Source organism: Equus przewalskii, chromosome 10 (assembly GCF_037783145.1).
Source record: "Equus przewalskii isolate Varuska chromosome 10, EquPr2, whole genome shotgun sequence".
Classification (NCBI taxonomy): Eukaryota; Metazoa; Chordata; class Mammalia; order Perissodactyla; family Equidae; genus Equus; species Equus przewalskii.
Window position 1 is genome coordinate 60,136,193 of NC_091840.1, and position 269,331 is coordinate 60,405,523.

Here is a 269,331-nt window from a genome sequence, read left to right on the forward strand (position 1 = left end):
TCACTCTAACTAACAAGGACACATCGACCAGGTAGGAGGGGTGGCTGGCAAGGGCCCGGGATGATGCTTGTCCTGCATTCAGCCTGGATACCATGGAACCTGCCTGTGCCTGAGCTGGACTATAAAACCCTGGAAGTCTTACGAATCAATAGGAACAACATGCCAGTGGGTGACCACAGATCAGGCAATTCAGAGGAAAGAGAATGGCTGAACCCCACAAGCCTCTTCGGAGGAGAGACCTGTGCTCCAAGGATCAGAGCTCATGCTCCGGGACAGGCAGCCTGACATCGGGCGCTGAGGACGCAGCCACACCCGGGCGACGTCCTGGCTGGGGACGCACAGCCTGCTGTGAATCACGAGGGGCTTCAGACAGAACCCACCTGAGGGGCAGTCTGCAGAACCCCTGGCCTGGACTCCCCAAATGCCAGCGTCATGACAGAGAAAGACAGACCAAGCAATGTTCCAGATCAAAACTGGCTAAAGGCCACGCGTGATCCTGCCCTGGAGACTGGATCTGAGGAGAAAACATGCCAGGAGGGATGGTGTCAGACAATCTGGCAAAGTTCGAATGGCCTGTTTGTTAGATGCTCTTGTGACGTGACAAAGTCCTGACACTGGTCCTTGCACTGGGTTTCTGGAAGAATGTCTTTGTTCTAGGACGACAGCCACTCAAGTCTCTGGGGTGAAGAGTCTGCAACTTTCTCTCAAACAGTTCATAAAAAAATAACTACATGTAAACAGATAAAGCAGCGCTGGGAACTGATAACAGAAATCCAGGGGGAGGCGATAAAGGTGTTTACTGTATAGTTCTTGCAAGTTTTGGTGGGTTAGAAAATTTTCAAGGTAAAATATTTTTTAATCACTTAAAAGTCACCACAGCTCGATTCATTTAATGAACATGTTCAAGAGGTGGCTGTGACTATGGCTCACGGGTCCTTCTGACAAAAGGCCCTGAGATGCATTGGGAAGGAGTGCAAATAAGTCACTATTCTAGTGAAAGAGAAAAGCAGGTGGGAAAATGGCCAATGTCACAAATAATGGAGAAAAAAGCCCAATTCAAGAAGGTGTAATTATTCAGCTGTTAGACTGATGTAGCTACGCCTGGAATAGTGAGACTCTGGCTGGCGAGTGCGCAGGCAAGTGGAGCTCCGTGTGAACCGTAGACAGCAGTCCGCTGCCGTCTCCTCGGAGCTCCCAGGGTCAGTCCTAAGGGGGAAATCCCAAACAAGCCTCCGCAAGCCGAGCCCTGTGCCGAGAGAGGGTCTCCGCTGTGACCCCCCAGGCCTTAGTTCTAACCGGCGGCTTGCAGCTCTTGCATTGAGCTTCCTACCCTCTCCTGTGCATGCTCATACTGAGCAGTTCTCACTCCATTGCAATGACCGGCTTGTGCTCTCGTCACCTTTGAGCTGTGGGGACAAGGACTGCTTGTTATTTATTGCACAGCGCCCTGGGAGGCCTGCACACTCAGCATCCCCCGCCCACACTGCCCCTCTCCTGGAGCCATGCGATTAAATGGGAAATGCCCTCCTCCCTTCTGAGTCTGCAGCCCTCTCCTGGCCACCGTTGCTGGACTAGGGTTGGGACCTGACCCGCCCCAGCTGGGTATAGGACCCACATCTTCAGCTACCCTCTTTGGTCCATGGATGGACACCTGACCCAGGCAGGACCCACTGGACCTTGTCTCTGGGGTTTAAAAAAGATGTATAATTTCCAAACATTGGAAGATGCTTAAGTTATCTTGTTTTCTAGCTTAATCCCACCGTGTTTAGGAAAATAAACAATGCGGTCTCAATCCTTGAAACCTGTTGAGATTTGCTTTATGCCTCAGCACATGGTTGATTTTGGCAAATGTTCCACGTGACCTTGAAAACAATGCGTCTTCTGCAGTTGGGAGGGGACTTCTGCGGAGATCAACGAGCTGGAGTTGGTTGCTCATGTTCACATCTATAGCCCTACAGGGTTTTTCTTCCCTTTTCTCTCAGTCACCAAGATAAATATTTTCACCCCCACAGGACATTTTTCCTGTTCCGAACATTTAACATTCACTGAGATTTCCCTGCACACGCATGAATGTCTCCCAGTGCCGCATTCCTGCCTGCATTCCTGGCCTTCAGGCTGGGCTCACTTCCTCCCGCCTGAAGAGAACCCCCGCCACCGCCCCCCACCCCCCCCCGCCCCGCCCCATAGAGAACCCCGCCACCGCCCTCCCCCCCCCCCGCCCCATATTTCTTTTTAGGCTCATCACCTACTGGTGATGAATTCCCTTAGCCTTTGTTTGTCTGCAAATATCTTTACTTTGTCCCCATTTTTGTGGGATAATTTCACAGCACTAAAATTCAGTTTGGGCCTTCATTCACTTATCTGTTTTTTCAGTACATATTCCATGAGTGCCTGATAGGTGCTGGCTGTGTGCCAGGTGCAGGAGATGTGGCGGTGGCCAAAGCAGGAAATGTCATTGCTCTCCAAGAAGAGAAAGGAAAGGTGTGCCTGGCATAGGGAAGAGGAGATGCAAAGGCCCTGTGGCTGGAAGCAACCGAGAAGAGGCCAGTGTAGCTGGAGTACAGAGAGCAAGAAGAACTGGAAAGGCAGCAGCACCTGGGCCATAGAGGACCTTGGGGCCATGGTGAGGAATAATGCTTTGCCTTCGTCCTTATAGGAGCAGTCAGGCTTCCAGAGAAGACAAAGCTTTAACCGGACCTTGAAGTGTGGGTGTGAAAGCAGAGAAGGGCCACAAACAGGATGGGTTTTGAGCAGCGAGTATGTGAGTAAGTGCTGTATTCTGCACTGGGTCCTGTGGGCTCTTTATGTCATTGCCTCCATCGAGGGAGGCAGGAGCGAGCAATGGGAAAAGGCCAGGCTTGGGGCAGGTTTCAAGTCATCTCTAACTCAGCGGCATGAGTATGGGCCGGCCCCTCCCACATGAGTCAGTTTCCTCACCTGGAAAGCCAGAACACTGCCTGCCTTGCAGGACTGTTAGGAGGCTTCAAGAAGACAGTGGCGAGCACTAGGCCTGCAGTGCTGCAAGGGCTCAACTATCTTAGCTATTGTTTTTATGGTTAGGATTTTCTCTTCCACTGAGAGTCAGAGAGGGTAAGTCACTTACCCCAGGCCACACAGCCAGGAAGTGGTGGGCAGGACTGGGTTTGACTTCCTATTCACAGATCCCACTGCCATCCTCATTCCGTAGACCGGGTCACTGAGGCCTAGGCAAGAGCCTTGCCCAAGCTCTCTCACTTTGGGAGTGGCAAAGCTATGCTCGTTGTTGATGGGGTGCCAGGCACGACCCAGGTGCCAGGGAGAGAGCTGTGTGTAAACAGGTAGGAACCCTTGCCCTTGCGCAGCTCACGTTCTCCTGGGGAGATTGACACAACACAAAACAAATAGGTGCACTAAATAAATCTGTTCAATGGCAATGAGGGCCGTGGAGAGAAATAAAGTCAGGAAGGGGCTGCAGCATGTGAGCAAGGCTGGCGTGTTCAATACAGTGGAGAGATACTTGACCTGCAGGAGGGGAGAGAAGGAACTGTGAGGCCATTTGGGGGAACAGCATTCCAGGCAGAGGGCACAGCACATGCAAAGGCCCTAAGGGTGTGCCTGGGGTGTTCCGGGAACAGCAGAGAGGCCAGTAGGAGGGCAGGGCTTGTTTCCACTGCGGACGCTGAGGGGAGGGAGGCCCCACCAGCACCAATGTCTTGCTGGTGTCTCCCAGGCCGGCCGAGGCTGTGGACGGCTGGATGCGGTGAGTCCACTCCTGAGCCCACTCCCCAGTGGCAGGAGGTCACTAGGGCAGGGTGTCCTTCCTCAGCTGGGGACGGAAGGGAGGGTTTGCTCATCACCAGCAGTGCTGCCTGCCCTAGCTCCCACCCCGCTCTCTGGCTCCTGGACCTTCCATCTGGGCAACCAGACCTGAATCTAGGAGGGGGCGCTGGGCATCACGGCCATGGTCCCTAATTACCCTTCTGGTTTTAAAGACCTCCCGAGGATGTGGTTTCCCGCGACCCGCAGTCGCCCTGCCCTAGCCTGGCCCTGCTCCCGCCCCAGGAAAGGAGGGCTGGAGAGCAGCTCTGCCAGCCCAGCCTGGCTCCTTCTCACCCCATGTCCTCCTGGGAACTCGGCAGCCCCTGAGCTGCCACCCAGCTCTCCGGGGCCCCAGTGCTGAGCTGGTCCTAGACTCCAGCCTGTCCATGAGAGTCCTGAGGGTGATCCTGAGAGCGGAGTCTCAGTTACGTAGGAAGGAGGGAGACAAACACTGACGGCAAAGCCACTATGTGCAGGGCACTTTCATGCATATTATTGCCTCTAATCTTCACAACAGCCTCACTCAAGAGATATCATTATACCTACTAGATGAACAGAAAATAAATTCAGAGTAGGGAAAAGGTGTAGGTTTTACCCAAAGCCACTCAATACGCAAATGTGAATTTTAGTAATAAAAGCCCATTTTAGTGATTGCTGCGAGGCGTGCAGCCAGATCCAGTGCCACCGGGTGGGGGGAGGGGAGGAGGAGGAAGGCGATGAAGAAGTGAAGAAATGGCTTTTAGCTTTGATTCCCTTGTAGCAAGGGTCAAACTCCTGGCCAGAGGGGTCATCTGGAGATGTTTGCCAGGAGCCGACTGGGAGATGCGCTGTGATAAGTGGCTTCCATATCTGAAGAGCTATCAAGGGGCAAAGAGAGATAACCCTGAGAGTAGAAAGGAGCTCTATTTGCTACAGCTTCAGGAATGGCGACTCTGGGTCTGTATTGTGAATCAACACCCTGTCCAGCAGTGGAAGAGGTGGTTAGCCTCCCAGCACCTGAGCCACGTAAGCAGAAGTGACTCTTCCATTGCCAGGGTGGCCCGAAAAGGAATATTCCAGTCAAAGAGGCTGGCACGGATGATTTCCCTGCAAGCTGTCACATCTGAGAGTTTTGGAAGGGCCAGGCAAAGACTTCCGTCCCAAACTATCTTGGGCGGGAGGTTTTTGATCTGAATGACCCAATCACCTTTGAAGCTGCAGCTCAGCTTCTGCGTGCCTGGGTGTTTTCTCTTCACAGCGGGAGAGAGGCAAGGGGTACGTTAGCGGGAGAGGAGTGGATTCCTCCGGTTGCATCAGCTCTGGCGTGACCTCTGACGTTTACCTTTCTTTGTTCCCAGATAAACCAAACACACAAAAACTTATTTTTTTGGCTTAACAAAACAACAGGAGAGGCCAGGTAGGTCAGGAGAAAACTGGGGCTTCAGTGAAGCAGACGTGTCAGGAGGGTACTCGCCGGGAGCCCTCCCCCTGGGAAGGCTTCCCAGAATGGGCTCTGGTTCCAGCAGGCCCTGCCTGGAAGCCCTGAGCAGGGCAGCGCTCCTGACCCTTGTGAGCAACAGTGGTCAGTGGGCAAACCAGCCCTTGAGCACCCACTGTGCGCCCTGCCCTGTCATGGCCAGTGGTTATTAAGCACTTCCCACGGGTCAAGTCCTGTGTGGAGCGTTTTACCACATGTATTTCCCTTTCGCTTTCGAGGGGACTGCCAGTGGCCCACAGCCACAGAGCTAGTGCATGCTCCAAGCCAGTGTCCTGCCTGTCTTGTGGGCGGGCCTGCCCATCCTAAGGATGCTGTGAAGGCTGGGCCTATCCCTAACAGGTCAGCACAGGGCCCTGTGCACAGCAGCTGCTCAAGACGGCAGGTGTTGAGGGCCAAGGAGCAGAGAGGTGGGCCGCCTCAATGGAAGGAGCTGGTCTTGCAGAAGTCCTGCCTGGCCTCCCAGCCGGCTGGAGAACTTTGTGCAAATCTGGAAATCTCTATTTCCCCATATACGTAAGACCCGGCTACAAAAGGGGCTCTCTCGGGAGCCGACCATCTAAAATGGTACCTGCTTTTCTGAACTCCTTCCCTCGCTCTCTCCCGTCCACTGCTACTCCACAGCTCACCAGCCCTTCGGGATTCCTGAAGTACCCCTACTTCCGTCCTGTCTCCCGGCCTTTGGACATGCAGTCCCTCTTCCTGGGCTGCCCTGCCCCTGCACTGGGCAGTCTGGCCCCTTCTCAGCTCAGGGCTCCCTCGGGGGCCTTCCCTGAGCAGTCTGAGGCAGTCTCCCTTATTGTCATCTGGCCTAGGCCCCCGTTTTCCCATCACAGTACGCGTCCAAGTTAGAATCCTTTATTCGCGTTTTGCATCTCACTTCCGTTAGGAGACTGGGCCCGGGGTCTTGTGTCGCTCGCTCCGCACCGGCAGCACACAGCCGGGCTCAGCCCACACCGGGAGCTAACGCGAACGGACGAAGCGTCCTAGAGTGGAGGCTGGGTCCGGCGGGCGGCGGAGGCTGCGGGGCCAGGGCGCGCCCGGCCCGCACGGCCCGGGCGGGAGCAAACCTCAGAGCGGGGCGGGGGGCCGCCTGGGCCAAAGTCCACGTCCGCAGGGGGCTGCGCAAGAAGCTACTTATACCCACGACCCGCGGCCGCTGGCCTCTAGCCCACAGCCGCCAGCCAAACACAGGACGCCAGGTGGGTTGGCGGGCCGCGTGCGGGAGCCGGGGACTAAAGGGGTCAGAGCGGGAGGCCGAATCCAAGGGGACACTGCCGCGTGACCGCCTCGGAACAGGCCGTCGCTGCAGTGTGCAATGCTGGGACTTGTAGTTCTCGGCTCCTCGAGATGCCGACGTGAGCTACAGGAAAGCGGCGCTTTGCGGGGACGGGGAACTACATTTCCCAGAAGGCCGGGAGAAGTTGGGGGTCACCGGGAAAGCGCCCCGGCTGGCGGCGCCTCCAGGAGCGATGGGACCGGTTGCAGGGGCGAGCAGCTGCCGCGAGGCCCCCGCGTGGTCCCTCCAGAGGCAGCCCCCGGCTGAGAGGACGGGGGCCCAGGCCAGAGCCTATGAGCAGCTCGGTGGCGGGGCCCGACTGCTGCGGAGGCCTCGGCAATATCGACTTTAGGCAGGTACCGACCGCGCCGGGCCGCTGCCGGCGCCGGCAGAGGGATCGGGCGGGCGAGCCCGGTCAGCCGACCCCCCGGCGCCGCCCCCAACGCCTGATGGGCGGGGCCGCCGTTACCAGGCGACGGGTCGGGGCGTGGCGAGGGGCGAGGCCGCGCGTGTGCGCGTTTGTGTGTGCGCGAGCCCCCTGCGATTGTGAGTCTGCGGGCCTGTGCGCGGAGTCCCTCCGAGAGGGCGTGTCGGGGTCTTTGAGCGCGAGCGACCGAGCCGCGGGGCGCCCGCGTGTCCGTGGGGGGCCGCGCGCGCGGCCTGATGGAGCCCTGGCGGTCCCCCGGCTGGCCCCCGCCCTCGTGACGGCTCGCCTTCTCGGGCGTCTCGCAGCCTCCGCGTGCGGTGGCCTCCCGTCTCCTGCCCTCCCCGTGCGGTGGCCTCCCCTCTGCTGCCCTCCCGTCTCCTGCCCTCCCCGTGCGGTGGCCTCCCCTCTCCTGCCCTCCCCGTGCGGTGGCCTCCCGTCTCCTGCCCTCCCCGTGCGGTGGCCTCCCGTCTCCTGCCCTCCCCGTGCGGTGGCCTCCCGTCTCCTGCCCTCCCCGTGCGGTGGTCTCCCCTCTGCTGCCCTCCCTGTGCGGTGGCCTCCCCTCTGCTGCCCTACCCGTGCGTGCGGTGGCCTCCCCTCTGCTGCCCTCTCCGTGCGGTGGCCCCCTCTCTCCTGCCCTCCCGTCCACGCTCCCTCTTGGATTCTCCCTTCACCTCCCTCACCAGGCAGCACCTCTCCGCGGAGCACGGAAGGTCCGCGCCTGCCCGAAGCAGCCCTCCCCCGCTTCCCCCTGTTCCCCCGTTCCCGCGTTCCCTTTGCTCGGCGTCGATCGCTGATTTTTATGGAGACTCTGTGTTGGGCGACAATTAAAGGCCTGCCCTCTCAGAGCTTTCCTTCTAGCGAGGAGCCAAAAAGCCTGGAAACCCCAAAGGAGATGAAAGTGGTCAGTGTTGTAGAGAGAGCTGGCGAGGAGGCGGGATTGAAATCCCGAGATAGCTGGTTCCCTATCTGTGAGGTGACCTCTGATCTGAGACCTGAGTACCAAGCCAGTGGGGCCAGCTGCTCTCAGTGGAGGGACAGCAGGACAAAGGCCTTGAGGAGGGAGTGTTTGTTCAAGGAACAAAGAGAGGGCTAGCACCTGGCCCTGAGGGAGTGCGGGAAGTGGATGGGTGGGAAGCAGAGGAGAGAAAGAAGATATTATTATTTCTGCAAACTTTTTCTTGAAGTAGAACGTACAGTCGGATGAGTGATGGATCACAGGGTCCAGCTCGTGCATTTTCATGAAGTGAACACACCCCTGTACTCAGCACCCAGATCGAGGCAGATCACCCCCAGCCCCTGGGGAGCCGTCCCTGGAGAGTGATCGCATCCAGTGGAACCCTTAGAATGTTAAGCTGTAAATGACTGTTAGAGACCCTCTGGATGCACAGGGTCAGTGGCAGAACTGTGCTTCATGTTTCCTGCCACCGCAAACCTCAGATGAAAAGGCACTTGGAATGCCAAAGAGGAACCCTCAGCATTAGGGGCTCAGGGGGTAGATGCTTCATGACGAGTGCCCCCGCGTGGGATGGTGGATCACCATTAACTTGAGGTGGGGAAACCTTTGAGCCAGAGGGCAGAATGCAGGCGGCCAGTGGGCCCAGCACAGGCCTGGCTGGGGGCCCAGGGCCCTGCCCGTGGGTGTCTGAGCAAGGCCTGTGTTCTAGAGCGGGAGGTGACTCACCCGTGGGTAGGGCAGAATACCGGGGGTGTGTGGGAGGGTCTTGTCCGCTCTTTCTCCCTTCCCTGCAGAGCCTGACGGGGCTGTGCGGTTGGAGAGAACTGGGAACATTTTGGGGGACAGGTCAGGGTGACTGTGGTTGACTGACATTCAGTTTCCCACTGCTGCCCTTGTTGGCACAGTTAAGCTTCCTGTTGCTAAGGGATTTTTTCTTCGAAGAAAACCCAACTACATACAACATTGTGTGTTTGTCTTGTACGGGAACTCTCCTCTCTCAATCAAAATCTCTGCTTTTAAAGGATGTCAGTCCCTGGCCCCAGGGAGATTCAAGGCTTCCCCTTACCCCTTGGCATCTGAGCTGCAGGGTATCAGCAGCCTGCTTGCCCAGTGCCCTCCAATAGGAATGTAGTGTGTTACATTTATAATTTAAACTTCTCTAGTGACCACATTTTAAAAAGTAAAAAGAAATTAGTGAAATGACTTTTAACAATGTATTTTATGTAATTCAATATGTCAAAAACATTATTTCATCATGTGGCACCTCCAGCACTCGGCCGCTCCATGTGCCTAGTGGCCGCGGTGCTATACGGAACAGTGCAGCTGCTGGGTGCACTGCCCTGAACCGGCTATCTTCTGGGCCTGCTCGAGCTGGTACAGAATCTTGGTTTTGTTTTAAAAAAAAAAGCAACAAAATTTTCTGTTGGGTGAGGGAGGTGCCTGCTGCAGCTCCCCGCCCTGCCCCGCTGTGGGGTTCCAGAGCCGCCGCCTCAGCCTGGCGGGGGCACGAAGCACCTCAGCTGCCAGTGGCTGGGAATGGGGCCTGCCCACTGGCTTCCACAGGCAGGGGCACCTCTAGGGCTCAGAAGATGGCTCCAGGGGTCTGGGGGTGCTGGCTTCTTGGAGAACCCACCTGGCCGGGCACAGTCAGGTGGCCCTTTCATGCCAAGGTATCGAGTCCCTTTTCCTTATGCACTCACCTGCTCTTGTGAGCAGATGAATGGTGTCACCTTCTCCGTGTAGGTGTCAATAGGTACGTTCGGTTTCTTTTTTTATTTTATTTTATTTTATTTTATTATTATTATTTTTTATTAATGTTATGATAGATTACAAGCTTGTGAGATTTCAGTTGTACATTTTTGTTAGTCATGTTGTGGGTACACCACTTCCCCCTTCGTACCCTCCCCCCACCCCCCCTTTTCCCTGGTAACCACCGATCAGATCTCCTTCTCAATATACTAATTTCCACCTATGAGTGGAGTCATATAGAGATCGTCTTTCTCTGACTGACTTATTTCGCTTAACATAATGCCCTCGAGGTCCATCCACGTTGTTGTGAATGGGCCAATTTCGTCTTTTTTTATGGCTGAGTAGTATTCCATTGTGTATATATACCACATCTTCTTTATCCAATCATCAGTTTCTGGGCATGTAGGCTGGTTCCACGTCTTGGCTATTGTAAATAATGCTGCGATGAACATAGGGGTGCAACGGACTCTTGAGATATCTGTTATCAGGTTCTTAGGATAGATACCCAGTAATGGGATGGCTGGGTCATAGGGTATTTCTATTTTTAACTTTTTGAGAAATCTCCATACTGTTTTCCATAGTGGCTGTACCAGTTTGCATTCCCACCAACAGTGTATGAGGGTTCCTCTTTCTCCACAACCCCTCCAACATTTGTCGTTCTTGGTTTTGGATGTTTTTGCCAATCTAACGGGGGTAAGGTGATATCTTAGTGTAGTTTTGATTTGCATTTCCCTGATGATTAGCGATGATGAACATCTTTTCATGTGTCTATTGGCCATATTCATATCTTCTTTTGAGAAATGTCTGTTCATGTCCTCTGCCCATTTTTTGATCGGGTTGTTTGTTTTTTTGTTGTTAAGCAGTGTGAGTTCTTTGTATATTATGGAGATTAACCCTTTGTCGGATAAGTGGCTTGTAAATATTTTTTCCCAATTAGTGAGCTGTTTTTTTGTTTCAATTCTGTTTTCCCTTGCCTTGAAGAAGCTCTTTAGTCTGATGAAGTCCCATTTGTTTATTCTTTCTATTGTTTCCCTCAACTGAGGAGTTACAGTGTCCGAAAAGATTCTTTTGAAACTGATGTCAAAGAGTGTATTGCCTATATTCTCTTCCAAAAGACTTATTGTCTCAGGCCTAATCTTTAGGTCTTTGATCCATTTTGAGTTTATTTTGGTGTGTGGTGAAAAAGAATGGTCAATTTTCAATCTTTTGCATGTGGCTGTCCAGTTTTCCCAGCACCATTTGTTGAAGAGACTTTCTTTTCTCCATTGTAGGCCCTCTGCTCCTTTGTCGAAGATTAGCTGTCCATAGATGTGTGGTTTTATCTCTGGGCTTTCAATTCTGTTCCATTGATCTGTGGACCTGTTTTTGTACCAGTACCATGCTGTTTTGATCACTGTAGCTTTGTAGTATGTTTTGAAATCGGGGATTGTGATTCCGCCGGCTTTGTTTTTCTTGCTCAGGATTGCTTTAGCAATTCGCGGTCTTTTGTTCCCCCATATGAATTTTAGGATTGTTTGTTCAATTTCTGTGAAGAATGTTCTTGGGATTCTGATTGGGATAGCATTGAATCTGTATATTGCTTTAGGTAGTATGGACATTTTAACTATGTTTATTCTTCCAATCCATGTACAAGGAATGTTTTTCCATCTCTTTATGTCATCGCCTATTTCTTTCAAGAAAGTCTTGTAGTTTTCATTGTATAGATCCTTCACTTCCTTGGTTAAGTTTATCCCAAGGTATTTTATTCTTTTCGTTGCGATTGTGAATGGGATAGAGTTCTTGAGTTCTTTTTCTGTTAGTTTATTGTTAGTGTATAGAAATGCTACTGATTTATGCACGTTAATTTTATACCCTGCTACTTTGCTGTAGTTGTTGATTATTTCTAATAGTTTTTCTGTGGATTCTTTGGGGTTTTCTATGTATAAGATCATGTCGTCTGCAAACAACGAGAGTTTTACTTCTTCGTTACCTATTTGGATTCCTTTTATTTCTTTTTCCTGCCGAATTGCTCTGGCCAGCACCTCCAGTACTATGTTGAATAGGAGTGGTGAAAGTGGGCACCCTTGTCTTGTTCCTGTCCTCAGAGGGATGGCTTTCAGCTTTTGTCCATTGAGTATGATGTTGGCTGTGGGTCTATCATATATGGCCTTTATTATGTTGAGGTACTTTCCTTCTATACCCATTTTACTGAGGGTTTTTATCATAAATGGGTGTTGGATCTTGTCGAATGCTTTCTCTGCATCTATTGAGATGATCATGTGGTTTTTGTTTTTCATTTTGTTGATGTAGTGTATCACGTTGATTGACTTGCGGATGTTGAACCATCCCTGTGTCCCTGGTATAAATCCCACTTGATCATGGTGTATAATCTTTTTGATGTATTGCTGTAATCGGTTTGCCAGAATTTTGTTGAGGATTTTTGCATCTATGTTCATCAGTGATATCGGCCTGTAGTTCTCCTTCTTTGTGTTGTCCTTGTCAGGTTTGGGGATCAGAGTGATGTTGGCTTCATAGAATGTGTTAGGGAGTTCTCCATCTTTCTCAATTTTCTGGAACAGTTTGAGGAGAATAGGTATTAAGTCTTCTTTGAATGTTTGGTAGAATTCTCCAGAGAAGCCGTCTGGTCCTGGACTCTTGTTTTTGGGGAGGTTTTTGATTACCGTTTCTATTTTGCTTACTTGTGATTGGTCTATTCAGATTCTCCATTTCTTCCTGATTCAGTTTGGGGAGATTGTAGGAGTCTAGGAATTTGTCCATTTCTTCCAGGTTGTTCAATTTGTTGGCATATAGTTTTTCATAGTATTCTCTTATGATCTCTTGTATTTCATTGGTATCTGTTGTGATTTCTCCTCTGTCATTCCTGATTTTATTAATTTGCGATTTCTCTCTTCTTTTCTTGATGAGTCTGGCTAGGGGTTTGTCAATTTTGTTAATTCTTTCGAAGAACCAACTCTTTGTTTCATTGATCCTTTCTATTGTCTTTTTTGTTTCAATATCGTTTATTTCTGCTCTTATTTTTATTATTTCCCTCCTTCTACTGACTCTGGGCTTTGTTTGTTCTTCTTTTTCTAGTTCTGTTAGGTGTCGTTTGAGGTTGCTTACGTGAGCTTTTTCTTGTTTAGTGAGGTGAGCCTGTATTGCGATGAATTTCCCTCTTAGGACTGCTTTTGCTGCATCCCAAATGATTTGGTATGTCGTGTTCTCATTTTCATTTGTCTCCAGATAATATTTGATTTCTTCTTTAATTTCCTCAATGATCCATTGTTTGTTGAGAAGCGTGTTGTTTAGTCTCCACATTTTTGCACCTTTCTCTGCTTTTTTCTTGTAGTTGATTTCTAGTTTAATAGCGTTATGATCAGAAAAGATGCTTGATATTATTTCAACTCTCTTGTATTTATTGATGTTTGCTTTGGTTCCCAAAATATGGTCAATCCTTGAGAATGTTCCATGTGCACTTGAGAAGAATGTGTAACCTGCTGTTTTTGGATGAAGTGTTCTATATATATCTATTAAGTCCATCTGGTCTAATTTTTCATTTAATTCTATTATTTCCTTGTTGATTTTCTGTCTGGATGTTCTGTCCATTGGTGTTAATGGTGTGTTGAGGTCCCCTACTATTATTGTATTGTTGTTGATGTCTTCTTTTAGTTCTATTAAGAGTTGCTTTACAAATTTTGGTGCTCCTGTGTTGGGTGCGTATATATTTATAAGTGTTATGTCTTCTTGGTGGAGAGTCCCTTTTATCATTATATACTGTCCCTCTTTATCTTTCTTTATCTGTTTTGTTTTGAAATCTACCTTGTCTGATATTAGTATAGCGACACCTGCTTTCTTTTGTTCATTATTAGCTTGGAGTATTGTTCTCCATCCCTTCACTCTGAGTCTGTGTTTGTCTTTGGGGCTGAGGTGTGTTTCCTGGAGGCAGCATATTGTTGGATCTTGTTCTTTGATCCATCCTGCCACTCTGTGTCTTTTGATTGGGGAGTTCAATCCATTTACATTTAGAGTGATTATTGAGACGTGGGGGCCTACCACTACCATTTTGTGTCTTGTTTTCCGGTTTTCTTCAGTTTCCTTTGTTTCTCGTCCCATGGTTTAATCTGTTCTGATGTAGAGCTGCTACTCTCTGTTGTTGTCCTTCTACTTATCTCCTCTGCTCTTGGTTTTGTAGCCCCTTTCCTTTTTTGGATTTTTCAGGAATGAGGGTTTTCCTGAGGATTTCCTGAAGAGGAGGTTTTGTGGCAATGAACTCCCTTAATTTTTGTTTATCTGGGAAAGTTTTTATTTCTCCATCGTATTTGAAGGATATTTTCGCTGGGTAGAGAATTCTCGGCTGTAGATTTTTGTCCTTCAGATTTTTGAATATATCATTCCACTCTCTTCTAGCCTGTAAAGTTTCTGCTGAGAAATCTGCTGATAGCCTGATGGGGGTTCCTTTGTAGGTTAGTTTCTTTTGCCTGGCTGTCCTTAATATTTTCTCCTTGTCGTTGACTTTTGCTAGCTTCACTACTATATGCCGTGGAGTTGGTCTTCTTGCATTGATAAAGTTTGGAGATCTATTGGCTTCTGTCACCTGAAGATCCATCTCCCTCACCAGATTTGGGAAGTTCTCAGCCATTATTTCTTTGAATAGATTTTCTGCCCCTTTCTCCTTCTCTTCTCCCTCTGGTATACCTATAATCCTTACGTTGCATCTCCTAATTGTGTCTGATAATTCTCGGAGAGTTTCTTCATTTCTTTTAAGTCTTGCTTCTCTCTCCTCCTCTGCCTGCAACAATTCTATATTGCCATCTTCCAAATTGCTAATTCTTTCCTCCATATTATCGGCCCTACTGTTCAGAGCATCTAGATTTTTCTTAATCTCCTCTATTGTGTTCTTCATTTCCAATATTTCTGTTTGGTTCTTCTTTATCGTATCAAACTCTTTTGTGACATAGCTCCTGAACTCGTTGAGTTGTCGGTCAGAATTCTCTCTTAACTCATTGAGAATCCTAATGATGGCTGTTTTGAAGTCATCATCATTTAGGTTATATATCTCATTTTCTTTGGGATTGTTTTCTGTGTATTTGTTACTTTCTTTCTGTTCTGGAGATTTAATGTATTTTTTCGTATTGCTTGATGATGTTGATTTGTGCCTCCGCATGGAGATAGAGTTTAGTTGCTCCTTTCACTTGTTTCAGCTGCTGCGGTGGGGGGAGCAGCTGTTTATACTTCACCAACCAGGAACCCTGTCCGTAGTTGCTAACTGGGCCTGGGCCCCTCTTCGTAGCCACAGTGGCCCTTTGGATTCCCTCCTCTGCCGTGGGGGCCGTCACAGGGGGGCTTCAGGCTGCAGGTGCCTACTGTTGTTGCCCACCTAGATGCGCTCTCTCCTTGGGGTCTGCAACGGTGTTATGGGCTTTTCCAGCGGCCAAGGGTGGGATCACTTATATTTGTCGCTCCGTTGCTGTCGGCACCCACCAAATCTCACTTGTCCTCTATGGGTCGCAGGAGAGCTATTGGCATCTTCTACAGTCTGTGGTTAGTACACCTAGCTATGCTGCTTTTGCCCTGGGGTCTTCCAGCCGTGTGGCTGGCGGCTGGGTGCCTTCTACTGGTGCTGTGCAGAGGCTTTCCCTAAGGCTGCTGTGAGCCTGTAGGGTTTCCCCCTAGGCTACTAAGCTGGGTCTCTGGAACTCTCTCCAGCCCCAGCCCTCTCCGAGATCTCCGGCAATCCCTAGTCCCACGGGGCGGGCAACGGCAGCTGGGAGACCTCCGTGCCCTCCGTGTTTCTCTCTGGGACCCTCCGGGCGCCCCGAGCACCAGGCTGGGTCTCCCTGCCAATGGCGGGGAGAGACTCTCCCCGCGGGCTCAGGTGTGCAACTCCAAAGTTTCCCTCTGCGTTTAGGAGTAATTGCGGGGGGTTTAGGTAGGGTTCTGGTCACCTGTTTCCACCGTCGCTCCTCTGTTGTGTTCTCGCTCCTGCCCTAGATGTGCGTGGATCCTCTGGGGTCGCCCGTTGGAAGAAAGCCGCTTGCGGGTACTAGGCTGCCCGTCAGGGTCGGAGAGTTTTCACCTATTTCCACATCCTCCCGGAGGAAAGTCCATCCGCCTTCCGATGTATAGTCGCGTGGGTGTCTCAGACGTCCTGAGATGCTGTCTGGATATCCTTTGTCAAGCGATAAGTGTCCAAATAATTGTAGACTCGAAGGGCGAGAGACAAAGAGGACTACTCACGGCGCCATCTTGGCTCTCTCTCCTCGGTTTCTTGATCTGTAAAATGGAAGTAATACCAGGGCAGTGGTGAAGACCAAAATGAGGTACGGGTGTAGAGGAGTTTTAGAAGTTGTAAAGTACAACCCACCTGAGTGGCAAAGCCCCCTATTCAGGGAGCCTCGAGGCCACATTGAGGGGCAGGCCCCTTTATTCACACAGTCCCCGTTTGTGATACGGGAGGTGGAGTAAACCAGTGGAAGCAAAATCCCACTGGCCGATATGGGAAGTCTTGACTGCCTTTTGGGGAAAGTTTGCTGGCTATACAAAATCATTTTATAAAATCTTCTGTTGTTATCATTTTAGCTAGGATAAACATCAGGCCACTGGACTACTTATTTTGGGACGGTCTCGAGGACATAATTTTTATCTTCAGTCTTTTTTGGGTCAGAGTCCAGACAGCAGGGTTCTGGCTCTCCTCTGCCCTCCTTGCAACCTCAGGCAAGCCACTGAACTCTCGAGCCTGCTGGAGATGATCATATGGCTTTTCCTCGTTTGTCTGTTAATATGGTGAATGGCGTTGATGTTTGGATTGTCAAACCAGCCCTGCATTCCTGGGGTGACCCCTACTTGGGTGTTATCCTTTGTGTATATTGCTGGATTTGATTTCTCTTATTTTTGGGGGGAAGATTTGCCCTGAGCTAACGTCTGTGCCAGTCTTCCTTTATTTTGTATGTGGGACGCAGCCACAGCATGGCTGATGAGTGGTGTAGGTCCGCGCCCAGGATCCAAACCTGCAAACCAAGGCCACCGAAGCAGGGCACATGAACTCAGCCGCTGGGCCCCACTGCCAGGCCCTGGTTTCTCTTAGTTTGTTGAGCACTTTGGCAGCTGTGTTCATGAGGACATTGGTCTGTAGTTCTCTTGTGGTGTCTTTGTCTGGGTTCACTGTTACAGGAGTGCTGTCCTCCTGATGTGAGTTGGGAATGTACCCTCCTCTTCTGCCTTCTGGGAGAGGCTGTGTGGAATCGGCATTATATCTTCCGTAAGTGCTTGGTAGAATTCATCCAGTGAAGCTTCAGCACCTGGAACGTTCTTTTTTGGCAGGTTTTAAACTATGAGTTTAAATTCCCTTAGTGGATAAAGGGCTCTGTTTTCTTGAATGAATTTTGGTCGCTTGTCTTTCCAGGATGGGGCCCTTTTGTCTGAGTGGTTGGACAGTGGGCACCCTCTTGATCGTTGTGACCCCTGTAATGTTTGTGAGGCGGGTGCGGAGGCCCCTCTTTTGTTCGTGGTTTTAGTAATTTGTGTCTTCTCTCCTTTTTCCTTGGTCAGTTTGGCTAGAGGTTTTTCAGTTTGATTTTTTCACAAAGAACAAGATTTGGGTTTGGTTTTTTCCTATTTTTCTGTTTCAATTTGATTTATTTTTGCACTTTTATTTTTTCCTTCTGCTGGCTTTGGGTTTAATTTACTCCTCTTTCTCTAATTTTGTTTTTAAAAGATTGGCACCTGAGCTAACGTCTGTTGCCAATCTCCTTTTTTCTTCTTTCTTGTCTTCTTCTCCCCAAAGCCGCCCAGTACATAGTTGTATATTCTACTTTTGAGTGCCTCTGGTTGTGCTATGTGGGATGCCGCCTCAGCATGGCCTGACATGAGTGGCACTAGGTCCCTGCCCAGGATCTGAACTGGCGAAATTCTGGGCTGCTGAAGCAGAGTACGTGAATTTAACCACTCGGTCACGGGGCTGGCCCCTTCTCTAATTTCTTTCTTTTGTTTTTTTCTTTTTTTTTTGAGGAAGATTAGCCCTGAGCTAACATCGGCTGCCAATCCTCCTCTTTTTGCTGAGGAAGACTGGCCCTGAGCTCACATCTGTGCCCATCTTCCTCTACTTTACATGTGGGACGCCTGCCACAGCATGATGTGCCAAGCGGTGCTTAGGTCCACACCCAGCATCCGAACTGGGAAACCTGGGCCGCGGAAGCGAAACATGTGAACTTAACAGCTGCACCACCAGGCCGGCCCCTCTAATTTCTTAAGGGCAAAGCTTATATTACTGATTTGAGATTTTTCTTCTTCATTAATATAAGCTGTCCATTTCTCTCTTAGCTCTGCATCCCACAACTTGTATGTTGTATTTTCATTTTCATTCAGTTCAAAATATTTTAAAATTTCCTTTCAGACCTCCCCTTTGACCCATGGATTTACAAGTATCTTTCTGTTATTGATTTCTAGTTTAATTCTGTTGTGCTTTGAGAACATACTTTTATGCTTTCTTCTTCTTTTGAATTTAAGATTTGTTTTTGTGGTCTGTCTTGGTGACTGTCCCTGTGCACTTGAGAAGAATGTGCCGTCTGCTGTTGCTTGGGTGTTCTGTGAATGTCAGGTGGGCTGAGTGGTTGGCGGTCTTGTCCAGATCGACCATGTCCTTACCAGTTCTCTGCCTCCGTCCTCTGTCAGGCACTGAGAGGGCAGTGTTGAGGTCTCCGACTGTAATTGTGGATTTGTCTGTTTCACCTTTTAGTTCTGTCCGTTTTTGCTTCATGTGTTAACCTCGGTTTTTTAATCTGGAAAGTGGGTGTGCCTCACAGGGCTGTTGCGTGGACTGAGTAACATGGCGATAATGGGCCTCCGTGTGCCAGACGCTGCGCCAAGTGCGTTGCCTGTGTGGTCTCCTTTAATCCTCCTGACAGACGCATGAAGGAGGCACCACTGTCCTTCAAAGCTCATGGAGGGCACGTGACTTGCCCAGGCTTACACAGGACATCAGGCCTGACCAGTGTGGGGTGGACCCTGTCTCAGGACCATTCTCTGCCCTCCCTCATTAAACACTTTGCCAGGGCTTGGCGCCCCGTAACTTCCCCGTGAAGGTCAGCTGGCTCGTTGTCGTTATTGCCGTTAACGTATAATGCACATTTGCATAAACATGCTCAGTAGCACTGACCTAGCCGGGTCTGTCCTGGGCCCTTGAGGGTGAGTGAAAGGGGGTCAGCAGCTCACAATGATGCAGAAGGGACCAAGGTGGGGGAGACAAGGGTCTTGAGAAGCACAGGGCCCACCCGCAGACCCCACGCCCAGGGAGGGGGCTCGCTTTGGCCCCACTGATTGGGGAGTGCAGAGCCTTTTTGCACGTGGCCCAGGACGCACTTGCTGAATGAAGAAGAATGAGTAAACATCTTTCCCCTCCTGAACTGAGTTATGGATTTGGGGAATTGGAGCAGCTGCTGGCCGTTTCTTTTTACTGTGGGATTTAGGAACACTTCAATATTTTTCCAGGAATTGTCTGCAGCGGATCCCTGTCACGTTGTGACACTCCAATAAACCTCCTGCCTTAAGATGGTTTCCAGGGGTTGCTTGCCCTCAGATTCCACGTGGGGGCTGCATTCCTTGTGTCAGTATCCTTTCTCTGGCTCTTTCTTAGGATGCATGTATTCCCTTGGGCCCCTTTCGGGAGAGGTGAGGTGTCTGTCCGTGTTAGTTAGCAATGAGCAAACAGAGGAGGGGCCGGAGCAGCCTTGGCCCTAGAAGAACCCTCTGCACCTTGGACTTTCACATTTGTTCTCCCTTCTGTCCAGAATGTAACCGTGGGGAGCCCATCTCATCACCCCTGTTTCACCAAAGGGAAACCCTGGGCCAAAATTGGTCATGGGAAGCCTGCCTGTGACCCATCCTGGAGGGTGGGAGCACCCTGAACCCAGACTATGGGCTGTCCAGAGATGACCTTCTGAGTTGGGCCCCCCAGTGCAGAGCAGAGGAAATGAGTTCAGGGGCTGTCTTAGTATAAAACCTCTTCGAGGAAAAAGACTCTGGCACATTCCTTCTTGTGTCTGTGCCAGTACAGGGCTCTAACCACAAGGTGCCCAGTGCCAGTTCCCTGAGTCAGCGGAGGATGCCCGGGCACTGGCTTCCCCGGAGAGGCAGAGGGGCTGTGGTTCCGCAGTTGTATTTTGCAATGATGGGGGTCCTGCTGGAGGACCCTGTGCCCTCTGGCCCTCCAGCCCTCGCCCCGGTCCTCCTGCCCTTTGCTGTACGTGGTGTGTGGATCCCACTTGTGGTCAGTGTGACTTTGACTCTCTGGGCCCCTGCTGTTTGTTCGGATGTCACAATGTGACCCTGGGTGCTGTTGACCCGGGGCACATCCTTCCCTGAGGTGTCCTCAAATCCCTCAGTGAAGTGACATTGCCGTGGGCCACTTCCTTACCACCCGTGAGGTTTCAGTAGCTGAGCCCGTTCGTTGGCGACTCTAGTGGAGTTATCCCTGGTTGTGGTAGGTAGCGCCTGTCCTCTGTCCAAACACGGAGAACTCTGTCGTCTGTGACCTTGGAGGGGCTCCGTTTGTAGCATCAGCAGGTGGCAGAAAGCCAGGACTTCTGCTCTTTAATAAGGTTGGGGGGAGAAGTGGGGGGATCCCTCCCCTTGGTGAAGGTGGGCCCCAGGAGCCTTCTGCTCTGCTCACGTCTGACCCAGGTTTTTGGCTCTTTTCTGCCGATCCAGTTTCTGGAGGGAGACCTGCCCTTCCAAGCGGGTTTTGGGCAGCGACAGTAATCAGGAAGGGACCTCTAGGTCTGTGGAGTGGGAGCCGGGAGGGGCTCTCCTCTGCTGCCTGGAATGCCACTGTGAACCATGACTCATTCTTTCATGCTGAGTTGGCCCCTCTCCAGGCAACAGAAGCCTCCATCACTCTCCACTCTCAAGGCGACTGAGGTAACCAGATATTTCCCTCCCAAGACAGGTTGACCTGAGGGCACTGGGACCTGGGTGGGGGCTGGGTTTCCTGTTCTGATGAGTTCAGCCCTAACTGGGAGTTGCTGTCAACATTCTCCCTTGCTGTCAGCTTCAACCAGTTTTAGCTTGTTAACCTTTCAGTACCTCAGTTTCCCTCTTCCACCTCAGCTCCCACTAGAGGTGAAAGAAGTCTATTTCTCCTTGCTTATTTGCCTGGTCTCCTGGGGAGTGTTCAGGACTTTTACTCTTGCCGCACTGGTGGGTGGCGGTGGCTCCAAGTCCTGACAGAAAGCCCCAGCTTCTATCAGGAATCTGGAAGAGCTGGGCTGGCGGAGGCTGGCTCTGCTGTCAGCCGCTGATCTGGGGGCTTCTCGGAGTCTCTGGCTTTCTTATCTGCAGAGTAGGCGCAACAGTAGTGCTTTTCTTTGCTGTGGTTGAAAGGCTTGCCTGAGATGAGGTATGTGAACTTTAAATAAATGCTCCCTGATCTTGTTAACTGGCATCATGAAGTTTCTGTAGAGGGTCTTAGCCCTCAATCTGTTTCTCAGACCCCCTGGAGTCGGGCCTTCTTGAGGGATGCTCAGTATCTGTTGAATGACACTGAGCTGAATTCTTTTCATTTTTTTTTTTTTTGAGGAAGATTAGCCCTGAGCTAACATCTGCCGCCAATCCTCCTCTTTTTGCTGAGGAAGCCTGGCTCTGAGCTCACATCCGTGCCCATCTTCCTCTACTTTATACATGGGACGCCTACCACAGCATGGCTTGCCGAGCAGTGCCGTGTCCGCACCCGGGATCCAAACCGGTGAACCCCGGGCCGCTGAGAAGCAGAACGTGTGAACTTAACCACTGCGCCACCGGGCCAGCCCCTGAGCTGAATTCTTAAAAATATCTTAAGCGTTTCGAGAGGCAGTGTTCCTCCCAAGGGGCCAGTGGGGATGAGGGACACCACTCCCACTGTGGAGGCCCCTGCTGACTGTCTTTTCCAGAGTTGTAATTTACACACGGTGAAGCGCGCAGAACTTGGTTAACTGGTTAGAGGTCTGACCGCACGCTCCCTGCCACCCAGGTCCCAGTTGAGGTGGGCGATGTTGCCATCACCCCAGGAAATTCCCTGTGCCTTGCTCCCCAAGCAGCCACCGTCAGTGTGGCTGTGCCTTCTGAGGCCTCCCCTGAACCATTTGCCTGGCTCTCTCCTTCCCGCTCCGTGTCGCCAGGCCTGGGCCTCCAGCCATGAGCCTCCAGCTGTCATCTGCACTCTCTTCCCCTCTGGTCCGGACTCTCCTCTGTACCTCACATTTACCCTCTCCTCTGGCTTGGTCCTGTGGGTCAGCCTACAGGGCAGGGGGCACAGTGCTGAGGGTACACTGGGCCTGCCTGGGACCATGGGATTTCCAGTCCTTGAGAAGGTGTACATCCCCTTAGCCAGCTACTGGCTCCCCACTAGTTCCTACTGAAAAGTGACAAAGACCTGAGAGTTGCTGAGACAGCACAGATTACACGGGGTGGAGCCTTAAGAATCAGGCTTACAGGGGTCTGAAGCTGAGCCTCAGTTTGCTTATTATAAAATAAGGATGCAGATGACATTGACCATATAGATTGCGGGGTTGGCAGCAGGATTTCAGGAGAGAATATTTTATTTCTCTTTGCCTTGTGGGTATGGACCACAGCCGACTGCAGACCCTGACTGCTGGGGGCGTTTCCATCATTGTCAACACGAGCTGCCTGGCTGCACTGAAGGACAGGAGAATGGAGGAGTAGAGTGCTAGCTTAGAAGAATGGCAGTCTTGGAGAGAATGCTCCTTAAAAGGGAGTCTGGCTGACAATAAAATCCTTGTCTTAGAGTTGCCATATGAACTCCTGTGGGAATTGTTGGTGTAAAAGTTTGCACATGATAAAGAGTACATTTCATGCTCTAGTTGTGCTGGCCCTGAGTTCCTCTTTCTGAGGATTCAGAGGGCAAGCCGGTCCTAGAGGACTTTCTGTGTGGAGCTGTGCGCGGGGCAGCTCGCTGGCGAGGATGCGGGTTATGGAGTTGACGGGTGAGGATACTGGTGCCTGGAGGGCGGTAACTGAAAGTCAGGGAGGGCCAGGTCTCTTCCCTAAATACCTTCCACCGGCTGCACGCTCCAGGGACAGGCAGGCCTCCGCCCGGGAGACTGACCTGTCTCCAGTGGATTCCATCCCCAGGGTTCCACGAACCTGAGGAGCCATCCCCGTCCCCCGTCTGGCCGTCCCATCTCCTGCCAGTGCTTGTGAACATTGCTTGATTTCTCAGCCTAAAAGGTGCCATAAAAATAAATATTTATGAAGCACTGCATCTGGGCAGCTGGTAGAGGAAGAGGCCGTGCCCCTCTGTCCAGAGGGATCTGCTGGCCCCGGCGCCTGCTCACCTGCAGAATCCCCACAGTGGCCGCTTGGACAGTTTCCTGCCTCCAGTCCAAAGCCAGAAGGGAGGGGATCAGAGTCCCAGGAGCATCGGTGGCTGAGCTAGAGGGACCCTCAGAGGCGTACCTTCAGCCTCTGCTTTTTACTGTTGATGGAACGAGGGCCATTGTTCACTCAGCAAGCATTTGCTTTTTGTGTCAGGCAGAAGATACAAAAGATGGAGAAAAAAATGGCCACTAGCCTGGAGAATGATTGCAAGATAGGGACAGATAAAGAAATAATTGTAACGGGGTATACACTAAGGAAACAAAAGAGGGTGCTATGGGTGAGGGTAGAGGAGATGCTCCTGCTGGGCCTCGAGGGATGAATAGGAGCTTGCTGGAGGGTTACAGAGGGATAGAGAGTATTTCAGACATGAAAAAGCCATTGTGAAAAGGTCCAGAACACGATGTTTGGTGTGGGTGATGGGGTAGGACAGGAAGGATGGCAGGTGAGAGACAGCCAGGCTTCGGAAGATCTTCTCAGTGCTGCCAAGGAGGGTCTTCTCAGTGCTGCCAAGGAGGTGACTCCATGGCCTGTTGGTGGGTGCTGGGATGGGTGAGCCCTGTGTAGGTAGGAGGCCTGGGGTGCGGAGCGTGGCAGGAAGTAGGAAGCAGGGCTCTCGAAGTTGGCTGGGGTTGGAGTGCACCATCCTGTAGGCAGGGGATGCAGGGGAAGAGTTTTGATCGGGGGAACAATGGAGTCACCAAACAGACTGGCCTTGTGGAGGAGAGGAGAGAGGGGCCAGTGGAGGCAGGTTTGGGCTGGGGGTTGAGATGGGGACCAGGGAGAAGGGGCGGGGGTGACTGAGGCTTCTGGCTGGCAAGGGATCTGCTGTCCATGGCAAGAAGGTCCTTCCCTCAACTCACTCTGCTCGAGGCTGGGGAGGATCAGAGCAGGACCCTGGGCAGCTCCCTGGCCAGCTGTGCCTGCCTCCCTCCCCATGGCTGTGCCCCACCGGTCAGCGCCATCACAGCCCCTCCTGGGACAGCACCTTGCAGTGGAAGGTGCTCAGTAAGTGTTTCTTGTTGAACAGAAGGTAGAGTGCCCTCTGGTTCAGCCTGAGTTCTAGAGGCTTCGGGGCTGAGCTGTGGGTGTCCCCTTCTAGGGGGGGCAGCCTGTTTTGAGGCCTGTTCCAGCTCTTTCATCCTTCATGAGTGGCTTCACTTCTGTTGTGTTCTCCAGGGGAACTTGAAACGTCTGTCATGGCCCAAGGCTTGCTGCTCTGACCCAGCCTGGGAGCCTCCAGGGGTGCAACCCGGACAAGACAGAAGCAAGCTGGGAGGCCGCCTGTGGGTCCTTCTTCCCCTGCTTGCTGAGCGGGTCTTCCTTCTTTGTGCGTTTATTAATGCACTTGCCTGCTCCTGGGGTCGCGTCCCCCGTCGTCACTCTACGCGTGCGCGTGAGAGTGCGCCTGTGGTTCCTTTGGGGGGTTCGTGCATTCCTCACTCACTCGTAGGCCCGTCTGGATCAGACTGCTTGCTCTCCTCTTACCTCGGTCCTTGGCCACACAGAGGTGAAGATTTGCCCTTGGGAGATACGGGCTGACTGGGAGAGGAGGACCACATGTGTGAAGGAAATGCCGGGCCACATCCTCTGCGCTCAGTGACCTTCTGGAATCTCCCTACTGTCACACTTAGCAGCACTGTCTAGAGGGCAGCCTGAGTTATGCCAGGAGAAGGTCGCTTGGTCAAGCAAGAGTTGGAGTGGAACCTTCCTTGCCCTCCAGGGCTGGGTGACCTGTGGGACGGACCAAGCCAGGAGCATTGTCTCTTCTCAGCCCCCAAAAGTGGCAGGGTTTTTGAAAGAATGTACTCTCCCTCCAAACGAAACAAAACAGAATAAAAACACCCTCAAAGTAGACGTTATGGGAAAGATCAGAACTCTGATGGCCTTAGAGTTATTTTGCAATTTAGACATTTCTACTTTGAATTACATGTGGAGAGCCACCATAATATTTTCAGTGCTTTGGGCCTCTAAAATCCTTTCTAAAAAGAAAAAGAAAAGTGCAAAGAATAATGCAGGGGCTCAGTAAATACTCACCACTCCAAATGTCGGAGGCATCTCATCGTTTTAGAGAAGGAAAACAATATGCAAAGTGTCCAGCTGTTCTTCCCTCTTGTCACTCTTGAGAGGCAGGAAGTCTCAACTGCAGGCCATTCTGTCCCCAGGGGATGTTTGGGTCACATCTAGAGACATTTTTGGTTGTCCCAAGTCGGGAGAGCTGCTGATTTCGGGTAGGTGGATGCCAGAGGGGGAGCTGTGAAGCCGACAGTGCAGGGCACAGCCTCCCCATGAGGAGCAGCCCAGCCCAGGAGTGGACAGTGTGCAGGGTGAGTGCCCTGCTCCAGATGCAACCACTGTCATGAATTCGGTATGTCCAATGCCAGTGTCGTGTTTAAACACACGTGCAGAAAGAATATTTTGTACTATGTGGTCGTGTGTTGTTTTCTAAAAATGTATAGATATGCTCTGGGAATTCTGCAGCCTGCCTTGTTCATTCGATATGTGTTTGAGAATGTCACATGTTGACACATACATCCAGTTTATTTGACTTCTGTAGTTTAGCTCTTTTAGGAATGGGCCACGTTTTATTTATCCCTTCTTCCGTAGATAGACACCCAAGTTTCTAATCTCATTCATTGCACGCGTACCAATAGGAACATCTTTGCGCACGACTTTGCACACTTCTGTGAGTATCTCTGGGGCGGATGGCTGGGAGTGTCATTGCTGGCACATGGGAGCACACCTTTCCAGTCCACACCCTCATCAATACTCAAGACTGTCCGCCGTGTGGTTTGGTGAGAAGGGGCAGGCGGCTGTCGTTTTGGTTTGCATTTTCTTGGTCACTGAGGAGGCTGAGCGTCTCTTCACGCGGGTGTCAGCCCGTTGCGTTTGCTCTGGGGCCTCTGAACACCTCCGCAGGGTCTTGGTCGCAACACCCTGGTGACCTAGACTTTGGCCCCAGTGGAGGCACTTCCCCTCAGGGCGCTGACACTCCCCCTCAGAGCCGCCGGTTCCCTTGTCCAGCGTGCCTGCACACTGCGCTTCCGCTGCTGGCCCGCTCCCCCCCCCCCGCCCCCCCCCCAAGACGCGACACAGCTGATTGGGTTTCAGCTTTTTATCTTCAGTTTTATGAGATTACACTGTAGTAACCTTTGGGACTTGGATGTGCCAGAGCCTCCTGGCGTGTTCCCAGAGGGTAACTTTGTTTCTGAGTTTTGCGGGCTTGTCGCTCCTTGGGCTCCCCATGTCCAGGTCGGGAAGGGGCTGGGGGTGGGGTGTTGGGAGGGGGCTGGCTGGTCTCCTGTTGACACCAGCTCTGTCCTACAGGCAGACCTCTACGTTATGACCCGGCTGCTGGGCTACGTGGACATCTCGGATCCCCGCTTTGTGGCTGCCGTCCTTGCCATCACTTTCAACCCACTCTTCTGGAATGTGGTAAGTGCTCTCACACTGACACTGGCCAGGCGGGTTGCACGGACGGACACGCGGCTGGCTCTTCCCACCCCTCGTCTATCTCTGGCCTGTGTGGAATCCTCCTCTCTGCTTCCCCACTGAGGTTAGCACCCCGTTAGAGGATGCTGACCAGGGAAGCCCCTCACCTCCAGGATCTCAGGGCGTCTTGGCATCGGCAGACAGCCGGGGTGCTGCTGGGCTGGCCTGGGGCAGCAGGGCTGTCCTGTGGTGGGCTGCCCACGTGTGCCCCACGATCTCACGCATGGTCTTCTAGTTGGTGAAGTGGATTCTTGGTTTAGGGGTTTTCTTCCCTCTGCCACGCTTCACAATGAAGCCACTTTCTTGTGACTCCCCACCCCCTCATATGTGCTCCATAAACATGATTATTGTTCCTAAACGAGCTTCTTGCAAAATGGTTTGCACACCGCTGAACTGAGGTGTGCTGGGCAGCAAGAACTGGCCAACAGGAAGTGAAAACAGGAGACAGAGCGGCACTCAGCTCTTCTGTGGGTGCATGGACCCTTGGAGAGCTGGGGTGGGGCCGGGCTGTGTAGGAAGGGGCTCTGGGCCCTTGGAGGAAGGCGTGGGAGGGAGGGCAGTCTCTCCAGCTGCAGCCTTTTTGTGAGACGTCCCACTCACCAAGATGTGGTGGAAGCTCTTGGGGTTTCTGGTCCAGCTCTCCCATGGTGTGGCCGTCTCCAGAGGGGTGGAAGGGAGCCGCAGTGGTGCTCCCGGGGCTGCTTCCCGAGGCTCCTGCCCCGGGCCAGGCGAGCTGGTGGTCCCTGGGGCTCAGCCCGTGCTTGGGTTTGCTGATGCAGAGCTGCGGACGTCCTGTGATTGCCTTTGAGGGCAGCCTGAGGAGTCACGCCAGCTCAGCGTTAGCAGCACACTGTTCCAGGCCGTTTTCATTTCAGGTGATCCCTTGGTCCCAGGGGCAGAACAGGACATGTTTTTCATCTGGTTTATGAGTTAGGTCTTTTCTCCATGTGGGGAGATGGGTGGTGGGTGGGAGTCGGGTGGGGGCGGGGCTGCTCATCTCCAAGAGTTCACATTCTGAATGTGCTGTCCCTCCTGTCCTGAGCACGCTGGACCTGCCCTGAGAAGCTCGGCGCCAGCCTCGGGCCAGGGGGGACCCACTGGCAGGAGGGGCTCTGAGGGAAGGAGCTCCAGAGCTTGCTTTGTCCAAAGCCATTCTTCAGGCCTCCTGGGACCCCCGCCCCCTCCTGGGTGGCCTTGCCCCACTCTGTGCCTGAGCTGGCCTTGACCTTCTGACACACAGCGCCCCACAAGAGCTAAAAGCTGGCCTTGGTGGAGTCCGAGCAGCCCTCAGCCCCTCCTGTATCTCCCCATGCTCTCCCAGGGCCCCGCCGCCTGCCCCTCCCACTTCACCTCTTCAGCATCTTCAGTGTGAGACAGTGAAGGGTAAAGAGGGTGTGGCAGGCTGAAAAATGGCCCCAAAAGATGTCCGTGTCCTAGTCCCTGGAACCTGTGAATGTTCCCTTATATGGCAAAAAAAGGGGAGGGCTTTCCGGGCGTGAGTAAGTTAGGAATCCTGAGATGGGGAGATTGCCCTAAATGCCTCCCTTGACAAGAGGGAGGCAGAGGGAGATGTGGACACGTGACGCTGGCCTTGAAGACAGGAGTGATGCGGCCACGAGCCAAGGAAGGCCACAGCCCCGGCAGCTGTGAGAGGCAGAGGGCTTCTCCCTTGGAGCCTCAGGGGGCGGCCCTGCCCACACCTTGACTGTGGCCCAGTGGTGCTGGTTTCGGACTTCCAGCCTCCAGAGCAGAGAGAATGTGTTCCTGTGGTTGTAAGCCACTAGTTTCTGGTAGTTTGTTACAGCAGCAGCCACAGGAACTGACACAGGGTATTAAGGAGGCTGCTGATCACGGCAGGAGGACGTCGCTGCGTGCGCGGTGCTCCTCCGGTCCACGCGCCTCTCCCCGAAGGCCTGGTCTTGACTGCAGTCACGCTGGTCTCCCAGCGCCGGGGACCTGTCTGCCGGTGCACAGCGGCACTTCGTCACACACAAGCCCCTTCCTCTGCTTCCCGCTGGCCCGTCCGACAGCGCTTTGTGATTTCATTTTGAAGCTGTGCTGTGCCCGCGACCAATGTCCGTAACAGCCGCGAGGCTGCGGCACGGAAGGTTTGGGGGACAGGCAGCTTGTGCCTGTGCATTTGTCATAAGGGTTTTTTTCTTTTGTCATACGTTTTTGATTTGCCGTGTTTTTGAAAAAATTATTCACTGGAACAGTTTGTGATCATTAGTGGGAGAGACAGAGCTCCTCAAAGTCGCCTCAGAAGGAGAAACGTTACAGCGACATGTTGCGGTTTAGTGGGCTCCTGCTCGGGAGAGCTGTGGAATGGCCCTGGGAGGCAGGGAACACCGGACCCCCGCTCTGGGACGCCATGGAGAGTCCCAGCCCCGAGCAGTGAGAAGTCGCGCTGTGAAAGCACTGCGTGAACATTAATTCAATCCCCGTAACAGCTGATGCTTGGCAGGGCTTGCCACGCTTGTGCTGAGGGCGTTTCGTGCAGTATTTCAGTTAATCGTCACAGCAAAGCCTGTTAGTATCCCCTTTAGAAACCGGGGCTTGAAGAGGTTCACTCATTTCTTCTTCGAGTATTTATTGAAGCCCCACTATGTGCCAGGCATTGTCCTAGATGCTGGGGGCACATGGCCCTGGTCCTCATGGAGCTGACACTCTGGGAGCGGGGGCAGTACGTGAATAAACACATATCCTGCCCGGTGTTGGTAAAGCAGGGGAAGGGAAGGGAAAGTCAGGGAGCGCTGGTCAGGGCAGGAGTGCCCTCTGAGCAGATACTGCTCCTCGTGTAGGAGGGAGCCCTTGGGTATCTGGGGAAGAGGACACAGCAGGTGTAAAAGTCCTGGACAAAAGTCCTGGGTGATTTCAAGGAACAGCCACCAGCTGGAATCTGACGGGGAGAATGGAGGGCAGATGGAAGAGGTGGCTGGGACAACGGGGCAGGCCTCGTAGGCCATGGGGAAGACTTCGATGGATTCTGAGCTGGGAGCCTTGGGATGAGTGGCCCTATCTGACTCAAGTTTTCAGGGTTGACGAGGTTGACTTGGGCTGCTGTGATGAGAACAGATCTCATCACCGGGAGTGAGGGCGGAGCTGGGAGGCTGTCACAGCAATTGAGCCACCAAGATGGCAGCTTGGACCAGAATGGCACCAGCGAAGGGGGGAGAAGTGGTCAGATTCTGGGCACAATTTGAAGGCAGGAAGAGTCAGCAGGATTTGCCGTGATTTGGTTGGGAAGTGAAAGAGAGAGGCAGCATGGCCAGCCCCATGGTTGGGACCTGAGTGACTTGTAGTGAGAAATATACATTTGGTCTTCATCTTGGCACATCGCAAGTAAGTCCTTGGAATTTCCTAAGCAGTGAGTGAGACCAACGTGTCTTTTGTTCTGATAATGAGGTGACTTTCGGAGAGCACCTAAGGATGGGGCTTGTTGCCAGGGGCACCAGCCAAGTGATTAGTGGGTTAGAACATTCATGCCACCCTGACCTCTGGAAAGGAGGAGCTGGAGAGTGGATTCAATCGCCAATGGCCAGTGACTTAATCAACCACGCCTATGTAATGAAACCTCCATAAAAACCCAAAAGGACAGGGTTCAGAGAGCTTCAGGTTGGTGCACACACATGGAGATGTGGGGAGAGTGGCGTGCCCAGAGAGCGTGGAGCTCTGCGCCCTTCCCCACACCTTGCCCTCTGCATCTTTCCATCTGGCTGTTGATTCATATCCTTTAATATCCTTTGTGATAAACTGGTAGTCTAGTGAGTAAACTGGTTTCCTGAATTCTGTGAGCTGAGTAGATGGTGTCAGAATTGAGTTGAATTGTAGGACACCTAGCTGGTATCAGACAACTGCTTGAATGTGTGGGGGAAAAAACCCATATGTTGGAATTGGGTGCAGAATTGTAGAGGGCGTGGCCATTTGCTGAAATGGGACAACTGAGGGAGACCAGGGTTGTGGAGGAAGAGGGCTCCGTCATGCCTGTGTCAGATTTACGATGTCCTTGAGACTCCAGGTGGAGTTGGAGACCGCGTGGGTCTGGAATTCAGGGCAATGTTTGGGGGCCGGAGATGATGTCTGAAGCGGTGGAGAGTGGCTGCTCAGGGCTGAGTCTGGCCTTGACCCAGACCTTCTGACTGCTCCAGGGCCCACTGTCTGCCTCCCTGGGCTGTGCTCTTGGAAGTGTTGACACCGGCTGGAATTGTCAATGCCATTAGGTAGATGTGTTGGTGCACCCCCCGCCCCCCGGCCCCGCCCAGCACCCTGGCCCGCCTCGCTCCAGGCAGCTGGTGTGTGTGTCCTCCTCTGTTAGAATCTTTGTTCCCCAGCCTCAAGTTCTTTGTTGCTCAGTCCAAAGGAGGCTTTCTGCCTTCTCTCCTTGGATCTTTGGGGGACACTGTAACACTGTTGACCCTCTCTCTTTCTTGAAATCCTGCCCTCCCTGTGCCCCTCCTGCTTTTCTGGCTTGCTCTCTGCTGCTCCTTGTGAACTTCTTTTCCTCTACTGTCATTCATTCATTCAACAAATGTTCATAGAGAATCTGCTGTGTGCCATGTGCTGTTTGAGCCCGCAGGAGCCAGCGAGTAAACCTGTGCAGCCTCTGTTCTCAAAGACCACAAAAAGGTTTGTAGTTAAAATTGTGAAAAGGTCAGGTGCCACCAAGGGGCTAATTGGGGCTTTTCCTTTTGTCATCTGTGTCTTAATCTCTGGCCCAGAATCATCTCAGAGTGCCGGGAGCTTGAGTCCAGGTGCTGTGTCCCCACCTGGGTGTGTCCAGGCCTAAAAGGGGGCTCACTGTTTAAACCCTGGCCAAGATCTCTCTGACGTGCTCCCCTCCCCATCTCCAAGGAGGAGGCCACCCTGTCCCAGTGGCCCGGGGTGGAGATCCAGGTGCCAGCCTTCTCTCCTTCCCCTCACCTGCCTCCACAGGCTCTGGCCTCACAGGTGCTAAATGTGAGGGCCACCACCATCACCTGGGTTGGCACAACAGCCTTCTAGCCTGGCTCCCTGCTACTCCCTGTTAGTCTCCAACCTTCTCCAAGTGACACTCACTCCTATACGTAGGGCCAAGGATTGACCCCACCCAGCACCCCAACACACTCTCAGTTGCTCAGAGTGCCTGTATCTTCTAGGAGAAGGTGTAGGCTCTTTCGCCTGGCCCATGAGGCCCCTCTTTGTCGGGCGTCCTCTCACCTGCACCCTCAGTCACCCTGGGTCCCTGCCCTTCCCCGGGTAATTCATCCTCTTACCCAGGCCTCCCGCACACCTGTGCCACCTCTTCCAGGCAGTCATCCCTGCTCCCCACAGCCCCTCCCCACTCTCAGCCTCCTGGTCAGCGTTGCCTGCTTTGGCATGGTTGACATTTTGAACTGTCCCGAGCACTGCAGGATGTCTAACCACATCCCCTGTCTCTGCCCACCAGGTGTCAGTAGGACCCCCACATCCTGACTGTCTCAGATGTTTCCACACATTGCCAGGGTCCCCTGAGGGGCTCAGTCACCCCTGTTGCATTCACCACGTGTGTCCCGTGTGCCCTCCAGCATCACTTGCTAGCCCATGGCCTTCCTCATAGCCCCAGTGTTCCAAGAGAGCTGACACAGTGCCTGCGCTACTCCTCTGTGCTCCCAGCCCCGGCGTGTGCCAGATGCTGTGTGCTGCCTGCCCTGCGGCGTGGAGGGCAGAGCATCTGCTTCGCCTCTCTGTGCTCACGCCTGGTGCCGCCCGCACAGACAGACCCGCAGTCAGTGTTCGCTGGCTTCACCAACAGTTGGGCTCTTTCCCAGCTGTCTGCCATGGCACCCAGTGGACAAGGCCTGTCTCCATCTGCGTGGCATTTGCAAATGCATACCCTGACTCTTTGCAAAGAAAGGGCATTGCAGGGAAGTGAAGCACGGTGGGCCCGGCTATTCCTGGCATCTCAGTAAAGATAAGATAGGCTGTGGCCCTGCGCAATTCCCGCTCACCAGGACTCCCTCCATGTCAGGACACGCTTTGTTATAAGGTAGCCTTCAGCTCTCCCGTTGTTTACAAAAGAGAATTGTTCACATGGTTTGGTGCTGTGACTATTATGGGAGACAAATTGCTGTCGTGGGCGTCAAAGCTGATTGAGACGTCTCAGCACGTTTGGTCACCCTGGCCAAATTAGGCGAGTTTATGGACAGAGTGTCTGTGTTCTTGACCTTCCACAGGGGGACACTTGGGAGAGGGAAAGGGACATTATTAATAATCCTACCAGGACAGTGGGGGACTGTCCTGGCAAACGGGTTCTGTAGGCCTTGAAAGGGTGCTTTGGAGTGGCTCAAAGTGGCTCAAAGGGCCTCAAGTGGCTGGCCCACCTTTCTGCTCTCCCGTGGTATGATGGCTCTCTCATGCCCATGCCTCTGTTCATGCTGTTTCTTCTGCCTGAGACGCACCGCCTCTCCTTCAAGGGTCAGTGCAGCCCCCTGGGACGGGCTTCCCCTCAGTGTGTCCTGGCCTCAGGCCCCCTCTCTGAGTGTGGAATCTGTATCCCGTGTCTGGGCAGCTCCTTCCCGGGTGCTCACAGAGTGAATGTATTTGGTGGGTTAGCTGCTGACACACATCGCGGCGCTCACAACCAAACCACTGCCAAAGCCCCCAGCCTGGGCCCCGCTGGTGCAGTGGTGGTTCCGCGTCTGCAGCAGGACAGCCAACCTGCTCACTGGCCCGGGACCTTCCTGGGTTAGCCTTGAGAGTCCCATGTCTCTGGAGCCCCTCGGTCCTGGTGGGTCACCCTAGTCTGCAGAAGGACTCGGCCTTCCCAGGGACAAGTTTGGGAGGAGGCAGTGCCTCCTCTGCAGGAAGTGGGGGAGCTTGCCGCCTGGCCGGGGTCCCATGGCCCAGGGACAGTTACTTGCCGAGTACCTGTGGTCCTGGGCTGGCAGCCACAGGCTTTGGAGAGGCTGGGGAAGCAGGACAGTAGGTGGCGCTGTAGGCAAGTCGAGGCACTCCCAGGCCGGAGGAGGTGTGACAGCCACGGGAGGGCGAGTGGTGTGCTTCCAGGCGTGTCGTGCCCCTCACCGCCTCCTCCCCTGCCTGACACCTGTAGTGTGCATTTGCTTTGCTTCCTCATCTTCTGCTTTCAGATCCCCAGTCAGTAATCCATTGGCTTGTTGCGGGGTACCCTGGGGGATCCCAACAGGTTCCAGGAAGCTGACCCTGCAGATGCTTCAGGCTGAACCAGCCTGGCCCCCGGGAGGGAGGCCCAGGTCCCATCCCCTGTGTTCACACCCCGTCTGGGCCTTGGTTTCTCCATCTGTGGGGTGAGGACACCTAGCTGAGGTCCTGTCAAGCTCTGAAACACTATGACCCACTCACTCTACCAAGTCCCACCCTGGGATGGCCCTGTGCTCTGCCCAGGGGATGTCCCCCGCTCTCCTAGAGCTGGTGCTCAGGTCAGTAAGATAAGGTTGGACATCAGAAGTGCAATCTAAAAGTCGGGATTTGATTAGTCATAAAGCTTGCAGCTGCAGAACACATCTAGAAGACAGGCGATGAGGGAGGGGTCGTGAGGCTCTGTGGCTTGAGGGCTGCAAGGTAATGGTTGGGCTTTCCAGAAGAGGTGAGAGTCAAGACCAAAGAAAGGTACGTGTGTGGCCAGAAGGTGGACAGCAGGCACAGGTCCCCTTGGGGAGGACCCTGAATGCTGGCTTGTGACCCTGATAGTTTGCTAGAGGTTGGTGGTGAGTATGCGAGTGTGTGTGTAAGGTTATAAGTGTGTGGGTGTGAATGTGAGAGTGTGTCTGAAAGTGTGAGTGCAAATGTATTGTGAGAGTATGGGCATGCATGTGAGAGTGTGCAAGTGTGCATGTGAGTATGCGTGTGTAAGTGTGTGCACGTTTCACTCAGGCAGGCAGGGGAATTGGGCCGGGACATGAACCAGGCTGAGACCCGCCTCCAGCCTGCTTAGAAATCTGGCTCCCGGGGCATGGCCACCTACACCCTCTGGGCCCTGAGCCGCGTTTCCAGGTCAGAGAATATTGCCCTTGGCCCGGGTTCCTTTTACATTGCGGGAACGCTGAGCTGGGCTTACTGGTGCAGCCTGTGGCACAAGAAGGGTTTTCTCTGAGCAGAGCCAGCTGGCTGGCTGGGCCTGACACAGACCTTGGCTCTGAGAGCACAGGGCTCTAGCTGGCTGGCCACTCATCCCTTCTGACTGATGTCACCTAGGACACCGTGGCATCCCCAGCCATCCTCCCTGCCTGAGCTGTGTTCAGAGCTGTGTTCAGAGCTGGATTCCTATGGAATTAACGACGTGTCTGGCCTCGGCTCCATGGCTGGGGGCAGTCAGCTCCTCGTCACCAGGGACCCATGCTTGCTGCTCCAGCCTCTCGACTTTGGCTCAAGTGCGAGATGTTCTGTGGCATATATGTGTGTGTTCTTTTCTGAACCAGGGAGTAGACGTGTGTTTTTAGCTGGAAGCAGTAGCCCTGCCCGCCTCCGAGGCCCCATCCCTCTCTGAATGAGAGCCGTGCTGGGCAGCAGCATCACTCTGTGGGACCAGCTGCGGCCTGGCAGGGGAGCCTCGTGCCGTTGGCCAGAGCTAGCGTTAGAGTCTTGGTGTCTGAGCAACGCGGTGAGAAAGTGTCATAGCGCCTGGAGCTGGGTCAGCTCACAGTCTTTGCCAGGATCACTCGGGGTGACGCAGTTAGGAACAAAGGGAAGGAAGCCACAGCAGGCTCTCCCCACCTGCAGCTCAGGCGAAACCCCGACAGAGCTGGGCTTCCTCCGCCAACTCCTCCTTCGCCTCAGCTTCCTCACACTCTGGAGGGGCGATTTGAGTTTCCTTAGAAAGTCCATGCTGTGTGTGTGGGGTGGCTGCCCAAGCACGTCTTCCTGCCATGGTTTATGTTTGCTTCTGGCCTCCACAGCCCGTGGGGACAGCAGACAGCACTGGCATGTGTGCAGCGCGTGTGACTGGGCGCAGTGGAAGCGCCTCCTGGCCGCGGGTTTGGCGCGGATGATCTCTCAGCCTAGCCTTGCCTTTTCTTAGATATTTCAGCAGATCAGGCCTTCCTACTTGGATCTTCCTGTCAGGTCCATGGCTTTCAGGTTAGATGTGTGGCTTGGGGGTTGTTTGTGACCTGGACCCACCCACCTCCATAGGGCATGTCTCCTGGGACCTCCTCCCAGAGCTCTGGCCCTCTGTCCTCCACCATTCTGCAGCTGTGTCTTTTCTCATGCCCCCGTGCCTTTGCACAGTCCACTCCCTCTTCCTAGAAGGGCCTCCCCTCCCCTCTGCTTGGCTGCCTTGCGTTTCCCTCACAGGCCTCTCTCGTCCTATAGGCAGCCTTCCTGAGCCCGGACCCCGAGCAGACCCAGCTGAGCACCCCCTTGGTGCCTCCCAACCTGCTGCTCCGCTCCCGTGCAGCTCTGGGAACCCTACGGAAAGTGGAGGGAGAGGTGGGCACACCCCTACGAGAGCCCGGTGGGTGAGAGGACTTGCCCAGCGTAGCTCCCTCGGCCCCTGCCTGCCAGCACCAATAGTAACACTCATGTGGACTGCATCTGTCCATAAGCCCTTGCCGGCCAGGAGGGTCCTTGCCCTCCTGCCCGCGCCCGCCCCTTCCCACCTGGCCTGGTGGCTCTGGAGCTGGCAGTCCATCTCCAGCCACCTTGTTGCCAGCCACTGCTTCCCAAGGGCCCCAGCAGAGTTCTGCGTGTGCACCGCGAGGTGGGGGAGTGAGTCTGTCTCTTGGGAGGTGCCCCAGCAGCACCAAGGGCAGATTTGTGCTGAGGGCAGCCCCCAAGGGCCTGGGGAGCCTGCAGAGGAAGTGCTGCGTGGGGAAAGGCAGCTTGAGCCGTGCAGCGGATGCCCCTGTCGCCCCAGAACACCTGCAGAAGGGCAAGCATCTGCGTTACTTTCCCGGGGTGGGACCATCCGTGCTGCCTCTGGGACCTCCCCCGCCTCCCCCGCCTGCTGGGGTAGTGCTCTCCTTGCGCAGCGTGTGGGGCGCCACCTCCCCCACTGCAAGCACAGGGGAGCCCCTGAGAATCTGCCCCCCTGCCTGGCTGTGGCCTCCTGCCCCCAGTGCCCACCCTCAGCTTCTCCCCTGTCACTGCAAGACAGAACCTTCCATCCAGCTGAGCTGTCCTTCACAAGATGTCAGGTTTCCTCCCTTGGCTCTGCAGAACGCGCGAGAAGGAGTGCTTCCGAGAGGAGGGGTGACTTGTCCTCCGCAGAGCCATCTGTTTTCTGTTCTGTAGAATCTATTCCTTGTCAAGTAGGCGGGAATCTTGGACACGGTCACTGGTGAGGCGGCTGAAGGTCAAAGGGGTGGGCGTGGGCAGCCTGCCCGGTCAGCCGGTTGGTTGGGTGTGGTGGCACTGCTCTGTCCTCAGCGTAATCTCCCTGCCAGCCTTTGAAAGCAGGACCAAGGGATGGCAGCCTGCAGTGAGGGCAGCACAGCCCCGGGTGGGAGCAGCGCCTTCCAAGGGGTGCCTCAGTGATGCCTGCCACAGAGGGAGCATTATGGGCCCCCCGCCACCACTCTCAGCACCTCCACCGTCACGACTGCTGCTATTGTGTTTTCGTCATCCCCATGGCTAGCTCGGTGCCTGCTTCACAATGCCCGCCAGATTGAATGGATTCAACTTGGCAGGCTCCTGGGGTTCAACCCTGGATTTTTCAGAAGCAGCAGCTGAGGACCAGAGAGGTTGCTTGACCTGCCACCTGCCCAGGTCACACAGCTGTGAGTGCAGAGTTGGGCCTGGCAGCTGGGGCTGCTGCTCCTGTGCAATATCCCCTTCCCCCATCCCACCACTTGGAGGGCCTCTCTGGTGCAAACATAGCCCTAAGCAACAGCATGGCCTGGCCCAGATAGGGCGGAACTTGGGCCCTGCTGGCAGGAAGAGGCCTTCAGAGCACTGTCGGAGATCCGGCCCTGTGGCCTCTTCCTCCTGGAGCTTGGGGTCCATGTGTATGCTGTGCACTGACTTCTTGACAGCCTGGCTTCCTTGTTGGTGTATGCCCCACCTATGTCAATATTATGACTGCATGTGGACTTCCTGTGGGCAGGGCTGCATGAGGGGCAGCCACGTGGAAGGCATGCCTTTGCTTAGAGGCAGGGCAGATGCAAGTGTCCTGGGACCTGTCCTCAGCTGGCTCAGCCTCAGAAGCCCAGTGAGGTCTGGCCCCTCTGCCCCCTGAGTCCTCCCTGCCCTCCCTGCCTGGCCAAGGGAGGAGGAGCAGGGGCCTCTGAGCATGCAGACCTGCCTGCTGATGGCACTTCCCAGCCGAGAGACCTGGGCAGGAGTTTTGGCTTTTCTGAGCCTCGGTCTTCTTAACTGTAATATAGGCACAGTGGTCAGGGCCTCAAGGCCCTGTTGGGTTGGGCAAGAATGTGGATAGAATGGTGCCTGGAGCTGATTCAGCATCACGTTTGTCCTGTCTCTCTTCTCTTCTCCCGGCACCTACTGTCAGCTTCGCCCCTGGCAGTTCCTCGTGGCCTGGCTGCCTTGGGGCTTCTGTTGTGGAGCTGTCCTGTGGCTTTAGTCCTCTGGGAAGGGCTCAGGCAGGGCAGCAGGGCCTTACCAGCCAGCTTGGGATCTGACTGCCTGGGTCCAAGTCGTGGCCAGCTACTGACAGCATGACCTCAGGCAAGGGCCTCACCTAAGCTCCATGCCTCAGTTTCCTCACTTGTGAAAGGGTTCATTTTGGGCTCTGTTCCAGGATTGTGAGAGTATCGAAATAATCCACATGTGGCATGGGGGCAGTGCCAGGCACAGAAGCAAAGCTTGGTAAGCGCGAGCTGTTGTCTGGGTGCCACCTGATCGGTGCCTGGGCTGCGTGCTGGTCCACTGATCATGTGCTTTGACCATGCGGTCTAGAGGAAGGGGCAGGAAGGTTGTAGAGAAAGGGAGGAGATGGGAGAGGGCACACATGTGTCCTGGCATTGCCAGTCACGCCATGCACGCCTGCTGGGTCCCTAGCCTGTGCCAGGCTGGGCCTAGGATTCAGGGCCCAGGGGGTCAGCCAGTTACAGGGCAGCTCTGGGAGTGTGAGCGGGGAGGAGGGAGTGCAGGGCACACAAGGATGGTCTAAGTGGAAGAGAGGTGGGAGGGAGAGCAGGCGGCGCCATGTTGGAAGTTCAGGAGGGTTGGGGGCGGTGGCCAGACTTGAGGCTGGACTCTTTTTTTTTTTTTTAAAGATTTTTTTATTTTTTCCTTTTTCTCCCCAAAGCGCCCCGGTACATCGTTGTATATTCTTCGTTGTGGGTCCTTCTAGTTGTGGCATGTGGGATGCTGCCTCAGCGTGGTCTGATGAGCAGTGCCATGTCCGCGCCCAGGATTCGAACCAACGAAACACTGGGCCGTCTGCAGCGGAGCGCGCGAACTTAACCACTCGGCCACGGGGCCAGCCCCGAGGCTGGACTCTTGAGAGGCCTCCTGGGCCTTCTGAGGAGCTTGCCCCTGCTGCTGGGGGTGATGGGGACCCAGTGAAGGTGGAGGAGGAATGGCTTGATCTGGACCGTGGGCACGTCAGAGAGCCTAGCCCAGTCTCTGCGCAGCTTCTTAGCTGTGTGCAGCTTTGCAACAAGGGCGCTCTTGGTCACAAGGCGCTCACGCCTGCACCCAGGGCCTCTGCATCCTCCTCTCCCCCCGCCTCCTCTCACATCCCCTTAGGGCAGGCATGGTGCAGTAGAGAGCAGGGCTGTGGGGCCGCATAGACCCACTCTGCACCTTGGTTTCCTCCCCAGATGACCTCCGCCTTGGCTTTTGTTTGGGGGCTAAAGTAGATCTTGTGTACCAAGGGCAGGCCCAGGACCTGGCCCCCAGCCAGAGGGGTGAGGTTGGGGGAACGTTGCTCAGGGCCGGCCTCAGTGCCTGCCCAGGGCGTTTCTCCTACTCCTGGGCTCCTGGTGCCCATTTCTGCATCTGGCCTTGTTCCCAAGGGCGGGACCTGGAGCCTTTCCCTGCTGCCCCAGGACCTCCTTGTTGGCCTTCGAGATATTTGCCCGTCACTGCAGGGGCACGAGAAACATGCCCCAGCTCCGACCACCTGGGAGCTTTCTGGCCTGGTCAGGCTGTTTCTTCACTGTGATTGGCCGAGAGGCCGGGTCCTGGGTGGCCTCAGGTGACCAGAGCAGCTGGTTGGGCTCAGAGGCTTCGTCCACCCGACTTGCCAGCACTCAGGGTCCAGGAGGCCCATCTGAGCTGGGGAGGGAGCAGGTGATGGGGAGCCCCACGGTGCGGCTCTGTCCAGTCACACGCTGGCTGACCGGCAGCCAGGGCAGGCCATCTCATCTGCCGCGAACCTCAGTTTCCCCATGCAGAAACTGGAAGAGGTGGGACTGCACGGCGGCCTTTCTGCTCCCACATATTTGAGGCTGTTCTCTGGCTCCGTCCTATGCCCCAGAGTTTCCTGGGGATCCCAGCCATGACTTGGGGACAGCCCTGAGTGTTCACCCCAACCCGGAGCCCCCACACCCCCACCGCTGCACTGCTGCCTCCCCACTGGCCCAGATGGCGTGCCCACCGCTCATTCCAGCCCCACTGGCTTTTCGGGGCCTCTGAGGAACTGCGGTTGTATGAAGGCTCAAAGGCCCGTTTCAAGGAGCCCAGCCCTGAGCCGCGCCTGCTTAAGATGCTCTCTATCCCTCTCTCCTTGCGCCCGGCTCCTGGCTGGCCAGCCTCCTGTCCCAGCCCTGAGCCGCGCCCTGCTTAAGATGATCTCTATCCCTCTCTCCTTGCGCCCGGCTCCTGGCTGGCCAGCCTCCTGTCCCAGCAGTGCCACTAAGGGGTGAGCATGGCCTTTGGCTGCCTGGGCTCCAATCCTGGTTTTCCCGCCTTGAGCATGTCACTTAGCCTCTCCAAGCCTCAGTGTCCTCTTCTGTGAAATAGGCCCTTTCCCTTTTGGCAAACCCTCTGGAGGTGTGTGGCCAGCCCTTGCTCCCCCTCTTGACACCCCATGGGCTCCAGGACGCCTGTGCTTTCCCCAGGACTGCTCTTCCCAGCTCCTGGACCTGAGGGAACTGCCAGTCCTGGACCTCTGCCTCTGCCTGGACTTGGGAGTGCAGCCTGCCATGGACCCAGCTCCTCTAACATCGCCGTCCACTCCGCTGTGCCAACTGGGCCGTCCACTGCGGTGCTGCTGAGGCTCACTTCATCCAGCAGACACTTCCAAGGCACATGTCCCACGGAAGGCATGGCTCTGGGAGCCGTGGGGTGTTACACGTGAATAGGAAGCCGACTCTGGAGCCTGATGATGGACCCACAGTTGGCTGTGGTCTGCTGGAGCATCCTTGTCTCCACCGTGGGTACCAGAATGAGCTGTGAACCCCCTGAAACTCCCGGAAATGGCTTTCTTCGAGGCCTCAGACTCCAGCAGCTGTGAGCCAACTCCCTGCCCTTCCTCCAGGACCTCATGCGTGCACCAGCAGCCCTGGCCCCAGCGCCTTTTCCATTTCTCATTTCCCGTCTGTTGATTGTGTGTATTTTTGTAAGCACCTCACGTCCTTTTCATAATGAAGCTTGGGATAAAGAGATAAAGGCCAGCAGAGCCTGATGCAGGAGGGGCATGTGCCCAAGTCGAGCAGGCTGCCCAGAGGTGGGGGAGCGGAGGATGTCGGTGAGTGCAAAGGCTCTGGGGGAAGCCAGAGAGGAGCGAGGTAGAGGAGGGGATGCCAGGCAGCCACCATGCCACCTGACCCGGACTGAATCCTCTTGGGGACCCAGAAGCAGCTGGTGATGCAAGGGACCATGAGGTGGAGAGAGGCTAGTTATGTCTCTGCTAGGGCCTTGGGGACCCGGACGGTGGGCTTCTCTGCATCTTTTCAGCATCCTGCTTTTGGCCGAAGAGACACAGGTCTGCATTGTTTCCCACTGAGAGCTGGCAGCTCTGGCCACCTGTGGGGACTACAGGGTCTGCAGAGGCCTTCCCTTCCCCCGTTAACAGCAAAGGTCCTGTTCCCGGAGCCTTCCCTGCAAACCAGGGGTATTTCAACAGTCTTCTCTATTCTCACGTTGCTTTGAGAGGCTTGTTTGGCAACTGGAAGAGGGGAGAAGGCTTCGGACAGCCCACAGGAAACCACCAGAAGGCAGGCTTCAACTGGAATGGTCCCGGCTTTGGTTGGCACCCCGGCCAGGCTCTTTCCTCGGGACTTTCCTGTCTGGGCTGCTCCAAGGGCCCGATGACTGGGACCACATTTTAGGCCTGCTAACCTGAGCCCGAGCTGGCCCTGTCATTGGGGGTTATGGTCCAGGGGAACCTTCATACCTGCCACTCACTCCCTGTGTCGCTTTCCTGGTCCCCTGCCTGGGCAGGTTGTGTGACACCTGTGGGCCTGTCTTCTCTCCAAGAAGGAGCGTATTTCGCTCATGGCTGAATCCTGGTGCCCATCACAGTACCCAGCACTGAGAGCCTCAGGGATTGTTTTCTTAAAGCCACCTCATCTGTGAAGTGAGTACAGTGCCAGGCCTGCCAGCTGCACAGCCTGGTGGCCAGGACCCTCCCCAGTTTCCTTCTCTGTGAAATGGGCATAATGAGAGTACCTGCTACAGGGTCCTTGGGAGCAGCCAGTGAGTTGGTCCCTGTGCAGGGTTTGGAACAGCACCCATTAGTGCTCATGTGGATTGCGGTGGCCACTCTGGAGCCCCATCTCCAGATGGCACAGAGGCCGTGCGCAGTGTATAAATGCAGATTGAATAAATGAATGAATAGATGCATGCCCCCCTTTCACTTCTGTGCTGTGAGTTCTTTTAAAATAATCTGCTGAAATCACACTGGTTGCTACTGATGAAAAACCACAATGGAAGGGCTCCATTTGCTTGGGCCCAGCTCGAGGCAAGCCCTCCGCCTCTGTGGCCGAGTGCTGTGCCTGCCGAATGTGCTCTTGCGCAGTGAGCTGTACTCAGGGGCCACATTTATGCCTCTGAAGACCCCAACAGGTCATTCTACAACGGGATCCAGGGTGTTCACATCTTTCGGCTTCTTCATTGGCCGTGAGGCACGTCACCTGCTGGCTGAAGGGCAGAGGCGTGATCTCTCACTGTGGCTGGTGGCAAAGGGGAAAGGGTCCAGATCTCCTATTGCTCTCTCCTTGTACTGAACGCCAGACACCTCTGCACCAGCCGTGTCTCAAGAGAAACAGAGGAGAGAAAAGAGGAGATGTTCAAAGCATCTGGGGTTGCTATGGTTTGCATGATTTGGCTACAAGGCCTTCTGGCTTGGCCTCAGCCTGCCTCTCAGGTCACAGGTCAAGTGTCCCTCTCCCACAGAAGCCTCCAGCCATCCGATCTGGAGTGGTCTGGACTCCCTGGCAGGAGGGAGAAAGGAAAACTGACTCTCCAAATACAGCCCACCATCTGCTGTGGGTGGGTTGTGGCATCTTTCAAGACAGGCAAAAGAAGTAAAGGAGACTCGTCCACACAAGAAGTTTCTGGATTTTGCTAGACTTCCCAAGTAGATGTGCAGAGTTGGAAGGAGCCGTGAGGCCTCACTTTGCTGAGTTGCTGATGGTGAAGGATGCTGGGGAAGTCTCCGGAGATGGTTCTCCCAGGAGGAGGCCATTCCTGATAAGATGAGAGGGCAGGGGAAGGGCCCTTCCCAGGAGGGGTGCAGAATTAGGGGTGCTCCAGATGGTGAGGGAGCTGGGAGTGTGATTTCATTTGAGAGGTCCCTGAAACAAAATCAGGGTGGCAGTCAGGAAAGGCCTTCCCAGTGTGTGGAGCACATCAGCCTCTCTCTCTCTCTCTCTCAGATCCTCACAGGTCCCTGGGAAACGGGTAATTACAGGTGAGAAAACAGAAAGTTGAAACATCCCCCAGCTAAGCCCTGGACAGTCTGCTGTGAGCCCAGACAGAGGCCTGGGGGCCTCCCCCACCAACTGCCAGGTGATGGGCAGAAGGCAATTTGGGGGTCTCCCTCTCTGGCGGGGCTGTGGTACCCTGACCCCTTGCTCTCTGGCTCCAGATCTGACCTGTGGCCTCGCAAGGACACAGTACGGGGACCTCACAGCCTTTCTACCCCTTGTCTTCAAGTGCCCTGATCCTGAATGGAAACCTGTGCACCAGTTTCTGTGAAGAAAAAGTTGAGACTGGGCTTTCTAGATGTGTTAAGTGGGGGGCTAGGACCCCACAGCCTCCCAGGTGAGAGACCTTCGGTGTGTCCCCAGCCCCATAGGGGGCAGCGGTCCTCCAGCCCGGGCAGGGCCGGACAGTGTGTTCAGAAGACACTGTTCCCTGAGTGCGGATTTGACACCTTCCGTGGTCAGCGAGGAGACACCCACTCCCTGGAGCTTGGAAAGTCAGGTGTGAGATCCAGTGAGCTAATTTTAGACCTTGGGTCTCCATATCAAAACAGCAGCTGATAATTAGAAAAAAAGAGAAAAGAAAAACGACAGCTGCTCTTGACCTTTTTAACTATGAAGCCAGCAGATTTTCTCTGGAAGGGAGACACCATCTGCTGTTGCTGCCTTCTGCCTGCCTAGGGGGCCTCAGGGGCACCCAGACGCTCGGCTGCCCGGCTCGGGCGTCGCGCCTCTGCTGGGCTGCTCGGCACCACTGCAGGTGAGGAGCAGCGCTTTGCTTGCACGTGGTGTCTCCGCCGAGAGAAGGCCAGCACACACAGCGAGGAACTGGGCAGAAGAGGTGGCCATTTATCCAGCACCTTCTAGGAGAATCCGTTTCACGTCAGTGAACTTTCCAGCTTTTAGTGAAACTTTAAATGCCCTGTTGTTTTTGTTCCGTCTTCTTTTTAAATCACACGTATGCTCTGTCTAAGGCCCCATGTAGGCTCCCTACCCTTCTCAGTAGCACAGATGGGCTGATGGACCACACTGTGGTGGCGCGGGGCCCAGAGCTCCTCTCGGGCCACTGCGCTCGGGGCCCCCTGCCCCTGCACTTGGTGGCCCCAGACACTACCTCTTCTCAGGACTTGTTTCTGAATTTCTGATCCCTTGTCAGCTGTCATGTCTCATCTGCTGTTTTGGGCGTCCATGTAATCAGCTGTATAAGAATCATGTGCAACGTAGGCGCATGTCTCCTGGGGCAGGAGTAACCATTCCCGCACCAGCCCTTGGCTTGGGTGCCTGTGGGTGGAGACCCGTGAGAAGCTGCATAGCCTCACCACTTGGGTTGGCCTTGAAGCTCAGCGACCAATTCCTGCTTCCAGCCGGCCCCTGCCTCACCTGATGCAGGCATCGGCCCCTCACCCCAGGGCACATAAGTTAGTTGGTTCTTGTTAGTATCTCTGCAGTTATTCTGTTTAAAATTTTAAATGTCAAAGCAGGCAATACACGTGCACGATAAAAATTCAAACAGTACCAAAAGGCATGAGTGGAAACGTCTCCTTGAACCCCTTTCCCCTGCACCCCCTTCCTGAGCTGTTCTCTGCTGGAGGCGTGCCTGTGTGCAGAGACTCCCCTCCCACAGCACGGCAGCCTCCGCACATCCTACATCTTTTCCTTCACACAAGCGGAGGATGCACATCTTAGAACAGTAATGGGAACTCGCGTTTACTAGTGTCCCCTGAGCGCCAGACCCTGTTCTAATTAATCCTTTAAGTAGCTCTCAGCGGAGTTTGGAGATTGTTCACTTTTGCATCCGTAGATCTACTTCGTTCTTTTCAATGCTGCGTAGTGTTCCACTGAATGGAGTCCCGTCACTTAGTCACCGTTCTCCCACCGATGGACAGTAGCTTGTTTCAGACTTGACTGTAAACGCAGCTGAAGGAAACCTCCTTGTTCTGCTTATTTGCGCTCAGGGGCAAATATATGTAGCTCTGCTCCTGGAGCTGGAATTGCCGGGTCACAGAGTGGGTGTGAGGGTGACTGTGGCGGAGATTGGCAGGGAGTGGAGTGATTGTGAAGCCCCAAGACCCCATGTCCTAAATTGGACTGTGGCTGGTGCGTTTGACCAAACTGCACAGGGGACCCCAAACCCTGTCCCAGACGTGCATCTGCAAAGCCAACAGGGGCTCCTGTTTAAACCCAACCTGATCAGCGGCTTTACAAGATTGTCCCCAGAGAGCCCGCGCTGCGGCCGTGCCTGCAGCAGGCAGAGGCTGTGCTGTTCTGTCTCGTCCCTCCCTTTGGGAGACAGAGAACCGTAAGTGTCCCTGTCCTCAGAGGTCATGGGAAATGTTCCAGTGGGGTGTTATTAGCACAGAACATGGTATTTTGAACCCAGGCTGTACCCAGCGAGGAGAGAGAGTCCTTGTGCCCAGCACACTGTCCGCTTGCTGTCAGAACCTGTTTCGGGGACAGTCACACCACTCTGTGAACGGGGTTGGGTTTCCGTCAGGACGCTGCCGTTGTCTCCCTTCCTGCTGTCGGAAGGGGTGGGCTCCCTGCCCTGCCCTTGCTCTGCCCCACGCTGTCTTCACAGCCTCTGGGAGGGTGAGGGCAGGGTGTGGGCGCTCGGGGACTAAGTGACCGTGTGGGCGTGGAGTGGCTGTGTGGCCATGACGAGCACGCTCCCCCCTCCCATCTGATGGGCTGGAAGGCCACCGAGTCCTCAGACCCAGCAGACTAGCACTGCTTCTGCCCAAGGAATGGACACATTGTCTCAGCCGTGGGTCCAGGCATCAACCTCAGGGGAGCTGACTGGAGGCACACAGGGATTCCCTGTGTTTTCTTTGTAACTATCTGGAAATCTAAAAGTATTTCAGAATAAAAGGTTATTTTAGAATGCCATGGCTGCTTGTCACTGCCAAGGGTTGGTCCCAGTGCGTGGTCAGGGAGCCTTCCAGACAAATGTCACTGAGATTGGGCACGTGTGTGGCCTGCGCCATCTCTGCGTCCCACTGCCTGGTGGACTTCCCTCCTGTCCTCAAGGCCTGCTTCCACCATGGAGCCCCCATCAGCTCTGGGACTTTCTGGCCACAGACCTTGGAGCCTCTGGGTCTCTCAAGGGCGCCGGCGAGGTGATCCCCGTCCCTGCTCAGCACCTCTTGGAATCCTCCTCCCACCCGCCCACCGCAGCCTGCGGGCTCGGTCCTTGCTGCTCCCCACTCACGTCTGCACCCCAGGCAGCGGCAGCCTGTGCAGAAGGCCTGGTGTGTGCGGCTCGGCCAACTCCTGAGTCTCCTGTCTGTGCGCTGCAGTCCTGCAAGGCCTCAGGAGCTCTTGTGAGGATGGGGTGGTCGGTGCTGGCGGGTGCTGGTGACGTGGCTGCACGACCCTCTGGGCCTGCCTCTTGCTGCATTTCTTTGGTGAGGCCTGAGGGCTGGTGCTTCTGGTTTGGGGACACTCTCTGGAGTTTCACATTTCCTTCCTCTTTCCCTTAGCTCCTTGGGTTCTGCCTTCTCCTTCCCCTGCATCCAATTGCTCTTGTCGAGGTGGCGATTAGAATTACTTCCCTGACTGTAGTGTGACTTAGATTTTCTGTGTCCCTCCCTGATGCGTCTGGCTTCTCTCCTGTGAAGACATTTTACCTTGTTGAAAACCAGGTCAATTCTCTTCCCTTTCCGAAGCCCAGGCTCTGGGGGTCCTGGGGGTCCAGGCACGCTCACTCTCCGGCATCTGGACTGAGGAGGGCCTGAGGCCCTTGGGTAGAGCCTGGCCTGGCACAGACGCCCCGGCAGGCCTGGGGGACCACGTGGGAAACAGGCCGGTCTGAGCAGGAGAGAGAGTGCCCTGGGGACTTGCGCCTGGAGGACCCTCTGCTCTGTGTTCTGTGCAGGTCACGGTTTCATCCTTCGGGCCTCGTGTGAAGGCCGCCCTGCCAGAGCCGCCTCCCTCACAGCCCCACCCCAAGTTGTTCTTCTTCTCAGCACCCGTTCCTTGACGCCCGCATCTCCGGCATGTCTGCCCACACGGAGGCATCCTGAGGGCACACGCTGGCCTGTTCTCAGCGCCCAGCGCCTGGCACCTGGCCGACGCCCCACAGCTTCCCAAAGCACAGGCCTGCAGCGTGTGAAGCCTGAGCCCGTCCTCCGCTTGCTGTGGGGTCTGGGCTGCTTTGTAAATGTTTCACGCAGCCTCGGCAGGTGTGAGATAGCATTGCGCATTCCTCGCTTGCTGAGTTATTTCCTATGGAATCAATTATCCTGAGTCTGGCGTTAACGGCCCGAGCTGCTCGTGGGAGCATTGGGTGCCCCGAGGAGCCGTGCTTTGCTGGAAGCACACTTGCAGCAGGAGAGTGGCCTTCAGCTCTGCCCTTGAGAGAGGCGCAGGCTCCTCGAGCCTCCAGTGGATCACCCGGCTTCGTCCAGCAGGTCACTTCGACTCATGCAGAGGCCCAGCACCCTGGCCACCTCATTTCTGTTCTTTAAAAGGAGAGGAGAGAAAACTAAGCCCAGTGGGCAGAGGCCTGGGTCAGCATGTGGCAAATGAAATAATTCCAACTTATCTTTGATGGCAGCTGTGAGGATAATAGGGTGGCCTTCATTGGCATATAAGCTTGGGATTTCATGGCCTGCCTCCAGATTCTGAGCCCTGTCAGGTGACCAAGGGCCACCCTGTCCCCTTGGCCACAGGCAGGTCAGCCCTCCTGGAATGGAAGCCACTCTTCCCTCTTACGCCCACACCCCCAGCAGTGACAATCGCAGCTGTTGATTGCCCCCACCATGAAGGGGGAGGCCCCTGGGGCCGGATGCAGATTGGCCTCAGAGCATCTTTGTGCTGCATCCATGAGCAAGAGGCCTGGTGGGCTGGACCACCAGGTGAGGAAGGGGGTGTGTGTGTGATGAGGCCCCCCCAAGCTGTTGCACGCAGCCCCGCAGACGCCGTCAGCTTGTCTAGGTATTTTCTTTCTGTGCCCTTAGCAGACTTAGCAAATGTCAGAAGTGCTTGGGGTGGCTTAAATCCTATCAGGCCCACCCCCAGGCTGGCCACGTGAGGCTGGCATCAGCTTGAAGCCCGCCTAGCAAATGTCTCTGGAGAAAGCCTCACTGTTCCCGGGAGGGAGCCTAGGGCACTTGAATGTGTGCTTGCTGGGCTCAGGACTGCCAGGCTGGTGCCGGGACCTGCCGGAGCGTGTGGGCTGGCCAGGCCAGGGTGGCAGTGGTGTCCCAGGTTCTTGCCCACACCTTGACTGGGGTACACAGTCTTTTCCACCGATGCTGTCATTTCCTTTCTTCCTCCATGAGTGATGGCTTTGTATGGCCACCACAGGTGCAGAAGTGCAGTGGGCATGAGCCCTTGGCAGGTCAGGGCTTCAGCCAGGTGCCTGAGCGCAGGGCCCCAGGGAGCAGTGGACAGGAGCAGGACTGAGGCGGCCTCTCCCCAGTGCTCGTAGGCTGCTTGAGGAGGTGAGGTGGGTACAGAAGAGATTTCAGGGCTCAGAAGATGCTGTGCTCTGAGCAAGGCCCAGGTAGGGAGTCAGGGGCTCAGGGAGGGGACAGCAGAGCAGGCTGAAGGCACAGAGCCCCTGAAGGAGGCAGGCTTTAGCAGGAAGAGATGGGCGGCGGGGGAATGGCTTTCTCAGGCAGAGGGGAACTCTTGTTTTAATTGACAAATCTCAGGCATACAGAAAAGTGGAGAGAACGAACCTCCCACCACCATCACCTGGTTCCAGAACATCTTGCCGTGTTTGCTGAAGTCACGAACGCTGTGACATGTGCCCCTTGACCCTTCATTGTAGCATCTCTAAAACTAGGGACATTTCCTACCTCAGCACAACTTCATTATCACAAGAGAACATTTTGAGCAAAAGTTTGGAAGCAGGCAAGAGCAGGGTTTGTTCTGGAATGGAATGGCTGAATGAGTCATGGATGTGCTCAGCCCTGGGAGGGACGAGAGGGCACAGAATAGGCCCTGTCATCAGGTGGAGGAGACGAGGCCAAGACCTAGGATGCAGGGCAAGTGGGGCTGCCCCACAGGCCCGTGGGAATGGCTTCTGGGAATAGTGGCCACAAGAGGAGGGACCCCAGTGTGGTCTGACAGCACAGTGTGATGTGGGCAAAGGGCAGGGGGCGGCTCCTCCAGGTGGATGAGTGGGAGGGGGAGACTTCTCGGGGAGAGCTGGGATGCCGGGACGGCGCAGGCCTCACAGTGGTGGCCTAGTTGTGTTTGACCTTACTCGGGTGACCTGCACGGGTGGTTGAGGTTCCTCAGGCTGCAGTCTGGGCTCCATCTCTCAGGTCCTGGCAGCCCCCCTCCCCGGCCTGTGCCCGGGAGAGGTCAGGCTGTACAGGTATGGCCTGGCAAGGGACTGTGGGACATGCAGTCCAGACAGCCTCACTGTGGCCTCCCTGTGGGAAGCTGAGGACGCCAGGTGGCCCTTGGAGGGCTGATGAGGGCCTGGAGCCAAGGCGGGCTCCCTCCAAAAGCAGCGGTGCAGGAGTGGCTGCCTCTTGTGACCTGCATGTGGCCTTTCTTCTCCTTTCCAAAGCAACTGTCTAGATCCCTTGGTGGAAATACTGGAAGTTTCAGTGTGATGGCCCCAGCTCCCTGTGCTTCTGCCCCGGTTTCACGCATAGGCAAAGTTCCTGGTTGGGTGGGAGAATGCTCTTGGGGCCCCCGCCTGCTGGCCAGGAAGTGGAGGAAGCAGCCCCATTTTACTGCTGTAATGGGCACTGCAGGATGTCAGAGCTGGTGAGAGAGGTTAGAGAGTCCACCCTTTATACGTGAGGAAGCAGCAGTTGTGGTCTGTCCCAGCAAATGGGGGTGATCAGCAGGAGGGAAAGCAGGCCTTATTGGTTAGAAACACAGGTTCAGAGTTCAAGGCTGGGCTTTCTCATTTCTCAGCTGTGTGGCTTTGGATGAATCACTTAACCTCTCTGTGCCTCTGTTCCCTCATGCGTAAAATGAAGTGCTTTCCTAGTGGATGGTGGTGAGGACTCTGTGAGACAATCCCTGGGCAGTGAGCTGTACACAGTAGGCGCTCAGCTCTCCTGACCCCTGTCCGGTGCTCCTCTCCTAGCCTCTAGGCCTTTCCCAAAAGAGGCATGAAGATGCCTCCTGGCAAGACTGAGTTACTGAGATCCTGCCGCGCTGGGAGCTCCGTCTGAGCTCTCTCTTCCTCCGTGGTGGCAGCGCTGCATGTTGTTACCGGTAACTGACAGTCACCAGGGTCAACTCTAGCAAATCACATGCTGGTCAAGCCCAGAGGCCAACAAAAGCAAGGGCTTGATTTTGCCCTCGGCCACGTGGACGGCCTCGAGGAGGAATGGCTGTACTCTGAGCAGCGTCCGGGCTGGAGGCCTGTGCTGCCTTCGGGGACTGCTCCCGGGCCGAGCGGCGCAGGCCTGGGAGAGCCCAGCAAGCTGTCAGGAGACGTCCCGGTCCTGACCCCGTCTCCACTCGCTATGGGACTCACTTGCACAGTGAAATAATGCTCCTGCACCAGCCACGTGCCCGAGGAAGTCAGAGGAGGGAGCGTCAGCTGTGGAGCAATGACGGCACGTGGGAAGGAACAGCCACTGCGCTCACAGTCCAGGAGAGCTGCATCCATACCGAGTGGGCGTGTGAGCTCCCTCAGAACGTTGGGGAACAGCACAGCCCTTCTCAGCAGCCCCTGGGCATCTGGCTCAAATGCAGACGCCGACTCACAGGCTCTGGGGCGGGGCCTGAGAGCCTGCATTTCTGACAGGCTCCCAAGTGGCACCCACGCCGCAGCTCTGGCGACCACACCGGGTTTGACGAACTAGTTCAGAGGCAGTGAGGAGGCCATCCTCTGAGGGCAGGCGGCCGGAGGAACGGAACTGTGTCCCCAAACCCCTTCTAGTGTCAGGATGCTCCAGCCGGGGCAGCGACTCCAAGGAATGGAAGCTGCCATCCTGTGGAGGGGCCCAGTGGCCTCCGGGCCCTACAGCCCAGCCGCTGAGCACGGGGCAGCGAGGCTAGCCCGTGGGCCTGGCCCCCTGCAGCCTTGGCCCACACCCAGAAGGCCTGCTGCCTCGCAGGCCCCGCTGAGGACCTGACAGACTATGCATGTGAAACAGCCTCAGAAACCTGAGAGATGACACAGACGCCAGGATGGGGTGCTGTCGTGGCTGAAAGGTCCAAATCATGCTCTCGTCTTTCTTCTGTGAGAGAATCCCACTGAAACACGAGGCCCTGCCGTCGGCCTGCTTGTGTGCCTGCTGCAGGTCAGCGCTCTTGAGAAGACCCGTGACGCTGCTGACCACCTGAGAGACAGGCCCCTCCCAGCCCCGCAGGTGCCCTGAGGGCCTCTCTGGAGGTACCCTGGGGTAAGGCCCTGGGGTGAGGCCGGACAGGCAATCTGGGGCCGCCATGAGGTGAGCACACTCGTCCGGGGTCACCTGAGCACGCTCTCTCTGTCCCCAGCCAGGGTCCTGCTGGCTGTGTCGTCCAGCCCGTGGAGACCCGACCCTTTTTCCGAACTGACTTCCAGGGAGCTGGGTTACATGAACCATTTCCTCAGCACAGTGCCTGCCTCAAAGAATAATAAGGTTAGCTGCGCCCTTCTGGCTCAGGCCTGACATTCTCATATTCACTACTGGGCTCCCCTGGCCCCGAAGCACTTTCTCGGAGGCAGCGCTTGGCGGGTGCTGCTTGGGCGCTGGGCCCACAGGGCCATTGCCTGTCTGGTTGGCCTTGGAGCCAGGGCTGGGAGCCTGTTTCTCTCTGGGCAGAGGGCTCACGAGGGAATCTTTCTGCAGTTGCAGACCAAGCTGGCAGCCCTGGGCACAGTCCCGGCCCTGTCGCTGTGTGCTCTTGGGCAGGTCCCTTCTCCTCTCTGAACCTTGGAGTCCTCTCCTGGAAAATGGACGTGGAAATATTTACCTCTGGAGGCTTGAGAAATGTATGCTGGCTTCCACTTTCTCTCCCACCACAGCCCCGGGTCTGGGGCTGACTTCTCAAGCCCAGTGAGTGGCCTCCTGGCAGATGCCACGGCTGTCCTGCCTGCTGGAGCTGAGGACCAGGCTCAGGGCTGAAAGCCCATCCATGCCTGCTGCTGCTGCTGCCTGGTGGTCCCAGGGTGGCCTGTGAGTGGGCAGACAGCCCAGCTTCACTCGCCTGGCTAAGTGGGTGACAGGCGGCCGGCCACAAGGCGGGCCCTGTGGGTGCCCAGCCGCACACCTGAGGAGCTGCAGAGGGCCCTGGCTGCTCTCTGGTCCCCAGATGGTGGGCCGCGGGCCGCAGGGAGGGGCAGAGGGCCCTGGCTGCTCTCTGGTCCCAGATGGTGGGCCGCGGGCCGCAGGGAGGGGCAGAGGGCCCTGGCTGCTCTCTGGTCCCAGATGGTGGGCCGCGGGCCGCAGGGAGCCCAGATGGTGCCGCGGCCAGAGGGGCAGAGGGCCCTGGCTGCTCTCTGGTCCCAGATGGTGGGCCGCGGGCCGCAGGGAGGGGCAGAGGGCCCTGGCTGCTCTCTGGTCCCAGATGGTGGGCCGCGGGCCGCAGGGAGGTGCAGAGGGCCCTGGCTGCTCTCTGGTCCCCAGATGGTGGGCCGCGGGCCGCAGGGAGCTGCAGAGGGCCCTGGCTGCTCTCTGGTCCCAGATGGTGGGCCGCGGGCCGCAGGGAGGTGCAGAGGGCCCTGGCTGCTCTCTGGTCCCAGATGGTGGCCGCGGGCCGCAGGGAGGGGCAGAGCTGGGCGGAAAGAGGTCTGGGCCTCAGGCCTCAGGCCTGCCACTGCTCTCTTCCCCACCCCGGGAGCCCCCAGGGCCCCTTCCCTGCCCTCCCTGCCCTTCCCTGCTTGCATGCACTGGACTCCTTCCTTTCTGTTTTGCTTTTGTCTCAGCTCAGAATCTCTTTTCCAGGAAGGGGTCTCTGTCGCCTCAGCCCCCCAGCCTTTGCTTGCCACTCCCTTGTGCCTCTGCTCTGCATCCTGGCTATGGCCCTGATGTTTAGGTTCGTGTCCCCCCACCTACTCCTGGGCCTTGGGCTGTGGAGGGGGGCGTGCTCCCCTGAGTAGTGGGGGTGTGGCAGCTGCGGGGGCTCCCTATCATCTGCTTGGTCAGTCTTCCCTGCCCAGCCCCCTGGAGTGCTGTCTCAGCAGTAGGTGGGGGTGGGCACAGAGAGAGGGCTGTGCAGCCCGATAGGCCAGGTGCCCCAGTGGCCTCAGCTCCCTGGCAGAGACCTCACCAGCTCAGACCACTGAATGGACGCTTACTCTTCAGCCCAGGAGAGTCAGGAGAAGCACAGACACATGTGCACCCAAAGGCCCGGAAGCAGCTGTCTACGGCAGCCTGACGCCCCAGGGTCCCTCCACTCGGGAGTAGGCAAACCGACCATGGTCCATCCACACCGCCACAGGAGGGAGCAGACCGCAGGGGCACACAGCGCCCCGGACAAGTTGCAAAGGCTCCCTGCCAAGGATGAGGGGGCCACAGACCACAGGCTTCCATGTGGGTGGCACACTGGAGAAGGCTCACCGAGGGGCGGGGGCAGGTCTGGCTGTGAAGGGCAGGACTTCCCAGGGCGATGGGAGCATCCTCTGTCTGATGGGGCTTCAGCTGTGTAACATACGTGTTTGTCAAAACTCATAGAACTCTACATTTAACAGGGTACATTTATATTTTATGTGAATTTTATTTTTACCTCTATAAATCTGATCTAAAAAAATTTTTTGTCTCTTCTTCAAAAATAAACCCTTTTTTCAGAAAAAAGGAAAAAAAGGCTAAGTGTAGGTGACAATGTTGTTGCTGATGGAGCATCTGCATGCCCCGCCACCCACGTGGTGCCCAAGAAAGGCCCCGTGCTTGTGGCAGCCCTGTGTAGCCAGACAACCACTCTGGCTGGCCCCAGATGCTTGCAAATTTCCTTTCCGAGGCAGGCTGAAGTCCATGTAAATATTGACCCAAGAAGGCAGGCCGGGTTTGGTACTGTATTTGGTTAATAGTTGAAGAGCCACTCACTCCTTGGTATTTTTCCAGTAGCTTACAGGTGGGCTTTGTTTTATTTTTTAAAAAAGGATCCTAAAAAGCCATGCGTGAATCAAACACTATAAGTACAGTCAGAAAGCCCACATGTTTAGATGAATCTCAGAGTGAACTTTTTGATAAAGCAATTATTCTCCCTTCCCCTTCAGTGTATTTACTAAGGAAAATTTAAAATAGATATTTGATGTGCTTAACCAAGGACTGTAACATTGAGATATTCAGGGCCACCCGGGGCTCTCCAGGCCCCTCTCCCTGTGAGAGGCCATATGGTGTATTGAGTGAGTGACAGGAGTTCCAGGGGCTTTCTCAGGGTGAGCTGGGTGGCTTCCCTGCCTCCTGTCAAGGTGGGGACAGCTGGCATCCCCTCAGCATCCTCCTCTACCCTCAGGGCACCAGGCCTGGCACTGGCACCCCATCTTAGGGACAGGGGGACCGGGCCAGACAGGATGGGCCATGCTATGGGTCTTTGTAGCCACGCTGTCCCCTCTTGAGGGCGTTTGCCAGCTGAGAGTTCCCTGGCCCTCTGCCTGCACCCTCCCTGAGGCGGCAGGTTGTATGCCAGGATGAGGTCCCACCCGGGTCACAGCTGTGTGACAATCGCAAATCTTCCCTGAGCCACCTGGAAGTCTGGGTTGCTGGAGGGCCTGCACCAGGCCCCGCCCGTGTGCGCGTGCGCTCCCGGGGCTCAGTGGGCGTGAGTGGCTGGTCCAAGGTCCCCCTGCAGAGCCAGGACTAGAACCCAGGCTGTCCATCCTCCCCAGCCATCTCCAGGGCTGGGGCCCGTGGGAAGACCTGTCAGCGTCCCTGTGGGGGCAGAGCCTCTGGGCCCTGGAGCCAGAGCGGGCGAGTGCTTCCCTTTCCTTCTCCTGCCCTGTCTTATCTCTCTTCCCACTCCCCCGCAAAGGCCAAACATCAGGGCCAGGAGGCAGAGCGCGAGGACACTGCGGACATCCGGTCAGGAGCCAGCACAGGGAGAGGGCCTGTGGACCACTGGGACCCGGAGTGGGCGCGCCAAGCAGGCTTGGATTTGGTTGAGGGCAGGTGTGTTGGAGGGGCTGTGTCCTTCTCTGGTGAGGTGACTGCTGCCTCTGGCCGCGGTTCCCCCGCAGGGGTGAGGGCTGGGACCGGCTGGGATGGGACCTGCCCTCTTGGGGGTGTCAGCAGCAGCGCGAAGGGAAGGCAGGGAACAGGACGACGGGGCCTTGTTGTGGGAGCAGGCCCGGGGCCACGGTGCTCCGCTGGGAGCTGGGCCCCCAGGACTCCCTCCCCGTCTTCCTTTTTTTATTTTGGACTTGGTTTTATTTTCTAGCCATTCTCCTTTTTTATTGTTATTTTTTTTTAAAATTATAGTACACATAATTAAATAACCATAAAATAAAGTGTGCCATTTAACCATATTTGAGTGTAGAGTTCAGTGGTATTAAATGCATTCACCTCGTTGCGCAGCCATCACCACCATCCATCACCGTAACTTGTTTCATCTTGTAAAACTGAGACTCCGTCCCATTGAACAATAGCTCCCCCCTCCCAGCCCCTGGAAGCCACCATTCTGCCTTCTTTCACTATGAATCTGACCCCTCTAGGTGCCTCACATAAGTGAATCATACGGTGTCTGTCTTTTGTGTCTGGCTCATTTCACTCAGCATGATGCCCTCAAGGTTCATCCATGTTGGAGCGTGTGTCAGCGTTCCCTTCCTTTTTAAGGCTGCGTAATATTCCACTGTATGGGTATTCGGCATTTGGTTTATCTGTTCATCCAGTGAGTTGTTTCCCTTTTTAGCTGTGCTGAATAGTGCTGCTGTGAACACGGGTGTGCAGATATCTCTTCGAGATCCTGCTTTGAATCCTTTTGGGATAACGCTCAGAAGTGGGATTGCTAGGTCACACGGTTCTGTTTCTAATGTTTTGAGAAACTTTCATGATGTTCTGCATGGCGGCTGCACCATTTTACATCGCACGCACAGCGCACCCGTTCCAGTTTGTCCGCATCCTCACCAGCACTTGTTTCCTGTTGTTGGGATGGTGGTCGTCCTGATGGCTGCGAGGTGACAGCTCACTGCTCTTTGATGTGCGTTTCTCTGGTAATTAGTGACATTGGCGTCTTTTCGTGTGCTCGCTGGCCATTTGCACGTCTTCTTTGGAGAAAAGTCTGTTCAAGGGCTTTGCCTGTTTTTGAGTCGGGTTGTCTGTGTTTTGTTGTTGCTCCTTCCTTCCTTCCAGGGCAGCACCGGCCCAACATGTGGGGCACGCCGTCTTTGTAAATGGGCTGAGAGACCTTGGTTTGAAACTCGGACGGATAGACGGAAAGGAGCCAAATCTGTGGTCGTTGTGCAGCTCTGAATCTCTGTGAGCTCACTCTGTCCGCTCCCCGCCGTGAGGGGCCTCTGCGGCGGGTCTTACCTGCAGTCAGACCACCTGCTCCTTGGCATGCCAGCGCCTGGCATTCGCTGGCTAAGGGTGGATTCCCCTGGCTGTGGGGTGTGGGCCTCGTGCTCCCCCTCAGGCTCGGACAGACTGTCCGCCCCACGAACGAGAGCAGCTCGAGGAGGAGCTGATTCTGTCTGACGGGCCCCAGGCCCACCCTGGGCCACACTGCTTCCCACACTGCTCCAGCCAACGCAGGGCGTGCCGCCAAACCTCACCTGGGCGGAGGCCCAGTGTGACAGGCGCTCCTGAGGAGGGCTGCTCCGTGCCATTGCGGCCCTGCCCAAACCCATAGGAGCCACATTTCAGTGAACTCACGCTTACCAGTCTGTTCTTTTCACCCGCTTCCCAGCCTCAAGCAGGGGGTGCCGATGGAGTGCAAGTTTTACGGAGGGTGACAAGTGTCCCCAGGCCCTCTTGCCCCAGGAGGAAAGGTGGGGAGCTGCCTGGTGTGCTTTGGGACCAGAGGCACTGGCTCTCTCCATGGTAACTCTGGGGCAGGTGGAAGTGGCCTTTGGACATGGCTTAAGCGGTTGGGTAAAGCCAAGGACAGAGGCTCGAGATCCCAGTGAGGGGAGAGGGTGCCGTGAAGGGTTTGTTGTCCTCGCTCAGCCTCACGGCTCCCAAGAGGGCCCCACTGTACAGCCAGCTGGGGCAATGGTAAGGTTCTCATGAGACAGACTGCTGCCAGGGCTCCTTGTCAGGGATCTTTATGGGCGAAGAGAGGTTGGGAAGGTGCTGAGGGACAACACATTCCTTGGGTGGGTGGGGTTGGTGCAGAATCTCCCTGCCAGAGTAGAGGCCCAGGGACACTGCAGGCCACACCCACGTGGTGGTCGTAACCAGAGCCGAACCTTGGGTGAGAAGCCACTTACAGGCTGTGTGTCCTTAGTAAGGCATCTCTGTGAAATAGGCACACAATTGTCCAACCCTCACAGGGTTGCTGTGCAGGTTAAATGGGGGGTTAATATGCAACAGCAAGCCCTGGGTAAGTGTCAGCTGCTGTTCTGAGAGCTGTGGCTGAGTGTGCCACCAGCACCCTCACGCCTCAGGCGAGGAGACTGTGTCCTGGGGGCCAGGGTCGCAGAGGGAGAGAGAACCACAGGACCCACAGCCGCTCTGGTTCTCACCCGATTTACAGTTACTGCGATTTACATCCACCGACAGTGCGGGAGTGCTCCCTTTGCTCCACGCCCTCGCCAACACGGGTTATTGTTTGTCCTTTTGATAAAAGCCGTTCTGACAGGTGTGAGGGGACACCTCACTGTGGTTTTGATTTGCATTTCCCTGATGATTAGTGATGTTGAGCATCTTTTCCTGTGCCTGTTGGCCGTTTGTATGTCTTCTTTGGAAAAATGTCTGTGTAGGTCCTCTGCCCATTTTTTAATTGGATTGTTTGTTTTTCTGCTATTGAGTTGTATGAGTTCTTTATATATTTTGGATATTAACCCCTTATATACATGATTTGCAAATATCTTCTCCCATTCAGTAGGTTCCCTTTTCATTTTGCTGATGTTTCCATTGCTGTGCAGAAGCTTTTTTGTTTGATTTAGTCCCGGTTGTTTATTTTGCTTTTGTTGTCATTGCCTTTGGAGTCAGAGCCAAAAAAAATATTGATAAGACCCATGGTGAAGAGCTTACTGCCTATGTTTTCTTCTAGGAGTTTCGTGGTTCAGGTCTTTGACCCGTTTGGAGCTGATGCCCTTCTCTCATACACATTTGTCTGTTGTTGTTGTGTCAGGTGAGAGGCTGGACTCCATCCGTCTTGGCTGGAAGTAGACGGACAGCAGTAATGTCTTCATATCATGTAATATTCAGCCCATGTTCACTTTTTCCTGATTGTCTCAAAAGTGTCTTTTTACGATTAGTGTGCTTGACTCAGGGTCCCAGTCACGTCTACACATTGCGTTTGGCTGACGTGATTCTTACGTCCCTTTTAATTTAGAGTAGCGTTCCATCCCTTCTTTCCATATCAGTTATTTTTGGAGGAAACCGAGTCATCCGTCCAGTAGAATTTTCTGGGTTTGGGTGCCTATATCTTTGTGATACTTTCTAACGTGTTCCTCTGCTCCTCTATATTTCCTGTAAACTTAGATATAAAGAATACTCCATGGAACGTGCTGCATGTTTGAGGGAAATATATGGAATTGCCAATATTGGGCTATTTGCCTTACAAAATGGCAGTTTTCTACTGTTCAACCTCATACTTCTGGTTGCGTCACATCCCGCAGCCCCACTTTGAGTGACACTGAGATGGAGCAGTGGATTCAGGAGGTTGGCCTGACCCTCCTGTGAAGGTCTCTGCCCTTCTCTGATAGCTTCAGGCGCTGACGCGCGTCGCCTGGGTCACTTATCAAATCAGGTGTTGCAAAATGGTGATATTTTAACTCTGTCATTCCTCCTCACTTATTAGCTGTGATTCGTCTAAAAAGAGCTTTTCCTCATCAATGATTTGGTTACCCTGAAATACAGTCCATTTAGCAACGGCAGGATGAATGCTTAATTTCCCCCCCTTTTAAAATTGATTTTCAAAATAATGTTAGTGTCCTAGCAACCTCCAAAAAGGTCGATCATTTGCGTGTGTGTGTGTGTGTGTGTGTGTGTACGTGCATATATTTGACAATTTCTACCTGCTGTAGTTGCTTTTGTTGCTCCGTGTCCCTTTTTAGCCAGCTTGAAGTTTTCCTCCGTGTTCTGACGTCTCCACTCGCGTCTTTGTTAGCTTCCGTTCTCAGGCTCGACGTCTTGTCCGTTTCCTATTGTGGGCCTGAGCTGGCCCTTGCACAGGAGCTCTGATGCCTGTGAGTGGCAGTGATCCTGAGAGACTGCAGTCTGGATGCTGGGGTGCTTGCTGCAGCTGGAGCGGCCTCTTCGGTGCATTGAGCTAGGAAAAAGGAATTTTTTAGAAAGAAATCCTAAGTTCATACTGATATTTCCATTCTGAAAGTTTTTGCTTAACTTTAAAAATTTTATTTTTGTGTCCCTTTTCTCTTCTGGGAATAATTAACATAATTTATATGTAGTCAAAATAACAATACCTATGTTACTACCTATATTATTACTAACAGTGCGTTTACTGGATGCAGCTTAGAATTTCTTTCTGGTTCTTTTTGTCCTTAGGATGTATTGTTGCATGAGGGAGAATTAATCGAAATACTGTTTAAAATTTCTTGAAAACAATTTTGTATACAGTTAGCTTCCTTTATTTCATTTTTGGAGTTTTAGCGATTGCTTTGTTTTTATAAAATGTTTACGTGGTCCCACGGTCAACATTATAAAACAAGACATTCTTAAATGCCTAGCATCTGTCTTCTCCCGCGGCACCCACGCTCACCTATAGGTACTGGTTTTTGTTAGTTTTGGTTTAGCCTCCCATTGTTTCTTTTTGGAAACGTACGCAAGTGTTTGCAGGGCTCTTCACGCCACAGCAGGGCGCCGTCTCCTTCCCCTAGCGGCATATCCTGGAGCTTACACCGTACACTGGGTAGAGCCCTTCCTCCTGCCATTCTCCTGGGTGGAGCTGGACCGCAGTTTATTCCACCCCTCACCTGCTGACGGACACTGGGGCGGGTGCCTTTGTTAAAGGATGTTATGCGTAGTGCCAGAGCCAGAATGTGGACCCAGAGCCCGTGTTCTTGACCATTTGCTGGGATTCCCTCCCCTCGGCTCTTTCTCCTGCCCTACATCTGGGCCCACCGAGAGCACGGCCTGCCTCCCCTGTCTCCTCTTCCTGCTCCTCGTCAAAGCAGTGTGAAGGGGTAGGAATGCCAAGCACGGGCAGGAGACCCAGATCCATTGCTTCCCTGCCTGCACCATGGCCCCCTCGGCTGTGACGTGAGGTCATGTTGCTGTACTGGCACCTCGCAGACTGTCTGGGGTTGGGCAGGTGGTGCCAGGTTAACAAAAGACTTGGTGTCCTGGCTTCCAAAGTATGATTTGGGGACCCTGTCCCAGGCAATCAAGTCCAGATGTGAATTCACGGCAAGGGGAAGTCTTGGATGTACCTCAAATTGATGTATTCACTTGATGAGCTGGTGGAAGGTGTCGAGTGAGCTGGTGATGACCAAGTGAGGTCGTGGGCAGCGGTGAAGGGCGGTTCAGCTGTGGGAAGCTGCTGGACAGTGCCCTGTGTACTAGTTCTGCATCTTGTAGGGGTCCTGGCCCAGGCTTAGGGCTCCAAGGACAGAGGGCTCTCTGGCCAGATCGAGCCAGGCCTCAGAAAGGAGCCAGTTCCGTGTGCACCTGGAAGGACAGGGAGAAGCTGGGTGTCAGGGAAGGGCAGGTGTGAGCCGCCCGCATGCTTGCTTTCTCCTTCACTTGCTGGTCCAGGGCTCCTTGGGTCAGGCAGCCCGGCCACCTGAGCAGAGACGTGCCCCTCTCTGTCTCTCGCTTTGCCTTTCCTGTGGCAAAGGGCCTGTGGATCCCCCCCTCTACATGGAGCTCCTAAGTTCCCAGTCAGTGGCTCCCTGCCCCTCCTGGCCCTCTGAGCCCTTGCTCTCTCTAAGATGGAACCACCTGGGCAGGCGGCACTGAGTGTCCCTGCAAGGCGGGTGGAAGCAGAGGAGAGAAGGTCGGAGAAGTTGGTTCCCAGCCTGGTTGCCTGGTGGGAGGCCTTGCGTTTGTTAGGTGCGAAGACGGGTGCTCACAGGCCTCCTTTCGTGACGGCCCTGTGCCGTGCAGACAGGTGGGATGCCATCTGAACTGTTAAGCCAGGTCCAGTATTCCCCAGGTGTATGTGAGTGAGTTCAGAGGAGTGGGAATGTTCTGGCTATAGCTGGGGTGATCCAGAGCAGCTCATGGGGGTGGGGGAGTGGGTAGAGTCAGGGAGGAGGGGTGGGGCCCCGCTGCAGGCGGGAGGAGCTGGAGGCACAAGCAGAAAGGCAGACAGACAGCAGGAGCGCCCGTGTGTCTGGGTAGGGGTGGACCGCATCATGAGAAGAGGGGTTCTCACTTTCGGGCCCGTGGCCCTCTTTGAAAAGCTCATGGAAACTCTGGCTTCTCCTCAGCAAGAATTGCCATGCAAAAGCACCTTGCTGTCTGCCTCAGTTCTGGGATATTCACTGAACCCTGTAACATGCCCCGGGTCGCCAGGTTGAGAACCCTAGACTAGATTGTGGAGGGTGTGACTCGGCTGAGGGATTCAGACATCCTGTGGCTGCAGCTGGGCTTTGAGTGGGTTTAGGCGTGGAAGCACGTGGAAAGCAAGAGGAGGGGCCTTTGGTGAGGCCGAGGGCTGGCCCGGGCTGGGAGGGACTGGCAGCTGGGCGGGCCTGGTACCGAGTGTGACCCAGGGTCTCTCTGTCCTCTGCCGGGGACGCTGGCCCACAATGGACTTTCTTCATGTGCGCTGCAGCGGCCTGTCAGGCCAACAGCCAGGCCTGCTTTCTGCCTCTCAGCTCCCACTCACTCGTGCACTCCAGAGTGAGGCGAGCAGCAGCACCGCCATCTGCACATTTGCCACTCTCCAGGCCTGCCCTTTGAGCATCTCGTGTGCTAACGCCTTGATTCTCACAGCAAAGCTATGAGGTAGTGTATGATTAGCCCCATTTTATAGGTCAGGAAACTGAAGCAGAGAGAGGGGGAAATGATCCACCCAAGATCACACAGCCAGTAAGTAGGGGAGCTGGTGTTTGAGCCCAGAACCTAACGCTCTTAACCCACACGCTATCCTGCTGGGCGCCAGGGTAGATGCTCAACAATTAGTTGTTCAGTGAACAGGAAAGAGCCTCTGTCTTTTAAATAAATGGGGTATTTAAAAAATCCACTCTCAGTCGCCCTCACTTCAAGGACATGTAGGAAGTTTGAGAGGCAAAGGGGAGGATGTCTCCAGAAAAGGGCCTCACCAAGTTGGAGAGACGGCTCTCCAAGCCTCTGCATGGGCTCTGCTAGTCTCCTCCCATGGCCCTTGCTTTTGTGCTGTGGACACCCGGACAAAGGGGTGGTGCTGGTGCGTTCAGGGAATGAGGCATCCTTGGCTTTAATTAACATTGCTAAATTGCGTACACTATATCAAAATGAGCACCATTGTTATAACTTTTGAAATAACTTTCTATATATTTTTTTCCTGTTTTCTTTTCAAAACTACTATCTAGCACAATATCTGGCGTATCGTAGATCCCCCAGTAAACGTTGGATGAATGTGTAGATGGATGGGTGAGTGGCTAGATGGACGGATGGTAGGTGAGTGGGTGGATGGATGGATGGTGGGTGATGGGTGGTAGATGGATGGATGGATGGATGATGGATGGATGGGTGGAAGGGTGGGCGGATGGTGGCGGTTAGGTGGATGGATGGGCAGATGGGTGGATGGATGGGGCGTAGGTAGATGGATGGGTGGATGGGTGAATGGATTGGGTAGAAGGATATTTCTCATTACCTTCTAGCGCTGGAGACTTTCTCTGGTCTTTGGGCTGTGGGCACTGAAAAGACCTCTTAGATCTCCATATCTCTGTCACTTGTACCCTCACCCACATGCCTCTCATCTTCTCAGTTGCTGTGACCCACACTCACTGTGTCCCTAGTGTGATGCTCAGACAGTTGCAGGATGCTTGGCACGTCATGGCTTTCCCTGGTTCTAACAGGTGCCACTGGGTTGTCAGCATCTCTGAGTGAGGGTCTGCCGAGGACACACTTACCTGGTGCCTGCCCTGGCTGAGCACATCATGTATAATCCCGCAGCAGCTCTCTGCGGCAGGTATTATTGTTGTTTCAAGCAGAGGAGATCACCCAAGGGAACCTGGTCTCTAAAGACGGCGTCCAGGACCCGAGCCTGGGCTTGTGGAGCCTGTGGCTCTTGGGCCTGCTGAACCTGGCAAGGCCCTTGCTGGCTTACATGCAGGAGCTCTAGGTCGCAAGTCAGCAATGTAACCAGTCACACACTCTGTGCTTGTGCCTGTGCTCCCCGGCCTTAAACCCAGCAAGCCTCAGTTCTGAGTGGCAGGGACATGTCACCATGCGATGCTGGTGGCTCCTGGCTCAAACGCATCACATTGTCTTGGGGACTTGGTGAAGGCAGATTTCTGCCTTCCTGTGGACAGTGACAAGAGTTATCTTGATAGCTAAAGGGACTGGCCCTATCGGGGGCACATGGTGTGCAGGGCTTACATGCTGGAGGCCTGAGGTATGAGGCCACTATGTGGAGCCTGCTGGAGTCTGTGTGAGCAGTCCTGGCACGTGAGCAACCAGGAGTTATTGTCTCATTTTTTTGTATTTTACAGCTGACTCAGTTGAGGCAGCATGGAATTACGTGATTTGCCTCCGGACGCGCGGCTGGCTGGTGACAGTCCAGGCCAGAAGGGCATCGCTGGATTTCCACCCATTCCAGTGTTCCTCTTGCTCCACCAGCCAGTTCCTATCTCTTCTGCCCTGGCACAGAGCCTGTGGGAGAGATTGGAAAAAAAAAAGGGACATGATTACAGAGCCTCAGTTGAGTTTGGGTTTCAGATAAACAACAAATGCAACATTTGGGACAACTTATACTAGAAATTATTTGTTCTTATCCAAAATTCAAATTTACTGGAGGTGGGGCGATGTATTTATCTGGGAACGCCAGGGAGAGGGAGTTTGGGCATGAGGTAGGGAAGGGTTGGGCCAGTTCGTCAATATTTGGGGATTCTGGAAATCCAGAAGACCAGCAAGGCCAGGAGCGGTGACAGCAGAGCGTCCTGTCATTCTGCTTCCTGTGGCACTCACAGCCCAAGGATGGTGACCTGCGTCATCCCACAGCTCGGCCCTTGCAGCCAGCCCCCGGTGCTCATGCTCTGTTGCCTGCTTCCGGTCCCTTAATCAGATGAAGTGTGCAGCTGGGAGCGCAAGGAGGGGAAGGTGCAACTGCCAGGCGGGGAGGGAAATTAAGCTTGGATGCTGCGAGGCCCCTGGCTCCTCATTTATTGACTGCCATGAAATAACAGCCCGATCTAATGGAGGCCGACCTGAGGCAGACAGGAGTCATTCATGGGAGTCACTGTTTCCTGTTTCCCTTTCCTGCGTGGCCAGTCCTGGGCTCCGCTGCCCTTTGTGATTAGATGGCTCTGAATGTGCATTTAGCACCCCACTGTTTCCCAGGTGAATGGACAGGTGGGAGGAGGCCAGGGGAGGCCAAGTGATGCCTAAGGGGCCCTTGGAAGAAAGATGTTTCATTGTCCCCAGAACAGTAGAGGCCTGGTGGAGGGCCCAGCCTGGGAGTCCAGATGCCTGAGTGCTCACCTGGGCTCTTCTGAGCCTTGGTTTGCTCCGTTGCAGAACAGGCTGCCTCCTGGCCACTCAGGAGTGTGCTGTGATATAGAAGTAGTGGGAGGAGTCTGGGCTCCGGGCTCGGGTCCGTTCACAGCCGGGTGTCCTTCGACATGTCTGCTGTGCCTCATGAAAGCAGAAGGAAGAAGCCTCCCTTCAGGGGACAGACTCGGGACTCTGCGTGTGGAAGAGTCTGCCAGGGCACGGGCGTTGGCAGCTGTTTCCATCTGTCCTCAGAGCTCAGATTCAACCAGAACTGCATGTTTAAAAGCCAGCTCTATTGAGGTGTCATGTATGTAGAATAGAATGCACACATTTTCAGTGTACAGCTTGATGAGCTTGACCATTGTGTCTGTCCTGATCGAGATGTAGAACGTCTCCTTCCCCAAAACGTCCCCTCACGCCCCTGCCTCGTCAGTCTCCCCTCCCTGCCGCAGCCCCCAGCCCCAGCAACCACTGTTCTCACTTCTGTCGGGACAGGTGGCTTCTGCCCGTTCCAGGGCTTCACGCACGTGGAATTAAGCAGAAAGCACTCCTCTGGTCTGGCTCCTCTGGCTCGCATAAAGTCGGTGACAGCTGTCCTTTGCGCCACTGAGTAACATTCCATCGTGCAGATGGGACCCACATTGTCCACACATTCCATGCGGCAGGTGGCGGGTTTCTGAGAGGCAGGGCTGTCATCAGGGGCACAGAACGCTGCCTGTGCCCACTCCCACCTCATCTTGCTGCTAGGGAAACAGCTCCAGAGAGCAAAACTGGTTTCCCCAAGTGTGGAGGACGACCCGGACAGGTCTGGGTCTGGCACCCAGGGCTCGTGACTCCCTGCCTAGTGCTCCCCTGACGCTGGGCCTGCCAGGAGGGTCAAGTCTAAGGACATGAAAGCTTATGTAATTTCTAACAGACTTCGATGTCATTTTTTTTTTTTTAAAGATCGGCACCTGAGCTAACAACCGTTGCCAATCTTCTTTTTTTTTTCCTGCTTTATCTCCCCCCAGCCCCCCCGTACACAGTTGTATATCTTAGTTGCAGGTCCTTCTAGTTGTGGGATGTGGGACGCCACCTCAACGTGGCCGGATGAGTGGTGCCATGTCCACGCCCAGGATCTGAACCCTGGGCTGCCGCAGCGGAGCGCGCGAACTTAACCACTTGGCCGCGGAGCCGGCCCCTCGATGCCATTTTGAAAGCATTATCCCGTCCACTGAGAGGGAAAAAATCAATGGACTTTAAAGCTATATCTTAAAGTCACGTAAGTCACACTGCTTAATGACGTTTCAGTCAACCACAAACTGGCTATATGGTGGCGGTCCCATAAGATTAGAATGGAGGTGAGAAGTTCCTATCCATAGTGACGTCATAGCTGTTGTGACCTCGTAGCACAATGCATTCCTGATTCATTAGTGGTGATGCTGGTGTAAACCAACCTACTGCATGGCCAGTCGTGTGAAAGTGTGGCACGCACAGTTACATGCAGTACGTAACACTTGATAGCGATAACGAACAACTGTGTTACTGGTTTATGTATTTACTACACTATACTCTTATCATTATTTGAGAGTGTACTCTTTCTACTTATTAAAAAAAGTTTACTGTAAAAGAGTCTGCCGGGTTATGCCGGCGGCAGCCTGATACATCCCGTGTTTACCGTGTCTCTTGTTTGCATCATTTCCTCCTGTGCTTGATTTAATCTCATGTTGTTTTGTTCATCATGGCCCCTGAAATCCACTGCTAATGTCACCACTGAGAGGCCATGTCAAGTGATTGACCTGGAAATGAAATTAAAAGTGATTAAGAACTACCAAGGTGGAAAATCTGAGATGGTTATTGATGGGAGTTGTTGAAGAATCTACTTCATTGAAGGCAACGAGACAGACAGAACTTTGAGAAGCCTACGTCAGACACAAAGGAACTTCTCATGACTGGATTAAGACTAGGCACAGAAACATGTCCCTCTCAGCTCCATGATGACCACAGCCACAGCAAAAAGCTTGCTTGTGGTGTTGAAAGAAAAGCCAGGACCCAACTGTGATGTTGAATTCACTGTTAGGCTTGGATGGTTTAAATGATTCAAGAATAGCTATTCCGGGGCCGGCCCCGTGGCCGAGCGGTTAAGTTCGCACGCTCCGCTTTGGCGGCCCAGGGTTTCACTGGTTCGGATCCTGGGTGCGGACACGGCACCGCTCGTCAGGCCATGCTGAGGTGGCGTCCCACATGGTGCAATTAGGAGGACCCACAACTAAAATATACAACTGTGTCCTGGGGGGATTTGGGGAGAAAAAAAAAAGAATCGTTATTCCTTACATGATGCGAAAGTGAGTGGTGGGTCTGTGAGTGCTGATATGAAGGCAGCTGGAGAATTTTTGGAAACTCTAGGTAAGCTGATTGTGGAGAAAAACTACTTGCTAGAGCAAATATTCAATATGGATGACAGCTCCATATTCTGGAAGCAGATGTGTGAAAGGACTTTCATCCATAAGGAGGCCCTGTCAATGCCAGGTTTCAAGGCTTTTGAAGACAGGATTACAGTCTTGCTTGGGGGCAGTGTTGCAGGCTACACATTGAAATCCTTTGTGATCTGGCAGAGGGAGCACCCGAGGGCCTTCTAACATCAATAAGCACACACTGCCAGTGTACCACAGGAGCAATGAGAAGTCACGGTTGACTCTGCTCCTCTTCCGAGATGCCCTCCTGAATTGCTGTGCCAGTCACATGGAGAAGTACTGATTGGAGAATGACAGATCTTTCAAGATTTGGCTTATTGTTGATAATGCTCCCGGATATCCTCCTTTTACTGATGTTCTTCATCTCAGCATCAAAGCAGTGTTTCTCCCTCCAAGTACCACTTCTCTGATCCAACCAATGGATAGCAGCTTTTAAGGCCTGTTACCTGAGGAAGACCTTTGCCCAGGATGTTGCTGCAACTGAGAAGACACTGATGCAATTCTGGAAGGATTGCAACATCTCTGACTGACCAAAACCTTGCCTGGACTTGGGGTCATGTCATCAAGGAGCGTATGAATGGCATTTGGAAGAAGACACTTAAGAGGTTCGTCCATGACTTCCAAGGATTTGCCAAGGATGAGGAGGTTGCAGAAATCAACAAGGCTGTGGTGGAGACGGAAACATCCTTGACTAGGGTGTGGCTGCGGACGACACTGAGGGGCTCCTGGAGGAATTGACTGATGAGGGCTTGGAACTGGAATGGGAATGCGTAGCAAAGAAGAGGCAGGAGAAGAGGAACCCCCGAGAAAATTCACAGCGAAGGGTTCAGCAGAAGCTTCTACAGGCCTCAACAAGCTCCTTAAAAGCTTTGAAAACACGGACCCCAACACTGATGGGTTTTCATTCATAGAGAGGAATGTTCCTGGTGCATTATCTGCTCACAAGTGAATCTGTGATGAACAAAAGAAACTAAGCAAGCAAACCACCATGGACATGTTCCTGGCAAGAGGGACACCTCCTCAAGGAGAGCCTCAGGGAGGTCCTTCAGGAGGCGTTCCAGGAGGAGGCATTGTTATCATGGGAGATGACAGCTCCATGCGTGTTATTGCCCTGAAGGCCTTCTGGTGGAATAAGATGTGGAGGTGAAGGACAGTGGTGTTGATGATCCTGACCCTGTGTAGGCCTAGGCTAATGTGTGTCTTAGTTTTTCACAAAAAAAGGTTTAAAGATTAAAAAAAAATTTTAAATAGAAAAAAATGTGTATAGAATAAGGATACAAAGAAAGAAAAAGCACAATGCTCTCCATTTCTTTTTTTTTTTTAAGATTGGCCCTGAGCTAACATCTCTTGCCAATCTTCCTCTGTTTTTTCTCCCCAAAGCCCCAGTACATGGTTGTGTATCCTAGTTGTAGGTCATCCTGGTTCTTCTATGTGGGGTGCTGCCACAGCATGGCTTGATGAGCCGTGCCTCCGTCTGCGCCCAGGATCCAAACCAGTGAGCCCTGGGCCACCAAAGCGGAGCACGCAAACTTAATGACTCCCCCACTGGCCTGGCCCCTCCATTTCCTAATAATGACAATTCAGCACCAGTCAGACGATATTTGGGCAACAACTACTAATATTTTTATAATTAGTTTTTAACTATATATCTGAAACATTTTATTAACGTACTATATCTTTATTAATATACTGTCTCTAAGGTATACAGTGCGTTTTGTGTTTTAAGCTGTTATTATGCAAGAGTCAAAAAGTTTTAAAAATTGTTTGTAAAGTAAAAATGTTCCAGTAAGCTAAGGCTAGTCTATTATTGAAGAAAAATATATTCAGTGTAGCGTAAGTGCACAGTGTTTATAGAGCCTGCAGCAGTGAGCAGTGACGTCCTAGGCGTTCACATCACTCACTGCTCTCTCACTGACTCACCCAGAGCAACTTCCAGTCCGGCGAGCTCCATTCACGGTAAATGCCCTGTACAGGGGTGCCATTTTTCATCTTTTTTTACTGTATCTTTTCTATGTTTAGATATGTTTAGCTACATCAGTACTTACCCTTGTGTTAGAATTGCCAGCAGTGTTCAGTGTGGTAACATGCTGCATAGGTTGCAGCTGGGGAGCAATAGTCTGTACCGTGGAGCCCAGGTGTGTGGTAGGCTACGGCACCTAGGTTTGTGTAAGTGCGCTCCATGATATTCGCACAACGACGGGATCGCCTAACGATGCATTTCTCCTAATGCATCCCCTTCATTAAGAGAGACATGACTGTACCAGGTAGCTCGTTTGAAAAACAACTGGGCTAATGAGGAGGGTGGAGAGAGGGGCCACCTGTGGCTAGAAGGAGCCCTGGGTTAGGAGCCCGAGGGTTGTTCTGCTGACCCTCTTTCTGGCGGTGTGACCCCACCAGTCGGTTCTGAGGGGCCCTTGCTTCCTCATATGTAAATGGAGCTCACTCGCGTCGCCCTCCGTGTTGAGGGTTAAGTGAGCTCCAGTAAAAGCACTTTAGAAACGGTGAGATGCTGCATCGAGTCACTGTGATTGTCATTGTCAGTGTCTTGGAGACCCTCGGGGTTCTGGACAGTTGCTGACACCTGATCCCGCCCCTGGAGCCTCCTCTGCCCTGCCATCCTGTCGGCCCTTGCCGCCTGAGTCTGTTGAGGTTTCCTTTGCTGTGAGGAAGCTTTCAAGTTTGATGTGGTTTCACTTGTTAATTTTTGCTTTTTTTCCCTTTACTTTTGGTGTAAAATCCAAAAAATCATCGTGAACACCCGTGTCGAGGAGTTTGCTGCCTATGTTTTCTTCTAGGAGTTTTATGGTTTCAGGTCTTCTGTTCAAATCTTTGAACCATCTTGAGTTGAGTTTTGTGTATGACGTAAGAAGGGGTCCAGTTTCCTTCTTCTGCATGTGGCTGTCCCATTTTCCCAGCACCATTTATTGGGTAGCCTGTCCTTTCCCCATCGCATATTCTTGGCTCCTTTATTGTGAATTAATTGACCTATAGGTGTGGGTTTCTTTCTGGGCTCTATTCTGTAGTTTTCAGTGTCCAGGTCTTTCATCTCCTGGGTTAAATTTATTCCTAGGTATTTTGTTCTTTTTGATGCAGTCGTAAATGGGGTTGTTTTCTTAATTTCTGATAGTTTGTTATTAGTGTATAGAAACACAACAGATTTTTGTATGTCGATTTTTTATCCTGCAACTTTACTGAATTTGCTTATTAGTTGTAACAGTGTTTTGGTGGGGTCTTTAGGGTTTTCTCTATACAATATCATGTCATCTGCAAAGAGTGACAGTTTTACTTCTTCCTTTGCAATTTGGATGCCTTTTATTTCTTTTTCTTGCCTAATTGCTGTGGCTAGAACTTCAGATACTATGTTGAATAAAAGTGGTGCGCATGTCTATTCTTGTCTTGTTCTTGATCTGAGAGGGAAAGCTTTCAGCTTTTCACCGTTGAGTATGATGTTGGTTGTAGGTTTGTCATATATGGCCTTTATAATGTATATTCTCTCTGTACCCTCTTTGTTGAGAGCTTTTATCATAAATGATGCTGAATTTTGTCAAATGCTTTTTTCTGCATCTATTAAGATGATCATGTGATTTTTATTCTTCATTTTATTAAGGTGGTGTATCACATTGATTGATTTGCAGATGTTGAACCATCCCTGCGTCCCTGGAATAAATCCTAGTTGATCATGGTGTATTGTTTTGTTTTTTTAATTAAGTTTTTAGTTGACGTATAATTGACATTATGTTAGCTTTAGGTGTACAGTATAATGGTTTGATATTTTGTATGTATTGCAAAATGATGCCCGTAATAAGTCTAGTTACCATCCATCACCACACACAGTTACAGAATTTTTTTCTTGTGATGAGAACTCTTAAGATTTACTCCCTGAGCAACTTCCAGGTATGCAGTGCAGAGCTGTTAACTAGAGTCAGCATGCTCTACATGACACCCCAGGGCTTGTTTGTCATGACTGGAAGTTTGTAAATTTTGATTCCCTTCACTCATTTTGCCCACCCCCACACTCTGCCTCTGGCAAACAATTTGTTCTCAATATCTATGAGCTTATTATTATTATTTTTTAAGATTCCACATATAAGTGAGATCATATGGTGCTTTTATTCCTCTGTCTGACTTATTTCACTTAGCTTAATGTCCTCAAGTTCCATTCTGTTGTCACAAATGGCAAGATTTCATTCTTTTATTTATTTATTGAGGAAGATTGGCCCTAGCTAACATCTACAGCCAATCCTTCTCTTTTTGCTGAGGAAGATTGGCCCTGAGCTAACATCTGTGCCCATCTTCCTCTGTTTTATATGTGGGATGCCACCACAGCATGGCTTGATAAGATGTGTGTAGGTCCACACCAGGGATCCCAACTGGCGAACCCATGGCTGCTGAAGTGGAACGTGTGAACTTAACTGCTGCACTACCAGGCTGGCCCCCAGATTTCGTTCTTTTTTTATGGCTGAATAATATTCCATTTTGTGTGTGTGTGTGTGTGTGTGTGTGTCTGTGTGTATACACCACATTTTCTTTATTTGTATTTTTTATTGTTTTTGAATTGTTGACTTTGAATTTATTTGAATTGTTGAATTCAGTTTGCTGAGGATTGAGGATTTTATTTATTTATTTATTTATTTATTTATTTATTTTTATTGAGTTATTGATAGGTTACAATCTTGTGAAATTTCAATTGTACATTAATGTTTGTCAGTCATGTTGTAGGTGCACCACTTCACCCTTTGTGCCCACCCCCACCCCACCTTTCCCCTGGTAACCACTAATCTGTTCTTGGTCCATAGTTTTAAATTCCTCATACGAGTGGAGTCATACACAGATTATCTTTCTCTCGCTGGCTTATTTCACTTAACATAATCCTCTCAAGGTCCATCCACGTTATTGCAAATGGAATGATTTTGTTCTGTTTTGCAGCTGAGTAGTATTCCATTGTATACATGTACCACATCTTCTTTATCCATTCGTCTGTTGATGGGCACTTAGGTTGCTTCCACGTCTTGGCTATTGTAAGCAGTGCTGCAATAAACATTGGGGTGTACAGGACTTTTGGGATTGCTGACTTCAGGCTCTTTGGATAAATACCCAGTAGTGGGATGGCTGGATCGTATGGTAGTTCTATTTTTAGTTTTTTGAGGAATCTCCATACTGTTTTCCATAGTGGCTGCACCAGTTTGCATTCCCACCAGCAGTGTATGAGGGTTCCTTTTTCTCCGCAACCTCTCCAACATTTGTTGCTATTAGTTTTAGATATTTTTGTCATTCTAACGGGTGTAAGGTGATATCTTAGTGTAGTTTTGATTTGCATTTCCCTGATGATCAGCGATAATGAGCATCTTTTCATGTGCCTGTTGGCCATCAGTATATCTTCTTTGGAGAAATGTCTGTTCATGTCTCCAGCCCATTTTTTGATTGGGTTGTTTGATGTTTTGTGGTTGAGTTGCGAGAGTTCTTTATATATTAAGGATATTAAGCCTTTGTCAGATATATGACTTGCAAATATTTTTTCCCAGATAGTGGGTTGTTTTTTTGTTTCAAGAGGATTGAGGATTTTTGCATATGTTCACTAGGGGTATTGGCCTGTAATTTTCTTGCCTTGTGATGTCCCTGTCTGGTTTTGGTATCAGGGTAATTCTGGCCTTGTAAAATGAGTTTGGAAGTGTTCCCCCCTCTTCTGGAAGAGTTTGAGAAGGATTGGTATTAATTCTTCTTTAAAGGTTTGGTGGGCTTTACCAATGAAGTCATATCATCCTGGACTTTTGTTTGTTGGGAGGTTTTTGATTACTGATTCCGTCTCCCTGAGGGGAACCAGTCTGTTCAGATTCTCTATTTCTTTATGATTCAGTCTTGGTAGGTAGTATGGTTCTAGGAATTTATTCATTTCTTCTAGCTTATCCTATTTGTTGGTGTATAATTATTCATAGGGGTCTCTTATGATCCTTTGTATTTCTGTGGTATCAGTTGTAACGTCTCCTCTTTCATTTATTTGCGTTCTCTCTTTTTCTTGGTGGGTCTAGCTAAAAAGTTTGTCAGTTTGGTTTATCTTTTCAAAAACCACCAGCTGTTTGTTTCATTGATCTTTTCTATTATCTTTTTAGTCTCTATTTCATTTATTCCTGCTCTGATCTTTTTTATTTCCTTCCACCTACTAACTTTAGGCTTTGTTTGTTCCTCTTTTTCTAGTTCCTTGAGGTATAAAGTTAGGTTGTTGGAGACTTTTCTTCTTTCTTGAGGTAGGCATTTATTACTGTGAACTTCCTTCTTAGAACTGCTTTTGCTGCATCCTATAGGTTTTAGGATGTTGTATTTCCATTTTCATTTGTCTCCAGGTAGTTTTTGATTTCTCTTCTGATTTCTTCTTTGCCCCATTGGTTGTTAGTACCTGCCAGTCTTTTCTCATGGGCAGGCACTCTGAAAGGGCTTCTCTTTCCCCCTTGGTGTGGCTGCTTGGAGCATGCCTGTGTCTTGCAGGAGACCTCCAGAAGGAACCCTTCATAGGCCACACGACCTGTCCTGCAGTCCAGCTACCCGAGATTCCCTCCTGATGTTGTGCAAATCTGCCCAGCTGGCTTGTGTACTACAGGCACACAGTCAGAAACTCAAATCTATGTGTTATCCTGGTAGATTCTGAGCCACCCTGAGGGCAGGCCTGGTGGTTTGTTCATTTTGGGGGCCTCAGCCACACCTGGTGCAGTGCCGAGCACACACCAGTAGGCCCCAGAGGAAGGTTGGCTGAGTTGGGTTGAATCCTACAGGGCAAAACAAAGTGGCCCATCAAAATAAGGAACTTTAATGCATCAAAGGACCTTATAAGGAAAGAGAAAGACTACCTACAGAATTGGAGAAAATATTTGTAAATCATATACCTGATAAAGATCTAGTATCCAGAATATATAAACAGCTCGTGAACAAAGACAATCAAGCCAATACAAGAAACAGGCAAAGGACTTGAACAGACTGCTCTCCAAAGAAGACATAGACATCGCCAATAGGTGCATGAAAAGACACCCAACATCGTCAATAGTTAGTAGGGAAATGCAAATCAAAGCCACAATGACTTCCCACTTCACGCCCACCAGAATGGCTACAATTTTTAAAAATGAAAAATAGCAAGTGTTGGGGCTGGCCCTGTGGCCAAGCGGTTAAGTTCGCGAGCTCCACTGCAGGCGGCCCAGTATTTCGTTGGTTCGAATCCTGGGCGCGGACATGGCACTGCTCATCAAGCCACGCTGCGGCAGCGTCCCACATGCCACAACTAGAAGGACCCACAATGAAGAATATACAACTATGTACCGGAGGGCTTTGGGGAGAAAAAGGAAAAAAATAAAATCTTTAAAAAATATGTATTAAAAAAAAAAAAAGGAAAAAAGAAAATCTTTGAAAAAAAAACAAAGAAAAGCAAAATAGCAAGTGTTGGCAAAGCCCTGCTGATGGGGATGTAAATTGGCAGCCTCTGTGAGAAGCAGTCTGGCGCTTCCTCAATGAGTTAAAAATAGACTCACCCTATGACCCAGCAGTGCCACTGCTGGATGTGCACCCAAGAGAAATGGAAACACATGTCCGCACGAAAACTTGTGCCCAGATGTTCACAGCAGCATTACTAACAGTAGCCAAAAGGGGGAAACAACCCAAGTGTCCATCAACTGATGAATGGATCAACAAAATGTAGTCCTTTCATGCAACGGAGTATTAGTCAGTCGTGAAAATGAATGGAGCAATGATACCTGCTGAAACTTAGATGAACCTCAAACATTATGTTAAGGGAAAGAAGCCAGACACAAAGGGTCACACATTGTATGATTCTGTTTGTATGAAACTTACAGAAGAGGCAAATCCATAGAGACAGAAGGTAGATTAGTGGTGCCAGGGGCTGGGAGGAGTGGAGAGTGACAGCTACTGGGCACGGGGTTTGTATGTAGGGTAATAGAAATATTCTGGAATTAGACTATGGTGATGGTTGCACAACTAAAAACCACTTTGAATTATATCTCAAAAATTTTTTTAAAAAACACGAAGTGGCGGGGCTGGCCCCGTGGCCGAGTGGTTAAGTTCGTGCGCTCCGCTGCAGGCGGCCCAGTGTTTCATCAGTTCGAATCCTGGGCGCGGACATGGCACTGCTCGTCAGACCACGCTGAGGCAGCGTCCCACATGCCACAACTAGAGGAACCCACAACGAAGAATACACAACTATGTACCGGGGGGCTTTGGGGAGAAAAAGGAAAAAATAAAATCTTTAAAAAAAAAAAAACACGAAGTGGCCATAAGAAGTGTGAAGTCTGTGGCCTTGGGCCCCACGGTGCCATCTGCAGGCTGCTAGGTGGTGCATTCACCCCGGAAGCACTCACGCCATTCTCTTTCTGAGTGAGGTCTGAGCTTCCCACGGGGTCAGCAGAGGCCGCCTGCCTGGAGCCGGACAAAGGGCTTGTTTACCTTCCGAGAGGGTGGGCAGTGGTGCCAACGGTGGAGACCTGATTGAGGGGAAGGCCCAGGAGCCACCTCCCTCACCTCTCCTTCCCGGAAACTTCAGCCTATACCCGCTTCGCCCCCCGGCCTGTTACTTCCCAGGAAATCTGAGGCCAAGCCTGGGAGCTACCTCCAGGGAGAGAGTCAGAGAGTCGGTGGCCTTGGGCCAAGTCGCTGGTGGACCTGGAGCTGCTAATCACTGTCCCTGCTGATTAATTGCCAGGAAAGGCAGGTGCATCTGGGAAGCCAAGCCGGGCAGCAGGCGGAATCACGGCTGAGGCCATAATGGAGATAGATGGCCCCCGGGGTCCAGTCCTCTTCCAGTGCGCAGAGCTGCAGAGCGCCAGCCAGGGCCTTCGAGATGCTCCGTGTGTGTGCATATATTCCTGTTCAGGGCTCTGATGGACCACTCACTCACACAGAGAGATCACAGCCACCTTGACTTCCCGCCACCTCCTTTGCAGCCTCCCTGTGTATTTGCCTTTTTCACCCACTGCCTCCCTCCCCGCTCCCACCCTGTTCATTCACCGGTGCACATGGTGCAGCGGGAGCCCAGCGTGGCAGCGACGTGGGTGCGGGGAAGGGGGGCGGTGGGGACAGCAGGGGCCGGAAGGGCATTTTTTAGAGCTGTTTGTTCGCCTCGCTCCACTGGCAGCTATTGAAGGTTGATTATAGATATGATTAGTTTGAAAAAATAAAATAAGGATTCTGTGTCTGAAATGTAAAAGCTTGAAAGTCTGTGCCTCAGGGAGTGGGGGAGGCGGGGGTGAGGGTACGAGGTGCCCCTGCCGGCCTTGCCTGGCCACCTGAGCGGGGGTGCCGGCCCCTGTGGGCGCCGCCGCCGCAGGCCTCCTTGGCAGCTGCCCCATGTGTTGGCGGCGGCGCCCTCTCCTCCGCTGTCTCTTCTTGTCTGCTGTGGGCGTGCTGGAATTTTGCCTCCCGGGCCCCAGGCTCAGAGGGAGGCTGAAGTCTGGTCCGAGCCCCGTGCCGGCGCAGGGGTGTTTCCGGGGCTGCCAGGCCCCTTCTGCTTCCTGCCGTGTTTGAGGGGTGTTGGGTCCAAGAGCTGCTTCCAGGAGGACCTCGTGGTTCACCCAAACAGGACTAAGGGAGTGTGGAGATGCTCGCGGAGCTGGCCTGAGAGCCACACAGCAGCTGCTCCCGTGTAATTCTCCTGCCTTGCAACCAGGGGCTTCAGAGCCTTGGAGCACAGAGACCTGCTCCCCACCTCCACCCTGGCCCCGGGATTCTGCCCAGCAAAGGTCTTACATTTCCTCCTCCTCCTCTCTTGCCCCGTTTAGGTTGCGAGATGGGAACAGAAAACCCGCAAGCTGAGCAGGGCCTTCCGATCCCCGTACTTGGCCTGCTACTCCCTGGGCTGTGCCATCCTGCTCCTGAACTTCCTGCGCTCACACTGGTAAGCCCCAGGCTGGTGGTACAGGGCTCCATCAGGAGGGGGTGGCCAAAGCCCAGGGAATTCTGCTCTCCGAGGCCTCGTGCCACGGCAAGGCACCCTTTCCCTCTCAGGGCCATTAGACTCCTATCAGTAGAGGAGTCCTCATGACCTTGGGAAGGGGACAGTGCCTGGACCCCAGGGCATGGGGTGGACAAGGCCTGGGTGGTCCCCAGGCTCGGGGCCTTCCCCAGGCTGAGGCTGATGCCAGCAAGCCACTCAGTCCGCCTCTGGACCTGGCATGTTACCTTCCTGCCATCAGAGAAGGAGGCCAGGGCCAGTGGACTTGTTCTGCAAGATGAGGCACTGCTTGCAGGACCTGGGAGCAAGCCCTGCTGCCCAGAGGCCAAGTGAGGTGAGGGGAGCAGGGTCAGCTGTGGAGGAAGGAGAGTGGGGTCAGGCGGTCGGACGTGGCCAAGCCCAGCGCAGCCCGTCCCTGAGCCTCAGCGGCTCACCTCTTGGGTTCTGTGAGAACCATCGCAGAGCACACTAGCTCGTGGCCTGACCATGGCCCCTGCAGTGCTTTGAAAAATGAGAAATCACACGTGAGAATTCCAGTCTCCACACGTGGGAGCCATCACCAGGTGGCAGCTGCTCCTTTGGACAGCCCCCACGGTCCCCGTGGCCCCGCCCTGCAGGCACAGGCTGAGGAGGTGGAGCATGATGCTGGGTACTCCTCCCTGGCTCCTGGGAAGTGGCCTCTGTAGCTGCCACGGGCAGGGGACCCTCACTCCCACACTCACACATGGAGAGAGGGTGGCCTGGCCTGCCCTCTCCACATCCAGGGTGCCTTTGCCTTCCACCCTCGATGTCTTCTCACCTTGAGGGAGTGTGGCTGGGAGGGGCTCTGCCAAGGCTGGCCTTCCCCATTGGACCTTTGCCTCCAGCCTGTGCTTCTTGGCCTTTCAGGCTGCCTCTCATCTCCTACTTCCTTTGCTCCAGGCCAGGATGGGTATCTCAAGGGTCATGGTCCTCAGAGGGGCGGGGCCCATGGCACCTGTCACCATGGGTTGAATGACATGAAGACATTCTCCAGAGAGGCCTATCTATGGCACAAAGGGGCAGGGGACTTGGCTTACAGCCCTGCCTACGGGGTCTCTGGGTCTGCTGGCCCCAAAGGAGCATTTTCACATTTGTAGGGCAGAGAAGGGGGCCCATTGCACAGATGAAGAAAGTGAGGCATGGCAAGAAGCAATGATTTGTTCAAGGTTTTCCAGCCCATGGAGCCTGAGATGGTGGGAGATCTGACAGCTTCAGGCTCAGCCGCAGCTTGGGGAGGAAAGACTCGATTTATTTAGGCCCAGGGAATGCAGTGGTCACAATGCTAGTGCACTCCCCCTGGGCTGGGCTCATAGGAGTAGGAAGTTTGGCGGGAGAGGGGAATGGTCCACTTTGCCCACCCTGCCATATGAGTGTGCCCCTTACAATGGAGGGGCCCTGGGCTGCCATCAAGAGGGTGGGAGTCAGTAGCCCATCTGAGCCCAAGCTGGGAGTGCAGGCCCCTCCAGCAGGACCATGGGGGGCCTGCTTCTCTGCAAGCCCTGACCCAGGGACCCCTCTGGACCCCAGGCACACGCTCCCAGGTCTCTAGGAGTGGTGAGGCTGAGGAAGAGCAGAGGCTGGAGAGAGCTCGCCCCCACCCCAGAGCATGCTGGGATTGCAGTCAGGGCCTGTGCTCTGCCAGGAGAGGGCTTGAGCCCCACAGCCCTCAGCCTAGTCAGGAGTATGGCCCAGGGGTCTAGAGGTACCCATCCATGCCCCAAGTCACCACCAATGCTGAGTACCAGGTGTGGGCAGCCACGCTGCCTCCTGCCTGTGGCACCCATGGTCACAAGAGCCTTGGGGTTGGGCATTTGAGCCCACACATCAGATGGGGGCCACAGCTGGTGAGTGGCGGAGTCAGGTGGCAAACCTGGCTGTCCCGGCCGTGTGGCCTTCCCCAGGGAGCTTCTCTGTCTCAGGGCTGAGTTCTGATTTCCCTGTCTGTCCACCCTCGGTTATGGAGCCCCGTCTCCCCACTTGCTCAAGCAGAAGCCTTGGGGGCAGCCTTGGTTGCTTTCTGAATTTCCCTGCTCAGTCCCGCAGCACAACCTGTAATGCACCCTGGGTTCCAGCCCCGGGATCCATCCCTGCTCCCTTCCCTGTCTCTCTGAACCACGCAGCAGTCTCCTCACTCCACAGCTGCACAGCATCTTGTTAGAGTGAGAATCAGACCGTGTCATCGCTGCCTTACACCCCTACCCCGGCTTCCCACTGCAGGAAGGATAACGCCCAGATTCCTCACCTGGCCCCTCCGAATTCCCATGGCAGGGCCTCTGCCCTACCCCTTCCTCCACCTTTAGCTCTCAGCTTCTATGGCGCCTCCCAGAGAGCCCTCCCTGACTGCACCCTATGTGCAGAAACCCCGCTGTGGGAGCTAGCTCTAACTCGGCTCCTGCACGGCCCTCAGCACCTCATCCAGTTGTCAGGGCTGACGTGAGACCCGCCTCTCGACAGACCGTAAGCTCCAGGAGGCTCAAGACTGTGTTCTGTCCCGTGAGCCGTTTATCCCCAGGGCCGAGCACTGCGCCTGGCTCAGTGAGTACTGAGGCTAAGTGCAGAATGGAAGGAGCCTGCACTGGGGGCCCAGCTGACCTTGGACCTTGGAGAAAGAAAGGTCAGGGGATGGCTGGGAGGCTCCAGTGAGGTCTCTAAACACTGGTGAGAGCTCCAGGTGTGTAAACAAGTTGCCCCCTCCTTGCCCGGCCCTCCTCTCCCCGGGCCCCGCTCCGACTTTGGTCACAGGGTCGGGGTTACAGATGCTCTGCCTGCCTTCCCACAGCACTCTCCCGTGGGAAAAGGGGGCTGCCTGAGACAGGCCTGGATCCATTCTGCCCCACCGTGGCCTTCCAGCCTCAGGGTCCTCAGCTGCCCAGCAGGAGAAGCCCCTCTGGCAGGGCTGGCGTAAGTGGGTGCTCAGAATGGCCCTTACTTCGTGGTTTTTTGGTGGCAACAAGGTGCCCATTCTCAAGGAGCTGCAGATCTGCAGGCCCCGGAGGAGTGGGGACTGGATGGGGCAGAGGAATACGGGGCCTCTTCCTGCTGCTGCCTCCAGACGTCCTCCAAGCCTGCTGGCACCCTCTGCTTAGCCAGCTACAGGTCACCCGTTCACATGTGGTCCACTTGATGAGAGCAGCATTTGAGGCTGCGTGGCGCAAACCCAGCCTCCCTTTCTTGGCCTGGTTGCCCTTCCGGGCCCTCTGTTACCCGTTTCTTGGTGCCCCCTGCAAGAGCATCCCTACTGAAACCCTGTACAGGCATGCGCCACTGTGCACATGGCCGGTGCGTGGTGGGCTCGCTTATCGGAGCTGGGCGTAGGCTGTTGCAGAACAGCAGCCGTGGGTCTGCCTCATTCTCTGTCACCACCACACTGTCCCTGTGTGGAGGCACCACTCTCCTAAGCAGCCTGCACACAGTCTGTCTGCTGTCTCAGCCCCTGCCTCTCTTGGCCCTGCAGCAGGAGGGCTTGCCCAGGTCCCTTGGCTGGTTCCTGACCAGCATGTGACCTGGGCCAAGGGGACCCCTCGGAAATGGGGGGGGGGGGCCTCGCTTCCTCCACTTGCACACACACCCCCAGCAAACTGGCCTGGGCTGGGCACTGGACTGGGGTGGGGTGGTCTAGCGATGGGCAGCGTGTGGTGGGTCGGGTTGGATGAGATGCCTGGGGTCAAGCAGCAGCTGGGATGTGGGAGGAGAGGGAGCCACAGGGGTTTCAGAGCAGGGGAGGGAATGAATGAACTGAGTCGGTGTTAGAATTTGCAGGGGCTTCTGGGTCTTCTTGAGCTAACCCCACCTCGCACTGCTTGGCTCAGAGGGAGCTCACTATTGGGCAGCCGGAGGTGGCTGGGGGCTGCTGGCAGGAAGAGCAGGCTGGGTCTCTGGAGGCAGTTAGTGCAGAGGCTTGAAGGAGGAGCGAGGCCTGATGGGCTCTGGGCGTCCATCAAAGCCTCCCCAGCTGGCACAGCCTCTGCACAGCTGGCCTTTGCGGGAGCCGGGCAGCCTGGAGCCGCTGCCCAGTAGTGAACCTGTCGGGACAGTGCTGTACAGACAGCCAGGAAGGCACCGCAGCCTTCCCTACTCTGCTGTCCTCCTTCCAGACAGCGGCCTCAGGGCAGGTGCTCAGAGGTGCTCGGGGCATCAGGGAGCCTCTGGTGCCCTTCATCAGTCACTTGATGGAGTTGTATTCCAGTATGCCTCAGAATTTTCCGGGGGCTTGTGGTAATGGGCATGCAAGCACAGGGCAGGGAGACCAGGGGCGGACGGCTCCCGCTCAGGGGCTGGGGTGCACTGTTCAGCAGGAGCAGGGCTGTGGCCAGGGGTAGAGGGAGCAAAGCTCCCTCACCTGATTGTTAGTTGCTTGGGGGCAGGTGCACCCTGCGCGTAGACTGACCGAATAGGCGGATGTCAGCACATGTGTGGCTCTCTTCCCTGTGGCCGTCTGTGTGCTAGTCATTGCTGCATCCATGCCCACCTGGAACTGCTCACAGACGTGGTCAGGACAGGCCTATGGCCTGTGGCTACACGAAGGAGCAAGCGAAGGGAGCAGACGGGGAACAGTTTACTGCAGGGGGTCCATCAAATGGTGCAGTGAGAGCACAGCCAGAAAAGGGGTCAGGGCCTCCCCCAGGCTCCCTGGGTATGCACAGGACTTAGTTCCTTGTGGCTGTAGGACGAGGCCCTCAGCTCCCAGAGTCTGCCTACCACTGCTGTCGGCTTCTTCCAGGCCAGTAGGAAAGTCTCTCTGACTTCTCTCTCTGACCTCCAGACCTCTTTGAAAGCCCCTCCCACCCAGGGTAATCTCCTTTCCAATTAAAGCAGGGTCAACTGACCAGGACCTTAATTCCATCAGAGAAATGTCCTGACCTTGCCCCATCACGGGAGGGAGATGGTGGTGTTCATGAGTCTGCCTGCATTCAGGGGGCCGATTACGCAGAGCATGCGCTCCAGGGCCCTGAGCAGCCCCTTGAGGGTCTGCCTGCCCTGCTGTGAAAGGGAGTTCTAGGCTGAGGGAGTGGGAGGGCAGGTGGGGTCAGCTGTAACTCTGCAGGCTGTGGGGCCATTGGGGGTCTACCATGAGGGAAGGGCCCTGGTTAGAGGTGGAGGCACGGGCAACGGGTGGAGGTGCACCAGCAGGAGGCTGGGGCAGGAGGCAGGTGGAGGCCAGGCCTGCGCTGGGGGCAGCCGGAGGCCCATGCCAGCTTAGAACCCTGAGAACTGGTGGCTGGTTGGGGGAACAAGGGGCTCCCTTCAGACACCTTTCACCCCTTGATGCCTGGAGTTCTGTTGTCACCTGCCTGGGTCAGTGGGCTGTGTAGGGGGGTGCATGTCGGGACCTTTGGAAGCAGAAGCCTGAAGGCCCACAGTCGGTGCAGGTGGAAGGGGTGGGGCAGGGTCCAGGTGGGCAGCTGGAGAACTGGCCTCTCACCAGGAGGGGGTGGGGAACTAGGTTTGGCTACTTGGAGCAAAGGGGCCCGGGAGTAGGAGCAGGGGAAGGGTGGGTGCACCTCAACAGGGGGCTGGGGTGGCGGGTCCAGGGCCAGGCAGAGGGGGCCTTCCCCTGCAGAGCCGTGGGCATAGGACCCACAGCTAGGCAAGGAGAAGAGGACCCTTGCCCCAGCTGCCTTCCCGCCCCAAGGCCCACGAGGAGGCTGATTGTCAGCCTGGGAGCCCCAGGCCTGCGGGGCTGTGGGAGATGTTGGTGCGTGTTCCCACTGTTCTCGGGCTGGGAAGGCGGGTGGAGCCGTTGGCCTGGGGTTCTGCCCGTCCTACCCGAACCTGAATCCTTCCTGACTGGTAAGAGGCGACAGACCCTCTCCTGGCTGAGATGGGTTTGGGAAACACTTTGAGAAGGTGATGTGTTCAAATGTGCAGAGTTGGTACACACCAACATAGCGCTAAATTCTAGTCCCTTGATGATTTTGGGGGGTGACATAGATGAACATTTTGTTTGTTTTAGCAGTTAGATGTTAATTTTAATGTATGCTAGAAAAAAACAAGTAAGCCCGTCAGACGCCTACTTTCGTGGATGGTTTTGCTTAGTACGGGGCGAAGTATGGGGTGCGAGGTGCCCTGAGCCTGAGATGGGGAGACAGGACGTGAGCAGCAGTTCGTGCTCACCAGACCCGTCATGGAGACGCACCTCGAATGGCTGAGGTTTGTCAGGTGCAGAGAGAATGGGAACAGGCCTGGGCATGGCGGCGCCCCGCCCCCATCTCCACCCAACTCCTGGCTGCAGGGGAGTGCAGCGCAGGTGGCTCGTCACACAGTGACGGGAAGCTCAATCCAAGTTTGGAAAATAGAACCTGAGACAAATGAAGGAGTCTCTCCACCCCCACCCCCAGCGCAGACTGTTTCCAAGGAAATTGCCTCCTCTGACTTCATTCGTCCGGAGTGCAGGGCCCACACAGCCACTCATCCCTTCCTTAATTTTCCATGTGGAATGGACTGTGCTTTCCTGGCTTAATGGAGGAGCCGGAACAGCACAGGTCACCTCACTGGGACCAGTCCGAAAACCCGCCGCTCCTGGCCCTGGAGCATGCTGCCTGTTGTGTGCAAAGGGCGCCCGAACAGAAACCCCGGGAAGGCCGGTGACCTCGAGCGAACGGCCCAGAGCCCTTTGTGGGGAGCTGCGCGCCGAGGTGCCGAGGGTGCTTGGAAAGGTGCTGCCCTGCGGGACCCTCTCCTCCCTCTGGTGAAGGAATGGAAAAGAGGCCCAGGGGCAAGTCTGGGGCAGCCACGAGGCCACATCAGGGCCACCGGCCCTAGGTCTGCCCTTCGTCAGGCATCTCCACCTGCTTCCAGCCAGATGGCTTTTCCTGCAGAGCCATCCCCCAGGGAAGCCGCTCCAGACAGCGTGGGACGGAGAGGGCTCCCCTCTGTCTGCCCTGCGCCCCCGCAGGCAGCCTGCTGCGTCGAAGCCGCAAATGACCTCAGGCAGGGGAGCTGGAGCCCACCCAGCTCGCAGCCCCGCAGCCCCCGGCCGCTTCTCTCGAGCCCCATATCCGGCTGAGGCAGGGCTCCCTCGGCCCCAGCCGCCCGGCGCTAACCCAACTATTGCAACAGCCTGACTGGTCCCCCGCTCTGCTGCTCCCAGCAGTGACCTCCCACCACAGAGAAAGCACTGCAGATCTCACACAGGCCAACGAGGCCCCTCTGCGGGCTCCTTCACGTCACTCTCCTGTCCTGAGCTTTCAGAAGTCCAGACCCGGCCCTTCCTCTTTCTGGAATGCTCTCCCTGCCCGCCTGCTTCCCATGGCAAATTTCTTCTGTCACATCTCAGCTAAGCCTCACCGTGGCCTTCTGGGCCCCTGTCTAGTGTGCCTGTCCTGCGGTGCCCGGTGCTCCGTCATGCGGACTCATCCCCGGCTCCCTCCTCTGTCCTTCCCACAGTCCACAAAGCCCCATGCACAGCCCTGCCTGGCCCTGCTCCCGCCTGCACAGCCACCAGCCGGGCTCGCACGGGGAGATGGGGTAACAGGCCCAGGCCACCAGGTCTGTCTGAACTCCAATCTTGCTCTTCTGCCAGGAGCCCTCAGCATTTTTAGTGGGCTGCCACAGAGCACCCCCCAGAGAACTTGAGGCAGATGAGTATGCTGGGCTGTGGGCAGCTCGTGTCCAGTTAGATGGTGCCAGCAGGCCTCATTGTCCTGTGGGGGTAAGGAGTCAGCCCAGGGAACGGAGATACAGGTGCCAGAGCAAAACAGGTAGGCAGGCAGGGTCCAGGGCCAGGCAGTGGGGGTCACCCAGCCCACAAGAGTGTGGAGGTCTGAGCATCACCCCCAACACACAAATACTCTCTGCTGCGTGGTCCCCAGTGCGGTGGTAGCCACGGAGCCAGGGGGCTGGCCTTTGAGCCTGTCCTGAGCAGGGCAGTCAGCCTTGCCAGAGCCTGCCCCCTCTCCATGCCCCCTCCCACCATCTATAGATGGGAGATGTGGGGCTGGGTGCCAAAACTGGCTGCTCTGTGGCCTCGGCTGCCGGTGTCTGCAGGGTGGAAGGTGTACCTGGGTCCTTGGGCTGCATAGAGGGTAGGTCTGCTGGTTTAGTGGGAAGTCAGGTGAGGGCATGGAAGGGCAGGGCATGGGCTGGCGGCCCGCACAACACTGGCTGTGTGACCCTGAGTCAGTCCTGGCGGCTCAGCCTGGAGCTGCAGGGTGACCCTGAGCCCGAGCAGCAGGAGGACAGAGGGAGGGCAGTGGTGGGTGGAGAGTTGGGGGTGTGGGCAGTGTGACCGGTGGCCAGGTGTGCCTGACCCATGTGCCCCTGTTTGCCAGGTCACCATGCAGGCTTCTGTGCAGTGTCCTGTTTGCTGTTTGTTTCCAGACCTTTCTCCCAGTCCCCCTTCCTGCACTCTGGGGCGAGGGGTGCCGTGTCCCCTCGAGTTGATGAACATGGACAATAACCCTTTCTGCCTGGTGTGTGCCAGGTGCCAGGGAGATCCTCACAGGAAGGAGGAACAGCCTCTGTTCTCTAAGAGCTGAAAATAGTTTGAGGAAAGAGTTCCAGGGAGGCAGTTTTTAGCTTCACATGAGGATAGTTTTACAAGGTGAATTTACCAATGGAATGAATGAATGAAGATGATGAGTTTGTTCTGCTTGGAAGAACCTGGCAAACAGAGGTACCTTATGATGGATGCTCAGATGCATAGGCGCACGGATGGATAGAGGACAGATTGATAGACGGAAAGATGGATGGAGGGAGGGTGGGTGGAGAGATGGGACGATGGATGGGCAGTTGGATGGAGGGGGACATGGGTGGGTGGATGGATATGTGGATGAGTGGGTAGATGGATGAATGGATAGCGGGTAGACTAATAGATGGACAGATGGATGGATGTAGATGGATGGATAGACAGGTGAATGGATGAGTGAGTGGGTGGATAGTGAGCTGCCCTGCTAGGAGGTACCTGGTAAAGAGTGAATACAAGTCGATGCCCTGCATGAGGCAGGAGATCTCCCTGTCTCTTCTGAGTGTTATGATCGGGGGGGAATGGGAAGCGTGTGTCTGTGGTACGTGCATGCACTAGCTCCCGTGCACATCCTTTCCTTTGAGTGTGTCCCTCCTGCCAGGGCCTGTTCCCCCACAATGAGGCAGCCCCTGAGCCTTGCTCCTGCGTATCACCCCAAGCCTAGTCGCTTTGCTCTACTCACACCAGGCCTTCCAGTCTTCAGGAGCCAACTGGAGAACCTGAACCTCCAAAACCACTAGCAGAGTCACCATTTTGGTCAACTCACTTGTCTTTTAACTAGGCCTTCCATGGCTTGGCCCCAAAGGGAGACTGCTAAGGGCATTTCAGGTGTGGAGGGGAGACATCCTGAGTCTCTGAGGTGCCGCTTGGGATGCAGCCAGCCCTGCGCAGGGGCCGTGGAGGCGGGAAAGGGGCAGAGCGTGCCCCAGGCTTCAGGGTGCCGAGTCCACTCGGGGAGTGGGACGCCACGGTCACGTGTGGCACACGCCCGCTGCAGAGACACGTGGGCCCTGGGGCCTGCCGCACTACCTGGGGTGTCATCTTTAACCTCCTGAGCCCCGCTTGCCTCTGCAGTACCAGTTGCCAACTAGATACGAACGGAATTTGCAAACTGGTAGCCTGTGGGCTGAATCCAGCCTTCTGACATTTACAGAGTCCAAAATGGTTTTCATGCCTTGCCTGTTTCTAAAAATTAGGATATTTCACATACGAGTCAGCATTTCTGACTTATCTTGAAAAACCAAAAGATCTGGCACACCTGGGCACATTCTGGTCACTTCCCTGGTGGTGGCAGGGGGCTGCTGCTGCAGGGCAGCACCCCTTGGGCAGGATGGTGGTCTCCAGGTGCACTCCACCTGCAGCCACTGTGTAACCTGCCTGGCCCCAGCAGGCGCTGAGTTTGAGACCCATGAACTGGCTGCTCTGGGGGCCACATGAAGGATAGGGGCAGGAAGGGTGGGGTGGCCCCCTCTCCACATCAGTGACCTCCTGTCTCCCCTGTCCCCTGCCCCACAGCTTCACGCAGGCCATGCTAAGCCAGCCCAAGATGGAGAGTCTGGATAACCCCGTGGCCTACTGCGTGGGCCTTGCGCTCCTGGGAGTGGGCACTGTGTTTGTGCTCTCCAGCTTCTTTGCACTGGGCTTCACCGGGACCTTCCTAGGTAAGACCCCAAAGGCTGTGGACCTTGAGCAGACCCACTCGGGGTTCAGGGGAGGAGTTGGGGCCAGGTGGCCGACTGCCCTGCCATCTGTGGTGTCTTGTGGGGCTGGCTTTCCTGCTCTTGGCCTTGGCCTGTCCATGCTTAGCTCAGGAAGCTGGCTGGCTGCTTGGCTGCCAGGCCAGGCAGATTTAGGTCTGCTGCATTTGGGCCACAAGCGGGTGCTGGTGCAGGTCTGGGGCAGGTGAGAGGTGGCGCTGTCCCTCCTCTGCAGGCCCTCCTGCCTGCAGCTGCCATGCTTTCAGGCTGGGAGCCCAGTGCTGGCCGGGCCGGACGTGCTCAGGACATCAGCAACTTCCAGCAACTTGCAAGCCCCAGAAGGAGAGCAGCCTCGGGGAGGGGCAGAGCAAGAAAGGAGGGCAGCACTGCCCACAGAGGGAGCCCCAGGTGGCACACGGTGCTGGCTCTCTGACGTGCTGGGTCAGGGGCTCCCGGATCCTCCTCCCTCTCAGCCCTTCACCGGGCGGCGGGGGGGTCCTGCCTGTTTCCTCCAGGGCCCGGGGTGGCCTCCGGCGCCCTCAGCTTGCCTGGGTGTCTCTATCCACGGTCGGCGGGGCTGTAGACTTCAGGCCGGGCAGGGCAGGCTGCAGCAGGGGCCCGCAGCTCCCGAGGAGCTCATGTGCGTGGGCAGGTGAGGCGCATTCGGGAGTAGCCATCCTCTGAGGGCCAGCGCTCCCGGCCGCCCTGCCGTGGGCCCAGCGCGGGCTGGGGTGCCCACAGCAGTGGGCTCCAGCAGGCAGTTCCGTGCCTCGTGCTCAGGCAGGAGCCGTAGGCAGCCCGCTGCTAGAAGAGGGCATGCAGGCAGGGACCTAGGAAGAGGGGGAGTCGGGTCGCCTGGGTCTGCCGGGTGGGAGTGGGTGGGAAGGCAAGGCCTGTGTGCAAACAGCAAACTCAAGGGCAGGGTGGCTGGTGCACAGGGGCCAGTGGGGCCAGGGCTGCAGGCTGGGGCAGGGGCACCACACATGGGTCTTTGAAGGCCATGCAGGGGACGGAGCTTCACTCCGAGGGAGGCGGGGGCCAGAAGAGGGGTCCTCTCCCAGCAGTAAGGAGGATGGACTGGTGGGGCTGAGACCAGGGGGCCAGGGAGGAGGGGGGGATCACAGTGTGGGCCTGGCAGAGCCGGGTGCGGACCACGGGAGGGAGGAGAGGCTGGGGCCCAGGGAGGGGCACCGTGCTGTGTGGTTCCGGTCCTCTGGAGCCCAGGGGTAAACAGCCCTCCAGCAACAAGTGCCACGGGCAGAGTGGGCAGAGAGCTGAGGAAGGGGCTGGTGGAGCCCCCAGGCAGTGTGGGGGTCCACTGCATGGTCAGGGCTGGGTGGGGAAAGCCCTGTGGAGGGGTGAGGCGGGGTGGGGTGAGTGGGAAGGAGCCTGAGGATAGCAGCCACCGCAGCGCCCCCCCCATCCCCTCAAAGAAATGGCCCAGAAACTCTGAGGGGCCCACTGGGCTCTGGAAGTCCCTGCCATGAGTCACCCCAAAGCGGGTTTCTGTGCCACCTTCCTCCAATTGCAGCCCCACTTCCTGCCTCCTGGGAAAAAGCCTCCTGCAGCCCCTGGGCGGCTCCTCGGCCCTGCACCCTTTGTCCCAGACAACAAGTGACGCAGCTCCTGCCATCCCTCCTGCTGCGGCTGCCCTACTTCTGCTTGGAGAAAGCTCCAAGGGACTTCTGGGGAGAGGAAGCGAGAGAACAGGGCAGTGCCCTTCACGGAGCGGCCGCTGTGCTAGGGGCTGAGCACTGCGGGGGGAGGCGAGGGCTGGGTCACTGGCCTGTCTGGGATCAGCCGTCCGATGGTCACACTCTGTACTGTGACCAGCTGCTCCGGGCCAGCTGCTGGTGGGAAAGCGGCAATACGAGGGCTGACCTCCCGAGTGGGGGCCCAGGGTGGAGGAGCAGAGCAGCCCCTGTTGTTTCCCTAGGGGTGGGGAGGAACTCGCTGAGGCCACATCTGGGGCAAGGAGGGAGGGCATGGGCAGGAGGCAGGCCTGCTGAGACAGTGCAGGTGGGAAGGGTCTCCGTCAGGAGGCACCTTGAGCCGCGGGAGAGAAGTCCAGAGCGGGAAGAGGGCTTGCTGTATGCAGATCAGGGAGAGGCATCCTAAGCAGAGGGAACAGCCTGTGCAGAGGCACAGAGGAGAGGAGCAGATGGCAGTGGGGTAGGGCTCAGCGCCTCAGCTGCGTCTCCAGCACCCTGGAGACCTCGTGCCCTCTGAGGTGTCTGCATGCCTGTGGTCTCAGTGGCCCACCACCCGGGGTGCCCCCTCACTCAGCACACTGTTAAACCTGCTCCCCCCTGGCCTGGAGCCTCCTGGAGGGCAGGCCCTCCCAGGTTGAGCCCGGAGGCCTCCCTCAGTAATGGTGTGGCCAGGATGTGACCCTCCGCTCCTGCCCTACTGTCCACAGGTGATTACTTCGGGATCCTTAAGGAGGCAAGAGTGACCACGTTCCCATTCAACCTTCTGGACAACCCCATGTACTGGGGCAGCACGGCCAATTACCTGGGCTGGGCCATCATGTGAGTAGCAGGCCTCCCCGCTCCCTGATGGCCACGTCCGCAAGGACCACGGTCAGCCCGCGGCATTTGGGAGCCTGAGGATGGTGTCAGGGTCCCTCATCTGTGGAACAACCAGCATCCTAGAACAGGGGCTGGCGCACTCTCCTGAAAGGGCTGGTGGGCTCAGCCCCGAGCCAGCACTAAGCAAATGGGCATGGCCAGGCCAGCACTGCCTCATTCACGGACGCTGAAATTTGAATTTCATGTAGTTTTCATGTGTCACAAAATATTCTTTTGATTCTTTTTTTTAACAATTTAAAAACGTAAAGACGACCTTGGCCCATGTACCACTGGCTGCTGACCGTGTGCTAGGACATCAGGGCTGGACGGCCCTGGCGGCCTCCAGCCCGGCAGGGGTGCGTCTGTGCAGAGGGGGCACCGGGGCCCAGGGCTGACTGCTGTCTGCCTCCGCCAGCTCTGGGGACTGACAAGTGACCCCTGGGGCTCGGGCCTCCCCTTCACGCCCCTCAGAGGCCCCAAAGTCAAGGAGGCCAGTACAGGGAGCACTGTGGGCTCTGGCTTCAAACCACGCAGCCTGCAGAGCAGTTCCTGTCTGACCGTTTTCTGCACTGGGGCTCCTTCCACAGAAGGTTTTTTGCGGAAAGGGTTCTTTATTTAACACTTGAAAACCACCTGCCTAGAATGTTACAGGTGCTTCCAGAGACCAGAAAGGTTAGAGGACCCACAGGAGTGACTCTCAAATAGTGCAGTGTCAGCAAGATGTTCCCTCCCAACCCCCACCCTCGGGGCTCGGAGCCAGGCCCCCAGATCCGAGCACTGGGCTTTGAGTGAGGAGGAGCTAGAGGGGCTCGTGGGTCTGACTGGGACCCCAGCCCGACTTCCAGACCAGTCTGTCCCCAGCCGCCTGCCTTCCAGCCTGGCGCCTCTCGCCTGGACTTGGCAGTAGGCTCCCGAGGGGCAGGCTGGGTATCTGCACACTCACCCGCTCCACAGAGCATCTCCCACGCAGGACCCCACTGCAGCCTCGCCTCCCCCACGCGGAGCCCCTCCCTTCTCCCTGCCAGAGCACACGCTGTTCTCTCCCACTTGTACCCTCGGTTGGTCCTCCCAAAACCAACTGGAAATGTCTCCTCCTCCAGGAAGCCCTCCCTGACTGCTCCCCCATAGATGTCTCCTCTCTGCTCAAACGGGCTCTCCAAGGGCAGATGCCACACGTGGGTCTCCTCTGTGCCCAGGTCACCCCCACCTCAGGGCTGTCAGGCCAGGGTTCTCATCCTAAGGAGGCCCTGTCAGGAGGACATCAGCTGTGCAGTGCTGTGCTGTGCTGGGGCTGGAGCCTCGCCTGAGCGCTCCTTAGAGATGAGCAGTCACCTGGGCTGTGAGACGCTGACCCAGCAGGGCTGCTCCTCGGCTGCTGCGGTCCATCTGTCTCCCTCCTGGGCCCCCACAGATGGGGCTCCCTGGCGCCTGAGCAGCCAGGTGTGGGGAGCCCTGGCAGGATGCCTGGGGCACTAGGTCAAGAGCAGGGCCCAGGGCCTTGCACCCTCACCAGGCCCCCACTTCCCAGCCCACTAGCGTGAATGAGACACCCCCTCCCCTAGAAGCACAGCTGGATGCCTGGACCCTGCCACCACCCAGGCTCAGGGCCAGGCCTGGCTCTGGCATGTGGGTCACGACCTCAGTTTCCTCACCTGCAGAGAGGGATGGTCATGTCCACACAGGGTGGTTAGGATGTCAAGATCAGGGGGTGACAGCATTTTGAAAGGGAAGTTTCACACAGACATAACTACAAGCAGGGGTGCCTGCTTGGCTCACGATCTGGGGCCCAGTGCCGGGGGCTCACCTGGGGGGCAGCCGAGGCCAGCTGCAGGAGCTGCACCCATCTCTGGCCTCAGTGGCTCCTAGTTAACTTGGTTTCCCAGGCATGGAGTCATCAGTCTTAGGGTCGCTGTGGCCACGGAGCCCTGGCCTCTGGGCTGGCTGGCGGCAGGTCTGCCCACATCGGGGTCCAGCCTGCTATCTGCTCCACCCTGGCTCCCCGGTGCCTGGCTCGTGGGTTGAGGACTCTGCTGCCTCTGGGCCACCACACTAAGGCCAGTGAGCAAAGCTCCGGGGGCAGAGTTCCTTTCAGCCCAGAGGGGTCTCTGTTTGGCCTTAGCCTCTCCATGTGGCAGTGGCAAGGACGAGAGGCCCACTCTGCCCTCAGGGGTGATTTGAATGGAGCCCTGGGGAGGGGGACAGCCTTCATGAAGTGCTCAGGTCTTCACTGTCCCTCCCAGAGCTCACAGGCGGACAGACAGACAGTGTGTGTCCTGGGATGTGGGCAGTGGGTAGGGCAGAGGGTCCCCGCAGGGTGCACACATCAAGCTGCCCGCCCCCGCCAGCCTCCCCGCTGGCCCTGGGCCCCACCTGGAGCTCCTGTGAAGGAGGCAGGGCTGGGGACAGAGAGCCCACCTGGGGCCCATGTGCCCACTGGCTCCTGGGCTCTCCTGTGGCCCCATGAGCCTGCTCCCCACCCTCTCTCGACCCAGTGGCCAAGCCCCTATGGAGCCTGTGGGATCAGAGGTAACTATAGAAAAGATGGGGGACAGCCTGACGGCAGAGGCTCCCAGGCTCCTCGGTGTGGCAGTCACAGCAGAGAGCCTGGGGAGAGGCCCTCAGACAATCTACCTGGCTTTGGGGACCTGGACCCATTTCGAGAAAACAATCTCCTTACGTGAGAACAGCATCCTCCTGCACAGAAAAGGACACGTGGCTACTCAGCCATTCTGAGAGGCCTGTGTTCCCTCCTTCCCTGATTCGCGCCTGCTCTGTCCTGAGCTCCCGGCCGAGGTAGAGACCCAAGAGAAGTGGTGTGGGCCTGCCCTGAGGACCCCAGGCAGCCCCGGCAGGCAGGCGGCGAGCTGGCCAATGGGTCAGGATGCCCATGGCGGGGGCCCTGGTCTGAGCGGGAAAGCTGGGCTCAGGAAGGGGGGCATCTGGTGCATGTCGTCAGGCCGCAGGGCCCCAACATGGCAGGGAGGGCCTGGCCCTGCTGGACCACTGACTGGGCGTCTTCTCTGCAGGCACGCCAGCCCCGCCGGCCTGCTGCTGACCGTGGTTGTGGCCCTCATCTACGTGGTCGCTGTCCTGTATGAGGAGTGAGTAGGCAGTGTCCCAGGCCCTGGAGCCAGGGCTGCTGTCTGACATCAGTGTGACCGCCCAGCTGGCCCTGCCTCTCCCTCCAGAGCCTTCCCCCGACCAGGGCAGCTCGGGCCAGGCTGCCCATTGGCTGGGCCACACCAGGTCACCGTCAGAGCAGCACTCAGGAAGCTTAGATGGGGCACGGTGGGGCCTGAGGGCCCCAACAGGCGGTGACGAGGCGGCCCTGGGCCCTCGTTGTCCCACTCGGATATCCTCGCTCTGTCCACGCTCCGGGAGGCAGGGCCTGGGAGGTGGCATGGCCCCCAAGGCCTGCTGACCTGGCCTCTCTCCTCGCCCCCACAGGCCCTTCACCGCCGAGATCTACAGGCAGAAAGCCTCCCAGTCCCACAAGAGAAGCTGACTGGGCCACGGCCGTCCCGGTGGGGCTCTGCTGCTCCTGGCCTGCCCCAAGTGACAAGCCCTTTGAGGGGGACAACGGTGCCTGGCCACAGCTTGGTGCTCGTGCCCGGTGTGGGCCACTCCAGTGCCTTGCAAATCGCTGCCTTGGGGGCCCTGGACATGCTGCCATGTGGCCACTGAGGCCCCCGCCCCTCTGTCCCCACCACATCCTGACTCACCAATAAAGGCCTCCTGACCCCAGCGTGCCCCCAGGCCTCTGTCCGTCCAGGTGGGGAAGGAGCGGACTTGGGGATCTGGGGGGACGTTCCCCACAGGTTCCAGGCCAGGCTGGCGCAGCAGCCCGCTCACTGAGGCATCGCAGCCCTGAGGTGGGCAGCACCATCTGTGAGTGGCAGGAAAGGGCCTGCCCAGCTGTTCAGGCCTCCTGTGCCACCCACTGTACCCCTGCCCCAGCACCTTCTCTTCTGCCACGTCCCTTTGGGGAGCCAGCCCAGCCTCAGGGTGGGGGTGTCATCACCCCACCCAGTGGCCCGACAGCCCCACATGCCAATGGGCTCCCAGCCCCTGTAAGCTGCCGTCCTGGGAAAATGCCCAGAGAGTAAACCTGTGCTGAACATGTAAAAAGTGACCTGGAAGCGTGGGGGAGGGGATGTTAGTTAGCCTGGGGGAGCATGTTAGTTAGCCTGGGGGGGCATGATAGCCCGGGGGGGGGCATGTTAGTTAGCCCGGGGGGGCATGATAGTTAGCCTGGGGGGCATGTCAGTTAGCCTGGGGGGCATGTTAGTTAGCCTGGGGGGGCCATGATAGTTAGCCTGGGGGGGCATGTTAGTTAGCCCAAGGGAGGCATGTTAGTTAGCCTGGGGTCAGGCCAAGGGCTTGGGCCAGGGTCCGGACCCCCGGGGCACTAATTGCAGAAGCCTGGGCCATGACACCCAGATGAGCTGGCCGTGGGGACAGATCACCTCTGTGGGGGTCCTGAGGGTTATCAGGGGAGTCTAAATGTGCCTGAGCCTGTGCCTGGCGCTTCACCTCTGTTGGGCCCACGAGGGACCTGTCTCTGGGTGGAGATGCGCGTGCCCCTGTGGGCTGGCACAGAGCAGGCAGTTGGGGGACTGGGCTGGGGAGAAGGAGGGCTCGCTTGCTTCCCCAAAGCTGCCTCGCAGCTTGAGCCCGGGCGGGAGGGGAAGGGATGGGCGCTGGGCCACGGACTCTGGACACATACCTGCTCTGTGGCCGGCTCCACACTGACTGTGTCTCATGACTGCCAAACAGGCAGGGGTCACTCTGTTTGGTAGCAGAGGACTCGGGGCTCAGCGAGGCTGGGTGGCTTGTACCTGAGTAACAGCTCGTGGCCTGGAACTGAGGTGTGCCCCATTGCCTGGCTGAGAGCCGTTGAGAGAGAAGGGGCTCCCGAGGCCCCAGCCCCCACTCAGGCCAAACCTGGCGTCTCTGGTTCCCACTGACATGCTCTCCTAACCCCTCGTGGACCTCGTGTCACCACGAGGAGCACGCCGAGTGACCATTTGAGGTGTGTTGGTCCAGCCCGCCTGCAGAGCCGTGTGGACGGGACCTGCCCCTGGCCCCAGCCTTACCTGTGCGGGCCCCAAGCCCTCCAAGGACACAAGGTTGGCCTTTTCCCCAGTTCAAGTTGGGGGACCAGGGTGATCTTGATCTCCACCTGTGTGCACAGCTCTCAGAGCCTCAGTCTCCTCATCTGTGAAATGGCCATCAGTCATACCTGCCTTGTGTATACAGCAGGTGCTCAGGCAGGGCTGGCTGGGCCTCCCTTGTCACTTGTGGAGCTCCTTGAGGCTTTCTCTTTGCTTTCTGGAATTCTGAGTCTGGCTCAGGACCTGAAGGGCCACAAGAGGCATCTGGTCTGATTTTACCCAATGCTTCAATCCTTGCCTCTCTGCTTGCACACCCCTAGGAACAGAGAGCTCACTCCTCCACAAAGACATCTGCACACAGCCTTTGAGGATAGGCTGGCCCCCAATGGCCAGGTGCCCCTTTGTTAGGGCAGGGGTGCTGAGCTCCCGGCGTCCTGACCCCTTGGTCCACATGGCTGTGGGAGGCAGGGCCAGAGCCATGGGCAGAGCTGGCTGTTGTTAGAAGGGTCTGCTGTGAACAGAACAGCGCTCAATGCTGGCGAGGAAACTCCCAGCCAGCTCTGACCTCGGGTGAGGACGGGGGCACCTGGTGGGCCGAAGCACCTCTTCAGCTCCTTCCTGTTCATATGCCTGCTGTGGACCAGGGTGGGCCAGGCCGTGGACCATGGACAGATGGGAGCTCAGGGTCCTCTGTGCAGGGAGCTGCGAGGGGTGGGCTCGGGCCAGCATGACAGCACCTGGGCACATGGGTGCTCGCAGAGGACCCCTGACCAGGGCCTGCCTGGGCTCCTCCAATGGAGCTTTTAAGAACCTTCTAAATGACTCTGCCGGCAGACCAAGCTGTGGCAGACATTTCCTGCCTTGGGGGCCCGCTGCACCCCTCCCCCGATCCACCCCCAACATTTGGTCAAATACTTTTAAAAGTTCCCATCACACTCTGAGCAGGGCAGTTGCTGCTGTGCGAGCAGATGCTGCCTACGGCGGCCTCGGCCTTGGCGGGGCTGCTCCTGGTCTGAGGCCCAAACCCACGGGAAACGGCATCTCGGCAACCATTATGAACCTGGACAGCATACACATGATGCTCTGGCTGCAGGGCGGGGGGCGGGAGTGCACATGTCCCCTCCCCAGTGTGGGGCCCAGAGTGTGCACGGGCCAGGCCAGAGCACTGATGGTCGTGTGGGATTGCGAATGTCCCTGCTTACCGGACCAGAGGACTCACCTGTGGAAAATACACCACTCACCCCAGGCCAGTCAGATTCAGCCAGCCTGGGGCAGGGCCTGGCGTGAGGTCACGAAGGCCACCCCGGAAGAGCAGGAAAGGGGGCTTCAGATAATGAAGGGCTGGATGGGGCATCTGCGCAGGCGCGCCACCCCCCACCCGAGGGTGGGCAGAGAGGAACGGCTTCCAGCCCCTCTCACTCTGTCCCTTTCTGAAACAGCTTGTGTGTAACCTTTGTAATAAAGAGATACCCCCCGAAAAGGAGACGGAAATGAGGTGGCCCCAGCTAACAAGGGTCACTGCTGCCTGCTTCCTGGGGGAGTGGGCCCCCGGTGGCTCGGGGGTGTGAAGGACAGATGAGCTCAGGACTTAGTGAACTCAGCTGACTTGGGAGAAGGAGTCTTATAACCTGGCATCTGTGGGGTGGGGTGACATGCCCAGAAGGTACCAGGAATTGTTGTGGTTGAGAACCCAGGCTGGGTTCAGTACCTGCCACTGTCACCAGCTGGAAGGAGTCAGAGTGACCTGGGGTGGAGGCAGGGGCACAGAATCTAGGCTGGGTCCTGGCCCACTGGATCTCCCTAAGGAGAGCTGGGTTCGAATCCCTTCCCCTGCCGCTTCCGGGCCTCTGCTCTTCCAAGAGGCCCTCCTAGGACTCTAGGCTGTGGCGGGCGTGGCTGCGCGGGAGCCCCTATTACACTGGCCCGGCTGCGGCCATCAGTAAGGAGCCATCCCGTTTCAGAGCCCGGCTGCCCCTCCAGGACCTTTGTGGGAGGCAGGGGAAGGACCCCTGGTCTGGGGGTGATGCAGGCGCATGCAGCGACCCCACTTGCACGCTCAACTGGTCCCCTTCTGCAGGGAAGGCCCACCGTCCATAGCAGCCCCACGTGCAGGGCACAGGCTCAGTTCCTTCTCACCTCGGAGGTGGAAGGCAGGAGAGGGCAGCCTCAACAGGGGCAAGAGCGGTGGGGGTTGGGGGGGGCCCTGTGGGACAACCCCTGCATAAGTGACATCAAGAATCAGCTGGGCTGGGGGCCGTTGACACATCTTAGATCTGGGTGGTGAGCCCTTGGGTGCTCATCAAGTGATGTGTACCTTTGAAATACCTCATCAACAGTGGGCATGAGGCCTGGGGACAGCGTGGAAAGGGGTGGGGAGAGCCAAGGGCGGTGCTCCTGAGAAATGGGGCACCAACGTCCCACAGCCAGTAGACATCCCGTGCTGGAGGCAGAGCCACAGTCAGAGGAGGGGGAGAGTAGGTGGTTAGGAGCCAGGACTGCCAGCCCCCTGGGTTCAATCCCCAGCGGTGGTTACTAGCTGAGCAAGTCACTTCCCCCCTGCCTCAGTTTCTCCATCTGTAAAATGGACACAGTAATAGTTCCCACTCCTCAAGGTCGCCACGAGGAAGGACTTAGAACAGTGCCTGGCATGGAATAAACCCTCTCCTGGCATCACCCTGCAGAGTGTGTGAGACTCTGCTGGAATCCTGGTCATAGAAGGGCTGGACGAGATGGCCTTTGAGGGCAGCCCCGCCCCAGGGCAGCTGCGATTCCACAGGCGCTGTGCAAACAGCTGCGGGGTGCACCCCAGCACTGCCCAGAGCACCCTGACCAGTGTGGATTGGTGGGTGGCACAGCTAAGGGCTCCCTAGCTTTCTCCCAAATCAGACACCGCGGAAGCAAAACGGCACAGCCCCGCCCACCAGCCGGGGAAACTGCTTTCCCAGGAGCTCCAGGCCGGGGCCAGTTCACTCCAGACGGCCTACTTCCAGGCTGCTTAGCAGCACCAGCCCACTCCTGGTTACTGATCAACCCGCTGCCCCCTGGTTTGCTCCTGACCCCCCCACACCCCGCCAGCCCTGCGCCTCACGGGTCATTTATTGTTGTTGTTACCACCAGGTCCTGCCGCCTAAACGGTTTGCAATTTCTCATCGACGATCATAGAACCAGAACCACCATCTTCCAAAAGAGGAAACAGGCCGAGAGACGGATGGCAAGAGACTGTGCTGTCCGCCCAGGGCTTTCCTGGGCTCAGTCTGTGGCTTTCAGACCCAACTCCCACAACTATAAAATGGGAATGTCGGCCCAAGGGACTCTAAAGGCACAAAATGCTATGGGAGGGGGAGGAGGGGACATTGGCCTAGGCCTGATGGAGGACAGGAAAAGGAGGGGACAGCCCCAGCTGGAAACTGCTGCCAGGCTGCAGAGCATGGCTGCTCGCGGGAGCAGCCTGAGAAGGAGGAACTGAGGCCTGCAGTGGAGCGCGGCGCTGGAGGCGGCTTCTGCCCGGTCCCGGCCTGGCGACCCAAGGCCCGCCCCCGGGAACCCCGCAGACCCCAACCCTGCCGCTGCGCCCGCATGCCAGCCCTGAGCGCGGCCGGCGGGGCCCTGTGCTGCCCTCTGGCGGCCGGAGCCCGCGTCGCTGCCCGGGAACAACCACCCGCTTGCGGACCAAGAGGGGCTGGCGCCCGGCGTCTGCGCTCAGGCCTGAAACCAATGGGGTGCGCACGGGCCTGGGCACGGTGCCTAGCACCTGATAAGCACCTTTTATTGCGGGATCGCTATTGTTATTTTCTGGGGAAACTGAGGCCCAAAGAAAGTGTGTGTGTGTGTGTACGTGGTGTGTGTTGATGGTGGGATCCTTGCCTGAAGTCACAGAGGGTCAGAGGCACAGCCAGGAGGACTACAACCTTGACGCCCTTTCGGCCGCTGGGCCCGGTGCAGTGGAAAAGCGCAGGGTCCGCTCACGCCCCGCCCCAGCGGGACCCTGGACTCAGTTTCCCTCTCGCGCTCAGGCAGGAGCTGACAGCGGCCCTCCGAGGTCGCGGGAGGGAGCGGCGGGGGCCCGCGGGGCGTGACGCACCGAGGCTGGGAGGGCGCGGGGCGGGGCGGCCAGGCGGGCTGCATATAAGGGCGGCCGAAGAGCGCGGAGAGCCGGAGCGAGCGACTTCGTCGGAGAGCAGAGCCGAGCCCCCCGCCGGAGCCCGAGCAGAGCCGTCCGGCCGCTCAGCCCCGCGCGCTCCGGCCACCCTCTGCGCTTCTCTCGGCCCCGCCCCCGCCCCCGCGGCCCCTCCGCCCAATGAAACTGGCCGCGATGATCAAGAAGATGTGCCCGAGCGACTCGGAGCTGAGTATCCCGGCTAAGAACTGCTACCGCATGGTCATCCTCGGTTCGTCCAAGGTGGGCAAGACGGCCATCGTGTCGCGTTTCCTCACGGGCCGCTTCGAAGACGCCTACACGCCCACCATCGAGGACTTCCACCGCAAGTTCTACTCCATCCGCGGCGAGGTCTACCAGCTCGACATCCTCGACACGTCCGGCAACCACCCGTTCCCGGCCATGCGGCGCCTCTCCATCCTCACTGGTGAGCCGGGCGGGCGGGCAGCGGGCGCAGGGAGGGGGCTGTGCCCGGGGGAGGGGCGGAGACCCCTCGTCCGAGGGCCCCCGGCGGCGAGCCGAGCTGGGGGCGGGCTCCGCCAGTCCCGCCGCGGCGCGGCAAGTTCTGCCCGCGGAGACGTCAGCGCGCCCCGCGCGAGGCTGCTGGAGCCCCGGTGCCAGGCGGCAGGGCGGCCCCAAAGTCAGCCCAACTTCCGTCGTCCACTTGGCAGCCGCCCTCACCTTGTCCTTTTCTGCGCCGTGTCCCCTCTAGGAGACGTTTTCATCCTGGTGTTCAGCCTGGACAACCGCGACTCCTTTGAGGAGGTGCAGAGGCTCAAGCAGCAGATCCTCGACACCAAGTCTTGCCTCAAAAACAAAACCAAGGAGAACGTGGACGTGCCTCTGGTCATCTGCGGCAACAAGGGCGACCGGGACTTCTACCGCGAGGTGGAGCAGCGCGAGATCGAGCAGCTGGTGGGGGGCGACCCCCAGCGCTGCGCCTACTTCGAGATCTCGGCCAAGAAGAACAGCAGCCTGGACCAGATGTTCCGGGCGCTCTTCGCCATGGCCAAGCTGCCGAGCGAGATGAGCCCAGACCTGCACCGCAAGGTGTCGGTCCAGGACTGCGACGTGCTGCACAAGAAGGCGCTGCGGAACAAGAAACTGTTGCGAGCCGGCAGCGGCGGCGGCGACCGGGGCGACGCCTTCGGCATCGTGGCGCCCTTCGCGCGCAGGCCCAGCGTGCACAGCGACCTCATGTACATCCGCGAGAAGGCCAGCGGTGGCGGCCAGGCAAAGGACAAGGAGCGCTGCGTCATCAGCTAGGAGCCCTGCAACCCCCGCGCCGGCGACACATCCTAAGGAGGACCTTTTTGTTTAAAAGTCAAATCTGACGTCTGGGCGAGCCCGCTGCGCCCCGGCCGCGTGCGCGCGCTGACCGGCGTCTTCCTTCCCGGTGACCCGGGCCCCGCGCACTGGGGAGGCGCAAACGAACCGAGAAGGGACCGTCATCTGCTCTGGAAGGAAAGAGGACTGGCTGACACCGGGACTCCCCCACCGCGGATTCCCCGTGGGCGCCGCCACGCCCGGACTTGGGGGTGCGGGCCCAGCCGCGGGTGAATTTGTCTTTTCTCATAAAGAGCTAAGAATGGGGAGGGAGTGGAAGTTGATCATCCACTGTTAGGCCTGAAGAAACCCGTCCTGGCGGCTGGAGCAGCCGCCAGCACAAATGGGGCATTACCTTGTGCTTCTGGGTTGCCAGGACGGCTGGTGAAAACCTTTGCCCTCCTGAAACGGAGGCCAAGTGACTTGTTTACATTTGTGTGAAATTGCACAAAGAAAAAACAAAACATAAAACTTGCACTTTAATAGTAGCTCTGGTATCGTGGACATGAACAAAATCTTACCCAGGTGTTTATACTGTGTGTGTGGTTATTGTTATCGGTTTTTTAATATAAAATAAAACAGAAAACCTATGCTTTCTTCGCCTTTAGAAACGGCTAGAGGGGAGGGTGAGGAGGGCTGGGCTTTTCCTTCTGTGGAATCAGAAGCTGCCTGACCTGGAGAAGAGCCTGGCCTTCTGGAAGCAGCCTCAGCCCACGGGAGAAAGGCCCCGGAGAAGCCCCACATGGCCGCTGAGCCTTCTACCTGGAGCAGCTCCTCAGAAAACCAGGACAGAACAGGATGCCAGGGGCCACCCAAGAGATGCAGCTTTCTAGCCATGTACCTGCTTCCTTTTCCCTGGGCCCAGCCGTTGTATCCTACACTCAGTGCAGGCTGAGTGACAGTGTCACACCTGAACCTCTCAGACGGTCTGAAGGGTCACTCAGGCCCTGCTGGCACATATGGGAAATGGAGCCTTGAGAAACTAATCTGGCCTTAGGCTGGGGCGGGACCCTGGGCCCTGAACTCCTCTCAGGGTCTGCCCCGGGGCTGTCTGGAGACAGTTAAAATCACCCATCTTCCTGTGCCCTGCCAGCTCCAGGAAGCTCGCTGCCCCGGGGTGGGGGTCCAGCACCCTTCTCTGCCTTGCTGTCTTCTTTTCGCAGCAGTTGAGGGCATCTGCTCCCGACTCAGGGTGCAACTCTCTGCCGCTCACAACCGTGCAAGCCTGGGGCGAGTGACACGTGCCGAGCCTCAAATTCCTCCCCTGTGAAACACAGAGAACATCCCCAGCACAGGGCTGCTGCGAGGAGCAAGCATGATGTCGGGAAAGCATTCAGTGCAGAGCCTGCCACCCAGGAAGCCAAGTAATGGGTGGCTCCATGAGGGTGCTCAGCCCAGTGAGGAGCACCTAATATCGTCCTGGGGAGGGAGTTCACCTCTGCTCTGGGGAGGGCTGTGCCCCGCCAGGATGGACCCACCTCCACACCAAGGGATGGCCTGGGGGACCAAGCACAGGCAGGCAGGATGACCCCCCAGGACAACTGCACTCTTGGGGACAGACAGGTGCCACTCCTGGGAGGTGTTACTGGTTGGCCGCTTAGCGGCATGTGCTGGGGGAGGGGGGCGCGGAGCGCAGACTCCGTCTTTGGTCAGCAGAGTGAGTGTTTTCTTCTCAACTACCCCAAAGAGACATCCCACTGTCAACTCCTCAGGACAAAACCAAGTTGTCCCGAGAGCAGAGCACAAGTTCCTTTAATTACACTCCAGAAAGATCTCACCAGTCACAACACTGGATGTAGGAAAGGGGCCCTCTCCCTCGGCCCCGGGGAGCCCCAGTCGGGTTCGCCTCGCAGCAGCCGCAACAGTCTGTATTTCTGTGCGCTCCGTGTTTCACGCTATCTGCTCAGAGCCTTCCAGCCGGCCCGAGCTTCCGAGCACCGAAATCTCAGGGAAATAAGTGACTCAGTTAACTACCAGTCCCAAGGTGGAACTGGTCCAACAAGTGACGACCCACCTGAACCCAGAGCCTGCTCTTCTCTCTAAAGCCACCATGACCGGAGAGCCCCCTTCCCACATCCCACATCCCTGGGTTCCCAGTGTGAGCCATTTCCTGACAGGTGGCTGCAGTCCACAGAGATGGGACCCCTGCTGAAAACATCTTCGACCAGTGTTCCTGCCAACGAGGTCGGTCAGCCGGCATCTGGTAAGCCCCGAATTGGTCAGCAGAGGCTATGTGGCCATTTCTGGACCTAAACACTACTCGGTCACCTGTCACCTCATCCTTAAGGGCAAGGGCAAGAACAGCTCTTACCTCCATCTGATGGCCAAGGGAAGAGCACAGACACAATATGCCATGGGAAGAAACGAGGGTGGTTACCAACACTTGTGAGGAGGACTTGGCTGCAAAACTTCCAGGTACAGCTCGCCCCACCCCTTCAGAACTGATTCTGAACTCTACAGCCACATCTAGCCGAGGGACACCAGACCTGTCACCTAGAGCCGCCCTCCTTGGGACCCAGGTCACTCGTGCACACCCCTGTCTGCAGTGCACTAAGTGCTCATGGTTGGCTCTTTAGTGAGAAGGCCAGAGGGGAAATCATGTTTTAAACCAGGACAATGGGAACCTAAGTGCTGCAAGAGGCAAGGTCTGCTCCCCTGGAAACCTCTGAGCCCGCGAAGAAACAACAGTACCCTGCGGCCCGTGGGAAGCCCTGCGGGGTTTCAAGTGGTTCAGCTGTTCCTGGGCATTAAACAGCTACACAGGGTGACTGAGGGGGACAGGAAACGAAGGGAGCAGGAGCTAAAAGTAAGAACACGTAGGTGGCAGAGAACTTGGAGATGGCCCGGCCCGGCAGGGCTCCAGGCTGATCCCCCACAGACACAGTGACAGTCACTGGCTCAAACATAAAACGAACCAAACTGTGTGGGGGGCGGGGGGGGGGAAGCCACCTTGTAGGCTTTCAAAACAATGTGCATTCTCTCAGTGCCTTCTTTTACCATTTTAAATCTATGCCATATGAACGCAGGCCTAATTTGTCCAGTGAATTCTAGGCAAGTGTTTCACCACACTGCTGTTAACAGAACAAAATGTACCTGGTACGCACTGATCATATCCAGGGGGCGGGAGGGGCGGGAGGGCAGGAAGCAGAGAGGAGCCGCCTCCTTTCCTACTGTGCTCTTCAGATCTGCAGGCGGAGCCTGAATGCACAGCAGACGGCACCCTCCCCAGAGGCAGGGGTGGACTCCTCCAGCCCCTCCCCAGCCTCTAGGAACATTCCTCCTTCCCCAGCAGGCACTTGAGTCAGCACACATCTAGACATACGTTAATATACAAGGAAGCCCAAAGAAGTCAGGCTGGCCAGTCGGCTGCTCGCACTGCCAGGTTCAGCTTGCCCCATCTGGCTACAAAGGTCAGAGCTAGGGTCTGCAAGAACCACACTCCGAGGGAGCGGTGGGGAAGACAGCAAGGCCTCGTGCCCTCCTCTTCTTCTCTCGGGCGTCCCTGGAAGCCAGCCTGTCTACTCCTTGGGGACCTCAAACATGCAGAGGCTCTTGTACTTCTGCAGAAGTTCGCTCTTGGTCCTGACTTGCTCCCGGAGGCTGTGCAGCTGTTGCTGCTGCTGCTCAGGGCTCAAGTGGATGCCAGGCATGCTGCTGATGACCTTTCGCATCTCCTGGAACTTGGCTTTGAGGGCGTTCAGGTCCTGGTGGATGTCCGGGCTGTCTTTGTCCATGCTGCAGGGGCAGAGGGCGGTCGTTAGCAATCGCAGCTCAGACTGAGGCAACGCCTGGCTTCCCTCCTGTGCACCCCACAAAACCTGCCGTCTAGTGTCACTGTCTTTTAGAATGCCTGTTTTCTGCGTGTGTCCCCTTACTAGGCTGTGTGCCCAGAGGAAAGGGACTGGTTCCTTCCTACGCAGCCTCGGGGCAGGCATGTGGTAGCTGCTCAGCACAGGCACCCCGCCCCGAGCGGTGCCTGCGCAGCCCCTCTCACGGCCCTCCTGCAAAATCAGAGGCTTAGAGGGTATGGACTGTGGCTGCCTGGGGCACAGCTATATCCCTTGTTCCTGGCCAGTCCCTGGGGATTGTGGGCACCCAAGTAACACTTGCTGAAAGAATGAACGCTTGGCAAATAAGTTCATAAATGTCTGTAAAATGAATAAACAAACCATTACCAGTATTAGGTGACAAATGGCAGGCAAAACTTGCTGAAATACTACATTTCTTCTGATCTGAGCCATTTCCAGGCCAGCCAGGAGACTTTATCAGCCAGCAAGAGCTAATTTTAGCTGATGTTTTGATGCCTGCTTCTGTTAACATAAAGACTAACTTCCACGGAGCTATTCATAAATTTTACATCAGTTACAAGCCATCGGGAATTCCTCAGCAGGTGCCAGTTCCCTACCGCAGTCATGCAGGCTGCCTGCCTTCAGGTCAAGCTCATTTTCAATGCAGAATCATTCACTTCATCTCACAGCTATTATTAGCTGCCCAGAGATCCATGCCCCCCTGTCACTACTAAATTAAAAACAGAACAAGAACAAAAACCTTCACCGAACATCAAAGCAGCAGCCTGCCAGTCGCTCTTATACATTTTTTAAAACTTAGTAAGTGGATGAGCTTTTGAAAACAAGCAGTTGAGACTAAAAACTAAAAGCCAATTCAGTAGGCTGTTCTAAAAGTCACCCATTAAGGCATAAGAGGGGAAAACTGTCAATGATCATTAATTTTTTCAAATAAGTGTTCATCCCTGATGGGAAATTTCAACCCAGATGGTGCTAATTCACGCTTACTATTCATCATTTCTCTGCTTACGCAGACAGAATAGCCCCCCTTCCTGGAGGTCCATCGGTTAGGGCTCATATCTGGCAAATGAGACGGCCACCAGGACCTGCTCACTATTTATTACTAGCTCTAACTCAGACGCAAGAGATGGAGAATCAGTCATTTATTCTAGGGAATGAATGGCTAGCCAGACACGTTGTCATCTGACGCCCTCAGTTTAGACAGACCTTTAATGGTACACCTAATCCCAGTGTCTAGGGAGGAGTAAATCATTCAGAGGGAAGCCAAAGGGAGCATCTTTAAATTCTCTCAGATCTCAGCTCACATCCACAATTCTGGACAGAAACCATCTGGACTTCTGAAATCATTACACTTGGATGGCATATGTGTTAACACATTGTTACTGGTTTAAGTCCCATGGGAGTTTTGAAGTTAAAATTACATTTTAAGAAAATGGATTCACATCACGTGACTCTGAAAGAACACAGTAAAAGCAAACAAAAATACACAAAATAAAAATTTGGAAGGAAGTTATGATAATCCAGTTTTGCAAGTAAACATAACCTGGCCCAAAAGATTTAATTCTGAAAGTAAAAAGTGGGCCTTGTTTAAGATGATCATTTCTGAAAACTTCCAAACCTCAAGGGCTGTCCATTCTTTACCTGGTGGACTTCTGGTAAAGGAGAGTCTCCAGAGAATAAAGGAGCCATATGAAAAGCCCACCCGGAGGGGAGCGGAGCTGAAAGGGGGCCACGCAGCCCACAGCGAGGCCCAGTCTGCAGCAGCTTCTCAGCCTGCCCTCGGTGGCAGAGGGAAATAACGGGGAGCTCCTGGGGCGAGGAAAACACTCTATTCAGGAACTGGCTTGGAACAAGTGGGAACCTGCTAGGCCAAGATGACTGTGAAACACTCAAGCCGAAAGAAAAGAGGCCCAGACATCAAGGGAATAAAAGCAGAAAGCTCCAAATGGGCCTGCCTTTGTGTTCAGTGTTAGTCATCATCCAACTTTAGAAGGAAAAACAAAGGAGACTAGGTCAGGACGAGAAGCACAAAAATACAAACCAGGGCGAGGTTAAGGCACTGTGGACCGGGCTACCAGCTTTTAAAAGGTGGACAAAAACACTACCACAGTGGCTTGACGGACAGGCCGCTTCCTGCTGGTCTTTTGTGCACACCATTTCAGCAGTGCACACAGACGTTCTGCATGTGTGTCACCAGAGTCCGGGCACGTATCACAGGTTTAGGTAGGTGAGTCCAAGAACGATGCTTAGCGTAGGTGCTAAGCACAGCACAGCTTTCACTTTTTGTACAGGTGCTTTGGGACTTGAAGATGCAAACTGGCAACAACTGAGCAAGTGTGTCCACTGGTAACGCAGAAGCAAAAGGACCCATCAGGTCACAGAAGCCAACCTCCTCCCAAACCTGAGAGTCACTTCTTTTGACCTGCCAGTGGCATCTAAGTCAGTTTCCCATTTCTCCCTCCTCTTGCCTCTGCTCTCCCAGCTGACCTGCCCTGGGATTGGTCCTTCTCACCCTCTCCTCCTCCCACACTAACTTCAGTGACTGGCATTTTTTTTACATAGTGGGGTTTTTTAAATGACAGTAATAGGTGCTTGAGGGCAAAAATTTAAAAATGACAGACACTCAAGGCTTAGAAAAGGAAAGTCCCTCTAATCCACATCCCAGAAACAACCTCTGTTAACATGTGGCACACGTTCTTTCAGATTACTTCGACAAATACAGTAACATGTAAACACAGTCGTCCCTTGGTACCCGGGGGGGGGGGAGGGGATAGGTTCCAGGACCCCCGCAGATACCAAAATCCACAATGCTCGAGTCCTTTCTATAAGATGGCATAGTATTTGCATATAACCTATGCATATCTTCCTATATACTTTAAATCATCTCTAGATTACTTATAATACCTCAAACAATGTAAATGCCATGTAAATAGTTGTTATACTGTATTGCTTAGGGAATAATGACAAGAAAAAAAAAGTCTGTACACGTTCAGTACAGGCGCAACTATCCTAGGCCTTTCGATCGCGGCTGGTCGAACCCATGCACATGGAACTGCAGATACAGAGGGCCAACTGTACACACATACTTGTTTATTTTGACAAAAACGTGACCACACACAGTTCTGATTCTTGCTTTTCTCCCTTAACAATGTACCTTAGATGTCTTTCCATGTTAACACATATATATACATACAGCTATTTGGCTGTTGATGGGTATTTGGATGTTTGCTATTTATCACTTGCTATCAGAATGGCTATGAACATTTTGTACCTATATCTGTATGTAATTGTGTGAATATTTACTAAGATAATTTCCTAGAAGTTGGATTTCCAGGTCAAAGGTTACATATATTAAAATTTTTGACAGATTACCAAAATGCCCTCCAAAAAACTTGTACTGATGTACACTTCCTGTGGCCACAGACGCCACACTTGTCCTCCCACCCTCGGCTATTAGCGATCCAGCACCATCTGTGTCTCCCTGCCCAGCTCTGCCAGCACCTAACGGGCCTTTGCAAGAGGGGCTTTGAACTCACACCCTCGCTTTTATCTGCTCACAGGGTTACCTGTGAAAAACCATCTTTTTAAGGAGGAGTAAAAGATTCTGCTGCTAAAAGAAGTTTGGAAATAACACTGCTCTACAAAATAGCCCAGAATGTGTGCATCCACTCCCACCTCTTCCAACGCTGAGAACTACCCCCAAGGCCAGCCTGAAATTCCTTCCTGAATTTCAGCTCCCTTGCTCTAACAGTTACGAAGCGTTTTCTCCCTGGAGTCTGGGAGACCCGCAAATGCCAGAGTGAACTCCCTGCCTCCTCAGCACGTCCCATCTCAGATGGAGGGCGCCCTGTCCCCCGCACGGTGCTGCCCTCCCACACACCCTTCCGTGGACCCCCTGTTCACCCAGCCACCAGTCCTGCCACCTCCTCCTGCATACCCCTCAAGTCCACCCTGCCTCCTCCTCCCACTGTCACCAATATCCTGTAGCCCCAGGTCCTCTCCTCCTCCTAAACCCCTCTGCCCCACCTACCTTTACGAAACCCAAGTCTGAGCTCACAAACTTCAGATGCTTGCCCCACTCCCCGATAATACCTGCCAGGCAGGTTCACACTGTGAAGGTGGTCAGTCACCCAGGACCACCCACAAGCGGCCTCCAAACTTTCCAGGCTCAAAGTCCCACTCCTCCCAAACCCAGCGTCAGCGCTCCACTGTGGCATTTGTGGCGCTGCACTGAGTGACTGCTGGCCTGGGCACCTGCCTTCGTGGAGCCTGCGTTCCAGCAGGTGCTCAGGGAGTTGCGCTGCACCGACAGAGGCGGAGCGGCAGAGATGCAGCGAGGCCCGTGAGCAGGCCAGAGGCCGTCCCCGAGACAGGCCACAAACACCCCCATCTGGGCGCTCGTCCTCTTCACGGGGGCTTGGCTTCAGGAGAGGAAGTGAGCAGCAGAGAGGGCTCAGGGAGACGAGCGCAGACAGGATCCGTATAATGAGGTTTCTACCCATACCAGGAAAGGTCTCTGAGGGGATCTATAAAATTTCTTATAGGAATAAAAGTGAGATTTTTTTTCCTCTTTCCTCATTCTTTAATAATAACATAAACGTGTAGTTTTAATCATTCATTCGATTATGGGGAGGCAAATGTGTGTGGTGATGGACAGTAATTAGTTTTTGGGTGGACGATGTAATCTACACAGAAATCAAAACATATAACGACATATACCTGAAATTGATATAATGTTATAAACCAACATTACCATAATAAAAAAAAAAAGAAAGCAGGGAAAATACTGAATGTTCAACAACAGGAGTGGGAAGATGCGGCTAACTGGGAAAAAGCTGCCCCCCCCAATCAAAATAAATTCTAGAAGCAGCAAAGAATTAAAAGCAAAAAATGAAACCATAAAAGTCCTAGGAAAAAGGGATCAATATCTATCATTTTATTAGCATTTGAAGGCCTTTCTAACTAGGACCAAAACTCGGAATCCATAAAGAAAAAGCTTAACAAATCTGCCTACATAAAATGATATGCTTCTGAATGACAAAAAAATACCAGGAACAAAGTCAAAGGAAAAGCAACAACTTGGAGGAAATATTTACAGTACACTTAAAAAGGCATACTTTCCTTAATGTACAAAGAGCTCAGAAAAAGAATGAAGAGAAAAATGGACAGTTAATAGAGAAACAATACAAATGACATATAAAGTCGCATATGAAAAGATGCTTTACTGGATATAATAAAAGACATAGATTGCTACAATGCATCCTTTCTGACCTATCAGATTAGCCAAAGTTAAAAGGTTAATAGTGATAGCAGGGATGTGGGAAAAAGACACAAATACACTGTTGTGAAGTATAAATTGGTGCATTCTTCTTGAATTTGCTAACAGTCACCAAAACTTTAAATTCACATACCCCGTGGGCAGAAATGTACGCTTCAGAGACTCTCAAGAGTTCACAAGACGGCATTTACAAAGAGGGTCCCCGCAGCACTGACTGCGACCGCCAACGCCAGAAACAGCGTGAGCATCCTTGCTCAGATAAACAGCATATTCATCAGGTGGAATGTTACGCAGTTTCGGGACAAGGGAGGGAGAGGCTCACCTGCCATTTTATATCTATGGCTACTCTTTGAATATATCTAAACTTCAACTTTTTTTAATACTTTCTGGGTCATAGATTTATGTGCCATTTTAGGTTTATTGAAGCATCCAGGTTACAGGACGGTGCTTTGAAGCAACAGCTAAAAAGATGTAGCACTCTAAATTTAGCAATAGTTATCAAAATTAAAAATGTATGTACCATCCACTCCAGCAATTCCACTGCTGAGGATTTACCGCATCGTAAACTTACTCAAACACAAGGATGCTGACCCCAGCGCTGCTGGTAATGGCAAAAATTAGAACAGCTAAAAGTCCTTACACTGAAGACTAGTTACATAATTTGTGGTGCAGCCACCTCATTGAGGAAGATTTTCATGTGTGCGTATGGAAAGGCATCCAAGGCAGACCAGTCAGTGAAAAAAGCAGAGTACAGCTTGATCTCCACGTGTGCACCTTTTTGAAAAGACAAGCGCATCCAATTCCTGGGAGGCTGCTTAAAGGAGTAACAGCAGGTGCTGCTGGGAAGGGAACTTAGGGGAGGGAATCCTTTTCTCATTTTACATATTTCTGAATTTGCAATTGTTACTTTTTTTACACAAAAAATGTTTAAAAACCTAAGATGTAGTACTCTGAATTCTTTGTGAGAACAAGGAAGGCTAAACTCACTGCAGCTTTTACTGCCTCATTCATGCCCTGGCAAGCAGGAAACGCGGCGGGAAGCCACGGTCAAAGGCGCTTCTGCCAACCAGGGGCTGCTGGGCGGGTTAGCCCTTGGCCATCTGCTTTGTGGCAATTCTCTCCTCTCTTGCGCTTTTGGCGTTTATGCTTTAAAAAAAGAAAAAACCTTTTCACTGCCCTTTTAGAGGAAACAAAGACAAACACATGTAATCAATCCACCCTCTTTAACAGGAGGATGCTCTTGAGTAGAACTCAGAACAATATTATGATTTAAGTATTATTAGTTCCATTTCCCAAGAGAAAAAGAGGCTCAGAGAAGCTAAGCTGTTTGACCACGGTCACCTAGTCAGTACATTATAAAACCACAGTTTGAACCCATAGTTTGGGGTCCGTAATTATTATTCATATATTACAGGTAAGAAAATCAGGCCTAGAAAGGTTACATATTCACCAAGAATACAAGGCAACCAAGCGTCAGCACGAGATTTGAATCCAAGACTATCTGACTTCAAAACCCATGTTCTCTCTCTGGTGCACCTTAGTGCCCCATCTTTAAGGTTAGCCCAACTCAACTGCTCTCCCGGGGCTTACGAACATACTCGCAGGGGTCCAAAAGCTGTCCCTGAGAACGTGTACATTTTGTGTTCTCATTTTTCCACATTTTTCTTAAAACCAGTCTAAGTAGATATGGATGAATGTGGAGAGCCCCTTTACAATCCAGCACTGCGCTGGGACGGCAGCCTCTGCACCTGCTGCTGCATTTGCGACCTCACTGCGGCCGAGCGGCGCTACTGGACGGGCGGGGGCTACAAGAACAGAACAGTCCGCCTGAGCCCATACACAGCATGGTCAGCCCGGGTGCAGCCAAGGGAAGTCAGGGTCTAAAGTGAGAACAAAGGCTTTGTGTTGTTTGAAAAGTGGTGGAAGCATCAGGTCAGCCCACATCCAGTGAACCTAGTCTGGCTAAGCTTAGAGGGTGGGCCATGAACACTACTTTCATGTTGTGAGCAGAAATTCCGTTTCAGCAAAACATCCAAGAGCACATTAATGTTCACTGGAATGTTACTGCAGTAGGAATTTTTGTTTTAATTTACTTTGTTTTGGTTTTTAACAGCTGAACAAGAGTTACAAGCCTAGGAGTTTACGCCTAGTATCATGAGGATGTAAATAACAGTAAAAATAATTTAGGCAAACATGGGAATCAGGGAGACTTTTCATTGTGTTCCTTTTTCTTCCCCTTTACAGGGTCAGTTTGAAAACTGACTAGCCTGAAGACTGGTCAAAAGGGGGACAGTCACCCCTTTGAGACTATGTTAGAACAAAGGTAGTACTACAGGGACGGATTCTGGTGGGGCAACCTCCGCCTTTGTTTTCTTTAATGTTTCCCATCATCACTCCTCCAACAGTTCTGAATTACAGGTAATTTCCGTTCGTGTCTTTTTTCCTTCTAACTCATGAGCACTGTGGGGGTGAGAAGTTGGCCCTTTTTACTCTGCACGTCCCACAGCACTTAGCAGTGTGCCACACAGGGAAGACGATCCGTATCTATTGGATCTGTTGAAAAAAAGAAGCCAAGTGAGTGTTACCCCTATGTCACAGGGGAAAACCGAGGCTCAGAAGCCTGACCCGCTCCAGATCAGCAGGGCGCACACTCGAGCGGTACGACTGCGGAGCCGCCCATCTGGTCGCTAAGCTGGCTCCGTTTTCGAGAACCTCGCCTGGCCATCCATCACGAGGGCCGGCAACGCCAGGGCTCAAAGCGTGTGCTGAACTCGCGGGCCGAGCCGGTGCGGTCCAGGGAGAGGCCTCGTCCCCCGGGCCTCTTCCCCGTCTGCAGGATGGGGGCGCACCCGAGAGCGCGCCGACGAGAAGCGGGAGGGCGATCGGTGCTGGTCCTCTCGCGGCCCTTACCATTTGATGATGTTGTGAACCAACGGTAAGAAGGAGAAGTTCTCCTCCTCCTTCACGCCCGCCGGGGACTGGGGCCGCGGCGCCGGAGACTGCTGAGGCGGAGGCGCGGCGACCGGCGGCGGCGCCTGCGGAGGCAGCAGCGGCTTCGTCTCGGGCAGCGGCGGGTCGGCCGACGGCGGTAACGCATCCTCGACCTGTCGCCCGGCGGCCACCCCGGCGGAGGCCATGGCGCTCGGGACTCGGCCAGTCGCACAGGTAGCAGGACCCGAGCGGTCAGCCCGCCGAAAGCGTCGCGGACCGCAACGTCACCACCGCGCGCCCGTGGGGGCGGGACCCGGAGGCAGGCTGTGAGCATGCGCACCAGGGCGTGGGGCGGGGCAAAGGCACGGGGCGGGGCGGCTGTTACTAGGCAACAGGCGGCGGGCGTGTCTGCGGCGGCCCGGATTTGGCTGTGTCAAAAGCGCTAAATTATTAAGCAGTCAGAAGATTTATTTCAGACATAACATCGTATTCCTATTCACGTTACGAAGAGGGTCCAAAAGCAGCTAATACAGGAAGCGTTGAGATAAATAACACCCAGCACGGCCCCGCCCTTGGAGGCCTCCGGAAGAACTCACTTGAACTGCGCGCAGAGTGGACCACACGTGCGGAACACCTGCTGTGTGTAGGGCACCGGGCCTGCGGGCGTCGAGAATCCAGAGGTGAAGGACCTGCAGTTCCTCCACCGCGCAGGAGCCTCCAGGAGGACAGGCAGCAACCCTGACCGGGTGGATCGTGCCAGAGCGTGTGCCGCAGAGACGAAGAAATTGTGTCCGTCACAGCTCCGCAAGGCTGAATAGGGAGGAACTAATAATTCAACATTTAATATGCACCTCCTGGATAGCAGACGCTGTGCTAAATGTACGGGGAGAAGATGGGGAGGCTGCGCTAACGTCAGTACAAAGTAGAAGGGGATCAGTGCCTGGAATAAATGCCATATCCTGGAGAAAGTCAAAGTCAGGTACTCTCCATACTTGTGGGCCAGTTTCTTAAGCCCCTAGGTTCCAGTTTCCTCGCCTCTATAATCTTCTTTAGTTCAGGGTAATGGCAGAGTGTAAACTGCTTTCTAATTTCAGATACGTGGCTGACCTCTGAAGGTCCCGTTTACATGGGGACCTCCTAGGATCCTAGGCCAAAGCTGGCTACTTTTGGTAGATTTGTGGTTATGTTCCTCAAAACAGGTATGATATGGGAACTGTACAATACATTTCTCTGCAGTGGGGACACTGATCCTAAGTTTAGCTAGTGATTGGAAGAAGACGGGAGCCAGGAGAGCCCCATCCTTCCTTCGTCTAGCGTCATGGGCCTTAAAGAGAGACAAGGAAGCCCACATTCAGGTAGCAAGATGAGCAGTAGCACTTAAGAGCAAGGTGGTCAATCTCAAGGAAAGCATCAATGCTGAGATTTTCAGATGCATCAGGAGGGCTTTATGGAGGCAGATGCTAGGGGAGCAAGAACGTAGAGCAAAGTAGATGTTGGAGGGTGCGCTGTAGATGCTCTTTAGTAATGGGCCTCAGTGCAGCTTTCTTCAGCAAGAGCTTCCCAGAGCACTCCAGAGGGAGTGCAAGGGGAGGGAGAAGGCTGCAGGGTTTTCTTCCTCCGAACCGTGGACCTCTCCACCTAAGGGAAGAGTTCAAGAGTCCTGGTAGATAGCAGAGGAGGAGGCTTGTTGCGATAGGACCAGATGTACTTGAAAAGACTGTACAGCCTTGGAGTCATCTAGGGAAAACAACGATGGTATAATAATAAGAGTAATTACTACAACTACTGTGCAATAAAAGTAGGGACAAGGGATAGAGTCACAGTCATTATCTCATTTAATCCACAAAAGAGCACTAGAAGTAGATGTTAGTATCTGTAGTTTATAGATGAGGAAACTGAGGCTTACAGTGGGTTAAGATACTTGCCCTGGGTCACACAGTTTGCTTGACACCAAGCCTCTGGTCTTAACCAACACATAGGAGACCTCAGGTCCCTACCAGTTCTGTAACTTTATGATTTAAAATGTTACAGTTAGTTTCACATTTTATTTATGCAGAATTCAAAAAGCAATCCGATAATCGTCAATAATATCTCCATGGCAATTACACGTCATCTTTTCCCTCCCAGTGTGTTTTATAACTTAATTACCAGCCCCAGCTTTATCACTGGCAGGATAATAAGGACACCTCTTTCTTAAAAAAGAAAAAACACTCCAGGTATAAATAGATATGACTAAAAGAAACAAATTGGAAACGTAGGAAGCGTGAACAAGCAGAGTGCCTTGACAATTTGCCCTAAAAATAGTTAATCTAATTAGTGGCAAGGCGTAAAGCTGACTTCATAGCATTGCAAGTGGGTGTCAGAAAAATACTGCCTGGCCCGTTCTGGTTTCATTAAAGCTAAAATTGCCACGACAAGTGCGTGTCTGTTCATGACTGCTTCGTTAAAAGTCAGAAAGCCTCCACTGATGTGTAAGGACGGCGTCTTGTTAGAGGCACCGAGTCAAGTGGCCTGCTTGCTGCTTTCTCAGGCAGAGTTGCACTGCTTCTCGGTGGTTGCGAGGAGCTAGCCTGCCTGACTCCAGTCCCAGCTCAGCCTGTTTGAAGTTGTGTGACTCTGGACCACTGCAAAACCCTGCTTCGTACAGCCATGCAAGCTCCCAGGAGGACTGAATGCGTTCTTACATATAAATCATAGAGAAAAGTATCTGTGCACAGTAAATATTAGTTCTTATTTTTCAGATTTAGGGCTTGTTCCTTCACCAACTAGTAAAACCCAGACTGATAGCAGTTGAGAGGAATGATCTAGGATCAGAGCTCTCCAAGAAAAATATAATATGAAACATAAATGCAGGGCACATGAGTCATTTTCAATTTTCTAGTAGCCAAATTAAAAAAAAAAAAGAAACAAGTTAATTTTTTTTAAAAGATTTTATTTTCTCTTTTTCTTCCCAAAGCCCCCAGTACATAGTTGTGTATTTTAGTTGTGGGTCCTACCAGTTGTGGCATGTGGGACGCCGTCTCAGCATGGCCTGATGAGCGATGCCATGTCCGCACCCAGGATCCGAACCGGTGAAACCCTGGGCCGCCGCAACAAAGCGTGCTAACTCAACCACTTGGCCACGGGCCTGGCCCAAAACAAATTAATTTTAATAATATATTTTACTTAACGTAGTATATCCCAAATATTATTTCAGCATGTAATCAATATTAAAAATTATTAAAGAGGTGTTTTCCTGTTTTTCATACTGCTTTTGAAATCTGGTATGTGCTTTACATTTACAGCTCATCTCAGTTTGAATGGCCGTGTGTGGCCAGAGACCCCAGCACTGGACCGTGCAGTTGAGGGCCCGATACACATCGCTGTAGACAGAGTTCACAGTCAAACGGGGAGAGGGAGAAAGCAAGTTGCACAAGAGAAATAGAGTATACTGTAGATGCTTGATGCATGAAAAATAACACTGTATGTCGTCCACAGGTACAAGACATATATACAAAATGTTTCTAAAAAGAACTGAAGGGTATACCGCACATTCCTGGGACTGGATGGGAACGTAACCAGCACTGCAACTGTCTGTGTCGTGTTATATTTCCTTTATAGACTATAAGAGGATATGAAGCAAATAGGAAAAATATGGACAATTGCCAAATAGAGAGGTGGGTACATGGGAGTTCGGTACATTAAAATCCAGGCTCTGCTACTTTCTGGCTGTGTGACCTTGGACAAGTCACTTAACCTTCCTGTGCCTCAGTTTCCTCATCTGCAAAATGGAATCATAACAATACCTTCCCTAATAGGGCTGATGTAAGGGTTACAGGAGTTAATGTATGTAAAGGGGTTTGAGAGTAAGCACTATTTAAGCTTTAGCTCCTACTGCTGCTGGGTTTTTTTTTAATTTTCTGAACAACCACAAAACCCTTATAATAACTCTTTATGAAACAAACTGTTACTATACGAACAAACATAAAAACCAGGCTGGATCCCAGAATTGAACTTTCAGATGCTCTAAGTGGACCTACGCCACGAATACCTATGAATATGATTGTGATACATTTCTGCTACGTGAGGTCCAAAAATAGCCATTTCTCTGTCAGACAAATGTCATGGGGATTGTTAAAGTGGTCGTGTCATTGAATAATCGGAGGCTGTTTCAAGGCTATATTCTTGCGTGTGATTCGTCCTTCTCTTTCATCACCTGGAGCCTCAGGCGAGTTGGAAAAGCTACATGATACTTTGATTTTTGTGGGTTAAAAAAAAAAAAGACAGCAATCATTGCTCAGGCCAAACGTAATGCAACGCCAGCCAGGAGTGCCTGCGTCCCGCCACAGAGCACAACCCTCCCCACATCCGCCCTGGGGTGGCTCTTCTCTCTCTGAACTCACTTGCATGTTTTTCTTTTTACTCCCTTCAACCATTCTGTCCTTACCCCAAGATGCCCCACATGCCCAGTTTCTCAACTCACTTGTTTCAGTGGTTTCTCTTCTCAGAAGCACTCTTTTTGGGGCGTTTCAGCACATAAATTCAACATTTCTTTCAGACTCAGAATTTTCTCCTTAAGTCCTTTCCTTTAGTCCTGATTCCTTCTTACAGTCACCAGACTTCCACCAGCTTTTGATATAATACAAATGAGAGGCAATCCATTCCAGGAACTAGTTTTTTGTCTAAAATGGTTCATTATTGTTCTGATATCATGTTCTTTCCAATCTCTTTACTAAGTCATTTTCATTCAAATTATTTGTTAGCCAAGCTTTTTTTTTTTCTGTCTACCAACTGTTCCCCCAAAGCCACAACCTTATCTCCTTCTGTTAATCCTTTTTTAAAAAATAACCTTTTTCTCATAATGGCCATTTTGGGTTTTTCTTGCTCTTCATTCCTCCCTTTTTCTAGAATTTACTTTGTTTTCCTTATTGGATTCATTGAAAGTCTTTTGACTCTTGACTACTAACTCCAGTTGCAAATTACAGTTAAAAATTATTATGCACCTGGAGTGCGGAAGAGGCAGGGCGCGCTGCCCGTGGGTGCCGTGGTGGGTCTTTGTGTCCAGTCCTGTGGCAGGGTTTTCAAACCTTTTCAGACGGGAGGAGAGAGCCTGTGACTACAGACATTTGGAATATCCAAAACTGCAGAAGCCAGCAAGTTCCAAGCTGAAAAACGGAAGAAGCGTTCCCGTCTGGGGAGGGAACAGCAGCATCCATCCCATTGTCTTTCATCCTCTCCTTACAACATGTCTTTGAAAATGTGGTTCTGTGAGCTGTGAAAATTTCCTGCCAGTTCTTTAGCTCAAACAAACTGTGTGACCCTCTAGCTGTCAGGAAATATCTTCCACGTGTCCACACGTCATGTTTTGGGTGCCAGCTTTGTGCCTAGGACTGTGCCAGGATCTGCTGGACAGAGGGGAGGAAAGGGAGCTCCAGACCAAACCTCAGGAGAATGGACTTGTCATCTGGGAGCTGGAGTGATCCTGGTGCTTGTCTCCCACCCTCCCCTCACTTTGCAGATGAGGATGCAGGGGCCCAGGGAGGCTGAATGACTCACTCCAGGTCATACTGCCAGCTGGTGGAAGTACTGGCACATGGAAATGGGAGTAAGTATGTGATACTGAAATTAGGAAGAAACCAGGAACAAAAGAGGACAGACGACCTTCAGTGACAACAGAGTTTCCAGCCTATTTATGCTGCCTCCCCAGCATCTTCACTGGTTTTAAATTCACAGAAAATCCACATTGTTGTTATTTTCCCTTCTTCAGAAAAATTCAGGGCTGCTAGGAGGGAGAGGGCTTGAACGCAGCTCCAGAGCAGATGGTAATGAGTACACGAGGGTGTTGCGCCTCTGGCAAGCCATTGCTGGTTTGCGTAAGTCTTGATTTTTCAAGTGGCCTTGGTGACAGTTGGCAAGGGGGCCTGCTTGTGTAACCGCCTGACTAGGGATTGTGCAACCGCAGGGAGAGAAGAGAACGTGGGAAGAGCCATCCCCAATCTAGGGAACCGAGGAGCTTCCTGCATGTGAAGTTCACGGGCGGCCTCTGAAATCTCCTTGGCAGCCAACCTTATGAAAAAACCAGCGGCAGGCTGAGCACTCCCAAGAGTCAGCAATGTCTTGTGGGTCAGCTGCAGCACCGCGTGCCGGAGCCAAGCTGGTTTCTGGAGCGAAGGCCAGGTTTTCTTGCCGGGTGAATCGGTGGGGAAGGAGTAAAGGCGCAAAGTTAACCTATGAAACAGTGAGAGGAGGCCAGAAGCCAAACAGTGATCATCAATAACAGGGCAGCCCCTCGTCACACGATCTCCAGCTGTGGACAGCACTGCCTAAATTGTGTCTCCTGAGGGTCAGTCTGGAGAAAAGGCTCAGACCCTACATCTGCCAAGTACCACCTCTGTGACCTTGGGCGGGTAATTCAACCACCTTGAACTTGGACATCCCAGTAGTAAAATGAAGCTAACGTTACTCCCCTCTAGGGCCTCCAGTCTAGAGACCACCTACGTCCAGTGTCAGGCCCGGTGCCTGGAGCTCAGGAGCCCCCGTGAACAGAGTCAATGGTGTGATTCCTGCCCATTTCTTCAGCCTGTTTCCTGTTGTTTCTCCTTACATCTGTGGTTAATACATCTCGGGAATTGTCTGCACAGGGTTCCAAATTAGCCAGCAGCACAAGAAAAGAAGATCAGAAATCAATCAGAGCAAACAGAAATCATGTTATTACATCTTTTCCCCTGTACTTTTCGCATTTCAGCTATTGTTGGGTGTCACGCGCAACCAGACTCACAGTATTGTCATCGGTGACACTGCTCTGGTCATGAAAGGTTAGGCGAGTCATCAATGACCCACTGAAGCCCTGCTCTGTGCAGGGCCACACATCAGGTGCTGCGAGGAGGCAAGGGCCGGAAGTAAGGAGTCGCGTTTGACTCAGGAAGCTTCTAATTTTACGGGAGAGACAAAGCATTACATGAATGACAAGGCTCTCTGGCATTAGCCAAGAATTAACGTCTCCAGCGGAGATATTTGCTTACCCACCATCCACTTATCTCACAGTCAGGTGCCACTTAGTTTGGTCTGAATGGCGTGGGAACTGCCAAGGAGCCCGCCAGCTCAGCCTCCTGCTCAAGGAGTGGGAAGGAGCACACGTGCAAGGAAAGCACTCCCAAAATAGCCTTGGTGGGAAGATGGGAAAGAAGACCCCTGCAGGGTTGTTGTCTGAGGAAAAGGGGGGCCAACTAGAAGTCAGCATGCAGCAAACACGGTTGGGGGTTGCACAGCTCAATTTGAGAAGCTGAAAGCACACGGACGACAAAACAAAATCCTCCAAAAGCTGGAGTTGAAATCCAAATTGATTCAGTCCCCCCGCCAGCTGAACTTCTAAAACGCAAATCAAATGCAAATAAAGAAGCATATGAGTGAAGGACGTTACTTCACAAAGGTAAAGAAGCCTATGAGCAAAACTAGTGAGGCCAGAGAGAGGAGCCGGCCCTTCAAGATGCCGCTCCTGCCCTCCCAACTCTGTGGGACCCTCGCGCGCATGGGCTGTCTCCCTTTCAGAACTCACCACTGTCTGACGCTGCGTTTGGCACTTCCTCCAGCCAGTAACATGGCCATCCATCCTTCACGCTCCCAGCTCTCATTCTGCAATTGCTCCCTAAGCATCTGCCAGGCATCGTGTTAACAAGCAGACATGGTTACTGCTCCTGGAGATCCTGTGCTGGCGGCCGTGGCGGGTGGGGGAGAGAGATTGAAATGATCTATAGTGCAATGTGGACATTTCTTGGAAAAAGAATTTTTTTTGGTCAAATATCATTCATTGTCTGGACATGCTCTGCCCAGCCTCCGCTCAGCCCTAAGAGATGAAATGTTACCGAGCTGAACCAGGCCTGATCATCTCATTCCCCTTGGCCAGTGACTGGTATGGAGGTGGCCATGTGACCCAGTTCTGACCATTGATATATCAGCAGAAATCTGTTGATTGGAGCTTCCAGAAAAATTTACATTATTCTATGAATAAGGGATAAGTAAATGTGGCTGTGGCTGCTAGTTCCTCCCTTCTTTCTTGATGGAATGTGAATGTGATGCCTGGAGATGCATAGCCATATTGAGACTGTGAGGCCATAACATGCAAAAAGGACAGAACACAAATAGAGAAAGACCTTGGGTCTCTGACCGCATCATTAAACAGTTGCACAGGGCAACCTCCCACCTTCTTATTAGGTGGGAAAAAGAGGTCATTCTGTGACTAGCCCCCAAATACGTCCTTAATGATAATTTCCTTAAATAACTTTTTTAACATAAAAATAAGAATTAATTTAAAATCTACTAACAAAAAAATACATATTCAATGGAGAAAATTTTTAGAAAGTGCAAAAAAAGCACAAAAGAAAATAAAAACTTTCCTCAAACACCTAGAGAGATCCACGCTTAAAATTTTGTTGTCTATCTTTTCCTCCTACATTTTAAATGTATACGTGTGTTTTTTAAACCAATTTGGGATCATGTTGTTTTGGAATCTGCTTTTTTTTTCTTCTTAATTTGTCTTGAATGGCTTCCCACAACAGCTAATATTTATTTAAAACATGGTTTTCAGTAAAAGGATGCACGAAAGGAAAAAAACTAAACCAAAGAGGAAAACCAGCCAATTCCTACATAAGAGCAGTGGTGGTCAGGCCTGTGTGTGGGACAGGCCCCCTGAGAAGCCTCACAGGGTTTTGGGAACTGTAGTGATGGGAGGTAACCTTTGGGGACTATTTTTACCGAAATGAGACAATTTTCACTTGCTCTGAGATTCCTACTTTTTAAGCTGTCCTAGAATCTCATTTCAGTCTTTTAAATTTTTAAAAAAGGAAAATTGTTTATTATTGGTTCTCTATCATCTCGTTCTCCCAAAGGGCAATGGTATTAGATCTTAGAAATTAAATACATCGGGAGCCAGTCCTGTGTCCCAGTGGTTAAGTTCGCAAGCTCCGCATCAGTGGCCTGGGGTTCTCAGGTTCGGATCCTGGGCACAGACCTACACACTGCTCATCAAGCCATGCTGAGGCAGGGTCCCACATAGAACAACTAGAATGACTTACAACTAGGATACACAACTATGTACTGGGACTTTGGGGAGGGAAAAAAAAAGGAAGATTGGCAACAGCTGTTAGCTCAGGGCCAATCTTCCTAAAAAAAGAAGAAATTATATATATTTGCATATACATCCATGCATACAAACCAACGTGCTGTGCACAGGTCTCTATCAGTCATTGCTGGCTTACAGCCCTGGGAGCAGGCTCCCTACTGTTGGCTGGAGGGCAGGGCAGGCATGTAAAGAAGTCACTGTCCTCTGATAGCCTGGCCTTGATGCCTCCCAACCTGTCCACTGGTGTTTCCAGTGAGTGTGGAGGAGACCAGTCCTTGCTCTCACACTCTTTCCTCTCCCATCGCTTTATCAAAGTTTAAACAGCCCGTAGACAACATAGTGTTACCTTAAAAAAAGCACTGGAAAGGGACGTACCTCCTCACTCTGCCTGGCTACAACTCTCCGAGTCCCCTTCCCTGCCATGGTGCCCACGTGAAGCTCCAGCTGCGGCAGAGTGCCCAGCGGCGGATCCAGTCAATACGAGTGCGATGAATAGTCCCTGAGTGGCCCAGAGGCTGGCATGCAGCAAGCAGCACGACAGAGTCCCTGCTCTCACGGAGCCTTTATGCTAGCCTGGAGACACTTTCTGCTTTTCTCTTATAATAATAACAATAAAAAAAAAGAATTACCGTTTAAAAATCAACAGATATTATAGAAAAATTCCCAGCTTTTCTTAAAAAATCCCGAGGCATCAACATTAGCCCCATAGCCCACAAGGCAGCAGTGGACTGGAACCAGGAAGCAGCTGCCTCCTTTACACCGCCTCTCCGAGGGGCCCCAGCCTCAACACCGTGTGTGTTCTCTTTGCCCGCGGCTCCATTCCGGTACCCCTGGGACACAGGTGTTCTTGCTTCCTGAACCATCCTAATGAGGTTTGGGTTGTTTCCTGAGCACAGTAGAGCGAGGCCTACGTACACATCTCATCCTGGGCACTCAACTGGAAGAAGCTTGGGAACAAAGGCAGCGTCCGTGTGTCCGTGTCATGCTCCGCTTGCTCATGCCCGCTGTCCTCTCAGCCCTGCCCCACTCCGATGCGGTGACCAGGTCTGCACAACCTTCCTCCTGACAGCTCAGGCCCGCGCTGTGTGGCACCTTGTGCTGGGATTTCGCTGACACCTCAGTGCAGAGTGTGCTGGAGCTCACTCCACACTCACACATGCGTAGCCCAAAGTGCCAGCAAGCTACCATCAGCGGAAGCGTCAGGCCAGCATCTACCTCAGACAGGTAGTCTCAGGGCGCATTTCATGAGACGGGTGGGGCAGCCCATCTCCAGGAGAAGGGCCATTTTGATCACGTGTCCTTGATCTCCCTGTGTCTCCCTCCTTCCCTCTCCTCCCCCTCCCCATCGCTCACCACTCCTTCCTGGGATCATCTTCCCAAATAGATTCTCAGGCTCTCCTATTTGGGGAATCAAGGCTAAGAAAGATGGCACCAAGCATGGCCCTGGAAAGTAGGTCCTCAGAAGGGGCCACCACTACTGGTTGTAAGTGGGGAGCTGACAGCTCTGGTCTGTAGCGACAAAGCAATTACTAAGACCCCCACCGTGGCTAGCTGGAACAGAGTCATGGGAAGTGTTGAATAAATGGTAACCATGGCACTGGGATGGTCTGGGGAAAATGACAATGAAAGGATTATGAACTGGATAGTTTTCGTTATCTGCTGTGGAAGCCTTGAAAAAAGAAATGGCTGGCCCAGGTCAGCCAATTATCAAAGCAAAGTGTGCTGTGGAGGCCAGCGACCCTCCAGGGCAGTGCTTACAGAGAACTTGTCTCCCGACTCAGCACCAGGAGCTGACGGCAGGGCGACAGCTGCACAGGAGACTGAACACACAGCCTCAGGGGGTCTCCTGGGTGAAAGGTGGGGCGCTGATGGGCACAGAGCACAGCCCTGACACTTGGAGTGGAGAAATTTGCGTAGACGAGCCTGAGAACCTTGGACTCTGGATTTCCCCAAATGCTCCCTGCAGAAGCATCTCCTTCCACCTCGGTCAAGGGGAGCAGTCTCCCGCAGTCTGGAGACCCTGCGAAGCCTCCGCTGAGGCAGGCGTCTCACACGATGCACTTGTCCTCCTCAACACTGTCTGCTGCCACCCTTTGTTGCGTGCAGGCTGACAGCCAGGACCGGGTGGCCGCACGGTCTGAGGGACCACAGCCCCTGCTCTGAGTGGAAAGAGCTTCCACACTGCTGGGGTTGCAGACTGCGCAGCTTCACTGGCAGGTACTTGGAGAAGGGCGGTGGGGCTGGGTCCTGAGGGTGTTGAGCTGGGGGTGGGCTGGAAATAGAAGGCTGAGTAGGAGAGATTTAGGAACATAGAGACAAAGTCACCTGTGACTTGGGAACTGTGTTATGAGAAAATCCCTTGGAGCTGGTTCTCATAGCCTGCTCGGATGTCCCTGATGATGTCCTACCATAATTAAGCAGAGACGCCAGAACAACCTTTGGCATAGTGTCAAGGAAAGGGTCTGAGAGATCAGGGTAGTGAGACAATGGATTTGCTAGGTGAGACCAGAGCCCCTGTCCCCTGACTACGGTCCTCAGGAGGGCCCAGAGGACACCCGTTTCACTAATGCAAAAGGGTAATGGGGTACTGGCATCTTTGAGAACTCAATAGCAGGGGTCCTCTCTAAGCTGGAGCTGACAGTGTGAGGTGACGCTGTGAAACTGGGCTCCCTGAGATCAGTGGGGACCATGTGGCTGATGCCAGGAGGCTGCCCTTCCCCGTCAGAGGCAAGGAGGATGTCATTCTCTAGTCAGCGGCAGGGCTGGAGTGGCGAGAAGGGCTCCTCAACCTGTGACGATGAAGGAATGCGTGATGGTGGCCAATCGAGCAGGGTGTTCCAAGGACCAAGAGCCATGGAGGCCACACAGCGGTGACTCAACTTGTGAAGTTAAAAAATAAGTGAATAAGGGGCTGGCCCCGTGGCCGAGTGGTTAAGTCCGCGCGCTCCGCTGCAGGTGGCCCAGTGTTTCGTTGGTTCGAATCCTGGGCGCGGACGTGGCACTGCTCATCAAACCACGCTGAGGCAGCGTCCCACATGGCACAACTAGAAGGACCCACAACGAAGAATGTACAACTATGTACTGGGGGGCTTTGGGGAGAAAAAGGAAAAAAAATAAAAATCTTTAAAAAAAATAAGTGAATAAAAATAAAGGACCGGTGACCGGAAGGCTGAAGTCTGCTGCCACTGTAGGAAATGGCAATCCCTTACCTGGGGGGCCTAACTCGGTCACAGCCTCAGAGCCTGTGGGGGGAAGGGAAAGCCAAGTGCCCTTAAGGAAGGCCCCAGCATGACCTGGTAAACAGTCATCCATTCACCAGGACCAGAATCTATTTACCAGGGTAACTGCCTGGGGCAAACGGGAGTGGCCAGGTTTTTCACTGCTGGATTCAAGTTCTGACTGAAAATGGCACTAGGGGACTGGAAATATCATCAGATAATCTGGATAGGAGTGGTGGCTTATGGGAGCCATGTCGTCATTCTGGCCCAAGTTCATCTCACGGTGGATCCAACCACCTCACCCCCTCCCTTATTTTCTCGGTCCCGGTTATGTAATTAGATAGACATACTTAGAAACTGGTAGAATTCACAGATTGGTTCTCTCTCTATGTAGCAAGAGCCGTCATGATAGGAAGAGTGAGGGGAAGACCCCCGCCAAGAGAACGAATCCAAAGCAATTCTTCCTCCCTGGAGGAATTCCTGAGATTAGTACAACCGAAGATACAGGTGTGATCATCTCCATCCAATCCACCTGTCTGGCTCCTGGAAAACCAGATGGATCTTTTTTTTTTTTTTAAAGATTGGCACCTGAGCTAACAACTGTTGCCAATCTTTTTTTTCGTTTTCTTTCTGCTTTTTCTCCCCAAATCCCCCAGTATATGGTTGTATATTTTAATTGTGGGTCCTTCTAGTTGTAGTACGTGGGACGCCACCTCAACGTGGCCTGATGAGTGGTGCCATGTCCGCGCCCAGGATCCGAACCAGAGAAACCCTGGGCCCCCATAGCAGAGCGCGTGAACTTAACCACTTGGCCACGGGGCCGGCCCCCAGGTGGATCTTAGTGGATGATGGTGGACGTCAATAAAATTAACCAAGTAGTAACTCAATTGCAATTACCACACCGGTGGTGGTTTCGTGGACTAGATGGACATAGCCTGTGGCACTTGGTCTACAATAGTAATCTGGTCAGTGCATTCTCCTCCATCCCCGTTGGTAAGGAATGAGCTTTCACGTGGGACAGCAGCAGTTCACATTCAGTCACTGCCTGGCCCGTGTCAATCCTTCTCAGCATCTTGATCACATTGAAATTCTACTGAATGGCATGCTGGTCCACATACAGATGACTTAGTGCTGCTTGGGCCTGGGAAAGTGGTGTGTCCCCTGAATGCTAAGATATGTCCATGCCAGAGGGTGGGAGGCAAACCCTATGAAGAGTCAGGGTCCTGCTACAATGATGAAGTTTGAAGGGACCCAATGGGCTGGGGCCTTCCAGGACATTCTCTCTAAGGCACAGGAGAAGTTGCTGTACCACGTACCCCCAACCACAAAGAAAGAGGCTTGGTGGGACTCTTCAGCTTTGCAGGTGGGACATACTGCGCTTGGAAATGCTGCTCCAATCCATTTCTGGGTTAACTGTAAAATTACTAGTCTCAAGTGGAGCCCAGAGCAAGAACAGGCCCTACAGAAGAACCAGGCCATGGTGGAGGCTGCTCTTACCATCAGCTAGATAACTCTGACCTGGCAGTTCCAGAGATGGCGTGGTAGGTGAGGACGCTGGGTGCAGTCTCCGGAAAGCACAATTAGGAAAACCTCAACACAGTCCCAAGAAACAAGGACATGCCCTCCCTAGCAATAACTGCTCCCGCTGTTTTGCTGGGCCCTGGCAGAGATTAAGCATCTGACCCTGGGACATGAAGTGACTCTGTGGCCAGAGATGACCTTCATGAGCTGGGTATTATGCTCAGGCCAGTGCAGAAACAGTCAATCAAATATTCAAGATTGGGACTGAGCAGGTGCGGGGGCTCACGTAAATTACACGAACGGATCGCCCAGAGCCCTACGTCACCCACCTCTGTTGCACCAAGACCTCTCCCTCAACACACACCTGTGGCCTCGTGGTGGGGGAGGGGGATTTCTTTATGATCAACAAACAGAAGAAAAAACCCCAGGCCTAGTTCACAGGTTGGTCTGTGCACTACGTTGATCCTGGTGAAAACAGGCTGCTGCCCACTAGAGCCCCACTCAACAGTGACCTTGCAGAACAGCAGAGAAGAGGAGTCCTTCTAGCGGGTACAGTTTTGAGCAGTAAGCCTGGCTGTCATCTTACTCTGCGGGAAGTGTACTGAGATATGGGTATACACAGGTTCCTGAGCAGCAGCAAATGGCTTATCTGGTTGTTAGGGGCTTTGGGACTATGGTTATCGGATTTAGCAAATAAAATTATAGGGTATCTAGTTAAAATTTTCAGATAGTCCTTCAGTATAAGTATGTCCCAAATATCACACGGGACACACTTATACTAAAAAAAGTTATTTGTCGTTCATCTGAAATTCAAATTTTATTAGGTGTCCTGTACTTTATCTGGCAAACCTGCTTGATCAGAAGACAGGGGACAAGGAAGTCTGGGGAAGAGGCATGGAGACATGTCTATGGGAGTGGGCACAAAGTGTGTGGATCTTCGTGTCTCACGTAGTGCCCAGCAGATGGCACCCGCTGAAGAGGGGACACTGAGCAGGAAGATGGGTAGGACGACTTGGCCTGTGGGTATCAGCCAGGTTCTCACCTCCACCACCCCAGGATGACACAGTGGGGCCATGAATGGTGTGAGTTAACTGAGTAGACAGGAAATTCCGTGAACTAATTGACGCCAAGAGATGGCACAGGAGGAAAACTTTTTTAATTCATAAAGGATTTAGGTAAATTCTTCTTTGTACTATGACTTAAGGGAATATAGCATATTTAGAGTGAATCTTTGAACTTTAAGATGTATACAACCGTCCTAACAACGTATTTGCATATCACTTTATAGTTCATGGCGCGCTTCCACTGAACCCCACGGCCACGTGTCCTTGTCTTCTAACTCCTTCTTTCCTCTCTCTGACAATTATTTATGTGCAGCCCATACACTCTGTTCTGTCCCATTGTGCCCAGCACAGACTTGCACACAGTAGGGGCTTGATTAACACTAAATGAACAAACAATGTGCTTTGACCCTCACACCTGACATGTTTCTTTGTAGGGCAGCCAGGCCCTCCCACGATGGTTCTATTTTTTGCTTTGAAGTATCACGTACATACAGAAAAGTACACAAGACGTGAAGTGTACAGCTTGATAAATTTTCACACAGCAAACACACCCACGTGCTTAGCACCTGGATCAAGAAACCGAGCGTGACAAGCATCTCGGAAGCCGCTCTCGTGTCCCCTTCCAGTCACTACGCTCCCCGAGAGTAACCACTCTCCTGACTTCTGACACCACCGTAGATTCGTTTTGTCTGCTTTTGAACTCTAAATAAGTGGAATCCTGCAGCAGACCCTTTTTCCTGGCTTCTTTTGCTCAACATTACGTCTGCGAGATTAACCTGTATCGGAAGAGTAGTTGCAACTCCTTCATTTTCACCGACGTAAAGTAACCTGCTATGTGAGTATCCCTCTGTCCGTCCTACTGTGGATGTGGATTCAGGAAGTTTCAAGGCTTGGGGTCGTTACAGATAGTACTACTATGAACACTCATATACAACCCTCGGTGCTCACTTACAGACCTGGGCACCCGGTCACCGGGCCACACGGGTGCGTGTGCTCAGCTTTGGTAGGTGCCTCCAGACGGCTTTCCAGTCTATACTCACACCAGCAGCACAGGAGAGCGCTGGTTCCTCCACAACCTCGCCAGCACTTGATAGCGCCTGTTTTTTTCCCTTCAGCCATTTTTGGGATGTTTATTTGTATCACCTTCCACAACCTTTTACAAGACAGGTTGGGGACAGGTAACAGGAGAAAGGTGTCATGGCAGTTTGTGTTTTCCAAAATGGCTGCACGATCTCTCCCATCCCACACGGCTTTCTTACTGTGACGTTGACCTCCCTCTCATCAGGAGACGGAACTGTGTTTCCTCCCTTGCATCCGGGTGGGCTTGGGATTACGGCCCAAGTCACACTGTGTAGCCTCTAAGGCTGTAACAAAAGATGAAACAGCCCAGAAATGAACGCTCATGCCTATGGTCAAGTGATCTTCCGCAAGGGTGACAAGACCGCTCAGTGGGGAAGGGCCGTCTCTTCAGCAAACGGTGCTGGGAAACTGGATGTCCACATGCGAAAGAATGAAGTTGGCCCCTTATCTTAAATCATATACAAAAATTAACACAAAATGCATTAAAGACCTAAATGTAAGACCTAAAACTAGAAGAAAACATAGGGGGAAAGTTTCATGATATTGGACTTGGGAATAAATTCTTGGATATGACACCAAAAGCATAGACACCAATACACCAATGGGACCGCATCAAATTAAAAAGCTTGGTGCATCAAATGACACAATCAACAAAATGAAAAGGCAATGTATGGAACGGGAGAAAATATTTCCAAATTATATATCCAAAAGGGGTTAATACCTAGACTATATAAATAACTCTTACAAATCAACAACAAAAAATAAAATAACCCGATCAAAAAATGGGCAAAGGGCTTGAATAGACATTTTTCCAAAGATGATATACAAATGGCCACAAGCATATTAAAAGATGCTTAACATCAGTAATCATCAGAGAAATACAAATAAAAACAGCCAGTAGGATGACTACTATTTAAAAAAAAAAAAACAGAAAATAAGTGTTGGTGAGAATGTAGAGAAATTGGAACCCTTGTGCACTGTTGATGGGAACGTAAATTGGTGGAACTGCAATGGAAAAAAGCATGGATGAAAAATGAAAAATAGAATTACTATATGATCCAGCAATTGCACTTCTGGATATATATCCAAGAGAATTGAAAATGGTGTTTTGAAGAAATATTTGCACACGTATGTTCATAGCAGCATTATTCACAATAGTCAAGAAGTGGAAGCAACCCAAATGTCCATCTATAGATGAATCAATAAACACACGATGGACTATTATTCAGACTTCAAAAGGAAGAAAACCCCAGAGAGGAATTTTAAATGTACTGTACTAAGTGAGAGAAGCCAGTCTGAAGGCTAAAGATTGCACGATTCCAACTATATGACATACTGGAAAATGTGGAACTATGGAGACAGTAAAAAGCTCAGGGGCTGCCGGGGTTGCGGGGAGGGCTGAATACACAGAGCACGAGGATTTTAGGGCAGTGAAGACACTCTGCGTGATCCCATAATGATGGCTACCTGTCATTATACGTTTGTCCAAACCCATAGAATGGACACCACCAAAAGCGACCCCCAATGTAAACTACGGACTTTGGGTGATTATGATGTGTCGATGTAGGTTCATCATTTGTAACAAATGTCCCACTCTGGTGGGGAACGTGGATAATGGGGGATGCTGTGCATGTCATGGGGAGCAGGGAGTATGTGGGAAATCTCTGTACCTTCCCCTCAATTTTGCTGTGAACCTAAAACTGCTCTAAAAGCACATAAAAACCTTTTTTAAAAATTATTTTAATTTTTCTTCCTTCTTCTCCCCAAAGCCCCCCAGGACATGGTTGTATATTTTAGTTCTGGGTCCTTCTAGTTGTGGCATGTGGGACATCACCTCTGCATGGCTTGATAAGCAGTGCCATGTCTGTGCCCAGAATCCGAACCGGTGAAACCCTGGGCCGCTGAAGCGGAGCACATGAACTTAACCACTCGGCCACGGGGCCGGTCCCCCATAAAATCTTACTTTAAAAAAAAGGAAAGAAATCTGTCACATGCTACAACATTGGATGAACCTTGAAGACATTATGCTAAGTAAAATAAGCCAGCCACAAAAAGACACTGTATGATTCTGCCTATGTGAGGAAACTAAAGTGTCAAATTCGTAGAAACAGAAAGTAGAAGGGTGATTACGAGGGAGGGGGAAGGGAAGCTGTTGTTTCAGATCTGCAAGATGGAAAGTTCTGGAGATCTGTTTGACAATAATGTGAATATACTTAACGCTGCTGAACTGTACACTTAAAATGATCAAGATAGTCAAATTTATGTGTTGTTTTGTTTTTTTACCACAATAAGTAAAAAAAAGCAGTGCAGCTTCTGCCTCATTCTCTTGGGACACTCACTCGGAACTCTGCAGCCATGTTGTGAGGAAGCCCAAAGCAGCCCTGGAGGAGAGACACGTGCAAAGGCCCCAGCTGAGGTGCCAGCCACCAGTGAGCATGGACCCCAGAGTGTGAGTTAAGGTGGCAGCAAGGCGCCCCAGCCTTCCAGCGGAGGCTGGACATGGTGGCGCAGCCGTGAGCCCCTCCCAATGCCTGACCCACAGAACTGCGTGAGCACACCCAAAGGGTTGCTTTATGCCACCAAGCTTTACGGCGGTTTGTTTCTAGCAACAGTGGCTGAAACAGGTGTCTTAGAAATCCCTTCTCCCCAGGAGCTTCCTCTCCCCTCTGTGTGGGCTGTTCTGAAAGGGAGTTTGAAGGGCAGCGACGGCCCATAGCAGAGCTGCATTCCCTTCTGCTTATTTACAGTCAGTTTCCGAGGGCAAGTCCCGGTTCACGATGCTCAGCTTACTTCCCTCCCAGTCCAAACAGCCATCTGGGGCTGAATCTCGGCTTCCCGCCCTCGCTCTCAGTGGGCCTGCTTTTCCCTCTGGCAGCGTTGATTTTGTCCCCAAGTGTTTGGAGTCCCCTGGATCAGGAGGAGCCTGCCAGCACGATAACCTGCTCTTGCTGCTGTGGGTCAACAAACAACGAACGTGTCTGCTGGGTCTTGGCATCTCCTCTCAGTCCTTCCAAGGAGGGAGGAGCCTCCCTTGTTTGCAGGGAGCAGATGCCGGAGGGAGGGAGGGCGGCTGGGCGGAGCTGCTGAAGAAGCTCCCATGGCCAACACCAAGGTCTCAGCCAGCACAGGGACAGCCAGGAAGGGAGGCCTATGCTGTTCCTTCCTTCAGCCTATGGTTGCTGAGCTTGCGCTGCCCTGCAAGGTTTAGCAGCAAGGCAGACACACCAAGAGAACGGCCGCATTTTCAGATGCCTGTGACGGTCACATAATCCCCGGACCTTATTTCCATACACTTTTAAGATTCGTTATTGTCAGCGAGTCTTTTCAAATTTTTTGTCTTAAGCCTGATTTTTCTATGAGTTTTTTGCTGATTCTTTTGAATTTTCTAGAGAGTAGACCATATCGCCGACAACTGAAGACAGTTTTGTCTCTTGCTTTCTACTCTTTATGACACTTACTTCCTTTTCTTGTTCTGTGTGGGTGGCTGGGACGCCCTGAATAATGGTGGTAGTTGCTTCAGTAGCTGTTGTCTTGTTCTTGACTCAGTGGGAATATGGTGAGTGTTTTACTGCTAAATGTGATCTTTGCTGTAGATTTCTGGTAAAAACCATAGTTAAGGAAATTTCCACCTATTTTTAGCAATGAACTTGTTTGTGATTTTCCTGATGATCGTAATTCATTGATAAGTTTAACTTCTGTTCAGTAGATACTCTTTAAGACTGGAAATGACCAACTGGTGACTAGATAAATAAAGAAAGGTTTGCCCGTGCAACAAAATTCTCCCTGAGACAGGAGTGTGTCTGGTGAGTTTGAGAAGCTGCTAGAAGGCCTCCCGCAAGACCCTGCCGGGGCAGGCCCTACTCGCTCCCTGTAAATCCTATCACGTAACCCTGAACACCAGTCTCTTCATTAGTAAAAGGAGGGAGCGGCCATAAGATCGTATGGCTATGAGTCTCTGAGACTTCAAAGGGAACTGTAAACTAGGCGGTAATAAATATTCAAACCCATAAATAGCTATTTGGTGGTGGGATACAGACGTTTATTTTTTAAAAGTTCTTTAGTGCCGTTTTCTGGCCTTTTTCATAAAGAAGGGTGTGTGTGTGTGTGTGGTGTGTTTCAACCACAAAAGGTGCACCACAGCACTCTGTATTCTAAAGAATTGGGGAAATTGGATTTAACAGCCTGAGTCCGGAGGATTACTGAGCAGTGAATACCCGTGGCTCACCTTCTGTGGCCCAGCTATGGGCTCTGTTTTCCCATCCTGTTTCTGGGGCGTAAGCAAGCTGCCCTTCGACGGAAGAACAGAAGCCCTGCACTTTGGCTGCCACGAAACTGTTCTGAACTCAGTGGAAAAATCCACTTGTGTTGGATTTACCAGAGCCTTCCACCCAGGCCCAGCAGGCAGCAATAAGAAGCCAGCACATGGCAGCCTCCCGCCTTCCCTGCCCAGACTTCTTGTGAGCCATGGTACAGGAGACTGAGCGTGGGGCAGCAGAAAGTCATTCTGAAGTTGGGTCAAGAAATATTCGTTCCGGTCTTTCAACTGCCTCTCATTGTGAAGTCTTGGCCAAAGACTCACAGATCCTGAAGCCAGACTGGGTTCAAATGCCAGCTGCACCACTTACTAGCTAGGTGGCCTAGGTATGTACGTAGCATCCATTTCCTCATGAGTAAACTTGGGATGATGATAAATGTATTTATCTCAGAGGGCTCGTGAAGATTAATTGAACTGATCCTTTTATGGGGCTCAGCATTGTGCCTGGCATACAGTAAGTGTTCAATAAGCCCCAGCAGTGGCGGTGGTGATGCAGAGGATGATGATGGTAGCGATGCTGTTGGGGATGGGGATGTCGGTGATGCTCATGGTGACGATAACAGTGATGCTGATCATGGTAGAGCTGATGACGGTCAGGATGACAGTGATGCTGATCATGGTAGAGCTGATGACGGTCAGGATGGCAGTGATGATGTTGTAGAGGAGGAAGAAATATTCCTTTACCCTTCTAGGTTCTTCTGACTGATCTAAGAATTAAATTGACATGGGACAGGATAACAGGAGACAATCAAGCAAATTTAATTACATGGGAGGAACCCAGGAAAACTGAGTAACTCACCAAAATGGCCAAAGCCATCACTTTAAATATCATCTTCATTTAAAGACAAAGGAGGATGTTGGGGGTAGTGGTTCGGGACTTCAGAGGGGAGGAAGGCAATTCATATGGAGATGGGAAAGCAAATCTTTGGTGAACAAATGTTTGCCATGCCTTGCAAAGACAATGAGACATGGGGAGGACTTTGATCAAATGGGCCTTGCTCGGTTCCTCCCTGTTGGCCACACATAGTGCGTATTATACTACAGTTATCTATGGTGAGAGCTCCTTCCTGGAACAGGCCTTCTATCTTACATTCCTTTAGGCGTTACGGGGAAGGTCAAAGTTTCTTCCTGAATCTTTCTTTCTTAAAAATAATCAAGCCAGAGGCCAGCCTGGTGGTGTAGCAGTTAAGTTCGTGCACTCTGCTTTAGTGGCCTGGGGTTTGCTGGTTTGGATCCTGGGCACGGACCTATGCACTCCTTATCAATCTATGCTGTGGCAGGCATCTCACATATAAAGTAGAGGAAGATGGGTGTGGATGTTAACTCAGGGCCAATCTTCCTCAGCAAAAAGAGGAGGATTGGCAGTGAATATTAGCTCAGGGCTAATCTTCCTGAAAAAAAAAAAACCAAGAGAGACACATTTTAGGGTAGCAAATTCTACTCCCCTACAATGGTGATGATGATCACGATGGTGATGACGGTGATTGTGATGATGATGATGGTGGTGATGGTGATGATGATGATGATTGATAATGACGATGGTTATATTGATTGTTTTGAGTTGGTCTCAGCCTATCAATAGTGATGCTATGGCCAGGAATGCCTGGGGCACTCATCTGGGCCTGTACTACTTGTGGGAAGCCCCGCAGACATTTCCCCTTTCAGAGCCAATGTTGTAGGCCACAGGCAGAGAGAGAGAGCACAGACCTGGGGCTCTGCCTTCATTGGAGTCGAGGATGGGGTGCCTGGGGTTTTGCAGGCCCACTCTTTCCTGATGAATTTAAGACATATGAATGAGAATTAGAGCACAGGAAGGGACAAGTGAGGTCACTCAAGTGGTCAGTTATGTAGGTCACCCAGGGCTTTCTAAAAGAGGAACTTCATGGGTGGGTGGCCTGGTTCTTTCGCTAGTGGTGTAGCTAATAACTGTGTCACACAGCTGGCAACATTTACGTGAGACGGCCGTCTTTGAAGTGGATGCCTCGGCAGTCAAGGGCTTGCTGTCAAGCACTTACACCACAGTGATGGTGATGATCATTATTGACACCTTCGGGCCTGCTCCCACATCAGGAAAAGGAGGGGGGCTCGCTAACCAGTCTCGCAGGCCTATTCCAGGTGGTCTTCCGCCAGGTCTTCCCCCATTCATAGAACCAACCCACAGATACGAGCAGCCGGACTGATGTCAGCAGGGCACTGGGTCCCCCTCTTCCAGCCTGGGTTCAGCTTCTGCGGCTCACTCGGGCCACAGAGCAAGCAGTCCAGGCCTGATTTCTACAAAGATGTGCGGTCCCACAGGTATTGAACTACGTTGCTATGTCTCCATCTGGCAGATCCGTCTACACTCCTGGGCTGGAGACTTACGGAACAGTGACCCACGAACGCTTCCATCTCTCTAGAGAAAGAATGGATATTCTCTGTACATTTGTGGACAAAACTTCACCTCCTGTGCACATGGTGCATCCGCACATTGACTCCCAGAAGACCTCAATATGTCTGTTTCAGAGTCAGTGAATTTTCCAAGTTTGCAATCACACAGCAGACCGTCTAGTCCCCTCACTCCTCACCAGTGAGTCCTGTCCCCTGGAGCACTTGCACGGTAGCACACTGCACTGGTCTGTAACTTTATCCCCGTGACCCATCACAATGATGCTGCAAAGCTGGGGCTGGCCAGGAGGCTGTGGCTCAGAGGGCTGAGCAGCAGGACCCCACCGCAGCCCCAGGACGCCGATGTTTGCCAAGCGCTGCCCTCACCCGGGGGCAGTCCTGAGAACGTGATGTGAAATCACTGTTCTGTCCTCATTTTCCATTTCCGGCCTCGATGATGATTCTGAATTTCAGTGAACAGGGAAGAGAGGCACAGTGCGACTGAGCCGCGTTTGTGGCTACGTAAACGGCTGTGCTGCTGGGGAGAGAAGGCTGCTGGAACCCCATTCTTCTGATTTCTGGCGCCTTTGCTACTGCAGAGACGGCCTCACGGAAAGGGGATAGGCTTGTTGGTGGAGCAGCCAAGGACTGGGTGAAGAGGCTGGGGCAAGGCCGCAGGCCAGTGGCCATCCGGTACCGAGGAGCAGAGTCTTTCTGACACTTTTGACGTCCCTGCTTCATTACAGGGGCCAATATTGCTGCAGTCCTTTAGAAAGCCTTTTTCTTCTCTTGCCTGCTCCTCCCACGTGAGCTCAGGAATGGCTGTGCTGATGGGCTTAGAGCCCAGGTGACTAAATGAAAGAGAGAACAGATTCTGCTTTTGGAGGGAATTGAAAAAAAAGCCCAAAGCATCCTGATTCCTGTCTGGACCCTCCTCAGACAGGCCGTCTGCCCTGCTGGGTGTGAGCAGCCTGTCGAAGCAGAAGGATTGTAGAGCTAGGCACAGTTGACTTTCCTCTCTACACAAGAAGGGTTCCTCATTCTCTAAAGCCAATTTTTTTCCTAATAAAGGAGCTTTGGAAAAAGAATAGTACCTAAGTACTATTTGATAGTACTAAGTACTATCAACCTAAGTACATTTTAATCAACTGTCATCATGAGCCCACCAGAGGCAGTTCAACTGATCCCATCTCTTATCAACAGAGTGATTAAAAAGCGCCTTTCAGAAAATGTGAGAAGTCACATAGCCAGAGCATGTGCAAAAGAAGAAATTTTGACCTGAAATGACCCTGGAACCAGAGGACCGGGACACGACCAGAACCTAAAAGTCGTACTCTTATCAGAAGCGAGGGGTCCGTCATCCAGAGGAGCCAGTATAAAATTCCTTCCTCACCTTACCATTAATGTTTAAACCTTCCCGTAAATGTTTGGAACGTTCCCATAAATGCTTGAAGCCCACCAATCAAAACGTGCCCCGCCAGCATTTCCGTGAGCCAGGCTGTCCTCCCAAACCTCTTACATTTTAAAATGCCCCAAATCCTGAATCAGGGAGACAGACGTGAGGGCACAGGCCCCCTGTCTCCCTGCAGATCCATCTCACAAAGTAAAGCTGATCTCTTTTCCCAAAGGCTAAGGCCATAATAAATCGGCTCGATACGCGCATCGGGCAGCAAGCCCTTGCTTAGTAACAAAACTACTCACGGGACATGGCCTGGCAGGTTTTCCACTTGTCGTTCAGAGCTTCCTTGGAACACACTCTTCAGGGCATCCCCTGAAGACAGAGTACTCAAGGTTTTATTAGCCAGACTGACATCCCTGGAACTGGATCCTGGAGGCTGTAACAAGGCTTATATAGTGAGAATGAGACAGAGAAAATCCAAAGAAAAATTTTCAGGAGCGTTTGAAACTCCTAAAATGCAGGTCCAGTCCAAGTGTCGCCTCCCCTCGTCAGGAGCCAGTCCTCACTCGCTGCGCCCTGCAGAGCACTTTCTTTGTGCTGTGTGCAGCCTGGACCCTGGCCAGCTGTGGCTGGCACAGAATCGGTTGGGATGATGGCAGGCCCATCTTCCACACAGCAAGGAGCTCAAAGCCAGGCCCCAGAGCAGAGGGCTGCAGCCACACCAGGCCTGCAACACAGAGCTGCTGCTGGGAGGGGCGGGCCGCTCTGCAGAAGGATCAGAGGAGGACTTGACAGAGTTAGAAAGACAGAGCACAGCTGTGCCTACCCGGAGGTGACGGGGATGGTCCATCTGGTGCCCGGCTCCTAAGGAGACTGCTTGCTGTCTCCACTATCGCGTGCCCTCCCACAGCCCTCGCTGTATTTCTCACCACACTACTGCTATTCGACACCCTACTCATTGGTGGCGGTTATTTGACTACTGCAAATTAGTTGCTCCCCCTACTAACCTGTAAGCTTCCTGAGCATCAAAGACTCTCAGCATCAAACTCCTGCTCCAGGTGCTTAGGAACTCCAGGTACTTCTCCAGGTGCTCCAGGTACTTGGGGACTCCAGGTACTCCAGGTCCTACTCCAGGTACCTGGGGACTCCAGGTAGTGCTCCAGGTACTTATGGACTGCAGGTAGTCCAGGCCCTACTCCAGGTCCTTAGGGACTTCAGGTACTCCAGGTCCTACTCCAGGTACTTAGGGACTCCAGGTACTTCTCAAGGTACTCCAGGTACTTCAGGTCCTACTCCAGGTACTTAGGGACTCCAGGTGCTCCGGGTCCTACTCCAGGTGCTTAGGAACTCCAGGTACTTCTCCAGGTGCTCCAGGTACTTAGGGACTCCAGGTACTCCGGGTCCTGCTCCAGGTGCTTAGGAACTCCAGGTACTTCTCCAGGTGCTCCAGGTACTGCTCCAGGTACTTAGGGACTGCAGGTACTCCAGGCCCTACTCCAGGTCCTTAGGACTTTAGGTACTCCAGGTCCTACTCCAGGTACCTGGGGACTCCAGGTCCTGCTCCAGGTACTTATGGACTGCAGGTAGTCCAGGCCCTACTCTAGGTCCTTAGGGACTTCAGGTACTCCAGATGCTTAGGAACTCCAGGTACTTCTCCAGGTGCTCCAGGTACTTGGGGACTCCAGGTACTCTAGGTCCTACTCCAGGTACTTAGGGACTCCAGGTACTTCTCAAGGTGCTCTAGGTACTGTTCCAGGTACTTAGGGACTCCAGGTACTCCAAGCACTGCTCCACAACACCTGTGCCAGATACTTAGCTAATGCTAAACTCATTACTCAATTTGTTAACCAATTACTTTCTCCCTTGTTCCCCAAATGAAACTCCCAAGCAGTCACTCAATCAACATACATTTATCTCTACTCAGTGCCTGACACTGTTCTAGACACAGGGGATGCAGCTGTGAGCAAGACAGGTGAGGTGCCGCGCTTTTGGAGCGGAGGAATGGGTCGCGGAGGGGCTCTGGGTCGCAGAGGGGGCGGCGGCGCAGGAGCGCTCGGGGCTGGGCCGCAGGGCTTCCCGAGCGCCTGGGCTCCGCCTGCTGCTCGCCGCAGCCCCGGGAGGGAGGTTGGCGGGACAGATGAGATTCCTGAGCGGACTAGGCCCACGTTATCAATAATAAAATGAGCCCCCGCAGACTTCTCTATGCGTAGAGAAAAGTGAGAGTTCTTTCTAAAGATTCGGTTCACTCCGAAAAACCCCGTGAAATTCGTTTCCTCTCTGCCGAGGGCAGTGGCGACAGCGCGGCCGGCGGGGGCCGTGGTCTGCTCCCCTCTGGGCAGGCTGCTGGCGTCTCCATGAGGCCCATTTGTCTGTGGCCAAACGGCAGCCTTGCTCCTCATGATGAGGATTTTAGGCTGGTTATTTTTAAAACTACAGATGAGAAGCAGGCTCCAAGGAGTGGAATTTGCTTGCTTGTCCCTTTGTTGGGAAAGATTTACATTTCTAAGGGAAACCTCTATCTGTAAAGATGCCTCCCTCTGTGTGCAAGGAAGAAGGGGGATGGCCTTATCTCTAGAAACTCTTAATGCCAGAGGCAAGAACTTAAGTTGGTTGCTGTCTGGCAATCTCATGTAACTGATTTAGGGTGGTGGCTTCTGACCTTTACTTAATCCGATTTGATTCTTGTCTAAAAGTCATGGGATCACCCAACGACCAGACCCCACCTGCAGTGATACCATTTTAACTCTTTTTTTTTTCATGTTCTTTCCTTTGTCTTGTAAAGAAATGATTCACATACCCATGCCTTATAAAATTAGCCCTAACCCTCAACTCGGGGCAGCAGCAGGAGCTCTGACTGCCCATGGGTCTTGTCCCCACGCACCAGCTCTGCCTGCCCATGGGTCCTGTCCCCATGCCAGCGGGGACAGCAGAAGCGGCAGCAGAAGCTCTGACTGCCCATGGGTCCGGTCCCCATGCTATTCTACACTATTCTCTACATAAAAGAGCACTACTGCCAGATCTTAAGAGTCTAAGAAATCTTTCTTTCGACTCCTTGGCTCATCGACCCCGCATCACTCAGGGGGACTTGGGAGGTTGTGGTGGGTGCGCCGGCTCAGCTCGGAGGGGCCTTGCCTGGAGGAGCCCAGAGAGGGCTGGCGGGTGGAGGAGCAGCGCCCAGCCCCGCCGCTGCCCGGAGGCCCCTGCGTGCCGGCTCTGCAGGGCGGAGGGAGAAGGCCTGAGGCGGGGCGGCCGGGCCGGAGCTGCAGAACCGGCCGCAGCCGCACCTGGAGGCCCTGCCTGGGCCGCGTCTGCACGAAGTTCCTGTACGTGTTTATCTGATTTAAATATTTCCGTTCAAGGATGACTTTTGATCTCCTGCTTTGAGCTACTGCATGCCGTGCGCTGTTCAAGGTGCCGGCAACACAGCAGGGAGCAAGACTTTCAAGCAGGCTTGGTCTTGGGGTCAGCCAGGTGGCGGAATAGTTAGCTTGGCGTGCTGTGCTTCAGCAGCCTGGGGGTCCCGGGTTCGGATCTTGGGCAGGCGGACCTATATACCGTTCATCAAGCCACGCTGTGGCTGCATCCCACATACAAAATGGAGGAAGATTGGCACAGACGTTAGCTCAGGGCCAATCTTCCTCACAAAAAAAAAAAAAAGAAAGAAAGAAAAGAAAAAGAAGTCTTGGTCTTTGTAAGACTTCTAAAAGGGGAAGACAAGACAACACATAGACAAAAACATAACTTCAGATGCCAAAATGATCAGCTCTAGCTTTGATTCCCAGCTGCACCCTTAGGGGCAGACACTGTCTTGTTGGCCACGAATATCTATGTTCTTCCACAGCAGTCGAACCTCAAGTTTTACCTGCGTGCATGGCCACTTAGAACAAAGACTTCATTTTCTCAGCCTCTCTTCTTGCTAGGTGAAGCAATTGACTAAGTTGTGGCCAATGGGATGTGAGCGGAAGTCAAATACAAAATTTTAGGAAGTATCCTTAAAGGCACAGGGCATAATATTCCTCCTTTTTGCTGCCTGGAATGTGGACATAATGGCGGAGCTCCAGCAGCCACGTTGGACCTTGAAGGAAAAATAAACTATTTTGTTTCGTCTCTGGTTCTTTGAGGTTTTGTTTCTGTTATTCATAGCTGGACCTAATGTTAGCTACTGTTGTCCCTCTTACTAACTGTAACTTTGGGCACCTGGCCTAACCCTTCAGTGTCTCCTTCTCCTCAGCTGTAAGAGGGGACTGATTCATACGGTCGCCCTATGTCAGCAGCTTTCAAACCTGAGCATGTGTCAGAATTGCTCAGAGGGTCTTCAACACAGAATGCTGAGCCCCACCTGCAGAGCCTCTGAGTCAGTAGGAAGTTGAAAATTTGCATTTCTAGCAAGTTCTCAGCTGTTGCTGCTGCTGGTCAGAGACCACACTTTGTACCTGCAGCCTCGTATGAGCACCTCTGTGCCCTACTGTCAGCCCCAGGAAGGGCATTACTGAGGTCCAGACTGCACACCCAAGGGCAGCACAGCTGGCCTCAGCAACCACGTGCTGCCAGTGACCCCTCACCTCTGTGCCCGCTCCTGGGCCTCCCGGGCCCCGAGCCCTGGTTTCTGGGGGAGTGAACCTGACTCAGGTGCTATTTGCAGGGCATTCCAGTGGAGGGCCCGTGGCCCGTCCCCAGGAGAGAACTCTGTGTATGAGCCTGGCCTCTCACCCACTCCTCCACTTGCAGGGAAGTGACGCCCACTCCAGTGAGTCCTGGGGCAATCCGTTGATTGGGTCCTTCAGCAGAAGCACCACCTTCCAGGCCCTCCCTTCTGCCACCATATGTTGTCCTGCTATTTGTGGTGGTAAGTGGGTGGGGACCGCTCCCTGGCAGGGCCTGCCAGGTGGTGCGTGGGACTGGGCCACAGTGCAGGCATGCGCACCTGCCATAGGAGATGGCATTTCCGTGCTTAGGAGTCACGTGAGAGGTAGAGGGCAAATCTCGAGGCCAGGCTGTGCCCTGCTCGCGGGAGGGGCCTCCGTCTCCCATGCCGTCTCCCATGATCCTCTCCTCTGGAAGCCTGGGCAACAGCATGGGGGCCAGAAGTTCTCTGCCCCACTCCCTCCAGGCCCCACCAGCCTCATCCAGGGCGTGGGTGTTAATATAAGCGCCGCACAGTACAGGCCGGAGCGGAGGGCCGCTGAGACACACACGTGTCCTTGAACTAGCGGCTATGAGGGCAGGCTCTGGGCCAAATCCCTGCTCTGGTGCTCTGTTACACCCCAGCTGTGTGACCTTGGGCGATGGGCTGAACCTCTCTGAGCCTCGGTTTTCTCATCTGTAAAATGGGGGTAATAGCAGTGTCTATAAACTGCATTGATCAAGGTGCTTGGCTGTAAGCAACGTAAACCAGCCCCGCTAAGTTAAGCAGGAAGGCGTTTCTTAAGAGGATGTCGATGTACACCTTAGCCGCCAAAAGACGGGCACAAGCATATTCCCAGCAGCACCCTTTGTCTGTCACAGCCCCAAACTGGAAACACCAAATGCCGTCCATCACAGAGAGGGAAGCCCACTGTGGGGCATTCCCGCCGCCCAGCAGGCAGGATGGAGAGACCTCAGCCACACCCCACAGCGTGAATCTCACCAACAGGACGCGGAGTGGAAGGAGCCAGGGAGAAAGGGTGCACGCTGGTGCCTCCCTTCCCATAAAGCTCAGAGACGGGCGAAGCCACCGGGAACCCGGCAGCCACGGCTTCCAGTGGGAGCACTGGGGAGGCTCCGGCCGTGGGCTGCGTCCTGCTGCCTGATCTGCCTTCTGGTGACTCGGGTGTGTTCACTTTGTCAAAATCCGTTGAGCTTCACACTTAGGGTCAGTGAACTTTCCTGTAAGTATGGATGAGTAGATAAAACGTTACATTTGATTTTTTAAAAAAGGCACGTTTGGTTGCTCACAGAAACTCCGGGAGGGTCAGTGAGCTGGGCCTGAGGGCCACATAGTCCAGAACAATGCCCAAGGCCCAGCTCTGAGCTGGTCTAGGGTGGCACCTCAGCTGCTCCGGAGCCAGAGAGGCCAGGTTCGACCCCCTCTGCTGGTCTTTAGCTCTGGAACTCTGGAAAGGTCACTAGACCTCTCTGAGCCCCTGTTCTCAGCTTATCACTGTCAGCACCGAATCCTGCCTGGGAAGCCCGGGCCACTCACTTGGGAATGGATCCTGGGTGTCCCCACTCCTTGGCATCACAGCCCCCAACTCAGAGGCCAGGGTGAACATGTCTGCTTGGCCTGCCCTGGACACCTGCCCACACCCCAGCTGCAGGAGAGGCTGGGGGCAGAGGCTGGCACAGGGGCTTCCACAGAGCTGGGAAGGTGGGCGCTACCAGACAAGGGCAGTGTGTCCCCACGCGCCCCCCGAGATTTACTGATGGGGGAGAGGCTGAAACACTGCCATTATTATTTTTAAGCTCCCCAAAACGATTCTAAGGTGAGTGAGAGTTGAGAACTACTGCCTGAATCTTTATCTTTGAATCCCGAAAGCACTTTAAAGGCAAACAATGAAATTATCCAAAAGCCCCAGAGCCTTTAGAGTTCCTATCCGTTCAAATCTAGCACTAATATATCTTGCTTTAAATTAACCTAATATGTGATCATCTAAGCTTAGCAAACTCCGCCCTTGTGGGATCATTTGACAAAGGACTTGTTAAATAAAGTCTGTCTCGAAGTGGCATTTAGCAGTTAAAATATGGCTCGGTTTCGCTGTGTCGTAACTGCCTTAAACAGTTCCCGAACGAGGCGGGCTCCGGAAGAGCGCGGCGCTGTGTCCGGGAGCAGGAGGGCTCCGTTCTGGGGCTTTGATGCTCTGGGGGGTCAGCGGGCCACACAAGACCAGGTGCCAGGCCTCGACTGTACTTGGAGTTCGTGGAGCATGAAAAAGAAATAAGGAAATGCAGAGGAGGGGCAGCTCACTCTGGGAACGAAGCTGAGACTGCTGTCACTCAGGATCGCCAGGTCATTGCTTCTTGCTTAAGTCACTTTTGGCCATTCTTTTCTTCCAGAGTTGGAAAAGGCGACTGTTTGAATTTCCTAGGGCTGCCCTAATAAATTGCCGCAAACTGGGCGGCTCTCAGTGACGCCGATTCGTTCTCCCACGGTCCTGGGCTCCAGAAGTGTGAAGTCAAGGCGCAGGCAGGCCTGCACTCCCTCCCATGGCTCTAGGGGAGGGCCCTTCTTTGCCTCTTCCAGCTCCTGGTGGCTCCCGACATTCCTTGGTTTGTGGCCACACAGCTCCCGTCTCTCCCTCCGTCTTCACATGGCTTCTCCTCTGTGTGTCTGTGTCTCCCCTTCTGTCTCTAATAAGGACGCTGTCGTTGGATTTAGGATCCACTCGGATCCACGATGATCTCATCTCAAGATCCTTCATTACATCTGTGAAGACCCTGCTTCCAAATAAGGTCACCTTCACAGGTGCTGGGATGTGATGTGACTTTGGGGGGCCATAGTTCTATCCGCTACACCCGCTTTGTTCAAAGCGTGTTTCTACATTGAACCTGGATTGGTTCAGGGTTCTGAATCACAAAGTATGCTAGGACTTAGCTCTGGATTCCAGATTCAGCAGAATGTCAACTTCTGAAAGGCCTTCTTAGAGATGGCCTCCCCTGAGCCGGGGCTGTGATTCTCAGACTCCAGCGCTCTGCTTCTTGTAGGTTGAAATACAGACCGAATTGAGTAGGCCTGGGGTGGGCCCAACAGTCTGCATTTCTAACGAACTCCCAGGTGATGCCCATGCTGCTGGCCCAGGGCCCCCACTTTGAGTAGCAAGTGTCTGATGAGTGTGAGAAACACCTGGGCCCCACCCCTAGCCATCCTGATTCAGGAGGCCCATTCTCTCCAGGGGACTGTGATGCAGGCAGCCTTCCAGTCACCTCCTGAGAACCTGGTCCGGCAGCCCCTCCTTCACGCCCAGGAGCGAGGCGAGGCAGGACTGAGCCCAGCCTCTGAGCTTCCCATCTGTCCTCCCGAAGTCTGTCCTCCGGAGAATCCCAGAATCCCTCGGAACCCTGGAGGCCGAGGGGTACTCCAGCTTTGGTTAGGAATTCCAATAGAGCTAAGGATCTTTCAGGAGAAATCGGCACTCTCCCCGCCCCCTTGCTCCCACGACCTTGCCCTCCAACCCCTCGCTCTGGTCAAGTGCACACTCCTCTACTCAGATGAGCCCTGAGCATGTGCCGTGCCGGTTGCCCCTTCACCCACACAGTGGGGACGGCCCAGACGAGGGCACATGTGGCACACCTCCCTCAGCCAGCCGGAGTACGGCAAGGCCACCAGCACAGGGGCCGTGAGAGCAGTGGAGAACCGGGAAAAGACCGTGGAGCATTATAAGTGGCTCCCAGAAAACCGCGTCGTTTCCTCAGCTGTGTCACTGAGAGCCCTTGGCAGTGTGGCAAATGCAAGTTGTCCTTTCAGGTGGGCAGCACCAGAGGAGAGTGATGGAGAGACCCAGGGGAGACGAGGTTCCTGTGCTCTGTCACCCTGCCTGGGGGCTGAGGAGGTGGCTGGGGAAGGGTGATCCGAAAGCAGGGGTGCAGTGACCATGTCCCTGCTTAGATGGATGCAGCAGTGTGCCACCTGGCAGAAGACGCATCACATGGGGACTGCCAGGCCTGGGGACCAACGACGTGACTGAAAATGAGGGCAGACACCTCAAAATTGCACTGCTTGTCTTTCAACTTTGAGATTGCTCATGCAATTGTGAGAAGGAAACAATTATCTGAAAAGAGCCACCCATTTAACGTGACCCGGACAGGGTCCAGCTGGATGTCACCCAAATCTGACGTGAAATGGGATGGAGGGCATTGATGTCATCTGCAAACAACTACAAATTCCTTTACAAGAAAGTCATACTCCCCAGAGGAAGCATTTGTTCACGACTGATTGTCTGTGGTTCGCTGGACGCTGCTTTGACTTTCCTCACCATTCTGTTTACCCTGGCTGACGGCCAGCTGGAAGTGCTTTGCCTAATGTTTGGCTGATGTCAATGTTGACCTTTCCAGGAATGTTTCCAAACCAAGCATGTCTGGATGGCTTACCACATCCCTGTCTCTGCCCCCCACCACCTTGGGTCCCCCGGTAAGGAATTGGCTATTTTGGGCGAGGGAAGATGAGACGGCAGCGTTTCCACAAAGGCAGCTGAGCCTGATTTGGGGTGAAGGAGCTCTGCGCGATGCCAGGAGACAGAACACAGCACCTCCACTGGACAGCAGCACTGTGTACCCAGTCCATCCGTCAGAGACTTACAGGAGGGAGGAGGGAACATGGTGACCGGTGACTCGTGTTCTTTGACATTAGGCAGAACTGGCCCTGTGGGTGACAGTCACAAAGAGGAGACCGATTCCACAAAAGGAATGACTTCTGGATGTAATGAGCTCCCTGTCACAGAAGGTATGCAAGCAGAGAGGACAAGGAGACCATTTCTATTTAGGCTCTGCTATAAGGAACATAAGGCATGGATGCTAGCCTTGAGGAGTCTAAAAGTCTCCTGGAAAGACAGCGTGGACCTGACAGTAAAAGGGAATATTAAGAGTGTGCTGATGGAAGTGGACTGTTGCTGTTTTTCAAATGAGTCTCCCTGGCAGTCCTGCTTCCTCCGGGGGAGTACCTCTCCCCAGCCCCGTGGCCCTGGGGGGCTGTTGTTCATGTTGCCCTGCCCTGCCTCAGAGGACTGCTGGGGCCGACACTCCAAGGGAACCAGAGACGGAAGGTGCAGGAGCCAGCGAGCATCCTGAGGACGCTGCTTGAGCCCTGGGCCAGTGGGTCACGTGAGCCCGTCTGAGTTGGGTTTTCTGTGCCTTGCAGAGTCCTGGCTGGTATGCTGAGCACACAGTAAATGGTGTGGCGTTTCTTCTAGTTATTGGAGTCTAGCGATGGGTGAGAAGGGGCTGGAGGATTTGGACAGTTTCCCAGAAGGGCTTATGATGGATGGTAATGACTGGACCATCAAGGGCAGGATCAAAAATGTGCCTGGCACCAGGTCCTCTGTGGGAGGGACCCAGGCGTCGACCCCTAAGCAGCTGAGGGTTTGTAGCAGAGAGGGAGATCCATGGAAAAGCAGGTGGGTGCGCTTTTCCCAGTGCCCAGTGCCCAGGAGCCCTGGCGAGCCATGTGGGGGCCCCGGGCAGGAGGTGCTGGGGGTGTTTCAGCCGTCCTGGGGGGCGGCCCTTGAGGACCCTGTGCAGGGTCTGCCTCTTGAATCAACCACGCTGATTCCAATGGCCCACAGTTGGACTTCCTTGAATTCTGGCTCACTTGCCAGGGCCATGCTTCAGCCAGAAGCCCCCTCGGAAGGCTTTGCTGGGTTCAGAACCCAGGCACTCTTGCTGCGTGTCACCAGCGCGATTGCACGGCCAGCGCCGCACTTGCTCTCAGCCACACGGAAGGCGAGGGGCAGGTCTTTGAAGGCCTCTGTCCTGGGCGAAGCTCGACGCCGCCCACGTCTAATACAGAAGCGGGAGTTACAAGTGTTAACATAGCGTTTCAAATCTGCAAACTCGCAGTGTTGAGACAGTAGGAAAAGCCCTGTGGTATCAGCGTGACTCCATTTGTGAGATCTAAATTTTGTAACAATCACTGAGAGGATCATTGAGAAGTGCTTTGAAACTGACCCAAGGAAACTGTTCATGTGACTCTGTCCCTGGGAGGTGGGCAAGAGGCCACAACCTGCTCGTATCGTTATCTCCTGCTGCGTCACAGGCTACCCCCAGCTGAGAGGCTTGCAGCAAAAGGAACATTGACTGCCTCCGACGGACCCTGTGGTCGGGACTCAGGAGGGGCTCAGCCAGGCGGCGCTGGCTCAGGGCCCCGCAGGAGGTTGCAGCCAGGAGTCAGCAAGGGCTGCATCTGCCGCAGGATCAACCTGGGCGGAGGAGCCACTTCCAAGGCGGCTCACCCACGTGCCTGGCGGCTAGGCCGGCTGCTGGGGGGAGGCTCAGCTCCTCACCGAGTGGCTCCTCCAGAGCACTGGCTTCCCCGGCGGGTGACCCAAGGAGAGCAAGGCAGAGCCGCAGCGTCTGTGTGATGGAGCCTGGAAGTCGTTTCTGCCGTATCTCATGGTCCCAGGTCAGTCCCACTTGGTGGGGAGGGGACTCTGGGTGTCAGGCAGGAGACAGCGTCACGGGAGCTGCCACCACAGTGCCGCACAGTTGGCCCCACTTGGGGGCACTTAGTCCTCACTCTTGTGGTTTGGTTGAAGAATAGTTAGAAACTTCTCAGCTTTTGAATGCAAGGAAGCAGGCTGACCCCTTGCCACGTGCCAGACTGGCCCTTTTAAGCACACTGGGTGAAGGGCCAGGAAAAAGTCTGCATCAGCTGCTCGCCCCGAGTGCTCAGAGGCTGTCCACACCTCTCCCTCCGAGCGCTGGTGTAGACAGCTCTGTCTGCCACACGCCCTCACCTACCGACATGGGTCGTGCGGGGCTGTGGTCACTTTATCCTCTGGCTGCAGGGTTAGCATGGGACCCAGGTCTGGCCAACTCTGGTGCCCCATTTCCCTGCCCAGAATTATGGAGGCCATCAGAATCCCTCCACAAAATTCAGTCTGTGGGCTCTGGAAGAGAGAGAGGCTCCCTCTTAGTCTGAAATCATGATCTGAGTGTTCCCCACGTGCACTTGAAGCTGCCGAGAATGAAGAGGGGAAGGAAAGAGACTGAGACGAGATCTGAGGCCTGGATCCAGCTCTGACCGAGGCTGGGAGATCCATCTTTGTTCTTTCCAATTCTGTGAGACAATAGGTAGTAAATGTCTTTGGGGGTTGCTTGTTCACTCTGGCTCCAGTTCGTCTGATGTGGGATTCCATCCTCATAGCTAGAGAATCATGGATTTGGTAGAGGGACAAACGAATGCACAGCAGACTCCACTCTTCATTACAGCCTTCGGTGGACTACAATCCATACCCTACTGTCTCCAGGCCACAGAAACAGCCTTTCTTCTCAAGAAAAAAAGCTAACAAAAATTAGGAGCGAACAGACCTGAAAGCAAGCACAGCTGCCTCCTGGTTTGCACCAAATGCTCCCGCGTCACGCTGACCCCACCCAGAATCGTTTTCTCAGCATCCAGCTGTCCCCGGGCTCTGTGGGGGCACAGGCTGCTTTCTGTTTTCACAGCCAGCTTCTGAGTGGCATTTACAAATACAAATTTGAAAATGGCTTGTTAGGGGCCGGTTGGGTGTTGCAGCGGTTAAGTGCGCACGTTCTGCTTTGGCATCCCGGGGTTCGCCGGTTCGGATCCCGAGTGCGGACATGGCACCGCTTGGCAAAAGCCATGCTGTGATAGGCGTCCCACATATAAAGCAGAGGAAGATGGGCATGGATGTTAGCTCAGGGCTCGTCTCCCTCAGCCGAAAGAGGAGGATGGTGGCAGATGTTAGCTCAGGACTAATCTCCCACACACACACACAAAAATAATAATTAATTAATTTAAAAGAAAAAAAGAAAGAAAATAGTTTCTTAAACAGACTAAAATCTGTAAAGCCTGTTCTGTTAACAGTAGCCCGGGCTGGATGGGTCCGAACCACAGCCAAGGCTTTGCCTGCAGCACCTCCTTTAGCCCCGCCCACCCAGGGAGAGGTCTCTGTTGTCACCCTGGTTTTACAGGCCACAAGACTGAGGCCCTAAGAACAGGTAACCTTCCCAACGTCACAGGCTGCCAGAGGGGAACGCTGATCTTAACACCAACATGTGTAACTCCAGCATCTGCACCCTGAAGCATCGACACACACACTCTTACACCCTCACACCCACACTCACACACTTGTCTCTTGCCGCCTTGGGGACCTGGACGGGCCGAGGGCTGGAACACAATGTTCTCTCTGAGTTATTAGCCATTAGGGACCCTAAAGACCCCAAAACCTGTTTCCAAGCAAGCCCGGGCAGGGGCGGTCCTCGGAGCGAAGCGGGTGCCCAGTGCGCCGCCTCGTGCTTCCCAGGCCACTTGTGCATGTCTAATTGTGTTTCTGTGTCGAAAGCGCAGGCTGTGCTCGACAGAAGCTCGTTAGGACCCCGGCCAAGGGCTTGTTTGTGACTTTGGTGCTGAATGGAGAAAGGGCGGGGCAGGGTTCCCGCTCCAAACGGGCCTCCCGCTGAGCGCGGCTGAGTGAGGTCAGCACCCTCACCTGTTTCTGCTTGCTCCCCAGCCTCTTTATTTCGCTCCTGAGGGCAGAAGGCAGAGAATCCGTGGCTAGCAGTGGGCACGGGAAGCAGATTTTTCTGGTGCTTCCAGAAGCAGAGCAAGCCGGCTAGTCCCTCTCTGCAGCGAGACTGAGCTGAGCCAGCGCAGAGAGGCCCTTCACCACACAGGCCCGGTGACGTCCGCCCCAGCCAGCAGCGGTGTCCCGCCCCCGCCGGGAGGTGCGTGTGCCAGCTTTCTCAGCCCTGGACATGCGGCTCCGCACAGGCTCCTCGGGACCCTTGGAAGAAACCTGAGGGTTCGCTTGCAGCAGGGCAGCCTGCCGGCAGGAGGACCAAGGATTGGACGAGCCAGAAAGAGCGAGGCCTCTATCGTACGCCCAATGAGACGTCAGCGGGAGGGAGGATGGGGGATGGGGTGACAGGCACAGGTGTGTGGTGACAGATGGTAATTAGTCTGTGGGTGGTGGACACGATGTAATCTACACAGAAATCGAAATATAACAATGTACACCTGAGGTTTATATAACGTTACAAACCAATGTTACCGCAAAAAATCCCCCAAAACAGTAAGATGAATCTTCTTTTCTAGTCACGTTTGTATCAGATTGAAGTCTCTACATAAAGCTGCACCAAAACAATGTGGCATTTAGAAATACTTGGCTAACTTTTTAATTAATTTAAAAAATTAAATTAACTGATTAAATTAAATTAAATTAACTGGTTCTGTTGTGCAGCCATCACCACCATCCGTCTCTAGAACTTTCATCTTGTAAAACTGAAACTTTGTCTCCATTAAACACTAACTCCCTGCCCACCCCGGCCCCTGGCACCCACCCTTCTACTTTCTGTCTCTATGAACTCACGACTGGAAGTACCTCATATAAGTGGAATCCTGCAGAATTTGTCCTTTTGTGACTGGCTCATTTAGCTCAGCATAATGTCCTCAAGTTTCATCCGTGTTGGAGCGTGTGTCAGAATTTCATTCCTTTTCAAGGCTGAATAATACTCCACTGTGTGGACATAGCACATTTTGTTATCCATTCATCCGTCAAGAGACACAGGTTGCTTTCACCTTTTGGCTGTAGCGAATAATGCTGCTATGAACATGGGTGTACAGACATCTATTCATGTCCCTGCTTTCAATTCTTCTGGGTATGTATCTAAGAGTGGAATTGCTGGATCATATGGTAATTCTATTTTTAATTTTTGGAGGAACCGCCATACAATACACAGTTAAATTTAATGTCGATTCAACATTTATTGAGCATCTGTTATGTTACCGGATGAGACAGTGGGGCCTCTAAGGACCTCACAATGTAGAGGAAACTGTAGGTGTGTGGAGAACAAAGGCATATGAAAACTAGTCACCCTCTCTCCTACAACTGTGATAGATGCAGGGCCACACAGGGCCCCCTGGCCAGGCTCGGCACACAGCCTCACGTGGAGATGAGCAGCCGACCACAGGAAGCAATTGGAAAAGGGATCCCTTCGTTAACATGGGTCTGTGCCTGCTTCCCTCTGGGCCCCAGCTGGATTCTGTCTTGGCCTTTTAGGGAGAGAAGAGGGTGACACCCGTGAAGGGACAGCCCTCCCCAGCCCATCTGCCCATGCCAGCTGCGTGGGAGAGCGGAGAGAAGCGATGCTTTGAAACACAATGCCCAAGACAGACTCAGAAAGGAGCTGACGCTGCCATGCCCAACCACACCAGACCGTTCCTCCATGGGCCAGACGTGTGCGCAGCCTTGCGTGACACTGGGTGACAGTGTGCCGTTGACAAGCCCTAAGCCGTGTCCGGCTCTGTCCTGACTGCTCCACACGCCTTAGCTTATCTGCGTTGGGATGCAGACGGAAGGAACAGTGTTGAAAGCTTGCCTGAATGGGGCAACAAAGTTTCCTGCCCTCCACGTCCAGGAGAGCAGTTTACTAGACTCCCGGCCAAGGCCAGAGGGTGAAAACCCCATGCAAAGAGCGGTTCCTAAAATGAGCCAGACAGAAGCCAGGATCAGGTGTTCCCTGGCCCTCGGAGACTCGGGAGGGACAGGTCGTGCCAGCTCTCAAGTGACCTTACAGAAGGGAAGATGGACTGCTTAAGCTAACTCCTGGTAATTCAGACTCCAGACCACCAGGCTCCAATAACCAGAACCCCTGCAAGCTTGTGCCCCCCTGGCTGATGGGGACTCACCACGACCAGCCTCAGGCCCCATTAAAAATTCTAGACGTGCCCTCTGTGTCATCGAGGAAAAATAAAAAATAACCTCCGGCTTGGTTTTAGTGCTTTCGATTCTATTATATCTTAACACCCTGAATTTTGATGACCTATAATGTGGCTTGTAAGCTGAGCCTCCACTCAGCCAAACATGCTATCACGCATTGCCCCATCTCCTGAATCTTAGGAATGAGGGGGCAGCACCGGGGCGGAGCCCACAGGGTTAGGAGGACTGCAGCCACAAGGAAAGTGAGCCACAGCCAAGTGTGGGAGCCGGCCATGCGTATCTTCTTGTCTTCTTTTGTGGATGGCATCATTTGCAGCTGAGACACAGATCTGAGCCTGGCTGAGTGCTGGCTCGTTTGTCTGTTTCCCTCCCGGAAGGGGAGAAGCACGGCTCAATGCGGTGACGACGTCTTAACCAGCTGCGGCTTTGAGGCCCAGGCAGTAACTTCCCCGCCAGTTACAGCTCAGCGGCCCCGTGAGGGGAGGGAGAACTCATCCTCCAGCCTGGGAGTGCCCTGACCCAGCCCACGACAAGTGACTCATTTACACACCTCCCAGAAGCAGCAAACAGCCTGGCCTCTCCCATGCTTGGGCTGAGTGCTTATGATACTGTCAGCCCTTTGTGGCCAAAATTCCCTTTTCCCCAAGTATATCCAACAGGATGACTCACTTTCCATGACCCAAGTTAACCCAACACACGCAGATACAGGCACAGGGTGATTCAATCCTCCCACTCTGGAGGAGGGTGTCGGGGAGTATAAGAAAGAGGGGTGGGGGCAGGTGGGGGAGTGGTCTGATTCCCACTGTCACAGCCACGAGAAGAAACTAAGTCCCAGGGGCTGGGGGCAGAGGTGGGCATTGCAGTGCTGTGTCACTGTCACCCGCAGAGCTCAGACTTCCCAGGGAGGATCCTGAGTCAACATGTGCTGTGACCGGACAGCGGCTTTGAGGTTGTCCACCCATCCCACAGCCACAAACGCTTTCACTGCATACAGGCCTCTGCTCAGTGCTGTGGAGGACACAGTGTGCTTGGGAACGGGTCCTCCCTCAGCAAGCCCACAGTAGCAAGGGAGATAAAACTACAATAAAGGCGGGAAAGGATCATTTTCCAAGGAGAGGTGCCTACTGAATGTAACAGACACTGTGGTTAACCTTCCCTTCTTACTGATACAACCCTGATCTTAGGCAGGGATGGAGTAGAGATGTCTAGATTTCAAAGAAGATAATCCCTTTCTTGGAGTGGGCATGTGACCCAGTTCTGCATGATAGAAATATGCCAGAAGGCTTCTGGGAAAGATACTGTGGCCATCCTTATTGAGACCACACATCCTGTGGCCTTGTGGTTTTGAAGGTGGTATGATGGCTAGAGCCACAGCAGCCATCTTGTAACCAAGAGGCAACAATCTTTTTTTTTTAAGTTTGCTTTTACTTATTTATTTATTTTTTTGAGGTAACGTTGGTTTGTAACATTATATAAATTTCAGGTGCACATCATTATATTTCGATTTCTGTGTAGACTACATCATGTTCACCACCCAAAGACTAATTACCATCCATCACTGTACACATGTGCCCTATTGCCCCTTTCACCTTCCTCTCTGCCCCCTACCCGTCTGGTAACCACCAATCTAATCTCTATATCTATATGCTTGTTTGTTCTTGTTGTTTTTATCTTCTACTTATGAGTGAGATCACACGGTATTTGATTTTCTCCATCTGACTTAATTCGCTTAACATAATACCCTCAAGATCCATCCATGTTGTCACAAATGGCAATATTTCATCTTTTTTTATAGCTTAATAGTATTCCATTGTGTATATATACCACATCTTTATCCATTCATCTGCTGATGGGCACTTAGGTTGTTTCCAAGCCTTGGCTATTGTGAATAATGCTGTGACGAACATAGGGGTGCATGTATCTTCACACATTCATGTTTTTGTGTTCTTAGAATAAATACCCAGCAGCAGAATACCTGGATCATATGGTTGTTTCTATACACTAACAATGAAATAACAGAAAGAGAAATTAAGAATATAACCCCATTTACAATTGCAACAAAAAGCATAAAATACCTAGGAATAAATTTAACCAAAGAGGTGAAAGATATGTACACTGAAAACTATAAAACATTGTTGAAAGAAATCAAAGACACAAAGAAATGGAAAGATAGTCTGTACTCTTGGATTAGAAGAATTAGCATAGTTAAAATGTCCATATTACCTAAAGCAATCTACAGATTCAGTGCAATCCCTATCAAAGTCCCAATGACAGTTTTCACAGAAATAGAACAAAGAATCCTAAAATTTATATAGAACAACAAAAGACCCCAAATAGCCAGAGAAATCCTGAGAAAAAAGAACAAAGCTGGAGGTATCACACTCCCTGATTTCAAAATATACTACAAAGCCATAGTAACCAAAACAGCATGGCACTGGCACAAAAACAGACACACAGATCAATGGGACAGAATCGAGAGCCCAGAAGTAAACCCAGAATGGACAGCTAATTTTCGACAAGGGATCCAAGAACATACAATGGAGAAAGGAAAGTCTCTTCATTAAATAGTGCTGAGGGGCCTGCCCCCTGGCCGAGTGGTTAAGTTCGTGCACTCCGCTTCAGTGGACCAGGGTTTCACTGGTTCGGATCCTGGGCACAGACGTGGCACTGCTCATCAAGCCATGCTGAGGTGGCGTCCCACATGCCGCAACTAGAAGGACCCACAACTAAAATATACAACTATGTACCAGGGGGCTTTGGGAAGAAAAAGGAAAAATAAAATCTTTAGGGAAAAAAATGTTGCTGAGAAAACTGGACAACCACATGCAAAAGAATGAAAGTAGACCATTATCTTATGCCATGCACAAAAAGTGACTCAAAATGGATTAAAGACTTGAATGTAAGACCTGAAACCATAAAACTGCTAGAAGGAAACAGAGGCAGTATGCTCTTCGACACTGGTCTTAGAAGCATGTTTTCGAATAGCATGTCTCACCAGGCAAGGGAAACAAAAGAAAAAATAAACAAATGAGACTACATCAAACTAAAAAGCTTCTGCACAGCAAAGGAAACCATCAACAAAATGAACAGACAACCTGACAATTGGGAGAAGATATTTGCAAAGCATATATCTAATAAGGGGTTAACATCCACAACATATAAAGAATTCATACATCTCAACAACAACAAAACAACAACCCAATTAAAAAACGGGCAAAAGATCAGAACAGACATTTCTCCAAAGAAGATGTACAGGTGGCCAATACGCACATGGAAAGTTGTTCAACATTATTAATTATTAGGGAAATGTAAATTAAAACTACAGTGAGATATCACCTCCCACTGGTCAGAATGGCTGTATTAAGAAGACAAGAAATAACAAGTGTTGGAGAGGGTGTGGAGAGAAGGGAACCCTCGTACACTGCTGGTGGGAACGCAAACTGGTGCAGCCACTATGGAAAACAGTATGGAGATTCCCCAAAAGATTGAGAAGAAGCAACCATTTTAAAGACCAATAGGCAACACAATGAGGATGATGGAGGAGACGGAAAAAATTTGCCTGGGTCTTCAGTGACTTGATTGAGTAGCTGAATCAATGCCTTGTAGCTCCAATCTCCCAATTTCTCACTGTGTGGGAAACACACGCTCCGGATATCCTAAGGCTATTTTGGATGGATTTCCTGTTACTCCCAGCCAAAAGCATTCCCGATTGTTACATTGAGACATTGGGGGAGTATGGAAAAAAGAGAGACTAATTTTCAGTTGAATGGATTAGGAAACAAAGATTAAGAGGCACTCATTTAGGCCTTAACCATGTGATTTGTATGTAGGAGGCTGGAGAAAAGGCATTCTGAAGGAAAAGGCCATCTATGCAATGACAATAATAGTAACATCATTTATTTAGTAATTACTATGGTCCAGGCAGTGTTCTAAGGACTCTACACATACATTATCTCATTGAATCCAGCAGTAAACCAACGAGAGAGAGATTAACATCAAGTGCATTTTGCAGAGGAAATAGCTTCAGAGAGGGTAGGTAACCTTCCCCCTAAGTGGCAGAGGCGAGATTCAACTCCAGGCTGTCTGACCCCAGAGCCTTTCTTCTTAGCATGCACACATTTATCTTAATCTGAGGGTATTTCCCAGATAAAGTGATATGTAACCCAAAGTTGGAGGATGAACAGGTGTCAGACAGGCAAAAAGTTGGGGAAAAGAAGTGCAAGGGAGGGGGGTATTTGTGGCAGAGGTGGCCTGGGGCGGGAGGTAGGGCACCCCCGGAGGCGATGCGAGCACGTGGTTATTCACTGCCGCCCTGTTTGCAAGAGTAGAGGAGCCAGGGGATGGAACCCACATGTCCGTCAGAGGAGACTGGTCAAGTGACTGCTGTGCAGCTGTGTTAGAGAACGAGACGTCACGCACTGGTCAGGAAGGCTCTGCAGGGCGTGCGAGGTGAGAGGCAAGGCGCGCAGCAGCGTGCTATTGTGCTACTTTTCCTGTCAAGAGGCAGACAGGGAACAGGGGTTTGTAATCACTTGTGTAGGCATAACAACTCTGGGAGGAGAAACAAGACACAGAGACACGATCACCTACACGCATGTGGCACTGCATCTTTGAACCACATGAATGTTTACCTCTCCTGGAGAAAAATAAGAGAGGTTCAAGAGAGAAAGTACATGCAGTTGGGGGGCCTGCTGCGAAAAGGGTCAGTGGTCCACCGGGACGGGTGTAGATGGGGCAGGTGGAGGGAGAGGCAGACGGGTCCCAGGACCCTTGCGGAAGAGGCCAGGTGCTGAGACAAGAATCCGGCCTTTTCCTATGGGTGCTGGGAAACTGGAATGCTTTTTTTAAAAAAAATGTTTTTTAAGGAAAATTTCAAACATGCACAAAAATGAACAGAGGAGTATGATGGATCTCCCTGTGCCCTTCACTGAGCCCCAGCAGTCACCCTGCCCCAGAAAAAGGGATCATTGCAAAGCAGATTCCAGACATCACACAAACCCCTACTTCCTCGGCAGTGTGTGTCGCTAAGAGCTCTTCTTTAACATGAGCACAAGCCACAATCACATCTAAAGCACTCCCAGGAACTCCTAAATATCGTCAAGTATCCAGCCATATGTAAGTTTCTGCGATTGCCTCATAAAGGAATGTTCTCCGGGTGGATTGTTCAGTTCAGGCCAATTCAGGATCCCGCCGGGCCGGCACGTGGCACTTGGTCAGCGGCCTCTGTGGTCTTTCGGGTCCTCCTGCCTCTGTCTTCCCTTACTCTTTGCTGGCTGAAGAAGCCAGGCGAGGTGGCCTGCCTCTCGCCAGGCGCACACCCAGAGTGGTGACGTGCTTCCCTGTCCCTGTGCTCTCTGTGAACGGGAGCTCCAGAGCGTGACTGGATCTGGGCTCGCTTTTTCTCCTGTTCTCCTCCTGCATTACTGCTTCAGAGACGGTGCTGGGCACTACCTGGACGTGTGCGAGGCCTGGCTGGCTCTCCTCCCACAGTGCTGACATCCGTCCAGGCTTTCCCATGTTGCCAGCACCAAAGCTCGAGGGAGAGGAGAGCCAGGAGCGGGTGTGGGTTTTGGAAGGTCCCCTGTGGCTGCAGTATGGAGAACTATGCTTTGACTCCATCCTCGGGATTTTGGGGAGGTGATGGGGGAGACCCTTCTAGGTCTGGCCTGAGGTGGTGGGCTGGAGGGAAGAGGAAATCTTTGCAATATTAAAGAGATGGAGTTGACGTCATTTGGCCAGTGACGGGCTGAGCAGCTGAGGGAGGATGTGGCTGGAGCAGCAGGGTGCCCCGCCAGCCCTTCTTTGAGGCCATTGAGGTGGAAAAGGTGAAGAGGAAGAAGGTTGAGAGGCAGATGGTGAGTTGTGCTTTGGGCACGTGGAATTTGAGAACCTGCGATACAATCAGGAGGGACGTTTAGTGGCAGCTGGCAAGCCAGAGCCGACTTCAGAAGAGAGGCTGGGGACGGTGAGGCAGACCCAGGAGGCAGCAGAGCTAGCTCGCCACCGACGCCCCGGGAATGCGGGAGATCTCAGCGGGACCACAGAAGCCAAAAGAGGAGAGCTCGCGTTTACGAGGCACCCTGATGAGCAGGGGCCCTCGATGGAGCCACGTGTTGGGGATCCGCGGCACAGGGGCTGGTCGTGGTCTTGGGGAGGAGGCGTAACCGCGAGGGGCAGAGCAGCCCCGGCGGAGGGAGGGGAAAGGGAAGCGAAGGCGTCTGCTTCCTAGACTGCACTCGGATAGAGCCCTTCCACGCGGACGGGTCCGACCCCCAGGAGAGCTGCAGGACAGCCTGCAGGGGCACGGGGCCCACCCCACGGCCCGCCGACGCCGCTCCCGGGTCAACACCCGCAGACACTCGTTGGGACCTGCGCCAGGGGCGAAGAAGGGTCCCAGCAGCCCCGCGCTGGCAAGCACCTGGCTCCGCCGCGACGTCAGCAGGTGTGCTGCCCACACTCTGCGAGGTCGCGAGGGGACACGCTCGGAGGGGGCACGGATGCGCTCTGCGAGGTGGTGCGCAGACACTCTCCAAGGGGGCCGATGCGCTCTGTGGAGGCCCGTGGGGGACGCCGCAGTCCCCAGTTCCCTCCGCCCTGTGCCCAGCCTACAGGATGCAAGACGCTGGAACGCTCCACTTACAGAAGTTCAAGGGCAGGCGAACCAATGTCCCGCGTCAGAGGTCAGACAGTGACGACTCTGGGAGGAGGTCGGGGTTCCTAGGGGACCAGTTCTGATCCTTCGTGACCTGGGGCGGGTGGCACAGGATTTTCCTCGTGAGCAGTGCGCTGCTCTGCGCGCGGGCTGGACTCCACTGAAGCTTTCTAAAAAAACAGCCACCTCGAGAGGCAGCCCGACCGCGAGATTAGCCCCGCCGCCACGCCTCCCCTGCTCTGCCCCCCTCATCCTAGTCACCCCCACCCCTTCTGCCTGGGACACCTCTCGCAGCCCCTGCTGCGTCATTTTTAAAAAAGACATTAAAGAAAGCCACGCGGCATGTCCAGCTCCCTCTCTGAAGGCTCCCCAGCTGGTTGACTTCTCTTAAAGAGCAGTAGGGAGAGAAGGTGCTCAGAGATGGTGGGAGGCCCAAGGGGCTAAGTGCCGTGGAAGAAAGCAGCACATTCCAAGCTCTCCCCCTGGGTAGGAGGCTGGGCCACTGTCTCAGGGCTTCTCTCAGCCCTCCATCCGCTGGGAGGGACAGGGGCTCAGACCGTGGCTCTGGAGCACACGCCCAGCGCTCACCCTTGTCTCTTGCAGCCACCCCAGGCTCGGAATCCTGGGCGCCGTGGAGGATCCCTTTCATGGAGGGGTGCATGGCGAGTGGGACTCGGTCCTGTCCTTCCCGCCTGGGCTTGTTCCCACTGCCAGGGGTTCCAAAGAGTTGGCCATGATGTGGGCTTGCTGGCACTCCCAATTAAGGACAGTGTGTCTTCACCACACATGGCTGTGCACACGTGTCATCACATGAGGCCCTCAGGGAGGGGCTGCCCAACCTTTACTCTGAGACCGTGGCCTACAGTAGTTTTTGTGGGGCAGGGGGGCTAAAAATAGCCTTTATTCCCCTATACTGATGGCCAAGATAGCTGCTAATTTGATTTTCCTTTTAATACTCTTAATTTAGGACGCAAAATCTTGGCAGACTTAGGCAGTCCCCAACATGTTTCTTTTTAATTAATTTATTTTTATGATCCAAGAACCCCCAAGACTGGGCACCACCCAGCACCACAGAGGGCTTTAACCCCGTCTCCCCTCGACCCTTAGAAGGAAACTGTCAAGTGGGGAGGGCAGGCATCTTTCTCTCCCCCTTGCAAACGAGAAACAGCCTTTGCTGAGCTGAATAATCCACCTAAAGTCTCCGGGCCCCCGCACGCCCGCCTCCCGGCTGCGCTGCCTCCCAAGTGTCTGCTGCACAGAAGAGTGGAAATTACCATTTAATCAAAATCTTCAAGGTCTGGGAACTTCTAGATCAGTGACAACGCCACCCCTCAGGGGCCTTAAACCTAATCTTCCATTACTGCTAAAGCTGCTGAGCGCCACGCCCCCCACCCTCGTGACCAGGACGCGGAAAGGGCAGAGGCAGCCGCCTGGGCCCTGGAGACAAGACCCTGTCTTCCAGCTCGTGCTGGTCCATTTGGAGCTGTGTCAAACACTCTGTCTTGCTTTGTAGTTCCTGGGACAAAATGAAAATCTTGTTCAATCTGAGGTTTGCAAATTAGCGGGCACTGTTCCAGGTCATTCAGTTCCGTCTAAACCTCTGGAACATGGAAGCCAGTAACCCCACAGGTGCCCAGGGACAGCTGTGTCTCAAGGCAGTCGTCTTTCATTGGCAGAGGTACAGCCTTCTCTGCCACTTTCTGGTTTTTCACAGGCACTGAGTCAGAGCTGATGAGCAATCCATCCCTGTTTCTAAGGCCATCTGTGAGCTGGGTGGCAGTGGAGAGGAGCAGGCACGGAAGCTGAGATGGCACTCCTACTGGGATGCTCCCCGGGCAGACCAATGGATGTGCGTGTCCATCCCTCCTTAGGACAAGCCCAGAAGCTGTAACAGATGGCTGCTGCGTTCTTCCTTTTGGAGGTGTCAGGGGTGGAAAGCTCTTGGATTTCTCTGGCAGGTTACTGTCAGGGCGGGGGACCAGTGCATTAGGCAGTAGGTGATCCCTTTTGAGAACTTAATCCATAACTGCTCCCTTCTTTGATGCCACTGGCAGGGCATAAACTCAGAGCGGGAGAGAGGAAAACAGAGCCCATTCTGTGAGAAGCCACCTGGTTGGCAAGGCGGGAGTGGAAGGAGAGAAAAGAGATGGTTAGGACTTGATCCCCCTGTAATTTCCCAGTGCCGATGCTGGGAAGTATGGTGCTCTGGGAAGACCAGGGGTACACAGAGTGTGGAGGGTGGCTGAGGAGGAGGAGTTGTCCCTTATAGGGGAACGAGGGAAGGCTTCCGGGAGGAGGTGTCCTAGTGGCCCCATTTGGGAGGGTAGGAGGGTTTCTGCAGGAGGCATTCCAGACAGAAGGAAGAGCAGCTGACTTCTATGTGTGAAAGACAGTGGGTGAGAATCAGGAAGAAATGATTTTGAGAGACATGACTGGTGAGTAAGCACATTAGTCAGGGAGATGCGAAGGAAGACCAGAGGGAGGCCCCTTCTGACACCTTCTAATCAGCAGAAGATAAGAAATCTGACAATACCACGGCTGGGGAGAGGTGTGGAACAACAGGAACGCTCACCCACAGTCGACAGGTGTGCAAATTGTTGCAGGCACGCTGGAGAACAATGCTGCCTTGTCCAGTCGGGGGCACGAGCACTTTCCCTGTAACCCAGCAGTTCCACTCCCAGGCACACGTGCGAGCTTTGAGCCCCGGGCACAAGATGCCCTCAGCAGCCCCGCTCACAGCAGCAAAGACTGGAAAGGGTACAGCTGCTCACTGGCAGGTGGAGGGCCACAGAAACCGAGGTTTAGTCATGCATGGAACCAGAAGTAGCGGTGAAAACGAGCCAGGACTTCTGTCCCCAAACAGATCCTGGCCCGACTTTCATTGGCAGAAATGGTCCTGTGGGCCCAACCCTCAGTCAATCATTTAGGCAGCCAGGCAGGTCTCCCTTCTGAGGCCCCACCTAAACCGAAACTGGGCTGACTGTGGGGGAGGAGTGCATCCCCAAAGGAAATGGGGGTACCACAGAGAGCATTGTTGGTGCCCTTGACACCCCACATCACTGTTGATGTGTCCTCGTGCCCCTAGCCCAGCTGCCGGGAGCTCTGGGGCTCCCACCTGGGCTCCGGGACCCCTTCCCGCTCTGCCCTGGGGGTTTGGGTCCTGGTGCCCCTGCCCACGACAGCTCAGGGCCAGCGAGCGACTGGTGAGGGAAGAGGATTGCAGGACGACTGGGAGGTGTGACCTTCCCCTAAAATCTCATCCTTAGTTTCCTCCCCTTCCTTCACTCCCTCCCCAGGCTTCTCTTAGCAGCCTTCAAATCTTTGACTCACATCCATTTCTGGAGGAGTCTGACCTAAGACATTTCACCAAGCGAGATGCGAACAGAGCCTGAGCTCCAAACACAACAGACAGCAAGAGGAACAGCAGAGGGAAGTGGGTTCGCAAACCTGGATGAGCCACAAACCTCTCTGGACTTCATTCAGCTTCCTCATTTAAAAAGAAAAGTTTACAGAAGAAACAACTATGAGTGGCCAGGAAGCACGTGGATGCACGCACGGCACCGTGAATAGTCAAGGAAACAAAAGCATTTTCCCTCTGTCAGGTGGCAGGGATGGGGAGAATGTGGCCCGGGTGCAGAGAGGGCCTCTCCTACTTTATTGATGGAAGCATAAATTGCTACAATCTTTTGGGAGGGTAGTCGGGCAGTATCTATAAAAATATTAGGTGGGAAAACCTTTGACCCAGCAATTCCACTTCTGTGAATTTATCCTGCAGCAATACATGCACATGAATGCAAAGAAATGTGTACAGATATGTAAATTCAGACTGTGACAGCGACAACTTATAAACAACCTGAATGTCCTTCAGTTGGGGACTGGTTAAAAATGAGGGCGCATTCCTACAGGGACATACCAGACAGCCATCAGGAGGAACGTGCTCTGCCTCTGGGTTCTGATGAAAAAACCTGCCCAGCATCTAGGACTCGGCGAACAAAGCAAATCGCAAAGCAGGATGTACAGTGAAATCCCCTGTTTATAAGAAGTATTTCTAAATATAAATATTATAAATTTGCAAATGCTTAGAACACAGTCTGGAAGAATGCAATTGGACTGGCTCACCTGTGGTTCCTCCTGGGAGTGGGGGTGGGGATTTTCTCGGCAGTTTTTGGATTCTTTTTAGTGTTTGTTTTTAAGAAAATGGGTCACTTTCCTCATTTTTTCTAACTTGGAAATTTTAAGCGGGAGTAATTAAATGCCTGTTGACCAGGCCCTCTGCACTGAGCTTCGCCGCAGACTATGCTGTCTCGTCCTCACGGCAGCCCTGTGAATGGGAATTGCTGCCGTCCCCCACATTACAGATGAGAAGACACATCCAGAGGGCCATGGAGGTCACAAGATGCAGAGCCGAGACCCAACCCAGACGCAGGTCTGGACCCTTAACCACGATGCCGCCTTAGCTCACAAGAGTAACATGAGGGGTCATCCAACTTCATTCCGTAGCAGCAGAAGCCCTGTGTTCAAAGAAAATGGAATGGAAGTCCAATTTATAACCCGGATAAGAAGGGGGTCGTTCTGGTAGAAGAGAAGCCGTGCTACTCTCTCTGCCCCTCCCTTCATCACACCCCCGCCAAGGGCCACGGAGTTCCCACGAGCCCGGTTTGAAAATATGAAGCCAGGCACCTTTGAGGGCCCTGCTCTTTGTTTGACACGCCAGGATTCTAATAATGCCGCTTCCATTGAAAGGGACTGAAAGGAAAGAAGGCAGAACTGTGTTACCAGGTCATTCAAAACCAAGTGAGGAGTCATCACGCTTTAAATAAAAAGCTAAGTGTCGAAAGTCAAGCGTCACCTCCTGATTGAGCCTCAGCAGGTTGATGGAACCACTGTCCCCCATAGAACGCCTGGGTGCAGAAGACACTCCAGCGTGGTGAATGCTGTTTTGATAAAAAACCTGGACCCTCAACATCACCAGCCTGGAACAGCAGCTCCCCTCACCTACGCTTTCTTCCGTGTTTGTCTCTCCCCATTAGAACAGGCAGCAATTTCTGCCCATTCTGCTCACTGTCAGGCCAGCTCATAGCAGATGCTCAATTAATGCTTGATGAATGAATGAATGAATGAACGAACAAACGAACACAGGTTTGACTGACCGACCTCTATGCAAGCAGGCACCAACTAACAGTTCTTAAGCCACAGTGGCTTTGAGATTTAAGCTGCAAAACAAGATAAATAATCGCACTGGGATTTTAGCTCATCAAATAAGATAAATACCCGAGTCCATACTGACGTAAATAAATGAGTGTGTAAATAAACGGGGACGAGTTCCACTTAATGAATGGGGAAGGAGTGAGGGAGACAGCAGGTCACCGTGAGAACGCCATGTGGCTGGATCCACTCACGGATGCTAAAATCAGTGGGAGGACGTGTAAGGAGGAGCTGGATTTGCACAGTCGCAAAGTATTTCCCTCAAAATATTAATTTGTCAATTACAAAGGGAAAAATAATAACTTTACAATAAAGAAACCCGGCAGACACCTGTTTAACTAAGTGGTCTCTTAGTTTTGAGAATTATCCCAGAATCAGAAGAAAACATCAGACAGACCCAGATAGAGCAAGATTTCACAAAATATCTGACCAGTACTCTTCAAAAATGTCAAGATCAAAAAAAAGAAAGATGAGGAAAGACCGAGGAGCCATTACAGATTGAGAGAGACCAAGGAGACGTGGCAGCTACAGGCAATGTCAGATCTGGAACGGAAAAGGAACACTGGCTGGGGGTCAGCGAACTACGGTCTGCGGGCCAAGTTTGGCCCTCTGCCTGCTCTTGTAAATCCACTTTTTTTGGTACACAGCCGAGCCTGTCCATCTATGTGTCGTCCACGGCTGCTTCGGGGCTACGACAGAAGAGCTGAGTGATTGCAACAAAGACCACATGGCTCACAAAGCCGGAAATATTTACTATCTAGTCCTTTACAGAAAGAGTTTGCTGACTCCTGTGTTAGTGGAGAAACTGGTGAAATCTGAAAAAGCCTGTAGTTTAGTTAATAGTATTTTAACAATGTTGATTTCTTTTTTTTAATTCAGCTTTTTTGTTTTAAAGATTGGCACCTGAGCTAACAACTGTAGCCATCCTTTTTTTTTTTTTTTTTCTGCTTTATCTCCCCAAATCCCCCCGGTATGTAGTTGTGTACTTTTAGTCATGAGTCCTTCTAGTTGTGGCATGTGGGATGCCGCCTCAGCGTGGCCTGATGAACGGTGCCATGTCCACGCCCAGGATCGGAACCAGCAAAACCCTGGGCTGCCACAGCGGAGCGCGCGAACTCAACCACTCGGCCCCTGGGCCGGCCCCAGCAATGCTGATCTCTTAGTTTTGAGAATTATCCCATCGTTCTACAAGATGTAATCATTAGGCAAAACTGGGTGAAGGGAATATGCAGACTCTCTGTACTATCTTTGCAACTCTTCTGTAAATCTAAAATTATTTCAAAAATTAAAAAAAATTTAATTAAAAAAAGCCCAGATGCTTTTGCAAGAGACATGTGTGGGTGAAGGGGGCCAGGCTCAAGGCTGGCCTTACGGAGCCGCCATAGGTGTCGGAGGAGGACTTACCCCACTCAGGATACTTGGGCTCAAGAAACAGAAGCCCGCTCCAGACTACCTGGGGCAAAAGGGCAAGTGGTTCAAACCCGAGGGTGTGGGTGCACTGCAGCTCCCTGGAGCCTGGAACCAGGACAGTCACCGTGCGAGTGTGCGACTGTGTGAGTGTGCGAGTGTGTGTGTGGAGTGTGTGGGGTTTCTCTCAGTGTCTTTCTCTGTGTCTCTCTGTCTCTCTCTCTGCATCTCTGTGTCTCTCTGTTTCTCTGTGCCTCTTTGTTATTCTCCCCTGCTTCTCCCTGTTCTCTGTGTATCTCTGTCTCCGTGTCCATCTCTTTCGGTCTCTCCCTGTTCTTTTCCATTTCTCTGGCCTCTGTCTCAGAGCCTCTCTCCTGGTCCCCCCTGTGCCTCGCTCTCTCTGTCTCTCTCTGTTTATCCCTCTGTCTTTCAGGGTATCTCCCTGTGTCTCTGTCTCTCCCTGCCCTCTCTGTTCCTTTCTCTGACTCCCTGTATATCTTCTTCTGTTCCCTGCCGGTCTGTTTCTCCCCCGTCTTGCTGTGTCTCTGTGACTCTCTTGTCTCGTGTGGCTCCTCAGCTCTCTGCCTTCTTCTAGACTTCCATCATTCCTCTCCTCACATGCTGCCCACAGCACCCAGGTTGACAGAAGCGCAGAGACGATGCCCCAGCCCACTGGGGGGCCCAAGTCCACATTCCCCAGAGACAAAATCTGGCCAACCCGTACTGGGCCAGAGTTCATCCTTGGCCCAGTCAGTGGTGAGCAGGGGCAAGGTCATGGGGCACAACCTGACCCCTGGGACCTGCACCTGGAAGGGCGATTATTAAAGCAGGGAATACCCCAGGGCTATCCAGCTAACACCGTGGGGTGGAAATGATCCATCCGGCCACAGAGTAAAGGCTAACCAGAGGGATGGAGGAGAGGAGAAAACAGACGTTCACGGATCACATCCGTTTCCTACTGCTGCTGTAAGCCCTACATCTATTCTCTTCCATTCTGAAGATCAGGAGACCAAGCTGGGTCAGCAGGGCTGCGTTCCTCAGGCAGGCTCCAGGGGAGGATCTCTTTCCTTGCCTTTTGCAGCTTCTAGAAGTTGCCTGCAATCCTTGGCTCGTGGCCCCTTCCTCTACTTTCAGAGCCAGCAGTGTGACATCTTCACATCTCTCTCTCAGACTTCCGCTTCCATCCTCTCATCTCCTTCTCTCTCTCTGACCCCCCTGCCTCCCTCTTATAAGGACCTTTGTGATTCCATTGGGCCCCCCTGGATAATTCACGATACGCTCCCCATCTCAAGATCCTTCACTTAACCGCATCTGCAGAGCCCCCTTTGCCATGTAAGGTAACACATTCCCAGGCTCCAGGGGTTAGGGTGTGACATCTTTGGGGGAGAGGGGGCATGGTTCATCTTGCCACACTGATCATCCGTTAAGGTCAGACGTGTTGCGTACAAGACACGTGTCCCACCTCTGGCCTCACACGCCCCTTACAGGAAGGAAGACGAAGAAGAAGGAAAGGGCAGCACCTCTTTTAGGAAAGAAAAATCTTCCCCAGGAATCTTTAGCACCTTTCCACTTGGGTCTAATTGGCCAGAACTCTTTCCATGGGAGTTGAATTTTGTTAAAGGCTTTTTCTGCATCAGTTGAGATGAGCACGTGGTTTTCCCCACGTGATGTGTTACATTGATTTGCATATGTTGCACCATCCTTGCATTCCAGGAATGCATCCCACTTGGTCGTGATGTCTACTGCTTCTAATGAGCTGCTGGATTCCCTTTGCTAGGATTTTCTTGAGGATTTTGCATCAACGTTCACAGGGGATATTGGTCTGTAGCTTCCTTTTCTTATTGCGGCTTTGTCTGACTTTGGTATCAGGGTAATGCTGGCCTCTTAGAATGAATTAGGAAGTGCTCCTTCCCCTTCAATTTTTTGGAAGAGTTTGAGGAGGATTGGTGTTCTTTAAGTGTTTGTTAGAATTCACCAGTGAAGCCATCAGGTCCAGGGCTTTTCTTTCTCAGGAGGTTTTTGATTACTGATTCAATCTCCTCACTAGTTAAAGATGTATGGTAACAGAATTTGAACCAGGTTTATATACCTCCAGACTCTAGTGCCCACAATAAGAGGTTTTATGAGTGAGCTTACTCTGTGTGTGTGTGTGTGTGTGTGTGTTATGTGTGTGCAGCCACAGACAGCAAGGTGAAGAGAAGACATTTTCTGCTTTGGATGAAACTCCATTAGACTGTGTGTCACTTGAGGGTAGAGACTGTCTTATTCTTTATTTTACTCCCAGTAATTAGCACTCAATAACTGTTTGCCCATAAAGAAAGTCAATTTTCCCAACATCTTATGCTAAATTAGAATCCTCCCTACCCGATATTTACAGGACCTCCTTTTCCATACGTCTCAGTGTAGGTTCCGCCAAAAGCAGAGCCTGCCACAAGGCCCTAGGTGCAAGTAGTTTATTTGAAAGAAAGATGATCCCAGGGGAGAATGGAGAGGTGAGATAAGTGAATAACAGCTGTGTTAATGAATGGGAGAGAGCTGTGAGCAACTGGGGTTCAATGCTGCTGGGGACCCTCTGAGAACTACCCTCTGGACAGTGGGGAGGCTGGGGCATTGATTCACCCACTCCTAATTCCTAAAGCTGAGCTCCAGAGCTGTACCTGCTGGTGGAGGAGGCTGCTGAAGAAAGGAAGAGAGACCCAGGCACCTGTCTCGGGTTCTGGTTATCTATTGCTGCAAACAAACCACCCCAAATGTAATGACATGAAACGGCAAGAGTCATTTTGTTATTGTCTCTAGTGGTTGGCTAGGCTCAGCAGGGCGGCTCTTGCTCCAGTTCTCACAGTCAGATGGAGGTTGGAGCTGGGGGCATCTTGAAGGCTTCCTCACTCACATGCCTGGTGGTGGTGCTGGCTCTTAGCTGAGACCTCAGTTGGGGCTGTCAGCCAGACACCTCCTTGTGGCCTGTCCACGTGGCTTGAGCTTCCCCACAGCATGGCAGCAGTTCTAATAGTGAGTGTCCTGGGAGAGCCAGACAGAGCCACGAGGTGACCTGGCCTCAGGAGTCACACAGCAGCACTTCTGCCCATGCCACGGTGCACCCAGAGTCCGAGGAGGGGACACAGAGCTCGCCTCTTTGTGGAAGTTTTGCAGATGCATTGTGAGGAGAGCACGTCGAATGGGAGGTGTTATTCAGCCATTCTGGAAGGTACAAGCCCCACATGCGAGCAGCTGACCACAGGCTGGTCCTGGAGCAGCAAGTGCCCTCAGGTAGACTGAGGGAGGCAGGGGAGGGCCCAGCAGCCACTTCCGCTACTGCACCTCATGTGAGGTTCTCACATGTTTTTGAGTCCCCTGTGTGGCTCTGCTGCTTGATGGATGTAGTATATCTTTGTGTCATCTAACGTTTGCTGAATGTGTGAATGGACGTGGATGTGGCTGGGTCGTCCCTTTAATCGGCAGGGCGAGGACAGCTGAGGCAGCAGAATTTGGGGTGTTTGTTATGTTCTGGATGTTTCTCCAGAATGTGAGGGATGAGATGTGAATGAAGAACCAGGAGATCTGGATTCTGGAAAGACAAGACAAGGTGACGCAAGGGAGGGACCCAGACCAGAGAGCAGGAGACCTGGGCACTAGTCCCGGTTCTGACCGTGGGCATGTCCTTCACCATTCTGGACCTCCCAGCCGGACCTGAGGCCTGACGCCCTTTCTTAGCCCTAACATGCTCAATGCTTCATTAATGACTGGGGGCTGCTTGGCCCCAGAAACTCTGATGAGCTCATGTTGGGCTCATGTTAGCCTTTGGGGGACCTTGGTGCTCACAAAGCATGCGTCCCCATTTACAGATGAGGAAACTGAGGCTCACTTAGCCCCTTACTTGTGATATCACCTACAGAAGGGGGAAAGGAGATGTGCAGACATTCCTCCACATGCCGGACAATGTGCTTGGAGACTAAAAGGTGTCCGCTATTCATCCTCACTGGCACCCTGGCCGTGGGAGTCGGGTGAAGCGTACCCACTTACAGAGGAGGAGACCAGGCCTTGGCGGGTTGAAGTGCTTTGGCCCCAAATCACAGAGGAAGTAAGGGGTGCAGCTCATCTGCAGTGTTCTTCATGCTTTTGTCCTAACAATGTGTCCAAGTCGATTAACGTCCTTGCACTTTCCTCTATATGCAAGGCCCTCCCAAACGCCAGAGCAGCAGGAGATCCACGGCCAGTTGTTATTTCCCCCCGTGCTCACAGAGATCCAGGGTGGGGCTGGGGGCAGGGAGGGCATTTTCTCCCCAGGGGTCAGGTAAGTGCACCCCCTCTCACCTTGGGGGTTTTCTGCGGGAACCTGTGACCCTGCTGTTTCAGGAAAGACTTCTGTACCAGGGCAGCAGGAGTGCATGCAGCTCTGTTTGTTTTGCTTTTTCTCTCTTTTTACCCAAGATGAGTTTGACAACAGTGTATGAGCCCTAAGCCTTGCTCCAGCCCTACCTTGGCACAGCATGTCCTCATGGGTGCCAAAGGTCAGACAAACCTGGGTGGCAGGGTTAGCTCTGAGCTGACTGGGCACAAAACCTCCCATGACATCGTCTGGACTGACGTCACCGGGACAGGCAGGTACCCCCAGAGAGCGCCAGGCCTCAGGAAATCCGCCTTTGCTGGAGCTTGCTGGGTCCGCGGAGCCCCAGGTGCCCCGTGGAGGAGACCAGCGGCTCCGCACACCCCGTCTCTGCCTCCAGGGGGCCTCTCTGCTTCCCCTTTGCTCTTTATGCTGAGCTTCTGCGTCAGATTCTGTTTGAAGAGACAGTTCTAGGAGGGAAGGGGGTGCAAACCATCCAGCCTCCATCCAATCACTCCTCTGGACGGGATGGGAAGCAGCCCAGAGAGGGGACAGGGTCGCCCAGGGTCCCGGGAAGTGGGCTGTGAGCTAGGGTGCTCTGGCTGTGTGGACGGTCTCCCACCTGCCACTGCTGACCCACGTGGGGACGGCGCCACCAAGCCCATCTTGTTCCCGTCTGACTTTTTTCAGAACTGACATTGGTTTGGGGCAATTTGCACTTTGTGGAGCATCTTTCATTGAGAAAGGCAACTAGGTCAATGGGCGAGCCAGACAGAAATGTCGTGTCTGCAGGAGCCCCAATAGTGCTTCTTGGGGCCACCCCTGAAGTAGACCTGGCCCCCCATCCTTCCCCTGCATTGCTCTGTCTTGTCCTTCCAGAACCCAGAACTGCTGGTTCCTAATTCGCCCCTCCCCCCATGTTCTGGAGAAATGTCCGGAACATAACAGGCACCCCAATTCTGCTGCCGCCGTTGTCTCTGCCACGCATGCGTGACAAAGGGATAACCCAGCCGCACACAGAAGTGTGGGGCTGACTTTCCGGCCATCTCCGAGTTGGTGACTTAGACACAATCTTTACGACACTTCTCGTTTCCTGGGTGTTGCCAGCTGAGTCCCGGAGCCCAGTCCTGTCCACCTTCTCGTGGATCCTCAGAACCAGCAGGAGGCAGACGGCAGAGGTGGCAGAGGTGTGGGAGGCAGGAAGGAAATGATGGCAAACACACAACTCTGCATCCCTTCCCCGCAATTCACCCTCACAACAAGCGCCTGAGCGGGCTCTCCTTACCCGTTTTCTGACTGGGGAACTGAGGCTCAAAGAGGTAAGTGGGACAACTCCCTGTGCTGCTCGTGGTTGTGCAGGACAGAGCCTGTGTGACACCAAAGCCAGCCCCTCTGCCTCACTGCCCTGACTCTGGACTTCCTCAGAAGGAGGAGATGGGGATTAGGAGATGGGGATGCACGCCCCGGCCCCGCTCTGATGCTCCCCACCTCTCAGACCTTGGGCAGATTCCACAGCTTCTCAGGCTCTTCATCTAGAAAATGGGAATAGCTAGTTGGGAAAATTAAGCCCAAATACCTAACATGCCAGATCACCCTGCAGGTCCCCAACAGATGTCAGCCCTGGCCCACGTCGTTGTCAAGGTTAGTCATTGTCACCCTTCCGAAAGACTGTGTAGCTGGTGAGCGGCTGGCCTGGCACTATCCAGCTGACCCTGGCAATAGGGCCTGGAGGGAGCTACCCTTCTTACGTGGCCAGTCCACCCTACCCTGACACTCACTTGGGTCAGCAGGCACAGTCCTGGCAGGAAACAGGGAATTCACACGCTAACAGGAGCAGGAGAGTTCACAAGGGCTGAGCAGTGAGCACCGTCAGAGAAAACCAGCAGGGACAGGCCCAGGCTGGCAACAGTGTCCCCACCCTCAGGCCTGAAGGGCAAGAGAAGGGAGCAGATCCTGGAACCCAGGAGGAGCTGCTGCTGGATGAGGTGGGGCTGCCTGCAGCAGAGAACAGCAACTCAGCCTGGCAGGGAGAGGGCGAGTAAGCACCCCGACCTCCATGCATCCCGCCCTCGTTCCTCCCACTGGTCAGACCCCGTGGGCAGCCTGAGTGCGATGGGGTCTGTGCAGGCCAGCCTCCTAGGGCAGGGAGGGGACAGAGCGTGGACTGGAGGTGCATGGGGTGAGGTGGGGACAGGCGGAGTGTGCAGCAGCCTGACCTCACCCCCTCTTGGCTCTGGGAGTCCTTTAATTTCACTGCCTGGTGGAGCAGGTGGCTTTGCCCAGCTGCCAACTTGCCTGGCTCATCTTTCTCCTCTGCCCAACGCCTCTTTCCCCCAACCCCATTTTGAGTCTGCAACAATAGTTGAAAGGCAGCTGCTACCAAATTGCCCTGGGAGCACAGAGCCAGGGAGGAAGTGCGTCTGGGCTCATGCGCTGATGGGGGAGTGTGTGGAGAGCCACCTGCCAGCTGCTCGGTGGCAGAGCGGGCGGGAGACTGAGGCTCTGGGGCCTCAGAATGACAGGCCGGCGGCAAACCTCCTCCAGACCCCCTCGGCCAGGCTTCCATCACTTCCCTATGAATACACCTGAGGCTGAGTGTGGACACAGGAAGCTGATTTTTCCTGGGCACCTTTTTAAAAGCTCTCTTTGGATGGCCCGTTGCTATTCTGGGCACTCGGCTTCCTTTCCAGCTGCCTGTGATAAAGAATCAAAGGCAAGCAGCCCGGCTAGACACCTGCTGTGGGCCCAGGCTCTCGGGGGTCTTCTCACTCCACGCTCCTGCCGGAGGGCAATCATGGGCTCCCTTTGGCTGCTGAGGAAACAGAGGTTCAGAAAGCTTCTGAGACCTGTGCGCTCCACGAGCAGGTGCAAGAGTGGAGACTTAGTCCTCTGCCCGGCTGGAGCGCAGCTCAGCGTCTGTCGACTCCACCTTGCTTGCTGTTCCGACCAGCAGAACCTGCTGCCCCTCAGCCCTCCCCCCACCCAGAGCCCCTCCAGGAGCCTGCCTTGACTGGCACACATAGCCTTATCCAGGGCTGATGCTCAGCAGGGAGAAAAGACTGGAATATGTTCACACTTAGACATTCATAGCCTGGGCCCCCCACTGGAGCCACACGGCCCTTCCTCCAGGACCCCCAGGCCTCCTCACAAGCTGTCAGGGGAGGAACAGCTTGGCCGGTGCTCTCGCGGGGCCAGCTGGTGAGCAGTTTGAACGCCGGCCCTGTCCTGGTCTCTACCTAGCTCTGTAGATCCCTGTGGTCTCCAGTTGTTTGCTTTCTTGATCATTTTTTTTTAATGGAGGTAAAATTCTCACAACATAAAATTAACCATTTTGAAGTGTATAATTCAGTGGCATTTAGTACATTCACAGTGTTGGGCAAGCACCGCCTCTCCCCAGCTCTGTGGCGTTCCCTGTCCTGGACATTTCATATAAACAGAATCACACAGTATTGGGTCTTTGGTGACTGGCTCCTTTTCCTTGGTGTGAGGTCTTCAAGGATCGTCCATGCGTTAGCCTGTGTCAGTCCTTATTGTCTTTTTATGACTGAAGGAGATTCCATTGTACAGATGTACCCCATTTTGCTTATCCACGCATCTGTGGGTGAACACTTGGGTTTCTTCCGTCTTTTGGTGATTGTGAATAATGCTGCTATGAACATTTGTGGGCTAGGTTTTGTCTGAATACTCATCCTCAGGTTTTTCAGGGCGACACCTGGGAGTGGAATTGCTGGGTCTTCAGGTAACCCTCTGTTTGCTGAGGCCCATAATGGTTGCCAGGCCTGTTCCATGTGGCACATGCTTCCTCCGTGAGGAAATGTCTTTGGTCTCCTCCACAGTGTGCAGTCCCAGCTCAGCTGGCAGACCGGAGGCTCCTGGGGCTGTGGCGGCTCCATGGGTGTGAGCGTGTGGACCCTCACCCCAAGGTGGTGGGGTGTTGATCTGTGGCCTTGCCAGGCACATGTGACCACAGCCGTGAACCAGCCCTTGCCTCTCCGGGGCTTTCCAAGATGCTCCCCAGCCCCTTCCTGCCCCCAGCACCCCAAACAGCCACATTCACCCCAGAGCTGATCTTCGTCTCTATAGGCCCTGCCTCTCCCAGGGCTGCCATGTAAAGCTGTGCGAGTTGTGCCCTGCCCAAGGGCATCATGCCAACGGGGCAGGGTGGTTGAAATCAAGCCCAGACGCACCATGGAAGCCCCATGCGGTTGGGAGCTTCCAGAGTCACTCCATCCACATTGAGGAGGCACCGCATCCATCTTCAGGGACATTGCAGCCACCTTTAGGGACATTGCAGCCACCTTCAGGGACATGCATCCACCTTCAGGGACACTGCATCCACCTTCAGGGGCACTGCATCCACCTTCAGGGACACTGCATCCACATTAAGGGGCACTGCATCCACCTCAGGGACACTGCATTCACTTCAGGGACGCTGCATCCACCTTCAGATGGTACTGCATTCATCACTGGGGGCACTGCATCCAACTAAGGGACACTGCATGCACCTTCAGGGGGCACTACATCGACATTCTGGGACACTGCATCCACCTTCAGGACGTACTGCATCCACCTCAAACACTGCATTCACATTCAGGCACACTGCATCCACCTTCTGGAGGTACTGCATTCACCTTCTGGGACACGGCATCCACCTTCATGGACACTGCATCCACCTTCAGGGGCACTGCATCCACCTTCACGGACACTGCATACACGTTCAGGGGGCACTGCGTCCACCTCCTGGGGCTTTGATCCATCTCCAGGTGACACATTTTCCACATCACACAGGGCACCTTGGGGGCTAGTGGCAGCCTCGATCCCTAGACATGCCAGCACCGACTCCCCTGCAGACTGTAGCTCTCTGTTCTCCTGCCTTTGTTTGTGACCTTCTGTCTCACCTTCAACATTCACCCCCTTGGCCTGGGCTGCAAATATTATTGACACCACCAGTGGTCACAGGTCATCCCCTTGCCTGCCAGTGCACTGGCAGTCCGCTCTAAATGACTCTCTGTCCCCCACCTCTGACCTCGCAACCTCTGGCTTTACCCCCAGGATTTCCAGCCCCCAACACTCAGACTTTTCTAGGTTCCTTCCACCAGCTCCAGAGAACTCCCTTCTCCTTTCCAGACCCCCGACCAGGCCCCCTACCACACTCCTGCTCCTCCTGGGGGGCTATTTGCCAGGGGTGGGCCCCTGAGGCCTCCCTAACCCGCTCAGTACACACACGTGTGCCCGGTCACAGCAGAGGTTCCGGCGTAAACACACTCCGATCTAACCTCAGACATGCATTCCCATAAGGCACGCACGTGTGTCACACAGGTGCAGAGCTTACACACGCACACATGGGCCTGGCCTTTCCTTCCCCTCACCTCGGGCGGGGGGTGTCTGTGATTAAACCTGATGAAGAGACAGATGCCACGAGCGTAACTGCGCATGTGAACCAAGCCGCGAGGTGCAGCAACGCCGTCTGTCTGCCTTGTGGACGCTGAGCGCTGGAAATCACGAGCCTCATGCCATCCTCTCCTGGTGACAGACTAGAGCCAGCAGCTTAGTGACTCTGGGTCCTGGGGAGGATGGAGGAGCCTGAGGGCGAGTCAGGGGACAGGAAGACTAGGAGCACTGGAGGGTGAAGAGGCCCTGGAAGCCCCTCCAGGCCCGATTTCACGGGAAAGGTAAAGAAATGCTTGTACCCGCCTCTGCATGCTGTGGAGCTCATGGTCTCGAGCGGGGAGCTTGTTCTGGGTGACCTTCCGCGGGCCGAGCGCCCTGGGGGGATGCCCAGACCATGTGCCCATGGTGGGAGGATGAGAACAGGGCTCCCGATGGCAGGCCCTATGCTGACCGCCTCTCTCCCTGCCTCAGAGGACGTGCTGGGTACCCCCGGCAGGGCGGTCAGGGAAGGCTCGCTGAGAAGGTGACATCAAAACAAATCCCGAAGGAGGTAAGGGAGCAAGCTCTGTGGACGTCTGATGGAAAAGCATTGCAGATGAAGGAACAGCCAATGCAGAGGCTGGGGCAGGACCGTGAGCACCATGGCTGTGGTGAAGTGAGCAGGGAAAACAGGCAGGCAGCCAGGCCAGAGGGGAGACGGGGGCCAGGTGCCTCGGCCCTTATGCCAGTGTGAGGACTCTGGCCGTAGACAGACAAGAGGGAGCCCTGGGACTCCGTGCAGAGGAGGGGACCCCTCTGCTTCTGGACTTAGAGCAGGCTGTCAGGACAGGGCAGGGGTGCGAGCAGGGAAGCCAGTGGGTGTTAGCAACCCCACGACCCAGAGCCTGCAGGTGGAGGACCTGAAGAGTAGCGGGCAGAGTGGAGAGGGCGCATTGGGATGGCAGGGCAGAGCAGTGGTGGAGGACGCAGCCTCCCGCACAACTGCCCAGGTCCAAGTGCCCGGAGCCCCTAACCAGCTGTGTGACCTGTGGGCCAGTTGGTGGATCTTTCTGGGTCTCCATTTTCCCATCCAAAGATAGGTGAGGAACGGTAGATGAGACACGGCCTCAGCCCCAGGATCTGGTGGGCAGACATCTGCAGCTCTGATTCCAATTTCTCTTTCAGCTTTATTGACGTATAATTGACAAATACAAAGGAAAGATATTTAAAGTGTGCATCGCGATGGTCCGCTCTATGTAGGTCTGATTCTAACTTAAGGGGAGTGTGCTAAAGGCGAGGGTGTCAGGCCGGGCCTGGGTGGGCAAGGGGGTGTCTCCTCTCAGGGTTGTGCAAGTCCAGGCTGGGCAGAGGTCCTGGTTTTCTCTGCTCCTGGTCACAAGCCTTTGACCTCCTACCAGTTTCTCTAGGTCCTCACTTCAGATGCTCAGGCATTTCCCGTGTTCTTCACAATGAGTCTTCCCCTCCCAAAGCCGTGGGGAATGAGCAATAGGAATAGCTTTGCCTGTCCCCAAACATTATGTTCCCAATTCGCACCCTGCTTGCCTCTTTTTCTTAAAGGTAACATTATCTTGCTGCCTTGAATTTATCTTGTGGTCCACTGTGACACTCAGATTTTTTCTGCTTCTAATCGTAGCCTGGATTTATAACTTCTAATGTGCTTTTTTGGAAATGTGTCTTATGTTCCCGTTTTGACAGCTGCTCACCTCTGCAGCAGGAGAGGCCGTGAGCTGTGCCTGGCAGCCTCCCTGGAACCACATGGAGTGACAAGAGAGACATTCCCTGAAAGAAGCGGGTAGATAGGTGGTGCTGATACCAGAGCCTGGGCAGAAAAAACACCACTGGTCCACACAGTGGCCAGCAGAACTCGTCCCCTACCTAAAGCCCGCCTCACGCTCTGCTGAGTGGGGTGTGGGGGCGGGGGCAGGGGGACGTCCCTCTGAGCCGCACTGGGTTCTGTCTCCCCCGCAGAAGTGCAGTGTGACCTTGGGGCAGGTGGGGGCTTCACATATCCTCTCAGAACCTCTGTTCCTTCTGGAAAATGAGTAAGTGGGACGTCAAGCCCCTGCCGCCCCAAAAGCTTCCACCAGCTCAGGCCTGAGAAATGTCAGGCGGTTTGGAGAACAGCGCGACACTGAACGCCAGCTGCAGACACACAGCTGCTATTGTCACCATCACTACAGCCCTGAGGGGGTGGCCACTGTGCCTACTGAGGGGCGCTCCTGGGACAAGGGGCCGCGGCGGCCGTGAGAATCACCGGGAGGCCCCCGCCTGAGTTTTGGGTGAGGCCTTAGGAGCACTTCTGGGGGATAGACTCAGGCCCTGGGCCCTCCTGGCTACTGCCCTGAGCCTGGAAGGGGGCCCGGAGCGGAACCCTGCGCCTTGGGCGAAGGGAGGCAGGCTGTTTGAAGAAACGGGATGGCTTGTGCTTCCGACCACAAGGGGTGGCGGCGGCCGGGCCTCTCTCTGGAAGGCCAAAGAGGGGCTGAAAGGGTGGCCGAACCGCTGGTCCCCTTTGTCCTTACATCACTCGCTTTTTTTATTATTAAACACAGCAAACATGCAGCCAAGAATAGAGAATGATACGATGAACGCCTGTTACTCACCAGCGCGCTCCATCTTCGTATTTGCTGCCCTTTTTCATACAGAAATGACCCACGGGGCAGCCCCGCCGGGCCCGGAGGGGCTGCTGTCACGCCGTCTGGTGGCACCTGGCCGCATGCTGGGGTCGGCGCGCTCCCTTGGGTGTCGGCGTGCTCCCTCGGCGCTGGGTGTGCTCCTAAACACCTGCAAAGAGTTTCCCGCTGGGTTCAGCCTTCTGTGGCTCCCTGTTTTCCATTTCACGCTGGGTTTTGAGGACCTCCCCAAGCTGATGACGTGCCTCCAGTCTCGCCGTGTTCACAGCCGCCCTGGGCTCAGTGGGCATGAGTGTCCCTGAATTCTCACTGTCCCGCTTGTCCTGGTTTGGGTTTCCCCGACGGCAGAGCAGAGCGAGGGCCGGCTGGAGCAGCGGACCCGGAAGGTGCCTTCCGGAGGGGGTGTGAGGACATGGAGGGGTGGAACCGTCAGTCTCCCGATTATCTACTGCTGTGGAACAAAGTGTCCCAAAACTTAGTGGCTTAAAACAATAATCAGAAGAACAGAGAGACCAGAAACAGACCCACATAAATATACAGCCGCGGGCCGCGTAACAACACTTCAGTCAGCAATGGACCACATATACGACAGTGGTCCCATACGGGTGTTCGCTATGACGTTTGAACAACGACAAAATCGCCTAATGACGCATTTCTCAGAAGGCATCCACGTTGTTAAGTGACACGTGACTGTAGTTGGCTGATCTTTGACAAAGGAGCAAAGGCAATATGGCGGAGCAAAGACGGTCTCTTCAATAAATGGTGCTGTGACAATGGGACGTCCACATGTGAAAAGTGAACCTAGATACAGACCATACACTTTTCACAAAAATGACCTCAGAATGGATGCCAGACCTAACTGTAAAACAAAAAACTATAAAATTCCTGGAAGATAATACAGGAGAAAACCTAGATGACCTTGGACGTGGCAGTGACTTTTTAGGTACAACACCAAAGGCAAGACCATGAAAGAAGGAATTGATAAGCTGGATTTCATTAAAATTAAAAACTCTGCTCCCTTGGAAAGACAATGTCAAGAGAATGAGCAGACCGGCCACAAACCGGGAGAAAATATTTGCAAAAAACACATCTGACAAAGGCCTTTCTCTCAGTGCGTTTGGGCTGCTATAAGGAAATACCACAGACCGGGTCCTCACTGGGTGGAAGGGGCAGGGAGCTCTCTGGGGTCTCTTTCGTAAGGGCGCTAATCTCATTCCTGAGGGCCACACCCTCATGACCTCATCACCTCCCAAAGGCCCGCCTCCTAACACCATCACCTCTGGAAGCTGGGATTTCAACGTGTGAATTTCAGGGGGGGACAGACATTCGGAACATGGCACACTGTCATCCAGATACGTAAGGACTCTTAAAACTCAACAAGAAGAAAACAAACTGGTTAAAAATGGGCCAAAGACCTTAATAGACACCTCATCAAAGAAGACGTGCAGATAGCAAGTAAGCCTGTGGAAAGATGTGCCACATCATACGTGCTCAGGGAAGTGCAAATTAAAACAATACCTACTAGAATGGCCCAAATCCAGAACGCTGATGACACCAAATGCTGGCGACGATGTGGAGCAGCGGGAGCGCTCACTCCCTGCTGGGGGGATGCGGGACGGGGCAGCCGCTCGGGAAGACGTTTCAGTAGTTTCTTATAAAGCTAAACACGCTCTTACCGTGAAGTCCAGCAACGGGGCTCCTTGGCGTTTAGCCAAAGGAGCTGAAAACATATCCACACATTGTCCAGTCCAGCCTCTCTGTCACGGACAAGGAAGCTGAAGCTCAGAGAGTGCGGGTGGCTTCCCCAAGGTCACACAGCGGACCAGGGTCCAGACCCGGCTTCCTGGCCACCATGAACTGCTTGACTTAGTAGGAAAATGCGTGGTGACACAGAAACCCCGAGACTGAATTCTGACTCCGACAGAAGCTTCGCAGCAGCTGCACTCTGCTTCCCCCTGCTCCAGCCCCCGCGGCTTCCCAGACACACGGCAACTTGTGCCCACAGGCTTGTAAAGCCTTCTGCCTGGAGTATCCCCACCCCCACCTTGCCAGCCCAGCCAGGAAACGAAAGAGGTGCTCCCCAGGATGCTTACACTCCATCGTGTCTCTAAGACTGGGGGCTCCCTGACTGATGGTTGCCGCACGTACAGCAGTGTTCCCCACCACGGGGCGGTGGTACCCAAGGAGAGCATTTGATGAAGATGGCATCTTCCAGGCTCTTTAATAAGTATTTTTGTGGACAGGTACTTTGAGATGATGTGACTATTCCATTGCTCATCAAACTTTCCATGTATTATTTCATTTACTTATATTGACAAGGACTTATGGTTTCCTGTTCATTCCGTGGGTTATAATGTTATCATGGCTGTTTATTTTGATGCTTACGTGATCCCTGATTTGGGCCAGTGAGAGCCCCTTTCAAGATGCTGGCTGTATTTTTTGACAGATCTCCATCATATTTGGAGCACTACTCAGTTATAAGTTTCCAGGATCTTTTTGTGCCTTCCCTGCCCCAGCGCTGGCTTTAGTCATTTCTTGAAAGAGTCTGGTATTAGAAATTAAGATCTGGGCAGTGGGCATGTTCACTGCTCTTGGGGTGGCGCTGTCCTGGGCCCTCTCAGTGGGCAGAGCTATATGCCTATATTCTTATATCACATGTGTATATTGAAAACCATGAGTTTAAATGGAGGCCTCCAATTCCAAGTGTAGGGGCGGAAAAATTTAACTTCTGTCCCCCTGTCCCCTCCCAGGTTTTCCAGCTGGGGCCTTGTAAATTAGACTCACGAGAGACAGATTAGCACCAGAAAAGCAAACAGGAGCTTATTAGCAGGTGCACCCAGCATACACATGGAGCATCCCGTGATGAGGAACGCACAGGGATGGGGAGGACTTGGGTTCATACGGCATCTTAACAAAAGAACAAGAGATTTTCAGAGAAATGACAAGACAGAGGAAAAGGACTTTGGACTTCTAGGGCAGGAATTGTGGGAAAGTAAACACGCAGGGAGCTCATGCGAGATGAGGGCCTGGTTAGTCAAGTCTGGTCTGGAGTGTCCCCCGGTGCCATCTCGTCTCTGGGCTGCTAAGGGTCTGGAGTTGTCTCTGGTGATTAACTTCTGTCCTTCCTGGTGGGGAGGGGAGGGGACGCCTTTACAGACTGTCCTGCTTTCCAGCAAAGAGGGGGAGGGCAGAGAGCCTTTTTTTGTATTGCCTTCTTCTTAACTGCCTTGAGCTCAAAATAGTCCTTCTGCCGAAGTGGCTTCCTTGGGGTGGTGTGTTCTGCCGCCTTTCGCAAACCAGCACCTCAGGGGTCATCTAGTTTTCACCCTTTCCCTATTGCAACTCTCCTCAGTGAGCCCCCTGGCTCCCAGGACCCTCCCACTTTACTTATTCAGCCTCCTGGAGGGAACCACGTCCCAGCTCGCTGCTGCCCCCCTCACCCTGCTGGGGCTTTGACACCTGTGCCAGCCGCCCCTCCGCCCGTCACGACGTCTTGGGCTAGAAACCCTCTCTGTGCCCGGGCCTCCCCCGAGGCTCTTGGCCAAGATCCCTGAGGAGCAGGCAGCGTTCCTCTCCTCCAGCTCCCTGAGCCTTGAGAACAAAAGCTCCCTTGGGCTGAGCTTTGGGCAGTGAGCGCAGTACTTGAGGCGATCAGCGGAGGCTTTCGCGCATCTCCCCGCCTCCTGAGCAAACCAGAGTGTTCACTGGGGAGAAGTCTCTTCAGCTCGCGCCTTCCGTTGCTGGCCCACAGCCTGTGCGGACGAACCTGCACACTCACCCACCTGGTCAGATGCCAAAACTCTACCCTTTGAGTGTACCCCATTGGGCTCCCTATTAAAATGCAAATGGCCCTAAGGAGAGGTAATTCTTTAAATGAGGGCAGCGGGGGAGGGCCTCAGGGCCCCTTACACCTGGGCTGTGGGCTCACTATCAGCTCCTGGGTAACCCTAAACTGAAGCCTGCTCAGAGCAGGAGGTGAAGATGGGGCTGTGGAGGGAGCAGGAGGCCATCTGGAGCCCCCGAGACCATTTGCTCCTGGAGTCAGCAGGCCCCACTTGCCCAGCCCGGCTGGGAGACCGTGGGCGCAGTGAAAGGGGATGTCAGACCCCCTGAGCTCTCATGTGGTTCTGCTTGTATTATTTGGGCCACGAAGATGAGTTAGAGTCCTCCGAGTGCAGACCCTTGCTCTGATCTGGCCAGGTCACAGGACAGGGATCTTGGGGCGCTGCCACTAGGCCTGCGGGAGGCCACCCTGTGCCACCTGTGCCAGGCAGTGGTGGCCTTGGTGCAGGCCCCGTGCAAGGGCACAGTGCTGGGGCGGGGAGCCTTCCCCCACGGATCCAGCATCCAAGAAGGTCTGTGCTGAGCAAATAAGTGAGGGCAAGGGACGGCTGCAAACCACCCCACCCTCGGGAGAAAAGTGGGTGGCGAGATGGAGACCTTAGCAAGTCTTTGATTTATTTTCTAAACAGCAGTATTGAGATAGAATCCACACACCGCACAGTTCACCCACTTAAAGTGTATAATTCAATAATTTTTAGTATATTCACAGAGTTTTGCAACCAGCACCAGTCAGTTTTAGAACATTTTCATAGCCTCAAAGAGAAACCCTGCTCCCTTCAGCTATCACGCCCCGGGCCCCTCCTCTCAGCCCCGGCAGCCGCTAATCTACTTTCTGTCTCTATGGATTTGCTGATTTTGGACATTTCATACGAATGGGATCTTACGGTAAGTGGGTTTTTGTGGCTGACTTCTTTCACTTGGCATAATGTCCTCAAGTGTCATACCTCTTGTGGCATGTGTCAGAATTTCCCTCCTTTTTAAGGATATTCCATTGTACGGATGACCACATTGTGTTTATCCATTCATACTCTGATGGACATTTGGGTTTTGTCCACCTTTTGGCTATTTTATTATGAACAATGCTGCTATGAACATTTGTGTACAAGTTTCTGTGTGGTCTGTGATTTGTTTTTAAAATACTTAATTGCTGAATAGATAGTACATGCAGCTTGTCCAAAATCCAAGGCGTCTGCTCCTGGGAGGGCCCCGTCCAGGGTGAGGGAGCCCTGCCCCCACCTCGTTCCCTCCCTTCTCTCCAGGAGTCACGTCTTGAGTCTCTCTTAGGCTGGAGATGGGCCTCCACATCACAGCAGAGGCTCCTTCCTGAGGGATTAATGGCTTCATCTGTCCATGCAGCTCTGGCAGGGCCTTGACCTGGGCACGGACAGCGGCCTTGTATTCCATGACGACACCATCGGGACATAGGGGTCCCCACTCACAAAGCTTCCGCACATCTATCAGAGCCTTGGGCCCCATGAGGACCCTAAGAAGCACCGAGAGAGGATTCTCGGCCCCATTGTATAGACAAAGAAGGTGATACAGCTTCGCACAGGTCACCCCAGCCTCTGACCCTCATTGAGCTCTGACAAGAGAGCAGTGTCCTGGGGAGTGGGCAGACCTGGCTGTGAGCACCATCCCGCCATCGGCCTCCAAGCGGCTTCTCCAATGCCCAGTCTTCTCCTCCTGAGATGTGCCTGCGTTGGGACCATCATGAGGACGGAGCTGGGTGGCACTGGGAGGCATGCCCAGCAGTCCAGTCGGGAGCATCAGAGCTCAACAAGTGGAAGCCAGGGTCACTGGAAACCCAGCCAGGCCCTGGGGGCTCCATCTGGACGAAGTGTCCGAAAGGAGCGCATCCATGGGGCTGGAAAGCAGGCTGGTGGTTTCCGGGAGGCGGGGCCGAGGATGAGGGGACTGCTAACGGGCACGGCGTTTCCTTTCGGGGAAGTGAAAAAGTCTTGGAACGAGAGGTGCTGGTTGCACAACATTGCGCGTGTCCTAAATGCCACTGAAGATTCGCTATAAAGTGGTTAAAATGGCACATCTTATGTTGTATGTATTTTACCTCAATTCAGGAAAACAATCCAACCAGAGACAGAAGACATGAGCCTGAGGAACCCGTTTTTGTGGCTGAGAGGACGCTCACTGGGTGGGGTCAGTTCTTGCAGTTGTATTTAAGTGTGAAGCAAACTGTGGGGCCGCTGGTGGAACCCAGGGGCACGAGCATCATCGTCTGGTCCTCGTTTTGCTGGCAGTGCTGGTCTTATGGTTTCTTCCCAGAATATGTCCACTCAGGGGTAGGCTCTGCCGGGAGGGAGCAAGCTGGCTCTCTGTGGACCCGCTCTGCATGGCTCGCACTCCCTCCAGACGGAAGCAGGCAGCGCGAGGGCACTGCTGCCGGCACCTCCCCACTCCAGACAGCGCTCCTGCAAGAAGTCACAGCCCCGCCTGGCCCGGGCAGCTTGCAAGCCCCGCTCCCAGCCGCCCGCTCTCTGTCTCCAAAGCAGGAACTGGACCCACATCTTCTAAGTCTCTTCTCATCCCACAATCTCGCTTCCATCCCCGGCTGGAGCCCCCAGAGCCTGCGGCCGTCCTGAGTCAGGGCTCATGCCCCTGTCCCCTACCACTGGGTGCCGAGGAATGCAAGCTCCCCGAGGGCAGGGCTAGGGCTGGCTTCTTGGGCCTGTGACCTGAGCAGTCAGAAGGGCCTCTGCTGCCCCTGTCTTGAAACTCTTCACAACTTTTGAGCAAGAGGCCCTGCAGCTTTATTTCACACTAGGCCTTGAAAATGATACAGGGGTCTCCCCTGTTTTGCTCAGCACTGTATCCCTGACACGCGCGGCAGTCCCCTGCACGCAGGAAGCATTCTGCATTTGTTGAGCGAACGACTAAACTCTCAGGCTCCCTGTGTGAGGTGGCTCCAGCCTCCTCTCCTCCAGCTCTGCCGTGTGCAGTCCACTGGCCTTTGGCTGCATTCCTGGGTCTGACAGTGGAAGGGAGGTGGGGGCGGTGTGGAGCTGTCAGGGGACCCCTGATGCCCTTGGAGTGGGAGAGAAGGGAGAGGCCTGCGGACGCAGGAGTCCCCTTGCTCACTTCCAAACACCCCAGCCTGGCTGCATGTAGGACTCTGCCAGACGGGGCGCTGACACCCCCACCCTGTCCCTGAAGGGAAGCCCTGCAGGGTCCGGCCCCAGAGGACCGCCCCACCGGGAGGAAGACGTCCCCTGGAGGTCAGGAGTGGAAGGGGAGGGAGGCTTGGGAAAGGGCCCAGCTGGCTCCCAGCTGAAGGCCGGCGTGGGAAGGGCAGCTGGCAGGGTAGCAAGATGATTGTGAAAGTCTAGTGACGTTGTTTTACTGTGTTCCCATTCGGTAAGATGCCCACAGCATTGGGAAACCATTCTTCACTTCATCAGCCACGTCTTCAGCTGCAAGAGTGTTCAGAGGCAGATCAGAGTTCAGTGGTTCCTCAAGAAGTTAAACACAGAGTTACCACACGGCCCGGCAGTTCCACTCCCGAGTGTATACCCCAAAGAATCAAAAACAGATGTTCAAAGAAAAGCTCATACACAGATGTTCACAGCAGCACTGTTCACAATAGCCAAAAGGCGGAAGCAACCCAAATGCCCACCGACAGATGCGGACATAAAGAAAGTGTGGTCTACCCGTTCAACGGAGCATCATCCAACCACAAGAAGGCGCGAACTCCGAACACGTGCCACCATGTGGACGGAACTGGAAACACGCTGCTGCGTGAAAGCAGCACACAGAGGGCCACGCACTGTATGATTCCACTTATATGAAGTGTCCAGAATAAGCAAATCCATAGAAACATGCCTGAGTGCGTCCAGTCCTAGCTGCACCACTGACTTGCTGTGTAACTTTGGGCGAATCACTGAATCTCTCTGTGCCTATGAACTGGGCATGATGATAAACAAGCTGCTCTATAGTGTTCCTGGGAGAACCAAACAAGCTGAGACTTGCAAAGCACGGACAGTCACGCCAGTTCAGGGTAAGTATTCTAACAGTGCTTGCACTTGTTATTTTCACCTAGATTTTCAGGAAAGGCTTCACCTAGAAGACATTGGACTTTGAAAGACAAGTAGGATTAAATAGATGGGAGAAGAGGCTCATGTCTGCCAGCACCCATGGTGGTCCAGGTCCTGGGCCGGGCATTTTACAGCCCTTCTCATAAGGGAATTCCCCAACAACCCTACAGTGACTGCCACCATTGTCCCCAGTTAACGGAGGAAGAACTAAGGCTCAGAGAGGTTAAGAACTTGCCTAAGGTCACACAGTTTACAAGCGGTAGAGCCAGGATTTGAACCAAACCTGTCTCATTGCCAACCCTTCCTCCACAACCTGCAGAGTCTGTCCTGGGGGCTTCTCTGACCAGGAGGTGGAGACTGTGCAAGGTTTCTGCAATCTGGTTGCCGACCTTTTTTTAAATCTTTTTCTTTCTTTCTCTCTCTGTCTCTCTGAGTGTCTCTCTCTGTCTCTTTCTTTCTCTTATTTGATCGTTTAAAAGGAGGAAGACCAGTAATTCTACTCCTAGGTATTTATGCAAGAGAAATGCAAAGGCATGTCCACACAGAGACTCAGACACAAATGTTCACAATGTTTCATTCATAGTAGCCCCAGTCTGGAACAACTCAAAGAATCAACAGATGAATGGTAAGCAAATGGGATGTGTCACACGGTGGCAGATTTTTTAGCAATAAAAGGAACGACCTACGAACACACGCAACACGAATGGATCTCAAAATAAATACGTTCAGCAAAAGAAGGAAGCCCCCTCCAAAAGAACTTACGAACTGTACGACTCCATTTATATGAAGTTCTAGAACAGACAAATCTAAGCGATGTTGGGAAGATCAGAAGGGTGGCTGTTTTCTCAGGGGATGGAAATGATGAAAGAGCGAGGGTTCTCTTTCCGGGGCGATGGTTATGCTCCACGTCTCGAAGGCAACTGAGCTCCACGAGTGTGTGCATTTCTCAAGACTCATTGATTGCTACCCTTAAAACTTGTCCATTTCACTGCATGTGAATCTTACCTTAAAAAAAAACCTGCTGGCAGATCTTGCCCTCAGTTAATGACGTGCATGCTGCAGTGCCTTGGAGCGAATCCTGACAGCAACTTCCTTCGAAATACATCAAAAAACAAGACGTGCGGGTCGGGGGCGGGAGAGCGGCATCTGTGTGCACCCCAGCAAGGGCAGTACCGTGTCAGCAGTTGTGGTGGCCGGTAAGCAGACGGTTCTGAAGTTCTTTCAGCTTTTTGTGTTTGAAAATGTTAAAGTGCTAGGAAGAGGGAAGGGACGGCGACCTGTGTCTGGTCTCCTCGTTGGGTCCCCAACATTTCCTCTCACCCACCCATCACCAGCCCTAGGGCTCCAGGTGGGACTGACTTCACCTCCCCGAGTGGGGCAGAGGCCTGAGGAGGGACCCCACAGGCTTTTCTGGTGGGAGGAAAATACTCCTGGCAGAGCCATCGCTGTCCCCATCTCACTCTTCCTCTCCATCCGTCTCTCCCCTTGGAAACGTGGCCTCCTCGGGCCCGGCATCTGTCAGCGGCTGAGGGCAGTTAGGCTGTGCTGGCATCGCCACACCTTCGCACGTGCCTGACACGAGTTCTGGGCAGAGCATGGCCAGCCTCACCCACGACAGCGAGCCATCGCTCCCGGAACAGCTCCTCACCCTGAGGAGGCTGGGTCTCAGCCTCTGGGCTCCCAGGGTGGGGCAGAAGCTGCAACTCCAGCCTGGTCTCCCAGCTGCCATGAGCCTTCTCTCCCGGTCACCTGGCATGGGACCCCAGACAGCTGGCTCCCCCCGGGCTTCCAGCAGCATCAGCTTCAAGCTGGAAGCAGAACAGCTGACTTTGGAAAAGCCTTCCTTCAGCCTCACTCCGCCGCCTCCCCTGCCCTGCTTCATTCCTGCCCCTCCACCCCCATCATCGGGACAGAGACTGAGGCCTCCTCTTCTTACTTAATCTCCGTGTTCTGCAGATGGGGAAACTGAGGCCCAGAATGGGGCCTCACCTCGCTGAACATCAGTCTTCTCTTCTGAGAAACGGGGATATAGAAGCATCTCCCTCGTAGTGGAAGGATTAAGTAGGGCCTGACGGTGGCAAACACTCACAGAGACCCTGTAGAGTGTGTGTTGCTATTGTGCCCATTTTACAGATGAGGTCAGAGAGGTTAAGGTACTTGCTTGCCCAAGAGCATATGCTGAGCAGTAGAAGCAGGTTCTGAACCCATCCTGTCTGAACCCCGAGCTGAGATGACCTGAAGGGGGTTGAGGAGTGGTGTGTGAGGTATGGGGTGTGCAGTAGCCCACGCGGCTCCCGGGGCCTGGCCCAGCCCACCCCAGAGCAGGCAGCAGGGAGCGGGCGCCTTCATGCTTGGGCTCTTGACAAGCCATCAGCCACTGACATTCATAACTGTTCCTACTGTTCCTGCTGAACCCGAGGGAGCCTTTCCCTCCTGATCCGCCTGGCATTACCAGCCTGAAATGACGGCAGTTACCCCAGGGGCTGGGCAAATGGCTGTGGGAGGAAGTTAAAAGCTTCAGCGCCCTGACTAGCAGGCAGCCTGCCCGGCCCACCCCTCCCAGCCAGGAGCACGGCCTCTCCCCACCTCCCCGTCTCTCTCTCTCTCCCCTTGACCCCACAATGAGGGCCCCAACTAGTGCTCTCAGCCCCTCTGGCCCCTGATCTAGCAACACCCTCCCTGCCCACATTTGCCAAGTGCCTCCCCCACACGAGAATCTTCTTCCCATCCCCATCCCCTCCTCCATACCCAGCTCCCAATAGACTCATCATTCCTTCCTGGGGAAACTGAGGCTCAGACTCCCCTGAGTTGCCCAAGGTCCTCAGGAAGGAGTCAAGCCAAGACAGGTCCAGGAGACCTGACTCCAAGGCCATTGCTCCCTCTCCCGAGACAAGCGGGTCCCCATTCTCCTTGCTGCCCCCTGGGTCTCTGATGGCGGCCAGGGGGCAGAAAGCAAGCTGGAGTGGTTGGTGGCCCTGTCCAGGCTGCTTGGCCTCTCAGCCTCAGTGTCCTCACCTGGAAAGTGGAAATACTTGTACGCGAGTGTTCACGGCAGCCCTAACCATAATGTTCAAAAACTGGAAACAACCCAAGTGTCCATCAACAAATGAACGGATCAACAAAACGTGGTCTACCCAACAATAGAATATTACTCAGCCACAGAAGGAGTGAAGTTCTGACACACGCTGCACCCCTGACGAACCTCGAAAACATGACGCTGAGTGAAAGAAGCCCTTCACAAAAGGCCACATATTGCCAGATCCCTTTTATGTGATGCATCCAGAACAGGCAAATCTATCTTAGGGAAGGTAGCTTGTCTGGGGCTGGGGAGGAGGAGCCAGGGAGGGTGACAGCTAACAGGAGCAGGGTTTCCTTTGAGGAGAATGAAAATGTTCTAAAATTGATAGTGCTGATGGTCGCACAACTCTGAACATACAGAAAGCTATTGAATTGTATACTTTAAGTGGATGAATTGTATGGCATGTGAATGATTTCTCAACAGAGCTGTTAAGAAAAGGAAATGTTAATAAATTAACGAACTACCTCAGGGTTTCTGGGAAGATGAAATGAGACGATATAAGTAAGGCCTTAGCACAGCGCCTGTCACACAGTAAGCACTCAGTGAGGCATCGACAACCTCGCTGCCAAGAGTAGGCCCACAGGCCAGCAGCAGCCCCGGGACCTTGAGGGAAACGCGGAATCGTGGCCTCCCCAGGGCTGCATCGCGATTTACATTTTAATATGATTCCCAGGTGAGTCTTGTGCACGTTAGACTTTGAAAAGCCCTGAACTACAATGTTAATTCTATCATTATTCAGGGCAGGGATTCTCAAATTTGACAGCACATCAGAATCCCGTGGAAAGCTTGTTAAAATACAGATTGCTGGGGCCGGCCCGGTGGCGCAGTGATTAAGTGCGCACATTCCGCTTCGGTGGCCTGGGGTTCTCTGGTTCGGATCCCGGGTGCGGACATGGTGCTGCTGGACAGGCCATGCTGTGTTAGGCGTCCCACGTATAAAGTAGAGGAAGACGGGCACGGATGTGAGCTCAGGGTCAGTCTTCCTCAGCCAAAAGAGGAGGATTAGCAGCAGTTAGCTCAGTGCTAATCTTCCTCAAAAATGAAAAAGATTGCTGGGCCCCACCTCCAGAGTTTCTGATTTCAGAGCTCTGGGGCTGAGCCTGAGAACCTGCATTTCTAATGCATTCCCAGGTGGTGTTGATGCTGCTGTCTGGGGAACCCCACTCTGACAACCGAGGCTCTGGGGGTCGAAGAAGGTGCATCTCCCTGTCTCCCAGGACTGCAGGGGCAGTTGACCACTCGAGAGAGCAGGTGTAGGACGGGCCTTGGGACCAGTGGGCCTCAACCTTGGCTACACGTGGAAGGAGGAGTTTTCCAGTTCTACGAACAAAACTGGGCCCCTGCCCCTGGTCTAACAGGTGAGTCTAGCAAGCAAGTGGCAAAGGCTTAAAGTCAGGACAAAAATCTATGCTGTGGAGCAGCCGTGCAGGCCACCCTTAGCCTGTGTTAGAATGACCTTGCAACCCACACCTCACGACCGAGGACGCCAGCTGGACGGATCTGCAAGGAGAGATAAAGGGCGCCTCGCTCTCACGTTTCCCAGCTGCATTTCTTAGAGACTCAGGGAATAACGGACGACCCTGGTCCTTGCTCCCCTCCACATGTACATAACGGCAGCACCACTGAACTTGTTTGAACAAAAAGCTAATGTTCTTGTTCTCTTTGAAGCAGATGACTATTAGATGTGTAAGCCCTTTCCTGCACGGACGCTGCTTCGTGAAAAGCTTAAACTGCATCAGATTGCAGCCCTCGGAGCAGCTCCCCAGAACGCTCTGTTGGAGTGTTTCCTAGGACTCAAGTTCCTCACCTTGATTATCAAATAAACTCCTTTAATCAACCTCCACCCAGACTCTTTATTTCAGTGGACAGTTCCCACACTGGGCCCCACTCCAGACCAACGGACCAGAATCTTGGGGCGGGGCCTGGGCCTCAGCACTGGGAGAGCTCGGCCAGTGATTCCCGAGTGCAGCCAGGGGTGCGACACTGGGGGGCTGCCCAGAGGGGAGGCCTTGTTGGCGGTGCTCTCTCCTCACGGGCGTGGGGAGGGAATGGAGGAGCCTGAGGCCAGGGCACCCCCCCCCCCCCAGGGTCTCGCACTTGTGGGGAATCAGGCCTGGGCCCTGAAGGCCCCACTTCCAGTCCCTTTCAAGATCTGAGCGTCCCGAGCAGAGGCCGAGAGGCAGGTCACCCCACAGTGGAGCCATTCCGGGTTCCAAATATGAAAGAGATTGAGGGGGCAGGTGGAGGCCCTGGAACAGAGAGAAACAGAACAGGCTGAACAGAAACTTGGCCGCCTCCATCCTCTGCCCGCAAGGCATTTCAATCGAGCTCGGCTGCCTCTCCAACCCACTTATTAAAATCTCCCGCTGAGAACACTCTCTGGATTGTTGCGGTTTTTTTCCTCCATATAGAACAATTTATATTAAGCAGACTCTAGATAGAGCTCTTGAAGACAGGATTTGGTTAAAACTGTCCTGTGTAATGGGCTTGGGGCTGGAGTGGGGGCTCTCTGGTGCTCATTGCCTATTAGCCCACTTTGAGTCCTCTTTGCTGCCAGGCTTCTTATTTCTGCAGCCGTCCATGACTGGTTTCTCCTGGGCCTGACCGCTCACTAGCTGTTGTCTTCCTTCATTCCGCTGGAAGATTGGTGGCTCTCATGCGTAGGGGGCCAGAGACCTGCCCACGGAGATCCTGTCCCCGCTGGTTTCTGCAGGCCTCTCTCAAGCCAGGACACCTCCTTGGGGAGCTGCTCGCTTCCTGGAAGACCGAGAGGAGCTAATGAAAAGGGAGGTGCCCAGGGGGCTGGGGACAGAACACAGGAGGGAGGATGGAGCCTCCTGTGTAGATGAACAAACACTAGGTTTGGAAGTAGAGACCCAAGGAACCACTAATTCACACAGCCCCTTTGAGCAAATTAGGAAAAACACCTCTGTCTCCCAGCTTGATGGGAAGAGCACAGGCTGATTTCAGCTCCCCTTGTTCACTGGGCCAGGCACCTTTGCAGTGCACAACCTGAACGACTGCACAAGGGGGCCTGTGGGCACTCCTGCCTCTCCTCCTGGCACCATGAAAGTCCTGCACACAGGCAAACGGGACCACTAATTCGTCAAATGCTCTTGTCGGCCATGCGCTAGGGGTACAGCTGAGAAAGGTCTCTGCATTTCAGCTCCAGTCTGCCGGCAGAAATGGATAAAAAAACCATCACTCGTGCAACCAGGTGACGGCGCAGTGCTTGAGGAAAAGTCCTCAGAGCGGAAGCGAGGCGAGCCGGCGGGGCGCTAAGGCAGTGCGGCAGTGCGGCATCAGGAGCGCTCTCCTCCAATCCCCTCCACAGCCCTGGTGTAGAAACAGAATTCACCCCTGGCTCCAAGGAGACGTACTAACAAAGTGACTATTGACCGTGCCTCAGACAGAGTTAAGGGGAAATCAAGAGGTGCCCAAGGGAGCCACGGCGGGAGCTGTTACCACCCTCACGGCTGCCCCTCAGTGAGACACTTGGCCCCAGACAAGGAGGGGGCCAGGAAGAGACTCTGTGACCGCTCCCTCCCTCTGCTCTCTGATGGCACCTCCTGTTGAAATGCAGCCTGAAGGGTCAGCGTCCAGGGCCAGGGCAGAGCAGAGCAGAGAAGGGCGGAGGCCGGATCTGGAGGGCAAACATTATTGACCTTAACTTACAGATGAAGAAACAAAGAAACTGAGGCCCAGAGACATTCGGTAACTTGCTCGAGGTCACACAGCTCCTAAGTGGCAAAGACTGAGCAGGTAACCACCATGCTAAAGCCCCCAGAAGCACTGGGGGCTGCAAAGGCCCAGGTGAGAGCTGACTCCCCCGAGAGGGAAGGTCAGAAACGACTTCCCTAGAAGCTGAGAGCTAGAGGCAGTGCAGGACTGGAAGAAGGGAAGAGAGGAATAGAGCTGCAAGTGGAAGAAGGCAAGGGCCCAAGCCGGGAGCAAGAGGACCGACTGCTGCTTAGAGAGCAAGAGGGGTGGGCCCGGCACCGGGCAGCAGAGGCCAGGGGTGGCCACGCGGGCAAGGCTTCCCCGGAGAAGCTCATGGTGGCGGTAGACAGGCCCTGGAGAGTTTCCGTGAGGGGAACCTGAGCCGGCACCTTCAGGAGGATCACTGCCGGGGAAGGGCGGACGCGCAGGAGCAGAGGCTGGAGGCCTGGGCTCACGGCCCGCCACGGGAGCGGCAAGCCGGACAGAGTCGGGAGCTGTGAGCAAGTAGACTCGTTGTAGCTGGGGACTGGAATCGAGGCACAGGGAGGAGACCGGATGGTTCCTGGATTCGGGGCGAGGACAAGCGGAAGGACTGCGTTGCTGTTTACTGAGGTGGGGGAGGAGCAAGCTTGGGAGGGACACTCGGTGGTTTCCACCTTTTGGCTGCTGTGAATAATGCCGCTACGAACATGCGTGTACGCGTTTCTGTGTGGACATTCGTTTCCCGTGGTTTCTTTTTAAAGCTTTACTGTCTACCTTTCTGTATAGATCCACGCTCCATCTGGAAGCTGTTTCTTGAGTGTGGTGTGAGGCCAGGGTCAAGGTGTGTCTCTCTTCCACGTGGATATCCAGTTGGCTTAGCACCACTTTTTGCCGAGACCACCCTTTTCCCACGGCACTTTACCGTACATTCGGGAACCTGTGTGTGTGCGTTTCTGGACCCGCTTCCGCCCTTTCAGTCCACTTGAGCATCCTGTGTCAACCTGATGCCCTCTCTCTGAACTCAGCTTTGTAGGACCTTGGGATCAGTTTCTGGAAGCCCTCCAGCCCATGCCTGATATGTCTTAATTTTGAACCCCTTCACCACCCTGATTGGTTGTGGTGGACACTGCTGATGGCCACCCCAAAACCCACCACCAGCACATCCCCCTTTGCAACCTCCTACAGGAGAGCCTGGGAAGTCCCAAATTCACTCTCCCAGCCTTCCTTCCAGTTAGGGTGACCCGCTTACCTGGTCTGCCCAGGATTTTCCTGGTCTGTGCACCAAAAGTCCGCATCCCGGGATCTCCCACAGTCCCAGGCAAACCAAGACGGTTGGTCAAACTACCTGCAAGCACGAGTGGCCATATGACCCAGTGCTGGGCCAAGACCTGTCTCTTCAGGAGCTTCTGGAAAGGCTCCTGCCTCCCAGTAAGAGAGACGATGCAGGAAAGGAGCCTCAGGTTCACTCTGTCCCCCGTCTCTCCACCTTGAATACAGATATGATTCCTGGGGCTATGGTGGCCATTGTGCAGCTAAAAGAAGAAAAGTGAGCATACTGAGAGCGGGCAAGCCGGAGCACAGATGGAGCCTTGGGGACATCACTGGGCAGGTTGATCACCACCAGCCACTGTGGAGCCCCAAGCTTCTGCTTGTGCATTCACTGTTGGCTGTATTTTCTGTTACTTGCAGCCAAAAGCATTTCTAACACCACTATCACTCTTTTCCATTTGTTGTGATCTCTCTTAAAATTCAGCACTCAGAGTTCATCTCAGCTTCCATCCCCTCCTCTTCCTTCTCAATAATCCCTGTTCTGATTGGGATCTGGGTGGTTCTGCTGCATCCAATTCCACACACAGACATTGGGTCACACAGCTGAAGAAGGCAGAGCCAGGATTAGAAGTTGCCTCACACCTGATCCAGGGCTCTTTCTGGCCCACACTCCCCCAAAGTTCAGCATCCGTCATGTGTGGCCCACAATGCACAGGGCAAGTTTCTTCTTCAGTTTCCTAAGAGCCAAAACAGGGCCACATGGTGCTGAATGTGAGAACCTGCTCTTCACCCACCCCACCCAGTGCTGCCGCCGCTCTGAAGTCCCCCTGCTTCCCGGCCCAGGGAGTCAGCAGGAAGCGCAGGGCAGACCGGGTGGCTGGGATACCCCCTGGCAGCCCCTCTGCGCCTTCAGTGCAGGCACTGGGCGAGGAGCTAGGCCTCGGCCGGCTCCCCACGTCAAAGCCCAGGACCAGCGTCCAGCAGCCATGGAAGCTGCCCAGCCAGAGCACACCTGGGCCTCGGCTGCACCCTGCGGGGCATTTCCACAGATGCAGAGCCGCTGGTCACAGCAGATAAGACACAGTCCCTTCCCACCAAGAGCTCAGACCCAGGACAGGAGGTCCTGCTCTGGTGTTTTGCACTTTTCTCACCAAGAGCATCACAATTCAGAATCTGGCCAGGAAGTCAGATGGGCGGGGGCCAAGCCTGGCTCTGCCACTCAGCAACTCCTGAGAGCCCACTTCCTCATCTGTGAAGGACGGTGTCCCCCACATCCCTCTCAGGTGCTCACCAACAGCTCCTCGTTACAGGCCCGGGGCCTCTGCCTGAGGACTTCCTCTGGCCCAAGAACGTGTGCACAGGGCAAGCCAGAAGGCGAGGCAGCTGACGCCCCCAGGAGCCGCCGTGATGGGAACTGATGGGCAAACCCCCGCTTCCCGGCCCTCCGGGTGGGACAATCAGAAGCATGATGAACACAGTCTCCCAGAGGTGCCCAGCAGGACTGAACCCAGCTGCCCAGAGCAGTAACCGGCTCATCCCTGCACCCCACGATTGGGCCGCTTCTCCTTCCCCATCTGCCTTTCCCACTCCTCTATCTGTGCTTCTCAGAATCACTTTCCCAAGAAACTTCTTGCATTCAAATCTTTGTCTCAGGGTCTGCTTTTGAGAAAAAACCACCTAAGACATAGGAATTGGTATTGCAATAAGAGCCAGCACTTAACTGAATGCTCGCGGTGACCCAGGCTCTCAAAAAAAAAAAAAAAAAAGGAGAATATTTCACTCTTGCTATTTGCTTTTATCGTTGAATCAGTCATCTTTATGCTGCTGCAACAAACAGCCCCCAAATCTCAATGGCTTAAAACCACAAAGGTTTGGCTTCATGGGAGGGGTCTTTCTCCTCACAGATCTTCAGGAGACTAAGGTTAAGAGATGTCCTGCTGTCTCACGACACCACCACCTTAAAATGAGGCCTTAGGGGGGCCATCCCGGTGGCTCGGCAGTTAAGTTCGCATACTCTGCTTCGGCAGCCCGGGGTTCCCAGGTCCAGACACGGCACGGCTTGGTCAAGCCATGCTGTGGCAGGCATCCCACATATAAAGCAGAGGAAGATGGGCACGGATGTGAGCTCAGGGCCAATCTTCCTCAGCTAAAAGAGGAGGATTGACAGCAGATGTTAGCTCAGGGCTAATCTTCCTCAAAAAAAATTTTTTTTTTTTTAAATGAGGCCTTAGAGTTTGCCAGGCAGAGACATGGAGTTCACGCTGTAGCTCTTGCTCCCGGAAGCGGTACCTACCACTTCTGCTCTCATTTCCCTGGCCCACGAGTCACAGGGCCACACCTAGCGCTGGGAAGCGGGCGTGTGGAGTACAGGCCTCCTGTGTGCCCGGGACGGAGGACTGGAACTGCTGGTGAGCACTGGCCAAGTCGACCCCCTCCACCGGCCTCCCATCATGCAGTTGACAGAAAAGGCGCCTGAGGCCCCGAGAGCCCGGCTTAGCAAAGTGTCCACAGCTACCTCACGCCTAAGCTGCCACGCCAACCACGGTCCTTCCCAAGATTTCTGAACGAAAACCTGCCCTCCACCCCATGCTCCCCATCTCTGAACCAGCTACTCTAGCTGCGTAAGAAAGTGCGCCAAGACCTAGTGGCTAAGACAGCAACACTGCCCTGGCTCTCCCAGCGTCCGCGGGTCAGGAGCTCTATGAGGGCTCAGCGGGGCAGCCTGTATGCAGTTGCAGTCCTGAGCCGCCGGGCACACCGGGCATCTCTTTCTTCTAATGAGACCTCAGAGATCATCCTTGTGGCCCAGCTGGGCTTCCTCACAGGGTGGCGTCCTCCGACAGCTGCACCCGCTTACACGAAGTTTCAGCAAATGAAACGGAAACCACATGCCTTTTCTTTTCCAGCCTTGGGTTGCATTGCCCAGTCTCTTGCTCCTAAGTGAGTTACACATCCACCCAGATTCGAGGGGAGAGGTCAGGTCACGGTGCAGAGAATGTGTGGGACAGAGAGATTAGTGCGGCCACCGCACCAGAGGACCACGCAAAGGAGGAGCTCATGGGGTGAACCCTCAACACATCCTCGTGACTCCGACCCCACGATGGAGGACAGAGAGTCACTGCTGTTCCTCGCCAGGACTCGCTCAGAAATCATCCTGCCCGGGTAGCTATCCCAGCCCATGTGCCAACGGTCACATGTGTTCCGGCACCACTAAGTGCTGAGTTAGCCTCTGGACTGGAGTACGTGAAAACTGGTGGCACCGAAGGGACTCCAAGTATTGTCCCCCACATACATGCATCATGACCTTGGATGCCCATCACGGCTGCATGAGGCAAGCAGGGCGGGCATCATTACCTCCCTTTTAACAGGTGTGGAAACTGAAACCCAAAAGGTTACACGTGTTGCCCAACGTCACACTGCAAGTGGGTTGCAGAGTCAAGACGAGGGCTCAAGGCTGCTGACTCCCGTCCCCACGACCTCCCAGCGCCCTGCCAGGGGCCTGCAGGGCCTTTCCTCTGGGTGAAAAAGTGGAGCCTTTTTAGGGGAATTAATCAAAGGGATGGCGAAGGAAGGGATAGTGAAACCGAGGAGAGAGGCTGCCCCCTTCTCATGCCTGTCCCCTGCAGGGAGAAGTTCTTCAAGCCCCCAAAGTCGAGGGAGAATCAACTCATCCAAGCTTCTCTTTTTCACATGCTGGAAGCTGAGGCACAGGAGGGGAATGGGCTTGGCTAAGGTCACACAGGGGGTGAGTGGCACATAGGGTTTCTTAAGCCCCTGCGCCTTGGGCAGTGGACAGGATGCATTCCTTGGGCAGAACACAGATGCCATCTTGCTTTCCAAACAAAACAGCTGGCACTCAGCTTTTAAATTTTTTAATTTTGTGTCCTTTTAAACACTTTCGTCAGCCATCCCCAGGGCTATAAAAATAGCGCCTCACAGACGCAGGCAGGGCTAAGCCAGCAGCAGCCTGAATGTTCAGCCGAAGGGCGCATAGCTCACAGCAAAGCCTGAGGAATTAACCAGTGGCCCTGAGCAGGGATGGCCGCGTCACCCCCACTTCCTGTGGCTCCTCCAACGCCCGGGAAGCAGGGGAAGGGAGCCCCTGCTGGAGGGTGAACAGGCTGGGTCTCTGGGTTCCAGGAGGAATGGGTCAGAAGCCCCGCAGTGGTGCAGGGTGAGCCAGTTACCTTGGGTTTGACTCTTCCAGGAAGCCCTCCTAGTTTTCAAGAAGGTGCTTCACCTCCCAGGAGAGTTGTAGAGACCATCTTTCTCTTTCTCTCTGTCTGGCTCCTTTAAATATCCCCCTTTGCCTTCTGGAAGCCCCAGCCAGGAGGCTGCCCACCCTGCCGAGAGTTCAGGGGTGCAGCAGGGACACAGGTCCCCAGGCCTCACCTAACGCTGGCTTCTGTCTCTCTGTGAGATCAGTGGATTGACTCGCACATCTACTTTCTCCATTCTACAGATTCTCACCGGGCGCCGACCAGTCCCTGTGCCAAGTGCAGATGATGCTGAGAAAGGCAGGCTATGACCTTGCAGACACCACAGTCACCCCGGGCAACGGGGTGCTCGTGGGTCACTGCAACAGCGGGCTGGTGGCCACAGATGCCAGCACAAGTTGAGGCCGCTGGGCGGGGTGGAGGCTCTGCCCACCTCTGCCTCCTCCTCACCTGCTCCTCGTCCCTGTCTACACTCGTCCGTTGCACTCGCAGCCACATGGGCCTTATTTCAGCCCTCCGAGGACATCTGCCTCCTACCCTGGGGTCCTCACACACTACCCCTTTCCTATGACCCCTGCCGCCTCCTCTCCTAGCTAATTCCTGCTCCTCCTCCTTGTTCCAGTTTAAAGGCCCCTCCCTCCCTTCTCCTCCCCGCCTCTTTCCCTCTATCCCGGGATTCACAGGGCGGTGGCTACTCGGTGAGGTCTCCACCACCAGGTACCTGACCTTCAGCTTCGTGGGCCCAGAAATTGTTTTCTGGAGGCCCCAGTGGGGAAGGGGTTCAGGGAGCTGGAACCAGGAAACCAGTGTATCCACAAGGAGAGCTGAGGGCCCCCAGCCAGCTGGAATGCTCAGGTGGGAGGGCCCTGCTGGCCTAGGGTGCCCAGGGTCTCGAGAGGTGGCCTGGCCAACTCAGAACCGCACAAGGGAGAGAACGGGGGTCCTCATGGCCTCCGGCCACCTTCTGTGCTTGCATGGCCTGTGCTCAAGAAGACAGGGACACAGCCTGCCCTCCAGCACAGCCTTGCAACTAGAATGGGTCCAGCCCACCGACGAGCCCGTCTCTGCCTTCTGCCCTGAGATCAGCTGGAACCTGAGGTGAGCCGGGCTTCGAGGGGGCACCGAGAGGCCTGGCCCAGCTGTGGATGTGGATGCAGCCCAGCACCCAGGCTCCCTGCAGGGGCGTCGCTGCAGAAGGAGGGTGCATGGCCCGTGGGGTTCTGACTGGGGCAGAGCCCTCCCAGTTGACCAGTCTCTGTCCTGGGGGGACGGGAGCCATCCTATCAGCCCTGAGGCTGAGTCATCATCTGGGGAAGGGCTTGTGGAATGGCCGCTGGCCAGGTGTTTGTGGCACGTGGGCTCACGGGCTCTTGGACACCCTCACCCACCTCTGCCCACTGCCTGGGGGCTCGATGCAGGTGGGGATTGTACTCGGTGCCTGGGTGCACCCCTCTGCCCCCACCAGTCCCGTGGTGATAGACGCCATCTCACCATGAAACACGTATGCGTTCCAGTCGATGAATGACGTCTGAGCAAAATCGACGCCTCTCAGCCGTCCATCACCTCCAGAGTCCTTCGCAGTCAGCTTCAGTCTGTCCACTCACCAGGCTCAGCAGGCCCTGGGGTCACAGCGTGGGGATGCAGGGTCTGACGACTGCCCTCCAGCTCAGGACCTCACTCTGACCTCGTCCCCGAAAGAGGCGCTGCTCCCAAGAACCCCTGTCTCTCCTCCAGCTGTCTGCTCTGGAGCCTGAGTCCTAAGCCCTGACCTTCTTTCCTCAAAGCCAGCGGTTTTTCTACTGACCCCAGGAGCCCAAGCATCTGTCTTAACCCCTGAGGAGACAGACTGTCTATTTCAAACCCTCACTCCACCACTTACTAGCTGTGTGGTCTTGGGCAAGTCACTGAACCTTTCTGAGCCTCCATTTCCACATCTACAAAATGGGGACGATATTAGCACCTGCCTCATGGGCTTGCTGTGAGGAACAAATGAGATAATAAGAGACCAGCAGCAGACAGTGGGTGTACCACCCCCACCCTCACAACCTGTGGCCCACGTGCCAGCCTGAGGCTGGTGCTCGTCACCCGCTGGGACCCACGCTGCAGGGACACTGAGCAGAGGCGTGTCAGAGAGAAGAGGCAGGTGCAGGTGGAGCATATTTGAGCAAGGGACAATGTGATGGGAGGCCCAAAGGGTCACGCAGGTGCGGGTTGTGGGTCTGGAACTGAGCAGAGCAGGTGGGCCTGCAGCAAAGATGCAGGTGCAGCAAGGTGGGGTCGGGGTGCGGACAGGGACGTGCCGAATGCAGAGAGCAAGGGCCGTGCACATCCGCTCTGCCGTGGGAACCAGGCTGGCGGCTCCTCAACCAGTTCCACGTAGATCTACCACGTGACCCCGAGTTCCACGCCTCGGTGTAAACCTAAGAGAAGTGAAAGCAGGTGTTCCCACAAGAACGCGTCCACGGAGGTTCATGGCAGCCCTGTTCACAATAGCCGGAAGGTGGAAGCAGCCCAGGGATCCTCAACAGATGACTGGGTCACCATTAAAATGGGGCATATCCACACCATGGAGTGTTATTTGGCCATGAAAAGGAATGGGGTTGTGACACATGCTACAGCATGGATGAATCTTGAAAATGTTTATGCTAAGTGAAGGGAGACAGACACAGAAAGCCACTGTCTGATTGTGTTCGTATGAAATGTCCAGAACAGGCAAATCCAGAGATGGGAAGCAGATGGGTGGTTTCCAGCGGCTGGGGGAGGGGGAAGGGAGAGTGACGGCTATTGGTTTTGGGGTGATGACGAAGTCCTGGAACCAGATAGCGGTGCTGGTCACACAACGTTGTACTTAGTGCTACTGGATTATACATTTTTAAATGGTTAAAATGGTAAAATTTATGTTATGTGTATTTTACCACAAATTTTTTAAAAAATCAACCAAAGCCACACCATCTGGCCACAGGCTAAAGTGTTCTTCCAGTCCCTTTGTCGCCTCGCAGGCTCCTGCGGGGGACTGGGGACAGTCTGCCTTCAGCCCAGGGAGTCACCCTGTGGGCAGAGAGGCTGGACCATCTTCAGATAGTGTCGGCCACTCCCTGGCTCTGGCCATCTGTCACCAACCAGCTGTAGGACCATACAGCCGGTGACTTGGGCAACCTCTCTGGGCTTCAGAGTCCTTATTTGTAAAATGACAGTGTTGGACTAGAGATGGTTTCAGGAGAGTCTGTCTCTTCTTGCTCCGAGAGCCTGAGTGGAACCAGACGTCCCGTCCTGACTCGAGGGAGCGTCAGAACGCCCAGCGCAGTCCACCCCAGGGCCCCTGGGCTGCGGAAGCCAGTAGCCTCCCCCATGCCAGGCTCTCTGAGTCCCTCGTTCCAGCTCTGAAAAGGATCCCAACACGTGAGTCAGGGATTCTTAACACTTTACGGATCAGAGACTTCTCTGAGAATTGGATAACACCAAGAGACGCTCTCGCTAGAAGGGCGCCCAGAGCAGGGTGACTTCCATGCTCTGCATGGCTCAGAGACTGAGAGCAGTCTGGGCGCCAGACGGGCCAGGTCCAAACCCCACTCGCTGTGATGCGCACACCTGCGCACATCTCAGGTTTCCTATCTGCGAGACAGACAGCTGATAGCACCCACTTCAAGGATTAAATGAGACAATTCCTACAAACCATTTGGGGCATGCCTGGCGCTCAAGAAATGTTGGCAAGCCCAGATTCGCCTGCTCTGTGCCTCCCTTACACTTTGAGACTCTCTCTTCCCAGCCCTCACCTCCTCAGGGGAAAGAGGCCTCCCTTTGTCATCTTGTCCTCTCCTCCCAGCCTTGTTGTCCTGCCTTCCCGACGTCACCTCTCACAGCTGTTCTTCTCTTCCCGTTCCCACTGTCAGGGAAGCACTGGCTTTTACGCTTGATCTTGTAATCCGAGAACTTTGCTGAATTCTGCCATTACTTCTTTCTCCCTTTCTGAAGGAGATGATCATATTGTCTACAAAATAACAAGTTTTATCTCTTCTTTTTCAACATTTCCATTTGATGACCAGTCCATGTATATTTGAAAATAACGTAATTTCTTTTTTGAACTATATATATACATAAGTTTATATACATATACATATATATATGATCCTTATTTTTGCCTCTTTGATCTGTCAATTTCTAAGGAAAATACATTAAAGTCTCCCACTATAGGGGCCAGCCAGGTGGAGTAGTGGGTTAAGTTTGCAGGCTCCACTTCAGCAGCCCGGGATTCACAGGTTCGGTTCCTGGGCACAGACATACGCACTGCTCATCAAGCCACGCTGGGGCAGCATCCCACATACAAAATAGAGGAAGATTAGCAGCAGGTGTTAGCTCAGATCTTCCTCACCAAAACCAAAACAAAATAAAGTCTCCCACTGTAACTGTGAAATTGTCCATTTCTCTTTATAGTTTTCTGGGTTTATTTATTTATTTTTTAAATTTTTTTAAAGATTGGCACCTGAGCTAACAACTGCTGCCAATTTTCTTTTTTTTTTTTCTGCTTTTTCTCCCCAAATCCCCCAAGTACATAGTCGTATATTTTAGTTGTGGGTCCTTCTAGTTGTGGCACGTGGGACGCTGCCTCAACGTGGCCTGAGGAGCGGTGCCATGTCCGCACCCAGGATTCAGACTGGGGAAACCCTGGGTTGCCGAAGCAGAGCGCACAAACTTAACCACTTGGCCACAGGGCCGGCCCATTTCAGTTTTTGTTTCAAACATTTTGAAAGTATGTTGTTAGGGTCAGAAAATTGCATAACTTTCACTTTGCTGGTAGCTTGTCTCTTTTAGCAACATAAACACAGGAACTTTGTCTTTTGTTCTTGTTTTTTCTTTGAATTCTGTTTTATCTGATACTGACATACACTCACCACTGTCCTTTCATTAGGATTTACTTCACGTCCTTTTTCCTACTCTCCTATTTAGAACCCTCCTGGGACCATTTATACATGTCTCTTAAAGACACAAGTTTATTTCTTGTCTTTGGAAATTTTCTCCTGAATAGATGAATTTAACCCATTCACATTTACTACAATTATTGAAATGTTTGAACTTCTTCCTGATATATTACTTTTCTCTTCTATCTCCTATGCTTTGATTTTCTTCTCTTTCCTAGGAAGAGAAGTTGAACTTGTTGGATTTTCTTCATTTTAGTTTTTCCTTCTAATAGTTTACAGTAGTTAATATTATACACTTCACTTCTATTTTTACGGAGATTTCCCATAACATCTTCACACACACACTCGATCTTATTCTAGCAAAGCTAGAACTATCCATAGTCTATGTCCACCCTCCAAGACAAGACCTTTCGCACACTTCTACCCTCCTCTGTTCCACAAACTCCTTAACTCTTTTGTTGATAATACTATGATTTTAGTTCCAGATCGTTATTAATTCTTTAAACAATCAACACTTACTTAGATTTAATAAGTTTTATTGGTTCTTGCCTCACCTTCGTCTCTTGTATCCCATTCCTTGGACTGATTTTTCTTCTTACTAGAGCATATCAGTTAGTAATATTTACAAAAAGGAACTATTTTCAATGCTAAACATTTTGAGACATCACATGTCTTCAAGATGTGCTTTTATTCTTACATTTGACTGGGTACAGAACTCTGGACTTGAAATTATTTTCCCTTAGAATTTGAAGATAATCGCTTCATTTTCTTCTTGCTTCCAGTGCTCTGTTTTTTTCTGGAAATATTTATAATTTTTTATCTCCAGTGTTCTAAAATTTCAACACTCTGTCCACTAGTGGATCTCTTTCATTCATCCTGTCACTGGTGGCCTCTTCTTTTTTTTAAGGTTATCTTGTTCCTTTATTTATTTTTATTGAGGTAACATTGATTTATACTATGACATAAGTTTCAGGTGCACATCATTATACTTTGATAGCTGTGTAGACCACATCTTGTTCACCACCCAAAGACTAATTACCATCCATCATTGTGCACATGACCCCTTCTGCCCCCCTCCCTCCTCCCTTCCCCTCTGGTAACCACCAATCTAGTCTCTGTATTTACGCATTTATTTGTTGTTTTTATCTTCCACTTATGAGCAACGTCATACAGTATTTGACATTCTCCACCTGACTTATTTCACTCAGCAAAATAAAATACTCTCAAGGTCCATCCACGCTATCGCAAATGACAAGGTTTCGTCTTTTTATGGATGAGTAGTATTCCACTGTATATACATACCACATTTTTTTTTTTCTCCCCAAAGCCCCAGCACATAGTTGTATGTTCTAGTTGTAAGTCCTTCCGGTTCTTCTATGTGAGCCACCACCACTGCATGGCTACTGACAGACAGGTGGTGTGTTTGTGTGCCCAGGAACCAAACCCAGGCCACTGGAGCAGAGCATGCTGAACTGTAACCACTAGGCAATCAGGGCTGGCTCCATACCACCTCTTCTATCCATTCACCCACTGACATGCACTTAGGTTGCTTCCAAGTATTGACTATTGTGAATAATGCTGCGATGAACATAGGGTGCAAATATCTTTTTGACTTAGTGTTTTCATACTCTTTGGATAAATATCCAGTAGTAGGATAGCTGGGTCATATGATATTTCTATTCTTAATTTTTTGAGGAATCTCCATACTGTTTTCCATAGTGGCTGCACCAGTTTACATTCCCACCAGCAGCGTATGAGGGTTCCCTTTTCCCCACATCCTCTCCAACACTTATTTCTTATCTTTTTAATGATAGCCATTTTGACAGGTGTGAGGTGATATCTCATTGTAGTTTTGATTGGCATTTCCCTAATCATTAGTGATGGTGAACATCTTTTCATGTGCCTATCGACCATCTGTATATTTTCTTGGGAAAAATGTCTATTCAGATTCCTTGCCCATTTTTTAATTGGGTTGTTTTTCTTTTTGTTGTTGAGTTGTATGAGTTCTTACATATTTTGGATATTAACCCCTCATCAGATATAAGATTTGCAAATATCTTCTCCCTGGTAGGTTGTCTTTTTGTCTTGTCAATAGTTTCCTTTGCTTTGCAGAAGCTTTTTAGTTCGATGTAGTCCATCTGTATATTTTTCCTTTTGTTTTGCTTGCCTGGGGACACATGGCATTCAAAAAGATACTGCTAAGACTGATGTTGAAGAGTGTACTGCCTATGTTTTCGTCTAGAAATTTTATGGTTTCAGGTCTTACATTCAAGTCTTTTATCCATTTTGAGTTAATTTTTGTGTATTGTATAAGATAATGGTCTACTTTCCTTCTTTTCTTCTTCTTCCTTTTTTTTTCTTTTTTTTTGGTGAGGAAGATTGGCCCTGAGCTAACATCTGTGTCAATGTTCCTCTATTTTGTATGTAGGATGCCTCCATAGCATGGCTTGATGAGGGGAGTGTAGGTCTGTGCCTGGGATCCAAACCCATGAACCCTGGCCTGCTGAAGTGGAGAGTGCGAATTTAACCACTATGCCACCGGGCCGGCCTGTCTACTTTCCTTCTTTTGCATGTGGCTGTCCCGTTTTCCCAACACCATTTATTGAAGAGACTTTCTTTTCTCCATTGTATGTTCTTGGCTCACTTGTCGAAAATTAGCTGTCTGTAGATGTGGGTTTATTTCTGGGCTCTTGGTTCTGTTCCATTGATCTGTGTGTCTGTTTCTGTGCCAGTACCATGCTGTTTTGACTACTACTGGCAGCCTCTTCTAATCATATTTCTGGGACATTTTCAGACCCAGGTCTGGGAAATCTCTTTTTCTGTATTCTTGTCTCCTTTTGCACTAGGAAATGAAGCTTGACCCTATCCTCCGTATCTCCTTTTATTTTGTGCTTTCCACCTCTTTGTCCTTCTGTGCTGCATTCTAGAAGTCCTTGGATCAATATTCCATTCACTTATTTACTCCTCGGCTATGTTCATTCTGCTATTCATCCCTTTTTTCAGCGACCAGATTTGAATTTTCCGAATTCCCCAGCCGCTTTTTGAGGATTCAATATTCTATGACATCTAAGGATATAGATGACCCCTGTTCTGAAATCTCGTTCTGGTTACATTAACTTCCTTTCCTTGGGTGTCAATTTTCTCGTTGAGGAGTCTCACGCCTATCCTTCATGGGGCTCATCTTTGCACCTGAGGTTCACTTTAGCTGCAGATGTCAAATCTGTTCCCCACAGCCCGCTCCACTCGCTGTGGGGAGGGTAAGGCACCACGAGACAATCCTAATGTTCTGTGCTTGGGTCTCTCCACTCTCCCCGGGTATCACCAGTTTTCCGGGACACTGTCTCTTCAACCCTCGCATCCACACTTACTCTCCCCACTCCCCCAAAACACACATAGCTGTGTCCCCTGCTTGGCCTAGGGGCGGTGTGCCGTGTGGCGGAGGAGGGTAGAGAGAGTGTTCAACTCACCTGGCAGCTCCTACTGAGGTACCCTAAACAATCATCCTGCCAGGGGCCCAAGGTCCTCTTGAGTCCCCATACCCACCCCTCCAGGGCCTCTGGCCCCTCCCATTTTGCAGGAGCCACCCCCTCACACAGCTCTCTCCTTCGGTCTCACCCAGCTGCCTTCCACCTTTAAGGCATTTGGCACGGTTTCTGGTTCACCAACAGCACGGTTCTTGTTTTCCGCTGTGGTTGGGCTTTGGGACTGTGGGGGAGGCGTCGTGTGAGTCAGCCCCCACGTGACCCGCCTCCGCTGCTGCGCTCTCTGGGCTTCGCTCCTGATGCCTCGAGGGGATTGAGCTCCGCTCTGCGCTCTGCGGGGCAGCGTTGGATGGCGGGAAGGGCACGGCCTTTGGCGACGAACTGAACCCGGACTCCACCTGCTCAGCTGCAATTTCACAAAATTAAACGAGGCTACTCTCCCTTACCTCGTGGTCACGTGGGAAGATGAAAGTGTCTGGCGCATGCTCAGTAACCGTGGGCCCTCCCGGGCCCCCGACGCTCCATCCACTGCACAGGAACGGCCCCCGAGCCAGGCTGGAAGCTCGCGGTGCAGGCGGCGAGGCCGGGAGGTCGGAGGGAGGCGCGCCGGGCTGGGCGGTCTGCGAGGGCTGTCTGGGGCAGGCAGCAGGGCGAACCACGTGCAGAGGAAAGGGGGCTGGGGCACGGCGGCGTGAGAGCACAGGGCTGTCCCTGGAGCCCGAACTGCCCCCACAGCACTCTGCTCTCCCAGGGGAGGATTAGGGCTGATGTGACCCTGCTCGACCATCGTGGCTGAGGTGCCCTCTGCTCACAGGCCAGGCCCTGCCCACAGCAGTTTCCACAATGTACGGGGGTCAGAAGAGATGCTGACGGTTGGGAACACCAGCGTGGGGCCAGAACAGGGAGCAGGTCTGGTCCAGGAGGCTGCCTGTCCGCCCCGGCCCGGCCCGGGCCTGTGGCGCCACCGTGTGGCCGTCCCTGGGAGCTGCAGCCCCTCCCCGTGGCCGGCGTCGCCTGACCTGTCCCTTCACAGGAGGGCGGGAGGGAGACCCAGGCAAGGACACTGCGGCTTCCGGGCTCGGCTCCTCAGCCCCCTTCTCTGCCAGCTTCTCGACCTGAAATACCCTCGTCATTTCTGGTCTCCTTCAGGCCTCAGCCTGTGGGTCCAAGCCAGCTTTGCCAAATCTAGTTAAGGATTTTTAAAAATTTATTCCAAATTTCCAACAAGGCCAAGGTATTTGCTGGACGGGTGACTTGGTTCTCACTACTACGTATTTCTATCTGTAAGCGTCATTTCGTCCCGGCGCGGCCCGTCTTTGGAGGGCTGCTGCCTTGCGGCTCGGCCAGCCTCTCCCTCCCCGAGGCCCGGCCCCCAGGCCTGGGCAGCTCTGGAAAAGTCCTGCAGGCGCAGCCGCTGACGCAGAGGGGCCGGCGGTCCCGCGGGCTGCGCGGGCCTGGGGAGACGGCAGCCCGACGTGCCGCCCAGGGGGGACGCAGCGGAGGAGCTGCAAGGAGCCCAGGGCGAATGCGGGGTCCCCAAGGGCCCTCCCTAAGTAAGGAGTCCCCACTTTGCCCTCAGTGCGACGGGGAGCCAGGGACGGCTCGGCGCAGGCCAAGGCCGGCCTGGGACCTACACCAACGCCTGGCCCGGAGGCAGCGTGTTTCCCTCTCAGGCCCCTGAAGGTGCAGAAGGCAGCAGGTGTTTGAGATTTGTGGCTGGAAACAAGGTTTCCTGCAGGCCAGGCAGACGGGACAGGGTCCTCAGCCTCGCGGACACGCAAGGCCCGCTCTGTCCACTGCAGCCCACGAGCAAGGGGCAAGAGCTGGTCCAGGAGGGCCGGCGGGGGCTTCGGGAATGTGGCCCTTCCACCTTCTTTCCCTGCAGTTGCCTGTGCACTCACAAATCACTAGCATCCCCCAGCCCGCTCGCTCCCACACGCACACACACACACACTCCCCAGTCCATTTCAAGTGGGCTGTGCTGCCACCCGGTGGCCAAACCAGGACAAGCACCCCTGGTTCCCGCAGTGGGGCTCCGGCCACTGAGCCACCACCTTGTCCCACAGAGCAAGTCAGTTTCCTCCCCGAGCAGCAACGTTCTGGAATAAATGTCCCTATTTCCTGCAACCCTTTCTCATGGAAACCCAACTCTGGAAACGGGCTGAGAGAGAAGTGGCTTTGCTGAGCTCACACAGCCGGCAGGCGGCCAGGCAGCCCCCTCTCCAGGCTGTTCCCAGCCCCTCCCACTGCCACGCAGCCTTCTGGCTCTTCCCTGCAGGCTCTGGGAGCTGAGTCTAGACCCCAGCCCTGCTGGCTGGGTGGCCTCAGGGTTGTCAATGAACCTCTCTGAGCCCTGGCTTCCTGGGGACAACGAAATGTGTGTGTGTGTGTATATATATGCGCTAAAACTCAAATGTGCAGATAAGTGTTCACTATTAACTATATAACTGATCATTCTTTCTTTTTTTTCAATTGCCAATTACAACTATCTCAGTTTCTTTCCATTTAAATGGTCTTCTCTGGTCTCTAACTCAGGCTCTTTTGAGAAGCTCTTAGCTCAAGACTCACTCCCTGAAGGGGCTCATATCCTCTCTTCAGAGGGTCTCCCTCGTTTTTGTCCCCGGCAAAGGGACATCTAAGCCAGGACCCGGCTTCTGCATGGACACTGGCCATGTCACCCAGTGTTGGGCGGGGGCCTCTGCCCCCCCTGCCCCCACGGCCAGCCCCTGTGCAGGCATAGCAAGGCCTGCTCTCGGCCCAGGCAGACTGCTCAGCCCTGCAGCCCTGGGGTCACTCTGCCCCTCCTTGGTGGTCCCCTATTGAGTGCCCAGCCAGCGTGCTCATCCATCCTCGACACCCCCTCCTCCCCCAGAGGCATGCAGGGACTCCTGGAGCCTCGTGTCAGAGGGAGAGGAGGGGTCTTGGGGACCTACCTCATCTGCTCAACGGCTCCACTTTGGATGGGATGGGGCACCACCTCCCAGGGACCTGGCTTATCTTCACTTGAGCTGTGGCTGTGGCCTCTGGGCCCAGTACCAGCAGGCCACTTTCTCTGGGGCCTCACCAGGCCGTCCCTCACCTCCCCCCACCACGGGCTCCCTGTCCTGAACACCTGCCCTGCCTTTCCTTGGGGCTGCTGGACTCTGGCTTCACCTGGAAGGCAGGTGTGCAGGGGAGGACACTGGCAAGTCGGGGGCAACAGGGGTGTTAGGGAGCATCTTCATCTCCATCACATACGTCTCTCTGCCTGGCCCGCAGGGCAATCAGGAGCTCCTCTCCTCCTCACACCCCTTCCTCGGGCTTGTCACCTAGGGCCGTAGCCTGCCCTGCCTGCTTCTAGGAACTGCGCAGCCCCGGCCTGATCCTTTCCCACCTGTGCCCGGTCTCTACTGCAGGTGAGGGTCTGAATACCCGCCTTCAGAGGGAGGCCTAGCCCAAGCCGACTCCGCTCTACCCATGGACACCTGAGCCCCCAGGGAACTGCAGGTCGGACGACAGGGCTGTGCACAGGCCGCCAGCAGAAGCCCCGAACGTGGCTGCCTGCACTCCATCCTGGTGGCACCACTGACCTGGCTCACCCTCCATGGGGACAGCTGACCCTGCTGAGCCCACAGCCCCAAGGGTTAAGTGGTCACCAGGCCATGTTAAGTGCTCATCAACATCCAGAACACAGGAAGTGCTGAGGAAATGGCTGTCACTGTGGTTGTGACATGGAATGGGTCCCCGCAGGGAAAGTGTGACCCAGAAAGTGAAGAAACCACACAGGCTCCCTGGCCGAGGCGTCTGCTGGCCCGAGGACGCCATGCCGCCCAGGCCCAGGCCCAGGCCCAGAGTCCTGAGCATCCTCAAAGGGGTAAATCTCCACTCTGGGCAAGAGCTGAGGCGTTTCCAGGCCAGCCACTGGAGATGGCAAGGAACCGTGCTGATGCGTCACCCGGCTGGGGGCAGGACAGGCCCGGCTCTCCTCTCCAGAGGCGGACTTCCTTTTCTGCGGCTCATTAAATGGTTCCAAAGCAAAACATACACTTCTCAAGCTTTGAAGAAAATCACCTTCATGTCAAGTGGGTGTGTCCTGTTTCACAAAAAGAAAATCATGAAGCCTTGTGCTCCTGGCTGCGTCCTCAGCTGTTTCGGGGGTAGGTGCCAGTCCCCGCGCCCGGGGGCCACCTCCCACCTCCCTGCCTCTTCTCCAGGCCCCAGTCCTGCTGTCTTCTTCCCTCCCACCCTCTTCGGCAGCCCCTCCTGCCCCAGGGCCTCTGCACGGCCTTGGTCTTCCCTCGGCAGGGCTCCCCCTCTTCTACTCAGACCTCAGTCGAGATGCCTGCTGCCCAGGCCCCGCCGCACCGCTCCCCCGGCGCGCTGCACTCCGCAGGGACAGCGGCTCTGTCAGGTGGGCAACCCTCTGCAGCACTGACCGCAGCCCCTGTGCCACTGCAACTGCTCCTTCTCCTGTAAACTAACGAGGCAGCTGAAGCGCCGCTGCCTCGGGCGGGCTCCCGGCTGGGCAGAGAGCACCGTCACCTGCAGCTCTGAGTCCCCAGCCGGCCTCGGAGACTCACACAGCGGCGGCTGGAAAGGAAAGGTTTCAGAGGCAGCGCCTCCTGAGGACGCAGCAGCTGTTAGGAGCGGACCTGGCGGCACGGCGCGGGGCGGGCAGCAGGGCTCGGCAGAGGCCAGGGAGGGCCCATCCCTGAGTGGGCTCTGTGCCCTGGCCTCCCGCCCCACCCAAGGCCCTGCACTGCACCAGGTGCCGGGAGCATGGGGGCAACGGCCACAGGTGACCAGCCGTGTCCCTGTAGCAGAGGGGCTGTGCACCAGATGTGGGGCCCCATGGCTGACCTCAGGGGGACGGGCCATCCAGCAGTGCCAGCACCACTGTCCGGCAAGACCGCCATGAGGATGGGACCACAGGATACCGGACGCCCCTCACCACTGACACCCCTGCAGGAAACCCACACCCCCGTGCTTGGGGCTCTCCCTGGACAGGAGGAGGAGGGAGAAACCAGATGTGGCTGAGAAAAACCTGACGGGACTAATTTCTGTCATCAGGAAAACAAGGCCCCATGACAGAAATGAACTAAGAGCTTTCCAGCTGCCCCACTTTGCCATCTGCGGTGACTGAGGCCAGGGCTGGACAAGCCTACTGCACGGCTGTGGCCTCAGGGCCAGCACACACCCCGGCCGGGGCAGGTGCTCCTCCCACCCCAGGAAGGCCAAGTCCAAGGGAAGACGCCACTCCCATCAGGCCAGACGCTGCAGTGCCCCGGACAGTCGCGAGCAGGGTCCCAGTAAATCTAGACCTCACACCTCTGAGCAGGAGGAGCCCTGTGAAGAGTGGGCGTGCAGGACCAGACGGCCAGGCCCCCACTGCCAACTGGGAAGAGGGCAGTGACCGAGCCCGGGAAGAAGGGAAGCACTGTGCCGCACATGTGACATGGTCTCAGGCCCTCAGGCAGCGGCTGTGTCCTCTGTGTCCTCGTGTGAGCACCGCAGAGGGTCCTGGGGAGACGCTGGGGAGCTGGCGCTCCAGGGTCTGTCTTTGTTCTGGGGCCGCAGGCTGGGACTCCTCTGGACACTGCCCTGCTGGGGCCAGGCGGCCTCTGGGTCATGTGACACAACCCCAAATACCCTCCCCATCAGGATGACCTGCAGAGCCGGCACCCAAGGGATGGAGCCAGCCAAGGGGAGGGGCAAGCAGAGGACTGCCTTTGGCCAGGCTGGGGCCGTCCTGCCTCATCTGGGCTCCTGAGGCCCCAGAGCCAGAAAGCCAAGAAGCTCCCCAGCCCTGAGCCTCGGGCACCTCTCCCTCATCTTCCCTCCCACCTGACCCCACCCCCGAGGCAGCCCGAGGGTGCCTGTCACAGAAGGACCCCGAGATAGGACCATCAGGGGTCCCCTGCAAGGGCAGCAGGAGAGAAGTGGGAGAGTGCAGGCCCTGAGGCCCCAGGCCTCGGAGGAAGAAGTGTGGGAGGGGGCTGCTCGAGGTGCCGCCCCCAGCAGGTCGGAAGGGGAGAGGTTGAGTCTCTAATGCAGCCTGCCCCTCCACACGTGGCTCCTGGGACCTCACAGGGACTGGCCCTGAAGAGGAGCAGAGGGTGGGCCCGGGGGCTCGGAGTGGGAAGGAGGCACTTGAGGGGACGGTACTGCTAAACTTGCAGGGTGTGGGGGGTCGGACCAAGGGGACCACCATGGCCGCCAGTTCCACCACCAGCAAGACTCTGTCCTCCGAGGTCCCTGTGCGGCACCCACGGGGAAGTGGCACCCTCAGCCCTTGTCGTCAGTGAGGGGACGGCCAGGCACTTACGGGATGTGCAGCTGGGTGCCTGGGGGTCAGACACTGGAGGGCCTTGGGGCAAGGGTCAGAGGAGCTCACAGCCTCAGGCAACATGTGAACAGCCTTTATTTTTTCATGCCTTCAACAAACATTCAAGCCAGCTGACCCTCTGCTGGGCCCTGAGCGGGGCCCCAGGGACACAGCACAAGAAACCCCTGAGCTGGTCAAAGGCAGGGCCTCCTGTGTGTCCCCAACACAGAGCCCGGCGTGCCCTAAACTCGGAGTGTGTTTGCTGAGTCCATGGCGGGTCACTGCGGGACACGGGACTGGGGGGCAGGGAGTGAGGGGTCACCGCCCCCTGCTCCTGCTTGTCACCCGCAGCCAGGAACACCCCAGCCATCTCACCCGGGCACCCCTTGCTGATGGGTCACGGGGCCTGGGAAGAGGGGACTTCCCTGAGGGGGGAGGACCACTGGCCCTCTGAATAATGTCCTCGGCTCCTGTCCGTCTGGAGGCCCTGCCCCAGGCAGCCTGGCCTGCACTGCCTGGCTGCACGCTTCCTGCCCAGGCCTGTGGGCCAGCCCTGCCCGAGATCAGTTAAGGCCTGGCAGGGCTGGGCAAGGGAAGAGCCATGCAGTGGGCCAGCGGGTGGCTGCGAGGGAGCCCCCAGGCCCTGAGCTGGGAGCCCTGAGGTCAGGGCCCCGCAGAGGAGCCCGGAGCACAGTCGAGCTCAGCGGGACCGCTTGCTGTCCAGAATGGCCTTCCAGTCGTCCGCCCACGAGAGCAGCCTGCGGCTGGGGGGCTGCAGCCGCACATGCCGGTTGTGGCAGGCCGTGAAGAGGACGTGCTCCCAGCTGGGCTTCGGCTCGGCCCCTGTGGGCGGGAGGCAGTGCTTCAGGCCAGCGTCAGGAGCCCCGGAGCGCGGCCGCCTGGGCCCGACTCCTGAGTGTCCTGGGCAGCAGCTCACCTCCCAGACTTGGTGTCCCCATCAGCAAAGTGGTGACTGCACTAGCCCCTGTCTTGCGGGGGCCACAAGGATTAACGGAGAGGCCCACATGAAGCCCTCGGCAAGGCACACAGCCGTGCTCGGCAGTGACTGCAGCAGTCGGTATGGTCGAGCCTTGCTCAGACCCTGCCCTTCGCCTCCCTGTGCCCAGCCGTCCCGCACCAGCGGGCGCCAGCTTCACAGCCCACCAGCTGTTGACCACGGGCCCACAAGCCCCCTCAAGCTTCAGTCCTGCACATCCACATGTGCACACGGGCACTGACCATGGCAATCCTGCCCCTCAGCGTACAGCCTGGTGCCCCACTCCTCCTGCACAGGCCTCTCTCCTGCTCCCCATCATTGGAGATGGAAGCCGAGCAGGTCTCTGGGCCCCTCAAGGTCATGGCCCTTGCTGGCACTGTGCCCTGACTCCCCTTGGGAAACTGCGTGGTTTGGGAGGTCAGGGGTGGGCACACCCCTGGATTCTACCTCTCAACACAGTGCCCTGTTTCCCAAGCCAGCTCTAAAAGCCATTAGGGAAGAAATATTCCATATTTCCCCACTGAGGTGTCCAAAAGAATAGGATTTAACCCTGAAACCATGATATCTACCAGGAGGAGAAAGCTTGCCTGAGTACAAAGGCAAAACAGAGCAGAGCAGAGCCAGGAGCGAAAGAAACTGAATTTTCACTGATATTGTTTGAACTCCTAGATTCAGCCGTGCCTGAAGCCCTCCTGTCCCACCTTTTCAGTTAGGAGCACAGTAAATTTCCCCTCTCTTTTTTAAGCCAGTTCAAGGCTTGTTTGTCTGCTTCTTTTTTGGGAGGGGCGTCCACAAGCAGAGGGAGCAAATACAGCCCACAAACTACCTTCAACCGGAAAGAACAGACTTTGCTTTTCTGTTTTATATATTAGGTTCAGCTCAAATAGCTTTTAGAAAACAAAGGTTTCTGCAGCTAAAAACAAATATGTGGAAGCTAGAGTTGGGCCCTCATTTAACATGAGGAAGGTGAGGCTTCCAGGTGTTAAGTGACTCACCCAAGGCCACCTGGAGAGTTACCCCCAACTGGGACCTGCTTCTCCCAACTCCCAGTGGTGCCCCTTCCAAGGCCAGATGCTGAGAAGAACTCTGTCTTCCTGACAGGGAGGAGACGCAGTGGCAGGCTCAGGCTGGATGCCTCATACACAGCTGGTGATTAAGTGGGGGCCACTCAAGAGCGGGGTGAGGCTGAGCGGCTCACAGCCCTCGGCACTCGCTCCTCACTTGCCTGTGATGTCCGGCCGGTCATCTATGAGAAGGTCGGCAGAGACCACAGTCTTGTCTCTGGTCAGCACAATCTGCTCCAGAAAGTCAGGGCCGAAGTGCTTCTCCACCCAGGCATACTGGAACGGGAACAGGCAGAGGGGAGAAGAAACTGCCGTCAGCCCTGGGCACAGCCAGGCTTCCTCCAGGAAGAAGGGCCGCCATGAGGGGGACGCGATTCACCCGTCGGGGGCCAAGGAAACTGACGCTCAGGGAGACGGCGCGACTCGTTCACGTCCCTGTAGCCAGAAGGCAGCAGAGTCCCGGGTCGAACCCAGAGGGCCCCCAGCTCGAGTCCCGCACAGCAACAGTGGACACAAGGGCCTCCTGTATCCGTCCAACACTCATGTGAGTGCCCCGCGGGCTCCCAATGGGTACGTGCACTCTGCTAGGCTCTAGGGACAAAGGAAAGGGGGGACAGAGCTTAAAGCTGCATGTAGACAAGTTGTTACATGACACTTGGGAAAGTGCCACCAAGAACCAGTGCGCAGGGCCCTTGACCCTGCCGGTCCACCCATATCCTGGGTGAGCCGAGGACTTTCTTCAGGAAGCCACCTGGGAACCGACTCCACCAGGGAGCGGGAGAGCATCTCAGGAAGAGGTCATGTGTGAGGGGCTAAGGCAGAAAGGGGCAGGCAGGTCAGGGGAGCTGACAGAAAGCAAGTGACTAAGGGAGGCACAGGGGCACGGAGGCTGGTCAAGCCACACACAGGGCGCCTCGCCACTGTCGGGCTGTTCCACAGCCTCCCCTTTCCCTGGGGAAAGTAGCCAGGGGGCGCCCTCCCACAGCAGGGGCTGATGGCTCCTGGCTGCTCCCTCTCGGCCCCCCTACCTCTCACCATCCCAGTGCAGCCAGGTGGTGGGCAAGAGGCCTGAGCCCAGCCACTGGGCTCTGGGGCAGCAGGCAGCGTGAGGGAGCCACACAAGAACAGGGGCAAGCGGCCGCCCCCTGCCAGGCCTGCGGCAGAGGCTCCAGAGCCAGCGGGCCCACCCTGATGTCCTTCCAACACCTTTCTCAACTCCTGCCTTTTGCACACAAGCACTTCAGCTGACAGAGTTTGTCAGGACTACGGGTTTTAATCAGTGATGGGTTTTAAAGATTTTACTTTATGTTTTTTCCTTTTTTCTCTCAAAGTCCCCCTGTACATAGCTGTTTACTTTTAGTTGTGGGTCCTTCTAGTTGTGGCATGTGGGACGCTGCCTCAACATGGTTTGATGAGCGGTGCCACGTCTGCGCCCAGGATCCGAACCGGTGAAACCCTGGGCCGCCGCAGTGGAGCGCATGAACCCAACCACTGGGCCACGGGGCCAGCCCGCAACAGGTTTAAGTAGTGGAGGGATCTGATGTGTTCCCAAAGCTCGCCCGATCCTGTGTAGAGAACGATTGGGAGCCATAGCCCAGCAGTGTGGCCTCAGGCCCCACAGGGAGCTCCGGGAGGCCTTCTTCGAGGCAGCTGCATGGCCGGCACGTCCCTGCCCTCCGCGGGCCCCCAACTCCCCGTGTGTGAAGTGCGGGCGTGAGACCACGACTGCTACGGATGGCTTCTTTCTGGGGGAAAGGGCACCGTGCTAAGCCCCACAACAGCCCCATGACACCTCCTTAGGAGAGCCAGAGGGCGGCCTGCTGGGGAGGGTGGGGTGGAGGGGGCCCAGCCACGCGCTGTGGGCCATCAGGACCTTCCGGCGGTTCCAGCTGCAGCCTCTCTGTGGTCCCCTCTCTCCCTATGCCCCACTCACAATGACCTTCTTCTGATTTCCTGACTGTGTTATGCTTTGTCCTGCCTCAGCAGCTTCACACAGGCCCTTCCTCTGACTGGAACACTTCCTGTCACTGTTCCTGCACACACATATGCACACACATGCACACACATGCACACACCTCTTCTCCCAGCCGCGCAGCCTCCCCTGACCCTCCCCACTCTAACTGTCCTTCCTGGCAGTGGCCATGGTTGTGGCCAGGTACCTCTCCAGTTACTTGTTTCACATCCATCTGCCCAGCCAGACTGGAAATTCCTTGAGGTCCAAGACCACGCCTCAGTGAAGACTTGGTGAACAAGCAAACAAACATATGAAAAGAAGGACCGGGTCTGCTTCGGCCAGCCCTGCCCAAGGGAGAAGGGGCTCTGATTCTGAAGACCTCATGGCCAAGGTGGCAGGGCGGCCCCACCGTGACCTGCTGCCCATCAGCTGCCCCTTCGCCTCTCCCTGGCCCAGTTCTGGGCTCCCCAAACATCCTCTCCTGAGTGATCTTACCCAGCAGACAAAGGACCCTGAGCAAATGGCCACGCTGGCCATCTTCTCAGAAAGACCCCATTATGCAAGAGCAGGGCGCCATCTGGTTCACAACACAGCTGAGCGAGGCGCAAGTCCCCACGCCCAGCTGGATCGACAGAGGATGAGCTGGTCACCCACACCAACCACCTGGCGAGGGTGAGGACCTCTCCAGGGACCACAGGAAAAGGGGCACTGCAGGGCCAGGGCCAGGCAGCCTTGGTGTGGGCGCATGTTGCCATGCAAAGGCAGGAACGGCCTGGGGCTGACGCTTCCAGGAAGCCTACACGTGCACTCATCACCCATCGTCTTATTTGAGCCTCACAACAACCCAGGAAGCAGGCAGTGTTCTCCTTGTTCACGCAGGTATTCAACCAACACCGACTGAGCAGCCGCTGTGTGAGGTACTCTTGTGGAATCCACACTCCAGTAATAGGAGGCCCAACACACAAACAAGCAGTTTCAGGTGGAACAAGGGCTCTGAGCAATGAAACGGAGCTGGGACATGGTGGCGAGAAGGCCTCTCTGAGAAGGACGTCTGCAACTAGACCTCATGACAAGGCACGGCCTGGTGTTCCAAGGTCTGGGAGAACGTCCCACACAGAGGGGACAACAAGCACGAACATTCTATAGCAGGAACATGCTTGGTGGCTATGCACGCGGCTGGAGCGCGGGGAGCAGCGGGAGCAGGGGGCAGAGTGAGGCGCTGGGCAGGCCTGGTCCCGTGGCCTCATGGGCTGCAGTAGGGGACACAACTTTGTTCTAAGTCCATGGGAGTCCGTTAGAGTCGGGTTTCACAAACTGTCTGTGGAGAAGGACCATTTGTTTAATTTCCAATTTATCCTGGACTGATACTTCTGTAACATATGAACTCCAACCACGTGCTTGGATGCTGCATCCACATCAAACGGCTGCGAGCATTTCCCATCACTCACACCCAATTTCTGTGTTTCATCTTGGGCCAGCACCTGTCGGCGGACCACAAGTGAAGCGGCACCAAATAACTACAACAAAATAATTTTATTTAGGAAAATGACACAACTGGATTTACAGTTTTAAAGGGTCACAGCATCAGGCGAACAGATTCTGTACAAAGAAACTGAGGCTCAGAGAGATTCAGCGAGTGCGAAGCCCCGATGAACACGGGGTCTGCGCCTCCAGAGCCCTGCCGGCTGCCACCCGGGCCCTCCCCAGCACCGCCGCCTCTCCTGCACAGGCATGGCTGGCTTCTCATGGCTGGACGTCCTCCTCAGCAAGCAGCCTGGGCCACATACAGTGACATGGCTGACGGCGGTACTAGCTCTGCGCTCCTGGCACATAGCCAGTGCTCCTGGCACATAGCCCGTGCTCCGAACATGGCAGCGGGACCAAGGGCTCTGGCGTGGGTCTTGTCCTGCTCTCCTGTGGCCCTGATGCGTCTGAGTTACGGGGCCTCGGACAAGCCATTTAATACTCTAAGACTCAGTATCCTCACAGTGTCATTGGCTCGATTAAAAAAAATCAAATCTGTGCAGAACACTTAGAATACCGCCTGGCATACAGTAAGTACTCAATAAACTATATCACAGCTGAACTTCAGTAACCCAAATAATACATTAAAAAGCTACTAGAACTAATGAGTTTAGCTAAGGAGCAGGATACAAGGTCAATATACAAAAATCACTTGTATGTCCATTCATTTGGATATTGAAATGAAACAAACAATGCCATTTACAATAGTGCCAAAAATATGAAATAGGCTGACAGTACACTTAAAAAGGGTTAAAATGGTAAGTTCTTTGTTACATGTACTTTACCACAATCCCTAAACATTTAAAAAAATAAAGTTAAAAAATATAGGCTCTATGCAAAAAACAATACAAAATTGGGACAAATTTAACAAAATATGTCCAAGACCTGTATACTGAAAACTACAGAACATTGCTGAGAGAAACTTTAAAAGATCTAAATAAATGAAAATGAATAAATGTTCATCAGTCAGAAGATTCAATATTCTCAAACCTCACAGATAGTCAAATTCGAACCAGTTTTCCGTAGAAACTGACAAGCTGACTCTACAATTTATACAGAAATACAAAGATCCAGAATATCCAAGACAATTGTTTAAATGAATAAAAAGTTGGAGAACTCACATTGTTTTCAAGAGTTCCTATAAAACTACAGTAACTGGTATTCGCAAAAGGATAGATATTTAGACCAAAGGAACAGAATATATTTAAGAAACACCCCAAGGTGCCAAGATTCAATGGAGGAAAGATGGGCTTTTCAACAGAGGGACAACTGGAAGTTCACAGGCAAAAAAAAAAACCAAAAAAAACCACAAACAAAAACACAAAAACCTCTATCTTTAACTCCTACCATATATAAAAATCAAACAAAATAGATCATAACCCAAATACAAAATCTAAAACTATAAATGCTGTTCTTCAAAGGACACTTAGAAAATGAAAAGACAGGCCACAGACTGTGAGAAAATGTTTGCAAAACATATCATCTGATAAAGGACTTGTATCTAGCGTATATAAAGAACTCTCACAACTCAACACTAAGAAGATAAACAATCTAATGAAAAATTAGTCCCAAAAAGTGAACACTTCGTCAAAGAAGGCATATGGAGGGCAAGTAAGTACTTAAGAGGTTTCAACACCATTAGTCATTAGAGAAACGCAAATCAAAAACCATAATGAGATATCACTCGACAGCTACTACAACAGGTAAAATTGAAAAGACTTGACAATACTAAGTGCGAATGGAATGTGACGCAACTAGACAGCTCATACACTGCTGGTGGGAATGCGAGATGGGACAGCCACTTTTAAAAACGGTTTGACAGCTGCTTAAAGTTAAACACACACCTACCAGACAATCCAGGTGTCCCACTCTAGGTACCCACCCTAGAGAAACGAAAGCACAAGCCCACCCAAAGACGTGGACATGAATGTTTATAGGAACTGTGTTCACAAAAGCCCAAAGCTGGAAACAACCCAAATGTCTATCGGCTGGCAAAGGCAAAACAAACTGTGGTACAGCTGTTCAGTAGAATACTACTCAGCAATGAAAAGGAATAAACCACAGATACATGCAACAACACGGATAAATCTCAAAAGTATTACATTGAGTGAAAGCCAGACACAAAAGGCTACTTCTATATGATTCTATTTACATGACATTCTGGAAAAGGCAAAACTACAGGGATGGAGAACATCAGTGGTTCACTCATGCCAACAATATCCAGTGACGGGGACAGGGCAGGGAAAGGACTGACTGTAAAGGGACACAAAGTAGCACTATTTTTTTCAATAGACTTTATTTTTTAGAGAAGTTTTAGGTTCACATCAAAATTGAGCAGCAAGTACAGAGGGTTCCCATATACCTCCTGTCCCCAAACATGCACCACCTCCCCAATCACACCCTGCAACAATGTTCTACATTTGTTACATTAAGCGAACCTACATCGACATGAACCTACATCGACACGTCACGACCACCCAAAGTCCACAGTTGACATTAGGGCTCACTCTTGGTGGTGTACATTCTGTGGGTTTGGACAAATGTATAATGACATGTGTCCACCATTACAGTATCATACAGAGTAGTCTCACTGCCCTAAAAGTTCTCTGTGCTCTGCCCGTTCACCCTTCCCCTCCACCCCAACCCCTTCAACCCCTGACCTTTTCACTGTCTCCACAGCCCTGCCTTTTCCAGAATGTCATATGGTTGGAATCATACAGTGCTGTACCTTATTCAGACTGGCTCCTATCACTTAGTAATGTTCATTTAAGATTCCTCCATGTCTTCTCATAGCTTGATAGCTCATTTCTTTTTGGTGCTGAATAACATTCCATCGACAGGACGCACCACAGTTTATCTATCCATTGAGCTACTAAGGAAGATCATGGTTGCTTCCAAGTTTTAGCAATCATGAATAAAACTGCTGTAAACATCTCTGTGCAGGGTTTTGTGTGAATATGTTTTGATCATTTGTGTGAATACCACAGGGTGTGATTGCTGGATCGTACGGTAAGAGTATGTTTAGTTTTGTAGGAAATCGCCAAGCTGTCTTCCCAAGTGGCTGCACCATCCTGCATCCCCAGCAGCAATGAATGAGAGTTCCTGTCACTCAACATCCTCACCAGCATTTGCTGTTGTCAGTGTCCTAGATTTTGGCCATTCTGTTAGGTGCGCAGCAGTATGTCATTGTTCTAATTTTCAATTCCCTAATCACATAAGATGCCAAGTATCCTTTCACAGGCTTATTTGCCATCTGTATGTCTTCTTTGCTGAGGTGTCTGTTCAAGTCTTTGGCCCATTTTTTAATCAAGCTGTCCATTTTCTTATTGTTGAGTTTTAAGAATTCTTTGTGTTTCTTGGATAATACTTCTTTATATGTTATGTCTTTTGCAAATATTTTCTCTCCGTCAGTGGATTGTCTTCTCATTCTCTTAGCATTGTCTTTCACAGGGCAGAAGTTTTTAATTTTAATGAAATCCAGCTGATCAATTATTCCTTTCATGGATAGTGCCTGTGGTGTTGTACCTAAAAAGTCACTGCCATACCCAAGGTCATCTAGGTTTTCTCCTACGTTATCTTCTAGGAGTTTTATAGTTCTGCATTCTACATTTAGGTCTGGGATCCATTTTGAGTTAATTTTTGTGAAAGTTGTAAAGTCTGTATCCAGATTCATGCTTCACATATCAACGCCCAGTTGTGCCAGCACCATTTGTTGAAGAGACTGTCTCTGCTCCTTTCTCAAAGACCAGTTGACGATACTTACGTGGCTCTATTTCTGGGCTATTCTATTCCACCGATCTATTTGTCTGTTCTTCCCCCAATATCACACTGTGGCAATTACTGGAGCTTTACAGTATGTCTTGAAGTCAGGTGGCGTTGGCCCTCCGACTTCATTCTTCTCCTTCAGTGCCGTGTGGGCTGATCTGGGTCTTCTGCCTCTCCATAGAAACTTCAGAATCAGTTTGTCAATAACCACCAAATAACTTGCTGGGATTTTAACTGAGACTGCATTGACTCTCTCGATTAAGTTGGGAAGGACTGACACCTTGATAATATGGAGTCTTCCTTCCATAAACATGGAGTCTCTCTCCATTTCTTTAGTTCTTTGATTTCATTCATCAGAGTTTTGTTGTTTCCCTCATACAGATCTTGTACATACTTTGTTAGATTTAACCCTAAGTATTTCATTTGGCAGGGGTGGGGGGATATTAAGGTAAATGGTATTCTGTTTTTCATTTCAAATTCCACTTGTTCATTGTTGGTATATGGGAAAGTGATTGACTTTTGTTTATTAACCTGTATCCTGCAAACTTGCTATAAATCACCTATTAATTCCAGGAGGTTTTGTGAGGGTTTTTTGTCAATTCTTTTGGATTTTCTACATAGATGATCATGTCATCTGCAAACAAAGACATTTTTATTTCTTCTTTCCCAACGTGTCTACCTCCTACTTCCTTTTCTTGTCTTATTTCATTAGCCAGGACTTCCGGTACAATGTTGAAAAGTAGTGGTGAGAGAGGACATCCTTGCCTTGTTCCTGATCTTAGCAGGAAAGCTTCTAGTTTCTCTCCATTAAGTATGATGTTAGCTGCAGGCTGTTTGTAGATGGGCTTTGTTAAGTTGAGGAAGTTCCCTTCTGTTCCTAGTTTGCTGAGAGTTTTTATCATGAATGGGTATTCGATTTTATCAAATGTTTTTTCTGCGTCTATTGATATGATCATGTGATTTTTCATCTTTAGCCCACTGATATGGTAGATTACATTAACTGATTTTCAGATGTTCGACCAGTCTTACATACCTGGGAGAAATGCTACTTGTTCTTGGTATGTAATTATTTTTATACGTGGTTGGATTCAACCTGCTAATATCTTCTTCAGGATTTTTGCATCTGTGGTGGTGACAGATATTATACCTTCGTCTGGTTTTGGTATGAGGGTGATGCTGGCCTCACAGAATGAGCTGGGAAGTATTCCCTCTACTTCTACCTTCTGGAAGACATTGTAGAGAGTTGCTATAATTTCTTCCTTAAATGTTTGGTAGAATTCACTAGTGAACCCTTCTGGGCCCGGAGCTTTCTGTTTTGGAAGGGTATTAATTATTGACTCAATTTCTTTGATAGATATTGTCTATTTCTTCTTGTGTGAGTTTTAGCAGATTGTGTCTTTCAAGGAATTGGCCCATTTCATCTAGGTTATCAAATTTGTGGGCATAGAGTTGTTCACAGTATTCCTTTATTATCCTTTTAATGTCCATAGGATCTGCAGTGATTCTCTTCTCTCATTTATATTATTAGTAATTTATGTTTTCTTTTTTACTTAGTCAGCTAGGAGCTTATTGATTTTATTGCTCTTTTCAAAGAACCAGCTTTTGGTTTCATTGATTTTCTCTATTGATGCCTTGTTTTCAATTTCATTGATTTTTGCTCCTATTATTTCTTGTCTTCTGCTTATATTGGATATAATTTACTCCTCTTTTTCTAGTTTCCTAAGGTGGAAGCTTTGATTGATTTTAGATCTTTTTTCTTTTTTAATGTGTGCATTCAATGCTCTAGATTGCCGTCTAAGCACTACTTTGCTGCATCCCACAAATGTTGATAAGTTGTATTTTCATTTCATTTTCATTTAGTTCTAGATATTTTGAAATTCCTATTGAGATCCTTCTTTGACACGTGTTATTTAGAATTGTGTTGTTTAATCTCCAAGTATTTTTGGATTTTCCAGCTATCTTTTTATTATTTATGTCTAGTTTAATTTCACTGAGTCTGAGAATATACATTGTATGATTTCTATTATTTTAAATTTTAAATTTAAAATGAGTTTTTTGGCCCAAAAGGTGGTCAGTCTTGGTGAATGTTGCATGTGAGCTTGAGAGGAACGTGTATTTTGCTGTTGTTGGATGAAGTATCAATCAATTGATTGATGCTGATTGATGGTGCTGTTCAGTTCAAATATGTCCTTACTGATTCTGTGCCAGCTGGGTCTGTCCATTTCTGAGAGAAGGATGATGATGTCTCCAACTGTAATAGTGGATTCACCTACTTCTCCTTGCGGTTCTATCAGTTTTTACCTCACGTATTTTGATGCTCTGTTGTTAGGCACATGCACATTAAGGATTGCTATGTCTTCTTGGAGAATTGACCCCTTTATCATTATATAAACCCGTTCTTTATCCCCGATAGTTTTCCTTGGTCTGAAGTCTGCTCTGTCTAAAATTACTATAGCTCTCTCACTTCCTTTCGACCAGTGTTAACATGGTACGCCTTTCTCCATCCCTTTACTTTCAATCTGTATGTGTCTTTATATTTAAACTGTGTTTCTTATATATTTGTATTCTTGTATATTTGGGTCTTGTTTTTTTGATCCACTTCAACAATTTCTGTCTATTAATTGGTGTATTTAGACCAGTGATGTTTAAAGTGATTATGAGATAGTTGGATTAATATCTACTGTATTTGTTACCATTTTCTATTCATTGCCCTTGTTCCCTAGTCCTATTTCTATCTTCTACTCTCTTTCTGCCTTTTGTGGTTTTAACTGAGCATTTGATATGATTCCACTTTCTATCCTTAGTATATCGAGAAGCACATACTCTTTTTTTTACTTTTTTCAGAGTTTGAAATATGTATTTACAACTAATCCAAGTCTGCTTTCAACAGTACAGTGACACGCGCTGCTTCACAGGTAGTGCAAGCACCATACAGCAGCAAAGTATTCCTAACTTCTCCCTCCCGGCCCTCGTCTCACTGCTGTCATACCTCACACTCACACATAAGCTGTAATCATCAGATACGCTGCTGCTAATACTATTCTAAACAAACTCTTAGATCAATTAAAAATAAGAAAAATAAAAGGGTTTTTTTGCATTCACTTCTTTCTTCTCTAATGCTCTTCTTTTCTTTATTTAGATCTGAGTTTCTGACCTATATCACTTTCCTTCTCTCTGAAATTCTTTTAACATTTCTTGCCATGCAGGTCTACTAGCAACAAATTCTCTAGATTTTTGTTTGAGAAAATATTCCTCCTTCATTTCTGAAGGATAATTTTACAGGGCATAGGATTGTAGGTTGGTGGGGTTTTTCTCTCAATACCTTAAATATTCACTCTACTCTCTTCTTGCTTGCATGGTTTCTGAGAAGAGATCAATGTAATTCTTATCTTTGCTTTTCTGTAGGTAAGGTTTTTTTTCTCTCTGGCTTATTTCAAGATTTCCTTTTTTTTTTTTTTGAGGAAGATTAGCCCTGAGCTAACATCCACTGCCAATCCTCCTCTTTTTGCTGAGGAAGACTGGCCCTGAGCTCACATCCATGCTCATCTTCCTCTACTTTATATGTGGGACGCCTACCACAGCGAGGTGTGCCAAGCAGTGCCATGTCCACACCCGGGATCTGAACCAGCAAACCCTGGGCTGCCAAAGCGGAATGTGTGCACTTAACCACTGCACCACCGGGCCCACCCCACAAGACTTCTTCCTTTATGTTTGATTTCTGCAATTTGAAAATGATATGCCTAAGTGCAGGTTCTTTCGCATTTATCCTGCTTGGTGTTCTCTGACCTTCCTGGACCTTTGCTTTGCTGCCTGACTGTTAATTTCGGGGAAATTCTCAGTCATTACCGTTTCAAGTATTTCTTCTGCTCCTTTCCCTTTCTCCTCCTTCTGGCATTCCCATTACACAGACGTTACACCTTCCGCAGTTGTCCCATAGTTCTTGAATATTCTGTTCTTTTTTTCCCCAGTCTTTTTTCTCTCTGCTTTTCAATTTTGGAAGTTTCTATTGAGATATCCTCAAGCGCAGAGACTCTTTCCTCAGCTGTGTCCAGTCTACTAATGAGCCTGTCAAGAGCATTTTTCATTTCTGTTACAGTGTTTCTGATCTCTAGCTTTTTAAAAATTCTTTCTTAGATTTTTCACCCCTCTGCTTACATTATCCATCTTTTCTTGCATGCTGTCTACTTTTTCCATTACAACCCTCAGCGTATTAATCAGAGTTGTTTTAAACTTCTGGCCTGATAATTCCAACCTTATCTTGTCTGGTTCTGAGGCTTGTTCTGTCTCTTCAAACTGTCTTTTGCCCTTTTGTATGACTTGTAATTTTTTCTTGAAAGGCAGACATGATGTACCAGCCAAAAGAAACTGCAGGAAATAAGCCTTTGGTGACGGGTGGAGAGGTGGGGGAGGGGAAACGTTCTCTAGTCCCAGGATGAGGTCTCAGTCTTTGGACAAGGCTGGGCCTCTGCTCTGCCAGCCTCACCAGTGCATCTCAGTTTCCCCTCCTGAGCGGGGCAGGACGGCAAGAGGGCTGGAGCTGGGTACTTCCCTTCCCTCAAGTCAGTCAGGCTCTGAGAAACCCAGCAACTCAGGCTCTGGCACAACAGTTTCCCTTGAGAGCAGCCTCGTGAAGAATAGAGTATTCCGGCATATCTCCAGAATATTCTTTCCCCACCAGAAGCACGAAGGGATTTTTTTCTGAGCTTTACTGTGAGAACCTGGCAAAACTCCTGAAAGTAAACTCACAAAAGTGTGGGCCCCGTGATGGGGCCTTGAGGGACCCTGGGGGTGGAATGTGCTCTGTCGGGACTGTCGTGGCACTGCTCCTTTAAGGTCAATTTCATAGAGTTTGAATTATATCTTAGTAAACCTGATGCAAAAAAGGGTAATAAGGGCAATTTTTAAAGGTTTTTGAGTATTCTGCCAAGTTGCCAACCAGAAAGGTTTGATCAGTTTATTTCCACCAGCCATATCTGAAAATGCTGGTTTCTCCAAACCTTTACCAATTCTAGTGATTATAATTTTTAAGTGCTTATCATTCTAATACAGAAAAATCACTTAAAGTTTAATTTCTTTACTAATGAAGTAATCTGTGCATACGTTCACTGTAGTTTTTTGCTTTAAAGAAACTTCCTCTTCGCCTCTGTACCCCATTTTTCTATGGGGTGTTAGCCATTTCCTGTGGCTGTAAGAAGTCTTTTGTCACCCCACAGCAGCTGTTCAGCCCCTTTGGGCCCCTGTCTCTGTGCTGGTTCAGGTCCTCATTCTGTCTCCCCTGCGAACCTCCAAACAGCCTCCAGCAGGGGCTGGACTCCACCAGCCCCTCCACCAACCCTGCCCCCAGCCCCTCCACAATCCCTCCACTGCAGAAACGCCAGTGGGATTTACGAGGGCTTCGCTTAAAAACCCTCCAAAGGCCCCAAAGTGCCTGGGGCCTGATCCTACAGACCCCGCCTGCCCCTTCAGCTCACCGCCAGCCTCCCCTTCACCTCCCCCTACAGCTCCCCTTTACGCATCTTTGTGTCTGCGCGTCCTCTGTGTGCCCACCACTCGTACTCGCTCTCCTCACTTCCCTGCCGTCTCATTTCCATGATGAGATCAGTTCGTACTTTCCCCAAGACGCCTGCCCTGGCTTCCTCCTCCGGTGTGCCCACAGAGCCTGTAACACGGTGACAGCCAGCTGTCTTCCACCTGCACTGTTACCAGGTCCCGAAGGCAGAGGTGGGCATGCGACATCTAAGAGCTGTAGCAGGCGCTCAGCACACGTTTGCTGAAGGAACGCCAACAGAAAAGGCATTCACTTTCTTACTGCAAAAGTAAGAGCTTATCAAACAAAATCTGGAAAATCGAGGAAAGTGAGAGAAAGTAATAACTACATCAGTTGGCTGTATTTCCTTCCTCTTTTTAAAATTTACCACTTGAAAAAAAACATACTTGTAATTTAACTGTGTAGGCAACTTTGCAAAAAAACCTTATTTTTCCAGGATCCAAGAAGGCAGAAAAAAATTAATTGACTACAGAATGGTCCAGGCTTCCTGGTTTGAGAAAAGTATGCTGAGCTTCCTTCTTTCTCTACTGCTGGGCAGGGGAATTTGGGGATGAACAGAAGACAAGGAGATGACATTTACTGCTAGCAAGCATAATGCTAGGTGGTTTATGTAAGTTTCTTCAACTTTTTTAAAATTAGTTTTTAGTGAGATAGAATTGACATGCAACATGGTGTAAGTTTAAGGTGTATAACGTGTTGACTTGATCCATTTACGTACTGCAATATGATTACCACTCAATCTTCTTTAATAATGCCCATGGCAGGCATCACCACAACAGCACCGATCAAGAACCCACGGTTCTGAGAGGTGAATCGAGGAGCTTACAGCTGGGGTCACAGATCCAGAGCTGAAAGTGGGACTCCCAGGCTCAGCCAGGGCTCAGTGAGGGCAACCATCCTAGGGACACCTCTGAGGACAAGGCAGGTCTTGGACAATGCAGTGCTAATTAGGTTTTGGAAGAGAAAGGTGGCTCATTCACCCGATTATAATTTTGCTTCCTCAAAATAGTTGAGGATAAAATAGTTCGGCCCCGATGAATGTAGAGTTGTCCAAGTGTAAAATGGTGGTGTTATTTCTAAACTGGAATCGGTCAAAACGATTGAAACTGAGTCTAAACTACATGTAGCAGGAGTCACCAGGAGGACTCGCAAGAGAGGCGACCTTCTCAGGCCTGGAGTATGAACAGCAAGTCCATGAGACCAATGACTGTGGGAGCCAAGGATTCCCTGAGTGAGGACAAGGCGGCAACGGGGTAAGTTCGGTGCTGGAAGGGACAGCAGGGGCAGAATGTCCAGGGTGGCAGCAGTGGGCCTGCGGCAGCTCCCTGACACCACCTCACAGCCCCCTCGGAGCCGTGTGGCTCACGGGTCCACAAGCAAAGCAGCAGCTCAGAGACGGAGATCTCCGAGCTAGACGTGGTCCTCGCTATTCAAATGTTGGATGGAGGCCTCCCAAAGTCCTCCTCTGCTCAGATGAGCAGATCCCAGGACGGACCTCAAACCAGGGAAGGAGGCGCAAGTGCTGGGGGTGAGGGACACGCTCCTGCCCAGTAACGGGCGTCTTCAATAGTGGCCCACTTCTTTTAGCAAGAGATGTGACCAACAGTAGCATGAAAGCCAAGGTTTTAAGGAAAAATGGTTTGACCCAGGGCCCTGTAAAGGTATCACACACTTCTGTCCACATCTCCCATCATGAGCATAAAATGACCACATCTAAGCAGAAGAAGAGGTTAGTTTCGGAAGTATCAACCATCTCAACAGCCAACTTTTTTTAGCAATAATTCACATACCATAAAATTCACCAATTTAAAGTGTACAATCCAGTGGGTTTTAGTATATTCACCATCTCAAGATAATGCCTGTCTTGCTAAAGGTTCCGCATGCACGGGACAAGAACGTCCGTCTGCTGCTGTGGTGTGGAGCGCCAGGCAGGCGTCAGGCGGGCAAGCCGGCTCTACTTCCTGCCTGGTTTTCTGTCTCCTTATTCTATCAGTCGTTAACACAAGAATATTAAAATCTCTGACAATTGTGAACTTGTCTATTTCTCCTTGCAGTTCTATTAGTTTTTAAAAATTTTTTATTCAATTTATTAAACTAAAAAACAAAGAACAGTTCACCCATTTCTCCCACCCCCACCTCCTGCCTCTTGTAACCACCAATCTGCTCTCCGTGAGTTTGGTTTCTGTTTTCACGCTTTGTTTTGTTTTTAAGATTCCACATGTGAGTGAGACCATGGGATATTTCTCTTTCTCTGTACAAGTTACTCCACTTAGGTCTTACGTTCAAATCTTCAATCCATTTTGAATTAATTTTTGTGTGTGGTGTTAAGGTAGGCATCCAGTTTCATTCTTTTTCATGTGGCTGTCCAGTTTTCCCAACACATTTACTAAAGAAATTGTCCTTTCCTCATTGTATATTCTTGGTTCCTTGTCATAGATTAATTGACCATATTTGCTGTGTTTATTTCTGGGCTCTCTATTCTGTTCCATTGATCTATGTGTCTGTTTTTATGCCAATACCACACTTTTTAAATTACTTTAGTTTTGCAGTAAGTTTGAAATCAGGGAGCACGATGCCTCCAGCTTTGTTCTTCTTTCTCAAGACTGCTTTGGCTATTCCGTTTCCGTAAAAATTTTGGTGATTTTGTGGTTCCATACAAATTTTAGGATTGTTTGTTCTATATCTGTGAAAAACACCATTGGAATTTTGATAGCGATTGCATTGAATCTGTGTATTGCTTTGGGTAAGATGGACATTTTAACAATATTAGTTCTTCCAATGCATGAGCATGGGATATCTTTCCATTTATTTGCGTCTTCTTCAATTTCTTTCTTTAATGTCTTGTAGTTTTCAATATACAGGTTTTTTACTTCCTTGTTTAAATTTATTCCTAGGTCCTTTATTCTTTTTGATGCAATTGTAAATGGAATTGTTTTCTTAATTTCTCTGATAGTTTGCTGTTGGTGTATAGAAACACAACAGATTTTTGTGTATTGATTTTGTATCCTGCAACTTCACTGAATTCATTTATTAGTTCTAACAGTTTTTTGACGGAGTCTTCACAACTCTCTCTATATAATATCATGCCATCTACAAATAGTGACAGTTTTACTTCTTACTTTCCAATTTGGATGGCTTTTCTTTTCTTTTTCTTGCCTAACTTCTCTGGCTACAACAAATAAAATGACTAAAAATGGTAAGAGTGAACATCCTTGTCTTGTTCCTGATCTTACAGGAAAAGCTTTCAACTTTTCACCACTGAATACCATGTTAGCAGTGGGCTTGTCACACATGGCCTTTATCATGCTGAGGTGTGTTCCCTCTACACACGCAGACCTTGTTTTACTGAGCTTTGCGGATAGAGTGTTTTTTACAAGACCCTCCACCAGCAAAAAGATGACAACTCGCTGAAGGCTCAGATGATGGATAGCATTTTTGAGCAAAAAAGTATTTTTTTAATTAAGGTATGTACATCTCTTTTTCTGGACATAATACTATTGCACATTTAACAGATTACAGTATAGTGTAAACATAACTTTTATTTGTACCGGAAACCAAAACATTCACGACACTTGCTTTATTGTGATATTCACCTTATTGCAGTGGTCTGGAACTGAACCTGCAGTATCTCCAAGGTGCCTGTATCCGCTTTGTCGAGGGTTTTTTTATTATAAATGGATGTCCATTTTATGAAATGCTTCTTCCACATCTATTGAGATAATCATTTGATTTCTTTCCTTCACTTTGTTAATGTAGTGTACCACACTGACTGATTTGTGGATGTTAAACCATCTTTGCATCCCTGGAATAAATCCCACTTGATCGTGGTGTATGATCTTTCTAACAGATTGTTGAATTTGGTTTGCTATTATTTTGTTTAGGATTTTTGCATCTACACTCATCAGGGATATTGGCCTGTAATTTTCTTTTTCTGTGGCATCCTTGTCTGGTTTTGGCATCAGGGTAATGCTGGCCTTGTACAACGTATTTGGAAGAGTTCCCCGCTCTTCTATTTTCTGGAACAGGTTGAGAAGGATTAGTATCAATTTTTTAATGTTTAGTAGAATTCACCAGTAGAGCCGTCTGGTTCTGGGCTTTTATTTGTTGGGAGGTTTTTTGATCACTGATTCAGCCTCCTTGCTGGCAGTCAGTCTGTTCACATTTTCTATTTCTTCATGATTCAGTCTTGGTAGGTGGTATGTTTGTAGGAATTTATCCATTTATTCTAGGTTGGCTAATTTGTTGGTGTATAATTCTTCATTCTTTATATATCTATGGTATCAGTTTTGACATCTCCTTTTTCATTTCTGATTTTATTTGAGTCCTCCTCTTTTCCTGGTGTATTAGTTTTTTATATTATAAAATGCTGTCTCCTTTTACTCCACTCTACAGTCTGTTTTGACATATAATTCACATATTGTAAAATTCACCAACTTCGAGTGTACGATTCAGTAGTTCTCTAATAATCCACCGTGTTGTGCAGCCATCACCGAGCCAATTCTTGTACATTTCCACCATCCCGAAAAGAAGACCTACGCCAACTACAACGAACACTCAATTTTTTAGTAAACACTGGTTTGGGCCAAAACATGCCACAAGCCCCAGTTTCAGATTCCTAGGTAGCACACAAAGTGGGAGATGCCACGAGGGGAAGTTCCTGAAATGCTGGCAGCATGGCTCGCACACTGTCCCTCAAAGGACCTGTGGTTGCTTTTGGTGGCAAGAGAAAGCAATGTGCCTGTTAGTTAAGTCTGACAAGAGGGCCCGTGTTGGGAACAGTCAGACAGTTTGGTGGGAAAGGCATGAAGAAATTTAATTCATTATCTTCTTAAATTCAAAAAATGGCCTATGTTTTTTTATTTGAGGTTAAGAGGCTCAATTATGGGGTGGAAATGTTTACCATTTATTCTTAAAATCAAACACAGAATCTAGCTGACATGTGATCTGGAGACCAGACTTCAAATGAAAAGAACCCGTCCCACCATTACAACCAAGCATCTCACTTAACCCCACTGTGATCACTCACCTTGCTGAATGAGGAAAAGTGGAGCACCACGTCATGTGTGAGCCTCAAGAATTTGCCGTGGAGTTTTTAAAATCTCTCTCTTGGAAAAAATGGTAATATCATGCTCACTAAGCTCTGAGTTGGGTGAAGTTAGAGAAGGGAGGCAGCGTGGCACAGAGGCACCGATGACAGGCTCTGGAGCCAGAATGCCCAAGCCTGATTCGCCATTTCTTGCTGCTGACCTTGGGCAAGTGACTTAACCTCCTGTGCCTCAGTTTCCTCATCTGTAAAGTGGGGATAATAACATACCTATGTCAAAGGGCCATTATGAAGGTGAAATGGATCTGCACAGGTAAAGCCCTCGCCTGCATATACTACCTACCAACTCATGCATTAATACCCACTATTATTGAGCAGGTTTGGGTTTAAAATATCAGCAAGCTCCAGCCAGAAAGAAGGTCCTAATAACCTGAATATCGCCCAGTTCTGATTCCCTAGGTATGACAAAGAAATTGAGCTCACATGGGCCGCTGCCTCAGTGTGGCCTGATGAGTGGTACTAGGTCCGCACCCAGGATCCGACCTGGCAGACCCCAGGCCGCTGAAGCAGAGCATGCAAACTTAACCACGCAGCCACAGGGCCGGCTCATGCTATCAATATTCATTATTAAGACAGCGTGGCATTGGCATAAAGAGAAACATGCATATCAGTGGAATGAAATAGAGAGTACAAAAATAAAGCTACAGGGGCCAGCCCAGTGGTGCAGTGGTTAAGTTCACACGTTCCACTTCTCGGCAGCCCGGGGTTCGCTGGTTTGGATCCCGGGTGCGGACATGGCACCACTTGGCAAGCCATGCTGTGGTAGGCATCCCACATATAAAAAGTAGAGGAAGATGGGCACGGATGTTAGCTCAGGGCTAGGCTTCCCCAGCAAAAAGAGGAGGACTGGCAGTAGTTAGCTCAGGGCTAATCTTCCTCAAAAAAAAAGTGAAGGAAAAAAAAACAAAAATAAAGCTACATATATATGGCCATTTAATTTTCAACAAAAGAACCAAACAATTCAATTGGAAAATGAAAGTCTTAAAAAAAAGTATTCTCAACAAACATAAAAAGCAAACAGGAAAAAAATGAACCTCATCCCCTACTTCACACAATATACAAAAATTCATTTGTGACGGATCAGAGATCTAAATGTAAAAGCTAAAAATATAAAGCTTCTAGAAGAAAACACAGAAGATGGTGGTAGACAGAATAATGGCCCTCCAAAGATGTCTACATCTTGATCCCTGGAACCTGTGAATATGGCAAAAGGGACTCTGCAATTAAGTTAAGGATCGTCAAAGGAGATTACCCTGCATTACCCAGGTGGGCCCAGTGTAATCACGAGGGTCTTTATAAGAAAGAGGGAGGCGGGAGAGTCAGTCAGAGGAAAGACGGTGGAAGCAGATGTTAGAGTAATGTGATGGCTGCTGTGAAGATGGAGGAAGGGACCACAAGCCAAGACCTGCAGGCGGCCTCTGGAAGCTGCAGTGGGTAAGGAAATGGATCCTCCCCTGGAGCCTCTGGAAGGAACCAGCCCTGCCGACCCCACGCTGTTAGCCCACTGAGACTGATTTTGGACTTCTGATCTCCAAAACTGTAAGATGGTAAATCTGAGTTGTTTTTAGCAGTAATTTGCATTTGCGGTAATTTGTTACCACAGCAATAAGAAACTAACACAGGGCCTACCACCATTACTCTGGGACAGGCAAATATTTCTTATAGGACACAACAGACACTGAGCATTTTTTAAAAAAACCTTGATAGACTGGACTTCATCAGCTTCTGCTCATCAAAAGGCACTGGAAAAGGCCTGCCCAGAGGCATGGTTGTTGAGTTCCTGCGCTCCACTTCGGCAGCCCTGGGTTCACTGGTTTGGATCCCTGGCGTGAACCCACACACCGCTCATCCGGCCATGCTGTGGCAGCATCCCACATACAAAAAATAGAGAGGAAGATGGGCACAGATGCTAGCTCAGCGACAATCTTCCTCAAGCAAAAAGAGGAAGACTGGCAACAGATGTTGGCTCAGGGCCAATCTTCATCACCAGAAAAACAAAACAAAAACAAATACCAAACGAGCAAGCGAAAAAAAAGTTGAGCTCATAGCAATTAGGTTTCCCTTCTTTGACTGGGTCTGGAGAGGAATCAGGCGAGGAGAAAAGCTCCTGCTTCTGACGCCAAAGGCTGACGTTGCTGTGGTGGGCATGAGCAGAGGGAAGAACTCTGTGAGCAGTCAAGGCGTTGAGCACCCACCAGCGCTGCCCTAGGGACAAAACAGTGCAGACGATGTCCTGAGACCAGCACCCAGCCCTTCAATCCCTGAGGCCCAGGCAGAGGAATCGTCAGCACCCACCTGGCCCCAGCCTCCGTCAGCCAAGGGCAGAAGCCCCATCCACTAGGGACAAGAGGGTATGTGGTCGGTGGGAGAGGAGGTGGCAGGAGCTACACTCATCTCTTCACAAGACAGAGTCGGTCCACTTTCCCCTCTTAGTTCCAGGAAAAAAGCTGTCAACGTGGCTGAACTGTTCCAGAGGGCTGGAGACTGCAGATAAGCACGCACCCTGAGCCTGGCCCACCGCACATTCTAGCCAGGCCCTCTGGCCACCAGCCAGCAGAATTCACCCAGACCTCCTCAAACAGACTGCATTGTCCTGTCTTGGTGTCTTTGCTCAGGGCCCCACTTCCTGCCCCAGCTGACCCTGTGCAGCCCCGCCTGGCCCCGGGTGGGAGGGGTGCTCCGCCCAGGCCTGCGCAGCGCCAATGGCACACAGCCACTCTCCCTGTAGCGTGCGCCACACTCCACCTCCGCTTGCGGGAGCTAGGAATTCTATTTCTTAGAATTTACCCTACGGACATGATCATCGAAAGATTTATTTAAACATGACTTCAGCTGTTAGCAATCATGTTTTTGAAAAATATTTGGTGACAGAAAAAAGCAAATACATTAAGTAGAAAAAACATACTAAACCATATGAGATTTAAGTTTTGTTAAAATATACATATTATATTTAATACACATCAAAGCAAAACCAGAAAGAAACACATCAAAATGTTAACAGTGTTTCTACTGCTAGATGGCAGGATTATAGCTGTGGGCTCTGTTGCTGTCTGTCCTTCGTTTATTCTGGCCACAGCATCCACCATCGCTGCAGCCCTCCCTCTGTTAATAGCGTCTCAGTTTTTCTCTGCAAAGCCGCCCCCATCCTTAACAGAATGTCAGCCAGGATGCCCACCCTCCCCTGGCCAAGGACTGGCGCGGGACCCCAGCTCAGCCAGTCAGCCTCTCTCTCCTGGGAACACGAATCTCGGGCAAAGAAACCAACGGATGGAGAACGAATGGAGCTGCGCGTTTTTCAAGCTCATACGCTGAAGAGACCATCTGTCAGCTCTGGCTCCCCAGCTGCTCATCTAAGATCTGCTTCTGCAGCTTTTCCTTGGATTCTCTGAGCAAACCAACATCCTTCTAATAAACTCTACTTTTGCTTAAGTAGCCAGATGCCATTGATGCTGCGTGAGACTAGAGAGTCCTAAGTGATATCCTCTTCTTACACATTCACCGGATTCCAAACCCTCTACGGTGAGCATGTGCTGCTTGCAGAAGTGGCTAAGAGCTCGGGCTCCGGGCGCACAGATCAGGACCGAGCCCCACCGCCTACGTCATCATAGACCCAGCAGATGAGCTGCCTCCCCTCTCTCAGCCCCTTTCTTCATTTGTCAGATCAGAAGAGTATTTTATTTCACAAGGAGCTGTGGTAAGCCTTAAAAACGATAATAAAAGTATAGGACCCTGCATATTAGAGGCGTCAAATAAACAGCAAACATTATTACTAAAAGGTGTCTGATAACTCTCGGCCGCACAAATGAATCTATTCGTCTAACAACGAACGCTGAGTGCACACAACGTGCAGGTCCTGTGCTGGGGCTGGGGTCAATGGCAGGTGAGCCAGTCATGGTCCCACCCTCAGAGATCTTGTGGTCCAGCGGAGGAGACAAACAGATAAGACACAGACAAAGAAATGGACCCATTTCAAACAGTGTGTTACACAGGAAACGAGGTCTGAGACACAGGACAACAAGGCGGAGAGAGAACGTACTTGAGATATGGTCAGGAACTGTGGGGGGCTGGGCTGAGCCCTACTGGATGAAGAGGAACGAGACATGCAGAGGGCCCAGCATGGGTGAGGGAGAAGCAAGAACACCTGGCATGCTCAAGAAACAGAGGAACGTGGAGCATTGTGAACAGAGAGGACAGAAACTTAGGATGGGTGAGAGAGGTGACTAGGCAGGGCCTTGTAAATTATGGCGAGGAGTTTGTGTGTTTGTGTTTGTGTGTGTGTTTGTGTGTGTGTGTGTATTTAGTTCTACTTTAAGTGTAGTGGAAAAACATTAAAAGATTTTTATTTTTTTATTTTTGGTGAGGAAGATTGGCCCTGAGCTAACATCTGTGCCAATCTTCCTCTATTTCATATATGGGATGCCACCACAGCATGGCTTGATGTGTGGTGTAGGTCTGTACCTGGGGTCCAAACCTGTAAACCCCAGGCCACCAAAGCAGAGTGTGAACTTAACCACTACGCCACTAGGCCAATCCCCCCATTAAGAGGTTTTAGAGTAGAGAGTTGACATGATCTGCTTATGAAAGACCTACTCTGGCCGCGTGTGGAACTGAAAAGAACAGTTTAGGAGGCTATCTTAGTATTTCTACAAAGAAATGCTAAGATGGTGGTGATGGAGAGAGACAAGTGGACAGATGCTAGAAATACTTAGCAACAGCATCAACAGGAAACATGACCTCCTGATGTGCTGGACGTGAGGGGTAAGAAGGGTGTCACTGGGACGGCTTCAGACTTCCAGCCTGAGCGGGGAGGGATGGACATGGGATGGAGCATCAGGACCCCAGGGACAGACACATCAGGTTGGAACTGTCTGGAGCTCAGAGGGGAGTCCCGGCTGAGGCTACAGGGGTAAGATGGTGGGCATAAAGATGACACTGAAATGCACAGGAATAGACAAATGACAGCCACCTTTTCAATTCAGCAACCACTGGACAGTCATCCTAACCACCCAGTATAATCCCAGCTGAAACCGTTACTCTAACCCAGCAGTTCTCAACTTAAAGGTGCACCTGGAGGGCTTGTTAAAAGACACATGGCTACTCCCAGAATTTCTGACGCAGGTGGTCTCAGGAGGGGCCGGAGAACGTCCACTTCTTACAGGTGTCCAGGGGCTGATGACCCCAATGGGCTGGGCTCTGACCCTGGACCACTGCTCTCCCAGGAAGAGTGGACCTGGCCTTCAGTCCTGACCCCTCACTTACCGACTGAGGGTAAGTCCTTAAGTCCTCTGAGCTTCACCAAACTCACGTTCCCCGTGCTAACAGGGCGTCGGGACAACCACGGAACAGTGTGCTATGAGCACGCGATCAGTGGGCGCCGAGCGCCACGCCTGATACCACTCTAACTGCTCAGTAAGTGAGCTCCCGCCCCATTTAAAGCACACAGAAGGCACTCAATGTTGGCTGACTGTGCATGTTTTGTTTCTAACCTAGAGCTGAAGAGAGATACAAAGACACTCTGGAGAGCTCCTGCTGGAGGCCGTGCCGAGCCCGCAGAGCAGGGAGCCTCCGGATCCCATGGCCCGCTTTCCTGGACTTGGGCAGGCTGCTTGGACCTCCCCGGGGCAGGAGCTGGGCCCTGAACCACCTCTGTGTGAATGCCTGCCTCCTGGGCACCAGATCTTTACTCTGGGTTTGGCAACCAGAGGTTCCCAACTTCCAGAAAAGTCTGTTTCCCGTAATTCTATTTTTTCAATAAGGACAAAGTGAGTGTGTACCAATATGTAATTTAACTGTTTCACCTTTGTAAGACTTTTCATGTAAATAAATTCACATGCCCTAATATTTGGGTTTCGGTTGCCTCCAATCCCTCCCCTGACACACTTTCTCTCCATCCATCCTTCACAAACAACCCTGCACTAAAATGTGGATGGTCACCCTTCCCAGAGAACCTGGCGTCTTCACCAGGTACCATCTAGAGAACGTGACGGAATCTCAGAGTGGTGCTAGAGAAGGTGTTCAGGAGAGCAGACCCTGGCAGAGAGACAGGAGGGAGCGACAGGAGAAGTGGCAGAGAGGAGGCGACCCCAGCTGGCCAGCAGCTGTGCTGAGGGTCAGCACCCCTTACCTGCTACACATGGGGTAAAGGTGACAAGGGGCAGAGCACCAGCCCGCGCCGAGTGAGCTGCTCGTCTTACCTTCTCATAGGGACAGTACTTGTACATCCGGATGGGGCTCGTGCAGATGAAGACGTCAGTGCTGCGGGAAGAGGAAGGACAGTGAGCCTGCCAGCCTACGTCCCTGTGGCCCCCGCCAGCCCCGCCCCCACTCTGCGGCACCGAACCCTCTCAGTCTGCACCACCACCCAGAACGGGAAAGCCCACTGCTCCGAGTTGCTCTCCATACCAGTGACATCTGCCCATCCTATGGCCCTGGGCAGCCCTGTGCCACGCCACTCCTTGGCCCAGAGAACCAGCACAGGGGTGGGCATCCAACTTATGGCAATTCTGCATGGCTGGACCCAAAAGGTTAGCTGGGCTAATCAGTGCCCTCTGAGATCTGAACTGGGAAACACTGAGAAAGAAGCACGTGGCACGGAGAGGAGCACGAAAAGGACGCAGGGCAAGTGACTTGAGGGAGAGTCAGGACCTCATGCAATTCAAAGTAAAGAAACCTTCGAGGAAGAAGTCTTCCTAAAAAGTATGCCTGCCAAGCCCTCTGGCAGGGAGGAGCAGAGGAGGAGCCCAGATCCAAGCCGGCTAAGCTCCCCGACCACAGGAGCCCCCTCGAAACGGGCATGGGCTCTGCGCAGGGAGGCCCCTTCCCCACGGTCTGTGGTTCCGTGCTGGGTCAACGCGGGGGCTGACATCCCAGGAGCCTGCTTCTCCTCACAGCCCCAAGGCTGTCCTTGCTGACAGAGCCAGCTGGTCTCAACACCCACATAAAGCCGGCACCTACTGGCTGATCAAACTGAGCCTGTGGAAGACTGGATTTTCCTGGCTCCTTTTCTTTGCAAACTAGTCCCCTGAGAGCCATGGTAAGATGGCCAGGCTCCCGGGCAGAAGGCACGTGTCTTTCAGTTCCCTGAGTCTCCCCTCTCTCAGCACTGCCTCTGCCAAGTTCGTGTCCCCTCACACGTGCAGGCTCGGTCCCCTAGGTACTCAGCCTCTCCCCAAGGTTCTCTCACCTCCTGCCTGCACTGAAACCTGGCCTCCTGGGAAGAACCCGGCTCCCCTGCGGCTGAGTGAAAGCCGCTCGCTCCTCACGCCCCACGTGCTTCAGAGAGGAGGTGAGGAGTCTCCCTGCTCTGCACTGCCACCTCCAGACCACTTCCCCTCCACACTCCTGCCTCCTACACCACAGCCCTGCTGTCTCCGTCACTGTCACCTACTCTGGCCCAGGCACTGCCCCTCGTGCCCTCCCCCACCTCGTGGGCTTGCCGTTGTCCTTCCATCCCACTCCTATCACTGTCCTCAGCGACCATGTCACGTACACATACACTATGCACACACATGCAGCTCCAGCCCCTCAGGTCCTAACCTGCTCACCTCCAAACCCCATCCCGCACCCGTCTCCAGGCCCCTGCCACCGCCGCCCAGGAGCTCGTAATCACTTCTGCCGTCTCAACTTCACGCTTTGCTCTGGGACCACCACCCACTACCCTTCCAGTAAACTCATTCTAACTTCTTCTGCTTGGTCTTCAACCCCACTGAGGCCCAGCACCCTTGCATCCTCCCTGGCGGCCTGCCTCTCCCACTGCCCAGCACCACCATCACCCAGCTCGCCTTTCTCTTCCTCCATGGGGGTCTGTTGTGCTGGGCCCCCAAAAGAACCCGACTGTCCAGCTTCTCCCACCTGCACCCAAGCAATGCCATGCTGCTGGAGAAAAAGAAAAAACACATAACGAGTTTGGCCAGTTCCACCTTAAAATCATAACCGCAACCCCAAGGGTCTGAGCCCGCCTGGCAGCCTTCCTCGGGGCCCTACTGCGTGTTCACTTACTGCTCTCCTGCGCAACGTGCCTCGTCTGCTCATCATGAAATCGAGAAAGTCGCCTGTGTCTGAACTTCCTTCTCCCTTTCCACTGCCAGGAGGAAGTGGGTCCCTGCCTCCTCTGAGCCGAGCCCTCCACGTGTGCCCTGGATCCCGTGCCCTTATCTTCACAGGGAGATGGGGCCACTGCAACATGCCCCTTCCACCACTCCTCCCTGTCCCAGCACATTCCAGCGCCTCCCGTCTTAAAACATACATGTGCGCATACGAAGCCCTGACCCCTGCCCTCCCCTCCCCACCCTGGATCTCCGCTCCCGTCGCAGCAGAACAACCTGGCAAGTGGCCTGCACTTGTTGACTCCACTTCCTCACCTCCTGTGCCCGCTCCAGCCAATCCAGCCTGGCGTCCAGCCCCTCCACTCCACAGAAATTGCCCGTTGTCACCAAGGACCCTCAGGTCATCATATCCAATGCACACCGCACCCTCCTCCTCCTACCCACCAGCACGCAGCGTGGCAGCCACACCCTCCTCCATGACAGCTCTCCCGTCCTGGCGCACCTGCCCTCACCAACTGCCCCAGCAGAGTCTCCCGGCCTTGCCGGCTGGCTCTCCCCAGCTCTCTGGCTCTCCGTCTACACTCCCAGCTCAGCAGTTCCTCCAGCCCTAGGGCTTTAAACACCGTCTCTATGCTGGTGCCCCCGAACTTTACCTCCACAGTCCAGCTCTCTCCTCTATAAGAAAAACCACCCAGTTTTTCCTCCTGTGTCTCTCCTTCCTGTATGTCTCCTTTCCTCTCACACTACTGCCACACCCACAACACTTTTGACACCAGATGTGGGGGGAAGCTCACACACCAAGCAATTCTCTGTGACACCAGCTGGTGTCCTACAATTTAACCCAGTTCTGACACTCTACCTGGAGACAGCGTCAGACCCCACAGGTTAAGGGCTCAGTCCCACAAGACCGGCCCCACTTCAGATGCCAGTCACAAGTTCAAGTCATCAGCTGTGCTTCTGACAAACCAGCTACAGATGGGAGGTTCCCCGGCCCCCTCCGCGGGCTCCATCAGTTTGCTAGAGTGGCTCACAGAACTCAGGGAGACACTTTACTTACTATTACCAGTTTCCTATAAAGGACACAGAGGAACAGGCAGGTGAAGAGAGACACACAGGAGGAGGTCTGGGAGGGTCCCGAGCGCAGGAGCTTCTGTCCCCGTGGAGCTGGAGTGCGCCACCCTCCCGGTGTGGCTGTGTTTGCCCACCTGGAAGCTCTCCGAACCCCCTACTATTGGGGTTTCTGGAGGCTTCCTCACGCGGGCACGATCGACCATTAACTGCATTTCCAGCGCTCTCCCCTCTCTGGAGAAGGCGGGGGGCTGACAGTTCTCAGCTCATCATGGCTTGGTCTTTCTGGGGCCCACCCCCATGCAGGAGCCATCCAGGAGTCGCCCCAGAGTCACCTCATTAGAACAAAAGACGCTCCTGGTGTTCTTATCGCTTAGGAATTTACAAGGGTTAGGAGCTCAGTGCCAGGAGCTGGGGGCAGAGACCAGTACACACACATCTATTTTGTATTAACTCACCTCTCTCCTGAGTGCCAGGCTTACATCCCTAATGGCCTATTAAATATCCCCATGTGGCCATCGCACCAGCGTCTCAAACTCGATATTTTCAAAATGGAGCATGTGGTTGTCCCCCTCCCCAAACCTGTTCCTCCCTGAGTTAATAGCATTACTATACATGTATCTAGCTGCTCAAGCAACAAACCTAAAAATCAGCCTTTTTCCTACCTTTCCTCCACCCCCAATATCCATCACCAGGTCTGACGGGTTCTGCCTCCAAAGCATGTTTCAGTCTGTTAGCTTCTCTCCATAGTCATTGCCCCAGCCCAGGGCACTGCCGTCTCTCACTGAGCTCCAGCACCCAGCCATTCCCTGAGACCCAGCGCCCAGCCACTCCCTGAGACCCAGCATCCAGAGTGATTGTTCCTGAACAGCTTTATCAAGCTATAACTGACACACGATAAACTACACATATTAAAAGGGTACAAAATGGTAAGTTTTGACACGTGTGAAACACAGATCATCACAGTCAAGATAATAAACACATCCAGCACCCCTTTGTCATCTCTCTGCCTGCCCTTCCCTGTCCCTTCCCCACCCCCTGGTCCCCAGGGAACTAGTAATCTGTTTCTATCACCATAGATCAGATCGTATTTTCTAGAATTTTATACAAATGGACCCACAGAGTATATACTCCTTCTTGTCTGGCTCCTCCATCCAGTGAAACTATTTTTGGGATTCATTCATGTTGTTAAATGTATCAATAGTTCCTTTTTTTCTAATTGGGCAGACTGATTTTTTTAAAGTTTCACTGAGATATAATTCATATACCATGACAGTCACCCATTTTAAGTGTGTAATTCAATGAATTTTAGTATATTTAGAGTTTGACAACGATCACCAGTCAATGTCAGAACACCTTCATCTCCCCAAAAAGAAACCCTGTATCCATCAGCCGTGACTCCCCACTCCTGCCCCCGGCCTTAGGAAATCACCAACCTACCTCCTGCCTCTGTTTCATATGAACGGAATATGAAAGGACATTTCATATGAATGGAATCCCACGCTATGTGGTCTTTTGTGACCAGCCTCTTTCATTTAGCACCATGTTTCCAAGGGCCCTCGGCACTGGAGAATGCATCAGTACTTCATGCCTTTTTATTGCTCGAGAACATTCCACTGTGTGGATAGGCCACATTTTGTTTCACATTTATCAGTTAATGGGCATTTGGGCTGTTTCCACCTTTTGACTATTGTGAATAGTGCTGCTAGGAATATTCATGCACAAGTTTTTATGTGGACATATATTTTCATTTCTTTTGAGTATATTCCCAGGAGTGCCATTGCTGGCTCATATGGTAACTCCATTTATAACATTTTGAGGAAATGCTTTCCACAGCAGCTGCACCAATTTACAATCCCATCAGCAATGACAATGGTTCCAAATTCCCTACATCCTCGGCAACACTTACAATCGTCCATCTTTTTTATTATCGTCATTCTAGTGGGTGTGAAGTGGTTTCTCATTGTTTTTTGACTTGCTGTTCGCCAAGGACTAAGGATGTTGAGGCAAATTTTCATGCACTCCTTGTGTATATCTCCCCTGGAGAAATGCCCATCCAAATTCATCACCCCAAGCCCATGTTTGAAACCTAAGTTCTATCCCATAATTCTCTCCTCAGCCTCAGCCTCCACCACTCTACCATCCCACCCCCGACACGCACTTAGTCCCAGCCATACAGGTCTCCTTCATGTCATCAGATAAGCAAAGCCCTCGCCCACCTCAGTGCCTTCACACCTGCTCTCCTCCTGCCCTGGAGGGCCGCACCCCTGGGTCCGAACTAGCAGTTCATTCCTACCCTCAGGTCTGAGGCCAAATGTTACCTCCTCAGAGAAACCTCCCCACCACCTGGAGCAGCCCCTTTCCCACCTACTCCCAACACACCACCGTGTTTATTGCCTGCACAAAGCTTACTGCAATCTGAAATTACTCCGTTTACTTGTTGTCATCCTCCCCTGTAACGTCAACTCCTTGTGGCCTGGGACCTTAGGTGTCTTATTTACAAATACATCTCCAGGGCTAGACGGTGCCAGGCACATAGTAAGTGACAAACGAATCTGTTTAGTGAGTGAATGAACTGTCTCTTATTCCAGGCTCCACAACAGAGTAACGAGACCCACGTTTAAACACAGGTTTAAGCACATCTAAACTTGTCCTAAATGAGATGTTTCCTTCAAAAGTAGTGCCCTAGGATGTCAAATGCTTGTTTTGACAAATACGATCGCTTAATACGTGTTGGGAGTTAGATATAACAACAACTATGGAAAAATACATATACATATGAAAGAAAACTCAAACAAAAATACCAAAATGTAAGAAAGCAGTGGTTTCAAAGTGGTGAGATTATGAATAACTTTTTATCCATTTTTTAATTTTCAAAAACTAACCATATGCTGTATTTTTTTAGGGCAAACATTCTTTGGCCTTCTCTTAGGGACTGACTTCCCTCTGAAGCCGGTTACAATCACATCAGAAAGTACTCGTTGCTTGAGGCATCATGAGTTTCCTATTCAATGTACACTGAAATCCATTACATTCTAAGCATCAGGGAAATTCAGATATGACTCACTTATTTGCTAGCATTGACTCCAAATAAGTTTTGGCTATTTTTACACATCAAATGCCCCTTTAAGGACAATTCATGTTGACTGAGGGCATTTTATGAGGCATATACTCTGCTAGTTGTTACTACTAAAAGGATAGCATGCATGACTAAGTATCCACCAACAGTTTAAATGCACATGGCTTTGATCCAGCTAGTCGACTACTGTACTGAAATACTTGCACACGTACACCAAGACCTCACTGCAGCCCTCATATACAAGAAAAAATGAAAAACAGCTTAAAAGTCGTATGGAAATCATTAAATAAACTATGGTATATGTGTATGATAAAATACTATATAGTAGGTAAAAAGAATAAGATAGTTCCATAGTATTGATATGGAAAATATCTAGCACATATTGTTAAGCGAACAAGAGAAAGCTACAGACAGAATAAACCCAACAGCTACTACGTGAATATTCATTTGGCAAATATCTGAGTGTGTACCATATGCCAGGTATCACTCTAGGCCTGAGAAGAAAGGTGTAACCAAGCCAATCCCTGACCTCCGGAAGCCAACACTCAAAAGAGGAAGGGACAAGCACAGACACACCATCCCAGCATAGAGTGGGCGCCCAGGCAATGCGGCAGAATGACTGGGGGGGATGGTGGCCACTTTAGCCGTGGCAGTCAGGGATGGCCTCTTTGAAGAGGTGACATTCAAGGTGCTCAGAGCTGAAGGACGAAAATGATGTGGCCACGCAAAGAACCAGAGGAGAAACTTTCCAAGAGATATAATAAGAACAGAGGCCATAAGGCCAGAAATAAGCGTGGCACAACCACAGGGCAGAAAATAAGCCAGTGTGCCTCGAGCAGGTGAGAAGAGGTCAAGAGGTGGCAGGGCCAGGTCACAATGACAGCCTCACTGGCCTGGCGGGTTAGGGTTTATTTCAGTGCAACAGGAAGCCAAGAGAGGGTTTTAAGAGGGGACCAACATCACCAGAATTTGGTTTAAAAATATCACTCTGGCTGCTGGGTGGAACATATAAATTACAAATCTATACATAAATACATATGTAAATGCATTTTAAAAGGTCTGGAAGCGTACACCCTAAATCGTCTACTAAGGCCAAAAGAGTGGGCTGAAGGGGGATATATGTAGGGAGAGAGGCGAAAATGGGCAACTCACATGTTTTCACATCTCTTCACACTGTTTGAGTCTCTCATATAGTCGGCACTGACTGACCTTAGGAATCTTCCACCCAGTTAATAGCCAAAATGGAAGTAAAGGACCAATGATATGGTCCAGACTTGCACTTCCCAGACTGGTTGCACAACTCTGTGAGCATATTTTAAAACCACTGAATTGTACACTTCAAACGGGCATATCCACACAATGGAATATTATTCAGCAATGAAAAGGAATGAAGTACTGATTCACACTACAACACGGATGAACCCTGGAACGTGTATGTCAAATGAAAGAAGCCAGTCACAAAAGACCACATATTGTAGGAAATGTCTAGAATAGGCAAATCAACAGAGACATAAAGTACACAGTGGTTGCCAAGGGCTGCAGGGGGAGGGCAGGAAGGGGTATAGAGTTTCTTTTTGGGGTGATGAAATTGACTATGGTGATGGTTGCACAACTCTGTGAGCATATTTTAAAACCACTGAATTGTACACTTCAAATGGGTACACTTCAAATCAAGCGATTTTTAAAAAGTCCTCAGGGAAGCACATAGTTGTACCGGCTAACGGAATTCAGTGGACAGTGGGCAATGGCTATGGAGTCGGGGCTTCAGCTACAGAACCAGTCATTTCACTCGAACAAAACAGTACTCCTGCTTCCTTAATCATCCTTTGTCCTTAGGTCTCCTGTGGCACCTCTTCACACGCCTCATCTTTTTCTTCCCAGCACTTATAACAATCTGTAATTATCTTCACGTGTGTGATTCTTTGTGTAACACGTGCTCTCGGCTGGACTGCGGGCTCCACAAGAGCAAGAACCACGTTTGTGTTTGTTCTGTATCATGGGTACCCAGCAGCATCTACCAGTCCCTTCTCAGATACTGGCTGAATAAATGAACTCTGAACATCCAGCGAACCCAGTTAAATTAGACTCGATATTTTCTCAAGTTACTGGATCAAAACATCTTAATAACCTACAAACTTGAGTCCAACGACAATGAAACAAGCATGGTCCTGTGAAATGGGTGAGGAGAGAGAAGGGAGGGAGATAGAAGGGGAGGTAATGGCAAGAAGAAGGTGCAGACACTGGGAAGCGAGGAGACAAACTTACTTTTCTAGGTTGGCCATCTGCTTCACAGCTTCCACAGCCCCCGGGAGAGGTTCAAGGTCAAAAAAGAAATTCTCTGACTCCCATATGCTGATGGCCTTCTCCTGAGAAGACAAAGAGAAGCAGGTGACTTTCAGAGTCCTCGGCACCCTGCCTCGTGGCACAGAGGATGCTGTGGCTGGGGAGGGCTGCTGACAAGCAGGTGGGCCTTCCACGTTCCCCTCACCACCACCCCCACAGACACCCCCAAGGACTTATTTCCTGCGGGGAGGCAGAGGATTACACGAGCTTGCGTGTGTTCCAGCCGCTCTCCAGGAGGGATCTGACTTCTGCGAGGAGGCAGCAGAGACCAGCTAAGGTGTTAGGGGCTGTGGACTCTGAAGTGTGCTCGGCTGCAGGGGCTGCTGGAGCCGTCTGGGACACAGGGCCATCACCACGAGCCTTACGTATGCTTGACTCCAGCAGCCAGCAGCAGCCTGCAGGCTCTGAGGAGGGACCAGGTCTTGCCAGAGCACTAGAGTCCTTAAATTCCAGAGAAACTCAGAGATCCTTAAGAGCACTGCTGTGTCTTCCCGAATAATGCGGGTGTGGGTAGAAGGCCAACTGGCCAGAGCTCCAGGCCCCTCACCGACATCAACCGGAACAGCTCTTTTATCTGGTTTATGCATTGAGATACCAATAAATATTTTGTTTAAAAAGTATTCTGCTGTTTTTTCAGTTTGCAAGCCAAAAATCCAGACCGTCATTTTACATATAATAAAACCAAGCCTCAGAACGGGGATTTACTTAACGTTACACAGCGAAACGGTGGCCAAACTGTGAGTAGAATCCCATCTCCAACTCCCAGGCTAGGCGTTTCCACCTTATGCTGCCACACCAAAATCAAGTTTGCAGAATGCCACACCTTTCCAGGGCCAGGACTAGGGAGGGGAGACATACCCCAGCCTCTGAGAAGTAGGAACCTAACCCCATGTGTGCAGTGCAGGAAGTGCCCCTGCCAGGTCAGAAGCTGCTCCAGAACAAGTGCCACCACCACGTCACTCCTGTGGGTGGAGTACACTGAGGCCACACTGGCAATACTCTTGTGAACAGTATGGGCTTAAACAAACCAGTGCTTATCGATAACATGCAGTATCAAAGTGATACTGTCAGAACTTGAACGTGGAGGTTCTGACTCACACGGAGGCAACGTGGAATGCTGGAAAGTACGCTCGACGTGGGAGTCAGAAGGACTGGGCCTTCCTGTGCGACCCTGGGCTAACCGCCTTGACTCAGGAATCAGCACCCCAGGATCCCCTCCCTCCCCCCTTCAGTAACTTGCTCCGAAACCCCAGTCAAGACACTTTCGCTCTCTGGGCTCAGCTCCTCACCTGTCCGAACAGCGTAAGATTCTAAGTCAGTTACAATAAGCTTTGCCTTCCACCTCTGCCCTCTTTACCTCTCAGAGCAATGTGGAGATCAAAGGGAACAGGACAGAGTAGTATTGTGTGAAGTAGAAATGCCTACACAGGGACCCGGGGTTGGCTGGCTGGTTGTTTTCACCAGCAGATGCCGGGCCAGCTCGGCCAAGGGGAGAGCCAGAGGTATCCTGCTGTAAGCTGTGCTGGGGATGAAGGGCATGTCTTCATCTATTAAAACCAGCTGCCTGCAACGTTCCCAGAAGCAGCAGAAATGAGCAGGTCACTCCCAGAGCACCCCGTTCCGAGCACCCCAGGAGCTCTGCTCCTCTGCCTTGTACTCGGAAAACGGTGACTCATCTCCTTAGAGCTGGAGTCTGCACACCTGCACAGCAGACTGGAAAAGCTGCTTTTTCACAGTTGGGGTGGGCTTAGTTTCATCCCCCTAAACAGTTCTGGGGAGGAAATAAGGTGCCCAGAGTACCAGTGCTGCTGTCTATAAGCGACACATACACAGCAGGACAGCACGTTACCAAGGCTACAGAAACTGCCAGGGTATTCTCTTGGGTTCAAAGTTTCCGATTAGGTATCAGGCCGGGGAGAAGTCAGTCCACTGGCTCTGGGAAAGTCGCCTTCCGAAGTGCCTGGTGCTAATGAAGAGAAATGACGCTTGATTTCCTTTTTAACACCTGCCCTTCAACAAACCAAATTATTGTCAACGTGCCTTACATATGTCAAAAGAAAAGTCACTTGTGAGAACAAGTGAGAACAGGACTTCAGGTGGCGAAGCTGAATACGCTTGGGGGGCAGAAAGTCTGGAGTTTGAATCCTGACTGAGCCCCTTACTAGCCATGTGACTTGGGACAAGTTTCCTCACCTGCATAATGGCAATAATCATGCCCACCCCACAGAGAAGATAATGCAACCTGTGGCTACAAAACAGGCTCCAGGGTCACCATCAGATCCTCCCACAGTGCCCTGAGGTGGCCAATGCGGTGGGCGGGGGGGGGGGGGGGGCAGAAAGCACCCAGCCTCTCTGAGTCTGTGCACGGCAAAATTCCCCATTCCCTTCACGACACAGCTCAAATTTAAAACCAAGCTCTCTGTCTGTAAACCCGCCTGGACGCTGGCCTGCATCCATCATGGGTGCAGAGGGCAGAGCCCAGCGGGAGTCAGGTAGGTGGGGTCCTTTGCACTCAGCAGGGTCAGGAGAGCAAGGGGATAAACCAAGGAGCAGATCCTACCCTACCTTGACCACTGACTGACTGTGTGACGTCCAGAAAGTCACTCAACCTCTCTGGGAGCTATGCTTTCACAGAAAAGGGCAAAAAAGAATAGTAAAGACACTCATCAAATTCATGAGGAAGAAACAGAAATGTGACTGCAGCAAGGGTCAAGGAGGGCTTTACTTGGAACGTTTATTTTAAAAAATTTACAAACCAAATACTTCAGGCCAAATACACCAAAAATTAAAAAGTCGGCTGGAGATGGAGAGTTAGCTATACTATGCTTTATATTCTCCTGAATTTTGAGAAGCCCTCGATGAGAGCCAACGGTCAGCGCTGGGCTGCGCCCGGCGCTGCACCCTGGGTCCTCCCCAGGACCCTGTTTTACCAGAGGCCCACCCGAGGCTCGAGGCGGTGACCCACCCAAGGCCAGGCGGGCTCCCAGCCCCGGGGGGCGGGCGCGCGGGGGATGCTCACGCTCAGCCCGGGCTGCAGGCGGCCGTACTGCTCCGACACCCAGAAGCCGCGCCGGTCCTCCAGCGCGATGAAGGGCTGGTCGGGGAAGCGCGCGCGGTACTTTCGGAGAAAGCCGCCCTCGAAGTCGGCCAGCACGCCGTCCATGTCCACCAGCACCCGCAGGGCGCGGCCGCCCGCCCGGCCCGCCGGCCCGCCCGCCGCCCAGCGCCGCCCTGCCGGGCCTGCCGCGCCGCGGGGCCGCCGCGCACACCAGCCGCCCAGCCGGATCATGGCCCCCCGCGGGCGCTCGCTGCGGGCGCCGAGGCCGGGGCTGCGCCGCCCGGCCGCCTCGGACCGCCGGCCATGACCGCCGGGAAGGAGAGGGCCCTGCGGGAGGGGGCCGCGCGGGGGGCACGGGGGGCGCGGGGGGCGCGCGGGGCCCCAGCGCGCAGGCTCCGACCCCAGAGCGAGGCTGCGGCGCGCGCCGCCCTTAAAGGAACACGCGCCCCCGCGGAGGCGGGGCCCGAGGGGCGGGGCCATAAGGCTTGTCCTGGAGGCTGGGTCTGCGCCCCCACCTTCTCCCAAGACCCTGGAGCTGGCTCTCTCCTCCCACCGCAACCCCGAGGATGGAAGAACAGTGCGCACCCAGGGAGCAAGCCTGTGTCGCTGCGATGTTCATTCAGCACTTACTGTGTCGGGCTGTGGACAAAACAGAGAAGACCCCTGCCCTTCTGGAACTTAGGTTTTGAAGGGGAAACAGACAAAAAGCAAATAAACCTACCAAACAGGCCAAATAACTTCAAGAAGTGACGGTAGCGTGAAGGAACCAAGATCGGGTGATGTACGCTCTGAAGTCTCCCGCTTTACAGTGGGCATCTGGGGCGAGCCTGGCGTTAGCAGAGCAAATGAAGACCTTGCAAACATCACAGAGCCTTCATAAAACTGTTGATTTTCAACTAAACCTATAAATAAATATTGTTATGTACCCCTGCATAGGTTGCTTTAAAAAAAAAAAAAAAGGGTGATGTAATGACGGAGAGGTGAGGGGACTGCCAGGTGGTCAGGGAAGGCCTCTTGTGGGAGGTGATGCTGAAGCAGAGACCTAAATAATGAGAAGGAGCTTGTAAGAACCAGAGACCAGTGGTCCAGACAGCAAGAGCAGCTGCAAGGCCTGAGCAGGGGGTGAGGCCCCAGGGGTGGAGAGAAGGCCAGCAAGGTGACAGTTTTCCTTCTTATGTTTCCTTGGCACACTTGCTGAGCATCTCCGATGTGCTGGGCAGTGGATATCGAGTGGTGAACCAAGTCCTCATGCTTATGGAACTGCCATTTTTGGGTCTTCCTGAAAGTATGGTGAGGGACAGGTGGTCCAAAGTGAGGTCAGAGAGACGGTCAGGGGCCAGCGAGGAAGCAGTGTGGCACAGCTAGAAAAGTATGTGAGCTGTGGGGTCCCACTGACCCATGCCCGGACTCAGCCACATAGAAGGTTCTCAGCACCCTGGCACAACGGGTCACCCTGATGGCATCTCCCCGATTCAAGGGCGGGAATCAGGTCTGATCCATGCCTGCCTCTTGAATAAATGGGTGAATGTGATCCCTGCAAGAACCTTTGCTGATTATTTTCTGACCCCCTAACTAAGATTTCACACGTGCTTCTCCACCTTGATAGTCATTCTTCAATTACATCACCGTGTTTTTCTTTGTCATTTTACTATGAAAATTTTCATACAGGAAACTTGAAAGAACTGTACAATGAAGATACATATACAACCACCTGGATTCTGTAGTTAACAGTTTGCTATATTTGCTTTAATATACCTCAGCGCCTGTCTCCATCCCTCTACCCGTCCATCAGTCCATTTATTCTCTGATGCATTTCAAAGTAAGCTGCAGACAGCAGTACACTTCACCCCTAAATATGTCAGCCTAGGTAGCTTTAAATGAGTTCAACATATTTAAGGGTAAATCTTACAAATGAAATGCACAAATCTTAACTTTAGCATTCCACGGGTCTTGACAAATGCCTCCCCAGACGATGTAGAGCAGTGCTGCCCGATAGAACCGTCATCAGTGACAGAAACGCTCTGTGCTGTCCAGACGCAGTAGACACTCACCACATGTGGCTATTGAGTAATTCAAATGTAGCTACTGAGACTGAGGGACTGGATTTTCCATATTATTTCATTTTAAATAATTTAAATTTAAACAAGCCATCTGGCTCGTGGCCGGCAGGTCAAACAGTGAAGCTATAGCATGTCTCCATCTTTCAAGAAAGTTCCTGTTCCTTCTCCATCAGCCCCTTCTCCCGCTTTGCTAATTTTTTCCACCATAGATGAGTTTTGCCTGTTCTAGAACTAGAAATGGGCTTGTACGCTATGTACTTCGTTGTGACTGACTTCTTTCACTCATTATGTTTTTGAGAGTCATTCGTGTTGTTGATGTACCAAAAGTTTGTTTCTTTTACTGCTGAATTCTCTCATTGCATGAATATGCCTCAGTTTGTCCATTCTCCTGTTGATGGTCATTGGTTTCTAGTTTGCGGCTATTCTGACTAGAGCTGTTATGAACATTCGTACAAGTGTTTGTGTGGATGTATTTTTTCTCTCGGGTAAACACCTCAGAGTGGAATAACTGAGTCATAGACCAGATATATGTTTAATTTTATAAGAAACTGCCAGACATTTTTCAAAGTGATTCTGCCATTTTACACTCCCACAAGCAATGTGCAAGAGTTCTGTTTGCTCCACATACTCACTAACATTTGATGTTGTCCATCTTTTTCATTTTAGCCATTCTGCTGAGTGGATAGTGGTGTCTCAGTGGGTTTCATTTTGCATATATCCCGTGGTTTATTTTATTATCATTTCAAAAATTATTTTCCTTATTATTTCTTGTAGGTTTTTATTTTTTGTCTCCCCCTTCAGAATGTATGTTCCATGAGGGTAAAAACTTAGTCTGGTTTGTTTACTGATGTGTCCCTAGTGCCTAGAACAGGTCCTGGCATATAGTATGTGTTCAATAAATTCATTCATTCTTGTAGTCAACAAACGGCTTTTGAGTGCCTTGAGCAGAGCAGATGTTAATCCTATTTGACAGGTGAGAAAATCCAGACTAAGAGACGAGAGACTTCACCATGTTCAACACAGCTGAAAATAAATGCTAATCGTGGCTAACTTATATGGATGCCTACTATGTGTCAGGCGCCACCTAGGCTCTTTATGTAAATTGTCGTACTAAATCCCCACAAAACTGCCATGAAGAACATTAATATTAACCCATTTTAGAAAAGGAAACCACTGAGGCAGAGAGAGATTAATAATTCGCCCCTTGGTGTGGTAATTTAAAACAAACGACTTTGACCCTCCTCCCTTCTAGAGGTGGAGCTGAATTCCTGTCCCCTTGGAAGTGGGCTGGATTTAGTCATTTGCTTCTAATGAATAATGTGAGGGAAGTGATGGTTTGTAACTTCCAGGAATGGTCGTAAACGGCATTGTGGCTTCCTCCTTGCTCTCTCCCTTTCTTTTTCTCTCTTTCCCTGTCTCGGATCACTCACCCCGCCACATCTGAGGACATTCAAACAACCCTATGGAGAGGTCCCCATAATGAGGAACTCAGGCCTCCCGCCAAGAACCAGAGAGGAACTGAGACCTCCCCACAACAGCCAAGTGAGCGTATAGTCTTGGAAGCAGGTCCTACAGCCCCAGTCAAGCTTTCAAATGATGCAGCCTCAGTAGACATCTTGACCACAACCTCATGAGAGATCCTGGCTCAGAACCACCCTACTCAGCTGCTCTCAGATTTGTAACTCAGAAACTGTGTGAGATGGTAAATGTTTGATGTTTCAAACCTCTAAGTATGGGAGTATTTTTTGCTCATCAGTAGATCACTAATACACTAGGTAAATGTTAGAACTGGGATTCAAATCCAGACAGTCTGACTCCATTTGCCACGATGTTCATAATGCTACTACCCTTGATTGAGTGTCTCCCACGTGCCAGGCTCTGTGAAATGGTCTCCATGCATTAGTGGCTTTGATTGAAGGGCGGTCTTTGCACTGTAAAGCAGCGACTGAGGTGCAGGTTCTGGAGCTTTGCTGCCCACAGCCGCAAAGGGCAAGGATGACAGGTACCACCAAGGCTACTTGGTTGTTTAAGCAATCCAAGTTTATTGACAAAGGGAAACAGAACAAGGAGCAGGGATAAAGGGGAACAACAAATCGGTACTTACAACATCCATGCCACAATCAGCCGGGGAAGTCCCAATAGTTTGTACGACGGGTGGGATGCTGATTGTCCAGGTCTGAGGCAAAGCGTCCTTTCCTCAGTGAGACCTCCAATTATTCTATGCCTGTGACTCCCTTTTATCCCAAGGTTTCTCTGGGTTCCGACTCAAAGTTTTAGACATTTGGATATTTTGAGTTATTTCTTCTTGTTCCCACGGATGGGGTGTTTTTATCGTTTTTGTTTTCATGGATGGGATGTTTCTAAAGTTCTGTCAGGTGCCCGTCGGGTGGCGAGCCCAGACAAGGAACATGATGCAGGACATATTTTTTGTAACTTGTGCCTTAGAGTCAAGGCCAAAGTGGCCATCTTTGGCCCCAAGCCCAGACACAGTCCTTTGTGTGGGGCCTGGGCCCAGTGTCCTTAGAAGGTGGGGGAGTCAATGAAGTCTGCACAAACTTCATTGCCTGGGTTTTAGCCCCGACTCTGTCACTTGTCAGTTGTGATACTTTGACATGTTTTTAAACATCGCTTGGATTAAACGTCCTCATTTGTAAAATGGGGATGATAGTAGCACCTGCCTCTAGAGTCGTTACAGAATGACGTGAGATTTACATTTAAAGCATTTGGAACTAGTCATGCGCCTGGTTGGCACTCAGTACACATCAGTTGTACTGCCTCGCGTGTTGTTTTCTATCATCACGATGACTTACACACAGTATGCAGAGCACTTCATCTGATGGTATCTTCACAATGGCCCCAGGAGGTAGACGTCACCATTTCACAGGGTGGGAAAAGCTTCGGAGAAGTGAAGTGACGTTTCCCAAGTCACACTGCTGGTACCAACATAGGCGACCTGTGAATCAAGCCCATACAACTTCAGATCAATCCTTTCCCATCATGGGATCTTCCAGTCTCTGCATTAACCTAGATTTTCTGCCAACTGGGTGGGGTGGACAGAGAACTTACATTTACCGAGGGCCTACTGTGTGCCGACCTCCCAGTTCCAGAAGCTCTTTCCCCTTTCTCCCTAGGTATCTGGGAACCTTCTTTCCATAGTATTCTCTCCACATAGGACTTACAGCAAACCTCAGACAGAAAACCAGGCTTTGCCTTCAATGTGTAGAGGGAACTTTTGTAGCTTAGAACTCTCAACCAAAAAGCTGACTTTGAGTCAAATGACCTTTTTGTTCTAATTGTTGCTATCTGCCCTTCTCCTTCCAGAGCAGCAATAAACCTTATGGCTGAGGCTTATCAAGCAGAAGGGGTAAAGAGAAAGAAGCCAGCTGACTGATAAGGAAAGGTATGTTAGGATGTGTTTCAAATATACTGCACCCAAATAACCAAAGAAAAGATAAAGGACTTCATCAAAATTAAAAACTTTTGTTCTTCAAAGAACTCTACTAAGAAAGTGAAAAGATAACCCAAAGAATGGGAGAAAATATTTGAAAATCATATGTCTGGAAAGGACTTGTGTCCAAAATATATAAAGAACTCCTACAACTCAACAGTAAAAAGACAAATATATACTCCGATTCAAAAATGGGCAACGAGTATAAAAAGACATTTCTCCGAAGAAGATATGGCCAACAAACACAAATGGCCAGTAGGCACAGAAAAGACGCTCAACGACCAATATCATTGGTCGTTAAGGAAATGCCAATCTAAACTGCAATGAGATCCCACTGGACGCCTACTAGAACAGCTAAAATTGAAAAGACTGAAAATACTGAATGCAAGCAAGAAAGTGAAGCAACAAGGAATTTCGTATATTGCTGGTAGACATGTAAAATGGTGCAACTACTTTGGAAAATAGTTTAGTAGTTCCTCAAAAAGTCACACATAGAGTTACCATATGACCCAGAAGCTCCACTCCTCAGTACGAACCCAAGAACATGGAAAACACATGTCCAAAGGGGCTTATACAATATTCATAATAACCAAAAGGTAGAAGCAACACAAATACTCATCAACCGAGGAACAGAAAAACAAAATGTGGTATATCCAACAATGGAATATTGTTCAGCCTTGAAAAGGAAGGAAATTCTGACACATGCTACTACATGGATGAACCTTGAAGACGTGCAAGTGAAAGAAGCCAGACACACAAGGTCACATATTGCATGAGTCCATTCATATGTGATGTCCAGATTAGACAAATCCATAGAGGTAGAAAGTAGATTAGTTGTTGCCAGGGGATGGGAAGAGGTGGGAGGCAATGGGGAGTTACTACTAATGAGCATGGGGTTTCTCTTTGGTGTGATGAAAATGTTCTAAAATTACATAGTAGTGATGGTTGTATAACTTTGCGGCTTACCAAGAACAACTGAATTGCACAACTGAATTGTAAAAGAGTGAAAGGTTATGGTATGTGAGTTATATGTCAAAAAAACAGAAAAGAAAAAATATGCTATGCCCTAAGGATATATATTTCAGTTTCCTTTGATATTAAGCAGATAGAAGAAGATACCGTAACATTTACAGGCCATTTGGTTTTTATGTAGAAATTAAAGGCTCAAAGTTTTTAAATACTAAGATGTTTGAGTGTTGATTAGCTTTTGTATTTTTTTAGGATTTTAAAATTATTATTTGTAAAATGTAAATACAGAATTATAGACTTTTTATGGAGTACACTTTAAGGAGTTTTAACAGATGTGTACATCATGGAACCACCACCACATCCAGAATACAGAACAATTCCCCGTAAATTCCCTCATGCTGCCCCTGTGGCCACACACTCCCCACGCCCATGACCCTGGGCAGTCACTGATCTGCTTCACGTGCCCACACGTAAAATAGAATGTCACATGGACATTCTAAAGAATGTCATAAAAATGGAACCATACAGCATGTGATGTTTTCAGACTAGCCTCTTTCATTCAACATAATGCCTTTGAGATGAATCTAAGTTTCCTGTATTGGTGGTTCATTTCTTTTTATTACTGAACAATATTCCATGACATGGATGTACCACAGTTTGTATGTCCGTTCACCCATTGAAACGAAATTTGAGTTGTTTCCAGGTATTGGTAATTATGAGTGCAGCTGCTACAAACATTCAGGTACAGGTTTTTGTGTGAACTGACTTTTTCATTTATTTGGGGTAAATACCTAGTATATACCTAAGTGTATGTTTAGCTACATAAGGAAATGTCGAACTGTCTTCCAGAGTGGCTGTACCATTTTCATCTCAACAGCAATGTGTGAAAGTTCCTCTGCATCCTCTCCAGCATTTGGTTTGGTCAACTTTCTGTTTGTTTAGTTGTTCGAGTTTTTTTGTTTGTTTGATTTTTAGACATTCTAGCAAGTCGTGGTACTTGATTGTGGTTTTAATATGCATTTCCCTAATGGTTAGTGATGTTGAGCATCTTTTCATGTGCTTGTTTGCCATCTCTTTATCTTCCTTGGGGAGGTTTCCATTTAAATCTTTTGAAAAAAAAAATTATTGCGCTGTTTGTTTTCTTACAATTGTCTTTTAGCACTTCTTCAAATATTCTGGATACAGGTTCTTTGTCTGATATGTGACTTCACATATTGTCTTTTCGTTCTCTTAACAGCTTCTTTCACTACGCAAAAATTTTAATTTTGATGAAGTTCACTTCATCTGTTTCCTTTTCTATGTTTTCTTTTATGGATTGTAATTTTGATGTCATAGCTAAGAACTCTTTGCCCAACTCAAGGTCGCAAAGATGCTCTATGTTTTCTTCTAAAAGTATATAGTTTTACAAAGATCTATGATGCATTTTGAGTTAATTATTGTAAGGTTTGAAGTTTAGGTTAGGGTTCAATTTTTTAAATTGTGGTAAAATATATGTAACGTAAAATTTACCATTTTAACCACTTTTAAGTGTATGGTTTGGTGGTATTAAGTACATTCACATTATTGTGCAACCATCACCACCATTCATCTCTACAAGTTTTTAGTCTTCCCAAACTGAAACTCTGTATCCATTAAACACTAGCTTCCCATCCTCTCTCCCCACAGCCCCTAGAAACCACTATTCTGCTTTCTGTCTCTATTAATTTGACTGCTCTAGGTACCTACAATATTTGTCCTTTTATGACTAGTTTGTTTCACTTAGCATATCTTAAAGGTACATCCATGTTGTAGCATGTGTTGGAATTTCCTTCCTTTTCAAGGCCAAGTAATATTCCATTGTATGGATTTACCACATTTTGTTTATCTGTTCATCTGTTGATAGACTCTTGGGTGCTTGCACCTTTTGGTTATTGCAAGTAATGCTGTTATTAACATGTGTGCACAGATATCTGTTGGAGTCTCTGCTTTTAATTCTTTTGGGTATATAGCCACCAGCACGTACAGTGGTTCCAATTTACCATATTTGATATTTGTTATTTTCTGATTTTTTAACAACAGCCATACTAATGGGTGTGAAATCATTTTTGTGTGTGTGTAGATGTCCAATTTTCCAACACTATATGATGAAAAGACTATTCTTTCTCCATTGAGTTGACTTTACACCTTTGTAAAAAAAAAATCAATCAGCCATATTTGTATGGGTCCGTTTTAGACTCTTTATGCTGTTCCATTGCTTATCCCTATGCCAATACCAAACTGTCTTGATTACTCTAGCTTTGTGGTAAGACATAAAGTCAGCTGGTATGAGCTCTATAATTTGTTTCTCAAAATGTTTTAGCTATTCTAGTTTCATTGGGTTTCCATATAAATTTTAGGATGAGCTTGTCTCTATCTACAAAAAAAATCCTCCTGGGTTTGAGTGGAATTGCACTAAATCTGTAGATCAATTTGGAGTGATTTGAATTATTAACTATATCAAATATTCCAATTCATGAATGGAAAAAATCTGTCCTGTTTTCTTTGATTTCTTATGTTGGCATTCTGCAGTTTTCAGTACACAAATCCTGAACATGTTTTGTTAGATTTTTACCTAGGTATTTCACTTTTTGGTATTTTTAAAATTTTGATTTCCAAGTGTTCATTGCTACTATATATAAATATGATTGATTTTTGTATGTTGATCTTGTATCCTGCAACTTTGCTAAATTCACTTGTTAGTTCTAGAAGCTGTTTTATAGATTTCTTGGGATATCCTACATAGATAATTTTGCTGTTTGTGAATAGGGACAGATTTATTTATTTTTTTCTAGTCTGTTAATTTTATTGCTTTTTCTTTTATTCTTGCCCTATTGCATTGGCTACGACTTCCAGTATGATGTTGAATAGGAATGGTGAGAATGGACATACTTATCTTTTTCCCCACCTTAAGGGGAAAGCATTCGCTCTTTCCATTAAGAATCATGTTAGCTGTGGCCTTTTTGTAGATACTTTTTATCAGATTAAGGAGTTCTTTTCTATGCCTAATTTTCTGGGAGTTTTTTTTGAATCACGAAAAGATGTTGAACATTGATAAATGCATTTTCTGCATCCATTAATTTATATAATTCTATGGTTTCTCTTCTTTAGGCTGTTAATATGATAGATTATGTTGATTTGCAAACAGTGAACAAGTCATACATTCCTGGAATAAACCCTGCTTAGTGATGGTATGTGACTTTTTTATATATTACTGAATTCAATTTGCTGGTAATCTGTTGAGGATTTTTGTGTCTGTGTTCATGAAGGATATTTGTCTGTAGTCTTCTTAAAAATTTAGATTGTTGATTTAAGAACTTCTTTTCTAATATAATGTTATGCGATTTCCTCTAAGCACTGCTTTAGCTGCATCCCACAAATTTTGATATGTTGTATTTTAATTTTCACCCAGTTCAAAATATTATCCAATTCTTCTTGAGACTTCTGATTTGACCCATAACTGTTTAGAAGTGTGTTCTTTAATGTCCAAGTATTGGGAAAGCTTCTGTTAGCTTTTTGTTTTTGACTTCTTTAATTCTATTGTTTAGAGAACATGCTTTCTATAATTCCAGTTCTTTTAAATTTGTTACGGCTTGTTTTATGACACACAATACGATATATGTTGGTGAATGTTCCATGTGCACTTGAAAAGAGTTTGTGTGCTGCTGTTATTGGGCAGAGTTCTATAAATATCAATGAGACGATTTGCTTGATGGTGTTGTTCAGTTTTTCTACTTCCTTGCTGATTTTCCATCTACTTGTTCTATCAGTTACAGAGCAAAATTCAAGTCTTCAACAATAACTATGGATTTGTCCATTTCTGCTTTTTTAAATCAATTTTTGCTTCATATATTTTGAAATTGTGTTAGGTTTGTATGCATTTAAGATTGTTATGCCCTCTTGGTGAATTGACTCTTTCATCATTATGTAACATACCTCTTTATCCCTGTTAACTTTCTCGTAGGATATATCACTAGAGAAACTACAAACATTATAAGGATAATAAAGTAAAGCTATGAACAGCTCTCTGCACATAGTTTTCCATGTCTGATATTAGTATAGCCACCTTCGACTTTCTTTCAATTGCTGTTTGCAAGGCATATTTTCTTCCATTCTTTTACTTTTTATCTTTCATTAGTTTGAGGTGAGTTTCTTGTAGATAGCATTTACTTGAATTTACTTTTTCATTCATTCTCACAATCTCACTTCTCTAATTGGTGTATTTAAACCATTTATATTTAATGTAATTGTGTATGTGATTGGATTTACGTCAACCATTTCATGTTTGTTTTCTGTTTATTTCCTCTGTTTTTTATTCCTCTCTTTTGCCTTACCTGCCTTCTTTTGGATTATCTGAATTCTTTTAGCATTTCATTTTAAAGATTTTATTTTTCCATTTTCTCCCCAAATCCCCCCAGTACATAGTTGTATATTTTAGTTGTGGGCCCTTCTAGTTGTGGCATGTGGGACGCCGCCTCAGTGTGGCCTGATGAGCGGTACCATGTCCATGCCCAGGATCCGAACTGGTGAAACCCTGGGCTGCCGAAGTGGAGCGTGCAAACTTAACCACTCAGCCACAGGGCCAGCCCCTTAGTATTTCTTTCTTTTTTTTTCCTTTTTCTCCCCAAAGTCCTCCAGTACATAGTTGTATATTCTTCGTTGTGGGTCCTTCTAGCTGTGGCATGTGGGATGCTGCCTCAGCATGGGTCAATGAGCAGTGCCATGTCCGCACCCAGGATTCGAACCAACGAAACACTGGGCCGCCTGCAGCGGAGCGCACTAACTTAACCACTCAGCCACGGGGCCAGCCCCCTTAGTATTTCATTTTAGTGTATCTATTGAGTTTTTGACTACATCTCTTTGGATAGCTTTTTAGTGATTACCTTAAGGATTACTGTACATAACTTTTCACAGACTACTTGGAGTAACTATTTTACTGCTTCAGGTGGAATGTAGAAACCTTACCACCATTAGGTCCATTTACCCTCCTCCTTTCTGTTGTAATTGTCACATTTTATGTCTACAAACAGTGGAAATCCCATCAGACAGTATTATAACTTTTGATTTCAATCATTACATATATTTTAAAGAATTTAAGAGGATAAAAATAGCCTATTAGATTTACCCAGATATTCATCATTTCCCCTACCCTTCCTTCAGTCCAAGTTTCCCTCTGATATTCTTTCCTGTCCATCTGAAGAGCTCTCTTTAGCATTTCTTTTAGATCAGGTCTGCATGTGAGAAATTGTTACTTTTCTTTCCACTGAGACTGTCTTTATTTTGCCTTCATTCCTGAAAGATATTTTCGCTGGATGTAGAATTATGTGCTGGCAGTTCTTTTCTTTCAGAACTTGAAAAGTGTTGTTCCACTGTCTTCTGCCCTCTATGTTTTCTGATGAGAAATTTTCAATCAATCAAAACATTCTTCACCTATATATAGTGCTTTGTTATTCTTTGGCTGCTTACAATTTTTTTGTCTTTTATTTTCAGGGGTTTAATTATGATGTGTCTGGGGGTGGATACATTTGAGTTCATCCTGTTTGGGGTTTGATGATCTTCTTCAATTTGTAAATTCAACTCTTTTGCAAAATTTGGTAAGTGTTTAACCATTATTTCTTCACATTTTTTTCTACACTGTACTCTTTCTTCTCTCTTTTTGGAATTCCAAGGACATGAATATTAGACCTTTTGGTATTTTTCTATGGGTTCCTATGGCTCTGGTTTTCTTTTTTTCTTTTTTTTCTTTCTGCTGTTCAGCTCAAACTATCTTCATGTTCACAGACCCTTTCCTCTCTCATCTCCATTCTACTATTCATCCTATCCAGCATATTTTTTAGTTTTTATGTTCTTCAGTGCTAAAATTTCCATTTGATTCTTTTTCATATCTTCTAATTTTTTTTGCTGGAACTCTCTCTTTCCATTTGTTTCAGGTGTGTTCATCCTTATTTCTTGGAGCGTGGTTATAATAACTGTCTTAAAGTCTGTCTGATAATCCCAACAACTGTGTCATCTATGAATTGACATAGGATGAATGTCTTTTGCCTTGTGAGAATTTGACATTTTCCTGGTTCTTAATATATTAGGTAATTTTGAATTCTGTCATGAATGTTATGTTATGAAATGCTGAGTCTTATTTAAATCCTATAGAGAATGTTTATTTTTTTTTATTTTGCTTTGTTTCAGCAGACAATCAAACCAGTTAGCTTTAATTCACCATTTCCTGCCAGCCTTCTGTGGACTGTGGCTTTGTCAATTCAGTTTTCAAAGCTGTTGCAGTCCTGTTTGCATCTATTCTGCGTGTGCACCACCCAGTGCTCAGTCTCAGACGTGGGAAGTGGTCTGCTTCATAGTTCAGTTCCCAAGGCCTTTGGTGTGCAATTTAGGTTCCAATTCACACATGCATTGCCTGAAAATGAGATCAGGAATTCATACACAACTTTATGGCATCACTTTCTTGATATCTGTGATTTCTTTAATACTCTCCAGTCTCAGAAGGATATGCATTGGTGTAGTTTTCTTCACCCTTATTGTATTTAGGGTTTGTTGAGCTTCTTGAATCTGTGGGTTCATAGTTTTCATCAAATTTAGAAGGTTTTCAGCCACTATTTCTTCAAATATTTTTCTACTTCCTGACTACAGGAACTCCAACTCTGTGCTATAAATTCTATTTTTTTTTTAATTTTTTTTTGAGGAAGATTAGCCCTGAGCTAACCACTGCCAATTCTCCTCTTTTTGCTGAGGAAGACTCTCCCTGAGCTAACATCTTCCTCTACTAACATGCCCGTCGTCCTCTACTTTATATGTGGGATGCCTACCACAGCATGGTGTGCCAAGCGGTGCCATGTCCACACCCGGGATCTGAACTGGCGAACCCTGGGCCTCCGAGAAGCACAACGTGTGAACTTAACTGCTGTGCCACCAGGCCAGCCCCTAAATTCTATTGTTGCCTCTATGTTATGTGTGATTGGAGTCCTTGCGCTTGGGAAAACCAAGACATATCATATTCAAATTGCTGAAAGCCAGTGATAAAGAGGAAATCTTAAAAGTCTTCAGAAAAATAAAGACGCAATATCCACAGAGGAACAAAGATAAGGATGACAGCAGACTTCTTGTCAGAAACAATGCAAGTGACATTAAGAAATGGGGAAAGGACTTGAATAGATATTTCTCAAAAGAATATATGTGAATGGCCAACAATCACGTGAAAAGATGCTCAAGATCACTGATCCTCAGGGAAAGACAAATCAAAACCACAACGAGATGCCACTTCATATCCATTAGGGTGGCTATTATAAATTTTTTTTAAAGCAGATAATAACAAATGTTGGTGAGGATAGGAAGAAATCAAAACCCTTGTACACTGGTGGTGAAAATGTAAAATGGTATAGCCATTATGAAAAATCATATGGCAGTGCCTCAAGAAATTAAAAATAGAATTACCATATAACCCAGCAATTTCACTTCTTGGCACATACCCAAAAGAATTGAAAACCAGGACTTGAACAGGTATCTGTACACCCATGTTTATAGCAGCCTTACTCATAATAGACAAAAGGTAGAAGAAACCCAAGTGTCCACTGAGAGATGAATGGATAAACTAAGTGTAATATATACACACAATGGAATATTATTCAGCCTTGAAAAAGAGGGAAGTTCTGACACATGCTACAACATGGATGAACCTCAAAGTAATTATGCTAAATGAAATAAGCCAATCACAAGAGGCCACATAATGAAGAATTCCATTTACGTGAAATGTCCAGAATACGGAAATCTGTAGAGATAGAAAGTAGATTAGTGGTTGCCACCAGTTGTGGGGAGGGTGAAATTAGGACTAACTTCTAATAGATATGGGGTTTCTTTCTTACTAAAACTCACTGAAGTGTAAACTTTTAAATGGTGGATTTTGTTATGTGAATTATGTATAAAAAATTACCATAAAGATGGAATGAAGGAAATAGCATTTTATAATACATAAAGCTGCAAGGAGAAATAGGTGAATTCACAATTATTGTCTGAGATTTTAATATCTCTATCTTAAAAACTGATAGAATAAGTAGACAGAAAACTGGTTAAGGATATGGAAGACTTGAACAACACTGTCAACCAAGTTGACTAACTGAAATTTTTATAACACTCCGCATAACAACAGCAGAGTACACATTCTTGTCCAGTGCACGTGGAACATTTACCAAGACAGTCCACATTCTGGGCCATAAAACAAACCTCAACACACTTAAAAGGATCCAAGTCATACAAAGTATGTTCTCTGACCACGATGGAATAAAATTAGTAATCAAACACTGAAAGATCTCTGAAAAATCTCCAAATGTCTGTAAACTAAAAACATACTTCTAAGTAACCCATGGATCAAAGAGTAAATCCTAAGAAAAATTAGAAAATATTTGACCTGAATAAAAATGAAGATACAACATTGCAAGATTTACAGCAGTGTCAGTCATTTAAACAGACATTTCACTAGGGAAGATATCCAGATGGCCAATAAGCACATGAAAAGATGCTCGACATCATTAGTTATCAGGGAAATGCAAAGTAAAGCCACAATTAGATATCACTTCACATCCATTAACATGGCTAAAATTAAAAAGACTGACCATAACAAATGTTGACAAAGATGTGGGGGAAGTCGAACTCTCATAAATGCTGGTGGGGATGAAAAATTGTACAGACACTTTAGAAAACATTTTGGCAGTTTCTTAAAAAGTTAAACATACACCTACCATATTATCCAGCTATTCTACTCCTGGCTATGTACCCAAGAGGAAAGAAATATGTTCATATGAAGACTTGTGCATGAATGTTCATAGAAGCTTTATTTGTAATAGCCAAAAAGTGGAACAACCCAAATGTGCTCATCAACATGTGACTAGATAAACAAGTTGTAGTACACTTATACAATAGAATACTATTTAGCAATAAAAAAAAAGATCAAACTAATGACAAATGCAGAACATGCATGGGTCTTAAGTGATTATGGTGAATAAAACAAACCAGACAAGAAAGAATATATACAGTATGATTCCATTTAAATAAAACTCTAGGAAATGCAAACTGATCTATAGTGACCAAAGCTGATCAATGGTTGCCAGGGAATTGGGGAACATGGGGAAGAGAGAGATTCCAGAAAGACCCAGGGGAACTTTTTGGGGTGATGGATATATTCACTATCTTGGTTGAGGAGATGGTTTTGCTGGTGTGTACATAAGTCAAAATGTATCAAATTTTATCAAACTTTTAATGTGTGGAATTTTTTGTGTCAATTATATTTCAATTTAAAAACAAAAATTTTATTCTTATGAAAGAAATGGAAAGAAAGAAAACATATGTGAAGTGGAGACAATGTTCAGGTTGCTAGCCAATATTGCCAGATCCAGCTTTTCCTGAATCTGCAATTAGTTCACCCCTGAACTTTTTTTTTTTATTGCGGTAACATTGGTTTATAACAAAATATAAATTTCAAGTGTACGTCATTATATTTCGATTTTTGTGTAGATTACATCATATTCACCACCCAAAGACTAATTACAATCCATCAGCTTACATATGTGCTCTGTCACTCCTTTCACCTTCCTCCCTCCCCGCTTCCCCTCTGGTGACCGCCAGTCTGATCTCTGTATCTCTGTGTTTGTTGTTGTTATCTTCTATTTATGAGTGAGATCATACAGTATTTGACTTTCTCCTTCTGACTTTTTTCGATTAGCGTAATACCCTCAAGGTCACACATGGCCAGATTTCATCTTTTTTCATTGTTGAGTGGTATAACCATTGTGTATATATACCACATCTTTATCCATTTGTCCTTTGATGAGCGCTTACATTGTTTCCAAGTCTTGGCTATTGTGAATAATGCTGCAATGAACATAGGGGTGCGTATATCTTTTCACATTCGTGTTTTCATGTTCTTTGGATAAATACCCAGCAGTGGAATAGTTGGATCATATGGCAGTTGTATTCTTAATTTTTTGAGGAATCTCCATACTGTTTTCCATAGTGACTGCACTAGTTTGCATTTCCTTCCAGCGGTATATGAGAGTTCCCTTTTCTCCACACCCTCTCCAACACTTGTTATTTCCTGTCTTGTTAATTATAGCCATTCTGATGGGTGTGAGGTGATATCTCACTGTAGTTTTGATTTGCATTTCCCTGATAATTACTGATGTTGACCATCTTTTCATATGCCTGTTGGCCATCTGTATGTCTTCTTTGGAAAATGCCCGTTCAGATCGCTTGCCTATTTTTAATTGGGTTGTTGGGTTTTTTGTTGTTGAGCTGTATGAGCTCTTTATAGATTTTGAATATTAACCCCTTATCAGATATATGGTTTGCAAATATCTTCTCCCAATTGTTAGGTTGTCTTTTCATTTCGTTGATGGTTTCCTTTGCCGTCAGAAGTTTTTTTAGTTTGATGGAGTCCCATTTGTTTATTTTTTCTATTGTATCCCCTGCCTGGTCAGACATGGTATTTGAAAATATGCTGCTAAGACCGATGTCAAAGAGCATCCTGCCAATGTTTTCTTCTGGAAGTTTTATAGTCTTACATTCAAGTCTTTAATCCAGTTTGAGTGAATTTTTGTATAAGGAGAAAGATAGTGGTCTACTTTCATTCTTTCGCATGTGGCTGTCCAGTTTTCCCAACACCATTTATTGAAGAGACCTCCTTTCTCCACTGTATGTTCTTGACTCTCTTGTCAAAGTTTAGCTGCCCATAGATGTGTGGGCCTGCTTCTGGGCTCTCTATTCTGTTCCATTGATCTGGGTCTGTTTTTGTGCCAATACCATGCTGTTTTGGTTACTATAGCTTTGCAGTATATTTTGAAATCAGTGATACCTCCAGCTTTGTTCCTTTTTCTCAGGATTCCTTTGGCTATTTGGGGTCTTTTGTTGTTCTGTATAAATTATAGGATTCTTTATTCTATTTCTGTGAAAAATGTCCTTAGAACTTTGATAGGGCTTGCATTGAATCTAGAGATTGCTTTAGAGAGTATGGACATTTTAACTATGCTAATTTTTCCAATCCACGAGCTTGGGGTTTTCAGAGTACAGTCTTTCACTTCTTTGGTTAAGTTTATTCCTAGGCATTTTATTCTTTTTGTTTCCCTCATAAATGGGATTGTATTCTTAAATTCTCTTTCTGTTACTTCATTGTTAGTGTATAGAAATGCAACTGATTTTTGTATGTTGTCTCTCTATCCTGCAACTTTACCATATTCATTTATTATTTCTAAAAGTATTTTGGTGAGTTCTGTAGGATTTTCTATATATAAAATCATGTCATCTGCAAATAGTGACAGATTCACTTCTTCCTTTCCAATCTGGATCCCTTTTATTTATTTTTCTTGCCTGATTGCTCTGGCTAGGACTTCCAATACTATGTTAAATAACAGTGGTGACAGTGGGCATCGTTGTCTTGTCCCTGTTCTTAGAGGGATAGCTTTCAATTTTTCTCCGCTGAGAATGATATTTGCTGTGGATTTGTCGTATATGGCCTTTATTATGTTGAGGTGCTTTCCTTCTATATCCATTTTATTCAGAGTTTTTATCATAAATGGATGTTGTATCTTGTCAAATGCTTTCTCGGCGTCTATTGAGATGACCATGTGGTTTTAATTCTTCCTTTTGTTTTTTTGCTGAGGAAGATTCTCCCTGAGCTAACATCTGTGCCAGTCTTCCTCTATTTTGTTTGTTAGTTGCTGTCATAGCATGGCCACTGACGAGTAGTGTAGGTCCACACCCAGGAACTGAATGCAGGCCGCCAAAGCAAAGCATGCAGACCTTAACCACTAGGCCATGGGGCTGGCCCCTATTCTTCATTCTGTTAATGTGGTATATCATGTTGATTGATTGGCAGGTGTTGAACCATCCCTGCATCCCTGGAATGAATCCCACTTGATCATGGTGTATGATCTTTTTGATGTATTGTTGTATTTGATTTGCCAGTATTTTCTTGAGAATTTTTGCGTCAATGTTCATCAATGATATTGGCCTGCAATTTTCTTTTTTTGTATTATCCTTGTCTGGTTTTGGTATCAGGGTAACGTTGGCCTCATAGAATGATTTAGGAAGCTTCCCCTCCTCTTCAATTTTTTGGAAGAGTTTGAGAAGGGTAGGAATGTTGGGTAGAATTCACCAGGAAAGCCGTCTGGTCCTGGATGTTTATTTTTGGGAGGTTTTTTTTTTTCACATCTCTATTAATTATTTAATTTAGTAATTTAACTACCCCATTGCACAGGTGGGGAAAAGTGAGGCACAAAAAGGTTGTATTTTTTGTTTTTTAAAGATTTGTCTAAAATTAGACAGGGAAGCCAAGGTCATAACTACAATCAGAACTCTAGAGGCTTGACACCTTTGGGGTATAATGGATTCAAGATTTGCATGAAATGTTATGTTTAACTCACCTGTCCTATTTCCATCACACCATCTCAGTCTAACCTCTTGCACATGCTTTAAAACATGGACCTGGCAAATGCCACTATGACAAGATACATTAGCTGATGCTTGTCTAAAAAAAAGAATACCAATATTGTTGTATCATATGCAATTAGCAAGGTTCAATTATGAAAATATTCCATACTGAATTCCAATAACTTAAGAAACATTCCACAAAATTCTCTAAGAATTTTCCCTAAGTACCTAGCAATCCCCTCTAAAACAGAAATTTACGTATTCTTTAGGTTACTGTTGATGATCTGAAATTAAATGTATACAATCTC

At 51.9% G+C, this 269,331-nt stretch overlaps 4 protein-coding genes and 3 long non-coding RNA genes across 23 annotated transcripts; 5 read left to right on the forward strand and 2 right to left on the reverse strand.

Moving 5' to 3' along the window:
- Positions 1–3,632: 3,632 nt before the first annotated feature.
- Positions 3,633–93,796, forward strand: PEMT (phosphatidylethanolamine N-methyltransferase). 11 transcript variants are annotated; one of them, XM_070561207.1, is made up of 7 exons: positions 3,633–3,739; positions 26,354–26,461; positions 77,128–77,243; positions 87,301–87,446; positions 89,902–90,013; positions 93,079–93,153; positions 93,500–93,796. In XM_070561207.1, the coding sequence occupies exons 2-7, from the start codon at positions 26,369–26,371 to the stop codon at positions 93,555–93,557; spliced, it is 600 nt and encodes a 199-aa protein (XP_070417308.1). In that variant the 5' UTR covers positions 3,633–3,739; positions 26,354–26,368; the 3' UTR covers positions 93,558–93,796. The 11 variants fall into 11 exon arrangements, with proteins under 11 accessions (XP_070417308.1, XP_070417306.1, XP_070417302.1 ...); XM_070561205.1 differs by lacking the exon at positions 3,633–3,739 and adding an exon at positions 6,316–6,474; XM_070561201.1 differs by lacking the exon at positions 3,633–3,739 and adding an exon at positions 6,617–6,907 and having other exon boundaries at positions 26,358–26,461.
- Positions 93,797–97,373: 3,577 nt separating this feature from the next.
- On the forward strand, positions 97,374–101,238 carry RASD1 (ras related dexamethasone induced 1). 2 transcript variants are annotated; one of them, XM_070561195.1, is made up of 2 exons: positions 97,374–99,749; positions 100,109–101,238. In XM_070561195.1, the coding sequence occupies exons 1-2, from the start codon at positions 99,464–99,466 to the stop codon at positions 100,654–100,656; spliced, it is 834 nt and encodes a 277-aa protein (XP_070417296.1). In that variant the 5' UTR covers positions 97,374–99,463; the 3' UTR covers positions 100,657–101,238. The 2 variants fall into 2 exon arrangements, with proteins under 2 accessions (XP_070417296.1, XP_070417295.1); XM_070561194.1 differs by having other exon boundaries at positions 97,395–99,749; positions 100,035–101,238.
- MED9 (mediator complex subunit 9) lies at positions 101,115–112,943 on the reverse strand. Its single transcript, XM_070561208.1, has 2 exons — positions 112,643–112,943; positions 101,115–104,383 (listed from the first exon to the last, which is right to left on the reverse strand). Exons 1-2 carry the CDS (start codon positions 112,867–112,869, stop codon positions 104,167–104,169), a joined length of 444 nt encoding a protein of 147 aa, XP_070417309.1. The 5' UTR covers positions 112,870–112,943; the 3' UTR covers positions 101,115–104,166.
- A 113-nt stretch (positions 112,944–113,056) lies between these two features.
- LOC139073976 (uncharacterized) lies at positions 113,057–121,047 on the forward strand. Its single transcript, XR_011523222.1, has 2 exons — positions 113,057–113,642; positions 116,141–121,047. It is a non-coding gene; the product is annotated as an uncharacterized lncRNA (long non-coding RNA).
- Positions 121,048–144,743: 23,696 nt separating this feature from the next.
- LOC139073975 (uncharacterized) lies at positions 144,744–157,051 on the forward strand. Its single transcript, XR_011523221.1, has 2 exons — positions 144,744–147,810; positions 149,882–157,051. It is a non-coding gene; the product is annotated as an uncharacterized lncRNA (long non-coding RNA).
- Positions 157,052–177,008: 19,957 nt separating this feature from the next.
- Positions 177,009–190,506, forward strand: LOC139073974 (uncharacterized). 2 transcript variants are annotated; one of them, XR_011523220.1, is made up of 3 exons: positions 177,009–181,562; positions 182,243–185,553; positions 189,801–190,506. It is a non-coding gene; the product is annotated as an uncharacterized lncRNA (long non-coding RNA). The 2 variants fall into 2 exon arrangements; XR_011523219.1 differs by having other exon boundaries at positions 177,009–185,553.
- On the reverse strand, positions 177,672–250,544 carry NT5M (5',3'-nucleotidase, mitochondrial). 5 transcript variants are annotated; one of them, XM_070561188.1, is made up of 5 exons: positions 250,016–250,517; positions 246,973–247,073; positions 238,710–238,770; positions 214,782–214,896; positions 212,638–213,402 (listed from the first exon to the last, which is right to left on the reverse strand). In XM_070561188.1, exons 1-5 carry the CDS (start codon positions 250,337–250,339, stop codon positions 213,260–213,262), a joined length of 744 nt encoding a protein of 247 aa, XP_070417289.1. In that variant the 5' UTR covers positions 250,340–250,517; the 3' UTR covers positions 212,638–213,259. The 5 variants fall into 5 exon arrangements, with proteins under 5 accessions (XP_070417292.1, XP_070417294.1, XP_070417289.1 ...); XM_070561189.1 differs by having other exon boundaries at positions 250,070–250,510; XM_070561191.1 differs by lacking the exons at positions 212,638–213,402; positions 214,782–214,896 and adding an exon at positions 177,672–177,852 and having other exon boundaries at positions 250,016–250,544.
- Positions 250,545–269,331: the final 18,787 nt, after the last annotated feature.

Coding starts and splice junctions, on each gene's coding strand:
- PEMT (XM_070561196.1), top strand. CDS start 7,778: ATGGAGACTCTGTGTTGGGCGACAATTAAAGGCCTGCCCTCTCAGAGC. Junction 7,880..26,353: donor CCCCAAAGGAGATGAAAGTG/GTCAGTGTTGTA, acceptor TCTGTCCTACAG/GCAGACCTCTACGTTATGAC. Junction 26,462..77,127: donor ACCCACTCTTCTGGAATGTG/GTAAGTGCTCTC, acceptor TGCCCCGTTTAG/GTTGCGAGATGGGAACAGAA.
- RASD1 (XM_070561194.1), top strand. CDS start 99,464: ATGAAACTGGCCGCGATGATCAAGAAGATGTGCCCGAGCGACTCGGAG. Junction 99,750..100,034: donor GCGCCTCTCCATCCTCACTG/GTGAGCCGGGCG, acceptor TGTCCCCTCTAG/GAGACGTTTTCATCCTGGTG.
- MED9 (XM_070561208.1), bottom strand. CDS start 112,869: ATGGCCTCCGCCGGGGTGGCCGCCGGGCGACAGGTCGAGGATGCGTTA. Junction 104,384..112,642: donor GTTCACAACATCATCAAATG/GTAAGGGCCGCG, acceptor CTGCCCCTGCAG/CATGGACAAAGACAGCCCGG.
- NT5M (XM_070561188.1), bottom strand. CDS start 250,339: ATGATCCGGCTGGGCGGCTGGTGTGCGCGGCGGCCCCGCGGCGCGGCA. Junction 247,074..250,015: donor GGGAGCCCGCCTGGCCTTGG/GTGGGTCACCGC, acceptor TTGTCTTCTCAG/GAGAAGGCCATCAGCATATG. Junction 238,771..246,972: donor CAGATGGCCAACCTAGAAAA/GTAAGTTTGTCT, acceptor CTCTTCCCGCAG/CACTGACGTCTTCATCTGCA.